At 45.5% G+C, this 288358-nt stretch overlaps 7 protein-coding genes across 10 annotated transcripts; 3 read left to right on the forward strand and 4 right to left on the reverse strand.

Annotated features, from left to right (window-relative positions):
- Nucleotides 1-83507: 83507 nt before the first annotated feature.
- SETD4 (SET domain containing 4) lies at nucleotides 83508-93505 on the reverse strand. Of its 3 annotated transcripts, XM_058019217.1 has the most exons (11): nucleotides 93438-93505; nucleotides 92480-92582; nucleotides 91946-92041; nucleotides 91139-91176; nucleotides 90833-90921; nucleotides 87800-88229; nucleotides 86727-86901; nucleotides 86171-86252; nucleotides 85908-85988; nucleotides 84662-84785; nucleotides 83508-84402 (listed from the first exon to the last, which is right to left on the reverse strand). In XM_058019217.1, exons 2-11 carry the CDS (start codon nucleotides 92547-92549, stop codon nucleotides 84268-84270), a joined length of 1320 nt encoding a protein of 439 aa, XP_057875200.1. In that variant the 5' UTR covers nucleotides 92550-92582; nucleotides 93438-93505; the 3' UTR covers nucleotides 83508-84267. The 3 variants fall into 3 exon arrangements, with proteins under 3 accessions (XP_057875200.1, XP_057875201.1, XP_057875202.1); XM_058019218.1 differs by lacking the exon at nucleotides 83508-84402 and having other exon boundaries at nucleotides 84708-85163; XM_058019219.1 differs by lacking the exons at nucleotides 83508-84402; nucleotides 84662-84785; nucleotides 85908-85988 and having other exon boundaries at nucleotides 86190-86252; nucleotides 86671-86901.
- A 45-nt stretch (nucleotides 93506-93550) lies between these two features.
- On the forward strand, nucleotides 93551-100415 carry CBR1 (carbonyl reductase 1). 2 transcript variants are annotated; one of them, XM_058019220.1, is made up of 4 exons: nucleotides 93551-93653; nucleotides 95247-95612; nucleotides 98199-98306; nucleotides 99469-100415. In XM_058019220.1, the coding sequence occupies exons 2-4, from the start codon at nucleotides 95327-95329 to the stop codon at nucleotides 99903-99905; spliced, it is 831 nt and encodes a 276-aa protein (XP_057875203.1). In that variant the 5' UTR covers nucleotides 93551-93653; nucleotides 95247-95326; the 3' UTR covers nucleotides 99906-100415. The 2 variants fall into 2 exon arrangements, with proteins under 2 accessions (XP_057875203.1, XP_057875204.1); XM_058019221.1 differs by having other exon boundaries at nucleotides 93555-93653; nucleotides 95293-95612.
- Nucleotides 100416-106468: 6053 nt separating this feature from the next.
- CLIC6 (chloride intracellular channel 6) lies at nucleotides 106469-138482 on the reverse strand. The gene is made up of 7 exons (XM_058045597.1): nucleotides 138320-138482; nucleotides 135834-138259; nucleotides 114446-114555; nucleotides 113704-113829; nucleotides 111760-111866; nucleotides 109943-110124; nucleotides 106469-106721 (listed from the first exon to the last, which is right to left on the reverse strand). Exons 1-7 carry the CDS (start codon nucleotides 138480-138482, stop codon nucleotides 106560-106562), a joined length of 3276 nt encoding a protein of 1091 aa, XP_057901580.1. The 3' UTR covers nucleotides 106469-106559.
- A 15475-nt stretch (nucleotides 138483-153957) lies between these two features.
- Nucleotides 153958-199654, forward strand: RCAN1 (regulator of calcineurin 1). The gene is made up of 4 exons (XM_058019226.1): nucleotides 153958-154216; nucleotides 191370-191543; nucleotides 194077-194236; nucleotides 197325-199654. Exons 1-4 carry the CDS (start codon nucleotides 154019-154021, stop codon nucleotides 197486-197488), a joined length of 696 nt encoding a protein of 231 aa, XP_057875209.1. The 5' UTR covers nucleotides 153958-154018; the 3' UTR covers nucleotides 197489-199654.
- Nucleotides 199655-219733: 20079 nt separating this feature from the next.
- KCNE1 (potassium voltage-gated channel subfamily E regulatory subunit 1) lies at nucleotides 219734-224348 on the forward strand. Its single transcript, XM_058019223.1, is given in 2 exon segments — nucleotides 219734-219923; nucleotides 223930-224348. Coding segments are annotated over 2 exon segments (609 nt in total).
- A 38277-nt stretch (nucleotides 224349-262625) lies between these two features.
- On the reverse strand, nucleotides 262626-271792 carry SMIM11 (small integral membrane protein 11). The gene is made up of 5 exons (XM_058019225.1): nucleotides 271713-271792; nucleotides 269867-269928; nucleotides 266377-266465; nucleotides 264227-264406; nucleotides 262626-262792 (listed from the first exon to the last, which is right to left on the reverse strand). The coding sequence occupies exons 3-4, from the start codon at nucleotides 266395-266397 to the stop codon at nucleotides 264239-264241; spliced, it is 189 nt and encodes a 62-aa protein (XP_057875208.1). The 5' UTR covers nucleotides 266398-266465; nucleotides 269867-269928; nucleotides 271713-271792; the 3' UTR covers nucleotides 262626-262792; nucleotides 264227-264238.
- A 2205-nt stretch (nucleotides 271793-273997) lies between these two features.
- KCNE2 (potassium voltage-gated channel subfamily E regulatory subunit 2) lies at nucleotides 273998-274375 on the reverse strand. The gene has a single exon (XM_058019224.1). It carries the CDS (start codon nucleotides 274373-274375, stop codon nucleotides 273998-274000), a length of 378 nt encoding a protein of 125 aa, XP_057875207.1.
- Nucleotides 274376-288358: the final 13983 nt, after the last annotated feature.

The following is a 288358-nucleotide window of genomic DNA, read 5'->3' on the forward strand; positions in this document are numbered from 1 at the left end:
ATCTCTTGTGTTTTTCTCAATCTGTTGATAAATACTGAATTTTAAGAGAAAACTGCCTTAAAAAAATCCCTGGAAAACACATATTCCAGGAGAGCTGAGATGATCACTGCCACAGGGCAGGGCTGGGTGGGATCTTGGGAACTGGGAATTGTTCCCTGGCAGGGTGGGCAGGGCTGGGATGGAATTCCATCCCTGCATCCCTGGCAGTGCCCAAGGCCAGGCTGGACACTGGGGCTGGAGCAGCCTGGGGCAGTGGGAGGTGTCCCTGCCATGGCAGGGGATGGGAACAAGGTGATTTTTGAGGTCCTTTCCAACCCAAACCATTCCATGATTCCATGATTTCAGTCTCTCCAATTACATCAGCATTTGGAATTCATGACCCAGGCTGGAAAGAACACGAAGAGGTTTTGGTTTGGTTTGGCCTTTTAAGAATAAAATCAAAGCTTTGCTTGGCCCTTCACCTTTCCTCCTGCAAATACAAGGCTGGGAGGTTCCCTGCCCACGGCAGCAGGGTTGGAACTGGAAAATCCTGAGGGTCCTTTCCAAGCCCAGGCATTCCATGATTCCTGATCACAGCAGGACTGGCCGAGCACTGGAGAGCAGAGGTGGAGTTGACCAAGATTTTGGGGGGCACAAAGTGTGAAAGGTCCTTTTCAGGGGATTTGTCACCAGGAAAAGTTGGACTTCTTGGAGGAAGGTCTCAGCAGAGCTGCTCTGTCCCAAAAAAAACCCATTCCATGTAAATGGTAACACATGTTCCCAGGAATCTGAAATACCTGAACTTTGAGCAAGGTCTGTGGCCTTTCAACAGTTCCAACACAGCTTTGATTTTCTGGCTTAGACTCCAGGACTGAGCTCCAGCGTGGAGCAATAAAAATGGGGGAAAAAAAAAAAGAAAAAAAAAATCAGCCTAGTACAGAGGATGTATTTAGAGCTTCCTGGCAGCAGGCAAGGAGCAGGGAGCTGTTTATCCTGACCAAGGATTTCCTTAGGCACTCATGGAAAACATTCCTGGTGTCAGAGGGGGCCATGATCACACCAAGAGGGACAGGAGAGTCACACAGAGAGGGACATGAAGGTCACACAAACAGGGACAGGAGGGTCACACAGAGAGGGACATGAAGGTCACACAAACAGGGACAGGAGGGTCACACAGAGAGGGACATGAAGGTCACACAAACAGGGACATAAAGGTCACACAGAGAGGGGCAGGAGGGTCAAAGAATGAGGGACAGGAGGGTCACACAGAGAGGGACAGGAGGGTCACACAAACAGGGACATGAGGGTCACACTAAGAGGGACATGAGGGTCACACAAACAGGGACATGAGGGTCACACAGAGAGGGACATGAGGGTCACACAAACAGGGACATGAGGGTCACACAGAGAGGGACATGAGGGTCACACAAACAGGGACAGGAGGGTCACACAGAGAGGGACATGAGGGTCACAGAATGAGGGACAGGAGGGTCACACAGAGAGGGACATGAGGGTGACACAGAGAGGGACAGGAGGGTGACACAGAGAGGGACAGGAGGGTCACAAAGAGAGGGACATGAAGGTCACACAGAGAGGGACATGAGGGTCCCACCAACAGGGACAGGAGTGTCACACCAACAGGGACAGCAGTCTGGGATCACCAGGAGCCCGGACAGGAGGAGGAACTGCTGACTTCCAACCATCCCACAGCGCTGATGACACGGCCTGGGAAGAGGGAAAAGGCTGTGGAGTTGGTATTTTCCTGTGGGGAAATGTCATCGCCACCCACCCACAAGGCAAATAAAGCTCAGAGCACAAGAGGCACACACAAACTGCATTTCCAGCTCTGAGGGTTCCGGCTGCAGCACAAATGGGAAGTTATTTTTCCTACCCACTGACGTAGGAGGCAAAAAGAACCCAGATTTTCATGACCTAGTGGGAAATCTCCATAAAATATCCAGAATCCAGTCACAGGCTCAGGATATGGGCAGTGGCAGTTAAGTTGGTTGCTCCTCACTCAGCTGGATTGCAATTAATCCCTACAGAGAATCACAGAATCACCAAGGTGGGAAAAGCCCTCCAGGATCACCCAGCCCCACCGGCACCACCCCAATCCCTGTCCCTGTCCCCAGGGCCACATCCAGACTGCTCTGGGACAATTCCAGGGACTCCAAACCTCCCTGGGCAGCTCAGCCCAAGGCCTGACCATTCCACCAAGGAGAAAAAATTCTGGTATTTAACCCGAGCCTCCCCTGGTGCAATTTGAGGCCATTTCCTCTCGTCCTTTGACTTGGGATGTGGCACAAGAGGCCGACCTCACCTCACTCCACCTCCTTTCAGTGCTGTAGAGGGAATTTCTCCTCCTGCCCTCAGGAATAGCAAGGTATTTGATTTATCAGACAGCTCCAACACACCCAGTTTAAGTCTGGCCAGAGGGTCCAGCCTGGGCCTTAGTAAATTTTCTAAATATTAACCTGAAGATGGTCCATTCTCTCTTAAAAAAAAAAAAAATCTGATTTTAAGCCTTGCTTGTGTTTCCCTGAGACTTCTTCTACCCACTCACATTCCAGTTCTAAAAACTCCCCCAGGAGAGGATTTCCTTGCACAAGGACTCCAATAATCCTGGAGGCCCAATCCTGCAAACAAAGGGGATATTTCCACTCTCTGCTGTGCAGCTTGATTTGGGATGAGGGACCAAAATAGCAGCTGCTATAGGTGAAAATATAGAAATAGCTATATTTAGCTTTTTCAGGATAACCTCCCGACCAATTTCAGCACTTGGAAAAATCTCCAGCAGTCAGCACTCACATAATAAATCCCCTCTTTTTTAATATATTATTAGGAATTCACTAAATGCAGAACAGATGTTATGACCCTACAGGAGATTGAGGTCTAAAGCAGCTACGAGAGAGCTGCCAGTGGTAACTTATTCTTGTGTAGTCCAAGCAAAAATTGTTATTATTTTGATATTCTGTGAGGAAATCCTCACTGGAGGAAAACAGAGCAGTGGAAAATGGGTGGCATTCAGGAATAACATGAGATAAAATGATTCTGAAATCAAGCTCTCTGATTTCCTTGGATTTCATGTTCATAAACATGAATAAAACCATTCTAGCTGCCCTAAAACCAGTTTTAGATACCCCAAAACTAGCTCTAGCTGCCCTAAAACCAGTTCTAGCTTCTCCCCAGAACTCTCACCTCACAGCATCGTCACAAAGATTTTGGCTAAAGCTGTCTAAGCATTGTTGAAGAATCCTATGGATTATCCAGGCCAAGGAGCAGATGAAAAACCTTTTTTTTTTTTTTAATCCAAAGAAGCACCTGGAAATAATTAGAAGGAAAATACAAAGAGAGATCGTGTCAAATGCAAAGTTTGCCATGCTTGCTCTTCTTGATCACCTGATTAAATTTTATGGTCAGCAGACATGGCGAGATGTTGCAGGAAAGAAGATTTCGTTCAAATCCCATTTTTCAGACACTGATATTTGCCACCTGTTTCATCAACATGTGGCTGGGAAATTATAAAATCTGCCAAAGTCCCTCGTGGGCAAGAGAAGGGGAGTAGGAAAATGTGTAGTTTGCTGTTTCACCTCAGTCCAGCACAAGGGAGAAGCCAGTGGGTGTTTTGGCGCTGAGCAGATGAAGTTTGGCACTGAGCCCCGTCAGGAACCCGGACATGGTTCATTTGCATCCCCAAAAATGCTTTCCCAGAATCAAAAAGGCTGGAAAATCCCTTCAGGATCATCCTGTCCTAGCATCACCCCAGCCCCACCACCACCATCCCTAAACTATATCCCAAGTGCCACATCCAGACACCTCCTGAACACTTCCAGAGTGACTCCACCACCTCCCTGGGCAATCTATTCCAATGCCTGACCACTCCTTCAGTGATTTTTTTTTTTTAATTTATCTGCTCTGTGTTGTTGCAGAGAGTTCATTAATCCTTCCTCCAATTAGGAAGGAATTAAGAGAAGAAGCCCAACATTCACCTGTTGCCTTCCGTGCTGAGAAACGTTGGAGACATTTCAGGAACACCTCCCTGAATTGCAGCAGGACCTCTGGATTTGGGAAGCAGGTGGTCTCCAGCTCAGGCTGCACTTTGGGCTTGCTCTGCTCTCCATCCCCTCTTTGCCAGCTCCACACACAACCAATTTCTCCTGTATTTCCAAATTTTCTGTTTGCTCTGCCCATCCCCTGCATTACAGCCTGTGACTTGTGGAGTGTCCAGTGGCAATTCCCGGTTTTCCTACCCCTGTTGGGTGAGGTGCACTTCCCTTTTTCCTTCTTTCCTCACCCCAAATCCCCCTCTTGGACCTGTGGGCTGGGCTTACCTGGATGTGCCTGTGGAGGTTGGAATTTCTGCCACTTCTCTGCCCTTTTCTCCTTTGTGGGGAGCGAGCAAAGGCTTGGATCTTATGGAGCTGTTGCAGACTGGTAGATAAAAGGGCACAAAATTTAATATTATTAGCATTAGTAAATATTATCAATATATTTATATAGTATTAATTTATGAGTGGTAGATTAATCACCATTTCTCCATAAAACATGGGGGATCAGTTGTGTAGATGGAGTCTTTCGTGGCAGGTAGTGTCTATTTCAAATCACTGTTCTATCTCAATCAATTTCAACTAATTTCATTCCATTCCAATTAATTTTGTTTCATTTCAATCAATTTCAATAAATTTCATTCAACTCCAATCAATTTCAATCCATTTCATCCAATTCCAACCAATTTTAATGCATTTCATTCCATTTCAAATCAGGGAATTTATTTCAAATCCCCACCAGAACTCACAAAAGGGAGTGGGCAACCAAATTCCCACCAAGGCCACCCAATTCCATGATTTTTTTTCCCCAATTTTCAGCCCCTCAAAGGGAGGAGAACAGAGCCCTCTTTTAAATTAAAACTGCTGCTCCTTCAGAATGGCTCCTGTGAACCCCAGGAGCCAGTTTGAATTTTCCAGTTTGAATCCTCATTCTTGTGCCAGCAGAATGGAAGGAGAAATAGATTGGATCACAATTGTGGCTCCTCCTCTTGGATAAATTCCATTGTAAAAGGAGTGGGAGAGATAAACTTAATGACAGGAGAAAAGATGTGGACAGATGCCAAGGTGGGAGATATAAACTGGTGGCTCTTGCTGCTGTTAATGGGAACTGGGGGATGTCCTGCAGGTATTTAAGACCTGAGCCACAGGAAAATTCAATTTCAGGGGCAGTTCCCCATTTTCTCATGGCCTGATTTTCTCTCCTACACGGAATCCATCGATCCCCTCCCAATTAGCCCCGAGCTACATTTCATCCCTGACTTCGTTTCCCAAGAGTGATTGCTCCTCCCAAAACACCCAGAGCCAGATTCCAAAACCCAGCTGATTTTATTAAAGCCCCGTAAATTCAATTTCCCCTGACATTTGCTGTTCATATCTGCTGGGAAGCATTTGGACCTCCATCTTTTTGGAGTTCATGTGGAGTTTAACAATATGAATTCCTTATCAGGGAAAAAAAAAAAAACAAACCTCTGTTCATTGGAGAGAGCCAAGGAGAAGACGAATTAACAGCTATCAAATTCCAGAGGGAAAACAATTTCTGCTGCCAGCTGTCAGAATTCCATCTGAGCCAGGAATTTCCCTTTTTTCTCCTCGTTTCCTTCAGCAAAATCAAGATCCCAGCTCCCACTACTCTTTTTACAGTGGTCAAAAAGGATATTTTCCTTTTTTCCCATGAAAATGGAGCTGGAATCTTCACCAGAGATATTCTAGAAATATCACCAGAGATATTCATCAGCTCCCACTTCTCTTCCTACAATAGTAAAAAAGGATATTTTCTTTTATTCCTGTGGATATGGAGCTGGAATCCTCACCAGAGATATCCTAGAAATATCACCAGAGATATTCAAAATCCCAGCTCCCACATCTCTTCCTACAGCAGTCAAAAAGGATATTTTCCTTTTTTCCCATGGAAATGGGGCTGGAATCCTCACCAGAGATATTCCAGCTCTTTTCTGAGCTCCAATATTTAGACAAGCAAAGATGGAGTACTCACTCCTGTGTGAAATGTTATTTTCTTGTCTGCTTTGTAATTTCTTCTTCCAATAAAAAGCCAAGATTTTCCAGGAAAAACGGAAAAAATTAAAAAGCAAACAGCTGAATCCCATTTCCATTAAAGACTTTTCATTAAAAAAAAAATTGTTTCATCAGAACAAAAGTTTTCCATAAAAAAAAAAAAAAAAGAGTTGAATGGAAAAAATAATTTGTGAGTCCAAATATTTTCCCATTTTAAATAAGTGGTTTTTGATTTATTCTTCTGGGAATACCCAGCACAGATTTAGCTGATTTAACTGTTCCATTGCTTTCTCAGAATATCCAAGATTTTTCCAAGATTTTTCCAAGATATGACATATTTTCCCGAGATATCTAGTGCTGAACATTGTAAGCAATTCCATGATTTTTTTGGCCAAATAATTTATTTCTCTTCTTTCCCATTCCTAATTCATAAATTACTCAGAATTTTCATTCTTCTTCTCCAAAGCAATCTTTGTTTCCAAAATTAGGAAATAAAATCTTATAAAAACTTGTTAAATATTAAAAATTACAGTATTTACCAAGCAGCACTACCTATAAATAGATAAATGGGTAAATAAATAGATAAACTATTTTAATCTGTAATTCCAATGAAAAACAACCATGGATCTTTGATCTCACTACAAGAAAATTGCAAGGAAATGCTGAATTTTAGCAAAAACTGCTGGGAATTTCTGGTAATTATCTGTCAGACTGCATAAGTCTTTATAAATATTTTAAAATACATATATTTATATTATTTTATTTCTATTCATATAAGCATAATAAAAATATACTGAAAATTAAAAGATTGCCTTAGAGAAATTGTAAATGAGAAAATAAATGCTGAAATCTGTCTCTACATTTTTTTCACCATATTTAATTTTGGTTTTTTTCTACACATATACTCCAAATTTTCATCTTGCCGGGAGGCAAAACTCAACCAGCCTAAAGAATGAAACAAAACTGCTTTTTCTGCAAATGTTCCACATATAAACCAGTATTTTTACAACAAATCATTCTTTCAGCCTCATCCCCTAAAGTTTCCACTAAAGAAGAAAAGAATTCAAAATTGCAAAGTAATTTTTTGGCATAGAAGGGATGGGGGTAGCCAGACAGGTTTTATTTGGTTTATTCAAAGAAATGAGGAGCATCCTCAAGGGAAAAACACAGGAGTAGCTGGACATTTTGGCTGTGAAATCTACTCATAAATACCTTTTCTTTATCACAAGAAATGTTAGATGACTAATTTGAGTGGCTGGATTATTTATTCTGTTTTCTAATAAATTTTAGTCCATGGACTTTCCTATGCTTGCTAAAAAAAATGGGTTTAAATCTAAAAATAGGAGCTGAAAACACCCATAAAAGGATGGAAGACCAATAATCCTGCCTGTGTTTTAAACATTACCTGGTATCTGCTGCAAAAATAATCCCAAAGTCACTTCTCACAAATGATCTTTGAGATGGAAATTTCATGTTCTCAATCCCAACTGGCCACCAAATTAATTTGTAGTGTTCAAACCAAGACAGTCAAAAATGTTTTCCCAAATAAATGTTTTTTCATGGCTTCAGCTGGACTGGCACCAGAACTTGGCTTTGCCAGATAAATATAAATTGAAATATAAATATTAATTTAAATAATATTGGTAGAAATGTAAATAATATCCTTACCATGTAAATAAGTGTAAATACATGAATATAAATATATACATAGATGTAGATATATAGATATAGATATAGATATAGATATAGATATAGATATAGATATAGATATAGATATAGATATAGATATAGATATAGATATAATATTGCTATTAATGTAAAAATATGCATAAAATGCAAATCAGTGTAAATACAAAAATATAAATATAAATAAAATTTAAATAAATATCAGTATTTAATTTAAAAATAAATATATTGCCATACAACTTTGCACTCTCATTCCCAATGTGGAATCTTCATTAAATCACAAAAAACTGTCAGTAAAATCAATAAAATTCTGTAAAATAAACTCAAAGAAAGGCACATTAAAACTGGCTTTTCCAACTGATTTTTAAGCCATGCTGAACCATCCTGTACCATTGAAAAGAAGGAACTGTTAACTTTAAATTTTAAATTGTTAAATTGTTAAATAATTGCCATGGGTTCAACCCAGATTTCCAATTTATATCTGGATTTTCAACATCTGAGTGCAGAATGTCCCAAAATTATTTTATCCCCTGGTTTGAACAGAGAGAGCCCGGTCCATATGGAACACAAAAAATTACCTTGAAAATGTTTAGTCCATGAAAATGAGATACTATAAAATATAACCAGCAAGCTTTTGAGACTTTTAACCAAATTTTATTTATGATAATTCCTGTGAATGGAATATTCAAAAAAAGCATATACAGGGCTTGGAAGAGCCTGGGGTGGTGGGAATTTCCCTGCCCATGGCGGAGGCTGGAACGAGGTGAATTTGAATCCCTCCCAACCCAAACCATTCCATGATCCCATGAATTTAAGTGGAATAATTGGGCCAGGAATCCATGGGATTCCAGCAATGGCCAGCAGCAGCAGAAAGTCAAAAAACAAGGGGGGAAAAACCAAATAAAACAAAAGATATGGAGCTGGGTGAACCCTCCCATTTGAGCACAGTTTAGGAACTCTGTGAATGAAACAGAAATTTTGTGTATTATGACTTTAAAAACCCACAGATTTTATTATTTTAAGTGTTTTCATTAAAAATAGTGAAGGATATTTCAGTAGGTCTTGAAATCATTCGTGCTCAGTTTGAAAATGCCAATTTTATTGAGTTTCTTGGTGGTTTTTACAGAATGGTAACAATTTCACCAAAGAAAGATCTGTTTATGATTTAATGAAGATGCAAATTAACAACATTGGGGAAGTGCATGTAAAACTGCATTGCAATATATTTATTTTAGTTTCTTAGTAATTTAATATCTATATTATATATTATATATTATATATTATATATTATATATTATATATTATATATTATATATTATATATATTATATTATATATTATATATTATATATTATATATTATATATAATATATAATATATCATATATCATATATCATATATCATATATTATATATTATATATTATATATTATATATTATATATTATATATTATATATTATATATTATATGTTATATGTTATATATTATATATTATGTATTATATATTATATGTTATATATAATATATCATATATCACATATAATATATATTATATATTATATATTATATATATTATATTATATATATTATATTATATATTATAATTACATTATATATTTATTATATCTTAATATATTTATTTTAGTTTTCCCAATAACTTCATATATCTATTATATATAATATATAGATAATAAGTACAATATTTCTATTATACATATATTTCTTACAACTTAATATATTAATTTTAGTTTCTTAATAGCTTTGTTTTAAAAAACAAGTTATTCTGTCAGTGCAGCTTCAGGGACGAAGGTGCCAATAAGCACAAAAAGTGTTAAATCCAGACATCTAAAATCAGCAAAAGACAGAGGTTAACAAAATGTTCAGGAATTAATGTGACAGAAAAATATGGAGAGTTCCAAGGACAGCAATAAACCCAAATCTCTGTGAGCTGAGGCTTCCTATGATGAAAAATGAAGAGGAAGTTAAAAAATTATGGGGGTGTGATTAGAAAAAAAGGAAATTGCCTGGTGGAAATCAGCCTGGAAAGGCCATGGATTTACAACACTGAGGATCAATCAGGCAATGAGAAAATTTGGAACTTTCCCTGAAATTGAGTTTTCCTGTGGCTCTGGTCTTAAATACCTGCAGGACATCCCCCAGTTCCCATTAACACCAGTAAGAGCCACCAGTTTATATCTCCCACCTTGTGATTTGTCCACATCTTTTCTCCTATCAAGTTTATCTCTCCCACTCCCTTTACAATGGAATTTAATCAAGAGGAATCACTCCAATTAATGCAGGATCCAATCTGTTTTTCCTGCTATTTTGTTGGCACAGGGAAGAGGATTCAAAGTGGAAAATGAAGATTTTAATGGGGTGCACAGGGCCTGGTCCCTGAAACCTCTGGGTCAGGGTCGCACAGGAGCATTCCCTGCTCAGATACTACAGGTTTACAACATGGAACAAGAGGCAGAGCCATAAATTCCCATTGAAAATGGGAGATGTGAAAGCCAGGATGAGACTTCTGGGAAGAGAGGAAACACAGAGAAGGTGAAGTCACTTGTCACAATATTACAAGCAATGAAGGGTGAGCTCTGTGTAACAAACAAATGAATATTTGATTGTAGACAGCTCAAAACACTGCTCAAAAATTGGATTTAACTCAGAGATGCCAAGAAAATACAACCACTTGGCATCTAAAACCAGCTTTCTCCTTTAGCCCAGAGTCTGTTTGATGGTTACCTAAATATACCAGCAAGGCAATTCTGGCGTGGCTTTGCTTAAATGTGGTTATATAAAGTCATACAAAAATAAGTTCTGGCTTTGCTGCAAATGTGCATAATGGAAAGACAAACATTATTAAAAAGCCCATCGTTTTTTGAGATTAAAATAATCCACAGCAAAGGGGAAAAAAAAGAATAAAAGAAAAAACTCTTGTGTAACTTTCCCAGTTGCCATTTATCATAGTTTTGCAAAAAGAAGCCCCGGTAATTTCATTTTTCTTGACTTCTATTAAAAAGATCAATACTTATGATTCCAAAGAGTCTCGGCTCATGAAAAGATGGAGCTGCTCTGTAATCATAGCTGAAAGTATTGGTTGTCATTAGCAGGAAGATTGATCTGTAAAGACAGAGTGAAAGTACTTAAAAATTTCCATTGGGCTCCTGCAGAACAACAGTGCCCAGCAACCTTTCACCTCGCAGATAATTAAATCCAGATAACGAATTACCATATTAGGAGGAAGAATTGCACTGGGGATATTCAATAGATGCCCACTTTAGGAAAGGAGTTCCAGATCTCTGAATAATGATTTTGTTTTGTGCATAAAACCTAACGAGCTCCGACAGGAAGAAGTCGTTTTTCAGCGTGCATTTCAATCGGGCCTGTCAGGGGGGATATTAATGAGTCACCTGAGCTCCAGGAATCGCTGATGGCCTTGGAGCAGGAACATTCCAGAGCCTCGAACCATCTGGGCTCTCAGAAGAGCATCAGGTGGGCTTTGCAGGGCAATGGCTTTGCTTGGAGTCACAGAGGAATTCTGGTCCTGCTGAAATTGGTTTGGATGGGGAGGAAAATCCCTCCTGAGCCCCCACAGGTGATTTCCCACCTGCAGGGAGGAGCTGGAGCTGCTGCAGAGAGCCCAGAGGAGGCTCCAGGATGGGCAGAGGGATGGAGCAGCTCTGCTGGCAGGAAAGGCTGGCACAGCTGGCATTGTTCACCTGCACAGGAGAAGCTTTGGGCTGAGCTCAGGGTGGCCTTGCAGGGCCTGGAGGAGCCCCAGGAAAGCTGGAGAGAGACAATTGCCAGGGGATGCAGGGACAGCACACAGGGAATGGCTGCCAGTGCCAGAGGGCAGGGCTGGGTGGGATCCTGGCAATGAGGAATTGTTCCCTGGCAGGGTGGGCAGGGCTGGCATGGAATTCCCAGAGCAGCTGTTGTGAGATTCACATTCTCTGAAAAATCTCTAGCCCAGGGTTTTTCTCCTGGGAAGCTGAGAAGCTTCAGAGAAAAGGAAAACAATTCTTATCTCATTTGCTTCTCCTGTGTGTTGCTCCTTTGGAATGTGTTTGGGGATTGTTTACCCACAGGTGATTGTTCCATTGGATTCTGCAGTGAGTTGTTTTCACTCTTTGGCCAATCAGGGCCCAAACTGTGTCAGGACTCTGGAGAGAGCCACGAGTTTTCATTATTATCTTTTTAGCATTGTGTAAGTTTGCTTTCTGTATTCTTCAGTACAGTTTAGTACAGCATTCTTTAATATAATATAGTATTATAAAGTAATAAATTAGCCTTCAGAGAACATGGAGTCAGATTCATCATTCCTGCCTTCGTCAGGACATTCCCAGAAAATAAGACACAGTGGGGCTGCCCCTGCATCCCTGGCAGTGCCCAGGGCCAGGCTGGACACTGGGGACAGTGGGAGGTGTCCCTGCCATGGCAGGGGTGGCACTGGGTGGGCTTTGAGGCCCCTCCAACCCAAACCAGTCTGGAATTTTGTGATTTCCTGATATGCCCCTCCAGCCTGCAGCCACCCCTGCCACAAAGGAGGAACGTTCTGCACCCCTTGTTCTTCCCAATCCATGAATGATCTTGGACAGCAATGGAAAGAGAAGAGTTTCAGGAGTGCTGGGAGAAGGGGAAATCAATAGATTATTTTCAAACAGATCTGTTAAACTGAAAACAAGAGCAAATATTGGAAAATTCCAAGATTTTTTGATACTTTCCTTTCATCAAATCCCTTGAAACAGTCCAGGACCAACAACTGTAGAGCATTAGCAGCCCTCCCTGGTAAAGGTTTTAGAAATGAGGGAGAAAATTGAGAAGGCAAGAGGAAAACCTGGGATTTCCAAGAGGTGGACTGTCAGTGGGAAAGGAAAACAGCTGGAGGAAATAGAAATAAAATAAAATAAAATAAAATAAAATAAAATAAAATAAAATAAAATAAAATAAAATAAAATAAAATAAAATAAAATAAAATAAAATAAAATAAAATAAAATAAAATAAAATAAAATAAAATAAAATAATTCTGGAAAGAGAAAGGAAGTGACAAAGTCTTGGAACTGATGCAAGTTGGTCAGTGATGCAAGGGTTTCTGTTTCACTTTGTAGAGTCTAGGGCAGAAATTCTGGGAAGAGAGGGGATATAATAAAATGGAATACAAAACACAGGAAAAAAATCTTTATTTAACAATGGAGAAGAGTCCAGGTGTTGGACACCTGAAATTTATTTGTGAACCAAAAGCCCAGGTGGAAAAAATACACATCCAGGAATGTCACAGTTCCCTGGAATCAGGTAACCCCAAAAGTATGGTTTTTAAACCTTTCTCTGACTGGCCCATGAAAGAAATCAGCCCAGAAAATTGAGTGTAATTTGGAGTGTTCTGGGAAGGATATTCCTGAGAGTTTTCATGAAAAACTATTTTTTTTCTCTTCTAAATAAAATAATGGAAGAGAAGGTGTTTTTATGGAAATGCCATAAGGTAAGGAATGCTCAGTTCCCTGGAATTTCCTTTAGGAATGCCAGAGGGAAGGTGTTTCCTTGAGTAATTCCACTGCAGAAAAATGGATGTGAAAAGGCATTATTATTCCTTCCAAACCCAGAATTATATTTTCCTCCTAAAATGTGGTTAAAATTAGATTTTGTGGGATTATTTCGCTCCTACCAAAAATCCACCTCAAATCCATCTGCCAGCAGATTCAGGCAGCACTTCCTGACCTTCCATTATCTCGGAATCCCATCACAGCCAGCATGGAAAAAACATAGTTTGGGTCCAAAAACTTGTTCCCAGTAGAAAAAAACACCTCTCCTGCCATTCCAAAGTGGAATAAAAGAAGGAAAACATGGAATGCAGTGTTGAGAAATTTGGCTGAAATTCAGTTTCCATGTGGCCGTGCCTGTGTCACTGCTGGATTTCAGGACAGTTTCATTCCATGGTTTTTGGTTGGGCGGTTCCTGATGGAATATTCTGAAGCCGGAATCAGAAGGATGGGCCTTGTGTGGTGATGAGATGTTCACTTGTGCAGAGCTGCTTCAGTGGATAATTGTGTTTATGGTGTGGGGAGTGTGAGATTAATGAACTCTTCAATTATTCATCTCCCAGCTCTTGAGTGCTCGTGTTTTGTAAATTATGTGATGGAGTCTTAACTGGCTCTCCAAAAAAATGAGGGAGTTTTGGCATCTCTCAGGGGCTTGAATTGTGTCCTAAAATCCTTTATGCAAATAATACTTCCCAAATTATTCCATTTCAATCACACACAGCACAGGAAGCACTAAGAGCTCCTTTGGAGCGTCTCATCCTACAGGACCATGGAATGGTTTGGGTTGGGAGGGATCTTAAAGATCACCCAGTGCCACCCCTGCCATGGCAGGGACACCTCCCACTGTCCCCAGTGTCCAGCCTGGCCTTGGGCACTGCCAGGGATGCAGGGACAGCCACAGCTGCTCTGGGAATTCCATCCCAGCCCCTGCCCACCCTCCCAGGGAAGGATTTTTCCCATGAAAAGCTGACCAGTCTGGAGCTTTCCAGGGAAACTGAGCCCAAGACCAAGGAGGGAAATCTGGGATCTCCCACCAAACTCTGGGATCTGCCTCCTCAGCTTCTTCCTGCTCTGCCTCTGAAGGGTCAAAGACAAGCAGGGTTGGTGTTGTCCCTTCAAAAATGTCCCTTTGCACCCGAGGTCAAGGGACGCTTTTTGTTGGGAATTGTCTTTTCCATCTTCCTAAGCTACAACGGTACCACCAGGCTCTAATGGATGGGATAAGTCCCAGCTTTGTCCCCTCAGGAATTGTCAATTCCCATTTCCCAATTCCCATTGGGAATTGTTCCCATTTAGGAAATTGCCAGGTTTGATCCCAAAGTATTCAATAGTGCTCAAATCCCACTCCTCTACAACTTCCAGTTCCTATCCCAAGCAATGGAAACATTCACAGAGAGTTTTAAACCAAAGCACCAAGATAATTTTATTTTTATTTATTTGTCTTGAGAGGATCAAGCTTGTCCTGTGGCACCAATTGCTTGGAAATAGGACTATTCTGGGTCCTAAAATCCTAATCCCTTTGTCCCTTAATTTGGATGGAGATGAGCATTCCACAGGCAAAATCCAGGCAATTGCTGAAGAGAAAATTGCACTGAAAACATTTTTCTTTTCCTAAAGAGAGCTCAGGGAGGCATATTTATTTAATAAAATGGAAAATCAATAAAATTTTAATTTTAAGAAGTCAGAGCCAATGCCAAGCTGTCCTTTAAGGAAGCTTGATAAGAATTCATGACCCTCTTATTTTTTTTCCCTTTGGTAAGAAAAATAAAATTAAAACCAGCATTGATTTAATGATCCTCCTCCAACTTTGTTTAGAGCCTGGAAGTTTTGTTCACCACTTTTCCTGCAGTATCTGTGTTTTACTTGTGTAAAACCTGCTGGATCATGATGAATTTACTGAAGAGCTGGAACATGTGCGGAACTCTTCCCTCCCTGGAAACTTGAGGATTAAATCCTTGTGGCAGCTGATAAAAATAGAGGATATGTTTACATGGCTTGGTGCAGAAAATCAAACACTGGCATTTCAAGGGTCGTAAAGAGAGGATGCCAAGGAATTTCGGCCTTTGGAATGGAAATGCTCTTAAATCTCTGGGATTTTGGCCTGGAGAAAGTGATGGCTCTCATGGGTTGGGGGGAACCAGTGCAGGTCTCTGAGTCAAAACTGATTTCCCAAAAAACCTCCCAAATTTCTTTTGAGACATTCCCATTTTAACAACCTCAAGGAAAGCCCAGCTGACCCTCATCCATATTTTTAAACAGCATTAAACTAAACCAAGCTGATTTTTCATTGGTCCTGGTATAGAAGCACACAGTGGAAATTATCACACCCAATAAAATCCACATTAGTCCTGAGCATCAAATCAAAGAATCCACAGTGACCTTAACGGCCACACCCAGACACTCAAATTGCCGAATCAGACTTTAAGGGACATATTTGATTGTGATAATAAATGAAATCCATGTAGGATTCATGAAAAATCCATGAAATTTTCAGCCTGCACAGGAGAAGCTTTGGGCTGAGCTCAGGGTGGCCTTGCAGGGCCTGGAGGAGCCCCAGGAAAGCTGGAGAGAGACAATTGCCAGGGGATGCAGGGACAGCACCCAGGGAATGGCTTCACACTGAAAATTTACAGGTTCAGATCAGGTATTAGGAACAATTTCATCCTTGTGAGGGTGGGGAGGTCCTGGAATGGAATTGTGAGGTTCCTCCCAACCCAAACCATTCCATGATTCCATGAAATCTCTGCACTTGGTTAAATCCCACATTGTTCCTACCCAAATCCAGTATTTTAAAAATCAATAAAGAGGCAGAGCAGTGTGTATGGACTGAAAAGTAGATTTCTGAGTTGAAAGCACAAATTCAACCTAAATCTGTCCCCAGTGTGTGTGTTTGTGTGGGTCAGCCACGATGTCACTTCTCCAGCACTCTGAGGACACTGCCAGCTCTGGGAATTGTTTATTTTCATCTGCCCCATCAGGACACAGAGTTTGGAAGCTGGGGAAGTGCTGTCCCAGTCGTTGCTGGCCTCTCAAGGGGTGCCAAGGCCAGGCTGCCACTGCTACAGTGGCTGGAGTGACCTGAGGGTGTCCCAAAGCACTTCCCAGGATTTGGAGCAGACTGGTCCCAAATCCAGAGACCAAAGAAACCATAAAATCCACAATTCCAAGATGAACTTTTACATGTCTGGGGGTTGGTTATTTAAGGGACTTAAAAACGTGACAATGATGATGTGAATAATTTTCTTTCTCCTGTATCAATGAAGGAAGAGGAATAAGATTGTTTAATTTTTTTTTTTCCTCTTGAGCGTTAATTAAGGAGTTCCTGATTGCTGATAACTCCCCCTCAAAAAGGAAGCTTGACCGGTGTCCACGAGCCTGTGGGTGAGAGAGGAATATCCAGAGTCCTTGATGGAAGTTATTTACACCCACTTGGATCTGGAGGGACAGGACTCAGAGACATCACAGGAAATTATTTTCTGCTGATATTCCCTGAAAAGTGACAGTGCTGAATTTACAACAAACAGGACAGGGAGATAATCCTGGAATCACAGAAGGTTTGGATTTGGAAGGGAATTTAATCCAGTTCCAACCCCCTGCCATGGCAGGGCCACCTCCCACTGTCCCCAGTGTCCAGCCTGGCCTTGGGCACTGCCAGGGATGCAGGGATGGAATTCCATGCCAGCCCTGCCCACCCTGCCAGGGAACAATTCCTCATTGCCAGGATCCCACCCAGCCCTGCCCTCTGGCACTGGCAGCCATTCCCTGGGTGCTGTCCCTGCATCCCCTGGCAATTGTCTCTCTCCAGCTTTCCTGGGGCTCCTCCAGGCCCTGCAAGGCCACCCTGAGCTCAGCCCAAAGCTTCTCCTGTGCAGGTGAGCAATCCCAACTGTCTCAGCAACACATTTGGTACAAAAATTAAGGAAGCAGAGCCATCATTCCTTCCCCTCCAGTCCACCTCCACAATTAACCAGGGCAATGTATCCTAATTTTTATGAAAAAAGAGATTATTTGGTGACCAGCATGTTGGCATGAGCATTTCTGTGCTCACTTAATTATGAATTATTATTCTTTGGGCTCAATAATTTTTTCTGAGGGGTTAGAAATATGTGAGAGGGAAAATCTTCTAGAAGTTTTATTAAAATTAGACCCAGGACTGATTTTTTAATCTACCTGACATGCAAGGAATAATCTTCACTCCTTTTTCCTTCCATGGGATTGTTCATCCATACTCAGGTAAATCTTGTCATTAATGAGTCCAAAATAAGATATTCCATTGCTTCCCAAAGCCATGTCCTTCCAGAATTCTTCCTGAGGGAAAAAATCCTGCCTGTAGTTATTTGTCCTATATTAAAAGAATTTCCTTTGTCCTCAGAACTTCCAGGAATGCTGGTCAGGGGCAATCCTTGGGAATTGCAGCTGGGCCTGGATGCAGAAGGAGCACACCCACGTGTGCTGGTTCTACCCTGGGCTCTAGGATGTCTCCTGGGCTTAAATATCCATTGACTTTGAAATTTGTGGAAGCAGGCAGATTTTCGCAGCCCTTCATGTGATAGAATGGCAGGGATTTGAGAGCTGTCAGCCCTTTTGGTGCAATTTAATCCAGGCTGGTTCAAAGGAGCAATAGGAAATCTATGGGAGCAGTTTCCAGCTGTCAGCTCCAATTTGCCAGGACAGCCCCTGATGCTGCCGGGGCTGAGCAGCAACCAAAGGGAAATTTGAATTCCTGGGGGAAGATGCTGGGAGGGATATCCAGAGCTCCAGGAAAAAGAACTTCTGCGGCCCCTGGAAGGATGGAAGAGAGCAGAGCTGTCAGTGACAGGGATTTTATGGGAATTGGTGCTAGTGGCTCCATGTTCTCGCTGAAAAAGGGGTGCTAAGAACAGGAGAGACCTCTGGAAAATCCCTGTATTGAATTCCAGAATTATTTGGGTTGGAAGGGACCTCAAAGCCCACCCAGTTCCACTCCTACCATGGCAGGGACACCTCCCACTGTCCCAGGCTGCTCCAGGCCCCAATGTCCAACCTGGCCTTGGGCACTGCCAGGGATGCAGGGCAGCCCCAGCTGCTCTGTGAATTCTCCAAGGCCTCCCCACCCTCTCAGGGAGAAAATTGTTTCTAATATCTGATCTAAACCTGTAATTTTTCAGTTGGAAGCCATTCCCTGTGTGCTGTCCCTGCATCCCCTGGCAATTGTCTCTCTCCAGCTTTCCTGGGGCTCCTCCAGGCCCTGCAAGGCCACCCTGAGCTCAGCCCAAAGCTTCTCCTGTGCAGGTGAACAATGCCAGCTGTGCCAGCCTTTCCTCCCAGCAGAGGAATATCCCCAAACTCATCCTGGTGCCACCCCTGCCATGGCAGAGACACCGCCCACTGTCCCCAGTGTCCAGCCTGGCCTTGGGCACTGCCAGGGATGCAGGGGCAGCCCCAGCTGCTCTGGGCACCCTGTGCCAGGGCCTGCCCACCCTGCCAGGGAACAATTCCTCATGGCCAAGATCCCACCCAGCCCTGCCCTCTGGCACTGGCAGCCATTCCCTGGGTGCTGTCCCTGCAGGCCTTGTCCCCAGTCCCTCTGCAGCTCTGCTGGAGCCCCTGCAGGCCCTGCCAGGGGCTGTGAGCTCTCCCTGCAGCTTCTCCTCTCCAGGTGAGCACCCCCAGCTCTCCCAGCCTGGCTCAGAGCAGAGGGGTTCCAACCCTCACATCAGCTTTGTGGCCTCCCCTGGTGTTTTTCCAACATTTCCATGCTTTTCTTGGGTCCTCCTTTGCCCCAGTACCATTCTCACGTGGCAGCGACACCGACCTGCCCCCCATCCCCATATTCACCCTGTTTCATCTCTTCCCCTTTAGATCAAACAAAGTTTTGAAATTTGTACATCCAACCTTCAGAAATGTTCCTAAAAATCCTGGGAATTGCTCAGGCCATCACTCTGGTCCAGGGCCCAGCACTGTTTCTAACAAGCTCCTTTCATTTCATGAACTTGAAGGATTGAATTCCCTACAACACTACGGGAATTATTTTTCCATAAGCACAGAGCAGAGTGCCCATCATTCATTTTCCTGGCTTGAGGGGCACTCTAATGCCAGGCTGTTTTTTCACCATCAGTCCCAGCCTGCCACAGTCAAGTGTAAAGCCAGGCTTTGGCACACCTTATAAATAACAATACATTCATGCAATTGAATGCCTGAGCAGTAATTCAATCAAGGCAGTTCTGCTGCTGGTCATAAACTACTTAAGCTGTTTGAGTCTCAGCTTAAGACATCAACAGAGGGCCTTGATTGAATTGCAGCCTCAGATTTACCTTCTATTATTCCAGGCTACCTCTCTGTGTGGTGAAACATTGATATGATGAGTAAATCTTGAACTGCTACCAAAATAAACTGGGCTGCTAGCTGGGTGGAATGTTCTGGTGCTGATGTGGAGGGAAGTTTTAGCTCAGGTTTTCAGCAGGACAAGGCTGCAGCCCTGTAAGAGCAGAGTAATTTGCAGTTCCCATGTGGTATTTTCTGGGTCCCCTGTTGTAGGGAGGAAATTATGAATCCGACTCTATGTTCTTAGAAGGCTAATTGATTAGTATAGTATAGTATAGTATAGTATAGTATAGTATATTGTAGATTGATATGATATGATATGATATGATATGATATGATATGATATGATATGATATTATATTATATTATATTATATTATATTATATTATATTATATTATATTATATTATATTATATTATATTATATTATATTATATTATATTATATCATGTTATATCATGTTATATCATGTTATATCATGTTATATCATATCATATCATATCATATCATATCACTAAAGAATAGAGAAAGGATACTTACAGAAGGCTAAAGAGACTAAAGAAAAACTCATGCCTCTCTCCAACACAGCCTGACCATGATTGGTCATAATGTCAAAACAATTCACATGTTGGATAAACAATCTCCAATCACATTCCAAAGCAGCAAGACACAGGGGAAGCGAATCAGATAATTATTGTTTTCATTTTTCTCTGTGGCTTTTCATCTTCCCAGGAGAGAAATCCTGGTGAGGGGATTTTTCCAGAAAATATGGCGGTGACATTCCCATGATACAGCATTTATAAAGGCAGGGAGTAGCTTCCACCAGGCCAAAAAAATTGGCAAAAAAAAAAATAGATTTGTCACATTCAAGATGCCTTTGAGGCCTGACAAAGACCAAGGAGCAATGCAATGATGCAAAGTAGGCTGGACTTGATATCAGGGGTCTTTTCCAACCTAAATCTGGGATTGTGTGGGTTCAAGAAGGGAGGGACAGCCCTGAGTGCAACTGAAGTGCCACAGCTTGGGAGAAAAGCTCCTGCCCTCACCTGAGGAGACACCAACACCTGTCTGGAACCCACAGAGTGCAGCATTATTACTGTTGCTGTTTTTAATGAAGGAATGGGACTATTTTCAAGTAAAGAATGATTTATTGTTTAGATAAACATCAGTCTCAGAGGCTGTGAGATTTTAGAGGAGTATTTGGTTTACAGCTCAAGAATAGCCAAAAGTTTTTTCATTACGAGGTAATATAGAACTTTCTAAACTAATAGTTGCTACAGGATTTATTTTGCTTTTCTAACTTATTACCTTTACTTACTTTTGCTGCAGATACTTTTATCTAATGGGTTTCTAATTCACATGCACACAAATGCTTCTGTTATAACTTCTAAACCCTTAGCTTATTCTATACAACCACACCTCTACATTATAAACCCTTCACCATCTTATCAACACAGTTTCTCACTGACTTAAGGTATATTCTCACTTAAACTATAGAAATTTAAGTTTATGATTTTTCTGCTTAATATCTGTGTATTGTATTTTTACATCAATCTAAGCTTCTTCTAAGGCTGTAGATTAAATCTTTCAGTGTCTGTGGAAGTTTTTGTTTTTCTGATTCCCACACAGCATTTCCCAGGATTAATTTTACCTCCCAAGTATTAATTTTACCATCCAGGTTTCTACCTTTTGAAGGTGTAATCCAGGCCTTCTAAAGCAATCACCAGCAGGAAATATTTTCCTTGAAGATCTTCCTGGCTGTCTGTGGAAGTTCTGAAATGAAATTTGGTTAATTAAACGAAAATTGGTTTCGTCCATGTCTTCCCCATGGGAATAATTGGTGTAAATGGCAAAGTAAATAGCATTGGAGGAATTGTGGTGATGCCTCAGGTTTGAGCTTTTATGTTTTTCACATTCTGTGCTGCTTTAGTGTGTGGCTCTGGGTTCACATTCAGGGATGGTGAGCTCTGTGCACAGAGCAGGGAGACAAAACAATTCCTGCTCCAGCTGGGCACCAAGGACAAATGACCCAAATCTCAGCCCAGGAGCACAAACCCCGTGGGCTGGAGAGAGAAAAACAAGCAGGGTGGGACTGCAGGGCTAAAGCTGGAATGGGACAATGAACTGCAAGGTGCAAATGGAGCAGAACTGATCCCAGGGACAGAGCCCGTGCCCGGCCGTGCATTTTGGGGCCATTTTGGTTCATCTTGGGTGCAGCCCTGGCTGGGCTCTGGTGCTGCCCAAGGTGCATCCATGGAGGAGATGCTGTGAATAAATCCCTGCTTTATTCTGGAGCTCTGTCCAGCCTCTGCACTGGGGCAGCCTGCACAAGGCATCAGGGGAAGAACCAGAAACTTGGGCACATCTGCTGTGAGGAGAAATTCATTTTAGGTTTTTTAAGGGTTTTTTTGGTGGGAATTTAATGCATCACCCACCCCATTTCTGAGGATTGCTCTAATTTCAAGGCTTCTCTACCAGCACAGAGGGTGGAATTGGCCCTGACAAGAACCCAGTGGCCTCCTTGGTGTAGATCTCTGCTCACAGCCCCGTCCACATCCAGCCCCAATTCCCAGAGCAGGAGCACATCAGGACAAGCTGTGGTCTGGCCAGGAAAAAAGGGAAAGAACCATTTTTTCCCCCTCCCAGAAGAGCAGTGCTCATCCAGAGAGATCCTGAGCCTGAGAGAAAGAACACAGACATCTCCAAGCGTGGATTTGGACAGAAAACTTTGTATGGCCCTGAGGAGTTCAGCTTCCGGTGCCTCAGCTGGAGCTGGGAATTACAGCAATTTTTATTGCCAAATATAGATTAACAAATCCAAATGCTGCTCCCACTGCAATGGGAAACAGCCTGGGGGACTCTACGTTAAATTTTCTCCCCAAAATCTGAGCCCTGCGTAAAAATCCCACCAAAAAACCCCCATGGATGTGAAGAACTCTGCTCAGAGCTTTTCCTGGGTATAAATCACCATCATTTCTCACTCAAATATCAGCAGATCTCATGCACTTCTCAAGCTCTGACACACAGAACCTTCAAGCTGCCTCAATATTTCTTTTTCAGAGGAAATTCAGCAGAAAAGCAGAAGCATCGGGGCTTTTTTTTTTTTTTCTCCCAGTCCACAACCTTCAGAAAAAAACCCGCATAACAGAAAATGGAATATTGTGAGCAGCCCACATAATTACTCATGATAGATAACTGTATTAAAAATTAAACATAAATTATTGGAGGCATTACAGTGTTGGCACAGGATGAAAAAGGTGCTTCATATTCCTGAAAGGTTGAGCTAACTGCCTGAAAGTTTGGCTCCATAGAAAAGAGACTAGGGTGGATAAATGGAAAGCATTTATTGTTTGAAATATGGATTTTAATATAGCCCAGCACAACCCCAAAACATCAGTCCTTTTCAATAGGGTTAAAGTAAGATGGATCTTGCAGATTAAAGCAGTCAGGAAGATGCTCTTTGGCAGGGAGAAGCAGAAGAGGAGAGGAGGCTCCTTGGAGTCACTCCGTGGCTTTGGAGGAGGAATCTTCACTGTTTTATTGGGCTCCATGGAGCCCTGCCCAGCTGGTTTGTCTGGGAGCACTGGCACATTCTGATGGCTTGGCATGGGAATGCCCATTCCAGCCCTGAGGGCATCCAGGAGTCAGCAGAGGGGGAAAAACCCTGAGGTAGGAGTCAAACAGAACCCACTCCTGGCAGATCCACATCTTCTGCATGAGGAGAGAGGATACAATTCTCTGTGGGTTTATAAAGTTCTGTCAAGGATGTAGAAAATATTGGAGCATCCTTGTCTGAGGTTGGAAATGGGGCTGTGTGTTCTGTCCCCACCTGTCAGAGCTGGGGCAGTTCTCTGCTGTTCCTGGGGCAGTTTTTCCTTTCTCTCTCCCACAGCCAACCCTCCCTCCAGGAGATCTCTGCTGTCCATGGCCCTGAGTGTCCTTGCAGGGCTGATCCAATCCCAGCATCCCATGGGGAGATGCTCCGCCCAGGGGAGGAGCCAAGCATTCCTGCCTGGATCCAATCTGAGGTGCTGGGACAGCAGAGCAGCCTTTGCCCCCTGCATTGCCAGAGGAGCAGCTGCCTCTTCCCCTGGAGCTGCAGAGGAAAACTCCCCCCTTGTGCAGGATCCCTGCTGCAGCAGAGCCACAGCTGGCACTGCAGGAGGGCTGAGCCCCCATGGGATGGGGCTGGGACACCTCCCTGACACACAGGGGGGCAGCTCCTATTCCTACTTTGTCAGTGGTTTTTTTGTTTGTTTGTAGTATTGCATTTGTATTTTAAATTTTCTTTTTGTTATTCCTATTCCCATATTTTTGCCTGAGAGCCCCTTAATTTCAAAATTACAATAATTTGGAGGAAGGGGGTTTACAGTTTCCATTTCAAGGGAAGCTCCTGCCTTCCTTAGCAGACACCTGGCTTTTCAAACCAAGACAATCCTGAAGGTGTTTTCTGCAGGGCTGGTTCCTCCCTGCATTTAGCGTGGCAGCTTTTAGCAGCTTTCAGCGAAGGTTTGGTTTTTTCCATCGTGTTTTGTAGGGTTGAAATATTCAGCAGGGCCTGATTTCCTAGAATTTCACTTCCAGCTCTGACATTAGGGACCAGCTCTGAATTTAAAATGCTGCAAATTCCTGGACAATTCTCAAACTGAGGCTGGTCTCTGACAAGAATGTGACTCTCAGAGTGTTGCTGGTCAGCTCAGAACACTGCTGAGTAGTTCCTTGAAATGGGAAAAGGCAAGGGAAAAACTTCTGTACTAAAATCTCTCCTCAACAGGAATTCCTGGGGAGGATTTAGCTGAAGCTGACTGGGAAAACAGTGGGGAGAGACAGGGAAAGGTGTAATGTTGCTTTCACAAATAATTAATTGAAGAATTCCAGAGGTTTCAGAATTTCCAAGTCCTTCTATGATTAAAAAGTTTTCAAATCTGAAAACGTCCTTATGATTTTTAATACAGCAACAAAGAAAAATGAAAATGGAGATCAAGTAATTCCTAATATTGAGTTTTTTGGTATTTTTCTGGTATAAAAACATGATTATGTAAAAAGCTGTGACAGGAAACTCAGTTTTATCAGATTTTTTTTTCCTTGTCATTTATTCTGTTGCTTCCCCAAGCATGATTCAGATTTTTTTTCAGAGAAGGCAAAAATGAAGATATGAGACTGTGTGTCTCATCTTTCAGAAAAGATTCTTTCAAAGAGGAAATCCTGGGGAGCAGCCCTTAGGAACTTCATCCTAAGCTGTGCATTATGGAGGAAACAATGGGACTGAGGATGAATCTGTGGGAAATGTGGATTATACCTACAGCCAAGCTTCTTCCTTGGTAGACAGTGTAATACTGACATATTTATGTCTGTGGTGAGGATTTACATCTACAATGAGGACAGATATTCCTTCAGGAATATTCCTCCAGGTCTTGGAAAATGCCAGGGAGAAGCCACTTTGTGTCCAGGTGCCGTTTCCGTGGCCTGATCCGTGGGCAAGAGGGCTTCCCTGTGCTGGAGCAGGAGCACAGCCAAAACCAGCCCAAGGGTTTCCTCTCCAGGAGACACCAAATCAGGAATTTCAGCTCTTCCCAGAGGCGCTGCTGGCACAAGGAAATGTTGGATCTCCCCTTTCCTCCAGCCCATCTCACACCAGAGGAGCTGGGATTTGCTCCTCGGTGCTCCTGAATTCCCCAGGGCTTGTCACCCTGTCCAGAAGGAATTGTCCTGTCCCTGCCTATCCTCCTTCCACCTTCTCTCTCCTTCTCCAGGGCTTCTTCAGGAGCTGCCCCAATCCCTGTGAAGTGCCCTAAATTTTGGTGCCCCAGATCCTTCCCCAGCACTGGAAGGAGCACAGAAAAGTGAGGTTGTGCTTCATCCTCCACCTCACTGGAGAAGACTTTGGGAACCTCTTTGCAGCCATGTTATCCCCTAATTGTGCTGCATCCCACACCAAAGAACAGACTCAATAAAACCCCTTTAATGTGCAATGAAATGAACTATTGAAGCTGAATTTTGGGAAATTTTCCCCCTTCCCATCTTCTCAACAGGGGTCCAAGACAAAAAGCTGGAGGTTTTATTCCTAATCACACATTCCCACTCCATCCCCTACAAAGTGTCTCCAGCCCTAGAAAGAGCACAGAAAAGTGAGATTGTGCCTCACATCCTCCACCTCAGTGGAGAAGATTTTGGGAACCTCTTCGCAGCCATGTTATCCCCAAATTGTTCTTTATCCCATACCACAGAGCAGACTCGATGAAACTCTTTTAATGTGCAATGAGAAGAACAATTGAAGCTGAATTTTGGAGAATTCTTTCACTCCTCACCTTGCCAATGGTGGGGTGTGCTCCAAGACAAACAAAGCTGGAATTTTTATTCCTAATCACAGATTCCCACTCCATCCCCTACAAAGTGTCTCCAGCCCTGGAAGGAGCACAGAAAAGTGAGATTGTGCCTCATCCTCCACCTCAGTGGGGAAGATTTTGGGAACCTCATGGCAACCATGTTATCCCCTAATTGTGCTGCATCCCACACCTTTAGGAAGAAATATTTAACCATCAAAGAACAGATTTGATCAAACTCCTTTAATGTCCAATGAGAAGAGAAATTGAAGCTGAATTTTTTCCCCCTCCCCATCTTCTCAATGGGGATTGTGGTCCAAGACAAAAAAAGCTGGAATTTTGATTCCTAATCACACATTCCCACTCCATTCCCTAAAAAGCGTCTCCAGCACTAAAAGGAGCACAGAAAAGTGAGATTGTGCCTCACATCCTCCACCTCAGTGGAGAAGATTTTGGGAACCTCTTTGCAGCCATGTTATCCCCCAACTGTTCTATATCCCACACCACAGAACAGACTCAATAAAATTCCTTTAATGTGCAATTAAATGAACAATTGAAGCTGAATTTTTTCCCCCTCCTCATCTTCTCAACAGGGGTTGTGGCCCAAAACAAAAAAGCTGGAGTTTTTAATCCTAATCACACATTCCCACTTCAGCTCAGGACCTGGTCAGGATGGAAAGAAGAGCAAAGAAAAAGGAGTGAGAAAAACGGTGAGGTCATAAAAAATTCATCCAGGAGGGGATCCAAGTGCAGTAATGAGGCCTCTCACGCCGGGGATGGAGTACTTAGCACTAAAACCCTCTCTCGGTGCTATCTGGTTACCATCTTATCAACACGACACCCATTAGCCACTGATAATAGTAACTAATCAGCTGTTCTGCCTTCCTTCATTCGCCTCCCCAAAAGATCTTCTGCCCCTCCCCGCAACAATCTCAGGCTCTCAATAATTCATGGCGCTGAGGCACTGTCCTCCGGCCCTGATGTCACTTCCTGATGAGCTCATGGGGACACTCGGAGCTGCTCCCAGCACACGTCCCAAAACAAGGCCTTGGTGCCTTCCTGGTGTCCTGGATCAGCTGAGGTTCCTGGCAGCATCCAGGTGAGCACTGGGACATGCTCCTGGTGGCATGGAAGGACAACACCATCCCTGAGGTCATCCTTGGATCCAATGCTCCTGATCATCAACAAACTACGTGAAAACACGTATTTTGGAATGAATTTGGTGTTTCTAAGCCAGGGAAGGAGACTGACTTCTGGCTAGGAATTTCAGGAGGAATTTGCCCATGCAAAGGGAGCTCAGGCCTTGGCAGGGGCTGCCCAGGGAGCTTTGCAGTGCCCATCCCTGCAGGTGTGCCCTGGAGGTGGCACTGAGTGCTCTGGGCTGGGGACAAGGTGCCCACGGGGCACAGCTGGCACTGCATGGGCTGGCAGGGCTGTGTCAGCCCCAGGGATTTGGGATTCTGGGATTCCTTTATCACTCAAAGTGTGAGATTCCGCACAGATTTTTTTTGCATCTGTCAGCCATGGTTTCCATCTAAAAAAATGACTTGACAGCTGAGGGTTTTTTTATTTTGTGGTTGAAGCTTTGAACTGCTACACTGGGAAATGGGATTTGAGGTCTGTGGACACCCAGAGTGTCCCCAGACTTCCCATGTGATTCAAACACATCATTTATTCTCTCTTTCCTTTCCCCATCCATAAAGGAGCAGCGACAAGAGCTGTGTAAATAAATGACTTCTACCTCAGAACAACCTGAAAACCCAAGGAAGAAAGAACCTCATGCTTAAGTTAATGAAACGATGGAATGGTTTGGGTTGGGAGGGACCTCAAATCCCACCCAGTGCCACCCCTGCCACGGCAGGGACACCTCCCACTGTCCCCAGTGTCCAGCCTGGCCTTGGGCACTGCCAGGAATCCAGGGATGGAATTCCATGCCAGCCCTGCCCACCCTGCCAGGGAACAATTCCCAATTCCCAATATCTAATCCAGCCCCACTCTCTTTCAGCTTGAAGCCATTCCCCCTTGTCCCGCCACATTTCAAAAAATTCTTTAACCACTGAAAGCATTCTCCAAATGCTTCTTCCTCCACGTTTCTGGCTGTTCCTGGGGGAATACAGGAGAGGAAATCCAGGTCTCCTTTAGGACAGACAAATCCAGGGGCAGCAGTGGCTTCCAGAGTGGGAGGAGGGCTTGCTGACAAGGCAATGACCTCAAGTGTTGCACAGAGGAAATGAGATAATCTGCCCAAATCTACGTGCCTCCAGTCAAGCTGAGGATGTGGTTTCATCATCTCCTTCTCTTCCAAATGGAGAAGGGAGCATTTTGTCTCATCCCAAGTATTACCACAGACTGATTGCCAGAAATGATGCTGGAGAGTTCAAAACACGGGTTGAGTCACTCTGGGACATCCTTTCCCTTGAAATCTGAGGAAGTTCAGAGTCTCTGGTTTCGGATGTTGCTCCTCTCCAGTTTCACCTTCTCTGAAGGGGAGGTGAAAGCAGGAGGCTGCGAGGATCCATTCAATTCCACGGTAAAAATACTGAGTGAATACTGAGTGGCACCAAAGCACAAGTGGGATGGTGTCATTACTCCCAGACAGCATTTCCAGAAATAATTCCATGCAAGGAGGAATTTGGGCACATTCCTTTGCCTCCATGGGGTTACAGGCATTTTGACCAGGATGAAAACCCTCCCCAGGAATGATTTCGGCTTCCCCAGGGACAGAGAGCTGGGCTGGGATTCCATGAGGCTCTGTCCAGTCTCCCTTTAAACTCTACATTTTTAAGGCACAGTTCATCTCTCCTTAATATTCATCTTTGGGAATCAGAGGGGCAAGAACAGCCCCCTGTGAATTGTTTAAAGTTGTGTTTGTTATGTTTAAAAATGGCTGTGGAGTTGTTGTTGTGGTTGTTTTGTTTGTATTGAGCTGTGTTGATTTTGTATTTTGTGCTGTTTGTGGCGGTTGTGTACTTTTGTATAGCTGTTGATTGTGTCATTTGTGCAATTGGTGGAGTTTGTTTAGCTTGTGCAATTGGTGGAGTTTGCATAGTTTGTGTAATTTGTGTAGTTTGCATAGTTTGTGTAATTGGTGTAGTCTGTGTAATTGGTGTAGTTTGTATAGTTTGTGTAACTGGTGTAGTTTGTTTAGTGTGTGTAACTGGTGCAGTTTTGGATGGTTTTGTTATTGGGGTGGTTTTGGAGCACCCTGCCAGGGCTCCTTCCCCCTCACAGACAAACCCTCATGGGGGTCACTGAGGGATGTAGACCCCACATGAGCTTTAAACCCACCCTGCCCAAATTCTACCCCTCACTGCTGTGGGTTCCTACTGATAAATCTATTTCCTATCCCAATGGAACCACAGCTGTGTCAAAAGGGGAAAAACACAGTTTGGCAACAAAATTTAGCCTCAGATTTGGAGAATCAGCCCTTCCCTTCCACAGTTCATGATGTGACATTCCAGAGCCCTGAACAGGGCTCAGGAAAAGGAGGGAGAGGGAATTTCTGTAGGGCAGGGAGTGACAGGACAAGAGGAAATGGTTTTTTATGGAGGGCAGGGCTGGGTGGGATCTTGGCAATGAGGAATTGTTCCCTGGCAGCGTGGGCAGGGGCTGGGATGGAATTCCATCCCTGCATCCCTGGCAGTGCCCAAGGCCAGGCTGGACACTGGGGATAGTGGGAGGTGTCCCTGCCATGGCAGGGGTGGCACTGGGTGAGTTTTAATGTCCCTTCCCAACCCAAACTATTCTGGGATTCTTTATGAAACCATGAGCCAACCCTGTGTCTAAGCCATATTAAGGATGAAAGGGCCTCATCCTGTAAAATATTCCTTCTATAACAGGTGCTTGGCTATAAACATACAATTATATTGATAATAAGGAATAATTTATGCATCTAAAATAATGCAGTTCATACAAAATGCACATGTATAATTAGACAATAGTAGGATAATAAGAAAACACAACAAAACCCACCAGCACTGTGACCTGCTGGCTCTATCAAAACACTATTTGAATTCAGCAGCAATTAGAACCTCTAATTTTGCTCCATTCAGCTTTTCTAGTTGGATTTCCTGTCCAAATCCACTCAACACCCCCTGAACTGGAGTAAGCCCTGGGAAACCTTTCAGCTTCCCATCAGGACCTCCCAAAACTGGCACATGGGAGCTGTGGAGCCAAATCTGACACCTCCAGCCCAGGAACAGCCTCTTGCCCTGTACCTGAGGGCAAGGGACACAAATTCCCTGATTTTCCTCTTATTCCCATAACACAGGATAAATCCACAGGTAGCCAAGGTTGTTTTCACCAAGTTAATCCTCAGGGGTGCAGGAAAATCTTGATCTCAAACTCATGACTCATTCCACAACTCTGCAAAGCCTGCAGCTCTGCAGATGAAGAAAGTCTTCACTCTGATATTAATTTCCAGGAAAATGAAAATCTTTCCTGTTGCTGTTCAGAATTACAAAAATCACACTTTGGAAGTGTTTCCATCTCAGGGTCCCTACTTTCACAGGCTCTGTATCAGGTCACAGTCTTTCACCAAAAAAATGAAATTTGCAGACATCCAAGCTGTTTCTATCTCAAAGGATTTTTCATCCTGATATATTTAATGAAGACATGGAAAAAACAGTGGCTAAGGAGCTGTTTTCTCTCTCCTCACCAAGCCTAAGTGGTAACAAAGCACAGATCATCCCAAAACTCCCACTGATTGTTTCTCATGCTCTGTTTCCCACCCAAATGTTGGATCCAAGCTGAATTTCTGCACAGAGGTGGCAGAAATGCTTCATCTCGTGTAGGGAATGAGGAAATCCATGAGCAGCCCCAACGTTCCCTAAGTCCTGTTGAGGAAATTTGTTTTATTTTGCAACAGGGACAGAGCAAACCCTACGTTTAGGAGATTTCCTAAAAAATCCCCGTCTGCCCATGTGCTTGGGATGAACTAAAAATCAGGATTATTTATCATGGCTGGGCAGTCACTGGATAACCCAGGCATGGGAAAAGACACATGAAAATCAGGACAAATTCTGGCAAAAGGAACCTTCAGGAAAATGAAGTCCGTGCTCCAGTTCTGCTCACACAGACTTTGGATTCACTGGTAAATATTCCAGCAGGGATCTCCAGGAGCAGGGAAATGTTTCCCAAACACAGAAGAGCACAGGACTTTTTTTTGGAGCAAATTTCCGATCCCTGTGCAAGACAAACACGATTCCAGTCTTGTTGTCAATGAAGAGTGGGAATGGGCTCTAACAGGAAAAGGAAGCACACAAGGTTTTAACGTAGCTAACCCAATAAAATAATGGAATATCTTGAGTTGGAAAGGTTTCATAAGGATAATCAAGGTCAATTTCAATTATTGTAAGATTGCTTTTGAGCAACTGCAAGCTAAGAAGAAATGATTGGAGAAAAAAAAAATCTGCAAGTCGTGAAGAGCTTTAAAACCACCTTCACTACTTTGCAGATATCTCATGAACAAAACCAGCTTGGGACAGATGATAAAATCTGGGACCTGAAAAGGGGAAAAATTAGGGCAGAAGCACTGCTGAAATCCAACCTGAGAGCAGGATCCCTGGATATGGATTTTCCATTTTTATTTGCCAACCCCTGGGCCATGCAGGGTTCCCCACACCAGCCATGGGATCTGACCTTTGGACTGGGAGTAAAAGATTGAATAAAGGAATGCCAGAAGGAGCTGAGCTTTGAAAAGTTGAGCAAAGAGCAGAAGGGGGCAGAGCTGAAACTCCAGAGACCCGACAAGAGACAGGAGTCCATCCAGCCCTGGGACAGGAGGAATCTTGGAGGAGGGAAACCCCTAAAGGCTCCATCCATCCCAAAATGGACTTAATTCCAAGACTTTCCTCGTGCCTCCATCTTTTTGTGCCAAAAATCCCTGCTATTTAGAAAAACATGTTTTTGTGGAATTTTCAGATATTTCCTCTTAAAAACTGCTGCAGTCTCCTAAAGTCCCAAAGCTTTATTTTTACATTTCATGTAAAAATCTCACAGATCCACGCACACAAATATTTTGTGAATTAATATTAATATTGAGCAGGGTGTAGCTGACAAATGTGAAGCTTTTCAACTCCAAAGTGACTTTGCCCTCCTGATTTTAATTAGAATTTAGGTTCAAGCGGAAAGCAATCCTTTGTTGCCAATTCCAGACTTTTCTGGGGTTTATCCATTTTCTCCAAGAAATCCTAATCAGAATTAAGGCTGGGCCACCCGAGCTCTGTCTCAAAGTTGGATGAGAAAGATGAAGGCCACAAGAAGATGCTCCCATCTCCAGTTTCACCCATTCCATGGATTTCCTCCTTCCTGGCTCCATCCCCTCTGGATCCCATCCCACAGATTCTCCAGCCAGAGCACGAGGGCTTTTCTAAATCCACTTATCATCAGCTTAGCACCACATTGCAAAAGCAGGGCTGCATTTTTCTGTGAAACTCAAGAAAGTGTCTTTCATTCTCTGAATTGTCCCTCCTTGCCTTCATTTCCTGCCCCCTCCAGAGCCCTGCCTGCTTTGTTTGCTTTTCAGTGATGAGGGGAAAGGAGTGGGAAGAGAAGAGAATTTATTTATATTTATTTGGTTTGATTTGATGATGTTTCCACGATTAAGAAATTTCTTCTTTCCTGTGGCAGAGGCAGCAAGGAAAACTGCTTAATTTGAGAAAGTCCAAGGCAAAACAAGACAAAAAAATCAGAATATTCATCTCCCTGGATGACTGTTTAAAAAAAAAAGATAATGAAAGACCAAAGTGGTTTTGATGAGGGGGAGATTCTGTGGAGTAAAGGAATGACAGAAGTCAGGGAGTCCATGAATCTTCCAAAGTTTTATTAATTAATAACATAATTGGAAATTGATATAAATTAATCCATTATCTCCTATATAAGCACATGGCAGTGGGATTGGATAAAGGGGAAATGTGAAAGGGAAGAGAAAAAGATGGAGAAGGAAGGGAAGGGAAGGGAAGGGAAGGGAAGGGAAGGGAAGGGAAGGGAAGGGAAGGGAAGGGAAGGGAAGGGGAAGGGGAAGGGGAAGGGGAAGGGGAAGGGGAAGGGGAAGGGGAAGGGGAAGGGGAAGGGGAAGGGGAAGGAAAAGGAAAAGGAAAAGGAAAAGGAAAAGGAAAAGGAAAAGGAAAAGGAAAAGGAAAAGGAAAAGGAAAAGGAAAAGGAAAAGGAAAAGGAAAAGGAAAAGGAAAAGGAAAAGGAAAAGGAAAAGGAAAAGGAAAAGGAAAAGGAAAAGGAAAAGGAAAAGGAAAAGGAAAAGGAAAAGGAAAAGGAAGGATCTTCAGCCCCAGCTCATGTGTTGATCTTGCTGATGGAGTTTCCAGACTCTTCCATGTTTCTCCATATGCTTAAAAAACAAAATGTCTTTAATCCTGTGAGACCTGACCATGAGCTGCTTCTCTCCCAGCACTCGGAGGGATCCCCTCACCTTCCCAAGAAGTCTTTCCAGCTCCGTTTATGGTTTTTATTTCCTTGCATTCAGAAGTGAAGCATAAGAAGGAATTTCCTCTCCTGCCTTGACTCACTGCTGCTGTTGGGACAGTCCAGGCTGACCCCAGATGTCAGAATTAATGCTCTTCTATCATTTTATGCACCAAAAAGGACAGAATTCTCATCTGGCACAGCTGAACTAAACCAACAGCAACGTTCCCAGTGTGGTCTCCCTTTGGGAATGCCGTTCTAGGCTTGTGGGGAATGGGAATGAGGGGGATCCTGCCTTAAACCTGACCACTCTTTGACAAGCTGAGCCTACATTTAACAGAAGCTTGGTAAGTGCAGGCACCATTACCTCGAGGGGTAATGGCAGCTGAGATTGATCTATTGTGAGTCCTACAAATTTGAACAGTTACACTAAATGCTATTAAAATGTATGGAACCTCTTTGTCTTCAATTATTAAATGGAGTAATTTATGAAACCCAATCTCAATAACCTCACTGTCCTACTGGCCAGCCCCGCTGAAAGGAAGAGTAAATGTAGAGAACATTGCCATCGATCCCTCCTGCAGGGGGGGAAAAGGAGGATCAGGCCTGTTAACCCTTCCCTGCAGGACAAAGTGGTTCACTCGTGGTTTCTTTTCCCCCCCAGAGGTCGTGTCCTTCTTTCATTTCTGGGGTCGGGTTTCAGTCTGACAAGTGGTAATTGATTCCGCTGCTGGTTAGGCTGGGGGTAAGTGGGGGATGAAGTTTCAGTGAAAACAAATAGCACTTCACAGGTCTGACCTTTCCTCTTTAAGCTTTTGTTGTGGTTTCCTTGGGATGTGCAGCTTAAAGACTGGAAACCAGCGGTGTCTATCTCAGGAAGTTTCACTTTGGGCCTGGAGTTAAAGCTGGGTTTTGGCTTTGGAGCTCTTCGGGGCTTTTTCCATCTTCTTTCCCATGATTTTGCATGAGACATGAGGATGTCCAGCAGAGCTGGGAGGGTCTGCCAGCAGGCTGAGGGTCACAGCTCGGGGTTTCAGTGTCCAGCAGGGCTGTAATGAGACAAAACCAATCTCAAAATATGAAGGCAGCCACTGCTCCTCGATCTCGGGTTGCTGTTGATATTTGCTGCCCTGAGATGTGCAGGATGTCTCTGCTTCGGCCCGTGCGGCTGAAGAACGAGTCTGGACTCTTCACTTTTCATTCTTGAAGTTGTTTATTAATTCTTATCTATAAAATTTTCTTTCTGCCCAGCCGAGATCTGCTCATTAGGGCAGCCACAGGCACTCTGTGTTGTCCTTTTATACTACAAACTACGTATAACATATTTACACTTAATTCCCAATACCCATCACCCATGTTAGACAGTGCACTTGTACTCCAAACCAATCCCAAAGTGCCAACAGCACTGCAGAAAATGGAGAAGGAGAAGGAGAAGGAGAAGGAGAAGGAGAAGGAGAAGGAGAAGGAGAAGGAGAAGGAGAAGGAGAAGGAGAAGGAGAAGGAGAAGGAGAAGGAGAAGGAGAAGGAGAAGGAGAAGGAGAAGGAGAAGGAGAAGGAGAAGGAGAAGGAGAAGGAGAAGGAGAAGGAGAAGGAGAAGGAGAAGGAGAAGGAGAAGGAGAAGAAAGGCTAGACATGCCCAAGTTCCTCCGTCTTGTCCCCATAACCCCCATACCAAAAATCCTAAAATCTACATTTCCACCCTGTGATCATTTTGTTATTACACTTATTCAAACCTGTGTGACTTTCAGGTCCTCATACAAAGTTGGCAACTTGCTCCAAGGGACAAAATCAAATCCCCAGGTGTTCTGGGCAGCATTCTGGATGGGGTCCTCAGCAACTCTGGACACTCGGAGGAATGTGCTGAGTTCTGACACCTCAAACCAAGCAGGTGCCAAATCTGACACTTCTTTTTGTGCTAGAGCTGCCTCCTTTTACCAGCTCAGCAGCTCAATTGCATCTTTAATTGTCCCTCCTGGTTTCAAACCAGCTCCCTGGAGCTCAGTGGGCACTTCTGCAACAGATCCAGAGCTCGTCCCTGGATTGCAGCACAGTGATTTCAGCTAATGAGAACCAGTTCAGCGAGGGAAAACCACACTGACCTGTGTGAGAAGCTTTGTTCTGCCTAGAACAGAAAGGAAAATATCCTCAGGGGCTCTGTCTCAATGCTTCCAGTCAGGGAGAACATTGCTGCAAAGGAAATCTCTTTGTTTACAAACAAGTTGTTTTTGCCAAAGTCAGCCTTTATTTTAAGGTGTTCTCACAGAGGAAGCTCGAGGCTCAGCAGCTGCCTCCAACATGTTGCAACCCCCATGTGTTGCAATTGCAAGGGGAAAGGTTTTTAATGGGGTTTAATGGGTTTTTCTGAGGTGGTTTTTTTTTGCTTCTCTCAAGCATCTTTAATTTCTGAGGGAGCCCTGAAGATTCTTCTCTGCCACCTACGAGGAATGACCTTAAACTGAAGGAGGGCAAGGATGGATGGGATATAGGGATATTGGGATATGGGATATTGGGATATGGGATATTGGGATATTGGGATATTGGGACATTGGGATATTGGGATGTTGGGATATTGAGATATTGGGATATTGGGACATTGGGATATGGGATATGGGATATTGGGATATTGGGATGTTGGGATATTGGGATATTGGGATATTGGGATATTGGGATATTGGGACATTGGGATATTGAGATATTGGGACATTGGGATATGGGATATTGGGACATTGGGATATTGGGATATTGGGATATTGGGACATTGGGATATTGGGATATTGGGATATTGGGATATTGGGACATTGGGATATTGAGATATTGGGACATTGGGATATGGGATATTGGGATATTGGGATATTGGGACATTGGGATATGGGATATTGGGGCATTGGGATATGGGATATTGGGATATTGGGATATTGGGACATTGGGATATGGGATATTGGGACATTGGGATATGGGATATTGGGATATTGGGACATTGGGATATTGGGATATTGGGATGTTGGGATATTGGGATATTGGGATATTGGGATGTTGGGATATGGGATATTGGGATGTTGGGATATTGGGATGTTGGGCTATTGGGATATTGGGATATTGGGACATTAGGATATGGGATATTGGGACATTGGGATATGGGATATTGGGATATTGGGATGTTGGGATATTGGGACATTGGGATATGGGATATTGAGATATTGGGACATTGGGATATGGGATATTGGGATATTGGGATATTGGGACATTGGGATATGGGATATTGGGATGTTGGGATATTGGGACATTGGGACATTGGGATATTGGGATTATGGGATATTGAGATATTGGGATATGGGATATTGGGATATTGGGATGTTGGGATATTGGGATATTGGGATATTGGGACATTGGGATATTGGGACATTGGGATAGGGGATATTGGGATATTGGGATATTGAGATGTTGGGATATTGGGATATTGGGATGTTGGGATATTGGGAGATTGGGATGTTGGGAATTAGGAATTGTTCCCTGGCAGGGTGGGCAGGCCCTGGGATGGAATTCCATCCCTGCATCCCTGGCAGTGCCCAAGGCCAGGTTGGACACTGGGGCTGCCTGAGACAGTGGGAGGTGTCCCAGTGATGATCTTTAAGATCCCTCCCAACCCAAACCATTCCATGATTCCATAATCCTCTGGTTCTGTGGAAATAAATCCCTGCCCTTTAATCTGGACAAAGCCATTCCACAAACACCAGAACATTCCTGCATTGTGCAGTTGGGGCATTAATTTTTATTTCTATATCTATATTTAAAATTCATTGGAGAAATTGTGCCAGCACATGGACGTCCAGTGAAATGCAAAGGATGAGGGATAATGACAAGGACCTTAAATCACAAAATGATCCAAATTATGCACCCAGATGTGCCAGGGATCTTTTAGGCTAATAAAATCTGTCACACTGTATGAATCCTTCCTATTTGAAGGAAAGGGAACAAAAGGACATCCTGGAAAGGATAATCATAATTGCTCAGGTCAAATCCTGATTTATTTTAGCACAGACAGGAAATATTTAAACATTTGCTATAGCAGCCATGCATGCCATGAGCTGTATTTTGTTTAAAATAAGCAGCACGAGTTTTCCATCTTGATAAAAGAGGAATTTAATTAGATTGCTAAAATAAAACAAGACAAACAAAAGCAAACAGATGTAATAGAAAACATCTCTGAAAAGGAAATTCATGTTGCAAAAATCTCTTGACTAATCATAAAATGATGCAGCTTTGAAAGGAAATACTGTGATTGCATTTTGACTCCTCTGAGAAGTTAGATATTTGGAAATACCCAGGATTTTTAAGAAATGTTTCCTGCTGTGCACATAAAAACAAATTGCACACTCAGAGACTCAGGTCTGATTCTTATCTTTCATTTCAGTTTTAGACTCAGGTGAACCCCTGCCATTTTTTTCCCCTTTTTTTTTTAGGGAAACCTATCAATAGACAAAGAAATAGCAAATTTACCAAATGAGCTTGCCTGGGCCACACCCCTGAGGAGAAATGAAGAAAATCTACTGTCAGGTTGGCACTGATGTACTCAGGGTGGAAATGTCTTGGCTGATAAAAAATCCATTATTTGAAGCTACTGAATCCCAACCCTCTGACTGTACACATCAGCAGCATTAATTATGATTTTCCCCCCTTTTTTTAGAGAATCCTATCAATAGACAAAGTAGAAGCAAATATGCCACAGGAGGGCCACACTCCTGAGGAGAAATGTAAGAAGATAAACTGCCAAGTTGGCACTGATATACTCAGGATGGGAATCCATGATTTTAATCTACAAATCCATGATTTTAAGTTACTGAATCCCAACCCTCTGGTTATAAAACCAGCTACATTAATTATGCTGGGTTTTTTATTTTTTTTGGAAGGCTACCAATAGACAAAGAAATAGAAGCAAATTTGCCAAACAAGGGCCACACTGCTAAGGAGAAATGTAAGCTGCCAGGTGATTCCTTGTCATTGTTGGCACTCATATTCTCAAAGTGGGAATGTCTTGGATTAAAAATCCATGATTTTAAGCTATTGAATCCCAACCTTCTGGTTGTACACACCAGCAACATTAATTATGCTTTCCCCCCCTCTTTTTTAAGGAAAGCCTATCAATAGACAAAAAATAACAAATTGGCCAAATGAGGGCCACACTCCTGAGCAGAAATGTAAGAAAATAAACTGCCAGGTGATTCCTTGTCATTGTTGGCACTGATATTCTCGGAGTGGGAATGTTTTGGCTGACAAATCCAAGATTTTAAGCTGCTCAGCTACTGGAATAACATCCCTGAGTCACATCTGACCCAGCCTCAGGCTCTGCTGGTATCTTGGTTTGAAAAGCCAGATGTCTGCTAAGGAAGGCAGGAGCCTCCCTTGAAATGGAAAATGCAAACCCTCTCCCTCCAAATTATTATAATTCTGAAATTAAGGGGCTCTCAGGTGAAGATATGGGAATAGGAATGACAGTTCTTTATTAGGAAAAACTAAAAATAAAAATGCAAGAGTACAGAAAAAGAAAAACCACTGCCCCCCTGTGTGCCAGGGCGGTGTCCCAGCCCCATCCCAGGGGGGCTCAGCCCTCCTGCAGTGCCAGCTGTGGCTCTGCTGCAGCAGGGATCCTGCACAAGGGGGGAGTTTTCCTCTGCAGCTCCAGGGGAAGAGGCAGCTGCTCCTCTGGCAATGCAGGGGGCAAAGGCTGCTCTGCTGTCCCAGCACCTCAGATTGGATCCAGGCAGGAATGCTTGGCTCCTCCCCTGGGCGGAGCATCTCCCCATGGGATGCTGGGATTGGATCAGCCCTGCAGGGACACTCAGTGGCCATGGACAGCAGAGATCTCCTGGAGGGAGGGTTGGCTGGGGAGAGAGAAAGGAAAAACTGCCCCAGGAACAGCAGAGAACTGCCCCACCTCAAAAAATGAAAATAGAACACACAGCCCCAGCTAAACCTTTCAGCCTGAGGCAGCCGGGGTGGCACAAAGGCCTGGTGTCTGTCACTGAATATTTGTGGGCATTTCCAGCTCTCTGCTCCCCTGAACCGTGGGAAACTGAGGCAAAGCAGAGTGTGGAATGTTCAGCTGGATTCCTGGCACCCCCAAACCTCCCCTTGCCTTTACATCTTTGCCCTGATTTTGGGAGCAGCTTCTGCCCAAGCTCTGCCTCCATCAGGGCCTGACAGGAACAAGGAATCCATCACGGCCCTTCTCATAATTTTTAAGAAGCTTTTGCCCTGCCAAAGCAAAGAAATTAAAAGCTGTGGCATGAGAAGGACATGGAAAGAACCTGCTAGGAGAAGGGTAATTAATATTCTTAAATTAAAAATTGAAAGATCATCCATCATCTTCAAAATTCAGGCACAGCTTAGCTGGGGTTTGCAGCTTCATTCCCACACTTTTCCTGCCTTTATCAGCCTCCAGTTTTTGGTGTTGGACAAAAATCCTGGATTTGCTGAAATCAAAAATCTTGCTCTTGTCTTTGGTGAATTTGTTGCTCTGTTTCAGATTTTAATTTTTTAATTTTTTTTTTTAATATGGAAGAGGAAGGAAGAAAATTATGAATCCTGAGAATTTCCTGCCTCTCCACGTGGGTGACAAGGCATGGGGGAAAAGCCAATTCTGAGGAGAACAGATAGCAGGGACTTCATGCATCCTCTCAAACCCTCTTCCAAAGCTGTACAAGAGGGATAAATGGGATATTTTGTGGAATATATGGGATATAAGTGGAATAAATGAGATATTTTGCCCCTAAGCCTTCCCTCTTCAATATCCAGGAAGCCCAGGAAGGACACAGGCAAACCCACATGGCAAGTGAGGAAAAAGCCCTGAACAAACCCTTTCAGAGCAGCCCAATCCAGCCTTCCACACATGGGTGGCCTGGGAAAAGCCTTTCCCTGACAGAAAACAGTGGAAAAAGGTATTTAAAAAGTGATATTTGAGTGGGGGAAATCAACTCTCACTTGTAGAGCATGAGCCAGATTGCAAAAATCATCAGCTTTTACTCGGGCAATAAAATGAGAGTCCAGGACGTCAGTGATGAGTAATATTAATGTGCTGTGTGAAGAAATGTTCTGGGAGACGAAAAAACTTCCATTTAATGTTTTCCTAAGTGTTGCTGGGTTCAGCACAGTCCTGCAAACCTGACCAGCTCTTCTGTCTCTGAGTGGAAGCTGAACTTTTTCCAGAATCTCCTGGGATTTCGAGATCTACGTAAGAAAGTTTTATAGAGAGGCACTTTGGGTAGCACAGAACAGACTGCAGGAGCCCAGAGGACAGAAAATTCAACTGAAATAATGGAAACAATAAACAAAAAAAAAAGAGATTTTGGGTGCTTTCATGCAAAACAAGAGCACAGGATGCTGCACCATGAGTGGAAGAAAAGAAAAAGAAAAGAAAGAGAGCAATGTCTGCACTTAATTTTTTTTTTTTTTTGTCTTGAGGAGGAAAAGCCAAAACACTGGAAAACCTGAAGGTTTTCAGGCAATTTACCACAAAAACCTTTAGTTATGGAATCATTCTGTCCCTCTATGTCCAGCAAGAGAGGGTTGGGAGGCGAAATATCTTTTAAAGAAGCAGAACTATGCAGAAAATGAAGTTTTATTGAGGGGTCTTAAAGCTCTGGACAAAGTTCATTTTCCAAGAGGCTTAATTTTGGGGATGGATTTGGGAAGTTGGCATTTTTCTGTTTATAAATATCTTTGTTGCTATGACTTTTGTTCTACTTCTGGATCTTGCATCAGCTCCCACAGGGAAGGGACTGTCCTTTTTATATCTTTTTTTAATCCTTCTTAGATATTTATTCAGCATTGAATACCCCAAAACAGGGTATTTAATATCCCAGTTGGAAAAGACCCCATTTAGGTTGGAAAAGACCTCAAAAAATCAAGAGATTTGGCAAAGTAATTCCCACTGATTCTGTGAGATCCCCCAGCAAACCTGGGAATAAATCCAGCAGCTTGACACCTGGATGTGCCAGTGATCCCTAAATCATCCTTTTTACTCAGGAAAACAACTTTTATCTTTTCCAAATCCAACATTAACCAAGGGAACAAAGTTCAGGGAGCCTTTTTTTAATAAAGCAACAGTGAAAAAGCAGCATTGTCCTTGGTAAAGGGTGTGAACTCCTTCAGTGCAGGGGAAAGGCTGGCAAAAGTCTCCACATTTGCTCTGTGTGACTTGGAAATTCTCTCCAAAACAGGCTCTAGGTTTAACATTTATCACAATTCTTCTCATTTTGTTTATCTACAACTCACAGCGCATTGTGCACTGCACTGCAATCTCATTTATTAAAAAAGATTAAGGTGATAGTGTGGATAAAATTCTTACTTAAATAACATTCATTGTAGAAAAACCACTCTTTGCTGCCTGAAAACTCTTCCCTCATCTTCACAACGTTTCTGCTTCTCATCACTAAAATTAACAGCTCAACTTAATGACCCAAAGGAGGGGTTATTAATTTTGGAAATCAACTTGTCTTGCCCTCCATGACCACGTTTTGCTAAATGTGTCCAGTTCTTTACGTGGTAGTGGAAGAAAATCGTCCATGAGCGTCCTCCCTGCAGGGAATGCTCACAGGGAAGGGGGTGGGATGAATAATTTCAAGTTCAGAGAAGCTTTTCCTCGCTGGCCATCAGCACCACAGCCCAGGAAAGGATAAAAGGCTTTGTTTGCACCAAACACCTTCAGGGAAGAGAGCAAAAAAAGCTGGGCAAGGAAGGACCTTTCCCAAATCTTCCCGAAGTCAGTGGGATACACATTTGAGGATTTGGACAGAAGATCAAACATCACAGAACACTTGGAGTTGAGTTTTAAGATGGAAAAGTAATTTTTTTTAGCATTATTTGCCCACTCAGGTAATAGAATAGAATCCCAGAATCCCCAAATCATTGAGGCTGGGAAAGATCTCCAAGGTTATTGAGTGCAAGCTCTGCCTGATCCCCACCTTGACCCCAGCCGAGAGCTCTGAGTGCCACATCCAGGCCTTGGACACCTCCAGGGATGGGCACTCCAAACCTCCCTGGGATTGAATATTTCAGCCCAAACTTATATTTTAACATTAAATCCCATATTTTCCCAATTTTTACTGATGTAAATTATTTCTCTCTCTCAGCTTGGGCACCTTACTCTGAATTTGATGCTGTTGTAATCGCAGACAGGCCTTTCCATCAGTGTCTGTGCTAAGCACGAATTGAACACTAAAATGGAAAATCAATGTGTTCTGACCCAAACTGGGCTGGAAACGTTGGATTTTCAGGAACAAGAGGGAATCAAGTCAATCACCTTGCAAGCAATGAAGAGCATTGATCTCAGCCAACAGCGAGATTTCATTTTTAAAGGTTACTGAGGGCTGAAAGTGATACTTGAGATGTCATGGAACAATAATAAATAATAACACAAATAAAATGAAAATGTCGATATTTAATATAATAATAATAATAATAATAATAATAATAATAATAATAATAATAATAATAATAATAATAATAATAATAATAATAATAATAATAAATATTCATGTTTAATATAATAAATAATAATATAATAACAAAACAATCACATGTAATAACATCATAATAAACAATACCATACTAAATAATAACATAAATAAATATTATAATAGTGTTGATATTTAATATAATAAATAATAATATAATAACAAAATAATCACAATCACAAACATGTTAAACACTAGTACAAATATCACAGTTATTTCCCATGTGTTTTAACCCAAAAAATAGTTACATCTTTAAAATCTCTCACAAATTTGAAAAACATGTTATGCATACAAAATAAAAACTCAGTCATCATTACAAAACCAAAATCTAAAAAAAAAAAAATTAAAAATAAATTATTTTTTAAGAAAAATCAATAAAATCCAACCAATTTTAAAAATCACCAATAATAAACTTACACCACTTTTCAACTTATTAAAAAAAAAACCCCAAAAATAATAAATCTCTCAAAACCCTCACACACAAAGTCCAAAAAACCCCTAAAAATTACTAAAACCCTAAAAAAACAACCCAGCCAAACACAAGGAGGGAGCCCTGGGGAGCCCACACTAAGTGCTGCTCACGACTCCTCTCCCATGGAGCCCTTCCACATCTCCAGCAGATTTGACAAAGAGAGGAAATGTTCTCCAGAAAACAACATTTCCCACAGTTGTCTTTAATTGCTGCTGCCCTCTGCATAGGAGGTTTTATTTTTACTGTTGCCTGATTGAAGCTGTGCCCAAAATCTCAGCCCCCAAATTGCCCAATCGAGCAAAAGCCAGCAAATGAAATCCATGCACAGAGACTATTCTTGTTCTGTTATTATTTGGGTTGTTCCCACATCCCACAGCACACTTTCCCATTAGCAGGGTTGGGAAAACAGCTTTAAGCAGCTGCTTGTTGGCCTGGTGCTATTTGCTTTATACAGTTGTTTACTACTACTACTACTATAATAATAATAATAATAATAATAATAATAATAATAATAATAATAATAATAATAATATTATTATTATTATTATTATTATTATTATTATTATTATTATTATTATTATGCTATTACTATTATTATTATTACATTGTATATAATTATATATTATATTATATTATATTATATTATATTATATTATATTATATTATATTATATTATATTATATTATATTATATTATATTACATTACATTATATATTTTCTTAGATAATATATATTATATAATGAAAATAATATAATATATACTATATATTATATACTATATATCATATAGTACATATTGTGTTTTATACATTATAATATAATATATAATATATAATATATAATATATAATATATAACATATAACATATAGTATACAATATATAGTATATTATATATTATATATTATATATTATATATTATGTATTATGTATTATGTATTATGTATTATGTATTATGTATTATATATAAATATTATATACTATATACTATACATTATATATTATATACTATATACTATACATTATATATTTATTATATATTATTAAGATATATTATATATATTTATATTTTATATATATAATATTTTTTTTAATAGTAGAAAGGTGTTAGAAAGGAAAGCAGGTAAACTGACAAGCAAATTTCTGTTTCTATCCCTGCACCAGGCAATAAATTTTACAAGCTTTAGATACAAAAGCAAAACATCTAATCTCATTAAAGATTAATTAATGAAACAGGAAAGAAGAGCCAGAGAGAGAAGAACATCCTGATTCTTCTTGGGATGCTTCCCTCAAACCCCCTGATGTTGTCCTGGCAAACTCCTGGTGTTTAAAATCCCAGCACAGCAATCTGCTGTGCACATCTACTCCTGGTTTCCCTGCTCTTTTTTCCCAAAGAAAATTAGAAATTGCTCTGATTTTCCAAAAAAAGAGAGTTGTTCTGCTCTGCTGGGGTACATGAATGAAAAGAAAGAAATATAGAATAAATCTGGATTTTATAACCTAATTTTCTACATTTTACTGTGGCAAAGAGCTTTCATTCGCAGCACTGCTGCTTCTTCCTTCTCATCCTGATCTCAGTCTCAAATGGAAGCAGGATGGAACTCCTCATCCCTCGTGATCCCAGTGGGAGAAGCATTCTCCTCCTCTCCAGGAAATATAATATCAAAATAGAAATTCAAATATCAAATAAAATATCAAAATTTTGGCCAGTTTTTGCAGAGGGATGTAGAAATCCCTACTCCTGCTGAAATCAAAAGTCCTGTTGCCACCAAAGCTCATTTTTTTATGTCCACAAGGAGAGCATTTCCCTGGATTTTGAGGGGCCAAGGAAAGGAGACCTTCCAAGCAACAAAACCAATTTCAGGTTTAAAAACCTGAGATTCATCTACATTTCCTTTATACAGCTGAATTTCCATTCTCATTTAAGGGTCACGATCATCACTAAGATCAGGAGGAAGGAAAATGAAGAAGTTAAAAATTAGGCAAAAAGATTATTTGAGGCAGATTTATTCTTAGTAAAAAAAAATCTCTGACTTGCAGCCAGTTCAGATGTTGTTCCGAGAGAATAAATCTCCTGATAACGCCACAATTTCACCTTTTTAAAGCAGAACTTCTAAATCATAGCACTGTTTTATGAAAACTCTGTGTGTACACAGCAAATTTTCCCTCTTTTGATACAAAGTGACTGTTTATTCCCTCAATGCCTTATTTATAAAGGCCTCACAAAACAGCCATTCACCCACCAGTGACTCAGATTTTTGGGACTTTCCTGCTCGTCTGGGAATAATGTTTATAATACAAATGTCTGGTTAATGAAAGGGCATTTTCTGTGTGTCACTGACCTTTGTGTGCTGGAAGGAGCAGGGAAACAGCCCCTGGAGCTCCTCCTTTTCTCTTGGAAACTCGGGGTGACAGCGGCAGCGTTTCATTAGCAGGTGACACTGACGGGGCCTCTTCTGATCAAGCTTTTTTTATTTTTTTTTTTTATTTTTTATTTTTTTTTTTTGCAACCAACATTTTACAGCTTAACGCTTTGCTTTCCCTGGAGTTAGATATTGTAATTAAATAGAATTGGAAGTTGTGGTTTTGAGAGGTTTTCCTTGTTTTTACACTGCCCAATCCATTGGGGGGGCGGGGGGGTTGACAAATCCATGAGAGTGATGTCATGGTGTGAGCAATGGCACAACATGAACACTTAAATTAATTACAAAGAAAAGGAATAATTAGCTGAATTACTTTGTTTGCCTCACAGCTGAGATGGACAAAGAAGAATTTGAATAAGTTAGGGAATTAATTAGGGGAAAACCCTTTCTTCTCCTCAAGGAATGGTTGTTTCTAGTGGGTGGGTGCCTTAGTTTGAAAAGCCAAGTGTCTGCGAAGGAAGGCAGGAGCCTCCCTTGAAATGGAAAATGTAAACCCCTTCCCTGTGGATTATTATAATTTGGAAATTAAGGGGCTCTCAGGCAAAGATATGGGAATAGGAATGACAGTTCTTTATTAGAAAAGAAAATAAAAATAAATTAAATAATACAAAGCAACACTGCCAGAGCCAGAGCAGTCCCTGTCCCCTGTGTGCCAGGGGGTGTCCCAGCCCCATCCCAGGGGGGCTCAGCCCTCCTGCAGTGCCAGCTGTGGCTCTGCTGCAGCAGGGATCCTGCACAAGGGGGGAGTTTTCCTCTGCAGCTCCAGGGGAAGAGGCAGCTGCTCCTCTGGCAATGCAGGGGGCAAAGGCTGCTCTGCTGTCCCAGCACCTCAGATTGGATCCAGGCAGGAATGCTTGGCTCCTCCCCTGGGCGGAGCATCTCCCCATGGGATGCTGGGATTGGATCAGCCCTGCAGGGACACTCAGTGGCCATGGACAGCAGAGATCTCCTGGAGGGAGGGTTGGCTGTGGGAGAGAGAAAGGAAACACTGCCCCAGGAACAGCAGAGAACTGCCCCAGCTCTGACAGATGGAAATAGAACACACATCCCCATTTCCAACCTAAGACAATGAGAAAGGTCTGATCCATGGATTCCCCATCCTTGTGGGGTGTGCAAGGAGCACTGGATGGGTGACAAGGTGGGGATCAGTCACAAGCTGGACTCGATGACCTTGGAGGGCCTTTCCAACCTCAGGGATTCCGGGATTCCACGGTCTGGAGGTGGTTCCTGCACATCCCATTTGCCTCTCTGAGCACAGGGAATTCCTGTGTCCCCACTGCTGGGACAGGGACACTTTGAGCTCCCCCCACGCTGCACTGGGATGTTTGTGGTGACTGCAAATCCTCCTTTCATTTGTGTCCCATTCCTCCCTCCCTGCTTCTTGCACCAGAAGATAGCACAGCCTCAGTAATTCCCTTTCCAGGACTTCATTGGCTTTTCCACTCACTAATACAAATTTCCCTCTTCAATATCTTGGCATTTACCCCCTCTTAAAACCTTATCTCTCTGACCCCTCATTTCTGATGGAGGAAGAGCCTAAAAACCAGGTGACAAAAACACTGAAACCAACATCAGATATCTCTGAAAGGCAAAATTTTGCAAATCATTTTCCCAACTTGAAGCTTCTCTCAACATTCCAATTCCCAGAAGGACAAAAGAGGGTTGGAAGTGTCTCCTGGTGTCAACAGCCTCAGTGTCCAATCTGAACCTCCCCTGGTGCAGTTTGGGGCCATTTCCTCTCATCCTTTCCCTTGGGAAAAGGGACGTGCCCTCCCCTCACTGCTCCCTCCTGAGAGGTTAAAAAGAACCCAATTTTTAATTTCTTTTGCCTCTCACACCTGAGTATGAATCCTCCTGTCAATGCCCTGCATTTCTCCGGGTTTTTTATTTTTCATTTTTACGCATCCTCTGTTGCTGTTACTGAAAGTTGGGCACAGAAGAAGAGAAACCAAGTGGCTGAAGGGTGCAAAGAGTGAAACAGAGCCTTGAAAAACATCGGCCAAACACAGATATCAAATAAACTGAAAAAGGAGAAGGACTTCTGCTCTCTGTTTCACTTCTCAGGTACACTACATTTAAAAGTCAGCACTGGCTAAAAGGGCTTTTGTAGGTAGAATCCCAGGATGGTTTGGGGTGGGAGGGACCTTAAAACCATCTCATTCCACCTCTGCCAGGGCACCTTCCACTGTCCCAGGCTGCTCCCAGCCCCAGTGTCCAACCTGGCCTTGGGCACTGCCAGGGATCCAGAGCTTCTCTAGGGCTTCTATTCCATGGCTCCTCACCCTCCTAGGGAACTATTCCTAATTCCCAAAATCCCACCTATCCCTGCCCCCTGGCAGTTTAAAACCATCTCTCACACTCTCAACCCTCTCTCACACTCTCTGCCCCTATAAAAAGTCCCTCTCCCTCCTTTTTATGATCCCTGGAAGGGGCTCTGAGGTCTCCCCAGAGCCTTCTCTTCTCCTGGTGCGCACCTCCAGCTCTCCCAAGGAGAATAAACACCCACAAACCCCACTGGAGTGCTCTGGGAGCAGGAACCCCATGGGAAAAGTTTAAAAAAATATCTTTTTTTTTTTTTTTCTGGCTGATCTGCTGCTGGTGGCTGAACAATGTGCACTTAAATCTGCCAGTGCTCGCCGTGTTTCCATCAGCTTGTGTCCCATTGTCCATTCTCCGGTGTCATTCAGCCTTATAACATCTGAACAAAACCAGGGCAGCAGGAGTGACTGGTGATTAACTGCCCTGGGCCTTGTCACCCCAGGGAAAGCAGAGATTGAGCTCAGGGAATTTCTTTAATTAATTTTAACCTCACTGCCTTCAGATCTGCATCTCCAAGTGCCGTGGTTTGGAAGGGCAGAGCTGGGAGCCAAAGGTTGATGTGGAGATATAAATTTATATATTTGTATATGGGCACAGCATTGACTAAAAACTTCTTGGAGCCTTTTCTTATTTCTCAGGGCAGTTTCTGGCACAGGCATTGACCTTCTTCGTGCCTCCAGCTCTCTGGGGATGAGATTCCAGCCAGGAAACAGCCAGAGAAGCACCTCAGCACTACATGGCAGCCTCAAAGTAAGGCTTGGATGGCCCTGACTGGGATGGTAAAAGAGAATTCCAGAGTTCCTGAGGCTGGAAAAGCCCTCCCAGCCCATGGCGTGCCAGCTGTGCCCCATGGGCACCTTGTGCCCAGCCCAGAGCACTCAGTGCCACCTCCAGGGGACACCTGCAGGGATGGGCACTGAAAAGCTCCCTGGGCAGCCCCTTCTGACGTTCCAGCTCATGGTTTCAGGGCAAAAATTGCAAGTGTGAAAGTTTATTTTTGGAGAAGCTGCAAAGGTTCACTGGGATGTTATCACTTCCTTTGGTTTTCATCTTCAGGGAGGTTGCTGAACATCATTGGCCTCCAAAATGTCACAGGGCAAATTCTATTCTTGGTGTAGATGTCTAAAGGTTGGATTGGAATTGAGTATAGGAGGGAAAAGGGAGGAATTCAGAAGGCATTTCTCCAAGGACAAGGTTGTTAAATATTGGAAAGAGCTGCCCAGGGAGCTTTGCAGTGCCCATCCCTGCAGGTGTCCCCTGGAGGTGGCACTGAGTGCTCTGGGCTGGGGACAAGGTGCCCATGGGGCACAGCTGGCACTGCATGGGCTGGCAGGGCTTTGCCAACCTCAATTATTCACAGAATTTTGTGAGCTGTTTCTCTTTCTTTGGACCATCCTGTTTAGAAGCAAGAGTCCCTCATTCCCAGGTCCCATGAAACAGAATTTGACCCCTTTTTAAAGCCTGGTGCACATCCTTGGGCTGTGCAGAGACTCTGAGGAGGTGACTGAGCACCAGGAGTGAGGTAAATGTGCAACACCCCCCCAGCAGCTGGGTAACGAAGGGTAATGTTCACTAATTTGTTAATTATGGAAGTTTTGCAGCTCAATGCTTCATATTGACCAAATTGCCAGTTTGGCTCTGCACAATTACTGTCTGCCTTGATAAATATCCCTTTAATTGGCCAAGCTTGCGTGAGATGAACTTTTAAATCACGGCATTTCCACACAATGCAGTGTGAAATTTCTTTCCTCCCTTTTTTATTTTATTTCCCCTAGAAATGAGTCACAAAGAGCTGTGTTTAAGATATATTGCTATCTCCTTTTTAAGTGGAGTCAGAATGGCTGCACCAAAGCCCAAACGTTGCCAGCATTTGGTGCCAACACTTTGATCCATCCACATGAACTGGATATAGACATAAGAGCTTACTAAACAAACTGGACAGAGTCCCAGTGGGAACACTCAAAAATGTATTAATCAAAGTCAAGCGGCAGAGCAAATTGAACCAGTTCATTAATTATGAAAATTCTCTCACCAAGTGACATGTTGTTAACTGTGTGAGGGCTTAACACGTTTCAATCCATGGGCTTCCCTCCCTAGGTGCAAAATTTAGTTAGAAATTGGAGTTTTCTTCTTTTTTTTCCTTCCCCTTCTGTGGGTTTCTAACCAGGAGAAAAGGGTAGAGCCAGCAGCATGGACACAGCACTGGCTGCAGGAAGAGGCTTTGCAAAGGTCAGTGCTGAAAAGAGTCGAGGGAAAATGGGATGGTCAAGAATTTTGAGAAGAAAACTCTTGAAGGAAAGGTTGGAAAAGACATTTGGGGTCATGCAGTGCCGCCAGCACCACCCCAAACCCTGTCCCCAAGGGCCACGTCCAGATTCCTCCTGAACACTCCCAGACTCCAAACCTCCCTGGGCAGCTCAGCCCAAGCTGTGACCACCCTTGCAGGGAAAAATGACTTTTAATCTCTAATCTGAACCTAATTAGAGGATTTATCTGGTCACCTGTGACCTCTTAAATAAAGACCAGAAAGCCACAGGTGCCCACAATACCCATCCACATTGTTTTACCTTGCTCCCAGCAATGGAACATTTGCTTCCAGATTAAAACCTGGGGGAAAAAATGCATTTTTAAGGTGTCTTTTGCTGAATAGGGCCTCAGACCAAATTACTAGAGACAGCCTGAGATTCCCAGTAGAGATGCAAAGGTGATTTGTTTACAGTCCCTTTAGAAAAGGGGAGCAAGGTGAGTGGGAATTATCAAGTGTTGGAAAGGAATATTGGGTTTGGGATGCTGGGCTCACCTATGGATGCTGCAATTATCAGGTTCATGATGTTGAAATTTTCTCATCTCCTGGTTTTTAGCCCTTCTGTAAATCACAGATCTTTAGAAAAAACATAAAAGAATGTGGTTTAAGAGCTTTTTGCTTTTCAGAGCGATTTAAATAAACACATTTCTAGCGCAGGAAAGAAGAGAAAACCTCAATTCCAGCCCTCCAGAAGTCGGACATGAGGCAGCCATTTGGGATTCCTCTGTAATCAATAAGGACAAGGCAGGTCCCAGGGGGGTTCATCCTCCCAATCCCACTCACCTCTCCTGGAATGGGATCAATCCTGAGCTGCTGCCTCAAATTAAGGCCTGAACTGTTGGAACCCTGGGTGCTGAGAATTCCAGACTTTCTGTGCTGCCAGGCACTGACCCCCAGGAGAACACTGCACTGACCTGAGGCCCTGGAGAAGCTTCCAGAATGGAATGACAGAGCTGGGATTGTGGGTGTGGAGTTTGAACAGAAGTGTGTGATATCACAGGGTGGGAAACTCAGAGTTTAAGGGTTTAGAATACAGGAATAGAGAGAAAGCAAGATGGAGGTTTTGCGGTGGAGGCTGCTCCTTCTTCATCTGCTTCATCTCCTTCATCTCCTTCATCTCCTTCTCCTTCTTCTCCTCCTTCTCTTCCTTCTCCTTCTCCTTCTCCTTCTCCTTCTCCTTCTCCTTCTCCTTCTCCTTCTCCTTCTCCTTCTCCTTCTCCTTCTCCTTCTCCTTCTCCTTCTCCTTCTCCTTCTCCTTCTCCTTCTCCTTCTCCTCCTTCTCCTCCTTCTCCATCTCCTTCTCCTTCTCCTTCTCCTTCTCCTTCTCCTTCTCCTTCTCCTTCTCCTTCTCCTTCTCCTTCTCCTTCTCCTTCTCCTTCTCCTTCTCCTTCTCCTCCTTCTCCTCCTTCTCCTCCTTCTCCTCCTTCTCCATGGGTTTGGTGGTTTTGTGTCATTGGATAAAAAGTCCCCATTGCGGGCAGGGGTGGTTGGTATTGGGTTAAAAGTGAAAATAATTGCTTTGTCATTTCTTAATTGGACAGTTTATCCTTCAAAGGCCTTGGAGAGAGAAATGCATCACCATTTTTTTACCTTGTTAGAGTAAAATACTGCAGAGCTCAGGGTTTGTGAGACTGTGACAGAGATAAGGACTGATAAACATCTGAGTCCCAACAAAAAATACTCTCTCACACGTTTAATCCCAACCTTAGCAGGAAAGAAGCAAAGAATCCATTGCTGAACCTGGAGGCCACCAAAGATTTCCAGGAGGATTTCCACCCCCAGTGAATATTCACATTATGTAAAATATCCCTGGCTTTGACCCAAAGCATTCAACAACACTTAAGCAAAGCATGTGGGCACTCAAACTTTGCTCCTGTAATCCAAAATTACTTCCATAAATTCTCTAATCTGCACTGACTAATTTTTAAAAATTGTTCTAAATTTTTCCTGAATTTTTTTTGTATTCTTCTCTATATTGAAATTAAATTTAAGGCTGAGAGTTCAACATTTAAGGTGAAATTAAATTCTCTTTTGCACAGTGCTGTTGATTAATTATTATCCACTGAAACCCTCCACAGATTCCAAGGTGTGTCACACATCTACCAAGTGAGGATATGGGAAATATTCTAAGAAAAAGGCACGTCCAGGAGTTAAATCCAAGCTGTTTGTCACCTGTAAATTCAGTTTAAGGGGAGTTACCAAACAGGAGGCTGAGCTTTGCTCAAACATTGACTGAGATCCTGAGCTTTGACTGAAATTAAAGGATTTTTTCTGAGAATAACTGAATTTTATCCCTGCAGGTGTCTGGTCAGGGAAAGGTGATCATCTTTTTGCTTTCCCTAAGGAACAGTCAGATGAAAGATGACTTTTTTAATCCCTCATTATCCCTAAATTCTCCCAAACCCCACAACATTCCTATAAAATCCCCCCTTTTTTTTAACAGCAGTAATCAGGACTTAAAGAGACTGCTCAGTATATTTAATTATTATGTATTATATTATATTATATTATATTATATTATATTATATTATATTATATTATATTATATTATATTTATTGATTAAACTATATATTAAATTATATAATGTTTAGTGTATATTATCACATATGATACGGACTATATTAAAATGTATTTCATAATAATAATAGTATATTTTTATATGCAATGTGTAATTTTTAATATTGATTAATTAATATAATTAATTAATTTTATCTGCTTTTATCCAACTGTTCCCATCCTGGGAATATTAAACATGGTTTTTTGGGAAGCCACTGAGGAGGAATCCCAGGAGGAAAATTTGACTCTCCAAGAGCCTGGGGGAAAGGGGGAAATTCCCTTGGTCCCACTGCAGAACCAGGGCAAGGCTGTGCCTAAATCCTTGTTTTTTACAGGGAAAATGGGATTTTCCTAAATATCTGAAGTGCTAAAAAAAAATAAAAATCAAGTCTGAGGCAAGAGAAAAACCTGCTTTGCTCTGTGGAGTCCATGAATAGGGAAGGGTTTATCCTGAAATGAAGTGGGGGCTGGTTTATTCATGAAAATAATAAATTGGGCAAATCTCTCTTTGTGTGGTTATGGAGAGAAATGTTCTTTTCTTACACCTATAAAATCCTCAAAGGCCCTGCTAACACAGACACGCAGCATCATCTAGTGACCACAGCAGGATAAGGCAGGAAAAATTTGGGAATAACCTCCTATACACACATTTAAGGCTGAAGATGAGATAAAACCCTGGATTTTATTCCCTTGTTTCATCAAGGTTTTGTTCCAGCCTAAAATTAACCACTTCCTACAAAAAATCCACTAGATGGAAAATCTCTCTCCCTAAAAACAAAAATAAAAAAAAAAGTTTCCCTGATCTCACACAACAAAAATAATCAAAAAAGGAATGTGAAATTCTTGGAAATTGTTGCTGTGTTAATAAAAAATTTGCTTTTCACACCCTGCTTTTAAGCAGGTGTAAAATCATTGAGATCTCCATGGTACAGAGTGAGAATTATCTGTGTCTTTATTTTAGGGTTCAGAAATTAGTCTAAAACCTATTAAAATCCAGGAAATTAGATATTTTAATTAATAATTTTATTTAACAATTGGTGTCTACCCTACCTGACTGCATGAAGTTCTACTTCAGCAGAATTAATTTTTCCTTCTTTTTTTCACATTTAAATATTGCTTTTATTTTATGGAAAAAGCCATCAGAGGCAGATCATTTCCATCTGCTTTTTTTAACCACTTCCACGCTCCAGCTGCTCCCCAGATGATTTCTGTCATTGACCCACGGGACAAAATTCACGATTCCATGAGTAAACAAATTACGGGCAATGAGACCAAAGTGGGAAATTGGTGGCTGTGGACATCAGCAATTCCAGATCTAAACCCCTGGGGGCTAATTTGGAATGTGATCCACCCCCACTAATCTTGGAAAAATTCATCCCAGCCATGACTGGAGGGAAGTTGGAAGCAGAGTTCTCCTTCTTGGGTCCCACCCCATGTGTAGAACTTGGAGCTCTGGGAGGAATTCTGCAGGAATCGGTGGATTTGGGGGTTAGGGGGAAGTTTTGGTGCTGGGACTGGCAATTTTATTCATGGTCAGTGATTTGAGGGGTCTTTCCCAACTTATGGTTCTGTGATTCTCTGGATCAGCCGGGTTTGCACAGGGATCCCCTTCCAGGGATGGCTCTGGAAGGAACCTGGACACAGGGAGTGAGTCCTGAGGGGATGGAACTCAAACCACAGGGGAAGGCAGAGGGAATCAGAGAAAAGGATTGACAAAATCTGGATTTGGGTTGGGAGGGAACTTAAAACTCATCCCATTCCATCCCTGCCATGGCAGGGACAACTCCCACTGTCCCCAATGTCCAGCCTGGCCTTGGGCACTGCCAGGGATGCAGGGGCAGCCCCAGCTGCTCTGGGAATTCTATTTCAGCCTCTCCCCACCTTCCCAGGTGGGAATTTCTTCCTAATATCTGATCTGAACCTGCAAAATATTCAGTGTGGAGCCATTCCCTGTGTGCTGTCCCTGCATCCCCTGGCAATTGTCTCTCCCCAGCTTTCCTGGGGCTCCTCCAGGCCCTGCAAGGCCACCCTGAGCTCAGCCCAAAGCTTCTCCTGTGCAGGTGAACAATGCCAGCTGTGCCAGCCTTTCCTGCCAGCAGAGCTGCTCCAGCCCTCTGTCCATCCTGCTCCCAAATCCCTCCATCCATCAAGGGTCCCATGCCAATCATCCTCCCTGATTTCCCCAAATGATGCTCCAGGAGTCTCAACAGGTGAACATTTAATCCCATTATTTCCTTTTTTATGGGTAATTTTCCCTCCCAGCCCCATAGAACAACTTCATTGAATCATTGTTGATCTCTTTAAGTCTGGGTGACTGAAAGCCCCCATGAAAATTCATCTGATTATTTAAAGAAATTAATTTAAATGAATGACGTTTTGGGGATCCCGGTTCCCCCAGTCTCCAGAAATTCCTAAACATGGGAAAGGAGCTGTTTTGAGGCATTTCTGATATGATTTGGTTTAGCCTGAAAATCACTCAAATCCAAAGGCTGATCTATCTGCCAGAACAGAAAAGCTCTAATTTTGGGAGAGTGGAAAGATTCCCCTAAGCTGCTGAACTATAAAAATGTAGACTCAGGGAAAACAAATAAAATTAATAATTCAGGTAAAAGAAATATCTGATCTACACATCTATTATTATCAACCTCTCTGATAATCCACCTCTTTAAATAATATGTCTGCCACAAAAAGGCATAATCCTCCACCAAGAAAAGAAAAAAAAAGGAGTTAATTATTGTGATTTTTGAGGGCAGGAAGGTGAAACATCTCAAATTTTCCCAGCCAGATGCTGTCCTGACAATGTGAGGATCCCCCACCCTTGCAAGAGCCGTTTTGTGTCCACATGTGCCAATTTTGGTCCTTTGAAAGCCTTCAGAAGTCAGGTTTAGCACACATGAGTGCAGCTGATGCCTTTGATTGAGGATATTGTTATTGCTGCACACACTTGTGTCACATTTGCTCATCTGAGAGCACCCTCGGAGGAGTTTCTGCAGCACAGCCCTTCCCTGTTTGATTTTACACGTGTTTGTTCTCCTGAGAAGCTTTTAGCCCTCAGGTAAGGATTAGACAATGATTTGGCTGCCTTAAAAGACAGGAAAAAAATAGATTCTGCTGTCATCCTCAGCAGCCTTGTGGTTTTTGCCACACTGGGGATGCTGCTTCTTCCAGAGGATGAAAAATTGAATTATTTTGGTAAACTGAGGCACAGAATCTCAGATTATGAGGAGCTGGAAGGGATCTGGTGGAATGTGAAATGCAGGGAACTCTCAGAACTTTGGGCCTGGCAGCCAAAGCTCAGAATGAAACCCAGGATTTGATCTGAGGCCTTGGGAAAGACTCCCAAACTGAGGGGCTGGAAGGGACAATGTGGATTTGGGGTTTAAAGCACAGACAGGTTAAGCTGAGGAAAGGGAAGTTCAGAGTTTTAGAGTTTAAGATATAGAAATAAAAGCAGTTCCAGAGGTAAACAAGGAGTTCAGAATGCAGCACTGTAGGTTTGTGTGTCAGAACATGGTTGGCTAAGAAAGCTCACACTGTGCATGGGTCCATGAGATGAAATATTGAAGGATTGGGTCAAAAACATAAATATCCTTATTAGCAGTGTTTTATTGGTCAATATATCCATAAAATGTCTTGTAACTGAGGGTCTTGGGCCCTTCTGAACCATGCAGCGAAGGTGTGAGCTGAACTCACCCTTCCTGCCTGTGTAGAAAATAAGCAAAATAAACTGTATCATCAAAACCAATTCAGAGGTCCCATCTCAAATTCCTTCTACAATTCCCCACAAGTGAATTATCCCAGGATCCGTGAGTATAGCTCTTCAGGGAGTGGCCCAAACTGGGACCAGCCAGGCGATTTGGTGCCAGGATTTCCACCTCAGTGCTGAGGGAAAATTCACACACAAAATTCAGATCTGGGGTCCTTGACATGAGGAAGTTGTGCAGCTCTTGGAACAGGTTCAGAGGAGGCCATCAATGGATCCCAGGGCTGGGAGAGCTGGGGGTGCTCAGCTGGGCAGGAGAAGCTGCAGGGAGAGCTCAGAGCCCCTGGCAGGGCCTGCAGGGCTCCAGCAGAGCTGCAGAGGGACTGGGGACAAGGCCTGCAGGGACAGCACCCAGGGAATGGCTGCCAGTGCCACAGGGCAGGGCTGGGTGGGATCCTGGCCATGAGGAATTGTTCCCTGGCAGGGTGGGCAGGCCCTGGCACAGGGTGCCCAGAGCAGCTGGGGCTGCCCCTGCACCCCTGGCAGTGCCCAAGGCCAGGCTGGACCTGGGGACAGTGGGAGGTGTCCCTGCCATGGCAGGGGTGGCACTGGAAGATCTTTATTAAGGTCCCTCCCAACCCAAATGCAGATTTCATTATTCCTGCTCTGATTCCCTCTGCCTTCCCCTGTGGTTTGAGTTCCATCCCCTCAGGACTCACTCCCTGTGTCCAGGTTCCTTCCAGAGCCATCCCTGGAGGGGATCCCTGTGCAAACCCAGCTGGGAATGGCTCCCAGTGCCAGAGGGCAGGGCTGGGTGGGATCCTGGCAATGAGGAATTGTTCCCTGGCAGGGTGGGCAGGGCTGGCATGGAATCCCATCCCTGCATCCCTGGCAGTGCCCAAGGCCAGGCTGGACACTGGGGACAGTGGGAGGTGTCCCTGCCATGGCACTGGATGATCTTTATTGTCCTTTTCAAGCTAAACTTTGCCATGATTTTATGATTCTGGCTTTGACAGCAGCACAAGCCCCAGGCCTGGGATCTCTGCCTGAGCAGAATCAGGATTTGTGTGGAGGAAACCTGGCTGGGAAATGGCTCCCAGACAATTTGTACCTCAGGAACAGCAACAAGTGCAGGAGGAAATGTTCTCTGATTCAAATCCCTGACATGCCAGCAAATGGTGTTAGAGATTCATTCTGTGATAAGTGGAATTAATGCCCAGGTTTCACCAGATGTGTGTAAAGAAGAAATTAAACATTTTTAGGGAACCAGGTGACTAAAAAATGAAGCCCCCACTGTTGATCAAAGCATCAGCACAGAGCTAATCCTGAGGAGAAACCATCTGGTTTGAAAGCATTTGGTTTCAATATGGGGGAAAAAAGAGAACTTGGGCTACTGATCAACAGATCTGGCTTTGCTTCTGCTGTTTTATTAGGAATTATAGCAGAGAAAATCAGAAAAGCCAACAAAGAAAGCAGCAAGGAAGCACCAAACAGAAGCTGTGGCAGGGTGAGGCAGAGAAAAAGCTGAGACAGTGAATTTTTAATGCCAGCACTGTCAGAAAAGCCTGGAATCTGTTGCAAAGATGCTTCTCCTGCTTTATCCAAAGACATCAGACATTGATCCAAGCCTCTGGTTCAAACTGGAAACACCTGGCGGTGCTCAAACTTCTGCCCAAATGCTTGAGGCTGAAAAGGGGATAACAGGGGTTTTCACCCACTTCTGGGAGATGCTCCAGAGCATTCTTTTCATTATTTCATAATTTAAATCAATTTTCTATTGCATTAGGTGTTGTAATAAATAGGTAGAGCTGATTTAGGTGACGAAGGTGGTCAGGGAGTCACCCTTGGTGCTGTCCCTGGGGCCTGCCAGGCTCTAAATGAGCTCAGCAGAGCCTCAGTCCATGATTTTTCCACCACAGTGGTCACAGCTCAATGTATCATCAACAAAATTTGCAACGTAAAAAATATTTAATTTCATTTTTTCCTCACCAAAAAGCAGGAGGAACCCACTGTGCCAAAGTCACTGGTTCTTCCACGAAGCTCAGCCACTTTTGAATGACACAACCTTGGCTGGGCTGAGTCCCTTTAGCCTGGAATGGGATAAGGATTTGTCTGGTGATGGTGCCACATTTGATAGCTAATTATGCTGTTAATGATGATCTCCTGGGTTGCTGCTGATGGGGGGGAAAGAAATGTCAAATAATTCAGCTTGGAAGGACCTGGGGAAGAAAAGGAAGTTTCAGGGAGTCCTCACTGCAAGCTTGCTGTAAAAATGAGCGAGTGGGGCTTTTTATAGGGACAGAGACAGACAGGACAAAGGGTAAAAGTTTTTAAGGGCCTTGTGCCGATTTTTTTGCTTCTTTTCTGCCAGGGTTGGGATTAAATGTGTGGGAGGGTATTTCTTGTTGGGGCTCAGATGTTTATCAGTTCTTATCTCTGTCACAGTCTCACAAACCCTGAGTTCCGCAGCACTTCACTCCAACAAACTAAAAATGGAGCCCTGTCTCTCTCTCTCTCCAAGGCCTTTGAAGGATAAACTGTCCAATTGAGAAATGACACCTCAATTATTTTCACTTTTAACTCAATACCCAACCACCCCTGCCTGCAATGGGGACTTTTTTATCCAATGACACAAAACCACCCAAACCCATGGAGAAGAAGGTGAAGAAGAAGGAGCAGCCTCCACCCCAAACCCTCCATCTTGCTTTCTATCTATTCCTGTATTCTAAACCCTTCAGCTCTGAGTTTCCCACCCTGTGATATCACACACTTCTATTCAAGCTCCACACCTTTAATCTCAGTTTTATTGTTGAATTCTGGAAGCTTCTCCAGGCCCTCAGGTCAGTGCAGTGCTCTCTTGGGGGTCAGTGCCTGGCAGCACAGAAAGCCCAAAATTCTCAGTGACGGTGGTTCCAACAGCCTTGGGCTCTGCCAGGGATGCAGGGATGGAATTCCATCCCAGCCCTGCCCACCCTGCCAGGGAACAATTTCTTCCTAATATCTGATCTGAACCTGCAAAATATTCAGTGTGGAGCCATTCCCTGTGTGCTGTCCCTGCATCCCCTGGCAATTGTCTCTCTCCAGCTTTCCTGGGGCTCCTCCAGGCCCTGCAAGGCCACCCTGAGCTCAGCCCAAAGCTTCTCCTGTGCAGGTGAACAATGCCAGCTGTGCCAGCCTTTCCTGCCAGCAGAGCTGCTCCATCCCTCTGCCCATCCTGGAGCCTCCTCTGGGCTCTCTGCAGCAGCTCCAGCTCCTCCCTGGCTGGGATCCAGGTTTGGATGCAGTAGGAAGTGGGAATGCTCTTACTCACCTCAGTGGAGCTTTGGAAGTGTCTGCAGCTGACAGGAATTCACAGTGAATTAATATCATGCATTGGCACAGCTGAAAATCCCTGATTATTCCATTTCCACAATTAGCAGCCAACACAACTGCCCTGAAATCATTTTATCCTATCAAATCTCTTCTGGGACACCTCTACTTTTGTAGTTTTTGTGATTTATTTTACTGCTGGGGCTTTTTTGTGCTCTATGACTCAAACCAATAAAGTGATTCCATGCTGGTGATAAAAGCTTTGGGCTGGAGGAATCTCACTGTCCTGATGGATCAGGGCAGCTCTGCCTCCCAGACAGAACTCATGGGAAAAGATGAAAGAAGCACATTCCCATCCTTTCTTCTTCCCTGAGGAGAAAATATCCCTGGAGCCTTGCAAGAAGTGGGTGTCAACCCTTATGAAAATCAGATTATAATGAGCTGGCAAGGCTACTATTGCTGGTTAAATGAGCAACACAAGACTGACATGTAAACAAAACTGAACGTTTTGATTTTTAAACCAGGATTAAAGTCGGTTTTCAGTCATCAGGACTCTCGGCACAGAGTGCTCCAAACACCACCTCAGACATTTTTCCTTCCCTTTCATTTCTTAAGGCATTAAAATGAGATTTCATCATGTAAGCACGGGTAAACAAAACCTCGGGACAGCACTTAGGACCCAGCCTTTGTTCAGTTCTAATCTCCTGAGCTTCTGGCTCTGTCCTGGCTGTCCTTAGGGAGATCGAGGTGTTCCTTTTCTGTGCCCTGTTTGTTCCCAGCGTTCAGGCCCCAAACCCATCCCAAAGGTGAGATTTACTGTACCAAACACCAGCTCGGGGCTGCTTGAGGGACACAATGCAGGGAGCCTTTGTGCACTCTGCCAGTGACACATTAACCCTCACTTGGAGATATTCCAGGTGTTTATTTCAGCCATCTGAAGCCTAAATGTACAGATTTCCAAGAGCTGTCACAGTTCAGTTGTTGTTTATTTTTTGTCTTTCTTTTTTTTGGGGTGTGCAGGGTCAGAGTTTCAGCTGCTCATTGAGACACAACGTCATAAAAATCATAAAATCACAGGATGGATTTGGTTTAATCCATGAAGCAAAAAAAAAGATATTAACAAGTCTTTTGTGGAGAACAAATTCACCCATTTTCATCTTGTATCCAAAAAGTAAAAAGTTAAAAACATCTCAGATCTGCAATGGGGAGTGAGGCCCAGCTCAGTGTCTCAGTTGGCAAACACCTGAAAACTTATGCCTCTAAAACTTCCTTTAAAACTAAAACCTGCCCTTTTTTTTTCATACCAAAAGCCCTGGGAGAAGGGGTTACACGAATTCAGATATTGCAGGAGTAGCAGCTGACATCTGGCAGAATAAATTAATTCCTGCTTTTCTTCTGAGCCTCAGTTTTAAGCAGCTGGTCCTGGCCTGGAGGACAAGATCCTAAAATCCAGCGAGTCCATGTATACAAAAATAAAGTTGTCAGCCTCTAAAGTGATGTGAAGAGGATGTGGAGCGAGAGGAATCTCGGAGGGAGGTTTGATTTTTATTTTTCTATTAAAAGCACAAAGCATTTTTGCCATAACTCTGTTATTTCTCACCGTGCTCGTGAGTCCTCGCCTCTGAGTTTTTCCTCCCGGAATGATAAATTGCAAATAATTTTTTACTCCCGAGATATTTCCAAAGGGGAAAAAACCCCTGACATTTAAAATCTGCATGCTTAGCAGGTCATTAATTACCTCATTTAAGAGCTGACAGGTCTCATGTCAGGCTCGACACTGTTTTTCAAGCTGTCACACCCACGCTCTGCCTAAAAGCTGTGGAGTACAAGCGTCATCATTTATAATGCAAAAAGGGATCATTGATTATGCCCTGATTATTCATCATAATGCTTTCTTTCATGTCTACTTAATCATTGTGGTTTCTTGGAATATGCAAACCTTTCAGGCAAATCTTGCTGCGGAGCAATCCAAACAGAGCCGGGAGCTGACACCAGCTGGGCAAATAGGGCAAAAAGAGGGAACAATGCAGGGCACAAACCCCACCTCTGCTGCAGGAAGGGGGTTTGGGGTGGGGTTAGGGAGAAAGGACCTGTAGGATCTGCAGGGTTGAGTCCCAGGGCTGGAGGAATTCCTGGCTCGGGGTTTGCTGTGATGTCTTTGGGATGACTGTGGCAAACCCGGCCCTCTCCGCACAGGGGATCGGAGTAAAAGCATCAGGGAAAGAAAGTTCACAGAATTCCAAGAATTCACAAAAATAATTTGCATTGAGGTTGGAAAAGCCCTGCCAGCCCATGGAGTGCCAGCTGTGCCCCGTGGGCACCTTGTCCCCAGCCCAGAGCACTCAGTGCCACCTCCAGGGGACACCTGCAGGGATGGGCACTGCAAAGCTCCCTGGGCAGCCCCTGCCAAGGCCTGAGCTCCCTTTCCATGGGCAAATTGCTGCTGCTGTCCCAGCTGAGCCTGCCCTGGCCCAGCCTGAGGCCGCTCCCTCTGCTCCTGTCCCTGTTCCCTGGCAGCAGAGCCCGACCCCCCCGGCTGTGCCCTCCTGGCAGGGACTTGTGCAGAGCCACGAGGGCCCCTGAGCCTCCTTTGCTCTCTTCCCTCCTCCTTTTCTCTTATCTTTTGTTATCTCTAGACATAACAGTGAGGTCAGATAATTATTTCCACCAAAAAATTCCCTTCATGACTCTTAAGATATAATTTGTAGGAAAAGCTGATGTGGCGGCAAAGTCTTCCAAAGAAAAGGATTTTTTTTCCACTAAGGAGTTCAGGGATGGTGAACACCTTCCTGGAACCCTGTGGATGTTCTTGGGGCTGTTGCTGCTGCCAGACTGATTTGTTGAGGCGCTCGTGTTCCCCACTCGTGCTGCACACCAAGGACTGGCAGTGCCACCAGCACTGTCACAGTGTCACAGTGTCACATTGAGTTTTCACTGATCCCAGAGCACCAAGCCCTGGAGCGAAGCAGAAGCTGCCTCCAAAAAGACATCCACTGTGCTTGGACCTCCACCTTTGCTCCTGTGAATGTGTTGTCAGGAGAAAGCTCAAACCTGAAAACATCAACCAGTGAGAGGAGCAGAGCCTGAGGGCCCAAGTGCTTTGGGGAAGAGCCTTGAGGAGCCTGAGTTTTTCTCCGTCTCTAAAAGGGTGTGAGGGCATCTCCCAGCTCTGGCTCCAGCAGTGCCTCAGCCAGCAGAGGTGGAATTCACAGAACCCCAGAATGAAACAGATTGGAAAAAAACTTCTGAGGTCATCAAGTCCAGCCTATGAGCCAACCTAACACCTCCTCATCAACTAAACCCAGTGCCACATCCAGATCAACTAAACCCAGTGCCACATCCAGGCTTCCTTTAGACACATCCAGGGATGGTGACTCCAGCACCTCCCTGGGCATACAGTTCCATTGCCCAAGGAATTATCCAAAGCATTCCCAGAATTCCCAGAATCACTGGATTGGAAGAGACCTCCAAGACCATCAAGTCCAGCCCAGCCCCAACACCTGAACCAAACCCTGGCACCCAGTGCCACATCCAGGCTTTGTTAAACACACCCAGGCATGGGGACTCCACCACCTCCCCGGGCAGCCATTCCAGAACTTTCTCACCCTGGCTGCAAAAACCTTTTCCCTGCTCTCCACCCTGTATTTCCCTTATAATTCCCTTGGAATTATCCCCAGGGGAGCTCTGTTTCTCCTATTGAAACCTTCTTGCTTTTCACCTCTCTGAGCAGGAGATTGGGCTGTTTGGCTGATGGATAGCAGAGTTCTCAGAAAGGCAGAGCATCATTTTGTGGGACCCTGTGGGTTTGGGGATCACTGTGTGGCACAAGTCAGAGCAGGAGGCACCCAAAGCATGGATAGCTCCTTCTCTGTGATATGGGAGGCAAAGAGGGAGGGAGGACTTGGAGTTTTGATCCTAGAGGGGACCTTGTCACCTCAGGCAGGTCCAAAAATGCAGCACCTCCAAGGGTAGTAAAAGATGCTTGTGATTTTAAAATGTTCTGAAACATCTGCTGTACCTTTACTAAAATAATGGCATATTTCAAACCATCTTCTTTTTCCTAAAGAGGCCTCAGCATCAAGGGAGTTCAGATAAGATTAGATTAGATAAAATAAGAAAAAAATCCCTGACAGAGTGGCCAAGCCTTGGGCTGAGCTGCCCAGGGAGGTTTGGAGTAACCGGAATTGTCCCAGAGGAATCTGGATGTGCCCTTGGAGACAGGGATTGGGGTGGTGCTGGTAGGATCTTGCAAAATTTGTATTCCTTCCTTGAATAAAACCTACTTAGAGAAAGAAATATCCATCTGCAATGCATTTATTTCTCTATGGGCAATTCTACAGTCCTCAGAATGGAGTTTTCCAGTTTTCCAAAGGAAAACTGAGACATACAAATACTAAAAGGCTGCACAAAACCCATGAAGAAAAATCAGGGATGCTCAGTTTGCTGCCTTGATGCCTTGTGCAGGCTGCCCTAGAGCAGAGGCTGGGCAGAGCTCCAGAACAAAGCAGGGATTTATTCACAGCATCTCCTCCATGGATGCACCTTGGGCAGCACCAGAGCCCAGCCAGGGCTGCACCCAGGATGAACCAAAATGGCCCCAAAATGCACGGCCGGGCACGGGCTCTGTCCCTGGGATCAGTTCTGCTCCATTTGCACCTTGCAGTTCATTGTCCCATCCCAGCTTTAGCCCTGCAGTCCCACCCTGCTTGTTTTTCTCTCTCCAGCCCACGGGGTTTGTGCTCCTGGGCTGAGATTTGGCTCATTTGTCCTTGGTGCCCAGCTGGAGCAGGAATTGTTTTGTCTCCCTGCTCTGTGCACAGAGCTCACCATCCCTGAATGTGAACCCACACACTAAAGCAGCACAGAATGTGCAAAATAGAAAAGCCAAAACCTGAGGCATCAGCCTGACCAAATAAACTCTTCCTCCTTTGCAAAATGCAGCCTTGGGGACAAAGGGAAGCTGCTGAAGAGTCTCCAAAACCTCCAGGCTGAGAAAACCCCACCTTCAAACCCTGGAGTTTCTGAAGCAGTGTCAACGTTGAGATTAAAACTGAGAAAGGCATAAAAGTTCATAATGGCAGAAAAAGTAATGCTGATAACATTATCTACGAGGTTAATTAATGCACAATCATTCCTGTTGAGCCTTTTCCTTTTGTTCCAGAGCGGGTTGTTTGCCAAGCAAACGCCAGGAGATGTGTGAACCACCTACAGCAAATGTTCCTACAATGAAATCCTCAGCCCTGAGTGGGGATGTTTGCTCAGGTTTGATTTCCACCACCTGTGCTGGGTTTACCAAGCGGGCTGGGAGCCCTCCCTATCTTTTGTGTTTCCAGCTTTTGTTGCCCAACAGCCACAGCTCCTTCCCAAGTGTGGGAATGGGAATGGGCCTGGCTGTTTTCTCCCTCTGCCTGAAGCTCAGGGGAAAGAAAAGAGAGTGTGGAAAGGAGACTCCCAGCCTTTGAACTCGGGAAAAGTGGTTTGAAAGCCACAGCAGCAATTGTGGAACAGGGAATCACAGAATTCTGGAATCATCATGGGAAGAGCCCTCCAGGATCACCCAATGCCACCCCAGCCCCACCAGCACCACCCCAATCCCTGTCCCTGTCCCCAAGGGCACATCCAGCTCCAAAGCTCCCCTGACCTTCCTCCCATCCCTTGGACTGTGCAGGAACCTGACCTTTGGCTGGGAGGGACCATCCTGGAGACTCCTCACAGCCCTCACGGTGCTGAGTCTGGCAGCAGAGCAATTGTGAGTTGGGGCAGCCTCAGGATTTATTGGGTGGGTGTGCAGGAGCCTTTGGCTTGGATTGCCTGGAATCACCAGGGTGGGAAGGGACCCCCAGGACCACCCAGTGCCACCCCAGCCCCACCAGCACCACCCCAATCCCTGTCCCCAAGGCCACATCCAGACTGCTCGGGGACAATTCCAGGGACTCCAAACCTCCCTGGGCAGCTCAGCCCAAGGCCTGACCACTCTGCCAGGGAAATTTTCTGTGCCAGTCTCCAACCTGAGCCTGCCCTGGTGCCATCTGAGGCCATTTCCTCTCCTCCTTTCCCTTGGGACAGGGCAGCAGAGCCCGACCCCCCTCACTGCCCCTCCTGTCAGGAGTTCCTACCCATATTTTGTTCCTATTCCCTCAGAGGGGCAGTGCACTCCTTTTTTATTGTCATGTTAGTCGTGGTATTTACCAGAGCACTTCCAAAACAAACACACCTTCCCTCCTTCGTCAGCCCAATTCTCTGTACCTGCTGGGATATAAAACAGGATAAAAAGTTGGCTGGAGCAGATCCTGGGGTAAATCAGTGCTGGGGTTGAGGTGAGAGCTGCTGCTGTGCTGCTCAAGTTTTCTTTGAGCTTCTGGTCCTTATTTAAAAGGTGACAGGTAACCAGCTAATCTTCTAAAGCTTCAGAATAGAGATTAGAAACAAAATTTCCCTGGCAGAAAAGTGGTCAGGCCTTGGGCTGAGCTGCCCAGGGAGGTTTGGAGTCACTGGAATTGTCCCAGAGCAGTCTGGATGTGGCCTTGGGGACAGGGATTGGGGTGGTGCAGGTGGGGCTGGGTGATCCTGAAGGGCTCTCCCACCTTGATGTGTCTGTAATTCTGTGTGATTCTCCCAGGACAATCTCACTTGTAAACACAAATTAATCCTCATCCTGGCGAGTCAGAGATCCACCTCCACAATCCAGGTCAGCTCCTGCTGCCCAAACACAGATTTTGCTGCCCCTTTGCAATCTCCTCATGGGTCTCTTGCTGTCAGCTCAACACCAGGACTGCAGGTGTGGTCCTGACCCCATTCCCTGCCCCCTCCTGCTGTTCCCCTCAGCCGTGGGATGCAGAGCTCTGCACAGCTGCCCTGGCAAGGAGGATGTCCCAGCCAGGCTGGCTGGAGCCAGGATATTTTCTGAAAAATCCTTTCGCCAGGAATTTTTCTCCTGATAAGCTGAGAGGCCTCAGGAACAAAATGTAAACATTGATTATCTGCTGCTGTGCGTAATACATTATTATATAACTTATATTGTATAATTATTGTATATCATACAATTGTTATATAATTATTATATGGTATATTTTGATTATTAATATATAATATAATTATTATATACTATGATATTATATTATAGTTATATAATATTATATTATAGTTATATAATAATTATTATATACTCTAATTGTTATAATTATCCTGTAGCAGGATAATTATCATAATGATAATTATCCTGTAATTATAATAATTATAGCAATAATTATCCTGCTACAGGTGCATCTTTGATTGGTCTCATGTGATTGTTTTTAAATAATGGCCAATCACAGTTCAGCTGTCTCAGACTCTCTGGTCAGTCACAAGATTTTATTATCATTCCACTCCATTCTTTTCATTGCCAGCCTTCTGATGAACTCCTTTCTTCTTTTATTATAGTTGTAAGATATAATTTATTATAGTTTTAAGATATAATTTTATATAGTTTTTATATAGCAAATTTATAGTTATATAATTTCATAATTATGTAATTATAGTTATATAATTTTATATAGCTTTGATATAGTAAATTTATACTTATAATATATAATTATATGTTATAATTAGTAGAATATATATCATAAAACAACAAATCAGCCTTCTGCAACATGGAGTCAAGATTCTCATCTCTCCCCTCATCCTGGGCCCCCTGAGAACACCACCACAGGTGGCAGCTGCTCCATGTGCAGAGCTGAGAGCAGAGGACACAGAAAACCTCCGCGTGTCATCAAAGATCTTCTCATCAAGGAGGTTTTTACTCTTCAGGGTGGAAGCCTGCCGTTGTCTTCAAACCCTCAGGAGGCGTGGTGCCCACATTGCTGCAGGAGGAGTGGAAACAGATGGAAACCTCAGCGCAGGCCAGAGTGCCTTTTCCTCATCCTGACACATGTTCAGCCTGCTGCTCTGCAGGCTGGAAACCCTGGGTGGGCCACAGGAGTGGCTGCTGCTACTTCCAGAGTTGGTCAGGGCTTTTCTTTCTTTCAGCTCAGGCTGAAGAGGTTCAGCATTTACAGTCCCAAGGTCAGAGCTGCTGCCAGTGACAGCCTGAAAAGCACAGCACCTTCTCACAGACAGGACAGCAAAGGGCAACTGAGCCCTGGCAGGTGTTTAAAACGGAGAATTGCAAAGTTATCAGGGCTGGAAGAGCCCTCCAGGATCACCCAGTGCCACCCCAGCCCCACCAGCATCACCCCAATCCCTGTCCCCAAGGCCACATCCAGACTGCTCTGGGACAATTCAGTGACTCCAAACCTCCCTGGGCAGCTCAGCCCAAGGCCTGACCACTCTGCCAGGGAAATTTTCTGTGCCAGTCTCCAACCTGAGCCTGCCCTGGTGCCATCTGAGGCCATTTCCTCTCCTCCTTTCCCTTGGGACAGGCAGCAGAGCCCGACCCCCCCGGCTGTGCCCTCCTGGCAGGGACTTGTGCCGAGCCACGAGGGCCCCTGAGCCTCCTTTGCTCCAGCCTCAGCCCCTTCCAGCTCCTCAGGGATTCTGCAGCCCCTTCCAGCTCCTCAGGGATTCTGCAGCCCCTTCCAGCTCCCTCAGGGATTCTGCAGCCCCTTCCAGCTCCTCAGGGATTCTGCAGCCCCTTCCAGCTCCTCAGGGATTCTGCAGCCCCTTCCAGCTCCTCAGGGATTCTGCAGCCCCTTCCAGCTCCCTCAGGGATTCTGCAGCCCCTTCCCAGCTCCTCAGGGATCCTGCAGCCCCTTCCAGCTCCTCAGGGATTCTGCAGCCCCTTCCAGCTCCCTCAGGGATTCTGCAGCCCCTTCCCAGCTCCTCAGGGATCCTGCAGCCCCTTCCAGCTCCCTCAGGGATTCTGCAGCCCCTTCCAGCTCCCTCAGGGATTCTGCAGCCCCTTCCCAGCTCCGTTCCCTGCCCTGGACACGCTCCAGCCCCTCCAGGGCTCTCCTGCAGGACCAGAACTGGGCCCAGCCCTGGAGGGACCCCAGCACAGAGGGACAATCCCTGCCCTGCTCCTGCTGCACACACAATTCCCCATCCAGCCCAGCTGGACTACCCCTGAAGTGTTCAATGCCAGGTGAACATCCAGAGTGCCCAAATCCTCCAGGATTCACACTAAAACCTCTGACAGAATGAAAAGCAAAAACCACTTGGTTTGTGATTCACACAGAGCTCCAGGCGTGTGTACCATGGAAATGCAATGGAATCATGGAATGATTTCATTGGAAAAACCCTCCAAAACTATCAAGGCAACCATTCCCCAGCACTGCCAGGCCACCACTAACCCATGTCCCCAAGTGCCACACCTGCAGGGCTTGAAATCCCCCCATGAGAGGAATGGCAGATTTGTCTTTACAAACCAGCTCTGGGTCTTCTGGTAGATAAAACCAGCACTGGGAGATAAAAGAAACAATGGGAAGAATTCCACTGAGTGATGAATGGAAAAAGAGATTTACCCTTACAAATAAACTTTAGGTTTGCTGATAAATGAAATTGCACATTGAAAGATGAAAGAAACAATGGGGAAACCCCTAAATTCCATAAGAATTAAAAATTAAAAGGGATTGTTGTACATTAGAGGGGAATCTCTGGTATCAGGTGTTTTGGGATGTCTGAACCTCTCAAGTACCTCAGCCAATGGGGAAAGAGAGAAGGGAAATGCAGCCAGGAAATTGGGATATAAAGGAGGCTGCATCCTCCAAAAGACCCCAGGGGAGTGCCCCATGGCCTTTATTCTTTATTGGAATAAAGTAAAAGGACTCCTCTGTCTCCATTTTGGACATAAACCTCTGCTGTTTGTGGATGAATTTTCCTAACACCCAGGAATGGTGATTCCACCATTTCCCTGGGCTGGATAACCCCTCCTCACCTGGCATTGAACCCTGCCCAGGCTGGACAGTGTGAGGCTCAAGGCACCATCTCCTGCAAATCCATGAGCCCATGAATATTCCAAATATTTGGGAAGGACCAGCATCCCAGAGCAGTGCTGCAGCATGTTCACTATATATATATTTCATCTAATATCCAGGTTAATTTGCAGGAAAGTCTCAACACACACCCCCTGTCTTATTCCCTTGATACAGTTCTCTATAAATCAGTCAGAAGCACAATAAAAATTATCCTTACAGGGGAAAAGCTGTAAAACTCCTGTCTTTAAGACATTTCTTTGGCTCTGTAGTGATGTTGGGAGAATTACCCATGATATCACCTTTGGTTTGGGTTCTCCAAGGTGCCCAAGGCAATCAGGCACATGAAATGTTGATTTTCTTTGGGCACACTTTTGAAAACTCCAGCTGGAGTTTTTTTTCCAAGCAGTTCATCCCCCTGGGAAAATCTTCCAGCCGTGGCTTTGCATCTCCTTTCCCCTCTCAGCGAGAGCCAAGGAATTGTTTTAATTCCTCTGCAGGAGTGTATCAGCCCTGAGGTTTTCGTGGTGAGCTGGGAGAGGACTTAACAGCGCTATCAAACCTCGGTTGTTTTATCCCAACACGGCTGTGGTTTGGTCTTCAAACAAACCCAAAGATAAGGAAATATCGGCTGTGACCCTTCTTGCATCATGGATATTTGATGAGAGCAAACAGAGCTGTGTAATGGGTGATTCACACCTCGCTGCTGCGCCTCTAAAGGTGTTCCAAGGGTTTTTATTCCTCCCCAAAGGGCACTGGAAGCTGCCCAGCGAGGTGGTGGTGATGCCTCAAGTTTAGATTTTATGTTTTTTGGGTTCTGTGCTGCTTTAGTGTGTGGGTCTAGGTTCACATTCAGGGATGGTGAGCTCTGTGCACAGAGCAGGGAGACAAAACAATTCCTGCTCCAGCTGGGCACCAAGGACAAATGACCCAAATCTCAGCCCAGGAGCACAAACCCCGTGGGCTGGAGAGAGAAAAACAAGCAGGGTGGGACTGCAGGGCTAAAGCTGGAATGGGACAATGAACTGCAAGGTGCAAATGGAGCAGAACTGATCCCAGGGACAGAGCCCGTGCCCGGCCGTGCATTTTGGGGCCATTTTGGTTCATCCTGGGTGCAGCCCTGGCTGGGCTCTGGTGCTGCCCAAGGTGCATCCATGGAGGAGATGCTGTGAATAAATCCCTGCTTTATTCTGGAGCTCTGCCCAGCCTCTGCTCTGGGGCAGCCTGCACAAGGCATCAGTGGAGTTGCCGTGGTGTCCCTGGGAGTGTCCCAGAGGCGTCCTTGGGGACAGGGTTTGGGATGATGATGATGATGATGATGATCATGGCACTGGATGATGCTGAAGGGCTCTCCCATTGATTTTGAGATCTGCTCTCCCTACAGCCATAAGAGCATCCAGGGGATCCTGAACTGGCTTTGCTCCAATTCTCACAGTGAATTCCTCATGAAAAACCTGGGGAAAATCAGCTTTTCTGCTCCTATTCTCTGCTTCGCTCCCTCTCTGGCTCCCCAGTTACAATCCCACATTTGATGATTTGGTTTTGCCTTAAAACAACACCAGGATGATACAAAGAGGAGAATTTCATTGCAGAGAAATTGCAAAAGGATCCTGGGAAGAGCAGGAAAAGGCACAAACCCCCATTCACGTCATGAATCACACAAGTTCAAACCCAAAAACAATTGCAATATTTCTCAACTCCCTCCAGACCTGACATTTAAAGCTCACATACATTTCCTGCAAGCCTTACAAGAGCTTCTTAAAAATATTCTTGGCTGCAGATAAGTGGTGAAGCACCAAATCCAAGCCGTGCACACCAAGAATTTTAACCCAAATATTCATTAGCCTTTACTCTTTAAAAAAAATTAAATTAAGGAATAAAAAAATCTGTGTAAGATGCACACTGAGCCACATCTGGAGGATTATAAGGGAGAAATAAAACACCACTTGGTTTTGAGATGGATAATCAGGATCTTAAGGTCCTGAAATGCCACTGAAGTCCACTAAGCAGATCATGTTTTTCTTTTAAACCCTACTGGATTTTAAATTTTGTGCTGTTGAAGGAGTAAGACACAGAGCCAGTCCTTTTCCCTTAAAAACTCATCATGACTAAGTCAAACTTGCAAACCCAGAGAGGATTTACCTAAGAAAGGCTCCTTAAGACTGAAATAATAAAAGTGTTGAGCAGTTGTTAAGCCTGGCCTTAAGTCACAGAGTCAGAGAGCTTAGAGCAGACCTGGGGATTTGTACAGGGTAATTCCTGCGAGGCCCTGGCACAGGATTCCCAGAGAAATTGTGGATATTCCCTCCCTGGGATAGCAGAAGGTGTCCCTGCCCATGGCAATGGGGTGATTTTAACGTCCCTTCCAACCCAAACCATTTGTTAGAATTACATATTATAATATTGGCTTTTTGCAAATATTAAAATGGATTTTATAGCGTGGTGTTAAAGTAGCTTTGTTACAAAGGTATGGGTTTTGTTTCTGTTGTTAATTAAGCTCAGTGAAATAGCTGATATCAGTGTGCTTGTGTTAAACTCCTTGCTTGGGTGGGATAACACCCAATGCACACAGGATGAGCACACCTGTACACATCTGTACACAGCTATCAGTGCTCACCCTCTGAAGGCAGTGTGGGCCAGGGCCCAAAAACTGAAGATGATGATAAAAAAGGACTGAAACCACACCCAAGGAATACACATGCTCTAAAAAAGTGGACCCAAGAAGAAGATATGCTAAACAATTATTGGAACATGTAAACTGCTTTGGGGAAAAGCTTACTGTGCATACATGAATATGAATATGCAAAGGGCTGATGGAATGAAAAGGTATTTAAGGGGTATCCCCAAGGATAACAGGGTGCTCTTGGCTGAGTAACAACCTTTGCTCTGTGCTCCTTGTCTCCCGTTGTCCTTTATTAAACTTTTTACATTTTCACAGGAGACTGAAGCTGGTTTTCACACATTCATGATTCTCTCCATTCAGGAATTGGAGCTCCCACCCAATGCCAGTTTGTGGCTGCCAGGCACATCCCACACCTTTGGTGGGGACAGAGCTTGAAGAGAGGGAGCAGCAGAAGCATCAGGGCTGAGGAAACATCATCTGGCATCTTCCCAAACCAGAGAGAGGAACAGCAATTCCTATGGGAACAGACAGACTCCATCCCAGTGTCCAGCTGGGACAGAGGCTCCAGGGAAAAGCCAAAAGCAGAGAACAAAGTGATGCTCTTGTCCCAGTTTGCATCCATTGGCACTGTCCTTGTCCCGATCCTTCTGGAAAACGCTTCTCCTTTTGGCCTCCAGGACATCTTGAGGCAATAAAGCTCCACGAACCAATTCCACACTGCTGGGAAAAGCTCTTTCCTTTTGTTTTTTGGCTTTATAATCCCACCAGGCACCCCCCACTGTTTGTGTTTTGGGAAAGAAGATTTCAGCTTTCCCTATCTGCCTTCTCTGTGCTATTCAGGATTTTATAGGCACCCATGGTGACCCTTTCTTACCCCATTTGTCCATTTTCCCAAACTTAAGGAAATTTCTATCTTTAATCTTCATTTCTGCAGGGATCACTTCAATCTCTGCTCTTTTCTTTAATTCTGCTGGATTTGAGAAGTGATGCCCAAAGCAGTGTCTGTTATTGTACTAATATTGTATTGTATTGTATTGTATTATATTATATTATATTATATTATATTATATTATATTATATTATATTATATTATATTATATTATATTATATTATATTATATTATGTTATGTTATGTTATATTATATATTATGTTACATTACATTACATTACGTTACATTACATTATATTCCTATATTATGTTATATGATATTATATTATTTATTTATTCTATTCTAGTCTATTATATTTTATTTCTATATATAGAAATATATATTATTTATATATAGAAATATATATATTTATTTAAATAAATTTATTTTATTTATATTATATAATTTGCATATTCTATTCTATTCTATTCTATTCTATTCCATTCCATTCCATTCCATTCTATTCTATTCTATTCTATTCTATTCTATTCTATTCTATTCTATTCTATTCTATTCTATTCTTCTATTCTTCCTGTCTGTAAGGAGGTACATCCATGAGTTATAAAGGGCACAAAAAATGCTCTGTTCATGAATTTTTGGCTCTTGCTGAGCACTGAAGCAGCATTTTCACACACCACAACCCAACTGTCCCAAGGTGACACCTGTACCCTGCAGGCAGCCAAATCCCCAAATTAAATTTGCCAGTGAAATTGAAAGTGCCTCAGGTGAAGAATAAATCTGTAATGGCGTAAATCCATTCCTGAAGAAAAGGCTGGAATATGGCCAGGGCAGCTGGGATGGACCAGGACAGGCTGGATCCGTGGGATGAGGCCACCACAACCCCAGAGAGATCCAGGCTGGGCAGAGGGGCTGGAGGGCTGGAAAAGGCCCTGGGGGTGCTGTGACAGGGGCTGGACACGAGCCCAGGGGTGCCCAGGGGGGCAAGAAGGCCCCTGGCAGCTGGGCTGGATGGGGAATTGTGTGTGCAGCAGGAGCAGGGCAGGGATTGTCCCTCTGTGCTGGGACACCCCGAGGGCTGGGCCCAGTTCTGCTCCTGCAGGAGAGCCCTGGAGGGGCTGGAGAGTGTCCAGGGCAGGGAATGGAGCTGGGAAGGGGCTGCAGAATCCCTGAGGAGCTGGAAGGGGCTGCAGAATCCCTGAGGGAGCTGGAAGGGGCTGCAGAATCCCTGAGGAGCTGGAAGGGGCTGAGGCTGGAGCAAAGGAGGCTCAGGGGCCCTCGTGGCTCTGCACAAGTCCCTGCCAGGAGGGCACAGCCGGGGGGGTCGGGCTCTGCTGCCAGGGAACAGGGACAGGAGCAGAGGGAGCGGCCTCAGGCTGGGCCAGGGCAGGCTCAGCTGGGACAGCAGCAGCAATTTGCCCATGGAAAGGGAGCTCAGGCCTTGGCAGGGGCTGCCCAGGGAGCTTTGCAGTGCCCATCCCTGCAGGTGTGCCCTGGAGGTGGCACTGAGTGCTCTGGGCTGGGCACAAGGTGCCCATGGGGCACAGCTGGGACTCTGTGACCTTGGAAATCTTTCCCAACATCAGAGATTCTGGGATTCTCTGATCTGCTGGATGCTCCAACATCTCCGTGGGTGTCTGGTCTTCTCTTGCCTTTTCTCTGACTACACAGCCCTGCACAAATTCAGAATTAAGTGACACCCTGTGGGGTCTGGCATTCCACTCTCTCCTTCTCCTTTAATAAAATCCTGATCATTTCTCACCCACATCACTGAGTTCTCAGCTCCTCCTGTCAGCAGAAGGGAGAAAAACGAAGAAGAGTTCTTTGTGCATTTAATGTTCTGCTGATTGGTGACAAAAATAAAGGAAAACATCCCTGAATATTCGTTATAAGATTTACAAGAAGACAACAGTAACTGCTGGAGGATAATCACAAAAACACAAAACTTTTGACTGCCAGAGTTTTCCTTTAATTTTCCTCACAATCTCACATGGTTTTGTTCAATAATTGTGCTGTTGGCTTAGGAGTCTCTGATGTGGCATTAATTTGGAAACTGTGAAAAAGTGACAATCAACAGAGTCATGGCAGATGTGGCCCAATAGCCACAAAAAATAAAAAAATACTCATATTGTTGAATTCTGCACTGTGTGTTATTGCACCAAATTATTCCATAGGCAGCAGAATTAATAAATCCCCTTTTCCAATGGGCCTGAATCTGCCAGATCTACTGAGATGGGGTTTGGTGTCTCCGGTCCTGTCCCAAGGGAAAGGAGGAGAGGAAATGGCCTCAGATGGCACCAGGGCAGGCTCAGGTTGGAGACTGGCACAGAAAATTTCCCTGTCAGAGTGGTCAGGCCTTGGGCTGAGCTGCCCAGGGAGGTTTGGAGTCACTGAATTGTCCCAGAGCAGTCTGGATGTGGCCTTGGGGACAGGGATTGGGGTGATGGCACTGGGTGACCCTGAACTCTCGTCCACTTTGATGATTCTGTGCCATTCCCAAGAGGCTGGAGAGGAGAAGCTCCAGGAGAGCTCAGAGCCCCTGGCAGGGCCTGCAGGGGCTCCAGCAGAGCTGCAGAGGGACTGGGGACAAGGCCTGCAGGGACAGCACCCAGGGAATGGCTGCCAGTGCCAGAGGGCAGGGCTGGGTGGGATCCTGGCAATGAGGAATTGTTCCCTGGCAGGGTGGGCAGGGCTGGCATGGAATTCCATCCCTGCACCCCTGGCAGTGCCCAAGGCCAGGCTGGACACTGGGGACAGTGGGAGGTGTCCCTGCCATGGCACTGGGTGACCTTTAAGGTTCCTTCCACCCCAAACCATTCCACGATTCCACAGTTCCATGCCAGGAATCCCCAGGGTAAGTGTCACATTCTGTCTGTCCTTTCTCTGGGTGACACGAACTCTCAGGGGCAGAGGTGACCAGGGCAGTGCCACCTTTGTACAACTGCAGTAGGGAAGAGCTGATTTGTGGCACGGGGATCTCAGAGCTGGACATCACTTAGGAAGGAGCCACCAGAAGAAATCCACTTTTAAATACAAACCCAGCTGAAATGCAACAGCCACGGCTATCGCTGAGGCAATCTGCCACTTGCCAACGAGAAAACCACAAGAAATGGCTAATAAAAACCGACCTCTGTGAAGCACAAAAAGCAAATGTACATCACTGTTATGTTGTGGTTAATTCCCAGACAATACTGCAAAATGAGGGTGAAGTGCTACTTCCTGTCACTGAAAGGCAGAGAAACCCAAACAGGGAGAATTCCTCAGGCTGAGGAATGCAGACATACATCATGTCTGCAGCAATCATAAAAAAAGATCAAATGCAATATTTTCTTTCAGTGCAGACAACAGCTTTTGAGATTTTCCATCCAGACGGCCTCGAAAAGCGCCTCCAGCGTTTGCCAATTACTCCTGACAAAGACCATTTGGTAGTGAGTGATGTTTCCAGTGAAATAAAGCAGCGGGGAAAACCGAGCATGATGAAAGGGCTCTTTTCCCCCCTCTGAAGTGACTGGGAGCTCTGTGCAGGGCCGGGTTTGCGCTTCCTGCCGGTGACAAACCCCGCGGGACGCGAGCGGGGAGGCGAGGTTTGTTTGACAGTAATAGGAAAGGAGCTGCCTTTCGTGTTCTGTTAAGCAGCCAGAGAGTTTCTGGCTATAAACAAAGGAGGAGTTGCTGGGACTCCTGTTCCACATCACTCCTCAGAAATTTCAGGGCGTTAATGGAGGGAATGATTCCCCAGTGTTGAAGTGGGCAGAGGGCAAAGAGGCTGGATGGAGCTTTCTGCCATCAGCACTTGATTTATGAATCAACTGCAACCAAAAAGAGCCAGGATATTCCATATTTTTAAACTAATTATTAGTATTTTATATTATTTATATTTATTTTTTGTGACGGTATTCACAGGGGTTCTTGGATGAGGGAAGAGATGAAGGATCTGACTCTATGTTTCAGAAGGTTTGGATTTATTATTTTATGATATATATTACATTAAAACTATACTAAAAGAATAGAAGAAAAGGTTTCTCCTATTCTTCAGAATCAGAAGGCTAAGCTAAGAATAGAAAAATGAAGAATGATAACAAAGGCTCTGTCTCAGACTCTCTGCCCAAGCCAGCTGGGCTGTGATTGGTTATTAATTGTAAACATTTAAGATGGGCTAATCAAAGATCTACTTGTTCCATTCCACAGCAGCAGATAATCAATGTTTACATTTTGTTCCTGAGGCCTCTCAGCTTCTCAAGAGGAAAAATCCTAAAGAAAGGATTTTTCATGAAAAGATGTCTGCAACAATTTTTAATTATTTATTAATCTTGGAGAGCTTCGAGACAGGTAAAAATAGCTCAGGCCCTCCGACTGTGTTTAAAGAATGATTTAAACAACTCACTGTTAGCTCTCTCTTGACTTTTCTCCTTCTAGACAGAGGATTTGGGTCCATTTAGCTGCACATTTGTATCCAAACTGTCAGGAGTTTTCGCCTCAGTCCTCTTTGCTGTCTGCTGGGCTCACAAAGCACCACAACCCTGCTGCCCCTACAGCCCCAAATTAGCAGAAATTTGTCTCTTCCTCCCAAGGGGAGCAGCATCTTTTCCTGGCTAACACGGCCCAGCAGCAGCAGCTGCTTTGTGAATTATCCAGGGAACGCTCCCGTTTCCCCCTCCTTGACATTCAGCAGTCGCATTTTGTTGTTGCCTTAGATCCAAATCGTGACCCAGCGGGGAGAGCAGGGGGAAGCTCCAGAGAATCTGGGTGCATTAACCACATTTTTCACGCTGTTTCATCTTGCAGGGGTCTGGGGTTTCTTTGCTTCACAAGGATCTGCCCATTTTCTCTAACAAAAACATTTTATTTGGAAATCAGGAATGTTTAACCTTTCAGGGTTTTTCAGTGTTGTTTCTCTCTTCCTTTTTTTTTTTTTTTTTCCTTGCTCTCCACAACTCCCTGACTGATTTTTCCAGTGGAAGGTATTCCTGCCCTGGAAGGAACACCTGAATTTTCCAGTGGAAGGTGTTCCTGCCTGTGGCAGGGGTGGAACTGGATGGTTCCTTAAGGTCCCATTACAAGCCAAAAAATTCTGGAATTCTGGGATAAACTGCTATAACAGAAAATGAGAGATTTCCCACCTGGGATCTGTGTCCATATCCATCTGTGCAAGGAGCATTGACACCTCCAGGTGGACCAGTGTAAAAAGGCTCCAGCAATGCCAAAAAAATCCCAGAAGATCCCTCTTGATCCCTCCCCAACATCCTCTGCAGGCCAGACCAGCCCCGGCGAGCATCTCTGTCCTTGCAGAGTTCATCTCATGGGAAGGACACCCAAATTCCCTGAAATTCCATCCCTAGGACACCCAAATTCCCCCAAATTCCATCCCTGGGACACCCAAATTCCCCCAAATTCCATCTCTGCCCTTGCAGAGTTCATCTCATGGGAAGGACACCCAAATTCCCCAAAATTCCATCCCTGGGACACCCAAATTCCATCCCTAGGACACCCAAATTCCCCAAAAGTCCATCCCTGTCCTTTCAAAACTCATCTCATGGGAAGGACACACAAATTCCCTGAAATTCTGTTGGGTTAAGCCTTTTTCTGACCCAGAGATGGGGTAACTGAGAGACATTTTAAAAACTTTTATTCTATTTTCAGTCTCATGAGAAGGGTGAGACAATGCAGATGTTATAATTCAGACCATCACAATCAGAAGCCAATTATTTCCTAATTACAATACACTATAAGCTTGTTGGTTATTGACTGTTGTGTACAGTGAAGTACACAAGGCACTATTACTAATATTACTTTAAAAATTATTGTATATAAATAATATAATATAATATAATATAATATAATATAATATAATATAATATAATATAATATAATATAATATAATATAATATAATGTTATGTTATGTTATGTTATGTTATGTTATGTTATGTTATGTTATGTTATACTATATTATATTATATCACATTACATCACATTACATCACATTACATTATATTACATTATATCACATTATATCACATTATATCACATTATATTATATTATATTATATTATATTATATTATATTATATTATATTATATTATATTATATTATATTATATTATATTATATTATATTATATTATATATTATATTATATTATACTATACTATATTATATTATATCACATTATATCACATTACATTATATTATGTTATGTCATGTCATGTTATGTTATATAATATAATATAATATAATATAATATAATATAATATAATATAATATAATATAATATAATATAATGTGATATAATGTAATATAATGTGATATAATGTGATATAATGTGATATAATGTAATATAATGTAATGTGATGTAATGTGATGTAATGTGATATAATATAATATAGTATAATATAACATAACATAACATAACATAACATAACATAACATTATATTATATTATATTATATTATATTATATTATATTATATTATATTATATTATATTATATTATATTATATTATATTATATTATATTACATTAAATTACATTACATTTTATTAAGTGTATAAACTTAAATTTATATAAACTTCTGTTGTAACACACTATACTTATTGTAATAAACTTATTTTATCACACACTATATAAATCTTCCATTAAACTTTTAAAATTTTCTATAAATCCATTTCCCACACAGTTCCTTGTTGGTTTATTCCGGACAAGCTCTGGGAGGCAGCCCGGGCAGGCTGGTACAGCCTAGAGTGGCAGCAGCCCCTGCTGAGAGTGTCCCTTGTCCCCTCGTCGCTGCCTGCCCGGGGTCACGGGGCCCAGCCGGCCCTGCCAGGGCAGCCCCAGCAGGAGGGAGCCCTGAAGGGGCACATGCAGAGCCCTGGAATGGCTGCGAGGGATGCAGAGCCAGCTGGGATTGCTCCAGCACCATGGCACGCTTTGGGCTGGGAGGGAGCCTAAATCCCACCCAGTGCCACCCCTGCCATGGCAGGGACACCTCCCGCTGTCCCCAGTGTCCAGCCTGGCCTTGGGCACTGCCAGGGATGCAGGGATGGAATTCCATGCCAGCCCTGCTCACCCTGCCAGGGAACAATTCCTCATGGCCAGGATCCCCCCCAGCCCTGCCCTCTGGCACTGGCAGCCATTCCCTGTGTGCTGTCCCTGCATCCCCTGGCAATTGTCTCTCTCCAGCTTTCCTGGGGCTCCTCCAGGCCCTGCAAGGCCACCCTGAGCTCAGCCCAAAGCTTCTCCTGTGCAGGTGAACAATGCCAGCTGTGCCAGCCTTTCCTGCCAGCAGAGCTGCTCCATCCCTCTGCCCATCCTGCTCCCAAATCCCTCCATCCATCAAGGGTTCCATGCCAATCATCCTCCCTGATTTCCCCAAATGATGCTCCAGGAGTCTCTACAGGTGAACGTTTAATCCCATTATTTCCTGTTTTATGGGTAATTTTCCCTCCCAGCCCCATGGAACAACTTCATTGAATCATTATTCATCTCTTTAAGTCTGGGTGACTGAAAGCTCCCATGAAAATTCCACCCAGCGCTGCCCTCTGGCACTGGGAGCCATTCCCTGTGTCCTGTTCCTCCATCCCTTGGAAATTGTCTCTCTCCATGTTTCCTTCAGGTCCTGCAAGGCCACAATGAGGTCACCCTGAAGTTTCCCTTCTCCAAAATGCCCCCAGTCAGAGGAAATGTTTCAATCTGCTCCATCCAAGGACATTGTTGGGAAGGATCTGCGTCAGAGATCCGTCAGGCCCCTCATTCTGAAGGAATAAAACACAGGAACAGACATTTCTCCACTGCAATCCCACTCATTAATCCATCAAAGTGGAGTTCTTGAAGTCACCAGGGCTGGAAGAGACCTTCAAGATCATCCAGGCAATGATTTGAGCTGTCTTGAGTGACAGTTCCAAGAGGAATGCCACGAGGAAACCTGCACAACCAAGTTAAATCCCAATAAAACTGAGAAGATAAAAGACTACAAACCTTCATGTTTCGCTTTCAGAGCACCAAGAAAATGACATTTGAACTATTTATCTAAATGCAGTTATGGTACATCACTGGAGACAATGCTTTTTTCTGTTATAAATGTAACACAGTAAATAGGATGATAATTGGATGTGGATTTACTGTAACTCCTTGTTTCTCTGCGGTACAGCTGCATCATCTAGTGGACAGCACAGAGATTGCATTGGTTTTACATTTTATACAATTGATTTGGGATTAATTATCTTTGCTTTTCCCCTGAATACACTTCAGTGCAGTGCTTTCTAAAGCTGAATTCTGGGATTACGGATATCCACTACAACATGCAGTGAAATGAGCTGGAAATGGAATTTTTTTCTTCCCATTTCTGGAATGGTTTGGGTTGGGAGGGACATTACAAATTATTTCATCCCCTGCCAGGTTCCTCCAAATCCCACCCAGCCTGGCTTTGGACCCTTCCAGGGATCCAGGGGCAGCCACCTGACCATGCCTCTGTTTAAAGAAACCCATAAAGTTTTTTTTGGGATATTTTCCTGTCTTCCAGAGAACATTAAATCCATCACTTGAATCACTGACTGCAAACAAACATTACGAATTCTGCCCAAGTGTAGCACTTTTGGACAAGATCATTTTAAAAAGCTCTTTCTTTTGGAAATGTCATTGGCAGTGTTTTCATAGCTTATTTATAAGCTGTAATTATCAGGCTGTGAAGTTGATACTCCCTTATCTTGTCCCAAACCAGACAGGCCTGAGGGCACTCGGCAGAGATGGATGAGCTGCACACATTACAGGAGAAAACTCTCAACTGGGAGCCACTTTCTGCAGGAGATCAAAGGAAATCCAGGTTTTATTGGCATAAACTGACACAGCAAAGATTTTGTCAGGAGGTTTCATGTTTGTAATTTTTCAGTGACTTCAGTGACTGCACTAAATCAACACCTCTGTTAAAAAAATAAAAAAAAAAATCAACTGTGCTATTTTTGCCTCGTGCTCTTTACACATGAAATCTGGTGGCTCTTATTACCTAAACGAACCCAGTTTGTCTTTGAGCGCCTTCCCACTTCAGCTTTCCTTGAATCCCAGGATCACCAAGGTGGGAAAAGCCCCCCAGGATCACCCAGTGCCACCCCAGCCCCACCAGCACCACCCCAATCCCTGTCCCCAAGGCCACATCCAGACTGCTCTGGGACAATTCCGTGACTCCAAACCTCCCTGGGCAGCTCAGCCCAAGGCCTGGCCACTCTGCCAGGGATTTTATTTTCCCAATATCCAATAGGAATGAAATTTGAGGCCATTTCCTCTCCTCCTTTCCCTGCCCCTCCTGCCAGGAGCTGTGCAGAGCACTGAGGTCCCCCCTGAGCCTCCTTTGCTCCAGGATTTGCTTTCCAGCCCTTTCCCAGTTGTTTTTCCCCTCTCTGGCCCAGCTCCAGCCCCTCAATGTCATTTTTTGGGTGACCCTGCACAAGCTGGGAGTGAATCCAACCCCCTGCCCTGCTCTGGCCCAGGTTTGCAGCACTCCAGGGCAGAAGCTGAGTTTATTCCCACTGTTGCTCAGATTTCAGCTTCAATCCAAAAGGGAATTTAGACCACGAGGGAAATCAAACTTTTCTTTTTTTTTCCCCACAGTAAGGTCCCAGCTCAATCCTTTCCCAGGGAACAGAGAGCCAGAGTGAAATGTTGTCAGCACATCACCGAGATGCTGTTTGCAGCTCAAAGTAGAGGCTGAGAGGGAGAATTTTCACTCTGAAAATTTGATTTATTCTGTAAAACAGGTAGAGAGCATTCCCAGGGCTGCTGCTTCCTCAGGCAGCTCAGCTCTCAGGCCTGTATTGCACATAGTTTAGGTTGAATCAAAAAAGTTTAAGCTTAAATTTAAGTTATATTTATATATATACACATAAATTGCTGTGCTCTGCCTTCTTTCCTGCACTTCCAGACCCCCTTGCCTGCTCTCCCTGGAGGGTGTGTGGGAGTTCCAGGAGCAGAGCTCATTTCCAAAGCACCTGGAATAAATGTGGAGCCCCCAGAAAAGCAAATCAACTTTTGTCAAACTCGTATTCACCTCGCCAGACACACTGTACAGGAGCTGTTCTTAAATTAACCATCCCCAGGAAAAAAAATATATATAAATAAACCAGCCAAACAGCCTTATCTCCTTTAACTCTGGCACCGTTTTGTGATAAAATGATAAAATTAGAAAGACAGCTGGTGGTAGAGAATGAAAAGGGGTTTATTAAAGGAAGGTCAAACAGTCACAGGGGACCTGCAGAAAATCTGGTGAGAATTCCCCCAAACCCAAAGGAACCTCAGGAGGCACCCAGAGCCAGGAAACCCCAGAATCCCTAAGGCTGGAAAGCTCCAAGTCCAACCATCACCCCATGGTCACCATCAAACCAAGTCCTCAGGTGCCACATCCACAGTTTTGGGCAGTCCCAGGGATGGGGACTCTGCCCTGGGTGTCCTGTTCCAATGTTTTACAACCCTTCCCATTAAAAAAAAAATCCTGATATCCAATCTAAACTGAGCAGGGCCTAATTAGAGAGTAAAATATGGTGGCAAGTGACTTAAAAACATAATTTAGGCAAATCTGGAGTGAATTGGCCTCAGGGATGTGAGAAATGGAGTTCCAGCTCCAGGAAGGATTTTAGAAAAATAAAACAGACAAGTCTGGTAGAAAATGAGGTAATATATTTACAAAAATAAACACTTTTTAAAATCACATCATGGAAAATAATCACAAGAGAATCCCAATTCCAAATGAAGTTTCTGCAGTTTAAATAAGGGTCCTGCCCTGAAATGCCCTTTAAAAGAATTCTCTTTTCTCCAAACCAAGGAGCTCAAACTCTCCACTTCAGCAGAACCTTTTGTGTGAAGGACAGCAAAGAACAAAATTATTCTGATTAATTTTTTAATTATTCTTTGCTGCCCAAATCCATTAAAAGAGAAATAATCTGGCAATAATCCCTGAGCAATTACAGCTGTCTCAGCTCCAGGGGGCTCAAGCTGTTCCTAAATTCGTGTTGCAAAGAATCTCAGCTGATTTTTGAAGGATCTTGAGGTCTTCTGAGCGCAGCATTTCCACCAGAGCCAGGTGGGGTTTGAGCTTCTCTTTGTCCTTTTTCAACTGGGAAATCTGGAGTTAAGACAAATGGGATGAAATGATTCAAATTTTTGATTATTTAAGAGGACATGAAGAGAAAATCTGTGGAAATCTGGAAGGATTTTATTGATTATGGTAAAATAGTGGGGTTTTTTAATTTCACAAGAGAAACTTTGATAGTAAAAAGGAAAAACAAAAAAAAGGGAAAGGGAAAAATCATCAAAATGTCACTCAGAAAATGACATTGTTCTGCTAGAGAAAGGAATCTGAGCTCCCTTGTTTCCCAGGTTACCTGGACAAGGACATGCTGGGTCTCCTCTATTAAAAACTGACAAATTTTTGCTGCTGCAGCCAAAGCCTGCTGCTCATTCCTGGCTGAAGAGACACCACCAAGCAGGACCCTCCTCCAGCAGGCACTGCAACCAAAATGCTTGAAAAATTCAGAATTCAGAATTCAGAATGATTTGCTGCCCTCCCCAGCTGGATGCCAAACGTGGCTCTGCTGCCCTGGCCCTCACCTGGGCTCACAACCCAGCCCAGGGATTTATTTTTAGTTCTCAGATCAATTTATTCCACTCAGCAACGAATCTTCAAAGCACAAACAACTCTGAACAAGCCTTGGCTCATTAATTTATTCCCTCATTTCATTTATTCCAAGCAAAGTGCAGGTAATCATTTCCCACCCCTGATGTCTGAGGCAGATTTGCCATTTGGAATTTGGAATAAATGCTCCAAGTGCACTGAGAGTCCCTGGGGATGAATTTCAGCAACTTCCCTGGCCCTGCAATTCCAGCCTGTGGAACACATGACTCAAGGAAATCAAAACATTAAAAGCATAAAAAATTTCATCAAACCAACAGGAAAAAGGCCTGAAAGGAGCCTGAGCCTTGAGGAATATCTGGCGCTTGAAATAGAAAGGGAAAATAATACAGGAAAGGAAATCAGCAAAGCAGCAAAAGGGGAGGGAGTTTACAGCCAATGGTGTTCTCTGCCTTTCTTCTTTTCATTTCTCACCTGGGGTCCACAAATCAGACACAGGAGATCCAAAAATTGTCCCAGTGTGGCACTCACAGCCAGCAGGGAACAAAGAGTGAGGGGAAACAGAAAATATTGAATGGCTGGGAAACACAAACTGTGAGGAGCAGCTGAGGGAGCTGGGGGGGCTCAGCCTGGAGCAAAGGAGGCTCAGGGGGGACCTCAGTGCTCTGCACAGCTCCTGACAGGAGGGGCAGGGAAAGGAGGAGAGGAAATGGCCTCAGATGGCACCAGGGCAGGCTCAGGTTGGAGATTGGCACAGAAAATTTCCCTGGCAGAGTGGTCAGGCCTTGGGCTGAGCTGCCCAGGGAGGTTTGGAGTCACGGAATTGTCCCAGAGCAGTCTGGATGTGGCCTTGGGGACAGGGATTGGGGTGGTGCTGGTGGGGCTGGGGTGGCACTGGGTGGTCCTGGGGGTCCCTTCCCACCCTGGTGATTCCAGGCAATCCAAGCCAAAGGCTCCTGCACACCCACCCAATAAATCCTGAGGCTGCCCCAACTCACAATTGCTCTGCTGCCAGACTCAGCACCTTGAGGGCTGTGAGGAGTCTCCAGGATGGTCCCTCCCAGCCAAAGGTCAGGTTCCTGCACAGTCCAAGGGATGAGAGGAAGGTCAGGGGAGCTTTGGAGTGACTTTTCTTCCTGAGACACATCAGCCATGGTGGATCTCCAGCTTTGACACTGGGGTTTACAACTTCTCCATCTCTCCCAAGCAGTGAGTTTGTTAAAAAACAAATAATTCTATTTTTTTTACTCCAGATACTTACTCTAGGAAACCATGATCCTTTAGAATGGAAACTTTGGCCTTTCTCTGCTTGTCCAGTGGTGAGAAATATTTGAGGAGAGTATCTGCAGAAAAATACAGTTTAAATATTTAAATAAATTGTATGTATGAGAAACCACAATCATCAATTCTGAGAACAGATTTCAACCATATTTTTCATGTAGGACTAAGACCAAAACCTGTTGAATTTTGGAGAACTTTCAGAATTCTCAAAAGCTATCAGCACTCTCCAGGATTGTGTGCCTGTAACAGAAATCCTGACTCCACCTGAAGTTATGAAACACTCCAAGCAAGTCCAGTTTGTGGAGATCTGGATTTCAATCCCCAGTGCTGCAATCTAAGACATCCAGCTGGAATCTCTACACAGAAGTTGTTATTATTAACATTTTTTTAAATAAAATGGTAACAAAAAATATTTTAAATGAAGCAAAAATTAAATCATTAAAGAGGTATCAAACCCTTTTGCACTCCTTGAGAACTCACACACTCAGTTCTCAGGTTTTGTGCCTTTCAGTGCTCAGACAATCCATGAATCCAACCTGCTGAGACATAAACACTGCTGTGAGGGTTGTCCATGGCCACAAATCCATATTCCAGCAGCAGCCTCTGGTTGTCATGAGGTCCATAGCAGATCAAAACCTCCTGGTATTTTTTGCACTGGGAGTTTGTCCAAATTTCATAGCTCCTTGTCCGCTCATTAAACCCAGCCTTGACCTTCAGGGAGTGAAAAATAAAAGGTAAAGGGGTGAAAAAGGAAACAAACCTTTGAATTTTGAAACCCCTGAGGATTGAAATTCTTGTTCAGTTGTGGGCACCTCTGGGGCAGACCCCAGATCTGCAGACACAGATGGTTCCATGCAGGGTTGGCCTGTCCTGTGCTGCCCCAGCCCAGTGGTGGCACCCAGAGCCTGCCAAGGTGGGGATTGTCTCTACACTGCCCCCAGGCTGCTCTGAGGCTGCAGCCAGAGGTGAGGTAACACAGGGAGCCTGGAATTTGTGTCAGGACAAGGAATTTGTGTCAGGACCCTGGAATTTGTGTCAGGACAAGGAATTTGTGTCAGGACAAGGAATTTGTGTCAGGACAAGGAATTTGTCTTGCTTTCAGCAGCAGATCAGATCAGGGGATGTTTACAAGTGGCTCCTCCCAACAGTTGGTTTGGATGCCAAACTCCCCCAGCTCTGTGGGCTCTCCCTGCACCTCGGCTTTGCTGCACAAACTGAAATATTTCAATTACAGCATCACTGAGTGTTTGGGTTGGCAGGGAATTCAAACATCTTGTTCCACCCCTGCCATGGCAGGGACACCTCCCACTGTCCCCAGTGCCCAGCCTGGCCTTGGGCACTGCCAGGGATGCAGGGATGGGATTCCATGCCAGTCCTGCCCACCCTGCCAGGACAGGATTCTTTCCCAGTATTCCCCCCAGCCCTGCCCTCTGAATCCATTCCCTGGGTGCTGGCACTGCAGTCCCTGAGGGGCTGAGCCATTTCTGCCCCTGTGAGATCCATCCCTGCCCTCCCCACACTCCTCATCCACCACAGCAATGCAGATGGCATTGACAGAGTGCACTTTATAAAAATAAAGAAATTTACTGCTCTATTTTGAGGCTCTCACCTGAACATTTGGGCTGTGGTTTAGCAAATCTAAATATGGTGCCAGTGCATAAACATCTGGCTCCAGGGAGAAACAGTCCCTGTGGGGATGTTCCATGTAGATTGTCCTGGTATTTACAGTGCACCAAGCCCACTCCAAAGCACTGAAATTAAAAATACTCCCTGTGCTCTCAGCAAATAAAGGCTGCAGGGAAGAGAAGAAAGCTCTGGAGGATCTGAAGAGCTCTTGGATCATCATTTTCTGCTCCTGAGCTTTCTCTTTTAAGGGGTTTGGGAGGAGATTGATGACATCAGGCTCCAGGCAGGCAGGGCAGGTGTGAGTCTTGGGCAGGACATCCAGGTAGGGCTTCCATGGGGATCTGTCCCCAGCGTGTCTCTCTGCTATCAGAAACGTGCACAGGGCCAGCAGCGGGGACACCGGCGGCCTCCAGCTAGTGGGAATGAAAATGCAATAAAAATAACATTAAAATTGAGATAGAACTTTGTTTAAAAAATAGAAATAAAAAATAAAAGGTAAAAAAAAAAAAAAGTAAAAAAAAATAAATAAAGGTAAAAAGGTAAAAGAAAAGAAAGAAAAATTAGAAAGAAAAATAAAAAGGTAAAAGAAAAGAAAGAAAAATTAGAAAGAAAAATAAAATAAGGATAAAAATAAAATAGAAAGGAAAATTAAAATAAATAAAAATAAAAATAAAAATAAATAAAACTATTAAATAAAAATAAAAATAAATATTAAAATTGAGATAGAATTTTGTTTAAAAAATAGAAATAAAAATAAAAGGCAAAAATAAAAATAAAAAGTTTAAAAAAGGTAAATAAATAAATATAAAGGTAATAAATAAAAATAAAAATAAAAATAAAAATAAAAATAAAAATATTAAATAAATATTAAATAAAAATAAAAGTAAATATTAAAGTTGAGATAGAATTTTGTTTAAAAAATAGAAATAAAAAATAAAAGGTAAAAATAAAAATTAAAAAGTTTTAAAGAGGTAAAAAAAAATTAAATAAAGGTAAAAAGGTAAAAGAAAAGAAAGAAAAAATAGAAAGAAAAATAAAATAAGGATAAAAAATAAAATAGAAAGGAAAATTAAAATAAATAAAAATAAAAATAAAAATAAAAATAAATTAAAATTAAAAATAAAAATAAACAAATATTAAGTAAATATTAAATAAAAATAAAAATAAATATTTAAATAAATATTAAAAATAAATAAAAATAAACAAAAGTAAAAATGAAATAGGAATAAAAAGAATAAGAAAAGAGAAAAATAAAAATAGAAAGAAAAATAAATAAAAGTACAAAGTAAAAATAAAAAAGTAAAAGAAATTAAAACTTAAAATTAAAAAGTAAACATAAAAATAAAATAAATAAAAGTAAAAATAAAAATAAAATAAAATAAAATAAAAATGAAATAAAAATAGAAAAGAAATAAAAATAAAAAAGCAAAAAGTAAAATAAAAATTAAAAGTAAACTAAAAGTAAACTAAAAATAAAATAAAAATAAAAATAAAAATAAAAATAAAAATAAAAATGAAAGAAAAATCGAGATAAAATAATAATAAAAACAGCAATGCAGCAGACCCGCAGGGGTGAGATGGGACATGGGCACAGCAGTTTTACCTCTCTCAGAGCTCTCTGAAGTTACAAACAGTTTCTATTTCAAACTTCTTTGTAGTTCATCTCCAAGTGCTGTGGCTGATTTCCACGGGGCAATAAAAGCTGGATTTAATAACAATTCCAGGTGCACCCCTCGGGCTGGCCTTTTTCAGGAGACACAAGTATTGTATATTCCAAATTCTCCAAATTTCCAATTTGTTCCTAATTTTCTCAAAGGCCCTGGCTCTGCAGCCCAGCTTTATCTTCCTTCTCCTATTGAAGCTGGCTCCCAAATGCCCAAACCCCATTCCTAACTGGCATTTAGGGCCAAGCAGGCTCTGAGGCAGCTCCAGCTGCAGCCTGTGCCCTCTCCAGCTGTGCCAAGCTAAAAGGGGATGCTCAGTACTTATCACATGTTCAGGATTTAGCAGATGTTCAGGATTTATCAGATGTACAGGATTTATCAGATGTTCAGGATTTATCAGATGTTCAGGATTTCAGATGCTCAGTACTTATCAGATGTTCAGGATTTATCAGGTGTTCAGTATTTATCAGATGTTCAGGATTTATCACATGTTCAGTATTTATCAGATGTTCAGGATTTATCATATGCTCAGGATTTTTCAGATGTACAGGATTTATCAGATGTTCAGGATTTATCAGGTGTTCAGGATTTAGCAAATGTTCAGTATTTAGCAAATGTTCAGTATTTAGCAAATGTCCAGGATTTATCAGATGCTCAGTATTTAGCAAATGTTCAGGATTTATCAGATGCTCAGTATTTATCAGATGTTCAGGATTTATCAGATGTTCAGTATTTAGCAAATGTTCAGTATTTATCAGATGTTCAGGATTTATCAGATGTTCAGGATTTATCAGATGTTCAGTACTTTATCAAATGCTAAGTATTTAGCAAATGTCCAGGATTTATCAGATGTGCAGTATTTAGCAAATGCTCAGTATTTATCAGATGTTCAGTATTTATCAGATGTGCAGTATTTATCAGATGTTCAGGATTTATCAGATGTTCAGGATTTATCAGATGCTCAGGATTTATCAGATGTCCAGGATTTATCAGATGTTCAGTATTTAGCAAATGTCCAGGATTTATCAGATGTTCAGGATTTATCAGATGTTCAGGATTTATCAGATGTCCAGGATTTATCAGATGTTCAGGATTTATCAGATGTTCAGGATTTATCAGATGCTCAGTATTTATCAGATGTTCGGTATTTATCAGATGTTCAGGATTTATCACATGTTCAGCATTTATCAGATGTTCAGTATTTAACAAAACTTTTCCCTGTCTGAGCATTCCACACCCCTGAAATGCTGGCACCACTCAGGATTTTCACTTTCAAGCTCCACCACCCCTTCAGAGGGTTCACCCCTGCTGAAAACCCCACTGAAGGCCACCAAGTGTCCCTTGTCACCTACCTCTCAATGTGCCCTCCCAGGCAGCTGCTGAGCACGGTGCTGGTGGTGAGCAAACACTTCTCAGGCAGTGAAATAATCACATCTCCTGCCTTGGAGGGAGGAGGAAAGAAATTACACACAAACCCAGTAAAAATCAACTGGAAAGACTCATTTCATTACTATGGGGACTGGTGGGGTCACATTCTGGCTGCCACAGTCCAAAAGTCAGAAATTCCATTCACAAGGGATTTCTGAGCTTTGCTTGTTGCAAAAATCATTAAATGGAAAAACCTGAAGGGCTCCTGCATCACCAACAGCATCACTCACCTGGAGAGCTTTTGTTGTCATCAATCCCCTGCCTGTCCCTGAAGAAGGAACAAAGGGCAGGAGTAAATAAATGCAGATATGGAAAATCAGGGATCAGGGCAGCAAGGAACAGCTCTAAAAGAACAGGCAGCACGTGTAACAAAACATAAATTCAATTGTGGGCTGCTCTAGATACACCTCATTTATTTTTCTCCAATTTCCTTTATTTTTCAGGATCTTTTCCCTGCATATCCTGCAGCATTTGCTGTCTAATTCTAGCAATTGTTCAGCTTTTTTTTCCTCCCACTCATAGCAATTATTCACCTTCTTTTTCTCCATTTTTTCCTCACACAAATCCTTCATCACCAGCTGCAGCTCTTGGTTTCAGAGTTTTAACTGAACTTTAGCATTTCTTGTCACAATATTTTTCTCTGATCCATTCTGTTCTTTCTGCTCTGTCTATAATGCTACAAAATGTTTTAAATAAAACCTACAGAAAGAGAAAAAATATAAGTATAAATCTTTACTGTAAAGATTACTAAGTGAACCTCAGCTCTCTGCTGAACTTGCTTGGGGATAAAAAGATAAACAAATTATAACAAGGTTAAATTCCAAAAACTGTTTTGTTAACACTTCAAATTTTGGCTTTTTCAGACCTCCATTCTATTTTTTCATGTTAAATTGACATTACAAGTATCCTTGGAAGAGTATCAGTATCTTTTTTTTTTTCTGATGCCAGACAGGATCATAATTCAAAATGAAAGCAGGAATCTAAAATTCTTAGAATATTCAGAAATTTGTACCATCAAGAAATAATTAAAGCATTACCCCAGAATTCTGCTGGCCTTAAATTACTGTCTTCAAATCCTCTCTCTTTTAGCCACTTCTTAAGTTTTATGTATTCCAGCTTGTGACTGCAGTTCACTAAAAACAGAAAAATAAATTAATGCTGTTAAAGAGCATTCTGATAGACAATAAAGGAAACATAAACATTTTACTGCATAGCCAGAGAAACTGCATTTTGGACATTTTAAAGCCTAACAAAATGGCAAGAAAGAATTAAACTAAATAAATTCGGGGTCTGTGGGCACTGGGAAGTCTCAGAAATGTGTGAGTTATTCAGCATATCCAAGGAATTTTAGAATAATGTAATATTTGCCATTAGGCAGAAAAGTGAGCTCAGAAAATTCACCTTGCTCTGCTTGGGACTGTAAACTAACACTCAGATATTTGCATATAAAAAAGCTAACATTTATGAATGTAATTTTCCAAGCACAAAGGCTTTTGAAAATATAAATAATAAAGTGACACCTTGAGGAACAATTGGTTATTTTCTTATTTAACTTCCAGGTATGATGATACCTCCATCCATAAAACTCTTCAAGTGTTTCCTTCTTCTCTTTCGACCTGTCCGACCTCTGCTTTTCTTCATATTAAGCAACAGATTTTGCCTTTTTTAGACAACCTGAATTAAAAAAAAATTTAAAATAACTGATTTAGAAACATTTAAAGTCAAATTTATTACTGTGAGGGTGGGCAGGCGCTGGCACAGGGTGCCCAGAGCATCTGGGGCTGCCCCTGCATCCCTGGCAGTGCCCAAGGCCAGGCTGGGCACTGAGGCTGGAGCAGCCTGGGACAGTGGGAGGTGTCCCTGCCATGGGGATGGGATGGGATGAGATTGGATGATATTTCATGGACTTATGGAATATCCTGAGTTCACAAGGATCCCCCAGTGCCAGGCCTGCCCTGCCCAGAGCCCACCAAGCCCAGCCCGGGCATCCCTGGCAGCGCCGGCCAAAGGCTCCTGGAGCTGTGGCAGCCTCGGGGCCGTGCCCATTCCCTGGGCAGCCTGGGCACTGCCAGCACCCTCTGGGGGAAGAACCTTTCCCTGATCTCTTTCCTTTTGCTAAAATTGCCCTGAACTGAAGCTCGAAGCGCAGCTTTTCCCTGTCAGGACGGAGGGGCCGCAGGGAGCCGGGAGCTCGGGCTCCTCAGAGGCCGGCCCTGCATCACATCCCGTTCCTTTGGGTAGAAAATCCTCAGAGATCATCGAGTCCAAACCCCATCCCCTATCATCCCATCCCACCCCAGAACTGGGAATCCTGTGCTAACCAACCTCCATTCCCCGCTCGGCACAAATCCCCGGGCTGGGAGGGACAGAACCGGCCCCGGCAGCGCTGCGGGAGCGGAACTTCCTGAGGGACCGCCCGTGCTTCGCGCACTGCCCCGGGAGCCCCAACCGCGTCCTCCCCTGCCAGCCCAGACTGTGATTCCCGAGTCTCTCCCGGGCTGGAATTGCTCCCCGGTATCCCAAACCCACCTGCAAAGGGGACACAAACACCGACACTCCCTCGCTGTCCCTCTGCGCGAGTGCCCGCCCGCTCTCCCGCCCCTGAGGCGGGGCTGCCCCGCCATCTTAGGGGCGTCTCCATCTCCCTTCCCCGCGGTGTGTGGCTGTCTGTACTTTGGATTTAAGGTGCTCTGTCCTCGCTGTGTGGAGCTGAGGGACGAGGGAGAGGTGCCCGCGGTGCTGGAGGTGGGTGATGGGTTTTGGGTGTCCCCTCCATCGGACGCTTCACTCCGGTGTCCCCCCTGAGGGCGTCGGGGTTGATGGCGGCGCGCGGGTTCCCTCCCGTGAGGGGGACGGGACAAGGGGGGACAGAGGGAGACTTGCGGTGAGGGGGGAATGGCGTTCCTGACCCTGGGGCGTCACTCTGGAGATTCCTGGAGTGTTGTGTATTCCCTGGATGCCTGCTTAGTAAATTAGGAAGTAAGTAAATTAGGAAGAAAGAGATGGTAATGATGTCAAAAGGGGGCAAAGCCAGCGTTTAAACTTATTTTTGTGGGGGAAATGCAGCTCTTTAAATGCACTGTATCTGTTAGAAAAGCAGCAAGCAGTTTTCGGATGCTGTGTTACACAACCAGCCGTTGTAGTCAGCCTGTGCTCTGCTGTTTTTCCCGGAATAGGCTGTAAGTGTTCCTCCTGCCTGGCACTAGAAGATAAAGATACCCCATCCTTTTTAAAATATTGTTTGAGACCTTAAAGATCATGCAGTTCCAGCCCTTGCCATGGACTGGGATACCTTGCACTAAACCAGGTTGCTCAGGTTTGGAGCCTGAGGTTTTCAGCACAACTTGAGCTGACCCAATTGAATATTCCTAAAAGGTGGAAAGTCTTTCTGTGAGGTGTAAGTGCAGAAAAGCTTACTCCTACAAAAAGTTAATTTAGTATGAAAGATTAGTCACTGGTAATTTTTAGTCGAGACATTTCTTCTTTTTAGCCATCGCTGGTTGGCTTTTCTTCAGAACACTTAACACCAGATATCTCTGTGAATACCTCGTGTTGCCTTAGGAATTTACACGTAGTTTCACATTATCTGAGGTGGAATTTTAAATAATATTTTAAAGAAAAAACACTTACCCAGGGAGGCTCCACACTGCTGGAAATGTTCCAGGCCAGGTTGGATGGGAGTGACCTGTGATAGTGGAAGGTGTCCATGGCAACGAGATAATCTTTAAGGTTGTGAGAGTTTTAGTTTTTGGTTTCTCTGGGTTTGGATTGAAGGCACTCAAAATGATGTTTCATGTTCGGATTTAAGAGTTTATTATTTGTTATCAGTAAAACAGTCTCACTGCTGTAAGTTCTGCAGCTTTTCATTAGAAGGCACAAAATGGCCGACAGTCTCTTGTTCCAAGGTCTTTTATGACTGAACTATCCAATTAAGAACTGACACCTGGATTATTTTCCCTTTTAACCCAATAACTGATCCCACAGAGCTGCAATGGGGACTTTTCTGCCCAGTTACAAAATGCCACCCAAACCCATGGAGAAGGAGGAAGAAGAAGCTTGAGAAGCAGCCCAGGGCAACACCCTGTGCCCCCCATCTTGCTGCCATCCGCAACAGACTAAAAACCCAAAAACCTCAATTTCTCAGGAAGTGATCCACCTACACTGCTCTCTATAATCTGTTTCACACTTTTGTGGATTCCAGTCTATTCTGGAGTTTAGGAGACTTTCTCCATGGATGAGGGTCAGAGTCAGTGCACCCCAGAGCAGACAGAGGAAGTGCCCTGGGTTTCCACAGTCCCTTCCAACCCAACCCATGCCATGTTCCTGATTCCTTTCCAGGCAGCCATTTTGTGTGTGTGACTGGCCTTTCCCTTGCTGCCGGCAGTTCCCGTGCCCTCGGCTCCCGTTCCCAGGGGACAATGTCCAGCGTGCCGGTGGCCGTGGTGACGGGCTCCAACAAGGGCATCGGGCTGTCCATCGTGCGGGCGCTGTGCCGGCAGTTCCCGGGGGATGTGTACCTGACCTCGCGGGACCCCGGCCGCGGCCAGGCCGCCGTGGCACAGCTCCAGCAGGAGGGGCTGCGCCCGCTCTTCCACCAGCTGGACATCGACGACCTGCAGAGCATCCGAGCGCTGCGCGACTTCCTCAGGGACAAGTACGGAGGGATCAACGTGCTGGTGAACAACGCCGGCATCGCCTTCAAAGGTGGGCGGGGCTCTCCCGGGGTGCTCCTGTGCAGAGGGCAGGGCGTGCACCCAACGCTTCTGCTGCATTTCTGCTTGGGCAAACTTCCCATCTTAGGGATGATGTGAGAACAGTGTGCCAGGGGAGGGTCAGATTCGATCCCAGAAGGAATTTCTCCATGGAAAGGGAGCTCAGGCCTTGGCAAGGGCTGCCCAGGGAGGTTTGCAGTGCCCATCCATCTCTGGAGGTGCCCAAGGAGGGCCTGGACTTCCTCAAGGAGAATATGGAGGGATCAACGTGAACAATGCTGGTATTGCTTTTAAAGGTGGGAAGTGCTCCTGTGTTCTGTGGAGAGGGCAGTGGGTGCATCCAACACTTCTGTGCCAGTGCCATGCTGCATTTTTGCTTGGGCAAACTTCCCATCTTAAGGATGGTGTGAGAGCAATGTGCCAGGGCAGGCTCAGCTGGGACAGCAGCAGCAATTTGCCCATGGAAAGGGAGCTCAGGCCTTGGCAGGGTTTGCCCGGGGAGCTTTGCAGTGCCCATCCCTGCAGGTGTGCCCTGGAGGTGGCACTGAGTGCTCTGTGGCCATGGGGCACAGCTGGCACTCCGTGGGCTGGCAGGGCTGTGCCAGCTGTAACAATTCCATGTTTCTGTAAACGTGCTTCCCTGAGGGTTGTGTTTGCACGGCGTGAAGTGCTGAGGCACACGGGGCAGTGAGCTGGGCTGGGTTCCTTGCCTCAGTGCCCATCTCCATTGGGAATGGCTCCCTGTGCCTCAGGGAGCTGCTGTGTTCTCTCTTCTCCACCCCCTGCTCTGTTCTGTGCACTCTCTGTCTGCTCAGGGATTCCAGCTGATGGAAAAGCACCTTCATTGTCCCTGGGTGGGCTTTGCTGTCCCCAGGCCATTCAGTCGCCTCTAAACCACTCAAATCCTGCTGTGCTGGGCAAGAATTTAACCCTTTCACCTCCCAGTGGGCAGAAAGGCAGGGAAAGTGAGAAGGACCCAGCAGTTTCAAGGTGGAAGGATAAATTTTTGTTGAGTGTATGAAATCCAGAATCAGAATTTGCTCCAGACAGAGCAAATCACAAGTCTGGCTGGTGGTTTTATGGAGGGGATTGTGCCCCTGTTCCCCCCTCAGGTCAGACCCCACCTGCAGAGCTGCCCCAGCCAGGGAGGAGCTGGAGCTGCTGCAGAGCCCAGAGGAGGCTCCAGGATGGGCAGAGGGATGGAGCAGCTCTGCTGGCAGGAAAGGCTGGCACAGCTGGCATTGTTCACCTGCACAGGAGAAGCTTTGGGGTGGCCTAATTGGGGCATTCCAAGGGGGAACAGCTTCACACTGAGAGAGAGCAGGGAGCTTCTCATGGAGTGGGAGTGCAGTGATGATCTCCTGGCTCTTTTGCTTGTTACTTTATAGGAAAATTGCTTAAGATCAGCTTCTTGGGAGGCAGCTCTTAATAGAATTGTCTGAGCTTCAGGGTGTGCTCAGCAAGGATTCCAGCAGCAGTTAAAATATCACTTCCAGATGTTCAGCCTTGACTTTCCTCAAACTGACAACAACTGAGTCAGCAGCAGGTCACAGAATTTAGGAACTGTTAGACTTTAACTGTTAAAACTGTTTTATTCTCAGTTAAACTGTTTAACTGATAAAGGAACTGTTGCTGTGAGTATCAAGCACACAGGGTGTAACATCTGTGTAACAACTTGCTGTGATGCTTCTCCCATGGTTACCAATTTTGCTTCCCACATTGGTATTTCTACCCAAGATTGTTTCTTGCCTCACCAAGTTTTTGCTGCCATCCCAGAATTTATGCTTTCCTTTCTTAGTTGTAGCATTATGTGCTATTGCAGCCTGTCAAAGATTAGATTTGCCATTCAGTTTTGTTATTTTGGTTTTGTGCTGCATTTCTGCAGCTAAGTCCTAGAACCAGCAAAAACTTCCTGTATCAGATGGTGCTGGAGCTGTGGTTGTCTTCTGGATGAGCCTCTCTGGGAAGAGTTGTCTAATAAAGCTTCTTTAAACCATGGAATTTCAGGATGTTCCCATGTACCCTGTTAGGCACATGAGTGGGGTTTGGGGTGTGGGGAAGTTCTCCCTCACAAGGAAGGCAGGATTTGGGGTTCTGTAGGATTTCAGTTCTCCCCCTGCCATAACCCTGGCCGTGGCTCATCATCTGGCTTCATGTGTGAGATTTAAATGCAATTGAGTGATTTGCAAATGAGTGTGGGTCATTAAACATGTCTTACAACAAAAACCACATCAAATAATGACCTGTTACAGTTTCTCTTTTGAATTATCACATCCAATAATGACTTGTTACAATTTCTGAATTATTTGGATTTGGAAACCATGAACACCTGCCCAGTCTGTGATCATGTACCTGTTTTCTAAGTATTAAAAACAGCAACTAAGATAAACATTTTGGGTTTGGTATTCTATTCAAACAGTGTTACAATTCTAATTGTTGTTGTTTGGGGTTTGGTAACTTCTATTCAAACAGTGTTACAATTCTAATTGTTGTTATTTGGGGTTTGGTAACTTCTGTTCAAACAGTGTTACAGTTCTAACTTTTGTTATTTTTTTCCCCTCCTTCCTTTTATGACCAGTTGATGACCCCACTCCATTTGCAGTCCAAGCTGAGGTTACACTGAAGACAAACTTTTTTGCAACCAGGAATGTTTGCACAGAATTGCTGCCTCTTATGAAGCCTTATGGTGAGTGAAACATAACAAGTGGAGAAAGAGTTTTGTTTGAGTTTTGGCCCTTTTCAATGGGAAATCCTCTCCAGTCTCAGCCTCTGCAGCAGTGTTCAGATGTGTTTGCTGCTATAAAGGAAATGTGGTCTCTCCTAATATTTAAATACATTGAGGTTTTCAAGGAAAAAAGAAGTCAAGTAGATGAAATACAGGTTTTTGTTTCCTGAGGGAGAAGGAATAAACAGAGTGAGTGAATTTGGGGAGGGAGGAAACAGTGCCAAGGTTGCAGTCTAGTGCTCTTGTACTGCATGGAAGGATGACTGTTAATAAAGTCATTAACAGCATTAATTTCTGTGGCTTTTAAGATTAAGTCACCAAATTCATCACCAGAAGTGGCAGGTAAGAGGGGAAACAGTGAAACATCATTTTGGAGATGAGTGATTTACTGATTCAGCTGGCTTGTTCCTCTTACTGAAGTGCTGGGAGATAAATCCTTGAATTTGTAAATCTCCAGGTGATATTTCTGCTGTAGTAAGAGTATACCTGCTGATTGTAAAGTTGTTTCCTGGATGTTTATCTGAAACTTTTGCGGGTTCACACCTTAAATTAACTTTCATGGTATTTACTAGAAATCAGAACATTGAGTTCATCTGATTTTCCAGGAGCTCTGCAAAACAACCCAGCTAAAATATTTTACAGATATTCACCTGAGGAGTGAATCCAGAACTGGAGAGCAGCCCCACTTCAGTGGGAGCTGAAAATGTGCTGGTGTTCCCAGGGGTCCCAGGATGAGGGGAGAGATGAGAATTGACTCCATGTTGCAGAAGGCTGATTTATTTTTTTATTATATAATATTAAAAGAAAAGTATATGCTAAAAGAATAGAAGAAAGGATTTCATCAGAAGACTTGAAAGGAATAGAAGGGAATGGAATGATAAAAATTCTTGTGACTGACCAGAAAGTCTGAGATAGCTGGACTGTGATTGGCCATTAATAAAACACAACCAAGATGGACCAGTCCAAGCTGCACCTTTTGCATTCCACAGCAGCAGATAATCCAGATAATCATTGTTTTCCTCTGAGGCTTCTCAGGAGAAAAAATCCTAGCAATGGATTTTTTCACAAACTATGCCTGTGACAGAAGATGTGTGTAAATAATTGATTTTTATTCTCTTTCCAGGCCGGGTGGTGAATGTCTCCAGCATGGTGAGCTGCTCAGCCCTGCGGGGCTGCAGCCAGGAGCTGCAGCAGAAATTCCGCAGTGACACCATCACTGAGGAGGAGCTGGTGCAGCTCATGACCAAATTTGTGGAGGACACCAAGAGAGGTGTCCATGAGAAGGAGGGCTGGCCAAACACTGCCTATGGCGTGTCCAAAATCGGGGTCACTGTCCTGTCCAGGATCCAAGCGCGGCTGCTGGACGAGCAGAGGAAGGGCGAGCACATCCTCCTCAACGCCTGCTGCCCTGGCTGGGTGAGGACAGACATGGCAGGTCCCAAGGCCCCCAAGTCCCCCGAGGAGGGGGCTGAGACCCCCGTGTATTTGGCCCTCCTGCCTTCCAGTGCTGATGCTCCTCATGGCCAATTTGTCAGTGACAAAACTGTCAAACCCTGGTGAGCTCAGGGATGAGCTCATTTTCCTGATTTCATTCCTAACTCCATCACTCCCTTTTCCCTCTCCCCTGGGATGGGTCTCATGGAGCTGGGATCAGGAAGCAGGTGCCTTATCTCTCATCACAGTAGAATTTTCCAGGATCCAGAGCTGTTCTGGAGGCTGCACAGGGGTTTGTAAAGAGTATGGGGCTGTTCTAGAGCTGTGATCTGTCTTGGGGGAGGCTCAAGACCAGAATTGCTGTTGGACAGACATTCCTTGCTATCAGAACTAAATGGAATTAGGTGAAAATAAAAATAGCACTGATCCATCATTTGTAGCCAAACATAATCAGTTGGTGTTATTAATATATCAATAAATAATTACTGATTTATATTCTGGTACTTAATTATTGTGGTACTAAAAGCTTCAAAACTCAAAAAAATATGTTTTCATTCTCTGCAGCAGAGTTTGTGGCTGGGATTTGTGATGTGTGCCTTGGAAACAGAAAATAAACTGCAGACCTGACACAGCAAAGTGTTCCTCAGTTCCTTTATTGCACAGCCAGAAGTTTCCTTAATAAAAGCTGAATTAACTGCTCTCCAATTAGCAACAACAACTGTAAGTGATATGGAGAAGCTCCACATTTGTTGAAATGTTGCTTATTGCCTTTCAGACTCTCAGAGCTGAAAAATTGCCTCTTCTGAGACTGAAGGAGCTGGAAACAATTGCCCATAAAGCTGTTGTTAGTAATGACAAATCAATAATGGGTTTGTTAATTGTTAATCAGGAGTCAGGGGCTGATGCTGGCTGGCTTGGACATTGGCCTCCCCCAGAACAGCTGGGGCTGGGAAGCCTTGGAGTGGAAGGCATTGGGAATAAATATTGTGGGAGATTATTAATTGTTTATCAGCACAGAGCAAAGGGCTGGTTACAAGTTGGTTTTTTAAGCATACAGGAGCATTGTTTTTGTGAGGAATTACCTCACCAGTCATGGCCCAGAGCCCCTGGAAGGGAAGGCCAAAAGTTCTCAGCGAAATCTATTCTGTGGGAAGAAAAAAAACCTTAGAGGCCTTGGGTTTAAGGGAAAACTTACAAAAATTGGAACCCTGGCTGCTGAGAATTTCAAACTTTCTGTGCTGCCAGGCACTGACCCCCAGGAGAACACTGCACTGACCTGAGGCTCTGGAGGATCTTCCAAAATTCAATAATAATACAACTGAGATTAAAGGTGTGGAGTTTGAATAGAAGTGTGTGATATCACAGGGTGAGAAACTCAGAGTTGAAGGGTTTAGAATATAAAAATAGATATAGAGCAAGATGGAGGTTTTAGGGCAGAGGCTGCTCCTTCTTCTTCACCTTCTCCGTGGGTTTGGGTGGTTTTGTGTCATTGGACAGAAAAGTCCCCATTGCCAACTTTGAGTGATGAGTTATTGGGTTAAAAGTGAAATTAATTTAGGTGCCATTTCTTGATTGGACAGTTTAGCCTTAAAAGACCTTGGGGACAAAGACAATGAGCCATTTTTGTACCTTGTAAGTGAAATACTGCAGAACTCACAGTTCGTGAGCCTGTAACATGGACAAGAAAAAATAAACATTTGAGTCTGAGTATGAACTGTAATCTCAAATGCCTTCAATCCTCATCCCACAGAAGAGAAAACAAACCAAGAACTGGCACAAAAGCTGTGAAAGTTTTGGCTGCTACACTGTAACAGCCCTGCTGATGAGGAAAACCAGTTTGTGTGTGTCCTTGCAGTTGTGTTACTGTGAACTCAGCAAAACACAACGTGGCTCTTGGATTTAGTCAGAGCTCTGAGACTGAATCCAGAGTGGGGAATCCTGCCTGACTCTTCATCCCTCAGGTGCTGCCCGAGTCACTGAGCTTCAAAAGCTGCTGTCCCTCCGTGTGGCATCTGCAAACATTGCAAATACACCTTGGCCTTGCTTTGTGCAAGGGCTGTGCAGGAGCCTCATTCACAGCTGGCCTGCAAGCAAAGCTGAGTTCATAGAACAAATAACAATGGATGATTTTTGAGTGCATCCATAGACAAAGCCATCAGCATGGAAACAGGTTAGAAAAGATACATGAAAATCTTGGTAAGCTACACTACGTGCATAAGTAGATGTGTATACGTGCCATGTTGAATTTCTGTAAGACTTTGCCAATTATACTGATGTTAGTTGCTTTGCACCAATGAATTTAATAAGTTATTGTGATGTAGTTAACGACTTAAGATCAGGCTTTGTTAAGAGTATATCAGCTGGCAAACACACAGCATAAAAAAATTTTTCTTCTTGGACCTTGATCATGTGTGCATATGTTACATTCAACCTAACAGTGACATTTTTTATTGTACAGAAGCATTCCACTGCTTTCTTGCAATATCTCTTGGCTTTACCATAACTTCTTCTCTTTCATTCAAAGCATCACTCATCTTGTTACTTCATCTCTTCTACTCTACTACACTTCTTTTATTTCCATGCTTTACTTAGCTATTGGGTCAGAAAGTTTCAAAGCCGTTCTGTGCATCTCTTTTTGACACAGCAGGTACAATTACCAATGAACACAAATCACAAAACCATTTTTCACAGAGCACAAAGACAGACGGCGCTGAAATTGTGTCTGTGCCCTTCCAAATGCACCTGGACAGTGGCCCCAGGGGCTGGGCTGGGCTGTGACAATGTCACCCCTGGGCCCAGCTGTGTGAGATGTGACACTAAACCCACGGAGTTTCGTCTATTTGGGATAAAGAAATGAGGCTTTAAATGTCCTTGGGATAGAAAACCACGTTGGATTGCTCCAAATATTATCTCCTGGGATTGTTACATTAATGTAATGCTTCCTCCAGACAGGCAGCAGCTCCCTGGTGCTGTGTGCCTCCTTTGGGACAGCTCAGTGGGACTGTCCTGTGCTCCTCAGCAGAGCCCTGCATCCTCATCCCCTTCCCACTGAGAGAGCCCTTTGTCCTCATCTGCTTCCCAGGGGACAGGGACTTGGACATTGTCAGTCCCTGGGTTCACACACGGGAAGGAAAAACGAGACCTGTTCACCTGAAATCAGGCGGGGGCTGTTCCGCTGTCCCTGCCTGAGGCCACGGCCCGAGCAGCGGCCCCGACACGGCACCAACAGCGGCCGCTGCTCCCGGAGCTCCCGCGGCCAACACCAGGGGGAGCCGGGGCAGCGAACGAGAGCGGGGAGACGGGGATGGAGAGGAGAACCGAAATGATGAAGACAACAGCAGAGATGAAGAATGCGAAGAAGAGGAACAGGATGGAGAACATTTTCAAAATTCAGTGAGGAAGAATATTATTAAGAGGAATAGAATAGAATAGAATAGAATAGAATAGAATAGAATAGAATAGAATAGAATAGAATACAGTACAATACAATACAATACAATACAATAAAATGATTATGGAAGAAGAGGAGTAGAATGAGAAAAATAGGACAAATAATTTAGGAATACAGAAATGAAGATAAAATGTAATGGATAGGTCTGTTAGAACATACTTAGCATTTAGTACATATTGTATGTTTATACAACAATTCATGATATAAAAACATGAATATACAGTAAGTTCTAATTACCATACATTATAATGTCCAGGAAATCACCGGATAAGGAACACTGTTCCAATTACTTAAGAATTAGCATGTTTTCTAATAAAGTTTCTGAAAAGGCACAAGAGCAGAGTGCCCGGGTTTCATTTCTGTCTCTAGGCGGTGCCGATGCATTTTCCCAGGCAGTGGCACGGAGTCCCCTGTGAGCAGGGAGCGCTCAGCCCCAGCGCAGCGGGAGAGCTGCCGGCCGGGCGGGCAGGGCAGGGCTGGCGCTGCTCTCTGCAGGCCAACTGAAGGCGCCCGTTGGGGCCGGCTGAGAGAGAGCTGTGCTGGGAGAGAGCCCTCGGCAGCGGGGCTGTGCAGCCGCCAGAGCGGAGCCAGCACAGCCCCGCGGGGACGCTGCCCGTGGCCCGGCAGCCCGGCTGGGGCCGTTCCTCACAGCCCGGCCCGCCTGGAGCAGCCCCGGCCCGGCGGGAGGGGCTCCCCCGCCGCAGCCCCCGCCGAGGCAGCAGCAGCAGCAGCCGCTCTGTGCCGCTCACACCGAGCCCTGGGCAGCAGCAGCCGCTCTGTGCCGCTCACACCGATCCCTGGGCAGCAGCAGCAGCAGCAGCCGCTCTGTGCCGCTCACACCGATCCCTGGGAAGCAGCAGCAGCCGCTCTGTGCTGCTCACACCGATCCCTGGGCAGCAGCAGCAGCAGCAGCAGCCGCTCTGTGCCGCTCACACCGAGCCCTGGGCAGCAGCAGCAGCAGCAGCAGCCGCTCTGAGCTGCTCACACCGATCCCTGGGCAGCAGCAGCAGCCGCTCTGAGCTGCTCACACCGATCCCTGGGCAGCAGCAGCAGCAGCCGCCGCTCTGTGCCGCTCACACCGATCCCTGGGCAGCAGCAGCAGCCGCTCTGTGCCGCTCACACCGATCCCTGGGCAGCAGCAGCCGCTCTGTGCCGCTCACACCGAGCCCTGGGCAGCAGCAGCCGCTCTGTGCCGCTCACACCGATCCCTGGGCAGCAGCAGCAGCCGCTCTGTGCCGCTCACACCGAGCCCTGGGCAGCAGCAGCAGCCGCTCTGTGCCGCTCACACCGATCCCTGGGCAGCAGCTGCACGGGGCTGTGCGGCCACAGAGCCCAAACCAGCGCAGCCGGGCCTGAGCAGCGGCTCTGGGGCTCTGCTGCTCCTACTGGGCAGCCCCACAGGGCTCAGGGCTGGGCAGCCGGGGCTGGAGCCGCTCTGGGCACCTCCGGCCTCGGGGCTGCTCCTGTGCTGCCCTAGGGCAGGGCCTTGCTCCGGCATTAGGGTTTCTTTCTTCTGGGATCACTCTCACAGGATCCCCAAATCCCTGGGGCTGGCACAGCCCTGCCAGCCCATGCAGTGCCAGCTGTGCCCACCTTGTGCCCAGCCCAGAGCACTCAGTGCCACCTCCAGGGCACACCTGCAGGGATGGGCACTGCAAAGCTCCCTGGGCAGCCCCTGCCAAGGCCTGAGCTCCCTTTCCATGGGCAAATTGCTGCTGCTGTCCCAGCTGAGCCTGCCCTGGCCCAGCCTGAGGCCGCTCCCTCTGCTCCTGTCCCTGTTCCCTGGCAGCAGAGCCCGACCCCCCTGGCAGGGCGTACAGATGGATTGTTGGAATCCTGGATGCTGAGAATTTTAAACTTTCTGTGCTGAAAGGCGCAGACTCGCAAGAGAGCACTGCATTTTAACCTGAGGCTATGTAGAACACTTCCAAAATTAATAATAGCACAGGGATTACAGGCGTATAGTTGGTCGGAAGTGTGTAGTATCAAAGAGTGGAAAACTTACAGTTTGGGGTTTTAGAATATAGTAATAAATTTGAAGCAAGATGGAGGTTTTAGTGTGGAGACAGGTTCTTCTTCACCTTCTTCTTCATGAGCCTGGGTGGTGTTTTGTAACTGGGCAGAAAAGTCCACATTGCAGGCCTCATGGGATCAATTGTTGGGTTAAATGGGAAAATAATCCAGGCGTCAGTTCTTAATTGGATAGTTTAGTCTTAAGAGACCTTATAACAAGAGATTGTTGGCCATTTTGTGCCTTCTAATGAAAAGCTGCTGAACTCATGGTTGTGAGGCTGTTACACTGATAAGAAATAATAACCTGAGTCCAAACACGAAACACCATCTCAAGTGCCTTCAATCCTGACCTCGACAGAGGTAGAAAATACAGAGAATCCACAAAGGATTGTTCCTTTCTTAGGCCCTCTCCTCCTGCTCCTCTCTGCTTTCCAAACCCAAATAAGAATCACTGAAGGATGACAAAGAAATCCCACATGAGTATTTGGGCCTGAATGTCACCCATTTCCTCTGCCCACAGGGACAGCCAAGTGTCCCCCTCCTCCCTTGCCCAAAATCCACCAGCAGAGCATCCCCATGCCAGTGTTCTCTCTGGGGGAGCAGCAGGAGGGAAGTTTGAGGATTCTGCAGCCCTGACAGAGGGGAAGTGTCACATTCACATTCTCTGAAAAATCCCTTCACCCAGGATTTTTCTCCTGGGAAGCTGAGAAGCTTCAGAGAAAAAGGAAAACAATTCTTATCTCATTTGCTTCTCCTGTGTAGTGCTCATGTGGAATGTGTTTGGAGACTGTTTACCCACAGGTGATTGTTTCATTGGATTCTGCTGTGAATTATTTTCACTCATTGCCTGTGTCGGGACTCTGGAGAGAGTCAGGAGTTTTCATTATTATCTTTTTAGCCTTCTGTAAGTATCCTTTCTGTATTCTTTAATAGGGTTTAGTTTGGTGTGGCACAGACCAGAGGCAGCACTATGAAAGGCTCAGAGTGTTCAAACAGCCTCATTCTTCCCAAAATGCAGTGATTTGTTCTGTGGTGCTGCTGTAAGTGTGTGACCCACACTGCTCCCCTGAATCTACAAGCCTTTGCCATTGATGGATGCCCTTCCCTTGGAATGGACAACCGACTTTGCAGCGTGCAAGACACACAAACACAAACACACACTTAATTTAGGAAGGAGTAAATAATGCAATACAATCATTATAAAAGGATTGGCCAATAGCAGAACTTAAAATCACACTGCAGAATCTCTGCTGGTTTGTGCTTTTCCAGCTTGGCTGTTGTCCATCACAGAAGCAACAAACAGAGGCATCTTCAGGTTACTTCATTCTCTTTGCCACGTCCAAGTAAGCATATTCAATCTCCTGGTCAGCAGGGCACGTGTTTGTGAATTCATCTCTTGCATATGCATTTTTCAAGTATCTGGAAATCCCTGTCATTTCAGGTGGGAAGTGAAAATTTCGGTATTTTTTTGCAACGACCTTTCATGAAAAGAAAAAAAGGATAAAGAAGAAAAACATCATTACACATATAATCTGCAAATCCCAAAACATCCCAAGCCTACTCTTTATGCCTCTTTTTCATTTCCAGTGTGTGGGTCTGGTGTTGTTGGTGAGCAAGGGCAAAGAAGGAAAGACACAAAAAGAAGACATGGGGTGGAGAAAGTTGCTGAACTCCCTGTAAAGGATTTGTTTTGTGTCTATATCTCTATTTTTATCTATATATTGCTAAAGATGTGCAAAGCCACGTGGACCAGTAGAACAAACTGGAAGAGAAACAGGTTAACCCAGCAAACTTAAGCTAGAATGAACAGAATAAACCTACAGGAATAAACTTGAAAACTTTCACAGAAACACGTGAACAAAAAAATTTCAAAGATGCATTTTAAAAAATGAAAAATATGAATTAAAATATTAAAAATATGAAATAAAACTATGAATTAAAAAGAAGAAAATATAAATTAAAACTCTAAAAATATTTGTCACAGACATTTCTCCACAGAAATCCTTTCTTTTGTATTTCTGCGTCTTCTGGAGGCCAGAGGCCTCGGAAGACAAGGTAAACAATTATTATCAGCTGCTGTGGAATGCAACAGGGACACCTTGATTGGTTCATTTTCTATGTTTATAATTAAGGGCCAATCACCAGTGCAAGCCAGGGGACTGAGTCCTTGAACACAACTTTGTTATAGATTCTTTTCTATCGATTTTTTTCTAGCCTAGCTGCTCTGCAAACCTCTCTCTATATTCTATTTAGTATAATAATGTATTATATATAATATCTTAATAAATCAAGCCTTCTGATCAAGATACAAGATTCACCGTCTCTCTATCACCAGCAGCGCCCACTCAGGTGCGGTAATAAATATTTAAAATTAAAATATGAAAAATATTAAATAAAAAATAAGAAAAATATGAATTAAAAGCCTTAATATCAAATGATCAGGGAAGACAGCTCTGGGCTGGGCCATGATCCCTGATGCCTGCGGGCAGCAGGGCTGATGTGGCAGTGTGACGTTCCTCCTGCGTCCCTCTCCAGACATTCCCCTGACCCAGGAGATTCTCCCCCATGCTGGCCCTGGCTGCTTCCCAAGGTTTGCTGTGCCTGAGTGTGGGAAGGGCTCATCCCTGGCTGCTGTCTGCAGCAGGATCAGCCAGGACACGGCTGGGCAAAGTTCTCACTTGTGGAAAGAGATTGGATCCCCTGTTCCTCTGGCAGAGTGGGAGTCTGACAGGGAACTTCCTGAGGTGACCTTGTTGTTTAAAAGCAGTGAAATTCCAGTGTGGCCATTTCTCTTCCAGAGCCTTGCAGAGTAGAATCACAGAATCACAGAATGGTTTGGGTTGAAGGGACCTCAAAGCTCACCTTGTTCCACCCCTGCCATGGCAGGGACACCTCCCACTGTCCCCAGTGTCCAGCCTGGCCCTGGGCACTGCCAGGGGTGCAGGGGCAGCCCCAGCTGCTCTGGGAATTCTCCAAGGCCTCCCCAGCCTGCCAGGGAGGAATTCCTCATTCCCATACCCTGTGTAACCCTTCTCTCCTTCAGCTCAAGGCCATCCCCCCTTGTCCTGTCCCTCCATGTCCCTCTGCAGCCTTCTGGGCTGTGGCAATGCCAGTCCCAGGCCACTGGAGCTGTTCAGGTGTTGGGGTTCCTGTCACAGATCCCCTGACTTCTGGGTTATGGCTGGGCCCTCCCGGGGGGCTCCTCTGTCAGGGGAGACCCTCCTGGGGTGCTTTGTGTCAGGACAGAGAGAGGTACTGGATCTTCTCAGTCTTCAGATTCTTGTTTGTTGTTATCTTACCTAGAGTTTTGCAAGCTGTCCACACCAGGCTTAGTGCACTGGAAAAGCATCACAGAAATGGCCAACAGTCTCTTGTTCCAAGGTCTTTTAAAGCTAAACTATCCAATGAAAAACTGACACCTGGTTTATTTCCCTTTTTAACCCAATAAGTGATCCCAAAGAGCTGCAATGGGGACTTTTCTGCCCAATTACAAAATGCCACCCAAACCCATGGAGAAGAAGGAGGAAGAAGAAGCATGAAGAACAAACCCAGGATGACATCCTGTGCCCTCCATCTTGCTGCCATCCACAACACATTAAAAATCCCAAAACCTCAATTTCTCACCAAGTGATGCACCTACACTGCTCTCCATAATCTATTTCACACCTTAGTGGATTCCAGTCTATTCTGGAGTTTAGGAAATTTTCTCCATGGATGAGGGTCAAAGTCATCCATGACTTTGACCAGAGCAGACACAGAAATATTCCCTGTGCCCTGGGTTTCCACATTCAGGTTGTGTGGATGCCCCACAGTCCTGCAGGAGGAGGCTGGGAGCCTTGCCTGGGCGGCACTGGGTAGAGGCCAGCCTGTCAGAACTGGAAATTAAATATGGCAGAGACAGAAATGGGGATGGACAGTATAAGGTAGCCTTCCTTGGCTGTGCTCATGTGCACCTTGTGTGTGAAACCCAGATGAGAGCACCTCTGCAGCCCTGCATCCAGCACTCACCTCAGCCCACTGCCTTTAACCTGAGCCCAGGAGAGCACTGCTTTTAACCTTCATCCATGGAGAAAGCTTCCCAAAAAGCCTTTGGGATGGACTGGAATCTGTGTGTGTGAAGTAGGCAGTGGTAGAGTTTATCACAGGGTGGAAAACTCAGAGTTTGGGGTTTTTGGTGTGGAGGTGGGTAGGAGATAAGATGGAGGATTTGGGGCATTGTCTGATCTCCTTCTTGTTCTTCACCTGCTCTGTTTTCTGCAGTGTTGGGGGCACAGAGGGATTGGTGAGAAAGAGCCACAATCAGATGTTGTTTGAACACACGAATAATTAGTTACTAGGTGTTAATATTATATAATAATAATATTTTAGGTAGAAAGGTAGAAATAAAATACATTCTAAAAGCTAATTGAACAAAATAGCTTTAAAAGACCTTAAACCTGCGTGTCTGGTGACTTTTGGTGCCTTTTTCTTCATACACTGAGATGCAGAGGAGTGCTAAACTATTGATAAGAGAAAAATAAACAACAGCCTGAAGACAAAGAAACAAAAGTCCCGTCCATCTCTCAATCCTAGCACAAAACTTTTTAAGGATCTCTCCATCAAGGGATTTTTTTGGGGAGAGGTTTCCACAACCTAGAAAAGGATTTCAGAGCTGCTGTGCTTCCCTTCTCTGCAGGAGGCTGAAGAAGCAAATGCAAACCTTGATGATGTGGAGCTTTGGCAGGAGGTTGCAATCTGCTAAAGTGAGCTCATCCCCGTCCAGGAATTTCCGGCTGGAAGCAGCGATCTCCTCCCTGCTGTAAGCATCGATTTCATCTGGCAGGGGGCTATTTAAATAGTTGTCCAGCTTCTTCAGGGCTTTAAGCAAAGATTTTTCCAAATCTGGGTTAAGACAATAAAAAGATCATTCAAGGCTGTACCAAGGTCCCCGTGACACCAAGCGACTCCTGCATCCTGTCTGCTGGCACCAGCCCAGACATCTGGCTGTGCCAGCTCCTGCAATTCCCTGACCCAAGCTTAAACCTTAATGCTGGGATAAAGGCTCTAAGGAGCTAAAGGGAGTTCTGGGAAAAACCATCCTGGGGCTCTTGTGACCAGGAATGGCTCCTCAAACCCCTCTGTGGGGTGGGGTTTGGCACCGTGGCCTGGCCCTGCCCTCACACTGACTGCAGTGCTGGCCCAGGCAGGGCAGGGCAGCACAGCTGGGGGACAGCAGCAGGTCCTGGGTGCCCTTTGGGGTGTCACAGCCAGGCTGCAGTGACAGCAGCAGGTCCTGGGTGCCCTTTGGGGTGTCACAGCCAGGCTGCAGCGACAGCAGCAGGACCTGGGTGCCCTTTGGGGTGACACAGCCAGGCTGCAGTGACAGCACCAGGTCCTGGGTGCCCTTTGGGGTGACACAGCCAGGCTGCAGTGACAGCACCAGGTCCTGGGTGCCCTTTGGGGTGTCACAGCCAGGCTGGAGCAACAGCACCAGGTCCTGGGTGCCCTTTGGGGTGTCACAGCCAGGCTGCAGTGACAGCACCAGGTCCTGGGTGCCCTTTGGGGTGTCACAGCCAGGCTGGAGCAACAGCACCAGGTCCTGGGTGCCCTTTGGGGTGTCACAGCCAGGCTGCAGTGACAGCAGCAGGTCCTGGATGCCCTTTGGGGTGTCACAGCCAGGCTGCAGTGACAGCAGCAGGTCCTGGGGTGCCCTTTGGGGTGTCACAGCCAGGCTGCAGTGACAGCAGCAGGTCCTGGGGTGCCCTTTGGGGTGTCACAGCCAGGCTGCAGTGACAGCAGCAGGTCCTGGGTGCCCCTTTGGGGTGTCACAGCCAGGCTGCAGTGACAGCAGCAGGTCCTGGGATGCCCCTTTGGGGTGTTCAAAGCCAGCCCAAGGATCAGGCCTGAGAGCTGAAGGACACAGACAGAATCCTGGAATGGTTTGGGTTGGGAGGGACCTCAAAGCCCGTCCAGTGTCACCCCAGCCATGGCAGGGACACTCCCACTGTGCCAGGCTGCTCCAGCCCCATCCAGCCTGGCCTTGGGCACTGCCAGGGATGGGGAGACCACAACCAACCTGTGCCAGGGGGCCTCACCACCCTCACAGGAAAGGATTCCTCCCTAATATTTCATCTCACCCTTCCTCCAGCCTAGGGCCATGCATGGTGCTCACGAGGCTCCTGCTTTGGGCATGTGCCAATGGCTGGAGTCCTCATCATTCGTGGAAACAGGGAATCCCTCACTTCCAGAGGGCCGGGCTGTTGGCAGAGCTCTGGGGAAGGTGCAGCCTCACCGACCCCAGGGCTGAAGGAGTGAGGAGAGGCTGGAATTGGTGCTGCCCTGGTGACAGCAGCTCTGCTTCCACCAGCTCTTGGAACCCTGCCCTAAAGGAGGGAACAGGCACACATTTCCAAAGCCTCCACCCTCTGGAATATCAGTTTGAGCTGAGCTGCAAATGGAGCATCCCCAGCAGTGTCCTACAGCTGCACAGGTCTGGGTTCTCCCTCCCAGGGCTGATGACAGGAATGCAGCACCTACTTTCATTTGCATCTTTTCTCGGGTTCTTTATAAATGCAGAGAATTTTGCAAAGACATCATTTCCTGCAGAGTTCGACTCGGGGTGCTTCGGTGCAAGTTTGGGGTACCTGAGAAGTTCAGAGAAACAAAAAGAAGTGACCCAATTATCCTTTATTTTTTTGTCTCCATAATTAACACACATTTATTTGTAGCGTGACCACATAGAGCCACACAGGACTCAAAAGGAACCATCCTAAACTAAAAATCACTTCTTTTAAACCCTACCTAATTAATCTCGTCCTGAGGGCAATGGGAAATGATGGTTATTGCTGCAAGCACTGCCCAAACAGCCCAGGGTGTCTCCCAGGCTTATCTCCTCCAGAGCTGAGGCTGCCTGGTCATCCCTGGTCAGCAGCCAGGGATGGAGAAAAATGGGAAAAAGTGGAGGCAAGCAGCTGCTTCCCTGGTTTAAGTTTGGCTGCTTGAGAAGGGAGCACAGGGAGAGGGCTGACGTCCCTTCCTCTGATACCCCAGAGCAGAGAAGGTCTCTGGGGTAGGGGACACAATGCTGGGACAGCAGAGGGACAGAGGGGTTTGGGGTGAGGTGGGAAGAGCTGCTGGGGTGGGGGAGGACAAATCTGAAACTCAGACCCTCGTGTGCGGCCTGGTGGGCCCATGTGGACACTCTGAAATGGCCCCAGCACTGAGGGGAGAGGAATGGCAGATTTGTCTTTTCAAACCACCTCTGGGGCTGCTGGTAGGTAAAACCAGCACTGGGAGAGAAAAGAAACAATGGGGAGGATTCCAGTGATTGATGAATGGAAAAAGAGATTTGCTTTTACAAGTAAACTTTAGGTTTGTTGATAAATGAAATTGGACATTGAGAGATGAAAGAAACAATGGGGAAGAAAAACCCCTAAATTCTGTAAGAATTAAAAATGAAAAGGGAGGGTTATACATTAGAGGGAAATCTTTGGGAAATCTTCAGTATCGGGTGTACTGGGGAGTCTGAACCTCTCAAGTACCTCAGCCAATGGGGAAAACCCCCTAAATTCCATAAGAATTAAAAATGAAAAGGGAGGGTTATACATTAGAGGGGAATCTTTGGGAAATCTTTGGTATCAGGTGTTTTGGGAAGTCTGAACCTCTCAAATACCTCAGAAATGGGGAAAGAGAGAAGGGAAATGCAGCCAGGAAATTGGGATAAAAAGGAGGCTGTGTCCTCCAAAAATCTGAGAGACCCCAGGGGAATGCCCCATGGCCTCCCCTTTATTGGAATAAAGTCAAAGGACTCCTCTGTCTCCTTTTTGAACATACACCTCTGCTGTTTGTGGATGAATTTTCCTAGCAGAAGCGTTCACTGCCCTCAGCTTCACAGAATCCCAGAACCAGCAGGCAGGGAAACACCTTCAGCACCACCCAGTCCCACCATCCCCAGCCCAAACCACGTCCCCAGGGCCCCATCCAGAGCACTGGAACCCTTCCAGAGATGGAGATCCACCCCGGGCAACTCACTCAATACCCGACCACTCCTGAAGGGAACACATTTTTCCAGTCCCCAATCTGAACCTCCCTCGGGGCCATTTCCTCTCATCCCTTCACCTGGGACCTGGCAGGAGAGCCCAGCCCACCTCACTGCAGGGTCCCTCAGGTGGTTTTGGAGAGCAGAGGGGTGACCCTGAGCTGCCCCCAGCGAGCACCATGAGCTGTGTGGTGTGAAGAGGGGAGCCCCAGACCAGGCCAGCTCAGAGCGGGAGCAGGCCAGGTTTCCACAGGATGGATCCCACGCCCTGGGAATGCGCCAGCAGCCAGCTTGGCATGAAGGGCAGCAGTGGGAGCAGCAAGGCCGTGACCTGGGCACAGCCTGGGGACAGCCTGGGGACAGACTGGGGACAGGACAGCCCAGTGACTCCCCAGCCCCAATTGTGTTTCAGAGCCCCCCCAAGCTGATCGGGAATGCCGTACCGGGGCGGCGCCAGCTTCTCCTCCAGGAACTCCTCAATCTTGTTCACGTCAGTCTTCACCTCCCCATCGAAGGTCATGAACGGGGGGTTGGTGCCCGGGGCCAGGTTCTGCAGGTCTGCAGGTTTTCTGGGAAAGGAAAAGCCATAAAAAGTCCTGTCATGGACATATTTTGTGAAAAATCCTTTTGCTAGGATCTTTTCTCCTGAGAAGCTGGGAGGCCTCAGGAACGAAATGTAAACATTGATTATCTGCTGCTGTGGAATGCAACAGGTGCATCTGGGATTGGTCTATTGTGGTTGTTTCTGATTAATGGCCAATCACATCCCAACTGTCTCAGACTCTCTGGTCACTCACAAGATTTTATTATCATTCCATTCTTTTCCTTTTCTAACCTTCTGATGAAATCCTTTCTTCTATTCTGTTAGTATAGTGTTAGTATATAATTTTCTTTCAATATAATATATATCATAAAATAATAAATCAGCCTTCTGAAACATGGAGTCAAGATTCTCATCTCTCCCCTCGTCCTGGGACCCCTGTGAACAGCGCCACAAAGTCCCTCTCCCTCATTTTTATGAGGCACTGGAAGGAGCTTTAAGATCTCCTCAGAACCATTTCTCCTCCAGGCTGGACACACCCAGCTCTCCCAGCCTGGCAGAGAAGAGCCACCCTTGAAAATCCCCGTTTTTGGGAAAGTTGTGCTGCACGGTTAAAATGTCAGAATCGAAAGCCACAATCTCACCTTTTCAGATCCACGGTTGTGACATTAAAAATGACACCTTTGAGCCACAGGATCATGAAGAGGCGCTGAGAGAACGGGCAGTTCCCAATGCTTTCCCCATCACTGCCAGCCTACAATTGGAAAAATTACAAATGATAAACACATCTGTGTGTAAATCACAGCAGTCCCCCCAGAGGAAACAGCCTCCACCTCATTTGTCTACGTGGGCACAAATCTGCACAAGTCACTGCAAGATTAAAATGAGTTAAATCAGTTTACGACCACAGGAAAGGAACAGAGAAATATTTACCAGCCTAAGCAGAGATATGATGTCTAAAGCACTGAAGGGAACAAGCAGAATAAATCAATTCATTTAGAATTTCAACCTGAAGGGCAGTGGGAGCCCTGGAGGAGGTGGCCAAGGAAGTGTTGCTCTCAGGTAATTTATATTGCAGTTTGTGAAGAGGCTTTGTTAACATGAGGCAAAGCCTTGCAGAGATGCTGCCGAGACTTGGTGTGACACTGCATGAGATCAGGGGTCTCATTTTTAAGCCCTTCACATGATTCTCCTAAAGCACAGCTTTAAAATTGAGATTAAATCAGGGGCAGAAGTACTAAAACCCAAGTGTCTCACAGTTAATAAGTTAATTCATTAGGATTTGCAGCCCTTATAAGCCAACAAAACACAGAATCAAACCAGTTCTGTTTGTCCTTTTTCCCTCACTCAGTGCTATGAAACAAATCTCAAATACAGCAAAAACTCCTGCATAAGCAAACACACACTGCTATCAAAGAAATCTCAAATATATCAATAACCCCGGCATAAACAAACACACACTGCTATCAAACAAATCTCAAATATATCAATAACTCCTGCATAAACAAACACACACTGCTATCAAAGAAATCTGAAATACAGCAAAAACTCCTGCATAAACAAACACACTGCTATCAAAGAAATCTCAAATATATCAATTTTAGTGCTGATATCAAATAGATATCAAAAGAAATCTCAAAGAAATCTGTACTGCTATCAAAGAAATCTCAAATATATCAATAACTCCTGCATAAACAAACACACACTGCTATCAAAGAAATCTGAAATACAGCAAAAACTCCTGCATAAGCAAACACACACTGCTATCAAAGAAATCTCAAATATATCAATCTCAGTGCTGCTATCAAATAAATCTCAAAAGAAATCTCAAAGAAATCTGTGCTGCTATCAAAGAAATTTCAAATTTATCAATAACTTCTGCATAAACAAACACACACTGCTATCAAATAAATCTGAAATACAGCAATAACTCCTGCATAAACAAACACACACTGCTATCAAAGAAATCTCAAATATATCAATAACTCCTGCATAAACAAACACACACTGCTATCAAAGAAATCTCAAATATATCAATAACTCCTGCATAAACAAACACACTGCACAGTGCTCACCTTCACAAATATATCAATAACTCCTACATACACAAACACACACTGCTATCAAAGAAATCTCAAATATACCAATCTCAGTGCTGATATCAAATAAATCTCAAATCTCAAAGAAATCTCTGCTGCTATCAAAGAAATCTCAAGTACCTCAATAACTCCTGCATAAGCAAACCCACACTTCCCAGTGCTCACCTTCACAAAGAGCTCAATGTCTGGGATAAAGGGCCTGGCCAGGGGCAGGCAGGAGCTGGAGGGATGCATGGCAAAGGGCTGGATAAATTCTCTGGTTCTCCCTGTGAACCTGAGGAATCTCCTGGAGAAATCCCTCCAAAACCACTGGGAAAAGCAGGAGTGCCTCCAGCACTGCCAGGGGATGAGAACTCTCAAAGATGCTGGGCCAGCTGTAAAGCACTGCTGGCTTAGAAAAGCCTTGTTTCTGTCAGGAGTGCCTGGTTTTGTAGGTGGCAAAGCTGAGGGCTGCTCAAAAGCTGCCATTGTGGTTTTCCTCCCACTCAGAGCAGCGCTGTGCAGCCAGGAGACACAAAACTGCTGTGGAACTTGGAAAACTGAGCCTGAAACGCTGCCAGCAGGGCTCAGAATGGAGGGTGTGCACTTAAATGTGCATTCTAATGTGCATTTTAATGCACAACAGCTCCATCCGGTCTCATCCTGCCTCTGGTGCCAGGTGTCACCCACCCCAAAGGGAAAAGCAGGGGCAAAGTGCCATGGTGAGCCCTGGGTGCTGGCAATGGGCAGGAGTGTCATGGTGAGCCCAGGCTGTGTCCAGGGCAGGAGCAGCAGCCTGGGGACACTGCTGGGGACAGGCCCTGCGTGGAGGAGCAGGCTGGGGCATCTGGGTGTCACCAGCTCCTTCCTGTTGGAACCCTGGGTGCTGAGAATTTGAGACTTTCTGTGCTGCCAGGCACTGACCCCCAGGAGAACACTGCACTGACCTGAGGGCCTGGAGAAGCTTCCAGAATTCAACAATAAAACTGAGATTAAAGGTGTGGAGTTTGAACAGAAGTGTGTGATATCACAGGGTGGGAAACTCAGAGCTGAAGGGTTTAGAATACAGGAATAGATAGAAAGCAAGATGGAGGTTTTGGGGTGGAGGCTGCTCCTTCTTCTTCACCTTCTTCTCCATGGGTTTGGGTGGTTTTGTGTCATTGGATAAAAAATGCCCCATCCATTGTGGGCATGGGTGGTTGGGTATTGGGTGAAAAGTGAAAATAATTGAGGTGTCATTTCTCAATTGAACAGTTTATCCTTCAAAGGCCTTGTAGAGAGAGAGACAGGGCTCCATTTTTAGTTTGTTGGAGTGAAGTGCTGCAGAACTCAGGGTTTGTGAGACTGTGACAGAGATAAGAACTGATAAACATCTGAGCCCCAACAAGAAATACCCTCCCACACATTTAATCCTGACCCTGGTGGAAAGAAGTCAAGATTGCACAGCCTTGGAGAGAAGGACAGTGAGCCATTTTGTAGCTTGTTAGTAGAATGCAGAAGAACTCACAGCTTGTAATCCAGACAAGAAATAATAAACAGATATCTGAGTCTGAACACGAAATGCCATCTCGAGTGCTTCAATGGTGAGCCGGACAGAGGCAGAAGCCAAGACCCAGCTCCTTCCCAGCTGCACCTCTGGAGCTGGAGCAGCCGCCACCGCCCTGCTGCCCCAGCCCAGCTGTGCTGCCAGCTGTGCACCCAACACCAGGGACACCTCCCACTGTGCCAGGCTGCTCCAAATCCATCCAAACTGGCCTTGGGCACTGCCAGGGGTGGAGAATCCACAGCCTCTGCAGGCACCTGTCACAGATGTATTTTATGAAACATCCTTTTGCCAGGATCTTTTCTCCTGAGAAGCTGGGAGGCCTCAGGAACAAAATGTAAACATTGATTACCTGCTGCTGTGGAATGCAACAGGTGCATCTGGGATTGGTCTCATGGGGTTGTTTCTAATTAATGGCCAATCACAGCCCAGCTGGCTCAGACTCTCTGGTTTTATTATCACTCCATTCCTTTCTATTCCTTTCAAGCCTTCTGATGAAATCCTTTCTTCTATTCTTTAGCATAGCTTTAATATATCATTTTCTTTTAATATCATACATATCATAAAATAATAAATCAGCCTTCTGCAACATGGAATTAGGATTCTCATCTCCTCCCTCATCCTGGGACCCCTGTGAACACCATGAGAGGCACCCAGTGCCAGGCCCTGCCAGGCTGTGCTGGGCACCCTGCTCCCTGAGGCTCCTGGAGTGTGGAGAAATCCAGAGGAGCTGAGCAGCTTTGGGCAGCTGACCCAGCCATGGCAGAGCTGAGGTGACCCAGGGGCCTCCTGAGATGTTGGTCCTGAGGAGCAGCAGGGTCCTGCTCTGGTGGCACCTGCAGTGCCCTGGGCACCAGGAGGCACCAGCTGTGCCCGGGGTGGGCGCAGAGACACAGGGAGGGGACAGGGACAGCCCTGGAGCTCAGTGACACCCACAGGGCTGGGAGCTGTGCCAGGAGAACCTGAGGGGGTTTGGCTGATACCAGCACAGGAGCTCAGGCTGATCCCAAAATCGGAATCCCAGAATTCAGCTCAGGCTCAGGCTGATCCCAGAATCAGAATCAGAATCAGAATCAGAATCAGAATCAATATCAGAATCAGAATCAGGAGCTCAGGCTGATCTCAGAATCAGAATCAGAATTGGAATTGGAATCAGAATCAATTTCAGAATCAGAATCCCAAAATTCAGGCTCAGGAGCTCAGGCTGGTCCCAGAATCAGAATCAGAATCACAATCAGAATCAATATCAGAATCAGAATCAGAATCAATATCAGAATCAGAATCCCAGAATTCAGGCTCAGGCTCAGGCTGATCCCAGAATCAGAATCAGAATCAGAATCAATTTCAGAATCAGAATCCCAAAATTCAGGCTCAGGAGCTCAGGCTGATCTCAGAATCAGAATCAGAATCAGAATCGGAATCAGAATCGGAATCAGAATCAGAATCAGAATCAGAATCAGAATCGGAATCAGTATCAGAATCAGAATCCCAGAATTCAGCACAGGAGCTCAGGCTGATCCCAGAATCAGAATCAGAATCACAATCAGAATCAGAATCCCAGAATTCAGCTCAGGCTCAAGCTGATCTCAGAATCAGAATCACAATCACAATCAGAATCCCAGAATTCAGACTCAGGAGCTCAGGCTGATCCCAGAATCAGAACCAGAATCACAATCAGGATCAGAATCAGAATCCCAGAATTCAGCTCAGGCTCAGGCTGATCCCAGAATCAGAATCAGAATCAATATCAGAATCAGAATCCCAGAATTCAGGCTCAGGAGCTCAGGCTGATCCCAGAATCAGAATCAGAATCAATATCAGAATCAGAATCAATATCAGAATCAGAATCAGAATCCCAGAATTCAGCACAGGAGCTCAGGCTGATCTCAGAATCAGAATCAGGATCAGAATCAGAATCTCAGAATCAATATCAGAATCAGAATCCCAGAATTCAGCTCAGGCTCAGGCTGATCCCAGAATCAGAATCAATATCAGAATCAGAATCAGAATCCCAGAACTCAGGCCCAGGAGCTCAGGCTGGTCCCAGAATCAGAATCAGAATCACAATCAGAATCAGAATCCCAGAATTCAGCTCAGGCTCAGGCTGATATCAGAATCAGAATCAGAATCAGAATCAATATCAGAATCAGAATCAATATCAGAATCAGAATCAGAATCCCAGAATTGAGGCCCAGGAGCTCAGGCTGGTCCCAGAATCCCAGAGTTCCTGAGGAGGAAGAGCCTTTCAGCCCCACCAGCCCCACCCCAATCCCTGTCCCCAAGGCACATCCAGACTGCTCTGGGACAATTCAGGGACCCCAAACCTCCCTGGGCAGCTCAGCCAAGGCCTGACCACTTTTGTGATATAAATTATATAAATTTAGATTAAATTGTATAAAATTAATAATTAATAAAATAATGAGTCAATCTTAATTTTATATAAATGTACCTAAACTTTATATAAAATTTAGATAAATCTATACGAATTTCATAAAGTATATCAATTTATGTAAATTTATATGATCACTATAATAATTAATCAATCAAACATAATTTTATATATATTTTTATACATTTTTTATAAAATTTAGATAAATTTATATACATTTTATAAAGTTTATAAATTTATATAATTAATATAATAACTAATCAATCATAATTTAAGATATAAGATTTATAAAAATTCTATATAAATTTACCTAACTTTTATATAAATATTATATAGAATTTTTATAAATCTTATATAAATTTTGGAATCTTATATAAAAATTTATATTATGTTTATGCTATTTTATATTAATTTCATATAAAATGTTATATATAATTTTATATAAATTTTAGATAAAATTTAGATAAATTTATATAAATTATATAAAGTATATAAAATTATATCGATTAATATTTATCCTTTTTATTTATTTATATATCCATACATATATACACACTATTTATATTATTTAATAAAAATATATAATATTGAATATTTTAAAATATATACTGGCTATAAAAATAGTTTTAAAAATTCAAAATTACTTCTGTCTGGCAACAGTGCTGCTGTTAAAAAAAATGCCATAAAAATTAAAATTGTAATTAATTTCTGTTCACTCAATGAAACTCGTATAAAAATTTATGTTCTATTTGGGTCAGATCCCATCCAATCCAGAGCTTTTTGTCAGGAAGGCATCACCTGGAATTTTCTCTCTGTTTTTATTCCATGGCCTCAGATGGAAAACAAACACCCAAACACTGAATTTTACAGAACCCTTTTAATGCCACCTGCTGGGCTTGAAATGTTCTAGGCTCAGTTTTAAGATTTTTAAGATACAGCAGCTGCAATTAAAAATTCATTATCAGGGAGAAAGTCCCAATTTTGCCACTTATTATTCCAATGATTTTCAATAGCCCCAGAGCTCTGGCCCACCAACACCCAGCTCTAAAATCAGATATTTCAGCTGCTGTTTATTTTCTCAGCCAAACAGCAGAAAAAAAAACCCCAAAAAATATGTTTAAATTAAAATGTGGCTGGTGATTTCTGCAGATAAATTGTATTTTTGGCACTTGCAGGGTTGATTCTTGCTGTGTGTGACATCTTCAAATGGAAATTCAACAACAGAGGTGTGAAAACAGCAGCTGGACACTCCTTCAGGTAAAGAAAAGAATTTTCCTTTCATTTTTTTCAGTTTATAAGCACTTTCCACTATCCCAGTTTGCCCCACTTAAGTTGTTATTATTTATTTATAAGTTATTATTCTTTATAAGTTATTAATATTTTTTATAAGTTGTTTCCTTCCTCCTCAGGGGCATGGAAAGAACCCTTCAGAGCAGCATCCGGGCTATGAACTCAGTGCTGAACAAAAATTGAATGAAAATTCTGCTCCTCACTTAAAATCCAGCAGAAATTCTATTCACAGACCATGGGCAGGGCTCAGGGAATGCCACAGGATTTTTGGAAGTGTTTTTATAAAACTCTGGGTGGATGAAAGGGTTTTGACCCAAAGGAGACACCAGGGGAAGGGGATGGAAAGAACTGAGAGCAGGGGATGGCGATGGAAGGAATTAACTTTACACTGAAGGTGATAAAAGGAATTAATTTTACACTGGAGGTGATAAAAGGAATTAATTTTACACTGGAGGTGGCAAAAGGAATTAATTTTACACTGGAGGTGGCAAAAGGAATTAAGCTTACACTGAAGGGGATAAAAGGAATTAAGTTTACACCTGCACAGAAAGGAATTAAGTTTACACTGACAGTGAAGAAAGGAATTAGCTTTAACTTTACACCTGCACAGAAAGGAATTAACTTTACACTGAAGGTGAAGAAAGGAATTAAGTTTACACCAAAGGTGATGAAGAGAATTAACTTTACACCTGCACAGAGAGGAATTAGCTTTACACTGGAGGTGAAGAAAGGAATTAACCTTGAAAGGAAATAACTTTATACTGAAGGTAGAGAAAGGAATTAACTTTACACCTGCACAGCGAGGAATTAACTTTACTCTGGAGGTGAAGAAAGGAATTCATGAACAAATTAGGAATTAAAGAAAGACATGAATTGTCTTTACACTGGAGGTGAGAAAAGTAATGAAGTTTACACCTGCACAGACAGGAATTAACTTTACACTGAAGGTATGGAAGGAATAACTTCAACTTTACAACTTCATAGAAAGGAATTAACTTGACATTTGCACAGAAGGTAATTAACTTTACCCTGGAGATGAAGAAAGGAATTAACTTTACACTGAAAGTGAAGAAAGGAATTTAACTTTACACCTGCACAGAGAGGAGTTAACTTTACACTGGAAGTGAAGAAAGGAATTAATGAAGAAATTATGAATTAAAGAAAGAAATTATTTAACTTTACACTGGAGGTGAAGAAAGGAATTAACTTTACACCTGCACAGACAGGAATTTACACTTGCACAGAAAGGAATTAACTTTACACTGAACATGAAGAAAGGAATTAACTTTACACTTGCACAGAAAGGAATTAACTTTACACCTGCACAGAGAGGAGTTAACTTTACACTGGAAGTGAAGAAAGGAATTAATGAAGAAATTATGAATTAAAGAAAGAAATTATTTAACTTTACACTGGAGGTGATGAAAGGAATTAACTTTACACCTGCACAGAAAGGAATTAACTTTACACTGCACAGAAGAGAATTAACTTTACAGTGAAGGTGACAAAAAGAATTGACTTTACACCTGCACAGAAAGGAATTTACACTTGCACAGAAAGGAATTAACTTTACACCTGCACAGAAGGGAATTTACACTTGCACAGAAAGGAATTAACTTTACACTGAAGGTGATGAAAGGAATTAACTTTACACCTGCACAGAAAGGAATTTACACTTGCACAGAAAGGAATTAACTTTACACTGAAGGTGATGAAAGGAATTAACTTTACACCTGCATGGAAAATAATTAACTTTAACTTTCCACCTGCACAGAAGAATTAAGGAATTAAAGGAATTAACTTTGCACCAGGTTTATCCTGGCCATGGATGATCTCCTGACAGCCACAATTCCATTTTTAAGCCTTCCCATTCTGTTTTGGTTTCTGGGATTTGACATTCTTGCTTTCATGCAGCGTTGGAGTCAATCTCCTGCCATTATTTGATTTCAGGTTTCATGACTCGTGTGCTCAATAAAGCTCTCAGCTGGAAATTGTTCTTTGAATGCTCCTGGTCCTCAGGCCATGGCCAGGATTTAAAAAGTTGGATATGTTGGGTGTTTATGGGATATTTTTAACATTTTATTTATGGATATTTATGACTTTAAGTTATTTATGTTATGGGATATTTATTTATTTATGGGATATTATTTATGTTGTGGGATTTTTTTAATATATTATTTATGTTATGGGATATTTTTAACATATTTGTTTATGGGATATTTATTATTTATTATTTATTTATGAGATATTATTTACGTTATGGGATATTTTTAACCTATTTATTTATGGGATATTTATGACTAAGTTATTTATGTTATGGGATATTTATTTATTCATGGGATATTATTTATGTTGTGGGATTTTTAAATATATTACTTATGTTATGGGATATTTTTAACATATTTATTTATGGGATATTTATGACTTTAAGTTATTTATGTTATGGGATATTTATTATTTATTATTTATTTATGAGATATTATTTACATTATGGGATATTTTTAACATATTATTTATGTTATGGTTTTTTATGGGATATTGTTTATGTTATGGGTTATTTTTAACATACTATATATTATGGGATATTTTTAACATATTTATTTATGGGATATTTATGACTTTAAGTTATTTATGTTATGGGATATTTATTTATTTATGGGATATTATTTATGTTGTGGGATATTTATTATTTATTTATGAGATATTATTTGTGTTATCTGGTATTTTTAACATTTTATTTATGTTATGGGATTTTTATTATTTATGGTGTATTATTTATGTTATGGAATATTTTAAACATATTATTTATTTATGGGATATTTTAACATATGTTATCGGATATTTTTACGTTTTTATTTATGCTATGGCATATTTTTAACATGTTATTTTTAAGATATTATTTATGTAGGATTTTTATGGGGTATCTCCCTCAGCCCTGTTTTTATGCACTGAGCAGTGCTCACAGCTCAAGGGGGTGACATCCACCTGGAAATTCTAATTTTCCCTAGACCCCAGAGAGGACAATGGGCCTGAAGCTGTAATTTCATAGAATTATGGAATGGTTTGGGTTGGAAAGGACCCTAAAACTCATCCAGAGCCACCCCTGCCATGGCAGGGACACCTCCCACTGTCCCCAGTGTCCAACCTGGCCTTGGCACTGCCAGGGATGCAGGGGCAGCCAGGGGTTTTTGGGAATTCTATTCTATTCTATTCTATTCTATTCTATTCTATTCTATTCTATTCTATTCTATTCTATTCCATTCTATTCTATTCTATTTTTGGGGGGAATTCTCCTCCCACTCTCCCAGGGCAGGATTTTCCCTCTGGATGCAGCTCCCTCTCTCCCCTGGCTGCCTCAGGGCTCTTTTCTTCTCTCCCTGCTTTATTTACTGCCCATGGGGAAATAATTACTGCAGAAATTAACTTAATCACTCTGCAAGCCATTAAATGTTTTTGATGCAGAGGGAGAAACTCTCCTTCACTAAGAAGCAACTTTGTGGCACTCAAATTTTTACCTGTGGCCAGTTGCTTTATAAATAATGAGAAACAAAAGGTCCAAACTCAGATCAAACGCCCATTTAAATTTGATTTTGATATTAAAACCTGCCCAGTATTTCTACACCCTTCCAGTTCTGATAAAGGTGATAAATAAATGAACTATTAAATGAGAATTCTGTAAAGTGAGCAAAAACCAAGGGAGTGCAGGTGAAAATTAAAATGTGAGATGTCTTGTATTGCATTTTTAGAGACTGAGTTTTACTAATATTCAACTTATTTACAATTAATAAATTAAAGATGATGTGTGAAAGCACTCTTTACAAAAAGAGGAAAATAAACAAATTCTGTGATTTTCAACATTGCTGTTGTATTGGGCCAGGCCCCTCATGGTGTCACAGGAATTTCCAGACACAGCCATGGCTCTCTACAGTTGTTTGGGTTTTTTTTAACCCCTAAAATCCAATGAAATTACAATGGCAAAATACAAATTTCAGCTTTCTTTTCTCAAATGTGTCTCACTGCACCGGACCTGCAGTAAAAGCCACTGCAGCAGCTACAGGATTTAGCAGAGGCTACGAAAATTAAATGGCAAAATAAATGGGAAATTAGATTGTGGAGTGAAAGTCTGGAAAACTTGAGCTGCAAAACTTGAGTGTGAAAAACTTCAGCAGAGCTTGAATTAATCTTGCCCAATTTGGGAGCACCCTTCTCCTACAGCAGTAATTGCCCCTTTGCAATTCTGGTTTGCATTTTGGGTTGTCCTTGGTTTGTGTCTCACTCAGTGATTGGAGTCAGCACCATTTGTTTGCTTTTTCAGCAGATGATTGATGATGATTGTCGCAGACATTTTTCCACAGAAATCCTTTCTTTCAGATTTCTGTGTCTTCTGGAAGGCAGAGGCCTCAGAAGGGAAGGTAAACAATTGCTATCAGCTGCTGTGGAATGCAATAGGATTCACCTTGATTGGCTCATTTCCTATGTTTATAATTAAGGGCCAATCACCAGTGCAAGCTAGGGGACCGAGTCCCTGGACACAACTTTGTTTGGGATTCTTTCTATCTATTCTTAGCTTAGCTAGCAGCTCTGCAAACTTCTCTCTATATTCTTTTAGTATAGTCATAATGTATTATATATCATATCTTAATAAATCAAGCCTTCTGATCACGATACAAGATTCACCGTCTCTCTCTCACCAGCTGCGACCCACACAGGTCGGTGTAACAGATGATGATGAATTTTTGTCTTCTTTTAGGAGGAAATTCCTCCCTGTGAGGGTGGGAAAGCTGCCCCATCCCACAGCCTGCTGTGATCACTCCTTTAATCCTTCCCCAGTCTAATTGCAGTTTTCAAGACCATTTCCAAGCCTTTGCAGGAGTGGAAGGAGCCCCGAGCCCTTTGAGCAGGGCAGGTGCAGTCAGTTCCAGGTCAGAGCCTTGGATGTGCCAGCAGCAATGCCACCCTCCTGCGCAGGGAATTCTGTGCCCAGGAGTTTGTTCTCCAGCCCCAGGCCATGGAATGAAAGCACGGAACATTCCAGGCGATCCCTTCCTGGCAGGAACGTTCTGGAAGCACTCCCAGGTCACAAGCACGGCCCAAAGGCTCTTACCCTTAGCCAGGGCAGCAGTTTGGGCTCTGGCCCTCCCTGCTGCTCCCGATCCCAGCTCAGCCCGGGGACAGAACTGCCCACGTCCCCTGGGAACCCTGGCCGGGAATTACTGCAACAAAGGGGGTTGTGTTCCTCAAAATGGGGTGCAGGGCTGGGCAAAGGGATTACAGGGGATTTCCTGCTCTGCACTGCATTCACACTCAGCCTGCAACACAGCTGGGCCGAGCCAAATACAGAAATGGCACTAAAAATGATATAAAAACTACCTATGGAACTCGGAATTAATTTTAAAAAACAAATTATATGTATTAATTGATATGCATATTATTTTATATATGCATAAATTCTTTGTAAGAAATTATATATATAATTATATATATTATATATTTATACATATAAAATAATATCACACATATTATATTATTATATATTATGTCATATATCATATAATATATAATATATAATATATAATATATAATATATAATATATAATTAATATATAATATATAATGTATAATGTATAATATATAATATGTGATATATAATATGTAATATATAATATATAATATGTAATATATAATATGTAATATATAATGTATGATATATATGATATATAATATATAATATATATGTGATATAATATGTAATACATAATATGTAATATATAATATATAATATATAATATATAATATATAATATATAATATATAATATATAATATATAATATATAATATATAATATATAAATATATAAATATATAAATATATAAATATATAAATATTATATATTACATATTTCATATTACATATTGTATATTGTATATTGTATATTATATAATACATTATTATATATTTATATTCTATATAAATATATCATAATATACATTATTTCATGTTATTATATACCTATATAATAAAATTTTATATATTATGTAATAAATTCAGTAAAAAATGAAATTTTAAATTCTATGTAATGTAATAAATACATATAAATCGTAGGTATATAAACTATAATATATATAATTATATATAATATATATAAACTAAAAATTGTATTTATAAATTGTATGCATATTAATTTTATATGTGTGTAAATTATATGTAATGAATTATATGTAATAAATTCAGTGAAAACTGAAATGATAAATTCTATGTAATATAATAATAGTTACGTATAATAAATATGTAATTAATAGTATGTAAATACTAATAAATAATAAATAGTATGTAAACTATAAATAGAAACAAGAAATAGTATGTAAACTAAAAATTATATCTATATATTATATATAAACTATAAATTATATTTCTAAGTTTATATGCCTATCAATTTTATATGTGTATAAATTCTTTGTAAGAAATTGTATGTAATAAATTCAGTAAAAACTGAAATAATAAATTCTATGGAATATAATAATTAATACATAGAAATAGTATGTATATAAATGATAAATTATATATAATTATATAGTATATTTATATATATTTGATGTGCATATCAATTTCATTTACGTACATATATTCTATGTAAGAAATTTTATGTAATAAATTCAGTAAAAATTGAAATTATAAATTCTATGGAATATAATAATTAATACATAGAAATAGTATGTAAACTATAAATTATATTTCTAAATTTTAAATTGATTGCATATCAATTTTATATATGTGTATAAATTCCTTGTAAGAAATTCTATGTAATGAATTCAGTAAAAACTGAAATTGTACATGCTATGTAATATAATAATTATACATATAATAAATACATAATTAATAGTATGTAAATACCAAATACTAAATAGTATGTAAACCATAAATAGAAATACTAAATAGTATGTAAACTATAAATTATACATAATTATATATATTATATATAAAATTATAAATTATATTTCTGAATTGATATGCATATAATTTTTATTTGTGTATAAATTCATTGTAAGAAATGATATGTAATAAATTCATTAAAACTGAAATTATAAATTATTTGTAATATATGTAATAAACTATATGTAATGTAATAATGCAGATAAATAGTATATGTGTTCTAATAAATTATAAAATAAGTTAAAATCAATAATAATATATTAATTTATTATTAATAATAAATTAACTAATTTATGTGATAGAAATTAATACATATAAATTCTATACAATACATACAAACAAAATAAATATAAATTATATGTTTAAAATACCTATGATTTGTGCTGGAAACCAATAAATAAATGAGAAATACTAAAGAATAGTAAGAATACTTAAAGAATTCTAAGAAATACTGAAGATAAAGAAGGTCCTTTGTGCAGCTTTGGGTAGAAAATACTTTGCCAATGATATTCCTAATTTAAATCAAGAGGTAAAAGTGAAATATTGGAAGAGTGTGGGAGGTTTTTTCACCTCAAATAATTTGTGATGTTTTGGTCCACACAGAAAGAATGAAATAAATCCTGTCAGCTGCAGTGGGAAGGTGCCCTCCAAGAACATGTAAAAATGGAATAAAATTGAATTTCCATTCCCAGTGTAACTTCCAATTCCTATGAAAATGTTGAATAATTTTGGGTATATTTGGAGCCTGTTTTGAGTTTCATCTACTCCATTATGAAAAAACTGATTTTTCTGTAGTTATAAAATACAGAAAATGTTAAAGATCATTTCCACAGCAGCCAGCAGGGAAATGTCAATGATTCACCAAGACAAAATGGGAATTTCTCTGCAATCTGAGTCAATGTTTAACTCATTTATAACTGCCCCATTTGAATAACTCAGGGAAGGCTCCACTTCCACTGCTCCCATTCTGCTGGTCCCATTCTTGGCTCTGGTCTCTGACAACTCCACTTCTGAATATTTGCAATATTTTTACATGTGCTCAAATGTGGAGAGAAATGGAGCAAAAAGGGAAATTCCACTTTTGTCCTTGTGCCTCCACCAGCAGTGCCAGGCTGTGGAAGCTGTTTCTGGGAGAAAATCGGTATTTTTAGGAAAGAATTAAAACTTTCAGTGCTGAGACAGTGCTGCCACTGAGAGCAGCTGAACAGAATCCCTTGAGCTGAGTTTTGATCAGGAAATAATCAGATTGCAAATGGAAATGCACACAGGGCCTCAGCACAGGGGGACATTGGATCATCTCAGCAAGGAGATTTTTATTTAAAGAATGCCCTTTCCAAAGTTCCCCTGATGTTTTAAATAATTTGATTTTAGTACAGTTATATTTTGCAAGTAATTGGTCAAATCTCTTTCCAGAACATCACTCCCCACACTCTGATGTTTTATATTTGTGGATGCCAGGAGTTCTCTAGACTGCTTTGTTATTCCTCCACAGAAAACATCAATATGTGGTGGTGTTTGTGGATCTCAGGATGAGGGAAGAGATGAGAGTCTTGACTCCATGTCTCAGAAGGCTGATTTATTATTTTATTATATATATTATAGTAAAAGAAAATTATATATTATAACTATACTAAAATAATTGAAGAAAGGATTTCATCAGAAGGCTTGAAGGGAATAGAAAAGAATGATAATAAAATCTTGTGACTGACCAGAAAGTCTGAGCCAGCTGACTGTGATTGGCCATTAATTAAAAACATCCATATGAGGCCAATCACCTGTTGCATTCCACAGCAGCAGATAATCAATGTTTACATTTTGTTCCTGAGGCCTCTCAGCTTCTCAGGAGAAAAGATCCTGGCAAAAGGATTTTTCATAAAAGTATATGTCTGTGACAATCAATCAAGCCTCAGAAAAATTGAATATTTTTTGGCAGAGTGAGAACTCCCTGGCAGAGCTGCAGGATGATCCCCTCATCCCAAAACGGTGACATTTGGAAGAACCCTTCCAGCTCACCCAGTCCCACCATGACCACCTCTGAGCCATGTCCCACAGGCAGAGGGACACCCCGGGGAGGCTCCTGAGCAAGGCTGGGGCTCTCCCACAGGATTTGGGGGCTGAAGTGCAATTTCAGACAAGGGAAATTCAGCAGGAGCCGAGGGGGCTGAGGTGGAATTTCAACCCAGCAGGGCCTGAGGGCACCAAGCAGAACTTGCACCCTTGGCCCGCTCTGTGCTGCTCACATAAAGAGCAGTTGTGCAAAGACAAAATTCAGGAGCAGAGGCCCCAGGGGTGGAATTTGGCACCGGCTGATGTGTCAGGAGACTCTGCTGGTTCCAGGCAGCCCCAAATCCAGGCTGAGTCCTGGGCCTGGATCAGGAGGGGGCTCCCTGCTTAGTGAGGGGCTTACGCTGCACGTGACCCTAAGCCTGTGCTTAAAGCACAACACATGGTGTGGGCTTTACTGCAGGGAGGAAGTAAAAATAGGAATAGGGCCAGGAGCCTTTGAAGACCTTGACTTTCCTTCAGTTTTTTTTTTTTTTTTTTTTTTTTTTTTGGGCTAAAACCAACCTTCAAACCACAGAGATGGGCCCTGGGGATGAGCAGGGGCCTGAGGCCTGAACAGTCCTGGGGGAACATAGAGATTATTTAACACTTCCACAGAGATTATTTAACACTTCCAGGCAAAGGATGACTCCAGGAAATGTTTTCCCAAAGGGGTTGTAGTTCCCTGATCCCTGGCAGTGTCCAGGGCCAGGTTGGACAGGGCTTGGAACGATCTGGAATAGTGGAAGGTGTCCCTGCCATGGCAGGGGTGGCACTGGGTGGGCTTTGAGGCCCTTTCCAACCCAAACCAGTCAGTGGCTCTGACTAAATCATACAAAAATAACTTAGATGCAACTTTGTATTTCTGATCACTGATTTCCGTCTGTTGGTTTATGTCAACCTGGAAAGGATGTTGGTCTGTCAGTTGTCTAAATCCCAGAATTACCAAGTGGGAAGAGCCCTTCAGGATCACCCAGTGCCACCAGCATCACCCCAATCCCTGTCCCCAAGGCCACATCCAGACTGCTCTGGGACAATTCCAGGGACTCCAAACCTCCCTGGGCACCTCAGCCCAAGGCGTGACCACTTCCAGAAGGAAAAATTGTTTCTAATCTCCAACCTGTGCCTCCCCTGGTGCAATTTATGACAATTTATTTCCTCTTGGGACACAGCAGCAGAGCCCAACCCCACCTCACAGCCTCTTCTGTCAGGGAATTGTAGGTCTCCCCTGAGCCTCCTTTTCTCCAGGCTGAGCCCCTTCCCAGCTCCCTCAGCCCCTCCTGGAATCACAGAACCACGGAAAGGTTTGGGAGGGACCTTGCAGCCCACCTCACTCCCACCCACAGAGAAGCTGCTGCTCATGGAGCCCCCAGCAACAACCCCGGGAGTTATGAATGGAATTTGTAATGCCAGCTCCTCTAAGCTGCTTTAGGGAACCTGGAATTGCCATGTTCCAGCTGAAACAAAAAACAAAAAACATTCAAAGGGAGCTGTGAGAGGGCAAATACCCACAGGAAAGGAGCCAACTTCCTGCTCAGGCTTGGGAGAAACGCCGCTCTGGAGATTTTGTGCAGCCACAGAGCCCAAATCAGCACAGCCAGGCCTGAGCAGCAGCTCTGGGGCTCTGCTGCTCCTGCTGGGCAGCCCCACAGGGCTCAGGGCTGGGCATCTTTCTTCTGGGATCACTCTCACAGAATCCCCAAATCCCTGAGGCTGAAAAAGTGGCATTCACATTTTCTGGAAAAATCCCTTCGCCCAGGATTTTTCTCCTGGGAAGCTGAGAAATCTCAGAGAAAAAGGAAAACAATTCTTATCTGATTTGCTTCTCCTGTGTTGTGCTCATGTGGAATGTGTTTGGAGATTGTTTACCCACAGGTGATTGTTTCATTGGATTCTGCTGTGAATTATTTTCACTCACTGGCCAACTGGGGTCAAGCTGTGTCAGGACTCTGGAGAGAGTCACAAGTTTTCATTATTATCTTTTTAGCATTGTGTGAATATCCTTTCTGTATTCTTGAATAGAATAGAATAGAATAGAATAGAATAGAATAGAATAGAATAGAATAGAATAGAATAGAATAGAATAGAATAATCGATAATTATATTATAATAGTATATTATAATAATTATATTATTATATTATTAATTATAGTATTATATTATATTTATAATTATATTACAATATAATTCTTTAATATAATCTAGTATCTTAAAATAATAAATTAGCCTTCTGAGAACATGGAGTCAGATTCATCACTCCTTCCTTCATCTGGGGGAAATCCAAATACAATAGGAATAGGAAATACAGTAGGAAACACAAATACAATAGGAAAAGCCCTCCCAGCCCATGGAGTCCCAGCTGTGCCTCATGCCTACCTTGTCCCCAGCTCAAAGCTTTCAGAACTCCCCAGTTAAAAAAAGCAGAAGTCTCACTTAAAATGCAAATGAAAATATCCAAAGGAATGGTGGAGGGAAGCAACTTACAAAATAATGTCAGGGTTTTTAAAGATTTAACTTTTTTTAAAAGTGGCACCTTGAGGTCCAAGGAGTGGAGCTCAGGAAGGAGAAAAAGACGGAGTGAGGAGAAGGGAGCAGAGCCCCCAGGTGTGGAGCTGGTGGAACAAGAGGGAACAAAACCCCCATTTCCATTCCAGCTGGGCACAGACCCTGCCGGCAGGGATGCAGCTGTTCCCATTCCTGTACTCCCAGCAAAGCTTTTCCTTTCTCATTTTTCAGCTCTTTCTGTGACTCCACACAAGTTACAGGGAGTGTAAAATCACTCAAGGGTATCCGAGGAGCAGCGCAGGGAAATTCTGCACACAGAAATCTTTCATTTCCCTTACTGAGATCACTGAAATACTGAGCTCCTGTGGTGAGTCTGCACCAAGAAAGGCCCATAAAGAGCTGCCCCCCTGCATTTGGACACAGCACAACAGCTCCTGGCTGTGTGCCACACTCACCTCACCCAGCTACACCCTGAGTGAGGAGGAAAATCCAGATTTTCAGCACCAGCACCTCCCCAGTGGTGACAATTGCAGTGTTTACACCAAGCACCAGGCGCAGCCCAGACTCCACGGAAAGGACATCCAGGTGTTCAGGGAGCTGAGCTCCTGCTGCACATGGAATTCTCACCTACAGCACTCAAAATTCAGTTGCTGCTTCGTAATGCAAGTTCTATTTAAGGCCCAGATTCATCACATCAGAGAAAAGAAGATTTTTTTTTTGTAGGAAGCCCCCATTGCCATTCTTGCTGGGCACAGACCCTGCAGGCAGGGATGCAGTTGTTCCCATTCCTGTACTCCCAGCAAAGCTTTTCCTTTCCCATTTTCCAGCCCTTTCTGTGACTCTGCACTGCTCTGTGCAAAGTCACTCGAGGGTATCTCAGGGAAATTCTGTCTCTGAAGGGAATGAAATCATCCTCTGAATGGAGAGAAATGATGTAGAGACCAAGAATGTAACCAAAGTGGATAAATCCCCCTGCTTTTCCTTGGATAAAATCTATCACCTTGTGCTCATGGCCAGCTTTGACTAAAATCCATTTAACCCTGAAACTGAGGGAGATGAGCAAGGCCTTGTGCTCCAGCTGGGCTGTTTGGCCAAGTGTTTGTGGTACAGAGAAATCCTCGAGCATCTTTGGAATTCTGAAATCTGCAGCTGTGATTCTGTTGAGTTTTTCCATCCATAAATAATTAGATAGCAATTTCAATTTAGAAATAAGCTCCTAAGTCTTGAATAAATGATGTATTGCTTAAAAATCAATGGAGTGAATTTGAGTGAGAGTTCAAGTATATTCAAATGGTAAAAAAGAAATAAATTCTGACATTTACAGAAGTTTTCTGATCAATAAAGAGCTTTGGCTACAGAAGGGGGAAAAGCCCTTGAGGAGCAGAGAGCACAAGGCACCAGGGACACTGAACTCCCAAGGAAAGGATATCTGGGTGACCTTGGGGAACATTTGCCTTTGGAACACCCGGAGTAAAGGGTATTGTTACCTAAAGGAAATAAATGCTATTGTTCCATGAGCTAATGGAAATCAGGGAGCACCCTGTGAAAGCCTCCAGGGAATTCTGGTGTTCTGTTCTTCCAGGGGTTCCTCCTGAGGCTGATGCTTCTCAGAACATTATCACTGCCACAGCATCTTAATGTGGGCCTGGCCTGGGGGAATCTTCCCCAGCAGGGGAACTGCCAGGATTATTGCAGCTCTGTTCCTGTGCTGTTTTATTATGCATTTTCCCCCATTTTGGGGTTTATTTTTATATTTCTCCGTATATCTGTTGCGCTATCAAACCATGGCATGGCCATTTGGGTGCCTGGGGAGACACTGAGCTCTCCAGCTGGATTTTTTTTCCTTTTCCTGGAGAAACTCATGCCAGCCTCTGACTGAAAACTAATCCAAGCCCAACTACAAAAATCCAGCTCCAGGTGAGGTAAAATACTCAAGATTTGTAGTACAGAAATAATTAGAAAAGCAGCTGGATTGTTTTCTAGGCATTCTTAAATATGAAGCCCATATAAATATATTCTTAAATATGAAGCCCATCACAAAAATGCTCCTCCCTTCTCCTTCTGCCTTTATTAATTCACAAATATTTTCAAAGCCCACGTTTAATCCTAATATTTGGGGACCACAGAGTCACAACAAATGCTCTTGTTCTCTAGGCTGCTCTCTTGTTTTGGCTGTGTTTTCCTCCCATAAGGTGGAAGGCACCACGTTTTAATATTAATTTTAATATTAATATTGTTTTAATTTTAATTTTAATTTTAATTTTAATTTTAATTTTAATTTTAATTTTAATTTTGACTGTGAATTCTGGCTGGCAGAAGCAGCCTCAGCCAGCTCAGGAGGGACAAGATGGGATTGTTTGTGGAGGAGAAGGTTCCCAAATGCCTTCTGCTTCCCCAGGTTTATTTCCTTAGCTTTATGTTTGTCCCACCCTGCTCCACATTTTAGTCCAGAGGGGTCAGAGAAGAGGGAAGAAATCACCTCCAGATGCTTCCAACACACCAAAAATCCCCGTTGATAAAGGCTCAGTGGATGGCTGCTGTTCCCATGCCAAATCCCAGGGATTTTGGTGGGATTCCAGGCACAGGATAGAAAGGTCTAAAGCTCTACTCAGTAAAATATCAGAAATTTGTTTTAGTTTTCCCCTCCTTTTTTTTTTTCTTCCCCTATTTCCCTGTAACCCAAATCTTCCCTTCAAACAAACACGAACTGGGCAATTCCAAGTGTACTGACTGTGAATTCAGCCTTGCCAAAATTTGGGACAATTCTCTAAATGTCGCCCATAATTCGTGTTAGAAAATAGAAAATCGCAGCATTGCTTTTGAAACGACATTTCCCAGGTTCTTCCCTCCCAGCCCCTATGATGAGAGCCCCTCTCCCTGCGCTTTGGAGATCTGAAAACCCGCGGGGAGCTCCTCACGCCAGCGATTCCTGAAGGAACGAGGAGGCAGAGACACGTTTATATCGGGCGTTAATGACCAAATCACCTTAGCCGGGCTGGCCCCGCGCCTGCCACACTCAAATTCCTCCCCACAGGACCCTTTGGAACACCTGGGATAGCGGGAATTGTTACCTAAAGGAAGTAAATGCCATTGTTCCATGGCTAATGGAAATCAGGGAGCGCCCGGTGAAAGCCTCCAGGGAATTCGGGTGGTTTGTTCTTCCAGAGGGTTCTTCCCGAGGCTGATGCTTCTCGGAACATTATCAGGAAGGGGAGATTCCCTGCGGAGATTCCCCGGCAGCCCCTCAGCCTTACCTTGACGAAGAGGGAGATGTCGTGGTCCTGCTTCTCCTCCTCCTCCTCCTCCTCCTGCTCCTCCGGGGCGCCCGGCGAGCCCGTCCCGTCCTCCCGGAGCTGCTCCCGCTCCCGCTCCCCGTTCAGGCTCCGCTCCCAGCCGCTCTCGGGGCCCGGGGCTCCGCTCCCCGCCGGGGCTGCCGGTGCCCGCTCCGCCTCCGCCTCGGCACCGGGGCCGCCCGGGGACCGGGGACAGCCGGGCAGGGCCCCGCGGCTCTGGGGAGCGTCCGCGCTGCCCTCCGAGGGGACCGTCCCTGCTGGGGCTGCATCCTCGGGGACTGTCACAGGACCCGGGACAGCATCCTCGGGGACTGTCACAGGACCCGGGACAGCATCCTCGGGGACCGTCCCTGCTGGGGCTGCATCCTCGGGGACTGTCACATCACCCGGGATAGCATCCGCGGGGACTGCCACATCACCTGGGACAGCATCCTCGGGGACCGTCCCTGCTGGGACAGCATCCGCGGGGACCGTCCCTGCTGGGACAGCATCCTCGGGGACTGTCACATCACCCGGGACAGCATCCGCGGGGACTGTCACATCAGCCGGGATAGCATCCGCGGGGACTGTCACATCAGCCGGGACAGCATCCTCGGGGGCCGTCACATCATCTGGGACAGCATTCTTTGGGACTGTCACATCATCTGGGACAGCATCCACGGGGACTGTCACATGATCTGGGGCTGCATCCTCGGGGACTGTCACATCACCTGGGACATCATCCGCAGGGACCGTCCCTGCTGGGACAGCATCCGCGGGGACTGTCACATGATCTGGGGCTGCATCCTCGGGGACTGTCACATCATCTGGAACAGCATCCTTGGGGACTGTCATATCACCTGGGACAGTGTCCTCAGGGCCTGTAACATCACCTGGGACAGCATCCGCGGGGACCGTCCCTGCTGGGACAGCATCTTCGGGGACTGTCACATCACCTGGGACCGTGTCCTCAGGGACTGTCACATCACCCAAGACAGCATCCTTGGGGACTGTCACATCACCCGGAGCTGCCTCCTCAGGGACTGTCACATCATCTGGGGCTGCCTCCTGCGCTTCATCCTTGGGGATTGTCCCTGCTGGAGCTGCCTCCTGCACCGCATCCTTGGGAATTGTCACATCATCCGGGGCTGCCGCCTGCACCGCATCTTCAGGGGCTGTCCCTGTCAGGACTACATCCTTGGGGACTGTCACATCACCCGGAGCTGCCTCCTGCTCTTCATCCTTGGGGACTGTCCCTGCTGGAGCTGCCTCCTGCACCGCATCCTTGGGAATTGTCCCCAACGCCTCCTGGGTGACTGTCCCTGCCGGGGCTTCTTCCTGCCCCTCATCCTTAGGCACTGTCCCTGCTGGAGCTCTCTCCTGCGCCGCATCCTCGGGGACTGTCCCCAGCCCCTCCTCAGAGACTGTCTCTGCCTGAGCTGCCTCCTGCCCCTCACCCTTGGGGACTGTCCCCAGCGGGGCCGCCCCCTCCTCAGGAACTGTCCCTGCCTGAGCTGCTTCCTGCGGCTCATCCTTCGGGACTGTCCCCAGCGCCTCCTGGGGGACTGTCCCATCAGCCGGGGCTGCCTCCTGCACCGCATCCTCGGGAATTGTCACATCAGCCGGGGCTGCCTCCTGCACTGCATCCACGGGGACTGTCCCCTCTGGAGCTGTCCCCGCGGCCTCCTCGGGCTCTGTCCCCGTCGGGGCTGCCTCTTGCATCGCATCTTCAGCGACTGTCCCCGTCGGGGCCGCCTCCCTCGGAGCTTCCTCGGGATCTGTCCCGGACGGGGCTGTCGCCACAGCGTCCTCGGGCTCTGTCCCCTCTGGGGCCGCCTGTCCCACCGCCCCTCCGGGCTCTGCCCTCGATGGCGCTGTCCCCTCTCCTTCCCCGGGCTCTGCCCTCGATGGCGCTGTCCCCTCTCCTTCCCCGGGCTCTGTCCCTGCCGGGGCTGTCGCCGCAGCCTCCTCAGGCTCTGCTTCTGCCGGGACAGTCGCGGCCGCCTCCTGGGGCTCTCTCTCCGCCGGGCCTTCCTCCCTCACCGCCTCTCTCACCTGGGGCTCCGTCCCCGCCGGTGCCACCGCCTCTCCCTCAGGCTCCGTCCCCGCCGCTGCCGCTTTCTCGGGCTCCGTCCCCGTCGGAGCAGCCCCTGCGCCCTCGGGCTCCGTCCCTGCCGGGGCCGCGGCTCCGTCCTCGGGCTCTGTCGCTGCCGGGGCCGCCTCTTCCTGCGCCGTCCCCGCCGGGCTCTCAGCCGCGTCCTCGGGCTCCATTCCCCCCGAGGCTGCCCCTTCAGGCTCCGCCGCTGCCCCCGCCTCTCCCTCGGGCTCTGCCCTGCCCGCCTCGGGCCCGTCCGTCACCCCCGGCTCCCCGCCCGGCCGCCCCTCGTGCCCCGCGCTGTCCCCGCTCGCTGTCCCCGGGCTGTCCCCGCTCGCTGTCCCCGCGCTGTCCCCGCTCGCTGTCCCCGGGCCCTCGGGGGAGCCGCTGTCCCCGGGCGCCCCCTCCGCGCTCAGCCGCGGCCGCTCCGCGGGCCCGTCCGGGGGCTCGGCCGCCCCCTCGGGGCACAGCCCGGGCCGAGCTCCCTCCCGCGGGACATCGCTGCTCTCCGGGGGCCGCCCCGGGCTCTCCGCCATGCCGGGACCGCCGTGAGCGCGGGACGAGCCGGAGCAGCGGAGCGGCCGCGGAGCAGCGCCGGGCACGGCCGGGAAACGGGGGCGGTGCCTGCGCCGCGGGGCCGGGGCTGCGCTCCTCCCTCCGCCTGCCCCTGCTCCGGGCACTGCCCCTGCCCGGGCACAGCCTCTGCCTGGGCACAGCCCCTGCCCCTGCCCGGGCACGGCCCCTGCCCCGCTCCGGGCACTGCCCCTGCCCGGGCACAGCTCCTGCCTGGGCACAGCTCCTGCCCCGTCCCGTCCCACTGCTCCGGACACGGCCCCTGCCTGGGCACAGCCCCTGCCCCTGCCTGGGCACAGCCCCTGCCCTGTCCCACCGCTCCGGGCACAGCCCCTGCCCTGTCCCACCGCTCCGGGCACAACCCGTGCCCAGCCACGCTGTGCAGCGGGACCGCGGCGCACTGAGCGCTGCCACCCCCGCCCGCCGGCACCGGAGCCTTTGCAGAGTGGCCCAAAATCTCCACTCTGTGCTTGTGTGTGTTGCCCGCACCCGCTCGGGGCTGCCCTCGCACCCCTCGCCCCGTCCGTGCCCTGCTTTGCTGCTCGCCGTGCCCAGGCTGGCTCACACCTGCGGGCAGGTGCGGCTGGGGCTCTGCCGGCCTCATTTCCCAAACCAGCTGCAGGAAGGAGCCTCTGCACACCCACACCGCTGCTGATGCTCTGACCCGGCACAGCCCCCGCGGGCTGCACGCCTGGGTAAAAACACGGATGAGCCGCTTCGGGCTGCTCCAAAGGCTGTTAAAAAGGGACATGTGTCCTTATCAGCTCGCGAAAGTTGTAAAAGGGAACAACACAACGCTCTGTGTAAGGAAATAAACACCTGGATTCGATGCTTTTAAGGAATTTTCATTCACGTGCGAGGATCCTCTGCGAGCTTGCATTTAAATGGGGTGGGAAACGGCGTGTCCTGAGCAGAGCCATCAGCTGCTGAGAAAGAAGTCAGAACTTTATCTTCAGATGAGGAAAAGAATCCTGATTTTCGAGGTGCTGACAGAACAGCGGAGGCAGAGTTGGCTGACCAGAGTGAGGTATCCTAATTTAAAAAAAAACCAGACAGTTAAACAGTTTTTTATTTGTATATATACTTTTGTGTACATACAAATAGTATATATATATATGTATACATATACATATATACATATATATATATGTATGTATGTATATATATAGTGTATGTATATATATATAGTGTATATATATATATAGTGTATATATATATATATTGGATTCACAGCAGAATCCAATGAAATATATATATATATAGTATATATATGTATATACATATATATATATATGTATATACATATATATACACTATATATATGTATATATATATAGTGTATATATATAGTGTATATATATATATATATATATAGTGTATATATATATTTTTTTTTTTTCTATATACACTCTTTATATTTGAGTATATAACCCCATTATAAAATATAAATATTTTTACATTTAAGAGGGAACAAAGCAGGGATAGAAGCCGGGGTTTGGAGTGGGTGTGAAGGGGGGAGATGCAGCCGACAGGAGCGGGGAAATCCTGCAGAATAAATCATTGCAGCAGGTCAAACACTCTGCCCCGATAAAACACGGACAGCCAAATCAGTGAACAATCCTGCAGCTCTTTGATGCTGGCCCGGAGGTGCATGCCGAGTGAGACAGAAGAATGGAGGCAGCTGTATACTCAGAAGGAACATCCCTGGAAGATGATTTAGGAACAGAGGCTCATCCCTGGAAGATTTGGGAACAACGGCTCATGAGGATTTAGGAGCAGGAACTCAGCACCTGCCAATGAAGGTATTGCAGGTGAGACAATCCTGAGGCAATTATCTCCCCGATCTCTTACGGGGTTTGATAGCAGTAGAATGACACAACTCGGTAACTTCTGGAGAGGCAATACTGGTTTATTCATCCTCACCTGAAGGGCTCTTAACCTTGGCCTGAAGGCTGGTCATGTCAGAGAGTTCCAGAAGGGTTTGGGTCAGAGGGGACATTAAAGATCATCCCTGCCATCATCTTTAATGATGATCCCACTGTCCCAGTGTCCAGGCTGGCCTCGGGCACTGCCAGGGATCCAGGGATGGAATTCCATCCCAGCCCCTGCCCACCCTGCAGGGAACAATTCCTCATTCCCAATATCCCAATATTGAATATTTTGGGTTCTCACACAGCTCCTTTGGGTCCATCAATATTTTGAGTTCTTACACAGCTCCTTTGAGTGATTGAACATTTTGGGTTCTCACACAGCTCCTTTGGGTGATTGAATGTTTTGGGTTCTGGCACAGCTCCTTTGGGTGATTGAATGTTTTGGGTTCTGGCACATCTCCTTTGGGTGATTGAATGTTTTGGGTTCTCACACAGCTCCTTTGAGTTTGTCAATATTTTGGGCTCTTGCACAGCTCCTTTGGGTGATTGAATGTTTTGGGTTCTCACACAGCTCCTTCGGGTGATTGAATGTTTTGGCTTCTGGCACGGCTCCTTTGGGTGATTGAATGTTTTGGGCTCTTGCACAGCTCCTTTGGGTGATTGAATATTTTGGGTTCTGGCACAGCTCCTTTGGGTGATTGAATGTTTTGGGTTCTCACACGGCTCCTTTGGGTGATTGAATGTTTTGGGTTCTGGCACAGCTCCTTTGGGTGATCAAATGTTTTGGGTTCTGGCACAGCTCCTTTGGGTGATTGAATGTTTTGGGTTCTGGCACGGCTCCTTTGGGTGATTGAATGTTTCGGGCTCTCGCACAGCTCCTTTGGGTGATTGAATGTTTTGGGTTCTCACACGTCTCCTTTGGGTGATTGGATGTTTTGGGTTCTGGCACAGCTCCTTTGGGTGATTGAATGTTTTGGGTTCTGGCACATCTCCTTTGGGTGATTGAATGTTTTGGGTTCTGGCACAGCTCCTTTGGGTGATTGAATGTTTTGGGTTCTCACATGGCTCCTTTGGGTGATTGAATGTTTTGGGTTCTCACACGGCTCCTTTGGGTGATTGGATGTTTTGGGTTCTGGCACAGCTCCTTTGGGTGATTGAATGTTTCGGGTTCTGGCACAGCTCCTTTGGGTGATTGAATGTTTTGGGTTCTTGCACATCTCCTTTGGGTGATTGAATGTTTTGGGTTCTCACACGGCTCCTTTGGGTGATTGAATGTTTTGGGTTCTGGCACAGCTCCTTTGGGTGATTGAATGTTTTGGGTTCTGGCACAGCTCCTTTGGGTGATTGAATGTTTTGGGTTCTGGCACAGATCCTTTGGGTGACTGAATGTTTTGGGTTCTCACACGGCTCCTTTGGGTTTGTGCCAGGTTTGGCTCAGGTTCCCAGTGTGACCCAGCATTTGTGTCCTGCCGATCAGGTGGAGCCCAGCAGAGCTGCCTGTGCCCTGTTCCCTGCACAGCTTATCCATTAACACACGATCCTATTTTCCTTTATTTACCCGTTCCCTGCCTTCAGTTCTCACAAGGTGAGGATTTCAAGGCCAACAAAGCCCAAACCCTTTCAGTGATAACCAGACCAAAAACCAACAGAAATCCCTTTCTGCGCTAAGCCGTGCCTGCCGCGAACATCGGCGCGGGGTTTAAGCCCAACAAAAGATTAACTGGTTAAACACTCTCGGGAGCCTTACAAAGACAGAGCTGAGGACTAACAGCTCCCCGGGCAGCCGCTGATTCTCCTGGTGGGACACAAACTTGTGTGTTTGATGCCGTCGCGAATGGCAGGAATCATTTGTTAGGGATCGCTCTGAGCTCTCCCTCTCTCGATTTTTGTCATTTTGCTGAACTGAGCTTGTGAGGGCACCGGGACAGGGCGGGAAGCAGGGACAGACAGAGCCGGGGACAGGTGAAGAGGTCCCTTGTCACCTCTGGGTTTCCCGAAGGAATTTTGGGAATACAGAAATGTTAAACCCAGGGGCACCCCGGAGCTTTGCATTTCTTGCTCCCCTCACTCATCCCTCAATTACTTAACAATTAATTAATTAATTAATTAATCTCTCGCTCTCCGCGCTCCTCCCCCCGTTCCGTCAAGCTCTTTACACCCCATCTGTTCCTAAAACAGCCCTTGGCTAATAAATGTGATTTTCGGAGCTCGGCTTCGGGGAGGATTAGCGCACACTTCTTTATTAAAGGATGAGTGGAGGCATTAATTAATTAATTAATTGATGCTCACAGATGTCAGGCTTTAGCCACAGCCGAAGATCCCCTCGCAGTCTGGTGGGGACAACTTTTATCCCTGGGGGGTTTTAATTAGGCTGGACTCGCTCGGATTATTGGAACTCCTTTTTCTTCCCCACTGCAGACCGAAGCTGTAATATTTTTTTACAGCCAGAGATAAGGGGAAAAAAAAAAAAAAAAAAAAAACCAAAAAACCAACTCCTTTTGCTTCGGATTTTTTGCACTGGGAATTAGAGGGAAGTCGAGGCTCCAGAAGAAGGGGGGGAATTAAATTGGGTGTCCCCAGCTTGGGATGGAGGGAGGGATTTGTCAGGGTAAACACAGACAGGTACAAACTGCCTGGCTGGAGACAAGAAGCACTTGTGGCATAAAAAATTATCTATATAAGAATATGAATACTGTATTATCAATACTTATATACTAATACCGAATATTAATACACTTTGAGATGGAAAAAATAACCCCAGACCCCTTTATTTGTGTATAAGCCAGTTCTATATCCTATTTTAAATGCTATTTAAACTGTGGGAAAGACAAAGTTGCAAGTGAAAGAATTCTATGGGAGGACTAGAATTCTTTCCTGCTTTCAGAATACATGGATGTTCGTTCCGTTTGCCCCGGGTTCCTTGATTTTCCTGGTGTGAAATTCCGGTATCTCGTGGCTGGGAGGGTTCAGAGCAGAGGAGGAGGAGGAGGAGGAGGAGGAGGAGGGATGTCCTGGTGGAAATCCCGGCGGGTTGCGGGGCTGCCATCTGTGCCGAGCCGATCCGGGCCAATCCCTGCCCAATTCCCGGCCCTCCGCAGCTGCTCCGGGACAAAGGCAGGAACGTTCAGGGCACAGGGGAATCCCGGGTGCTGCACTGGGCAGCACAGAAACCCCCCAAAAATCTCCCCAAAAATAAGGATGAACAAGCAGAGAGAAAAGGAGGAGATGCTCCTTCATGCCGAGCCCCGCTCTTCCTTCTGGTTCTACTCAATTCCTGAATTCCCGGCTCCCACAGGAGCAGCCCGGAGTTACATTCTGAAAAAAAATCATTCTGGAATATGTTGAAAAACAGCAACAAAGCTTGCAAAGAAATCAAACTCAGTCACTTTCATTATGTTCAAGTACTTTAAACCTGCTCATTGTCCAAAAGAATCTTCGATTTTCCTTTTCTGCTCATTGTCCAAAAGAATCTTTGATTTTCCTTTTCTGCTCATTGTCCAAAAGAAGCTTCGATTTTCCTTTTCTTTTGGTTAAGCAGCACAATTAAAAAATAGAATAATGAAGCCAAGGTAAAAACCAGACACTATATATTGTTTTTTTTAAGTCTAATTCAATCAAATCGTGGTTTAGGATTAAATTCGGAATTTGAAAAGCAGCAAAGTCCTGGTGATTGCCCTGGAACCTCGTGTTGGCTCCTTTTGGACAACTCCAGGCTTCTGATTCTGCTCGGGAAATCCCTGCCGAGCTCTGAATTCCCTGCTCCCATCGCTTCCAGAGGCTCTTCCTGGATTCCTGAATCCCTGGATTCCTGGATTCCTGGATTCCTGGATTCCTGGATTCCTGGATTCCTGAATTCCTGAATTCCTGGATTCCCAAATTCCTGGATTCCTGAATTCCTGAATTACTGAATTCCTGGATTCCTGAATCCCTGGATTCCTGGATTCCTGGATTCCTGAATTCCTGGATTCCTGGATTCCTGAATCCCTGGATTCCTGGATTCCTGGATTCCTGGATTCCCGAATTCCTGAATTCCTGGATTCCTGAATTCCTGGATTCCTGGATTTCCGAATTCCTGAATTCCCGAATTCCTGGATTCCTGAATTCCTGGATTCATGGATTCCTGGATTCCTGGATTCCTGAATTACTGAATTCCTGAATTCCTGGATTCCTGGATTCATGAATTCCTGCATTCCTGGATTCCTGAATTCCTGGATTCCCGAATTCCTGGATTCCTGGATTCCTGAATTCCTGGATTCCCGAATTCCTGGATTCCTGGATTCCTGGATTCCTGGATTCCTGGATTCCTGAATTCCTGGATTCCTGAATTACTGAATTCCTGAATTCCCGAATTCCTGAATTCCTGGATTCCTGGATTCCTGCCTTAGGGAGGGACCCCAGTTCCAAACCCCTCCTTGCTCGGGGGATCGCTCAGGTGTTTAACGCTGAGAGCCTTTGCCAGGCTCATCGAGGAGCTGGGATTTCATTATTGCCTCCTCTTCATCCTCTTCATCCTCTTCATCCTCTTCATCCTCTTCATCCTCTTCATCCTCTTCCTCCTCCTGGAATTGGGGAGGTGAGTGTGGAAAACGACTCCGACCTCAGCTGGATTTCGCCTGCTCCAGGCAAATGAAAACCAGCCCTTAAAATAAATCTGCAAATAAAACTAAAATAAATCTGCAAATAAAACTGCAAATAAAACTGCAAATAAATCTGCAAATAAATCTGCAAACAAAACTGCAAATAAATCTGCAAATAAAACTGCAAATAAATCTGCAAATAAAACTGCAAATAAACCTGCACACAAAACTGCAAATAAATCTGCAAATAAAACTGCAAATAAACCTGCAAATAAAACTGCAAATAAATCTGCAAATAAAACTGCCCCGAGCCCAGTGCCCGGACACCTTCAGGCTCGGAATGAATTAAATAAACTCGAGTTTCCGGGCAATAAACGCTGCTTTCCTCACAGTGCTCCGCAAAATTCGTTAGCGAGCCTTAATTAGAGCCATTTTACTGGGAGCCTGGAAATAACTCCAGGCTTTTGGAAGCTCCCAGAGGTTTTGTTCATTTTAAATAAAGTGTCCAGATTGTCTTGAACTCCATTATTTTAACTCCTACTTCATCAAACTTTGATTTCAAATGTTTCCTATTTACTGTGCCTGTTGTTTCTTGAAATAGTTTCTTGGAATATAACCCCTAATCACACTTCACTTGATTTTTTAAAAATATTCTTGTTTTAAATTTAATTTCATCTTTCACAGCTTTTATTTTCCCCCTCCATTCTGCACTACTGCCAATTGATCTTGGCTTTTATTCCAGTTCTTCTTTGCAAAACTCAGGGAATTTTTATGTTTAATACGTATTTTAAAGGAACTGTTGGGGGTTCAGGGGTGATGCTGGGGTGACAGCAGGGCTGGACCATCCTGAAGGGCTCTTCCCACCCCAGGGAATTTGTGATAATTATGGATGTGGGGAATAAAACCTGGAATATTTCAAAGCAGCAATGTAAATATTCGAGTTGCTGATGTAGAAGAATGTGACATGTGCAGTCAAGAGGTACAAGGAGAATTTCTCTTATTCATAATGACCATTTTATTTTATTTTCATGCAGGTTATGCCACAATCCTTTCCTTTTCCTTTCTCCCTTTCTTTTGCTTTTTTCTTTTTTCTTTTTTAATTTTCTTTTTCTTTCTTTGTCCTTCCTTCCTTCCTTCCTTCCTTCCTTCCTTCCTTCCTTCCTTCCTTCCTTCCTTCCTTCCTTCCTTCCTTCCTTCTTCCTTCCTTCCTTCCTTCCTTCCTTCCTTCCTTCCTTCCTTCCTTCCTTCCTTCCTTCCTTCCTTCCTTCCTTCCTTCCTTCCTTCCTTCCTTCCTTCCTTCCTTCCTTCCTTCCTTCCTTCCTTCCTTCCTTCCTTCCTTCCTTCCTTCCTTCCTTCCTTCCTTCCTTCCTTCCTTTCTCCTCTTTTTGTTTCTCCCTCTTCTCCTTTTCTCTTTTCCTTTTCTTTTTCTTTTTCTTTTTCTTTTTCTTTTTCTTTTTCTTTTTCTTTTTCTTTTTCTTTTTCTTTTTCTTTTTCTTTTTCTTTTTCTTTTTTCCTCTTCCCTTTTCCCTTTCCCTTTTCCCTTTCCTTTCCTTTCCTTTCCTTTCCTTTCCTTTCCTTTCCTTTCCTTTCCTTTCCTTTCCTTTCCTTTCCTTCCTTTCCTTTCCTTTCCTTTCCTTTCCTTTCCTTTCCCTTTCTTTCCTTTCCTTTCCTTTCCTTTCCTTTCCTTTCCTTTCCTTTCCTTTCCTTTCCTTTCCTTTCCTTTCCTTTCCTTTCCTTTCCTTTCCTTTCCTTTCCTTCCCTTTCCCTTTCCCTTTCCCTTTCCTTTCCTTGAATTTTCCTTGAAATTTCCTTTCTTTGAAATTTCCTTTCCTTTCCTTGAAATTTCCTTTCCTTTCCTTGAAATTTCCTTGAAATTTCCTTTCCTTTCCTTGAAATTTCCTTTTCCTTTTCCTTTTCCTTTTCCTTTTCCTTTTCCTTTTTCCTTTTCCTTTTCCTTTTCCTTTTCCTTTCCTTTTCCTTTTCCTTTTCCTTTTCCTTTTCCTTTTCCTTTTCCTTTTCCTTTCCCTTTTCCTTTTCCTTTTCCTTTCCCTTTTCCTTTCCTTCCCTTTCATGATTTTTCCTTTTCCCAGGATTAGGACCCACCCTTGCCCTTTCTCCCAGCAGCTCTGGCAGAGGTTTTACTGAAATGTTCTCACATTTATTTGATTTTTCCCTCAGCAGCTCTGCCTGACAAACCCGTTTGTGCCCCAGCACCCGTGACCGAGCCCGGCTGTAAATCAGTAACCGGGGCTGGTACTGATTGCTCTGGAAGAAATAAAAGAATAAAAATAAAAACAAACTCCAAGGAAGCTCTTAGCTCTCCTGTTATTTCTCCTCCCCACCTCATTCCGGAGCCGAATTTTATTTTATATTTTATTTTATTCCAGCCCACTCCATTTCCCTTGCGAAACGTGGCTTTTTTGAGGCGGATGCCTGCCATAAAACAACTCCACTGTGTTGGTTTTGTTAAACAGCATTTTATTTTAATCTTTCATTAGAAAGATGGAAATAAAATGCTGTTTAAGAAACTTTAGTTAAATCCAGTATTTAATGAAATTAAATTTAATTTTAATTTTTATTATTGCAGTTGGGGTTGGGGTTGGGATTGTGCCCCACAGGTGATTTCCCACCTGCAGAGCTGCCCCAGCCAGGGAGGAGCTGGAGCTGCTGCAGAGCCCAGAGGAGGCTCCAGGATGGGCAGAGGGATGGAGCAGCTCTGCTGGCAGGAAAGGCTGGCACAGCTGGCATTGTTCACCTGCACAGGAGAAGCTTTGGGCTGAGCTCAGGGTGGCCTTGCAGGGCCTGGAGGAGCCCCAGGAAAGCTGGAGAGAGACAATTGCCAGGGGATGCAGGGACAGCACACAGGGAATGGCTTTAAGCTGAAAAATTACAGGTTTAGATCAGATATTAGGAACAATTTCCTCCCTGTGAGGGTGGGCAGGCCCTGGCACAGGGTGCCCCTGGATCCCTGGCAGTGCCCAAGGCCAGGTTGGGCACTGGGGACAGAGGATGATGTCCCTGCCATGGATGGGATGAATTTTAAGGTCCCACCCAGCCCAAACCATTCCATGATGTGTGATCCTGCCCTGCCCTGGAACAGCTCCTGCTTTTGCCAAGGGCACTTTGACCTTTCCAGGCAGTGGCTCCCTCACAGGCCGCCCCTGCTTGCCGCATCCTTCCTGCCAGTCTGGGATATTGCACTAAAAATCCTCTTCAGCAAAGTCTCCCTTTTACTTTCTGAGGTAAATTAGCACTTTTTGAGGTGCTTTGCCTGTGCCAAGCAGCCCCTCTGGGCTGATTTCTCTCACACGGGTTGTTCCCCCCAAGACTGTCCCACACCCACAGGCCTGAGCGTCCCCAGCACAATCCAGACACTCAAAGGGAGTTTATAAAGTCCCCCAAATCCCAATCCTTTAATTTAACCTCACTTTGAGCAAAGCGGGTGCCCTCCAAAAGAAAGCAGACCTAAAGGAAATCCCCAGCCTCATTTAACAGTTTATTCTGATGCTAAATGTTAAAGTTATGTTTAATTTCTTGCTGAAATCTGTTTAATCACTGGGGCCATTTGTTCTTGCTCTGTGACCAGAACTCTCCTGGTGCTCCAGGTTGAGCTGGAGCCTCTCCTCACTATTCTTTGTGCTCAGCTGAGCACATCCAGCCCTGAAAACATCTCAGGAGTGGCTTTTTTCCTCCTAAAGCTGCTAAAAGTGGCTTCACACCTGGTCCAGACCTCTTCCTAAGGAAACTGTTCATCTTGAAACAACTCAGGCTGCAGGGACAGGAATTTCTTGCTGCTGGGCTTTGCTTCTGAATTTGTTGAATTCTGTGGAACAGCAGATTTCAGGTGGAAAATGTTCACCAGATTTTCTATTTTTTTTGTTGTTTTCTTTCTTTTTTTAAAAGTTATTTTTGAATAGATCACTATTTTAATATTTGCCGGTGTTTTTATCAACAGCATTCAAGGAATTCACCATTTACATTCACTACTTGCAGCTGCGTTGGCTGAAAACATCTCGTGACTTTTTAAAGCAAAATGCACAAGCTGGAGGTTCAGGTTGGATTTCAGGAAAACATTCCATGGAAGGAGTGGTGAGGTTTGCAATGAGCTGCACGGGGAGCTTTGGGGTCACTGTCCCTGTCCCTGGGAGTGTCCCAGACGTGTCTGCATGTGGCCCTTGGGGACAAGGTTTGGTGTTTAAAGGTTTCTTCTCACCTCGAGAATTCTGTGATGTTCATTCTTTCTCCGTTGAATGATAATCAATATTTTATTCTATTTTATTTTATAATTTAATTTCATATTTAATTTCCTTTTATTTTATTCTATTTTATTTAATTTCTTTTTTCTATTTCATTTCATTTCATTCAATTTGATCTAATATTATATTTTATTTTATTCATTTTTTAAAATTTCATTTTATTTCATTATGTATATTATATTACATTATGTTACGATATAATATAATATAATATAATATAATATAATATAATATAATATAATATAATATAATATAATATAATATAATATAATATAATATAATATAAAATATAATATAATATAATATAATATAATATAATATAATATAATATAATATAATATAATATAATATATGCAATATTATATTATATTATATTATATTATATTATATTATATTATATTATATTATATTATATTATATTATATTATATTATATTATCTTTAATTTCATTTTATATTATATTTTATATTTTATATTTTATTTTTATTGTATTTCCTTTTATTCTATTCCATTTGATTTAACTTCATTTTATTCTATTTTATTTCATATTTTATTTAATTCTATTTAATTCCATTTTGGTTTCGTTATTTTAATTTTATTTCATTATATTTTTATTTGACATTATATTATATCGTATTTTGTTCAATTTAATTTCATATCATATTTGATTTTATATTTTATTTACTTTTATTTTATTTTATTTAGTTTCATTCTATTTTACTTTATTTCGTTTTATATTTTACATTTTACATTTTACGTTTTCTATTTTCTATTTTCTATTTTCTATTTTCCATTTTATATTTAATATTTCATATTTCATATTTAATATTTAATATTTTATATTTTGTATTTTATATTTTATTTTTTATTTTATCCTATTTATTTTATTTTATTCTATTTATTTCACTTTATATTTTATTTTTTATTTCATATTTTATTTTATATTTCATTTTAAAATTTTATTTTATATTTAATTTTTAATTCTATTTTATATTTCATTTTATTTTATTCTATTTTATTTAATATTTTATTTAATTCTATTTAATTCCATTTCGGTTTCTTCATTTTAATTTTATTTCATCATATTTTTATTTGACATTATATTTTATTATATTTTAATTTAATTTCATATTATATTTTATTTTATAATTTATTTACTTTTATTTTATTCTATTTAGTTTCATTCTATTTACTGTATTTCGTTTTATATTTTACATTTTACATTTTACGTTTTCTATTTTCTATTTTCTGTTTTGTATTTTACATTTTATATTTTATATTTTATATTTTACATGTTATATTTTATATTTTATTTTATTCTATTTATTTTATTCTATTTATTTTTAATTTTTTATTTTAATTTTTTATTTCATATTTTATTTTATTTTATTTTTCATATTTGAATTTTATTTTGCATTTTATTCTATTTTATATTTTATATTTTATATTTTATTTTATTCTATTTATTTTATTCTATTTATTTTAATTTTTTATTTTAATTTTTTATTTCATATTTTGTTTTATTTTATTTTATTTTTCATTTTAAATTTTATTTTATATTTAATTTAAAAATTTTATTTTATATTTCATTTTTGAATTTTATTTTATATTTCATTTTTGAATTCCATTTTATTTTTCACTTTATTTTATTCTCTTTTATATTTTATTTAATTTTATTTTATTCTATTTTCTTTCCTTTCGTTTCATTCTGTCTCATTCCCTTGCAGCCAGCCGCATGCCCGTGTGCCAGGCGGATTTGTGGGGGCAGCTCCCCGCAGTGCAATTCCCTGTGTCCCGCCGGGGCTCCACGGCCGCTAGATGGAGGTGTCCGTGCTGGGCACCCTCCCGGCCCTGCTGCACAGCGAGCCCCCTTCCTGCGGGAAACCACCGCCGCTAATCATTAGCGTAATTATTAGCGTTAATCACGGGAGAAACGCGTTTTCTGCTTGCTTTTCGCAACTATTCAAATGAATGTTGTATGTGTTGTGTTAGAGAGTTATGCTGTATTCATTCTCTTAAGTACTGTGTTAAATATAGTTTTAGGTTATAACAAAATGTTAAATTACAGATACTTTTTTTAAAAGAAAGGACTGGCAGTGAGACAGCAGCCACAGGACACCTGAATCTTTCAGAGAAAGAGAATTTATTGCTCCATCATCAGGAGAAATGAACTTCTTCCTGCCTCACTCAGCCCTGGAGATGCCGTCAGGATCCAGAGGAAGGAGCTGACACTGCCCAGCCAGAATCCTGTGTTTGAATGGAATTTATGCACCATGGATGAGCTGTATGAATATGCAACAGGTTATTGTTTTTAAGGGTTAATCCTCTGTTAACGTGGGGCCTTTTTTGGGCTTATTTTGCCCAGAAAAAGGTACCCAGACGTCCACAACTCTTTGTATTTATTGTCTCATATCGTCCTAATTCAATTTGTCCAAATTGTTATTACTCTAATTGTGTTACTATTTTTATAACCACTTTATTACTATTAAACTTTTACAATTTTAAAAACAAGTGATTGGCGTTTTTCACAATCATTAGCATTAATCACCCTCACTTACACTCAAACCGGCCCCAAACATTGCAGGAAATTCCTTTTTTTGGCCCCAAACATTGCAGGAAATTCCTTTTTTTCCCCTCTCTCGCCACCTCTTCCAGTCAAAAGCGCCATCGCGTTCCCTTTCTAGGAAAAAGAAAAGATGGAAATTAAATCTCACATGAGGGAGATTCAGCTTGGTATATTTATTTTTTCTCACGTCTGTGGTTGAATTAATGCTGAAAACACTGAAGATCTTAGGGCAGAGAGGTCCTTTGGTCCTGGAGCCCTGCAGGGCAAGATCTCAGTTCCAATTAATTACATAAAATACAATTAATGACATAAAATGCGATTAGTGGCGTCTTTTCCCCTTCAAATGTGCCACCTGAAGTGGTTATTGTGAATATTTCCCGGGGGTTTTCCTGCCAGGCTGCAGGGATGGGGATTTCTTGCTGCCAGGTTTTACTTCTGGATTTTCTGAGTTCTGTGGAACAGCAGATCTCAGGTGGGAATTCCTCAGGTGGGATTTCTCCAGGGGGCTGCAGAGAATCCAGAGATGCTCCTCAGAGGGGAAAGCGTCACCAGCCCTGTCGTGAAACACCTCTGAAAAAAAAAAAAATTAAAATTGGCTTTATTTTGGCTGGATTTAGCATTAAACACCTGGCCTTGCTCAGAGAAGTTATTTTCTTTTGAGAGACCATTTGTCTGCATCTGAGAGGATGAAGATTTTATGGCAATTAGCACAAATGAGCACAAAATCATCTTTTATTTAGCTTATCCCTCAGAAAAATACTTCAATTACTCCAAATCTATCAGAGAGGCTGAAGAAATTTGGTGTGGGATGTTTGGAGATGCACAAATGTCACAATAACTTGAGAAAAAGTAACTGCATAAAGTATCTTCATAAAGTATCTTCATAAACAATAACTTCATAAAAAACTTCATAAACAATAACTTCATAAAAATAACTTCTTGAAAATAACTTAATAAAAAACTTCATAAAAAACAGTAACTTAATAAAAAGCAATAACTTCATAAAACTCTGTGACCTTTGAAGCTTGGGCCTTCCCCTGGAAGGTGGTGCTAAGTACATATAAAAAGAAACTGAAGGGTAATATTATAGAAGATATTTTATATAGATACAGGCACATTATATTAAAAATATAATAAAAATATTTGTCCAGGTCTCTTAGGTCAGACTAACCAGCCAAGCCCACCAAGGCTGGGTCAGCTGGTCCCTAAGGCAGATAAGTGAATTATAACACACAGTGGCAATTTTCAGCTGACTTGTAAGTCTTTGAGTGAGGAAATTTTATATTCATGTGGCATTTTTATATAAATATTTAATATTTTTCTTATAGACCATCCAACCTGGCCTTGAACACTTCCAGGCATGGGACATGGAGCTCATGTCTTTCTCTCTCTAGCAATAATAAAGCATTATATATAGAAACTTATATATATCTATATACATACAGTATATTATTATATACAGCAAATTTTATAGGCATTATATACACTATGCTATTTATATTCCCACATACACAGAGTATATCGTTACATAAAGCACCTTTTTATGTATTATATACTGTGTACTAGCATAGACATACAGCATAGTATACACAGCATATTTTTTTATATTATATTACATGTAATATAGCAAAATGTTATAAAGACAGTACATACACTATAGGATATATATATATATATATATGGTATATTATATGGTAAATTATATGGTAAATTAGATATGGTATAATATTGTATGGTATTATAATATATATGGTAGTATAATTATAATATATATGGTATATTATATTAATATATGGTATTATAACAATACATGGTATATTATGTGGTAAATAATAAGGTATATGGTAAATAATATGGTATATGGTAAATTTTCAGCTAGAATATATTATATATAGTGGGCACGTGTATTACATACACAACGTATACAAAATATACAGTACAGACGGTAAATATAGTATATTTTATACATATATATTTTATTTTGTGGGTGGGAGCCCAGCCGCTCCCTCACGGCACTGCCCTCGCCCAACATGGCGGACGTGGCCTCACGCCCCACCTGTTGCCGCAGCGGCGGCGGCTTCCGATTGGCTGACACGGCCCAGGGTGGGCGCGGCGGCGGCTTCTGATTGGCTGCTGCGGGGCGGGGGCGAAGGAAACAAGATGGCGGGCGGGGGGTGGGAGAAGCCGCCTTCGCGACGTCGCTGCTGCCGCCTCCGCTCGCCTCCGGCCATGGAGGAGCCGGCGCTCCAGCAGCCGCTGCCGCCCGGGGAAGACGAGGAGGAAGGGGAGGAGGAGGAGGAAGAGGAGGCGGACGCGGAGTGGAGCTTCGTTGACCGCGAGATGGAGGCGGTGGCGCTCCGCGATCTGCCCACCGCCACCATCGCCTGCAACCTGGACCCGCGCGTCTTCCAGGACGGCCCGTGCCGGGTGAGGCGGGCCGGGAGCCGGGAGGGGGGCGCGGGCTGCGGGGCCGGGGCTGCCGCGGGTCTCTGTAGGAGAGAAAGCTCCCGGGAGCGGGGAATGAGGAGCGAGGCTGTGTGCCCCGCCCGTCCCCTCGGTGCCGAGCCGGGCTGAGCCGAGCCCGCTCCGAGGGTGGAGCCAGGAGGGGCCGGGCTCGGCTCCGGGAGCGGAGGGAGCGGCCTCAGGCTGGGCCAGGGCAGGCTCAGCTGGGACAGCAGCAGCAATTTGCCCATGGAAAGGGAGCTCAGGCCTTGGCAGGGGCTGCCCAGGGAGCTTTGCAGTGCCCATCCCTGCAGGTGTGCCCTGGAGGTGGCACTGAGTGCTCTGGGCTGGGCACAAGGTGCCCATGGGGCACAGCTGGCACTCCGTGGTGCCCAAACCTCGGTGATTCCACGGGACTTTCAACACCAGCAGCTGTTTTACCTTCATTCCTTTGATTGCTTCATCCTTCGGGGTGAAGCTGTGCAGGAAACAGGAACGAAATCAAAAATCCCTGCACCCCGAGGCTGAGCTTTGTGCTGAAGGTTGTGTTTGGTGCGCCCGATGTTGTGGTTTTGTTCTTGTTTTCTTGTTTTTGTTGTCAAACCCTTTCATACTGGAGGAGGTGCTTAGTTTTTAAACAGATTTGAATTAAACAGAATGGACTTGAGAGATGGGGCAGTGGTGACAAATGAATTTGAGTCTCATCATCTCAGCACAAACTGTGTCGTCTTCACCGTGCATAGATCCTGCATAAATTGCATTTCTAAGGTAAAGAATGGGAGAACTGCCTTGAACTCGAATACATGTCTGTCTCCAGGTGGGAAGAAAGGTCTCAAAGTTTTAGAAATAACACAAAACTCAAAAGTAAGGCAGGTGGAGGTCCTTGGAAGGTAGGTGCACACGGACTTTTGATGGATGAGAAATCGGTTTAGGTGTGTGGTCACTGGATTTCAGCACTGAAATCCATCATTTAGCTTCGTTTTATCAAGTGACAGAGCTGGCAAGAGCTGATAACTCTTGAAAGCTGGAAATAAATGACATTTTTAGGAAGCCACATGGACTGGCCACGTTTTTAATTTATTTTGTTGGCCGCATGTCAGGAAGGTGCAGAGAGGGAAAGTGGAACGAGGCCCTGAGGCTGAATCCCAGATTTTGGAGGTGTCAAAGGTGCCCTCAGCATTTGGATGATATAAGAAAAACAAAGTTTTGTTTAAAATGAGGAAAATACTGCCATGTGCCATGGTTTATCCAGTTTTGCAGAGCTTTTGGTGCTTCTGGTGTCCAAGGAATGCAGGAGTTTTGTCCCTCAGGTGTGTGAGGTGATGTGGCCACACTGAAATGTCACTGAACCACCTGGGAAGGATTCCGAGGTCACTCTAAAAGCTGCACTTGGTTAGGGGGTGAACTTTAAGAAAATCCCTTTGGTTTGGTGCAGAACGTGCCCAGAAAATGCCAACTTGTGCAGAAAGCTGTGGAATTTGGTGCTGATCAAGGGATCCCCACGCTCAGTGGTTGTAAATATTCTGAATTTCGCTGTGTTTGGTTGGTTCCACTCTGTGAGCACTCTGCTTTTCCCAGCAGGTGGAACACTCCTAAAACACCTTTTCCCTGCAGTTAAATGGGAATTTTCTCTCCATTTAAATGGAATTTTTCTCTCCATTTAAATGGGGATTTTTTCTCTGCAGTTAAATGGGATTTTTTCTCTCCATTTAAATGGGAATTTTTTCTCTGCAGTTAAATGGGATTTTTTCTCTCCATTTAAATGGGAATTTTTTCTCTCCATTTAAATGGGAATTTTTCTCTCCATTGAAATGGGAATTTTTCTCTCCATTTAAATGGGAATTTTTCTCTCCATTTAACTGGATTTTTTCTCTGCAGTTAAATGGGATTTTTTCTCTCCATCGAAATGGGATTTTTTCTCTCCATTGAAATGGAATTTTTCTCTCCATTTAAATGGAATTTTTCTCTGCAGTTAAATGGGATTTTTTCTCTCCATTGCAATGGGATTTTCCCCCTTCAGAGGGCCCCTCAATAATCCTGGATTGCCCTCTTTGAGGAGGGTTGATCCAATCAAAGGTGAGACAAGACAGGCACTGGAACTGTTTCTATTCTGTCCCTCCCAAATGAAGATTTGTGCTGCAAGTGCTGCTCGGATTTTCCTCCTCTTCCTCCTTTTCAATTTTTCAATATTTTGTTATTGAGGTGTTGATAATCCCAGTTGAGAAATCAGAAGTTTTAAATGGTTTGTGAGGCGTCTCTTAAACCCTGACCTTCCTGTTAATTTTGTTAAATGACAATTTATTCTTGGAAGAAATAAAAATTCTTCATGCCCAGTTTCTTAATACCAGCCCCAAACCTTCCAGAGTAAAAAAAAGTTCCATTTACCCAAGAACTTCCTCTCAAGTTATCCAAATCACAGTTAGGAATTCCTTTAGATTCTGGATTTTTTCCTTTTATTGAAGTACAGGAAATTACCACAGATAAAACCCTTTCTTCTCATCTTCAACTTGGCAAATGACATTGGAAAAATTGGGATTTTCTGAACCTGATTTTCACTTTGCATCTGTAACTTCAGTGTTGACTGTGTGCTTGAGGAATTGGAGTTCTTGAATTTCATTTTTAAAACTCTGTTCCCGTGTACTCATTTGTTTAAGAAAATGCATCAGTCAATAATTTCCAATTAGGTTTTTGTGGTTTTCCATCCTTTTCATGTGATATTCCATTTTTAGGAGCTGTTTTTTGGTGGAATTTGTGCTCTCAGATCCAAGCAGGTGAAACATTTCCCTGGCTCATCCCCAGGGATGTGTCAAATTTTAATGTAGTTTAAATAAGTTCTAATAGATAATAATATATATCAAACAAGAGAAAAGTTTTAAAACAAAAACTAATCATTCTTTATAAGTAATATTGTGTAATTAAATTAAAATTCCACATTACAAACCACAAGTAGTTAGTAATCAAGTTAAAACTAAAAATAATTTAAATATCATTTCTTAATGAAACAATTTATCCTGAAAACCCTTATAAAAATACAACTCCATTTTTAATTTTTGGAAATAAAATACTCTAACATTCAGAGTTTGGGAAACTGTAATATAAATTAAAACTAATAAATAAAAAATCCCATCCCACACATTTAATCCCAACCTTAACCAGAAAACCCCAAATCCAGTTTCCATTTCCCCTTAAAGTGTCATTTCTTAATTAAACAATTTATCCTTAAAACCCTTATAAAAAAACCCAAATTGCATTTGTAATAAATGAAAATAAAATTCTATAAAACTCACAGTTTTAAATATAAATAAATTATAATATAATAACTGTGATATAAATAAAAACTAATAAACACAAAATCCCATCTCACACATTGAATCCCAACCTTAACCAAAAACCCCAAATCCAGTTTCCATTTTCCCTTAGAATAATTTCTTAATGAAACAATTTATCCTGAAAACCTTTATAAAAATACAGCTCCATTTTTAATTTATGGAAATACAATTCTATAAAACTCCCAGTTTTAAATAGAAATAATTATAACTGTGATATAAATAAAAACCAATAAACAAAAAGTCCCATCTCACACATTGAATCCCAACCTTAACCAAAACCCCAAATCCAGTTTCCATTTCCCCTTAGTATCATTTCTTAATGAAACAATTTCTCCTGAAAACCTTGATAAAAATACAGCTCCATTTTTAATTTATGGAAATAAAATACTATAAAACTCCCAGTTTGGGAAACTGTAATATAAATAAAAACTAATAAATCAAATATCCCATCCCACACTTTGAATCCCAACCCTAACCAAACCCCAAATCCAAATTTCCTTTATCTGAGGGCTGAGAGCAGCACAAATTGTTGCTGTAAAAACTGAATTTCTGTGAAAATCTCTGGATTTAGGGCTGGCAGAGATTGGCACTGGGACAATTTTCCCTCAAATCCCATGGAAATGTTGCTGAGTGCTGCAGTTCCCATCCCAGAGCGTTCTGAGGTGGTGGACGTGGCACTCGGGGACATTTAAAAATCAGATTTTGAACCTGTCTCCGGATTTCACACCACATTTTGTCCTATTTCCATGGGACAGTCTCTTCCACCTTGAATGGCTGTGTGATAATTACCTTCATCTGCTAATTGCTGCAAATTAATGAGCGCGGCAGCAAATTTTCCATAATTAACAACGTAAATTCGCAGAGAAACTGAGAGCAGGCAGTTCTGCCGTGGAACAGCTTTTCTCTGGGAAAACTTCCCTGGAAAACTGAAATGTTGAGGAAATGTTGGGGAAATATTGAGGAAATATTGAAGAAATATTGAGGAAATATTGAAGAAATATTAAGGAAATAATAAAGAAATATTGAGGAAATATTGTAGAAATATTGTAGAAATATTGAAGAAATATTGAGGAGATATTGAGGAAATACTGAGGAAATATTGAAGATATATTGAGGAAATATTGAAGAAATATTAAGGAAATATTGAAGAGATATTGAAGAGATATTGAGGAAATATTGAAGAAATATTGAGGAAATATTGAAGAGATATTGACGAAATATTGAAGAAATATTGAGGAAATAATGAGGAAATATTAAGGAAATATTGAGGAAATAATGAGGAAATATTAAGGAAATATTGAGGAAATATTGAAGAAATATTGAGGAAGTATTAAAGAAATATTGAGGAAATATTGAAGAAATCTTGAAATCTTGAGGAAGTATTGAAGAAATTGAAGAAATATTGAAGATATATTGAGGAAATATTGAAGAGATATTAAGGAAATATTAAGGAAATATTGAAGAGATATTGAGGAAATATTAAGGGTATGTTGAGGAAATGTTGAAGAAATATTGAGGAAATACTGAGGAAATATTGAAGAAATGTTAAGGAAATATTGAATAAATATTGAGGAAATATTGAGGGAATATTGAAGAAATATTAAGGAAATATTAAGGAAATGTTGAGGAAATACTGAGGAAATATTGAGGAGATATTGAAGAAATATTGAAGACATATTAAGGAAATATTGAAGAAATATTGAAGAAATAATATGGAAATATTGAGGAAATACTGAAGAGGTATTGAGGAGATATTGAGGAAATATTGAAGAAATATTAAGGAAATATTGAAGAAATATTGAAGAGATATTGAGGAAATATTGAGGAAATTTTGAAGAAATCTTGAAATCTTGAGGAAATCTTGAGGAAGTATTGAAGACATTGAAGAAATATTGAAGATACATTGAGGAAATATTGAAGAAATATTGAGGAGATATGGAGGAAATATTGAAGAAATATTAAGGAAGTATTGAAGAAATATTATGGAAATATTGAGGAAATATTGAAGAAATATTAAGGAAATATTGAAGAAATATTGAGGAGATATTGAAGAGATATTGAGGAAATATTAAGGGTATGTTGAGGAAATGTTGAAGAAATATTGAGGAAATATTAAGGAAATATCGATGAAATAATATGGAAATATTGAAGAAATATTAAGGAAACATTGAAGAAATACTGAGGAAATATTGAAGAAATATGAAGGAAATATAAAATTATTGAGGAAATATTGAAGAAATATTGAAGAGATTGAGGAAATATCGAAGAAATATTAAGGAAATATGGAAGAAATATTGAGGAAATATTGAAAAAATATTGAGTAAATATTAAGGAAATATTGAAGAGATATTGAGGAGATATTGAGGAAATACTGAACAAATATTGAGGAAATATTGAAAAAATATTGAGGAAATATTGAGGAAATATTGAAGAGATATTGAGGAAATATTAAGGAAATATTGAAGAAATATTAAGGAAATATTGAAGAAATATTAAGGAAATATTGAAGAAATATTAAGGAGATATTGAGGAGATATTAAGGAAATATTAAGGAAATATTGAGGAGATCTTGAAGAATCTGAATTTCCTGCTGATCTCTTCCTGCCTTGGAATCCTTTTCCCTCACCTTTTTGAAGCTCCTTAGATTAAAACCAAAGCAGTTTAAAAACAAATTTCTATAAAAATCAAAAAGTGGTTTTGCATTTATAGATTTTTGTGACCACAGCCCTGATTTTGGCCAAGTTTCCCTCATGGGAAAATAAAATGAATTATTGGCACCCGCATCTGTTTTGAAAGTTTTCATTCTTTCTCTGCCAAAAAAAAAAAATAAAATCAAATAAAATCAATCTCAATTTTTGTGGCTGTTTCTACATTTGAGTGCTTCTGGTTTCCAAAATAAAATAAATCTCAATTTTTGTGGCTGTTTCTAGATTTGAATACTTCTGGTTTCCAAAGAAAATCAGTCTCAATTTTTGTGGCTGTTTCTAGATTTGAATGCTTCTGATTTCCAAAAAAAAAAAAAATCTCAATTTTTGTGGCCGTTTCTAGATTTGAATGCTTCTGGTTTCCAAAATAAAAAATAAATCTCAATTTTTGTGGCTGTTTCTGGATTTGAATGCTTCTGGTTTCCCAATAAATCCTCAGAAAATTTTGGGGATTTATTTTTTGAATATTTGGCCAATTTTTAGGTCCAAAAATCAGAATTTCATTCAAATTTTTCCCACAGGAATTTCTCCCCATTCCTGGGCTTTTTTTCGTCCTTTTAACCCCGATTTTTTTTTTTTTTTTTGCCAATTTTTTGCTGATCAGTGCTTCAAACCAACTTTTCTAGGTAAAGATAAAAATGGAAATAGAGAATATTTGTATATTTATTTCAATATTTGAATAACTCTTGCTGCACAAGGTGGTTGTTGGGTGCCTCAAAAACACCAAAAAATGGAATAAAACACCTGAACCTGGAAAAGCAGCGTTGGAAAATTGCCATGGATGGGTTTGAGGTTGGACATATTAACAAAATATTGGAGATTTAAATATTGGAGATACAAATATTGTTGGAAATATTAAAAAAAAATAAAATATTTCCCTGCTCTCCAGAGCTCAGAGTGTGGAGGGAGATCCCAGAATTCACAATTTCATTTTCCTGAAAACCAAAGGGAAATTGAGGAAAATCTGAAATCCCTGGGAAGGCTGAGCTGGAGCAGGGATTTATTATTAAAAAAAATATTATTTATAATATATAAATCATGTTTATAAATGGTATAAACATTTATAAATAATATTATTTATATATTATCATTTAGGAATTTGTTTCTTACAAATAATATTTATTATTTACTCTTATTATTTATTTAAATAATAAAGACTAAATAATAATTTAGTGATAAATTATTATGACACCACATAACATTATATATTATTATGTTATAATACTATAAGAAAATAATAATTTAATCATAAATTTTGATAGTTTGTTAAAATAAAATGTAATAAATCTTTTAATAAATATTTTTTGAAAGCCTCCATGGATGCACCTTGGGCAGCACCAGAGCCCAGACAGGATGAACCAAAATGATCCAAAATTCACATCTGGGCATGTTTTATTTGTTATTATCAGCAGTCACATTTTAATTTATTTTTATTTATTATTATCAGCAGTCACTTTTATTTTTTATTTGTTATTATCAGCTGTCACATTTTAATTTATTTTTTATTTATTATTATCAGCAGTCACATTTTATTTTTTATTTATTATTATCAGCAGTCACATTTTAATTTATTTTTATTTATTATTATCAGCCATCACATTTTAATTTATTTTTATTTATTATTATCAGCCGTCACATTTTAATTTATTTTTATTTATTATTATCAGCAGTCACTTTTTAATTTATTTTTTTATTTATTATTTTCAGCAGTCACTTTTATTTTTTATTTATTATTATCAGCAGTCACTTTTTAATTTATTTTTTTATTTATTATTTTCAGCAGTCACTTTTATTTTTTATTTATTATTATCAGCCGCCACATTTTAATTTATTTTTATTTATTATCAGCAGTCACTTTTATTTTTTATTTGTTATTATCAGCAGTCACTTTTTAATTTATTTTTATTTATTATTATCAGCAGTCACTTTTATTTTTTATTTATCATTATCAGCAGTCACATTTTAATTTATTTTTATTTATTATTATCAGCAGTCACTTTTTGATTTATTTTTTAATTTATCATTTTCAGCAGTCACTTTTTAATTTATTTTTATTTATTACTGTCAGCAGTCACTGAGCTGTCCCATGCAGAGCAGGATTAAATGATAAAGTCATTTTAGCACCAAAAGTTTAATTCTGTGCCAGGTTATTGCTGAGGCAGTTCATATTCAGGTTCTAATAAGCAGTGGTTATAAATTTATTAATAATATTCGTTATTAATAAATAACATTATTGGTGTCATAACAGAAGGTGAGGAGAACTGAAGGAAATAATTAAAAAACAATGAAGCAATTTCATATATTGAATTGTGACAGTATTTTTAATGCTCCTGGGGTTTTTTTGCTTCTTTAGCTTTTTAAAAATGTTTTTTATTTTTTAATGTTTAATCAGAAATTGCAGTGGAGTCTGGGGGTTGTTCCTGTGGGCAAACAGAAAATCCTGGGGAGGGACCCCAGGGATGCTCCAGGGACCAATTAATTAATTAATTGGTTCATTCTGGGGTTTGGGTAATTAATTCTGGGCTTTGGTTAATTCATTCTGGGCTTTGGTTATTTAATTAATTCTGGGGTTTGGTTCATTAATTCTGGGGTTTGGTTAATTCTGGGGTTTGGTTAATTAATTCTGGGCTTTGGTTAATTAATTCTGGGGTTTGGTTAATTCTGGAGTTTGGTTCATTAATTCTGGGGTTTGGTTAATTAATTCTGGGGTTTGGTTAATTCTGGAGTTTGGTTCATTAATTCTGGGGTTTGGTTCATTAATTCTGGGGTTTGGTTCATTCTGGGGTTTGGTTATTAATTAATTCTGGGGTTTGGTTAATTCTGGGGTTTGGTTAATTAATTAATTCTGGAGTTTGGTTAATTCTGGGGTTTGGTTAATTAATTCTGGGCTTTGGTTAATTCTGGGCTTTGGTTAATTAATTCTGGGGTTTGGTTATTTAATTAATTCTGGAGTTTGGTTAATTCTGGGGTTTGGTTCATTAATTCTGGGGTTTGGTTAATTCTGGAGTTTGGTTAATTCTGGGGTTTGGTTATTAATTAATTCTGGGGTTTGGTTAATTCTGGGGTTTGGTTAATTAATTCTGGGCTTTATTTGTGATTTATTGATTTATTCAGCCCTTTCCCAGTGGCCATTTGGGGTTGTTTGCATTGGGGTTTTATCTCTTTGTTGACCAGGTGCTTTTTTCCCTCATAAAATACAGAAATATTCTGGCAATGATTGAAAAATGGGCTGTGTTTGGTGAAACTGAACTTGGGACAGAGCTCTAAAATATCACTGAATTTTTTTGATGCATGATTAAAGGATGGAAGTCACTGCCCTAAAATGTTTGGGGATGCTAACACTAAAAATGAGGTGGTGAATGGGGTCTGTGGGGTTTCATTGTCCCATTTTTCCCACTGTGGGGAAAAAAAAAAAAAGATGAAATAAGAATTAAAGCGTCCATTACAATGGAAAAAGAAAATCAGAACTAAAATTTCTGTTAACTGTTAAAAAGGTGATGAAATAAAAACTAAAATGTCAAATACTGTGGAAATAGGAAATAAGAACTGAAATGTCCATTACGATGGAAAAAGAAGATGAAATAAGAATTAAAGTGTCCATTGCTATGGAAATAGAAAACCAGAACTGAAATTTCCGTTATTGTGGGAAAAGAATGTGAAATAAGAACTAAAATTTCCAGTATTATGGACATAGGAAATAAGAATGAAAATGTCCATTGCTATGGACATAGAAAATAAGAATTAAAATGTTCATTACTGTGGAAAAATAAGATGAAATAAGAATTAAAGTGTCCATTGCTATGGAAATAGAAAATAAAAAGTAAAATGTCCATTGCTGTGGAAAAATAAGATGAAATAAGAATGAAAATGTCCATTGCTATGGAAGTAGAAAATAAGAATTAAAATATTCATTACTGTGGAAAAATAAGATGAAATAAGAATTAAAGTGCCCATTGCTATGGACATAGAAAATAAGAATTAAAATGTCCATTGCTGTGGAAAAAGATGATGAAGTAAGAACTAAAGTCCAATACTATGGAAGTAGGAAATAAGAATTAAAATATCCAGTACTATGGTAGTAGAATATAAGAATTAAAATGACCATTACTATGGAAATAGAAAATAAGAATTAAAATTTCCGTTACTGTGGAAAAAGAAGATGAAATAAGAATTAAAATTTCCATTACTATGGACAAAGGAAATAAGAATTAAAATGTCCATTACTGTGGAAAAAAGTGATGAAATAAGAACTGAAATGTCCATTACGATGGAAAAAGAAGATGAAATAAGAATTAAAGTGTCCGTTGCTATGGACATAGAAAATAAGAATTAAAATTTCCGTTACTGTGGGAAAAGAAGATGAAATAAGAATGAAAATGTCCATTGCTATGGAAGTAGGAAATAAGAATTAAAATGTTCATTACTGTGGAAAAAGAAGATGAAATAAGAATGAAAAACTATGGACATAGAAAATAAGAACTAAAATGTCCACTACTGTGGAAATAGAAAATAAGAATGAAAATGTCCATTACTCTGGAAAAAAATGATGAAATAAGAATGAAAATATCCATTACTATGGGAAAAGATGATGAAATAAGAATGAAAATATCCATTACTGTGGAAAAAGATGATGAAGTAAGAACTGAAATGTCCATTTCTTGCAGGGTGTGATATTTAATAATAAGAAAGAGTTTCTGAAGCAGAACTTTAGGAGAGGGAATCAGTGGGAATTCCTGGGCTGGTTTGCCCCACCTGGGCTGTTTTTGCCCATCCCTGGGGTGTTTTTGCCCCACCTTGGGTGGTTTTGCCCATCCCTGGGGTATTTTTGCCCATCCCTGGGGTGTTTTTGCCCATCCCTGAGGTGTTTTTGCCCCACATGATGTGTTTTTGCCCCACCTGAGGTGTTTTTGCCCCACCTGAGGTGTTTTTGCCCATCCCTGAGGTGTTTTTGCCCCACCTTGGGTGTTTTTGCCCATTCCTGAGGTGATTTTGCCCATCCCTGGGCTGTTTTTGCCCATCCCTGAGGTGTTTTTGCCCATCCCTGAGGTGTTTTTGCCCCACCTGGGGTGTTTTTGCCACACCTGAGGTGTTTTTGCCCATCCCTGAGGTGTTTTTGCCCATTCCTGAGGTGTTTTGCCCATCCCTGGGCTGTTTTTGCCCATTCCTGAGGTGTTTTTGCCCATCCGTGGGCTGGTTTTGCCCCACCTGAGGTGTTTTTGCCACACCTGATGTGTTTTTGCCCATCCCAGGGTGGTTTTGCCCATTCCTGAGGTGATTTTGCCCATCCCTGGGCTGTTTTTGCCCATCCCTGAGGTGTTTTTGCCCCACCTTGGCTGTTTTTGCCCGTTCCTGGGGTGTTTTTGCCCATCCCAGGGTGTTTTTGCCCATCCCTGAGGTGTTTTTGCCCATCCCTGAGGTGTTTTTGCCCCACCTGAGGTGTTTTTGCCCATCCCTGGGGTGTTTTGCCCATCCCTGGGCTGTTTTTGCCCATCCCTGGGGTATTTTTGCCCATCCCTGGGGTATTTTTGCCCATCCCTGAGGTGTTTTTGCCCCACCTGAGGTGTTTTTGCCCCACCTGAGGTGTTTTTGCCCCACATGATGTCTTTTTGCCCATCCCTGGGTGTTTTTGCCCATCCCTGAGGTGTTTTTGCCCATCCCTGAGGTGTTTTTGCCCCACATGATGTGTTTTTGCCCCACCTGAGGTGTTTTTGCCCCACCTTGGCTGTTTTTGCCCATCCCTGGGTGTTTTTGCCCATCCCTGGGGTGTTTTTGCCCATCCCTGGGGTATTTTTGCCCATCCCTGAGGTGTTTTTGCCCATCCCTGAGGTGTTTTTGCCTGTTCCTGGGGTGTTTTGCCCCTCCTGAGGTGTTTTTGCCCCACCTGAGGTGTTTGTGCCCATCCCTGGGCTGGTTTTGCCCCACCTGAGGTGTTTTTGCCCATCCCTGAGGTGTTTTTGCCCATCCCTGAGGTGGTTTTGCCCCACCTTGGCTGTTTTTGCCCATCCCTGGGGTATTTTTGCCCATCCCTGGGCTGTTTTTGCCCATCCCTGAGGTGTTTTTGCCCATCCCTGAGGTGTTTTTGCCCCACCTGGGCTGGTTTTGCCCCACCTGAGGTGTTTTTGCCCATCCCTGAGGTGTTTTTGCCCCACCTGAGGTGTTTTTGCCCATTCCTGAGGTGTTTTTGCCCCACATGATATGTTTTTGCCCATCCCTGGGTGTTTTTGCCCATCCCTGAGGTGATTTTGCCCATCCCTGAGGTGTTTTTTCCCATCCCTGAGGTGTTTTTGCCCCACCTGAGGTGTTTTTGCCCATCCCTGAGGTGATTTTGCCCATCCCTGAGGTGTTTTTTCCCATCCCTGAGGTGTTTTTGCCCCACCTGAGGTGTTTTTGCCCATCCCTGAGGTGGTTTTGCCCATCCCTGAGGTGTTTTTGCCCATCCCTGAGGTGTTTTTGCCCATCCCTGAGGTATTTTTCCCCATTCCTGTGCAGATTCCTTGGCCCTTGGTGCCATCCAGCTGGGCCCAGCCTTGCCTGGCTCATGGAAACTCTGCTGAAATTTGAATTTCTGGGGCTCCAGGACGAAGCAGCTGCAGGGCCAGGCAGTGGAAAGAATGAGCAGCTCCTGCCTGGGGTTGTGAACCACAGAAAAACCAGCTCAGGGCAGGTGAGATCAGCAGGGCCTCCCCAAAACCATCACAAAAGAATTTCCCAAAGAAATCATGGGGTGTTCTCCCCTCGGGGAAGGCCTGGAATCTGTGTAAAGTACAAATAAACCAAATTTTTGGGAGTTTTGCAGGGATTTATCCCAACCCCAAAGCTCAGAGCAGCTGAAGTGCAGGAATTCTCTCTCCTCTGGAGCTGCTGGCAGGAGAGGTTGGTCCTGAATCTGTTCCTTCCAAAGTGCAATTCTGAGCTTCCCACTGCTCTGAGGGGATGTTTTATCTGTTTTACCTGCAGGGATCTTTGTTTTATCTGTTTTACCTGCAGGGATGTTTTGTTTTATCTGTTTTACCTGCAGGGATCTTTGTTTTATCATCTCCCCTGCTGGGAAAAAGGCACTTCCAGACATTTCTCTGCCTGAATTTGGTAGGAGATGCAGAACTCTGTTGGACTTCAGCAAGTGGGAGTTCCTAACCCAAAAATCACTGCCTGGAATATTGAGAAATTTAAAATATTTTCAGAAATTTATTTTCTAATGCTGATTTTTTGCCCCTTTAATCAAAGCAGGTGGGTTCTTGCCATCTGAATAAATCAAGAAATAAAATGCACCCTCAGAGCTCTGTTGTCATGTACCTGAACAGCTTTAAATGCCAGTGTGCTGCTGATGTGGCACTAATTAATGGCTAAGATAATTACATTAACCTCACCAAAAATGCAGCAGATTTGGGATAAATTCCAGGCTCTTCTGTGGCTCCTTTTATTATCTTTTATTATCTTTTATTATTTTATCAGAGGTTTGGAATTAGATGATTGTTTAAGTCTCTTCCAACCAAACCATTCCATGACTTTTAGTAGTGCTTTTGAAATCCTTTTGAAAATTCCAGGTGCACTTGTTTTGTTCTTTGAAATGCAGAAACTTCTTGTAATTGCTCTGAGTTTTTTTCCTACCCTCCCAGAACATTCTTAGAAAATATTTTGGAAGTTTCTCTTCCATTCTTCCTTGTGTGAGTGCAGTGGAAAATGTCATTCTTGAAAGACCACAGAAACAGCAGCCTGCTGTCAGCAGCTCCTGTGTTCAAGGTGAATTTTTGATTTCCTTTTGTTTTTCCCTTAGTCACAGGGGATATGTCAGGGGATGAACACGTCACTTCTGCTTGCCTGGGATGATATCTTTAATATTGCAGTGAAACAAACCCTGCTGTCATGTTAGGAGGAACTGGAAATTAAATCAACCCCAGCCACACCTGCTGTTTCCAGCCTTATCTTTGCTCTCCCTCAAGTCATAGTTTTGGCATAACACAGCTGCATTTTTCATGATAATGAATTGTAAAGTACAGAACTTTTCATCCTGCTCCAATGGGATTATGTCACATCTTCACTCAGTGGGCCAGCTGGAAAAACACCACAAAAATTTAGGAAAACACTTCAGGTACAGCTGCCTTACCTGTTAGAATTTTTTATTGAATTTTTTTTTGCTTTTCAGAAATGGCAGTTAAACAGGAAAAGCAAAAAAAAAAAAAAAATCCTAAACCTCTGAGCCCAGAGATGATGCAGAGCTGAAGGTGTGTGGGAAGCACAAAATGGCTGCAAAGTGTTTGTTAATCAGAGGGAATTAATGAACCAGGGTAAATAATGAGCAGCTGAGTCATTCCTGGGCACTGCTGGGAATCCCTTCCGTGGTTCAGGGAGATCTGGAAATGCTGAGTGAGGTTTTCATTGCATGGAATCAGAATGGTTTGGGACACAGGAGCTCAGGGATGCTCTCATTGCCACCTCCCACTGTGCCAATATCCATCCTTGGGCACTGCCAGGGATGCAGGACAGCCCCAGCTGCTCTGGGCATTCCCAAAACTTCCCAAATTCCCAATTCCCAAAATCCCACCCCGCCCTGCCCTCCAGCTGAGGCCATTCTGTGTCCTGTCCCTCCAGCCCTGCTGGGGGAGTGGATTTGGGTGAAATTAAAATGATTCCAGTGACTGTCTCTGGTAGCTTCTGTGGAGCTGTCAGTGCAGGAATAAAGATAAATCAAGATAAATCAAGAGTGCAGTCCAGCCCCACTGAGCTGTGGAATTCAGGGGCACGAGGAGGAGCTGGGACATGATCTTAAAGGTCTCTTCCAACCTAGAACTTCTGTGATTCTGTGATTCTGGGACCTGGCTTGCTGCTATTTAGGGACCACTTTGGGCTGGGGAAGCAATGCTGGCAGTGGGGGCTGCTTTTGGGAGGTGCTCATTTCTCACTGTGCATCAGCCCCTGCAGTTATTTGTGGTAGATGCATCTTTCCAGTGCCTTGGTGAGTAATGATGCTGGAAAAGGTAAAATCTAAAAAACTCCTGAAGAAATAAATGTAACAAATGCTTGGTTCTGGGAGGAGCAGATGGAGTGACAGGAATGGGGTGGTGATCACTCAGTAAATTGGAAAGCAGAGTTAGATCCTCCTTCTGTGTCACCCTGTGCTGGGCTGAGCCTGGGTTAAAGTGCCCCAGTTCAGTGTCTGGTGCTGATGGTTTAATCACCATTATATTTTATATTTATCCCTAAAATCTGCCCAAGGATAAACTCAGCCCAGGGCAAAGGATCCTGTGAGGGAGAGGAGAACAAAACCCAGCACGACAGACCATGAGGGTTTGGGGAAAAGAGCTGCATCCAAAAATTAAACACAGTCACCATGAGCAAAGAAATGCTGCAAGATTTTCATGTGCCAGCCTGAAAGTGAAGAATCTTTATTTTTTAAAATAGATTGGATGTGGGACACAAATTCACTAATGAGCAGAGAGCTCTGACTGTATTTATTTCATGTATTTGTAAATTATTGTTTAATCTCTCTCCCCCCCAGTTGAGTCTCCTCTGTTGCTGCCTGTCCTGCTTAGGGCTTTGCCTTGCAAATGCTGATTTGGACTCTCTAATTTGGCATTTCAGCCCTGCTGGAACGTTGGGGTTGCAGAAGGTGGAACTGGAAATGCAGCTTCAGCTCTTTCCTTGCTCTGCTGGCCAGGTTGGAAATGTCAGCTGGGATTTTCTGAGCTGGCTGCAGGCACTGTCAGGGGAGAGGCTGTTGGATCAGATCACTCTGAGGAGTGATTGGTTTGTGGTGCTGAAAATGTGAAACAGAGTTTGTGCAGCTCTGCCTGCTGGAAGGGGCTCTCAGGCACGGCCAGGCTGTTCCTGTGGGGAGCCCTTGGGCACATGAAAGCACTGCAGGTTAAAGAGTGCTTCAGTCAGAGCCCAGCTCAGCTGGGAACTGGTAAAGCCCAGCTGCTGAGAGGGGCAGGGTCCTGCTGGCAGTGCTTGCTGAGGGCTGAGCACACAGCACAGCCTTTCCCTTTCACTGCAGTGTTCTTGGTGCAGGAGTTCATGAGGTTCCTCAGAAACCCCTTGGGGAGTGGCACCAGCTGCAACCACAGCAGGAACAGCTCAGGGCTGAGCCCTCCTTTGGGCCCTTTCTGCCTCCATGGGGAAAAAGGAGCGGGGGGATTTTCCAAAGCAGGGCTGGGGGCTGAGGAAAGCCATAAACAGAAATTCTGAAGCAGTCTGTGCAGATCTGCTGGCAGAAAAGGCTGGCACAGCTGGCATTGTTCACCTGCACAGGAGAAGCTTTGGGCTGAGCTCAGGGTGGCCTTGCAGGGCCTGGAGGAGCCCCAGGAAAGCTGGAGAGAGACAATTGCCAGGGGATGCAGGGACAGCACACAGGGAATGGCTCCACACTGAAAAATTACAGGTTCAGATCAGATATTAAGAAGAAATTCCCACCTGGGAAGGTGGGGAGAGGCTGAAATAGAATTCCCAGAGCAGCTGGGGCTGCCCCTGCATCCCTGGCAGTGCCCAAGGCCAGGCTGGACACTGGGGACAGTGGGAGGTGTCCCTGCCATGGCAGAGGTGGAACAAGATGATCTTTAATGTCCCTTCCAACCCAAATCAGTTTGGGATCCTTTGAAACCTTAGGAATTCCCTCCAAGTGTGTTATCACCCTCAGATTTATTATTTGACCTTCACTTGGAACATTTTACAACACTGGAAATGGGTTTTGGTCTTAGAATGAATCACAGAATCATGGAATGGTTTGGGATGGAGGGACCTCAGAGCCCACCCAGTGCCACCCCTGCCATGGCAGGGACACCTCCCGCTGTCCCCAGTGCCCAGCCTGGCCTTGGGCAGTGCCAGGGATGCAGGGGCAGCCCCAGCTGCTCTGGGCACTGGGAGCAGGATTTGTTTGCTGTGGAATTGCAGCAGCCCAGGTATAACAGAGTGGAAAATGTCCCCAGCTGGGATCTGCTCGGGGATCAAAGGTCCCTCCCGTTCCTGTGGAAACAGGAGGAGCTGAGGGGCTGGAGCTGCTTTGAAGGTTCACTGGGGCAGCCCCCTCCAGGCTCAGCTGGGCTCGGGGCAGGTCTGAGCTGCTCCCACTGCTGTGCCTTGGCTTTAAGTGACACCTGAGGGATTTAGGGAACCAGTCAGCCACGGAGGCTCAGGGAACTTGTAATTATTGCACAGCCCCTCGAGGTAACACGGCTCTTTGTAGTGTTGTGACTTCCAAGAATAGAACAGAATTGATACAAGTGCTCAGGGAGGCTCTTTCTGCTTTTCCTTTCAATAAAATAATAAAAAAAAGGCACCTGGTTTTAGGCTTCTAAGGCTGGAGTTCCAAGAAACCAGGATATGCAGGGAATAGGGTGAACGATATACATAAGTTTTGTTTTCTTCTGATATTTAGGGGAAAAATAATTTAATCAGAGTTGGTGGAATGAAGTCATTAAAGCTGCTCTTTGTCTCTACAGAGAGAGAGGCACAGAGATTCCCGGTGAGGAGGCAGCCCAGGGAATACCCTGTGCTTTCCATCCCTTGCAGCCTGTGAGAAGTGTCTGCCAGGAGAGCTGGGTGCAGCCATGGTCGCTGCTGGGAAAGGCAGTGGGAGGAATGAGTCCAGGCCAGGCTGCAGTGGGCACCCTGTGCTGGCAGAAACGGGGCAGCTCTCCATCACCCTGCAGAACACACCCTGGCACAGCCTGTGCAAAGCTCTCAGGAAAAGAGCGAGTGAAACATTGCTGCTCATTGCTAAAAATGCTGGTTTTGAGATAAACAGAACGTTTAGTACCAGCCAGAAGGGCTTTTCTCTGAATTTCCCTCTTCTCCCTGAGTTTTCCTGCTGGCATCATCAAGGGAGCTGGGGAGGAGCTGGCAGTGAATGGTGTCCTCACAGGCAGTAAATTGGCCAAATATTTCTTTTCTGGCTGATGATTAATTAATGATTTCATGTTATCAATGTAATTATCTCCAGTTTCTGCTTTGCCCCTGCAAATCCCTGGCAGTGTGAGAACCTCCATGGTTTTCCCACTCCTTCCTATGGTTTTAACATCATCTCTGTTCATTATTCTGCTGTTACAGGGCTCAAAGAAACCAGAAGTGCCACCAAAAATCTGAGGAGGGTGAGGGATTGCAGCTTTCAGCATTCTTGGAGTGAATCCTGGGGGAGTTTGTGGCAGTGGATCCAAATGGCTGGGGCAGCTCCTGGGCTTGGGAAGGAGCTGCTTTGTGTCAGGGATGGGGAGCTGAGTATTGATTGCCTGCCAAATGCCATTTTCTGCAGCTCCCACTGCTTTGCCAAGAGCTGTCTCTGCCACAGGTGAAGCCTGCAGGATTTGTAGGGAGCTGCAGAGGAAGTTGGGTTGTGTTTGGGTTTTTTGGTTTGTTGTGGCTTGGCTTTGGTGCTGGTTTCTGTTCCTGTGGGAGCAGCTCGTGCATGGAGATATTCTGGATTAAAGCGGCCAGGCCAGGGGGGAATAGGTTGAATTTTGGAATAGGTTGAATTTTTGTTATTAATAAATGAAAGCTGCTGCCTGTGTTCTGTGTTCAGCTCCTCTGAGCTGCCCTGCTCAGCTCCTGCTTTGGGAGGAGAGCAGAGTGAAGGAATGGTGCTCAAACACCTGGAATTTCCTGGGAAGGTGGGTGAGGCCTCACTTCCAGGTAAATCCACCTGAAGCCATTTTTGACCACCTTTTCAAAGGCATTTTTACAGTTCAGAAACTCAGGATCCCTCAGGGCTGAGGTGACCCTGTCACTGCACCCCTCCATCCACTGGGGTTTTTATTTCTCCACAATTTTTATCCACTTTGCAATGCCTCAGAGCCATTTGGAATCCTTCCTGTCACTTTGGTGTTTGGTTATTAAAACCCAAACCTGCAGCCTCTGCCAAATACACTTTTCATTTCTCCCATGTCCTTTAACCCTTTTTCCTGGTGGAGATTTTCTAAGAGGCTCCAGACATTCCAATTTTTGGCTGCTCTCTGATGATTTGGGGAAATGTCTCTCAGGATGACTTGGAGAGAGCCCTCGAAGGGACATTTTCCTTCCCTTTCAGTGGATTAGGGATAAATGAGCATCATGATTCCTCAGCTCACATTCCTTTGTTCCAAAATATCAAATTTTGAACAAAGCAGAGAGATTTGTGGATTTTTCTTAGAGGGTTTTGTTCTTCTCTCAGCTGGTTTGGTTGGAAATCATGGATGGCACAGGTGTTGGAATGTTTTTCCAAATGGAATGATTTTATTTTTAGATGAATAGAAAAATAATTGCCATGAAATACTGTCTGAAAATGTTTATTTCCTTTTGAGTACCCGAAATGAGGACAAAATCATCATTAATTTACTCTGGATCATTTGAGTGTATTCCCAGCAGGAGTGGAAACACGTTGGAAAAATCCTTTACATTTTGGAATATATTTCCCACATTCAGAAGCTTTCTAGATGAGCTGGTGGTTACTCAGCTACTCTGTAGTGGAATTTCCAAGTGCCCACTCAGTGAACAGGAATTCAGTGTTTAATGCTTGGAAATGGAAGTGTACATCATGGGTTTTTCCAAGCATGGAAGAAGCACACTGCAGGTATTTATTTTTCAGATGGGTGGCTGGAAAAGTGCAGCCCTTGGAATCTGTAAATGGCCCTTGTGTGACAGAGCACAGCTCTGGAGATTTGATTTCAATATATTTGGATCTCCTAATGCAAAAATGCCACCAGCTCACACATTTGAGGTGTGAGCTATTCAAATGTATCCTGTAAGTCTTCAGGAAAAACAGCTCCTTCTTGGCACTGCACTTGGAATTTGCATTAAAAAACCATCAGGGGTTTATTTGAATCTTTTTTTAATCCTTCAGTGGAGTTGTTGTGGGGTGGCTGCAGTGGGAATTCAGGGTTGGCTTCCCAGGAGCCTCCCAGTGCTGCCCAGCCCCTTTCCACGGGCTCCCTGGGCACTGCAGCTTTTGCTGGAAGGACAGACAGCCCTGGCAATGCAGAGCAGGCTCTGGCATGGCACAGGAATTCATTGCACTGCCCAGGGAATGGGCACGGCCCCGAGGCTGCCACTGCTCCAGGAACCCTTGGCCAGCGCTGCCAGGGATGCCCAGGCTGTGCCAGGAGCTGCATCAGGGATCCTGGGCATCCATTCCACTCAGGATATTCCAGAATTCTCCTTTATTCTCCTTTTGAAATGACAGCAGTAGATGCAGGGAGCCTTCTGGGAGGTTTTCTTTCTTCTATCCCAGGAGCAGCTGTTGAATTGAGATGCAGAAAACCAGGAATTAAATGGGAGCAGGCCTGAGTTGGCAATTCACAGCCCTGGAATAGAATTCTGGATTAAACCAGGAATTCTCACCTGGAAAAGGTGAGAATTTGAAATGAAGGAGGAAGAAATAAGATTGGAACTTCCAAGAGGTTTTTACAACAGTTTGTGGTGACAAGACAAGACCTGATGGCTTCAAACTGATGGAGGGAAAGTTTAGATTGGAATTAGGAAAAAATCCTTCCCTGGCAGGCTGGGGAGGGTGCCCAGAGCAGCTGGGGCTGCCCCTGCATCCCTGGCAGTGCCCAGGGCCAGGCTGGGCACTGGGGACAGTGGGAGGTGTCCCTGCCATGGCAGGGGTGGCACTGGGTGGGCTCTGAGGTCCCTCCTGACCCAGACCAGTGTGGGATGAAATGATAAACAAAATTGTCTCACAGGTTGTGGAGATGCCCTGAGGAGGATCTGCCCAGCTCCCTCAGGGATTCTGCAGCCCCTTCCAGCTCCCTCAGGGATTCTGCAGCCCCTTCCAGCTCCTCAGGGATTCTGCAGCCCCTTCCAGCTCCTCAGGGATTCTGCAGCCCCTTCCAGCTCCCTCAGGGATTCTGCAGCCCCTTCCAGCTCCTCAGGGATTCTGCAGCCCCTTCCAGCTCCTCAGGGATTCTGCAGCCCCTTCCCAGCTCCTCAGGGATTCTGCAGCCCCTTCCAGCTCCCTCAGGGATTCTGCAGCCCCTTCCCAGCTCCCTCAGGGATTCTGCAGCCCCTTCCCAGCTCCCTCAGGGATTCTGCAGCCCCTTCCAGCTCCGTTCCCTGCCCTTCCCAGCTCCAGCCCCTTTGACTTTCAGAACAGAATTGGAAGCAAAGCCTTGGTTGCTCAAAGAAAAAGTAATTGGGCTTGTTTAATTGCTTTACCTGAACCTTTAATAGGCACTGATTGACTCTAGATTGAGATGTTGAGTAGGGAATACAGACAGGCTGACACAGATTCATTCCTTTTGTTGTTTTTTTTTCTCTGTACTGACCTTTTATCTTTACCTCCTTCAATATCTGGAATGTACAGGGTGAGGTAAAAATATCTTGACTTCTTTGGTCTTCCCAGAAAAGTTTCAGTGAAGATGGAATCATGCTGAACTCCAATTTCCACCTGCCTTCGGTGCTGCTGTGGTGATCAGTGTGTGTGTCAGCAAACCAGCAGGCCAGAGAAATATTTTTTTTCCTTGAATATTTAAAAGACTGGGATGCTGACATCAGGCTCCTACTCTAACATTATGAAGGTTTCACTCAAGAAATAATGATCCAAAGCCCCTTTTTGCTTCAGGAGTGATGTGTTTGAACATGTCCCTTCTTTCTCTCTTGAGAAAGTGGATATAGGGATGATGAAGTGGATATATGTTGTAGTTGTGATGGAGACAATAGAAAGCAACACTCCATTTTCAGAAGACTTCAAACCTGGTTTTATTCTAGCATGGATGGTTTCTATATATTCTCACAAAACTCATAAATTTACACTTTACTCATTGGTCAGGAAAGACAAACCAATACTCATTGGAACAGGCAGTTGCAGGTTTCTCTTATTTCTCCTTTCTTTCTTGGTTTCTGTGTCAACGACCTTGGCAGGAAATTCTTTCAGGGGTGAACATGGATCCTCTGATCAGAATTCTCTCTGGCTCACACCAGTTCCTGTAAAACCTCTTCCACAAATAAATATTTTGAAGACTTTTCATATCAGGGCATTCTCCATGCAGTGAATAATGTGCTCTGACTCCATGATTCAGAATGCTGAACAATCACTTTATTAAAACTGTACTATATTACATGAATATTACGTTATAATTATAATAAAAAGATATTAAAAAGATTCTGTATTATACTAAAGAAAAACTTGTGACTGTCTCCTGACAGACACAGCTTTGAGTGATTGGCTAATCAATCAAAACAACTTTCACCTGTGTCTAATTAAAAAATTACTTCAGGTAACCAATTTCTGTAACACATTCCCCATGTGCAAAACAGCAGGAGCAGTGAATAGAGATGAGAATTTTTCTCTTCTTCTCTGAGGTTCTCACTGCCTTCCCCAGAAAAATCCTGGGAGAGAGAATTGTGTCTGTGTGTGTGTAGAGAATGTGAATGCCACAAGGCATTCCCATGGAATGGAATTACGGGATGGTTTGAGCTGGGCCTCAGAGCCCACCCAGTGTCACCCCTGCCATGGCAGGGACACCTCCCACTGTCCCCAGTGTCCAGCCTGGCCCTGGGCACTGCCAGGGATGCAGGGATGGAATTCCATGCCAGCCCTGCCCACCCTGCCAGGGAACAATTCCTCATTGCCAGGATCCCCCCCAGCCCTGCCCTCTGGCACTGGGACCATTCCCTGGGTGCTGTCCCTGCATCCCCTGGCAATTGTCTCTCTCCGTGGTTCTTGTGGCTGTTTTGGATTCTGGAATCGCAGTCTGGATCCCAGCCTTGCACAACCAGCCCAGAGTTGAACTAGTGAGAGCTGCTCTCCTGTTGTGTGTTCATCACTGCTCCTACACGAGAGCAGAACTGATCTCAGCTGGCTGGCACGGGGCTGTGTTATAATGAGCCATGTTTGGGGTCAGTGTTCTGTACCTCAGTTATGCTGTGCTGCTGCTGGAAGGCAGGAACAGGGCAGGGATGTGCTTCCCGTGGGAACAGCTGGGTCTGGGGCAGCTCTGAGCACCCTGGCCTCGACTGCATGGGGTCTGAGCAAAGCCCTGGCAGCTGTGGGGCTGCCCTGTGGCGCTGCTGGATCCTTGGTGGGGAACTCCCTCTTCTTCCCAGGGAAGAAGAGAATTAGGGAAGTGTTTTAGGGGGCCTTTGTGGGGGCACAGCTGGAACTCTGTGATGGGAGAAGAACAGGGAAGGGGCTGGAGCTCCAGGAGGGTCTGAGGGAGCTGGAAGGGGCTGCAGAATCCCTGAGGAGCTGGAAGGGGCTGCAGAATCCCTGAGGAGCTGGAAGGGGCTGCAGAATCCCTGAGGGAGCTGGAGAGGGCTGCAGAATCCCTGAGGAGCTGGAAGGGGCTGCAGAATCCCTGAGGGAGCTGGAAGGGGCTGCAGAATCCCTGAGGAGCTGGAAGGGGCTGCAGAATCCCTGAGGAGCTGGAAGGGGCTGCAGAATCCCTGAGGGAGCTGGAAGGGGCTGCAGAATCCCTGAGGAGCTGGAAGGGGCTGCAGAATCCCTGAGGAACTGGAAGGGGCTGCAGAATCCCTGAGGAGCTGGAAGGGGCTGCAGAATCCCTGAGGGAGCTGGAAGGGGCTGCAGAATCCCTGAGGAGCTGGAAGGGGCTGCAGAATCCCTGAGGGAGCTGGAAGGGGCTGCAGAATCCCTGAGGAGCTGGAAGGGGCTGCAGAATCCCTGAGGAGCTGGCAGGGGCTGAGGCTGGAGCAAAGGAGGCTCAGGGGCCCTCGTGGCTCTGCACAAGTCCCTGCCAGGAGGGCACAGCCGGGGGGGTCGGGCTCTGCTGCCAGGGAACAGGGACAGGAGCAGAGGGAGCGGCCTCAGGCTGGGCCAGGGCAGGCTCAGCTGGGACAGCAGCAGCAATTTGCCCATGGAAAGGGAGCTCAGGCCCTGGCAGGGGCTGCCCAGGGAGCTTTGCAGTGCCCATCCCTGCAGGTGTGCCCTGGAGGTGGCACTGAGTGCTCTGGGCTGGGCACAAGGTGGGCACAGCTGGCACTGCATGGGGGATTTGGTGGTTCTGGGATTCCCTGAGCTTTGTTCTGTCTCTTTCACCCCCATCCTCCCTCAGGAGCTGCCACAGCCTGGCTGTGTTTGTGTGGGAGCTCCCTTTGCCCGTCCCTCCGTGTTTGGGCAGCTCAGGGTTGTTCTCCTCGTGGCCCTGTCACCATTGCAGCAGCTCTGGGTTAAATTGCTCTGCAGTGTGGTCCCTGCTCAGTGCCCAAAGGTGGCACTGGGGCCGGGCAGGGCTCCAGCTGTGCTCCCTGGCAGGGCACACAGGACACACTCCAGGAATGCAGGAATGCCACGGGGAGCTCGTGCCCTGCTCTGCACCTCTCCCTCTGCTCAGACTCACTTATAAATAACTTTACAGCTGCTCCCTCTCCATAACACAGCCAGATCTTCGTGCTGAAGGTGCCCCCTCACTCAAGAAATAATGATCCAAAGCCCCTTTTTGCTTCAGCAGTGATGTGTTTGAACGTGCCCCTTCATTCTGGTCTGAATTATTTCATCTTGCAGCTCCACAGAGCTGTTAATTACTGTCTGGATGGGTTTTTCCCCTTTGAGCTATTAATTCAAAGAAATAACCTTGAAAAGGTCAGAGTGGAGCCGATTTTTCCTGAGTCTCTCATGCTTCCTTTATTTCATTGTTACCCAGTGCTTGGGACAAGCCTCTTTTTGTCTTGGGGGCTGCAGGAGCATTTTTAACAAATCACTTCCTTCAATTCTGCTGGAAATAGCTTTTCTCCAGTGTGAAAAATGCCCTATTAACCCATTTTGTTTTCAAAGTCCTTGTCCTTTTCTAGTTCCTGACAAACAGAGGTGATCTTTGGAGAATTTCCACCCTTCCCCCTTTTTTAGCTCCGCTCTGAGCAAGGATTTCTGTAGACAGCTCTATTTAGAGGAGCCCTCAGCAAGCTGCAGGGGAGTTGTTGGAGGATTTCCTGCCCTTCCCTTTCCAGAATTTGCTTTTTCTGGGGTGGCCTGAGCAGGGTTCCATGGTGAGCTGGACACTGGGCTCTTGTCCTGTCACCTCCTTTCTGCCATAATTGGAACTAAAAATCAGCACTGAAACTGTAGCTGCCCATGGGAATGTTCTTGATTTCTTCTTTGTCATCTTTGGCCTTTTCTGTTGTCTTTGGCTGTTTGCTTTCTCTCACCCCAACATCTCATGGATTAATTATATTATTGCTGGACAGTCCTCCTCAGGAATTTTCATAGATTTTTAAATGCATCTTCTTGAAGGCTGGTTTGATGATCTGGACCCAAATTCTCTCTCTGTGGTGAAGGAAATGTTTCTTGGATTGACTTTGCAGGAACTTTCTCCTTCCCTTTTCTAATCTCCCAACCCAATTAGTGCAAAAGGTGTTTCATAATGTGCTTTTTCTACTATAAATACATTATCTGGAGATAATTTTGGAATGAGAGTAAAGCAGTTAATGAGTTTAAACAGAAATAAAGGCAGTAGAAATAGGCAGAGTTATTTTACAAACTCACTGACATTTATCCCTCTGCAACTTCAGGTCTGGAGAAGTGTTTGAGTTTGGAGTTTGTATTTGAGTCTGGAGTTTGTATTTGAGTCTGGAGTTTGGAGTTTGTATTTGAGTCTGGAGTTTGTATTTGAGTCTTGTGTCTTAAGGTGTAGAATCCTCATAACTTTTCCCTGACTTTCCTGTGGGTTTGCCTGCCATTTTAGAAAATGAACACTCACTTCTCTCCTTCTGTTTGGAACAGGAGAAGATTTTTCTGGAATAGCTGGAAGCCTAAACCAGAGGTGCCACTGCACCCCAGACATGTGGTTTTCAATTTTTTCTTGTCAGCTGAGTTTATCCTTTTCAGTAAATATCTCTGGTACCATTAGCCAGTGCTAACTGTGCTGAATGAATGCTCTGATAGATATTTCTGACAGTCTTTATTCTGAAAAGATCTCAGCATTTCCCAGTGCTGCAGTTTTAGAACCAGGGGCTCCTCCTTTGAGAGGAGCACTCAGATAATTGGGTGGAGCCCAGGCAGGTTTGGGGAACACAGCAAAGGTAAGAGGAGTTTGAGGGAGCTGTGAAAGCAATTCACGTTCTGACAGAAATTCACGTTCTGACAGAAATTCATGTCCTGACAGAAATTCACATCCTGACAGAAATTCACGTCCTGACAGAAACACAAAGAGCAGAGAGCTCAGAGCTAACTGCAGAGTCTGAAAGTAGAAAAGTTACAGCAGTGCAGCAAGGACATAAAGCAATAGCTTCAGTTTTGGGCTTGGCTAAGACAGACCTTCAGACTGCAGAAAAATGTGCTTAAAAAGACAGTAGAAGGTTTTAAACTTAATAATGGAGTTTTGTGTGTTAATAGACAGCAGTCAAGCAGGCATTGTGTGCAGCAGGTGTTTGTGTGCTTTTAGTGATTGGTTGGAACAATTATCTGTGAGCTTTAGCAACGTGCTGGAAAGTTTTTATAAGTTTTTAAATTTTTTTTTCTCTGTACCAGAGAAATCTTTGCCTGCTGCTGGCTGTACCTGGGCTTTGCCATTTTCCAGTTGTCCCAGCTGCTGCTGCAGTGGAGCTCAGGGATGGACCCCAGCAGTCCCTTGTGCCCAAACTGCACAAACATTGGGCACTGAGGGGATGCAGCCCCTGCAGGGCTGTGCAGCACTGAGCCCACAGCAGCTGCTGTGCCCCTTTTCCACCGATGTGGGCATTCCTTGGCTCCAGCAGGGCATCCTGGCATTGGGAAGCCCCTTTGTGGCCTTGCTGTGCTGTGGCTCCTCTGCTGTAAATCGGTGCAGGTCATCCTGAGATCCCTCAGACTCCTGAGCTGGTTAACACATTGCTTTGTGCAGATGATTTCCCTGCTGGAGGAATGGATTTATTTCACTGGACCTTCCTGAGGAATGCAGAAAATACAACCTGGAATATGTAACTTTAAACCACAGCTCTTTATAACCACAAAGCAGAAGCTGTCACAGAATTACAGAATGGTTTCAGTCGGAAGGGACCTTAAAGATGGCAGGGACACCTCGCACTGTGCCAGGCTGCTCCAGCCTGGCCTGGGCACTGCCAGGGGGGCAGGGGCAGCCCCAGCTGCTCTGTCTGAAAGGAAACCTGTTGAAAGCAAAGGGAGCCAACCCACCTTGTCGTTGATCAGCATCGGCTCTGATTTATTGATTAAATCAGCCACTTTATAATAGTGTTAATTAACTTCATGCATATTGCAAAATCCGAGCTCACAATAGGTTACAGAGAAAACTCTAACCCCTCCTTTTGTTTTACCATACCTGTGGTTGTTTATTGAAAACAGGACCAGCGTTCTCACTGTGATATGAAAGGTTCTCAAAACCTCCATATCTGTTCCCAGAGAGCCCAAGGACAGAGTGTTTTGCCTGTTGTGGGAAGACTGTCTGAGAATCCTGCTGTTTATAGAAAAGGTGTCTGAGAACCTCGTTATTTACAAAATCAAGCCTGGGAACTGCTGCTTTACAGCTGCCCTTTACTTTCCCATCAGCTGTATACCTTCATGGCCTCTTTCTTTAAGCCATGCTTGAACCAGGCTCTCCACAGAAACCTGGGCAGGATTGCTTGCTGCAGGTCTGACAGGGTTTCTCATGAGGTAAAACAGAGCAGTCCTGCTTTAGGACAGTTTTCTCCCCAGATTGCTGCAGCAGCCTGAGCCCTGGCAGCCTGGCACAGGCCGTGCCTGGCATAGCTCCACACCCACTCAAGCCTCTGACTTAGCCCTGTAAATTTTTCCAATGCCAAGCACACCCAGGTCACAAACACAGGGAGGACAAGGGAGGCAGAATTATCACCCAGTGTTAATGTTACAGAAATTTTTGGAAGAAATTCTTTACTCTGAGGGCAGTGAGGGCCTGGCACAGGGTGCCCAGAGCAGCTGGGGCTGCCCCTGCATCCCTGGCATGTTCAGTTCCAGGCTGGGCACTGGGCCTGGAGCAGCCTGGGACAATGGGAGGTGTCCCTGCCATGGCAGGGCTGGCACTGGGTGAATTTAAGGTCTCTCCCAACCCAAACCAGTCTGGGAATTTATGATTTTTGTTTGGGGGGTATTTTATTTTTGTTGGGAGCAAGGGAGTGGTTGGGAATGTGGATTATTTTTAGCCAGTAAAATGAGAGTAAGGCTGTGCCAGGAAAATGAAAGCAGTGTGATTTTCGTTGTAGATAACTTGAAGATGTTTATCCCTGTGCTGAGGAAGGGCTGAGGCAGATAATGAACATGGAACAGGAATAGAAGCTGGGTGTTGGTAGGAAAAGAGCAGCAGGCCTGGAGTGGGAGGGCAGGGATTACACACAGAGCACCTCCAAGGGCAGCTGGAAAACCTGCAGGGAGGAGGGAGAGTGGACTGGGTTGTTGTGGTTTGTGGCTCTTGGGGGTAATTCTGTCACCTTAGAGAATTCCCAGCATGTTTAAGTTCACGTTCATTTCCCTTCACTTTGCTGTTGGAGTTATTGGCACTTTTGGTGACTTTTGCCTGATTTCTGCTTCTGTGGCCTCACGTCCTTCAATTCTGTGCCTTGCCTGTTCCACTGCATGTGGAGATGAAGTTGGGGAGCTAATTATGGCATTCAGTCCTGCTGTGTTGCCACTATCTCATACCTTTATTGGGCTCTCTGATTGTCCTTCCAGCCCTGAAAAAGGTCTCTGTCACATTTCTGTCCTTGGGCAGTGCTGGAGGATCTCTCAGGTGCTCGTGGTGTTTGGGAGCACTTGAGGTTCTGATTGAGCACCTTGTGTGCAATTCTAGAACTCAGCTTCCAGAATGTGAGCCCTGGAATGTGCAGCTCGCAGGGGAAAGGTGAAAGCTGAGGAGGGGGAGCTGCCCCTGCTGTCCTGTCCCTCTGCTCTGAGCCTTTGCCTTCATCCCCAAAGTGCAGCAGCACCAGGGAGCCATGGAATCCTGGAATGGGTGGGAAGGACCTCAGAGTGCACCCAGTGCCACCCCTGCCATGGCAGGGACACCTCCCACTGTCCCCAGTGTCCAGCCTGGCCCTGGGCACTGCCAGGGATCCATTCCAGTCCCTCATTTCCATCCCAGGGAACAATTCCTCATTGCCAGGATCCCACCCAGCCCTGCCCTCTGGCACTGGCAGCCATTCCCTGGGTGCTGTCCCTGCATCCCCTGGCAATTGTCTCTCTCCAGCTTTCCTGGGGCTCCTCCAGGCCCTGCAAGGCCACCCTGAGCTCAGCCCAAAGCTTCTCCTGTGCAGGTGAACAATGCCAGCTGTGCCAGCCTTTCCTGCCAGCAGAGCTGCTCCATCCCTCTGCCCATCCTGGAGCCTCCTCTGGGCTCTGCAGCAGCTCCAGCTCCTCCCTGGGCTGCTGATTTTGCCCTTGTTCTGTCTGCAGCAAAGCTGCCCTCTGATAAAATCAGAACATCCCATCCAGGGCTCCTGAGGTGTTGCAATGCTCCTGTCCCAGCCAGGGTTGTTTGCTGTGGGTACCCAAGGGAACATTGCAGCACTCAGCTTGGGCACTGGGGCTTTTGTAACTTGGCCTCGTGGTTTCCACATCATCTCAGGGCTCCACTGCCCCAAACAGCTCTTCCTGCACCAGGGGCAGTGGCAATTGGGGCTTTTCCTTTTGAAAAATGCTTGAGTTTAGCATTAATGATTCAAAGAGGTTTATTTAGTACACAGAGAGCTGGCCTGAGCTGGAGGAGGCCAGGGCTGGGTGGGATCTTGGGAATTGGGAATTGTTCCCTGGCAGGGTGGGCAGGGCTGGCATGGAATTCCACCCCTGCACCCCTGGCAGTGCCCAAGGCCAGGCTGGGCACTGGGGACAGTGGGAGGTGTCCCTGCCATGGCAGGGGTGGCACTGGGTGGGCTCTGAGGTCCTTTTTGTGATTCCATGATTTGGTGCACAGCCACGTCAATAAATCATGGTGACAGTGACAAAGTGCAGCATACTACAAGTGATTCTTTGGGGTTTTAAAAAGCCAGATTAAAAACACTGTGTGTGTCAGTAGGACTTAAATGTTTCTTTTAAATCTGGAGAACGCTGTGAAAAGATTCTTTTGTGAGGTGTTGCATTTCTCAGCCCCACTTGGTTTGTTCCTAGGCAGGCTCTAGTCCTGAATTAGCTGACAAAGTTCTGGTTTTGGGCTGGTTTCTGCAGTCATTTTCCCTGGCTCTCAGCAATGCCCAGCTGGCCTTGAGCGTGGAACCAGAGAGATTTTTACTGTTTTACTCCTCAGGGACAGAAATGTCCCCAGAGGGGCTGCAGTGAGCCCGGGCTGTGCCAGCCTGGAGCAGGAACCTGCCCTGCTTTCTTATCAGGAGCTGCAGTTCCCTGGCAGCCTGCTTGTGCTCAGGTGAGTCACGGCCATTCTTTCCAGGTGAGCATCCTGACCTGTGCTCCGGGCAGTCACCCCTGCTCCTTCCACATCCCCAGGGCTGAGGGCACCTGACAGAAATTCCAGGGCAGGGACAGGGTTTGGGATGTGCTCAGTGTCATTTTCTGGGCTCTGTGTGGGATCTCTCATCCCATCCTGCCCAGAAAAGGAGCTCAGGCCTGGCAGGGGCTGCCCAGGGGGGTTTGGGGTCCCCATCCCTGCAGGAATTTCTGGATGTGGCACTCAGGGCTGGACAAGGTGGGTGATGATTCAGGCACAGGTGAGATTTGATAGTCCTCAAGTGCTTCTCCAATGCAGTGATCCTGGGATTTTTTAGTGATGCCTTCCAAGGAAAGGTTCCAAAAATTTGTGTGAAGTATTCTTTTCATGCTGTGGTAACTTTTACACTGAGGTAACCTAAGAACAGCAGAGGGTTTGACTTTAAATGGGGATTTAGCAAGTAGACCCCCTAAAAATGGAGAATAATCTTTGTGTGAAAAGTTTTGTGTAGTTAAATAGTGATGAAATCAGGTTTTAAACTTAGCACTGTGCATTGTTTGCAGGTATTCCCTAGAACTTGGTGCTTCTGCCATAGCCCTGTGTTAAATCAGAATGAACTGAAGGCATTTAAAGCTTTGACTGTGTTGTAATTTTGGAGCTGCAGTGCATGGGAGAGTTTCAAATAGCTTGTGAAAGCTTCAGTGTAAACTTCATTAATTACTTGAAGTGGTGATGAGCTTTTTTTAGAGGTTCTTGCTTTAAAGAAAAAAAACAAAAACCCAACAAACACACAAAAAAAATCCACAAGAAAAGACCAGAAAACCCCCACAAAAACCCGTGTTGCGTGCTGCTTTTTGGGAAAGGCTTTGGGATTCAGGTGCCCCAGGAAATGTCAGAATTCAGGTTGCACAGCTGCTCCATCCTGCTGTGTCTCAGGTTCTGGTAGAACCCTGACAGGCTTTGGTTGGAAAAAGAGGCACAAAGCAAGCCCTGAGAAACCCTCCCTGCTCCGTGGGGCTGGGAAGGTGCTTAATAAGGCAAGAGCTGTAATTAATGCACAGAGCTGCTTTGAAGAAGCTTCCAAACGAATCCTCCTTGTGATGGCAGGAAAATATTTCCCCAAATCCATCTCTGCATTTCCACCTGTGGCTGTTTGGTGGAACAAGAACTGAGCTCAGGGATTTGTTTCCCATCCCCAGAGGATCAGAACTGAGGATTTTCCTGCTGCCTTCTGCCCAGCCCATTCCCCGAATTCCTGACATTTTCTGGGACACCTGAATCCCCAAGCATTTCCCAAAAAGCAGCACACAACACAGCTTTTTGTGGTCTTTTCTTGTGGATTTCTTGGGAGGGGGGTGGGAGTCTTTTTGCTTTGTGTGTTTATTTTTTTTTTAAGCAAGAACCACTGAAAAAAGCTCATCACCATTTCAATTAATTAATAAAGTTTAAACTGAAGCTTTCACAAGCGATTTGAAACTCTCCCATGCACTGCAGCTCCAAAGTTACAAGACAGACAAAATTTTGAGTGCTTTTAGATCATTCTGGTTTAACACAGGGCTATGATGGTTCCACCTGTGGTTATTGAGTGAAACAAGAGCTGAGCTGAAGGGTTTGTTTCTCATCGCCAGAGAATCAGAATGAGGCATTTTCCTGCTGCCTTCTCCCCAGAGCATGCTGCTGAGGAATAAACATTTTCCTTTAACACAGGGTGATGTTTCCACCTGTGGCTGTTTGGTGGAACAAGAACTGAGCTCAGAGATTCCTGTCCCATCCCCAGAGCATCAGAACCAGACATTTTCCCTGCTGCCCTCTCCCCGGGCCATTCCCAGAGAGTTTCTACCTGTGGTTATTGAGTGGAACAAGAACTGAGTTCAGGGATTTGTGTCCCATCCCCAGAGAATCAGAACTGAGCATTTTCCCTGCTGCCTTCTCCCCAGCCCGCTCCTGGAGCATTCTGCCAAGGCAGGAACATTTTCCTTTAACACAGGGTGATGTTTCCACCTGTGGCTGTTGAGTGGAACAAGAACTGAGTTCAGGGATTTGTGTCCCATCCCCAGAGCATCAGAACTGGGCATTTTCCCTCCTGCCTTCTCCCCATTGCCAGAGTGTTTACACCTGTGACTGTTTGGTGGAACAAGAAGGAGCTGAGGGATTCCTGTCCCATCCCCAGAGCATCAGAATCAGACATTTTTCCTGCTGCCTTCTCCCCATTGCCAGAGCATTTCCACCTGTGGCTCTTGAGTGGAACAAGAACTGAGCTGAGGGATTCCTGTGCCATCCCCAGAGCACCCGAACCAGACGTTTTCCCTGCTGCCCTCTCCTCAGGCCGCTCCTGGAGCATCCTGCCAAGCAAGGCAGGGACATTTCCCTTTGACACAGGGTAATGTTTCCACCTGTGGCTCTTGAGTGGAACAAGAACTGAGTTCAAGGATTCCTGTGCCATCCCCAGAGCACCAGAACCAGACGTTTTCCCTGCTGCCTTCTCCCCATTGCCAGAGCATTTCCACCTGTGGCTCTTGAGTGGAACAAGAACTGAGTTCAGGGATTCCTGTGCCATCCCCAGAGCACCAGAACCAGACGTTTTCCCTGCTGCCCTCTCCCCAGGCCGCTCCTGGAGCATCCTGCCAAGCAAGGCAGGGACATTTTCCATGCCGGAGCGGAGCTGCATGGAATTACTGCCAGTGGAAACTATGCTGCGAGAGGCGGCGGCAGCTGCCCCGTCGGCTCAGCCGCATTTTCCATGCTCCCGGTAATTAGCAGGGGGAAGCTGACTAATTACTGACGTCACCTCTTTCCAGTGCCGCTTACATGTTGTTCCCAAGCATGCTCAGGAATTCGCTGTCACCCACGGGGTGCTCGGGGAGCTTTTTGTCACCGGGGGCCGGGCTGGCTCCGCTGGCCTCGGCTGCGCTTTATAAGCGCTGCGAGCGGCGGCCGCGGCTCCCGAGCGGCTGCCCGAAAATGCATTTCCGAAACTTCCACTACAGCTTCGGCTCGCTCATCGCCTGCCTGCCCGACGGGCAGCTCTTCACCCAGCCTGACAGCAGGGTACGTCTGGGTTCCTGGGGTTCTGCTGCCAGCGCCGCTCCGGGGGAGTCTGCTGGGCTGTGTGCTGAGTGCCGGGACGGAGGAGAGCTGGGAGTCCGGCTCCGTGCTCTTACAAGGCTGATTTATTAGTATATTCTATTCATTCTATTATATTAATTAATTCTATTATAGTAATTCTATTCCATTCCGTTCTATTCCATTCCATTCTATTCCATTCCATTATATTGCATTCTGTTATATTAAAGAATGCTGTACTAAAACTATACTAAAGAACAGAGAAAGGATTGCAGTTTGCTGTGGTGTTTGCTGAGTCCCAGGTCAGAGGGGGAATTGAGGATCTGGCTCCATGTTCTTAGAAGGCTGATTTATTATTATATTATATTAATTATATTCTATTATAGTAATTCTATTAAATTCCATTCTATTCCATTCCATTCTATTCCATTCCATTCTATTCCATTCCATCCTATTCCATTCCATTATATTACATTCTGTTATATTAAAGAATGCTGTACTAAAACTATACTAAAGAACAGAGAAAGGATTGCAGTTTGCTGTGGTGTTTGCTGGGTCCCAGGTCAGAGGGGGAATTGAGGATCTGGCTCCATGTTCTTAGAAGGCTGATTTATTATTATATTATATTAATTATATTCTATTATAGTAATTCTATTAAATTCCATTCTATTCCATTCCATTCTATTCCATTCCATTATATTACATTCTATTCTATTAAAGAATGCTATACTAAAACTATGCTAAAGAACAGAGAAAGGATTGCAGTTTGCTGTGGTGTTTGCTGAGTCCCAGGAGAGAGGGGGAATTGAGAATCTGAATCCACATTCTTAGAAGGCTGATTTATTATTATATTATATTAATTCTATTCTATTCTATTAATTATATTATATTAACTATATTAAATTCCATTATATTCCATTCCATTCCATTATATTATATTCCATTCCATTATATTATATTCCATTCCATTATGTTCTATTCCATTCCATTATGTTATATTCCATTGTATTAAAGAATGCTATACTAAAACTATACTAAAGAACAGAAAAAGGATACAGACAAAGGCTTAACAAGAGGGAAATTGCAGTTTGCTGTGGTGTTTGCTGGGTCCCAGGTCAGAGGGGGAATTGAGAATCTGAATCCACGTTCTTAGAAGCCTGATTAATTATTATATTAATTCTATTCTATTATATTAATTCTGCTATATTGTAGTAATTCTATTATATTAGTTCTATTATATTCTATTACATTACATTATATTCCATTCTGTTCCATTCCATTATATTCTATTAAAGAATGCTATACTAAAACTATACTAAGGAACAGAGAAAGGATACAGACAATTATCAAGAGGGAAATTGCAGTTTGCTGTGGTGTTTGCTGGGTCCCAGGACAGAGGGGCAATTGAGAATCTGAATCCACGTTCTTAGAAGACTGATTTGTTATTATATTAATTCTATTCTATTAATTCTATTATATTCTGTTATATTATATTAGTTCTATTATATTCCATTATATTCCATTCCATTATATTCCATTCTATTCTATTACATTAAAGAATGCTATACCAAAACTGTACTAAATAATGGAGAAAGGATGCAGACAGAAGGCTCAACAAAATACTAATTAAAAACTCGTGGCTGACGCCTCAGTCCCAGCACAGCCAGATGGTGATTGGTTATTGAGTAAAAACAATTCTCATGTTGGATAAACAATTTCCAACCACAGAACACAGGAGAAGCAAAGGAGACAATGTTGTTTTCCTTTTTCTCTGAGGCTTCTCAGCTTCCCAGGAGAAGAATCCTGGGCAAAGAGGATTTTTCAGAAAATATGACAGGGACAGTTTGCCATAAAAGTCTTGGAGAGTGTGCAGCAGGCTGCTCTGATGGGAACGATTCCAGCTCTGGGAATTATTCAGTTTTAGCTCTCTGTGGTTGGGAAAATTGTCTCAAGTTTCCCTCCAGACTCCTTGGACTGTGTGGTGTATTCTGAATTTTCAGCAAATATTTCATCGGTTCTGGGATGGCTGCTCAGGGTTGGTGCAGTCCCCATCCCTGGGTGTGTTGGACAAAGCCTGGGTTCAGTGCCAGGGTTTATTTGAGGTTCAGGGAGCAGAACAGGTTGGACTCAACCATCCCAAAGGTCTCTCCCAACCTTGTGATTCTGGGATTCTGTAATTCTGATTTTGGAGAAAAGGGCAGGGCACAACTTTGAGCTCCCTCATGTTGGGATTCAAAACTTCCCATCAAGAATCCTCCTCAGTAAATATTCTTAATAATTTATTATGAAATATTTTTGCCAGAGATTTTATTTCCCTGCAGTGAGTTTTGGAAGCAGAGGTTGTTTTTGATGGAATGCTTGGAATAAATAAGTAAATAAATGAATAAATGAATAAATAGCACAGCAGCCTCAGTTTGTGTGGGAGTTCAGAGCTGCTCCATGCTGCTGTTCCTTCACTGATTTTGGCAGCAAGATCCACGAATTTGTAATCCATGTGATTCTCCTGGGCTTTTTTTTCCTGGTAATACTATAAGAAATCCTCTTGGGTCTGTATTTAGCTGATTTGCAATATAAAATAAATAATAATGTAAATGTAAAAGAATATAAAATACTCATCAGTCCTGATACAGTGAGCTGTTACTGCTAAGATGCCTTAAGGACAAAAATACCTTTTTTTTTAGTGTCATAGTGATAAAGTGATATTTCTGATCTCTGTAATCACATATTTAAATAATTTAAAATTAAGAAAAAAGATTTCTGTCTTTAAATAGAGAATGAGAAGTTGGAAATGGAATTTTTGGGTGTATTTTCCATGGTTCTATCTCACCTTTGAGATACACCAAAGATGTATTTTGAGGCTCCCAAACACCAGCTCAGTGTGGGGAGGGTCCTGCTCCTGTTTCAGAGCTCATTCTGAAGAAGCTGCAGAAGCAGAACAGCTCTGATTTTAAAATCTCTTTAAAATGGAATGATTTTATACCCAGTTGTGGTGAGTGTGTGAAGTGCAGCTTCTCAGGGAGGAAAATGAAATTCTGAATTAATTTCTGCCTTCTTATGTAATTTCCCTGCTCTTTTTCCTCCTACTAATTCAAAATACTGTAGTAAAACTCCCTCAATGGAATAATGTTTATTGTGGCTTTATCCTGAGTTTCTGGGAAGCTTTTAGGGAGAGAAAATAGCTGGAAATTCCCCCAGTCTGAATCCATTGGAATAAAAGCCTTGGGAAGGGCCTGGCAGCTCCAGAGCCTCCTCCTGTGTCTCTGGGATCCTGCAGGGATCCATAAATTAAATTCAGAGTAGCAGGAGATGTTCATGGACCTCATTCTTGGTGCTGAGTCACTGCAGAAAATCAGATTTAGCTGGAAAATTAGGATTTTTTCATGTTTCTCTATGAAAACTTGTGGTGGCTCCCTTGAAGTTTGCACATCTGGGCAAAGGCTTGGCAGAGGTTTTTTTTTCTCAAGGTTTTTGGGTATTAATTTTCTAAGAAACATTTTGATATCTTCTGTAGCTAAATTAGAGTGTCTTGTCCAACATTAATTTATGATAATAAGATAATAAGTGATAACATCATTTATTATTATTATTTATTATTATTACTGATGTATTTTGAGGATACAGAGAAGTCAGGGATAAGGTAGACAACTTCATTCTAGAAAGAAAAGGGAAAATAAACAAAGCTGTTACAATAATCAACATTCAAGAGTGGTAATTTGCCCTTATTAATAACTTCTCATTTAGAATTAATTCCTTTTTTCGTGTTTAATGCTGATTTTCTCCTCTGCTCCTTTCTCTGCAGGCCAAGTTTGAGTCCCTGTTCCGCCCCTATGACAGGGACCTCACCTTCCAGTATTTTAAGAGCTTCAAAAGAGTGAGAATAAACTTCAGCAACCCTTTGTCTGCAGCAGATGCCAGGATCCAGCTGGACAAGACAGAATTCCTTGGAAAAGAGCTCAGACTCTATTTTGCTCAGGTAAAAAGAGCTGGTTGGGATTAAAGCTTTCCTTGTTCTGGCTGCCACAAATCCTCAGCTGATGTGGAGGATTTCTTTTTCCAAGCTGGTGTTTGGAAAACCCCAATTTTGGGGTTAAATTTTGGGATTGGGATAAAAGGGTTGGAAAGATGATGGGAATTTTGGGAACTGAAGCCTTTTTTTTACACTGGGTTTTGTGCATGTTTCTTCTTGGTCTTCTCAAGTCATTTGCTTTCTTTTGTAGAGTTTCTCCCAAGTTTCTGGAAATCTGGGAATTGTTTCAAAGAGTTTATAATCCCAGCATCCCAGAATTCCTTCGTGGTCATTTTTTGTCAGATGAATTAGAGAATCCAGGCTCGTTCCAGAGCTCCACACGTTTGGAGGCTGTTGATACTTCCCATTTTTTTTTTATAACCTTGGATGCGAATGAGAATATTCCAAGAATTTAAAGGGCTGGGGGAGGCTGGGTGGGTTCTGCCAGCACCCAGGGAGTCCAGAGGGATCCAGAGTGTGGAGATGCCCATGCCAAGCTGAGAGGTGCCCATGCCAGGCTGAGAGATGCTCATTCCAGGCTCAGAGCTGCCCATTCCAGGCTGGAGCTGCCTGTTCCCTGATGGACCTGCACATTCCAGGCTGGAGGTGCACATGCCAGTCTTGGAGCTCCACATTTAATGTTGGAGCTGCCCATTCCAGGGCTCTGGAGCTGCCCATTCCAGGCTCTCCCTGCCCATTCCAGGGCTCTGGAGCTGCCCATCCCAGGCTCTCCCTGCCCATTCCAGGCTCTCCATGCCCATCCCAGTCTTGGGCATCTCCACCAGAGCAGCTCTGGAGCTCCCTGCTCTCTGCTCCTGCCCAAACTCAGGCTCTGGCATCAGGCTGCTTTCCCAGCTGCTTTTCCAGCTGCTTTTCCCTCTGAAAATCGAGTGGGAAAATGAATCCAGAAGTGTTGGGCACCCCCATGATCCAGGTTATTTTTGTCCCTGCTGGAATTCCCTCCACTCCCACTTTTGAGGATGACTCCCGGCACCGTTTGTCACAAGGCCTTAGAGGCCCTGTCCTGCTGGAGGTGTGGGAGGGCAGAGCTTTGGGTTTTAGGGAAGAATTTCCATCAGAGCTGTGTCCTGGAGGTGTGGGAGGGCAGAGCTTTGGGTTTTTAGGGAAGAATTTCCATCAGAGCTGTGTCCTGGAGGTGTGGGAGGGCAGAGCTTTGGGTTTTTAGGGAAGAACATCCCTTTGGAATTTCCCTTAGAGCTGTGTCCTGAAGGGGTGGGAGGGCAGAGCTTTGGGTTTTTAGGGAAGAGCATCCCGGTGGATCAGAGCTGTGTCCTGGAGGTTTGGGAGGGTTTGGGTTTTTAGGGAAGAGCATCCTGGTGGATCAGAGCTGTGTCCTGGAGGTTTGGGAGGGTTTGGATTTTTAGGGAAGAGCATCCCGGTGGATCAGAGCTGTGTCCTGGAGGTTTGGGAGGGTTTGGATTTTTAGGGAAGAGCATCCCGGTGGATCAGAGCTGTGTCCTGGCTGGTGCTGCCACCCTGAGTGCCGGGCAGGGCACGACAGCCCCGGGATGAGGGGATGCAGGGATTGAGGGATGCAGGGGTGCAGGCATTCGGGGAGTCAGGAATGCTGGCACTGAGGGATGCAGGAATTCAGGGATTTGGGCATTCAGGAATGCAGGGGTGAAAAGATGCAGGCATTCAGGGATTTGGGCATTCAGGGATGCAGGGGTGCAAGAATGCAAGAATTGAGGGATGCAGGGGTGCAGGGATTCAGGCATTAGGGGATTCAGGGATTCTGCAGGCATTCAAGGATGCAGGGATTCAGGCATGCAGGAGTGCAGCCATTGAGGGATGCAGGAACTGAGGGATGCAGGGATTTGGGCATTCAGGAATTCAGGGATGCAGGGATGCAGGGATAGAGGATAGAGGGATGCAGGCATTCAGGGATGCAGGAATTGAGGGATTCAGGGATGCAGGAATAGAGGCATTCAGGGATGCAGGGTTTGAGGGATGCAGGCATTCGGGGATGCAGGGTTTGAGGGATGCAGGCATTCAGGAATGCAGGGATTGAGGGATGCAGGCATTCAGGGGTTCAGGCATGCAGGCATTCAAGGATTATGGGGTGCAGGCACTCAGGGATGCAGAAATGCAGGGATTCAGGGCTGCAGGAATTGAGGAATTTAGGCATTGAGGGATGCAGGAATAGAGGCATTCAGGGACGCAAGGACTATGGGGTGCAGGCATTCAGAGATGCAGGAATTGAGGGATGCAAGGACTATGGGATGCAGGAATTCAGGCATTCAGGGCTGTGTGGATGCAGCATTGAGGAATTCAGGGCTGCAGGGCTGCAGGGATTCAGGGATGCAGCATTCAGGGCTGTGTGGATGCAGCATTGAGGAATTCAGGGATTCACGGATGCAGCATTCAGGGCTGTGTGGATGCAGCATTGAGGAATTCAGGGCTGCAGGGGTTCAGGGGTTCAGGGCTGCAGCATTCAGGCATTCAGGGACACTTTGGGGTGCTCTGCTTTCTCTTGCAGACTTTGCACATCGGCAGCTCCCACCTGGCCCCCCCAAACCCAGACAAGCAGTTCCTGATCTCCCCTCCTGCCTCTCCTCCTGTGGACTGGAAACAAGTGGAGGATGCCACCCCAGTCATTAACTACGACCTTCTGTATGCAATCTCCAAGCTAGGACCAGGTAGGAAGGTGGGAAAACCAGAATTTTGGTGGAGGAAAACATCTCAAAACTTCCTGGATTTCTAAAACTTTTCCAAGAAATTTTTATTTCTGTTTATTTTTATTTCTATTTTCTGGTTATTTTTCTTTCTATTTATATTTTAGTTCCATTTATATTTTAGTTCTATTTATATTTTCTTTCTATTTATATTTTGGTTTTATTTATATTTTATTTCTAATTTTATTTCCATTTATATTTTACTTGTATTTATATCTTGGCTTTATTTTATTTATTTTTATTTGTATTTTATTTCTATTTTAGTCTATTTTTTCCATTTATATTTTATTTCTATTTATTTTATTCCTATTTATTTTTCTTTCTATTTATATTTTCTTTCTATATTTATTTTCTTTCTATTTATTTTTATAAATTTCTACTTCTGTTTTCTTTTTCTATTTTTTCCGTTTTTTTCTTTCTATTTATATTTTCTACTTATTTTTATTTCGATTTTTTCTTTATATTTTTATTTCTGTTTTCCTCAGATGAGGAAACTGCTACTGAGTGTGGGAGGAACTATCAGTATGAACTTAAAATTCTTTGGAATTTAAGAGGGAGAAATTCCTGCCCCTCCTTTCCCCAGTGATTAATGATCACATCCTTGATTTCCCTTTTCTCCCATATTTTATACAACTTATCCATGAAAATTGGTGCAAATTAATCTTTCCTTAAATCCAGCTCAGATTCAACCTGTTTGGGGCAGTATTATTAATTTTAGGGGTGAGAAAAATGGTCACATTTAATAACATTGAACAGAATTAAATTACTCTTATTATATGAGAATAATTATTCTCATTAATAAGATGAGAGAAAATAAAAACTGTGTCAGATTCATTTTACTGGAGAATTTTTAAAATTCCTGTTCACCTCCAAACTTAGGGAATTGTAAAGGATGGAGAAAAGGGCAGGGCACAACTTTGAGCTCCCTCATGCTGGGATTCAAAACTTCCCATCAAGAACCCTCCTCAGTAAATATTCTTAATAATCTATTATGAAATATTTTTATCAGAGATTTTATTTCCCTGCAATGGGTTTTGGAAGCAGAGGTTGTTTCTGATGGAGCACTTGGAATAAAAAAGTAAATAAATGAATAAATGAATAAATAGCACAGCAGCCTCAGTTTGTGTGGGAGTTCAGAGCTGCTCCATGCTGCTGTTCCTTTACTCCAAGTTTTCCTTCCAAATTTTAGGAAAACCAAAAAGAAACTTTAAAACAAATATTTTGGGCCCTTCCAAGCATTAAAAATTTGTCATTTTCCCGTTCCTGAGCATTCCTGTGGAATTTTCCCAACTAAAAACCCCATTGAAAATTCACCATGTCCCATTTCCTAAAAAAAAAAACCCATTGAAAGTCACCACGTCACATTTCCTAAAAAAGAACGATTAGAGGTTCTCCGTGTCCCATTTCTTAAGGAATTTCCCCACCTAAAAACCTCCATGAAAAACCCCCCAGGCGCCCTTTCCTCAGTAATTCCCCACATGGAAAAGCCCCTAGGAGACCTTTCCTCAGGAATTCCCCACCCCAAAACCCCTTTAAAAAGTCACCATGTCCTATTTCCTAAGGATTTCCCCACCTAAAAACCCCATTAAAAACCCCCCAGGTGCCCTTTCCTCTGGAGTCCCCCACCTAAATCCCCCATGGAGAAGCCCCCAGGTGACCTTTCCTCAGGAATTCTCCACCTAAAAACCCCATTAAACCCCGCCAGGTGCCCTTTCCTCAGGAATTCCCACCATGGAAGTGCCCCAGGTGCCCTTTCCTCAGGAGTTCCCCACCTAAATCGCCCATGGAAAAGCCCCCAGGTGACATTTCCTAAGGAATACCCCACATGGAAAAGCCCCCAGGTGACATTTCCTCAGGAATACCCCACCTAAAAACCCCATTAAAAAGTCACCATGTCCCTTTTCCCAAGCAATTCCCCACCTAAATCCCCCCTGGAAAAGCCCCCAGGTGACGTTTCCTCAGGAATTCTCCACCTAAAAACACCCATTAAAACCCCCTCAGGTGCCCTTTCCTCAGGAATTCCCACCATGGAAGAGCCTCCAGGTGACATTTCCTCAGGAATTCCCTCCCCAAATCCGTACTGGAGAAGCCCCCAGGTGCCCTTTCCTCAGGAATTCTCCACCTAAATCCCCCCTGGAGAAGGCCCAGGTTCCCTTTCCTCAGGAATTCCCACCATGGAAGAGCCTCCAGGTGACCTTTCCTCAGGAATTCCCATTTTCACTCCCATTTTCCCTCCCTTCAGGGGACAAGTACGAGCTGCACGCTGCCACAGCCACCACCCCCAGCGTGGTCGTCCACGTGTGTGAGAGCGACCAGGAGGGCGAGGCCGAGGAGGAGCCCAAGAAACCCAAACCCAAAATTTCCGCAGGAATTCTCCCCCTGAAAACCTCCTGGAAAAGCTCCCAGGTGTCTTTTCCTCAGGAAGGCCCCACATGGAAAAGCTCCCAGGTGTCCTTTCCTCAGGAATACCCCACATGGAAAAGCCCCCAGCTGCCCTTTCCTCAGGAAGGCCTCACATGGAAAAGCCTCCAGGTGCCCTTTCCTCAGGAAGGCCCCACATGGAAAAGCCCCCAGATGACATTTCCTCAGGAATTCCCATTTTCACTCCCATTTTCCCTCCCCTCAGGGGACAAGTACGAGCTGCACGCGGCCACAGCCACCACCCCCAGCGTGGTCGTCCACGTGTGCGAGAGCGACCAGGAGGGCGAGGCCGAGGAGGAGCCCAAGAAACCCAAACCCAAAATTTCCGCAGGAATTCTCCCCCTGAAAACCTCCTGGAAAAGCTCCCAGGTGTCTTTTCCTCAGGAAGGCCCCACATGGAAAAGCCCCCAGGTGTCCTTTCCTCAGGAATGCCCCACATGGAAAAGCCCCCAGGTGTCCTTTCCTCAGGAATACCCCACATGGAAAAGCCCCCAGGTGTCCTTTCCTCAGGAATACCCCACATGGAAAAGCCCCCAGATGACATTCCCTCAGGAATACCCCACATGGAAAAGCCCCCAGGTGCCCTTTCCTCAGGAATTCCCATTTTCACTCCCGTTTTCCCTCCCCTCAGGGGACAAGTACGAGCTGCACGCTGCCACAGCCACCACCCCCAGCGTGGTCGTCCACGTGTGTGAGAGCGACCAGGAGGGCGAGGCCGAGGAGGAGCCCAAGAAACCCAAACCCAAAATCATCCAGACCCGTCGGCCCGACTACAGCCCCGCCTCGCTGAGCTGAGCCGGGCCCTGGAGGAAATTCCACCTTTGCAAGGAGCCTTCCAAGGAGCCCTCCAGGGATTTGCCGCGGCACAGCTGCAGCAGCTGCAGGAGCAGAACCCCAGGTTTGCTGCACGTGAGGGAATTCCCTGCTCGGTTTGGAGCCTCGATCCCTGTGCCGAGCCAATTCCCACGTGCTGGGAGCACAGGATGGGAGAAGGGGACATTTTGGGGACAAACTGGGCTTGTTCCGGGGGACGGTTCCTTGTTGTGACACCCCTGATGGGTGTTTGGAAAACCTTGGGATGACAGGGTTGGAGAGATGATGGGAGTTTTGGGAATTTAACCCTTTTTCTTACGCTAGGTTTTTGTGCATGTTTCTTCTTGGTCTTCTCAAGTCATTTGCTTTCTTTTGTAGAGTTTCTCCCAAGTTTCTGGAAATCTGGGAATTGTTTCGAAGTATTTGTTATCTCAGCATCCCAGAATTCCTCCTGGATGTGTACATACATGATATATTTATATTTGGTTTTATTGGCACTCGTTTTCCAGCAGGATCCGATTCCTCCAGCACCTGCTTTTGGTGCTCTGGAAGTTGTGCTTTTAAAATTTGAACCTTTGGAATTCCTGCAGAGGGTTTTACCTGGCAAAGCAGTGGAAAAACGTGCAATAGGAGAATTGTTGGAATACGTGGATTTTAAATTATTTTAAGTTCAGGTAATTTATATCTCCAATATGATTTGTTTGGGAGCTTTGACTCGAGGGGTGAAAAAAGGACTCAAATAATGCTGATGGTGCATATTCAGAGCAGGGGGATTTTTCCAGTGAGAAAAACAACTATGGAGAAACTTGAATCTGCATTTTTGGTGAGTAAAGATTTGCTTGGGATTGGAAAATTCCACCCAGGAAGCAGTGAGGAGAGCTGGAGTGCCTTTTCCTTGTCCATTCCTACTCCAAGCTGCACACTTGGATCTTTTTCTACTGCTTTTGGATATCAAAAAATCCAAACTTTCTGAGATTTGCTTCCAAACTCAGCTGGGATGAAATGCTTCATGCCAAGGAATGCTGATTTAAGCAATGGGAATATGTGGGAGAAGCTTTAGGGCTTTTTTCTGGCAGTGTTTAAAGGCTCCTAAATGCAAATTTTAAAGAAGAAAGATGGCAGAAATATTTTAATACTGTTTTTTAAACTGGAGATCCTCACCTTGAAACAGGGGTCAGGATTTTTTTGGAGGAGACAGGAATTGCTATCCCTAGGAAATGCCGCTTGGGGTCTTGGAGAAGGGATGCTGGAGCCTCTCACTGTGTTTTTAGGAATCAGACTGTGGCTGTCTCCTGGTTTGCCCTTGCCACAGTTGGTCTGAGAAGAGATTGAAGCAAATGTTGACTGTTTGACACCTCGATTTTTGAAATAATATTTGTTTTAAAAAGAGTGGAGCCGTTCCAGGCCACGGTGCAGGGAAACAGGGTGTTTGGAGGGCCTGGAACTCCTGACTGGAACACAAATGAGGGCCTGGAGACCAGGAATACACTGAATTTCCTGCTCTGGCTTGGACTGTGATTCCCTGGGAAGTGGAGCAAAGCCTGGCCCTGGTTGAGAAGGGCTGATTCCATGGATTGCTGGAGCTGCAACACAGGAAAATCAGATTATTCTGGGTTACCCTCAGCTGGCTCCACGTGCTGCATTCAACACCCAAAAGAGAGGAACTGATGGAGGAAAACTTTGCAGGTTTGCCACAACTGCCTTGAAGCCTTTCCAAGACTTTTCCACGTTTCTCAAACGACTGCTGGACGCTGTGTCTCACCACATTCAGTTCAAAGCATTGGGAATAATTCCTGTCCTGTCTTTCTTCCACGAAAAATCAAAGCATGACTTTGGCAGCACAAACCCAGGTGGCTGCTGCTGTGTTCCCTCCAAAAGCAGAGCTGCTTTTCAGTTCTAACCATCAATAATCTGATTTTTGTCATCTTAATACCTGACCCCTGCCAGAGGTGGGAACCATGGAAATCTTGGAATGCTCTCAGTGTGCTCCTGCTTGGATCTGCCACCTCCTGTCCCCATGACTCCAGTGTGCTGCTTGCTTTTCCTGGTTATTTTTGTAATGTTCCAATGGATGCTTAGTTGGTATTTTATACACTTGTATAGCACGGGGCAGATTGAAATTAAAATATTTTGTTGTCTTCTTGTAAATGTCCTGGTGTTTTCTGCACAGAACCACCCCAAGCTCAGCGCCAAAATGGGAATTTTCAGCTTCCAGAGGGGCAGAATGTTGTGCCAGGCCCTCATAAATCGACGCCTTGAAAAGGTTTCCAACCCTCAGAGAATTGCATGAGCTCCACGTGGGAGATCATGTGAGAATCAAACCTGATTCTTCTGAGCCTCAAGTTCCTGATAAAGGTATCAGCACCTCCCTGCTCCAGAATAATCCCTGTGCATTGGTAATACATGAAATATTTCTATTAAAAATGAACAATTTGGGTTTTTTTGCAGAGAGGTTCTGGATTCCCCACCCCTGGAAGTGTCCAGGGTCAGGTTGGATGGGGCTTGGAGCAGCCTGGGATGGTGGCAGGTGGAGTGAGATTGAGATGAGCTTTAAGGTCCCTCCATCCCAAACCATCCCATGATTTCTGAAGCTCCTGGAATAGAGAAATACATCAGCATTCAGTGGCTTTACCTGAAAACTTTAAGTCCTTTTGCTGCAAAAGGAATTAAGGGAAACCATGAAGGTTTTGCTGTGTGAAGGGATGGAGGTCCTGTGATGGCAGAAAGGAATTTCTGGTGCCCAGTTAAAGCCCTGCCTCATTAAAGAGGTGAAGGCAGCGGCCTCAAAAGGACCAAAGTTGGTTTTTAATCAGTTTTGTTTTCCAGAGCAGCCCCAAGGGTGGAAACTTTGAGTCCATCAGAAGCTTCTTCTTCAGTCCACACTTGGCAGGGCTGGGGGAGGAATGAGCTGCAGAGCTCTGGAGCCACTTGAACCATTTTTGAACCATTTTTGAACAATTCCAGCAGGGATTTTGCCCATGGCTTCATCACCTGCCTGCTCGAGTTTGCTTGGCTTGGGGAACACAAGTTCTTTTTATCCTGCCTTGCCCAACACACTTCAGAAACATTTTCCAGAGAATTACTCCTTGCTGATGCTTTTAATAATTCATAATGGATCTGGAAAGACAAAACAATGATGAAGACATTCCCCAAGACACTGGTAAAGAACATTTTGACACTAAACTTTCAATTAATAGCGAATTTTCAGTGCTACAGGCAGTGAGGGAGGAGCACAGAGGTGACTCCAGTGACAGGGGACAGGATGGAGCTGGCAGGGCTGGATTTATCTTCCCGGGCAGAATTTCCATTGGTAACAGGGAACTGTCACATTCCAGCCTTTGTCATGTCGTGCTGTGTGTGTTTTCCTGCCAGGAATTCCTTTTGTTTGGAGTTCCTTTGGAAATGGCTGGAAAACACATCCTGGGAGGAGCAGCTGGACAAGAGGAGGCTCAGGGGGGACCTCAGTGCTCCCCAGAACTCCTGAGAGGAGGGGCAGGGAAAGGAGGAGAGGGAGTCCCGTGGGCTGGAATTGCACCAGGGCAGATGGCTCAGGCTGGGGATGGGGACAGGAAATTTCCCTTCACTGCAATGGGCTCAGGGCACAGGGCTGGGCCCAGGTGGCTCTGGAATGTCCCAGCAGGAGCCCCCAGAGCCCCCCTGGGCCCTGCTCAGGGCTGGGCACTGCCAGGGCAGGGCTTGTGCCCCCTGTGAGGGGAATTGCTGGGCATCCATCCCTGCCCATCCCTCTGGTCCCGTCCCTTGGCACCGCTGACAAGAGCCTGGGGCATCCATTGGCACCCTGGGGCATCCATTGGCACCCTGATGGATGCCCAGGGCTGGAGAGCAGAGCTTCCTGACGCCATTGAAGGTAAATCAAGTGAATCATGAAGATAAATCAAGTGAATCGTTTTCCTTTGTGAGAGTTTCTGAAAGGAATTTCTTTCCTCGTGCCCCTCTGACGATCTGTGGGGTGTTTGGGTCAGAGCTGCCCAGGGGGGTTTGGGGTCCCTGTCCCGGGGAGTGCCAGGAGGAGTCTGGATGTGGCCTTGGGGTGATGCTGGTGCTGCTGGGGTGGGCCTGGGTGCTCCTGAAGGGCTCTTCCCACCTTGGAAACCTGGGGTTGGAGCCTTGAAGCGGGGCTGAGTCCCAGTGAAGCTGAAGGATTTCCAGAGGCACGAGGAGGCGCCCATAGGTGGAGCTCAATACCCAACAATGGCATTCATTATCCTGAATAACACCAGCTCTGGCTCTGCTGGAAAAGATCTCTGACATCCCTGCCAGCCCTCAGCCTTCCAGGATCCCACCTTCACAAGCTGCTGCTCTGCATTTCCCTGTGCAAGTCTCTTCTCTTTGAGCACCCACAGAGAAAAGTGGCTGCATCCAGATGGAAAAGGGAAATGTTGGGTGCTGCTTGTGGCTCTGTAGAAGTGATCCCAACCCCCAGGGCGTGTGGGATTTACAGAGAGCTCATCCAAATAATTCTCCTCCCTGGAGGAGGCTCCTGAGGGAGCTCAGAGCCCATCCCAGAGCCTGAAGGGGGCTCTGGAGAGGAGGGAGAGGGGTTTGGTACATGGGCAGAGAGTGCCAGCCCTCAGGGAATGGCTTTAAATTGAAGGAGGGCAGGGCTGGGTGGGATTTTGGGAATTGGGAATTGTTCCCTGGCAGGGAATTCCATCCCTGCATCCCTGGCAGTGCCCAAGGCCAGGCTGGGCACTGGGGACAGTGGGAGGTGTCCCTGCCTGTGGGACATGGAAACGATCCTGAAAATCCCTCCCAGCCCGATTCTGGGGTTCATTTAAGTGCCTTTCACAGCAGCGTGGGGGTGTTTTTGACCTTTTCTAGCAGCTGAACCGTGCTGGGTCGAGCCTTTGTAAATAAAGTAATGATGCATTTATTGATGTGATTCGAGTGGGGAAATGCAGGAGCTGCCATAAAAAGCAGCTTTTCCTTCTGAGCAGCACAGCCCTCCCCAGAGCTGTGCCAGTGCCTTCCCTGGGAGGCTGTGGGAGCCTGGCTGGCTCCACGTGCTGCCAAGGCATGGAGAGTTCTGGCTGAACGCCTCTCCCACACAGCCCCAGCTTGGCTTTGCCACGGGCTGCACCTGCTCTGTGGTCTGCTGGATGGATTCTGGCTGCTCAGCTGCCTCCTGGATCCGCAGGAGCTGCTGGGACGGGCAGGAATGCTGGGCTGGGGCTGCCCTGGCAGTGACCTGGGGCACAGTGCCCATTCTGCTGCCCTGGGAGGGCAGAGCTGAGCTCCTGCAGAGGGGAGGCTTCCTCAGCACATGGCCCGGGGCTTCTCTTGGCTGGGCTTGCATTAGGGTTTTAATGTAATGTGGATTTCTATAGTGTTGTCTGAGACTTCAGAGTGAAGAGCTGGGGCTCGTCCAGCCTTTCCTGGTGGGTACAGCAGCCCTGGGTTCTTCTGGAAGGTTCCCTGAGGGAGCGGCCTCAGGCTGGGCCAGGGCAGGCTCAGCTGGGACAGCAGCAGCAATTTGCCCATGGAAAGGGAGCTCAGGCCCTGGCAGGGGCTGCCCAGGGAGCTTTGCAGTGCCCATCCCCGCAGGTGTGCCCTGGAGGTGGCACTGAGTGCTCTGGGCTGGGCACAAGGTGGGCACAGCTGGCACTGCATGGGCTGGCAGGGCTGTGCCAGCCCCGGGGATTTGGGGATTCTGTGGGATCCAAGAAACACAGGACGAGACACCTTGGGCAGTGCCTTGTTCAGCCAGAGCCACCTTACACAGACTGGAAATGCAATTCAAACCCAGATTTTCCCCTGCAGGTTTTTCCTCGCTAACAAGAAGCAAAACTCCCTGGCAGTGTCCTTCACCACAGGTGCCCCATGTGCCCCCAGGGCAGTCCCTGTCCTGCCAGGCAGCAGCTCTGACCCCCAGTGTGACACCAGGCGGGTCCTGCCATTCCCTCCCCCGGGAATTCTGTGTTCCCTGTGTGCCCTGTGTGTGCTCCTCACCCTCCCCCTGCCCTCAGGGGTCACACACAGCCTCCTAAATTCACATTTGAGAAATGGCCGGGCTGCACACAACTTCCCTGGCAGCTTCTGGAGTTCCCTGCTTGTTCCTGCAGCTCCTGAGGTGAGGAAGAGCAGCTGAGGAAATGCTGGAATGGGAGAGATGATCCCAGAGAGGGCTGCAGGAGCAGGAGGGAAGGGCTGATTGAACGCTGATTAATTAATTGTCCACCAAAGCTCACAGTGATGCTTTCCCTTGGCAAACATCAGGCTCCAGAACAGAAATCTGTCCCAAGAGCTGCAGTGTGAGCAGAGACACTCAGCTAAGGGGGAACAGGGACAGAGTGGGCAGCAGTGCCAGCGTGTCCTTGGCACTGAACCCTCCTTTTGTCCTGCTGGGTCCCCAGGGCTGCTCCTGATGAGCCCAGCCTGCCTGCTGGGCACCAGGACAGGCACGCAGGGGCTGGGTTTGCTCCATCCCCGCGGGATAACAGCGCCCTGCATCCCAAGGACACCCCAGGGAGAGGCCACGTCTGCCCAGGGGGATTTGGCGCTGGTTGGGTGCCATCAGCCACCCCAAACCCCAGTGCTGGCACTGCAGAGCCCTGGATCCTGCCTCTGGCAATGCCAGGCTCCCGATGGTCCCAGCCTGGCTGCCACCAGGGCTCTGCCCTCCGCAGGTGCTGCTTCCTTGGCTTCCAAACATCTCCATTGCCCACGGGTGAGTGGCTGCCAGAGGGAGCAGCAAACCCTGCACCAGGAATCCCTTAGACCCTGTGCCAGCAATCCCTCAAACCCTGCACCAGCAAACCCTCAGACCCTGCACCAGAAATCCCTGAAATCCTGCACCAGCAATCCCTGAAATCCTGCACCAGCAATCCCTGAAATCCTGCACCAGCAATCCCTTAAACCCTGCACCAGCAATCCCTGAAATCCTGTACCAGAAATCCCTCAGATCCTGCACCAGCAATCCCTGAAATCCTGTACCAGAAATCCCTCAGATCCTGCACCAACAATCCCTGAAATCCTGCACCAGCAATCCCTGAAATCCTGCACCAGAAATCCCTCAGACCCTGCACCAACAATCCCTGAAATCCTGCACCAGCAATCCCTGAAATCCTGCACCAGAAATCCCTCAGACCCTGCACCAGCAATCCCTGAAATCCTGCACCAGCAATCCCTGAAATCCTGCACCAGAAATCCCTCAGATCCTGCACCAGCAATCCCTGAAATCCTGCACCAGAAATCCCTTAAACCCTGTGCCAGCAATCCCTCAGATCCTGCACCAGCAATCCCTCAGACCCTGCAGCAGCAATCCCTCAGACCCTGCACCAGCAATCCCTCAGACCCTGCAGCAGCAATCCCTCAGACCCTGCACCAGAAATCCCTCAGACCCTGCACCAGAAATCCCTCAGACCCTGCCTCAGCACAGCAGCTCCACTCAGAGGGAGTGGGACAGAAACCACGGGGAGAGGCCCCTCTGCAGGGGATCTCAGCATCAGCCAGGGACAAGCATGGAAACCTGGAATGGTTTGGGCTGGGAAGGACCTCAAATCCCACCCAGTGCCACCCCTGCCATGGCAGGGACACCTCCCACTGTCCCCAGTGTCCAGCCTGGCCTTGGGCACTGCCAGGGATGCAGGGACACCCTGTGCCAGGGCCTGCCCACCCTCACAGGCAGGAAATTGTTCCTAATATCTGATCTAAACCTGTAATTTTTCAGTCTGAGGCCATTCTCTGTGTGCTGTCCCTGCATCCCCTGGCAATTGTCTCTCTCCAGCTTTCCTGGGGCTCCTCCAGGCCCTGCAAGGCCACCCTGAGCTCAGCCCAAAGCTTCTCCTGTGCAGGTGAACAATGCCAGCTGTGCCAGCCTTTCCTGCCAGCAGAGCTGCTCCATCCTCTGCCCATCCTGGAGCCTCCTCTGGGCTCTCTGCAGCAGCTCCAGCTCCTCCCTGGGCTGGTTCCAGGGTCCCTGGGCATGAGCAGCCCCAGGAACGGGGCAGAATCCATGTTTGGAGTCCCTGGGTTCCAACCCAACACATGCCCTGGGTTCCTGCCTCAGTTTATTGTGTATCATCAATCAAAGTGGAACGCCAGGGGATTTTTCTCTGGGAGACAGAACAGAAGCCTTTTGTGCTGGGTTTGCTGTGGGTGTGGCTGGGGAGGAAGCAATCCTCCTCCTCCTCCTTTTGAAGGGGAGAAAACTCCCCAATTATTTGCACTGACCTTGCCCTGAGTGCGTTTGCTTTGCTGGCCAGTGGCTGTTTGGGGCATGAGGGAGGGAAATGCTGGCACACCTTGAAAGGAAAAGCAGCCCTGGCTGGGCACACCTGGCCAGGGGCGGCTGCTGGAGGCCTGGCCCGGGCACCACAGGCTGGATCTGTGCTCTCAGGTGGAGCTGGGAGCCCACAGAGGTGCAGGTTGGAAATTAGAGGATATCTGTCCCTGGAAGGGCGGTCAGGCCTTGGGATGCGCTGCCCAGGGAGGGGCTGCAGCCTCTGGGAGTGTTCAGGATGGGGTCCTGGGGTGATGCTGGTGCTGCTGGGGCATTTTGAAGGTCTGTGATGGTGTTCGCAGGGGTCTGAGGATGAGGGGAGAGATGAGGATCTGACTCCATGTTTCAGAAGGCTGATTTATTATTTTATTATATGTATTACATTAAAACAGTACTAAAAGAATAGAAGAAATGATTTCATCAGAAGGCTGGCTAAGAATAGAAAAAGAAATAATGAATAACAAAGGCTTGTCACTGACCAAGCCAGCTGGCTGTGATTGGCCATTAATCAGAAACACCCACATGAGACCAATCCCAGATGCACCTGTTCCATTCCACAGCAGCAGATAATCAATGTTTACATTTTGTTCCTGAGGCCTTCCAGCTTCTCAGGAGGAAAAATCCTAAGGAAAGGATTTTTCATAAAAGATGTCTGCGACAAAGGTCTCTTCCAATCCTGATAATGCTTTGGCCCTGTAAAAGCCACATTTGCAGATAATTTGTTTGTAAAAGTTCTTAAACTCAGTTCTTAAAAAAAACCAACCCCAAACCCAACCCATTCTGTGATCCAAACCCACTGGAGAACTTGGATGTTGGAGCTTTAATGAAACTGAAGTGTTGGTCCCTGGGTTATCTCGGGTTTGTTTCTGGTGTTTTGGGCAGTTCTGTGTCCTGGCTCATGGGCTGGTGTGATGAGCAGCCCCCAGACTGTGGATGGGCACCCCTGCAAGGCTGGCTTGGGCAGGGACTGGAACAACCTGGCAGAGTGGAAGGGCTGCAGTGGGATGGGATTCCAGGTCCCTCTCACACCAAACGTGGAGTTTTGGGTGAGATTCAAAAGAAAAAAAATCAATCCCGTGGAACGTTTTTCTGTTGTGTGGGGAAAAAAGGGGTGAATTCTGAACTTCAAGAGCAGCAGAGCAAACAAAGGCTTTGTTTTCCAGCCACTGCTTTGCCCTGGAAAGCTCCACTTTGAGGGACACCTCTCTTTGACTCTTCCCAAGAGGTTCCCTCGTCCCCCACAATTAAATCTCGGCTGTCAACGTGTTGAATTAATTTTCCATCAGAAGCTTTATTGCATTTAGTGAAGGATGGGAAGCACTGAGGATGTTAAAGCTCAGCTTTGCTTGGGTGGAGGAGAATTCCAATCAAACACCAGCGTCAAGGCAAAGGATTCCAGTGTTCTCCCAGCCCTCATCATTCCCAGCACTCCTGTGATGCTCTCAGGTGCTTAAAGCTCCTAAATGGACAAGAATCCCATTCATTTGTTTTAATTTGGGTTAAAAGGTGATGCCAGGCTGAGCTTTTTGATGGGAGTGGAGCTGCTCACAACCCCAGGATAAAAAACATCCCCTTGCTGAGATCTGCTGGAAAATATTTGGATGGACAAAGTGCTGCATTACTGGGCCTTGATTAATGGATGGTGTTTGGAAACAAAACTTTCCAGACAAAAGGAATGATGTGCTATATCTGGCAGAGGGGTTGATCAACAGGAATTCACTTTTTCCGTTTCCTTGTGCGGAACAAACAAAGGAGGCTTAAAATTAGTAAATCACTGAGTCACGGCATTAGGAATGGCACGGTGGGGTAATCACAGAGTTATGGAATGGCTGAGCTGGAAGGGACATTAATGACCACCCAGTGCCACCCCTGCCATGGCAGGGACACCCCCACTGTCCCCAGTGTCCAGCCTGGAACTGAACATTGCAGGGATGCAGGGGCAGCCCCAGCTGCTCTGTGCCAGGGCCTGCCCACCCTCACAGGCAAGATTCCTCCCAATTTCTGATCCAACACTGCTCTCAGCTGGGACAGCAGCAGCAATTTGCCCATGGAAAGGGAGCTCAGGCCTTGGCAGGGGCTGCCCAGGGAGCTTTGCAGTGCCCATCCCTGCAGGTGTGCCCTGGAGGTGCCACTGAGTGCTCTGGGCTGGGCACAAGGTGGGCACAGCTGGCACTGCATGGGCTGGCAGGGCTGTGCCAGCCCCGGGGATTTGGGGATTCTGTGGAATCCAATGGGTTTTGTGGCAGTTTGGGGCTTCCATGAAAGAAATTTGGGGTTTCCAAAGTGTCTCTGTGTGGGTCTGGATCTTTTTGCACCCTCAGCCTCTCCTGCACCTGCACCCTGCTCTCTGAGGGTGTTTCCCTTTCAGTCAGGAGGCAGCAGAGCTTTGGGAGTTTTCAGAAGGAGGGGACCAGAGCAGTTCATTCAAACACCTCAGAAATGGAGCCCAACTCTTTTACAAACCCTGTAGTGAAGGTCAGCTCATCCCTTGCTTGTGCTGCTGTTATCCCTGCATGGTGACTGGGGCAACAAACCCAGGATGGGCAGCACCAGAGGCTTCTTCAGCCCTGGCTGAGCTCCAGAGCTGGATTCAGCCTTTGCTGCTGGCCAGGGCAGAACGGGAATCCTGAGCTTAGCAGCAGCCCCTCGCTGGGAGCAGGAGGAGTGTGTGTGTGGCTTAAGCAGGGACAGCTTCTCTCGTGCCTGGCCCATTGTTCTGAGTGGGAGGGAACTCAAAAAAACTGGGATGACTCGTTTGCCCAGGAGGAAAAGAAATACCTGAAGTAAGGAAGATATGGGGGGTGAGAGGGAAAGTGCCTGTGTGGGTAAATGTGCACCTGAGAGTGCAGGGGAAGGGCAGGAGCAGAGCGGGAAGGGCCTGGGTGAGGTTCAGGGCTGGGGAATGGGCTGGGAGGGATTTGGGGGCTGTGTCTGGTCCATCCATCCATGTGGGCACAGAATCCTGGAATGGGTTGGGCTGGGAGGGACCTCAGAGCCCATCCAGTGCCAGCCCTGCCATGGCAGGGACACCTCCCACTGTCCCCAGTGCCCAGCCTGGCCTTGGGCACTGCCAGGGATGCAGGGGTGGAATTCCATGCCAGCTCTGCCCACCCTGCCAGGGAACAATTTCCCCCTAACATCAAATCCCTTCTCCTGTCACTCCATCTCCTTGTACAAAGTCCCTCTCCAGCCCTCCTGAAGCCCCTTCAGGAGCTGGAAATCTTCTGTGAGTTCCCCCTGGAGCCCTGATGATCCACAACATTTCCAGCAGGGCCCTAAAGCCCAGCCCCTCCCTGTGCTGTCCATTTTTTTTTCTCTTCAGACATAAAAGAAAGAAAGGAAAACACATTTATCAGTCCTGCAAAGTGCAGCAGAAAGCTCAGCAGAGGGCAGGAGCCCTGAAGCTCAGGGAGCTTCCAAAGCTGAGGTTGCCCCATTCTGGCAGTGTCCCAGCCCAGCATGGGGAGCAGCCGGGGACAGCGGGAGGTGTCCCTGTCCAGGGCAGGGGGATGAGATGAGTTTAAGGGGAAAAGTTCCCATTTGAGCAGTGCCAGGGTGTTGGCAGGGGCAGCTGCAGCCCCGGGCACTGCGGGGAGCTGTGTGTCCGTGTGTCTGTGTGTCTGTGTGTCTGTGTGTGTGTGTGTCTGTGTGTCTGTGTGTCTGTGTGTGTGTGTGTGTGTGTGTCTGTCTCTGTCTGTCTCTCTGTCTGTGTCTGTCTGTGTCTCTGTCTCTGTCTATGTCTGTGTCTCTGTCTGTCTGTCCCTGTGTCTATCCCTGTGTCTGTCTCTGTCTCTCTCTCTCTGTCCCTCTGTCTCTGTCTCTGTCTCTGTCCCTGTCCCTCTGTCTCTGTCTGTCTCTGTCTGTCTGTCTGTCCCTGTCTCTGTCCCTGTCCCTCCTCAGACACCGAAGGCAGATGATCACTCCAAAACCAATTTATCACCTCCATCAGCGCTCCCTGCAGCTCTCCCTGCCCTCAGCTCAGGCAGTTTTGGTGCAGCCGGAGCTGGGCAGGAGCAGCCCGGGCTCAGCCCTGGAGGTTTCTCCATCCTCGGTGCCCCGGGGGAGGGCAGGGCAGGGTTTGCCTGGGACGAGGGCTCAGCGCTCTCGGTGATGTTCTCTCCTCAGCCGGCTGCTGCTCCAGGTGGGGATTTCAGTGCTCAGCAGCTTTGCACAAGCTCAGGGCAGCAGAGAGGCCTCACAAACCCTGCCCCGAGCCCGTGAGTCCCAGTTCCAGGGAATGGCCCTGGGATTCCAGGATGGGAATCCTGGCAGGGACCTTGCACCCATCCAGGGCCATCTCCCAACAGCCCAGGAGAAGCTGTGGCTCTCCCACCCCTGGGAGTGTCCAAGGCCAGTCTGGACCAAGCTGGGACAGTGGAAATCCCACCCACGGAACTGGATGGTCCTCGAATCCCTCCCCACCCAAACCATTCCCGATTCCATGGCCTGGCTCCTCTGCTGTGCTCAGGAAGGGGTTTTGGGAGCAATTCCAACAGTTCTGGCTCTGCCTGGAGACCGTGAATGAGGTTTGACTTCACTCCCACCACTCTTGGGATGAATTTACTCCTCCTCAAATGGTTAAATCCTCAAATGGTTAAATCCTAAAATGGTTAAATCCTAAAATGGATAAATCCTAAAATGGATAAATCCTCAAATGGTGAAACCCATGGAAAATTGGTTTCATTGGTTAAATCCTCAAATGGTTAAATCCTAAAATGGTGAAACCCATGGAAAGTTGGGGTGAGGAGGGGTGAGCAGCTCAGGGCAGAGCAAATCTGTTGTTACACAAATCCCCAGCAGCTCTCCAGAGAAGGCTGCAGGGGTGTAGCTGCACATGCAGGAGAACTCCTGACCCCTCTCTCCCACTGGGAATCACTGGAGCAGGAACTGAGGGTGGCAATTGGGAATCAGCTGCTGCTGCCCCGTTTGTGTGTGCTCAGGGCAAAACCAGCCCAGCAGGAAGACACACAGGGGCTGCCTGGAGAGAAAAGCTTATCTGGGCCTCACACCATAACACAGGCACTTGTAAAGAAGAGGAAATGAGATAAAGAAATTACTCAGGGCTGCTGCTGCCTCTGAAAAACTTCCTTGATAAGGGAGGCAAGGCTGGGGCTCACGTGCTGAGGGTGGTGTGGGCACAGAGCTTCAGCCCAGGGAACGCAAAAACCTTTCCCAGTTTTGCCAGCCCCAGGGAATTGGGGATTCTGGGATCTGCTGATAAAAATGGGGGTACAGGTGGTTGGATTCTGTGGAGGAAAATCCAAAGGTCCGATAATATTTTTGCTGGAGGATCAAAGGAGATTGAGCAGGTCAGGTTTTCAATACTTTAAATGCTGGGAGGATGAGCCCACCCCCAGGGATGTGGTGATTCAGGCTGGGCACTGGGGCTGGAGCAGCCGGGGCCAGGGGAAGGTGTCCCTGCCATGGCAGGGCTGGGACAAAATCACCTTTAAGGTCCCTCCCAACCCAACCCAACCCAACCCAACCCAACCCAACCCAAGCCATTGTGGGGCTCTGTGTGCTCCTGGGCTGTCTGTCTGAGTTTGGGATCCAGGGGCTCACCTTCCTCCCTCTGCTGATAAGCCCCACAGCCTCTCAGGGGATCCCAGAACCCCACACTGGCTTGGCTTTGGGACCCAAATCCCACCCAGTGCCACCCCTGCCATGGCAGGGACACCTCCCACTGTCCCCGGTGCTCCCAGCCCCAGTGCCCAGCCTGGAACAGAACATTCCAGGGATGCAGGGGCAGCCCCAGCTGCTCTGGGCACCCTATGCCAGTTTGTGCCTCAGGGGAGGAACCTTCCCAGCTCCTCTGGGAACAATAAACTCCAACTTTGGTCAGCACTAATCCAAATTTCCTCTTTCTGATCACTGAATCTGTGAGTGGCGATTGGTGGTGCCCCGTCTGAACCATCCCCACCAAAACCAACTCTCCAGTCCCTGTGCCTCAGCTGAGGGCTCAGAGCTCCTCTGCAGGACAGGAATTCCGGCATTAAATTCCTGAATTTAATGGGATTCAGTGGCTCTGAGGGTCGGAATCCTCCCCATCCAGCCCCCTCCAAAGCTGCAGCCATCAGCACATTTTTAATTTAACACTGTTTGGTTTTTTCCTCCACTCTAAACTGCATTTCAGAGGCAGGCTGCAGAGTGCAGGCAGCTTTCCCAGCTGCAGGAAATCCCCCGGCTCCAGTGCATTTCCTGCATCCCTGAGCCGTGGCCTCGCTGCTGCTGCCAAGGGAAGCTCTGGATCCTGGCAGAGATCGTGCAAAGAGGGGCACCAGGTGCTCCAATCCCTTGTTTTCAGGGCTTTGGGGTTGTAATTAATTAATTAATTAATTAATTAATTGTATTAATGCTGGGACAGCAGCAGGTGGATTATGTCTCCCTCTTGGCCATCCTTTGTAGGATTTTCCATCCTTGGGAAACCTCAATCCCAAATGGTCTCTGCAGGGTTTGGGCTGAGCTGGAGGTGCCAGATCCCAAAGGGGCTGGCCAAGGGCTTTGGCAGCAGAGCTCTCTGATGGGGGGACACTCCTGGGGTGGGGATGGAGCTGGAGAAGGGCCTGGGCACCTCCTGTCCCCTGGGCTGGGCCAAGGGGGCAGAGCTGGGCCCAGCTCGGGGCACTGTGGGGCCAGAAACCAAATTATTCCTGAATTAATTCTGAAATATTGAATGAATTCTGAAATATCCAATGAATTCTGAAATATCAAATGAATTCTGAAATATCCATTGAATTCTGAAATATCCAATGAATTCTGAAATATCCAATGAATTCTGAGTTATTTCTCCCTCCCTCTTGCTCAGGAGCCCAGAGAGCTCTGCCAGGGAGGGTTTGTACAGCTCTGCTCCTTCCCCCTGGTTTTCAGAGGTGACCATGCCACAGATGAAGACTCGGACAGAAACATTTTAGACCTCATTTGTTCCTGTACAAGGGCGACAGCAGCAGCTTTTCAAGGAAAAGGGAAAATTCATTGCAAGAATAAAATGTATTTTAGCTGTAAAGTCAAATACACTTCAAAGTGTATTTAAACTTCAAAGTGTCTGCTCCCCATTCTTATTTCAGTATTTCTTTCCTCAAAATAAAAATGAGGCTGATTTAAAACCCAAAGGCTTCCAGGAATGCAGTTTCAAGAGATCTGCAAGACCCTGTGCTGGGAAATGTCCTTTGTCACCTTGCAGAGAAAACTTCCTGAGGGATCCCATCACTCCACAGCTCGTCATTGACCTGGCAAAATGAAATCTGTGGCCACTGACAGATCCAGGAGGGCACACAGGACTCCTACACCGGGTTGGAGCTCTTTAAAAATATATTAAATAATAATCTCCCAGTCACTGGTGCTCTCAGGTGCCCCCAAAGTCAAATAGAAGTTACAGATTTGCTTCTGGAACAATGGATCTGCTCTGGTGGGGACACAGCCCTGCCTGGGCTGGAGGTGACACTGCTGGGACTGGGAGGGGACTGGGACCCACACAGGCTCTGAGATCCCAGAGAATGAATGAAAATGGCCTAAAAGGTTTGGGAAAGACCTTAAAAATCATCCCTTGCCATGGCAGGGACATCTCCCACTGTCCCCAGTGTCCAGCCTGGCCTTGGGCACTGCCAGGGGTGCAGGGGCAGCCCCAGCTGCTCTGGGCACCCTGTGCCAGCCCCTGCCCACCCTGCCAGGGAGGAAATTGTTCCTAATACCTGATCTAAACCTGTAATTTTTCAGTGTGGAGCCATTCCCTGTGTGCTGTCCCTGCATCCCCTGGCAATTGTCTCTCTCCAGCTTTCCTGGGGCTCCTCCAGGCCCTGCAAGGCCACCCTGAGCTCAGCCCAAAGCTTCTCCTGTGCAGGTGAACAATGCCAGCTGTGCCAGCCTTTCCTGCCAGCAGAGCTGCTCCATCCTCTGCCCATCCTGGAGCCTCCTCTGGGCTCTCTGCAGCAGCTCCAGCTCCTGCCTGCGCTGAATTCTGGATCTGGTTATAAAAATAAAAATAGCAATACAATCAGAGTAATAATAATTTGGACAATTTGGATTAGGACAATATGAGACAATAAATACAAAGAGTTACAGACAGTCTGGGTACCTTTTTCTGGGCAAAATAAGCCTGGAAAAGGCCCCACGTTAACAGAGGATTAACCCTTAAAAACAATACCCTGTTGCATATTCATACAGCTCATCCATGATGCATAAATTCCATTCAAACACAGGATTCTGGCTGGGCAGTGTCAGCTCCTTCCTCTGGATCCTGACGGCGTCTCCAGAGCTGAGTGAGGCAGGAAGAAGTTCATTTCTTCTGATAATGGAGCAATAAATTCTTTTTCTGTGAAAGATTCAGGTGTCCTGTGGCTGCTGTCTGGTGTGAGTACCTTATTCCTTTCTTAAAAATATATCCCACATACACAGTTCCTATTTTAACTATGAAAGTTACCTTTTAACTACAAAACTGCATTTACCATCCTAATAAAATTAAAATGTTATAAATATAGATGAAATTATTATACATATTTATAATAATTTTATATATAATAATTGATTATATATAAAATTATTACACATAATAATTTATATATAATTAATTATATATAAATTATAATTATATAAAATTATATATAATTATATAATATTATTTATATTATAATATTTATAATTATAATTATATATAATTATAATTATAATATTATAATAATGATAATATATAACAATAATTATAATTATAATTATTATATTATAATATATTATAATTATATTATAATAATTATTATATATATTATATATTATTAATTATCATATATTAATTATAATTATATAATAATGTAATTATATAAATTATTATATATATACATATATATTTATATATGTATATGTTTATATATACATATATAAATATATATAAATATTATATATTTATACAGAAATATATATGTATATAGAAATATATATTTATATATAGAATACATATTTAATAGATTTTATATAATTATGAATAATTATATTAGATATGATATATTACATATAATAATTATAAATATAAATATAATTATTAAAATGTTAATACAGCAGTACTAATCAATACAACGAAATACATGCAGTAAATATCTGCCCAGAGCCATCTGACACGCACTTGTCACATCTGCCACCCCAGGTCCTTGCTCCTGTCCCACATCCCTTTCCCAGGCACTCAGGGAAGAGTCAGGCTGGCCCAGGCAGTGACAGGAGCAGATTTTGTCCCACATTTCCCCACGAGGAGGAAGCAGGGCCTGGCTGTGCTGTGCCTGACCACCCACACCCTCCTCCTCCTCTTCCTCCTCGTCCCTCGTGGATCTCTCCTGGCTCCAGCTCACTGTGGCCACCCCAGAGGGAGCCTTTGCTGCCCTAACCCCATTTCTGAGCCTCCTGCATTGCTGATTTTACCCGTTTATTTCCTCAAATGGATTTATCCACAAGTGCACTTTCCTTCATCAGCCCTGGCCCATCCTACCAGCCGATTTTCCTGGTGATGCTCCCGGGCTGGGTTAAACTCTGGGGCACCTTTCAGCCATTTGGGGAGCTGACACATTCAGCCACAACATTTCCTCACATCCCAGGGTTTTGGTGGCCGTGCTTGGCCTCAAACTGTTCTGGGGAAGGGAATCTCCCCCCCTGTGACTCCTCCTGAGCCTGGGCCACCCCTTCAGCTTCTCCCTCTTCCTTGGCCCCCAGCTCCTGTGCCAGGCTTTAAAATTCACCTCGAAGGGGGAATTCCCTGGGCGCTGTGAAAGCAAGAGGCTCAGATCCTGCTCCAGGTTCCCAGGTGTCTGCCATCTTTTCATCTTTTATGAAAATCCTTTCCTTAGGATTTTTCCTCCTGAGAAGCTGGGAGGCCTCAGGACCAAAATGTGAACATTGATTATCTGCTGCTGCGGAATGCAACAGGTGCATCTGGGATTGGCCTCATGTGGTTGTTTCTAATTAATGGCCAATCACAGTCAGCTGGCTGGGACACAGAATCCGAGCCACAAACCTTTGTTATCATTCTTTCTTTTTCTATTCTTAGCCAGCCTTCTGATGAAATCCTTTCTGCTATTCTTTTAGTATAGTTTTAATGTAATATATATCATAAAATAATAAATCAGCCTTCTGAAACATGGAGTCAACATTCTCGTCTCTTCCCTCATCCTGGGACCCCTGCAAACACCATCACACCCAGGGGAGAACTGAGCTGGGCTGCCCTGGAGGGGGAAACTGAGGCAGAAAGGCAGATTGCACCAGAGATCTGGGTCAGTGTGGGAAACGAATCCCACAGGCTGCTCCCTCACTGAGGTGCAGCAACAGCTCGGGCAGGGGAAGCAGGGGCTGTGTCCTCACCCTGAGGGAAAATGCAATAAAGCTCTGGGAAAGTGGGCAGCAAGGAAGTGCTGGGACATTTTCATCCATTTGTTTAAATTGATGTCCCCATCACCACCTCAATTCCTCTCTCCAGCTGCTGCCCAGGCAACAGCAGCTGCCAAAGAGCGTCAGAACAGGAGGGGCCATCCCATCCCATCGTCCCATCCCATCCCATTATCCCATCCCACTGTCCCATCCCACCCATGCCAATCCCAACCTCAATCCAATCCCATCCCATCCATCTCAATCCCTCCCAACCCATCCCAATCTGAATCTGATCCAATCCCATCCCCTTTTATCCCACCCCATCCTCATCCCATTCTCCATCCAATCCATCCCATCCCAATCTCAATCCAACCCCATGTCACCCCATCCCAACCCATCCCACCCCATAAATCCCATCCCATCCCAATCTCAATCCAATCCCATCCATCCCAAATTGAATATGAATCCAACTCCATCCCATCGATCCCATCCCAACCCAACCCATCCCATGGATTCCATCCCATCCAACCACATCCCATCAATCCAATCCCAATCCCAATCCCAATGCCAGTCTCAGTCCAATCCCATCCAATCCAATCCTATCCATCCCATCCCATCTCATCCCATAAATCCCATAAATCCCATCCCTGTTTACTGCAGCTGATGAGGGTCTGGGGGCCACTGTCCCTGCCAGGGCCATGGGATGGGATGGGCTGGGATGTGATGGGATGGGATGGGATGGGATGGGATGGGATGTGTCCTACCCCAGGAATGCTGAGGGGATGTCACCCCGTGGATGGGAATGCTGAGGGGATGTCACCCCATGAGATAGATGGGAATGCTGAGGGGATGTCACCCCATGGATGGGAATGCTGGGGGGATGTCACCCCATGGATGGATGGGAATGCTGAGGGGATGTCACCCCATGGATGGATGGGAATGCTGAGGGGATGTCACCCCATGGAGGGATGGGAATGCTGAGGGGATGTCACCCCGTGGGATGGGAATGCTGAGGGGATGTCACCCCATGGATGAATGGGATGGGAATGCTGAGGGGATGTCACCCCATGGAGGGATGGGAATGCTGAGGGGATGTCACCCCATGGATGGATGGGAATGCTGAGGGGATGTGACCCCATGGAGGGATGGGAATGCTGAGGGGATGTCACCCCATGGATGAATGGGAATGCTGAGGGGATGTGACCCCATGGGATGGATGGGAATGCTGAGGGGATGTCACCCCATGGATGGGAATGCTGAGGGGATGTCACCCCATGGATGGATGGGAATGCTGAGGGGATGTCACCCCACAGCAGCAGCATCCTCTGAAGGAGCTCAAAGCATCTTTCCATGCTGATAATTTCATTTTGTAGCTCCCAGGTGGGCTCTGGTGAACCCCCTGTGGCTCAGTGGTGACCACAGAGCTTCTCCCTCCCGTGGGAAGCACAGGGTGAGATTTGGGGTGGTTGTTGAGGTTTTGGGGGTGGTTTTTGAGGTTTTGGGGGTGGTTTTTGAGGTTTTGGGGGTGGCTGCAGGGAGCCAGTGCTCCCTCCAGGGAGGTGTTTGAGGGCAGCCCTGAAATGACCCCGCTTCCTCCTGCCAGCCCAAAATGTGCAATATTCCAGGGGGATGGAGCGGGGGGAGTGCCAGGGGCCAGGGCAGCCCCTCTGGGAATGTCCCAGCCCCGGAGCCCCCCTGGAGCAGCCTGAGCTCGGAGCAGCACCCAGGGAGGGCTGGGGCTGTGCCAGGAGGGATTTAGGTTGGGTTTCAGGGCAAGGCTCTTGCCCAGGGAATGGGCACGGCCCCGAGGCTGCCACAGCTCCAGGAGATGCCCAGGCTGGGCTTGGTGGGCTCTGGGCTGGCACCGGGGGATCCCTCTGGGTCATTCCCACACAGCAATTCCACAGCTCCCTCTCTCCCGTGCTGCCCTGGCTGCGCATCTGCCCTGCCAGGAGCTGCGGTGCCCCCTCAGCACCTCCCACCTGGGCACCTGCCCGGGCACGGCTCTGCTGCCCTCCCTCCTTCCCTCCTCCTCCTCCTCCTCCTCCTCCTCCTCCTCCTCCCAGCCCGGCTTTTCCCTGCTCGCCGTGCCAGGACGGGACAGTGACACGGGGCTGGTGGCAGCAGCAGCAGCAGCAGCCAGAGCCAGCCCAGGGTGGCATCTCCTCCGTGCCCACACCTGGAGCCCCCCAGGTGTGTGCGGGCAGCCGGGACGGGAGCGGGGCTGGGGAAATGGGAATGAGCCCGGAGCTCAGCAGGGCTGGGGAAATGGGAATGAGCCCGGAGCTCAGCGGGGCTGGGGAAAGGGGAATGAGCCCGGAGCTCAGCAGGGCTGGGGAAATGGGAATGTGCCCGGAGCTCAGCAGGGCTGGGGAAAGGGGAATGAGCAGGAGCTCAGCAGGGCTGGGGAAATGGGAATGTGCCCGGAGCTCAGCGGGGCTGAACCGATGGAGGAACAGAGCCAGGCTGCCCTGCCGGGGTTTGGCTGCTGCTCCAGCCGTGCTGGGTTCGCTCCCCGGGGCTGCTGCAGCCCAGGATTCTCTGGGATGGGTGGGACTGGGGAGCAGTGATGGGGTTCCACCCTGGAATAGCGGGATATCTGCAGGCTGGGTGCGAGAAAATGGATTTCTGGCTTGTGGGCAGCGAAAAGTGGGGGTTTGGGGACAACTCACTGGGGCTTTGGGGACAGTTCAGTGGGGGTTTGGGGACAATTCCGTGCCCTGTGCTCAGTGAGGTTGGATGGGATTGATGGGATGGGATAGGATTTGTCTTCAGCTAGGGATGGGATGGGATGGGATGGGATGGGATGGGATGGGATGGGATGGGATGGGATGGGATGGGATGGGATGGGATAATTGGGATGGGATGGGATGGGATGGGATGGGATGGGATGGGATGGGATGGGATGGGATGGGATGGGATGGGATGGGATGGGATGGGATGGGATGGGATAGATTGGGATGGATGGGACTGGATTCAGACTGGGATGGGATAATGGGAGGGGATGGGAAATCTATATACTATTGTAATAAAAGTGGATTGTGAGCAAAGAAAAGTGGGGGTTGGGGACAACTCACTGGGGGTCCCACTGGGGACAATTCAGTGCCCAATGGGGTTGGATGGGATGGATTGGGATGGGATTGATGGGGATGGGGTTGGATTCATCTTCAGCTTGGGACGGGGTGGGAGAGATCGGGATGGGATGGGATAATGGGATGGGACATCTATATGCTGTTGTCTACATGCTATTGCAAGAAAACTGAATTTTTGGCTTGTGAGCAGAGAAAAGTGGGGGTTTGGGGACAATTTAGTGGAGGTTTGGGGACAACCCAGTGAGATCTGGGGACAATTCCGTGCTCCCCCCCCCTGCACAGGTGCTGCTCTTTGATCAAAGCCACGCCAGGAGCCGTGGTGGTGCTGCCCAGGTGGGCAGGGCAGGACGGGCCAGGGCAGGCAGGGGGGCTCTGCCAGCCAGGTGGGGGCTGCAGAAGGCGTTGGCAGAGCCCAGAGCTGCAGATCCCTGGCAGCTGGGGCAGGAGCAGTGCCCTGGATGCTGCCCTGCGTTGGCAAATTCCCGGCAGCGGGGTGAGGAAATGGGGCTCCCTTGTGCAATGGGGACGGTGTCACAGCCACTCATCCCTGGAGGAATGGCAGGGAAACGAGCCAGGGAGGTCACTGCATCCTTCACGGCCCTGCAGGAGCACCAGGACGTTTGGGAGGCAGAGAGTCTGTGAGGTGGGTGATGTGCTGGGCTGGTTTTTGCTCTGAGAGTGGCACAGGATTTATTTCTGTGTCACCAAACCATGGGAAATGCAGACAGAGCTGTGTTTTCTAAAGGTGATGTTGCTCTAAGCTGCCTGGGTTTCTGGGGCTGGCTGCTGATGCTTTTGGCAGCAACAGGAAAGAGGGTTGGAGATGTTTGCTTGGTGGAAATGGAAATAGGGGTGCTGTGATGTGGGAGAGCTGAGAAAATGCTGCTAAAATCTGTCACTGCACATCCAGTTCTGATTGTGTGATAGAAATCACATTGAAACCTCAGCAGGGATGAGAAATAGAGGCAGCCAAGAGTCAGTTTTTATGGAATCCTGGAATGGTTTGGGCTGGGAGGGACCTCAAAGCCACCCAGTGCCACCCCAGGGACACCTCCCACTGTCCCCAGTGTCCAACCTGGCCTTGGGCACTGCCAGGGATCCAGGGATGGAATTCCATCCCAGCCCCTCATTTCTGTCACAGGGAAATGAGGGGACTGGAATGGAAATCTGCCAGTGTGGAGCCATTCCCTGGGTGCTGTCCCTGCATCCCCTGGCAATTGTCTCTCTCCAGCTTTCCTGGGGCTCCTCCAGGCCCTGCAAGGCCACCCTGAGCTCAGCCCAAAGCTTCTCCTGTGCAGGTGAACAATGCCAGCTGTGCCAGCCTTTCCTGCCAGCAGAGCTGCTCCATCCTCTGCCCATCCTGGAGCCTCCTCTGGGCTCTCTGCAGCAGCTCCCAATGCTCGAGGACAAAATTCTTGTTGAGCTCCAAAGCTGTGTGTCACAGATTTTAGGTGCATTCCAGGACAGAAAATTCCCTTTTCCCATTTAAACCCTGGTGGCAGCAGCAGCCTCTGGCAGCACCTGGAGATCAGCACAGCCCAGACAGGGCAGGAAGGGCTGGGCTGGAGCTGAAGGTGCCCACTGGGCTGGGTGCCCTCCACTGGGAGCAGGATCCAGGCTCTGGGATCAGGATCCAGGGTCAAGGAGCAGGATCCAGGTTCAATGAACAGGATCCAGGCTGTGGGAGCAGGATTCAGGCTGTGAGAGCAGGATCCAGGTTCAAGGAGCAGGATCCAGGTTAAAGAAGCAGGATCCAGGTTCAAGGAGCAGGATCCAGGTTCAATGAACAGGATCCAGGGTCAAGGAGCAGGATCCAGGTTCAGGGAGAAGGATCCAGGTTCAAGGAGCAGGATCCAGGCTCTGGGATCAGGATCCAGGGTCAAGGAGCAGGATCCAGGTTCAATGAACAGGATCCAGGCTGTGGGAGCAGGATCCAGGGTCAAGGAGCAGGATCCAGGTTCAATGAACAGGATCCAGGCTGTGGGATCAGTTCCCAGGTTCTGGGGTCAGGATTCAGGCTGTGGGATCAGGATCCAGGTTCAGGGAGCAGGATCCAGGTTGTGGGATCAGGATCCAGGTTCAGGGAGCAGATTCCAGGTTCAAGGAGCAGGATCCAGGCTGTGGGATCATTATCCAGCTCTGGGATCATTATCCAGCTCTGGGATCATTATCCAGGCTCTGGGATCATTATCCAGCTCTGGGATCATTATCCAGCTCTGGGATCAGGATCCAGCTCTGGGATCATTATCCAGGCTCTGGGATCATTATCCAGGCTCTGGGATCATTATCCAGCTCTGGGATCAGGATCCAGCTCTGGGACCATGATCCAGCTCTGGGATCATTATCCAGCTCTGGGATCATTATCCAGCTCTGGGATCATTATCCAGCTCTGGGATCATCATCCAGCTCTGGGATCATTATCCAGCTCTGGGATCATTATCTAGCTCTGGGATCATTATCCAGCTGTGGGTTCATTATCCAGCTGTGGGATCAGGATCCAGCTGTGGGATCATTATCCAGCTCTGGGATCATTATCCAGCTCTGGGATCATTATCCAGCTCTGGGATCAGGATCCAGCTGTGGGATCATTATCCAGGCTCTGGGATCAGGATCCAGCTCTGGGATCATCATCCAGCTCTGGGATGAGGATCCAGCTCTGGGATCATTATCCAGCTGTGGGATCACTATCTAGCTCTGGGATCAGGATCCAGGCTGTGGGAGCAGGATTCAGGCTGTGGGATCATTATCCAGCTGTGGGATCATTATCCAGCTGTGGGATCATTATCCAGCTGTGGGACCATGATCCAGCTGTGGGATCATTATCCAGCTCTGGGATCATTATCCAGCTGTGGGACCATGATCCAGGCTCTGGGATCATTATCCAGGCTCTGGGATCATTATCCAGCCCCTCTGGAGCACACAAGCCCTGTGCTGTGCCTTTGCTGGGGAGCAGCCACTGCCAGTCAGGGGGTGCCAGTCAGCCCTGGCACCCCCAGAGCTCCATGAGGAGCCAGACCCAGCTGCCATTCCCTGTGTTTGGAGCCCAGAGCCACCCTGCAGCTCTGCTGGGACATTCCCATGGCCTCAGCTCCCAGGGAGGCACCAGGGGCTCTCTGAGGCTCCCTTGGGCTCTCCCTCCCAGCTGGGCTCAGAACCTGGGGTGGCTTTGGCAGCTCTGGCACCCCTCGGCTGCAGGGATCAGGGCCAGGCCATAAAATCCCCGAATCACGGATTAGTTTGGGTTGGGAGGGAGCTCAGAGCCCACCCAGAGCCACCCCCGGGACACCTCCCACTGTCCCAGGCTGCTCCAGCCCCAGCGTCCAACCTGGCCTGGGATGGAGCTACAAAAAGCTGGAGAGAGAAAAATTCCCAAGGGCTGGAGGGACAGGAGCCAGGGAATGGCTGCCAGTGCCAGAGGGCAGGGCTGGGTGGGATCTTGGCAATGAGGAATTGTTCCCTGGCAGGGTGGGCAGGGCTGGCATGGAATTCCATCCCTGCATCCCTGGAATCTTCAGTTCCAGGTTGGAGCAGCCTGGCACAGTGGGAGGTGTCCCTGCCATGGCAGGAGTGGCACTGGGTGGGCTCTGAGCTCCCTTCCATCCCAAACCATTCTATGATTCCACGAGAATTCCCCACCCTGTGCTGAATTTCTCAGCCTCAGACCCGTGACTGCTCAGATAAAGAGTTCACAGCGAGGATCAGCACGAGGGGTCATTAATTAACAATTAATTGCTGTGTGTGACCCCCTCCGTGCCTGCAGGAGCTGTGCTCCCTGGGCTGTGAGTACTCCAGGGAAATGTTCTCCCCCTGAGGGACGCTGGGGACAAGAGCAGAGGCCTGGCTCTGTCCCTGTGTTTCAGCAGCTCCTTGTGCAGCTTTTCTCCCCCAGCAAGGCACAAACAAAGCCCAGGAAGGCTCCAGGTACCTGCTGTTCCTGCAGGGTCATTGCCAGCCCAGCTCCCTCCCACGCAGAGCTCCTGGAAAAGCTCCCTGAGCTGCCACAGGTGTCACCCCTGCCCCGGGCTCCCTTTCAGCCTGCACGGATTAGGAATGGTTCTGAGGCGCTTCCTCCTCCAAATCCCCGCACAACAACGGCTGAGTGTTCTGGAGGAGGATTTGCTGGGCTGCTCCCGTGGATTTACAGCTGTGGGAAGCCGCCACAACCAGGCTCTCAAATCCCTCACTGAGGAGGGGAACCAGGAAAGGGAGACAGAGGAAATCCCACCTCTATCTGTGGGATTCATCAAAGAAGATTTTTCTGTTAAAGAGAGAGGGGTAAATGTGAGAAATGGATTTGTAGAGAGCTCTCAGTGTGCACCTGTATGCAAACCTTGAGATAAGAAACGCTGACTTAGAAATGCCATGGAATAGACAGACATTGCTGAGAGAGAAATGGAGCTGGAAAAATGTTTCAAAAGGTGGCCTTGCAAATACGACTGGACAGTTTGGAGAGATAGAACTGTGAAAGATAAAATGTGGTAGGACCCATGAGGGGTAATTTTAGATGACTGGCTTAAGGGCTAAAGGTGTGGCTAAAGGTGGTAGGCCAAGAAACATTTATAGTGCAGAGTAATTAGGAAATAGTTGGCTTCTGATTGTGAATTATAACATCTGTATTGTCTCACCCTTCTCATGCGACAGAAAATGGAATAAAGGCTTTTAAAACCTCTCAGTTACCCCATCTCTGGGTCAGAAAAGAGATGAATCCGACATTTATCTGATGCCACCCCCTGACTTTTATCCTTTTCCAGCCAAAGGAAGGAAGAATTGCCAAGGACAGAAATCCCCAATGCTGGCGCTGTCGAACACCACGGCCCTGGACCTGCTCCTCTCCAAACTGCTCCAGGAGTGCCTGGAACGCTCCAACAGCTCAGCTGCTCCCCAGGAGAGCAGTGCCAGCGACAGCCTGGCCATCATCTACGTGCTGCTGATGCTGGGGCTCTTTGGCTTCTTCAGCGTGGGGGTGATGGTGACCAACCTGCGGGCGCGGCGCCTCGAGGGGCCCCGCGACCCCTACAACACCTACATCGCCACGGATGTCTGGCACAGGAAGGACAGGGAGTACATCCAGGCCAAGGTCCTCGAGAGTTACAAGCTCTGCTGTGTCCTGGAGAACCAGCTGGCCGTGGAGCAGCCAACCAGGAGTATCCCTGAGGAGAAATCTTCCTAGGGAAAGGGGACGAGGATGGCGCGCGGCGCGGGGACGATGTGAGCGGTGCCCGCTGCGGGCACGGGGAGCTGCTGGTCCTTGTGCAGAGCCACAGGTGCCGGCCAGGCTGCAGGAGCAGTGCTGGTGAAGCTGATGGATCTGGGAGATCCCAGTGCTGCCCCAGAGCCTGGCATGGCCATCGTGTGGGAATCGCCGTGAGGCAACATCGGGAATCACACGGAGCACCACGGACTCATCAGCTTCACCTCCTGAGCCGGGGCCTCATCCCTCACAGGGCAGGGATGGATGGGATCTTGGGAATGAATCTGCCCTGGCACAGGGTGCCCAGAGCAGCTGTGGCTGCCCTGGATCCCTGGCAGTGCCCAAGGCAGGTTGGACACTGGGATTGCAGCAGCCTGGGACAGTGGGAGGTGTCCCTGCCATGGGAATGGGATGGATTTTATCTCCCTTCCAACCCTGACTCTCTGATTCTCCAAAAAGCAAATCTTGGTGTTGCTGGTGTGAAATTAGAGCCTAATTAGGGCCTAATTAGAACCAAACACAGGGCAGAGGTGTTAATTGCCAAGCATGGCTTAGACAATCGTTTTCCAGAAAGACCAAATTCTCCCAAGAAACAGCGGCTGAAAGATTTCATTCGCATTTTTGTCCAGATTAGAATAATGATTTTATAAATTGTACAGTGCTGTGCTAACCTGTCTCCTTCAGAATCGTGCCCCTCTTGGTGATAAAACATTAGGAAAACATTCCTAATTTTTTGTCTGAAAAATATTTCCATGGAAGAACACAGACTTTGGAGGGACTTTAGTGACTGTGATGGGTGTGGCATTGGGGACATGGTCAATGCTGGGTTAAGGGCTGGACTCAAAGATCTTGGAGGGTTTTTCCAAGCTCAGTGATTCCAGGATTCTGATTCCTAGCAGGTCTGCCAAACTGCTCTTGATGTCAATTTAATTTCCTTCCTATGGATGGGGCTTGATCCTGGCAGCAAAATCCATGTGCAAAAGAGTGGCTCTGTGCCATGGATGTGGGCAACACTCCCAAATTTCAATCCCAATTAATTATTGCACCAAGTGCCAGCCCCTGGTTGGGAAGGGAATTTCCATTGTGGGAAGGGCAATTCCATAATTTTTGCTGTTTAATCACCCAGAGGTGCTGTCTGTGCTTAGCTCCGATTCCACGAGCAGCTCCCAGGTGCCCATCCAAGGATCCCCCACAAAATCCAGGAAGGTTTTCCTGCCCTTCCCTCCTTTTTCCTCCTCCACAGGAGGGACAGGGCAGCCAAATTCAGCTGCTGTGGCACCAACATTCCCCTGCCTGCGAGAGGAGAAATCCATCTCCCCTGGGCATTGTGCTCCCTAAAAGAACAGCTCTGCCAGCTTGGGGTGAAGGAAGGAACACTCTGGGCAGGAGTGGGGGTTTTATTTCTGCCCTGCAGACACAAATCCCATTTTTAGCTGCTGGAGAGGAAAGAGAAGTCGGGGAGGCAGGGGAGAGGAGCAGAGCAGCTGCTTCCAGGGCAAGGTGAGGGCAGAGAGCTTGGAGAGGGCAGCAATCCCAGCAGAGCCCTTTTCCAGGCACTTCTTTAGCACTGCACTTCCATCCAAGCAATATTCCAGCCGTGTCTGTGTTGCCAGAGCACTCAGGACACTCAAAACTCAGGGTTGGTTTTTAAAAAATGATATTTATATAGTGCCTACCATTAAGCTGAGGACAAGATCCACAATTTTGGTGTCTGGAGCAGCTTGGGAAATCTCCAGCAACTTAATTATTGCAGACACCTTTTCCTCTGGAGGAATGAAAACCCAAGCCCAGCTCTGGAAAAATGTTGATTTCTCAGCTTGGGCTCTGCTCTTTTGGGACCTCATTGTTTAGGACTTGCCCCGGGAGAGGATTTACAGAGCCAGAACCTTGAACTTGGCTTAAACTCGCACCAAAAATTGCCTTTAATGACATGAAACACTTTAATTAGTTAAAACCTTCAATTCATGGAAACATTTAACGGCATTAAACCCTTGGAGTGAAGCTCTCCCTCCACCCCAGGTATTTTCAGGGATTTTGGGTCATTTTCTTTTCATAGCTCCAGGGGGGTTATTTGTGAGGAGGGTGGTGCCCAGCATTAATTGCACACCATTTTTTTCCCCTTTTAGCAGCTCTGCCTTTTTATTTAACTGAAATTAAAAAAGAGAGGAGCTTTGCTGTGCCACCCTCACCCCAGGTGCCTGTGGTGGATTCCCACCATGGCCTTGCACCTTTCAGTCTTGGAGTTCTCCCCCCCCTCTGTTTTTTTCACATGTACAGAGCAATAAAATGTGAATTTCAAGCCCTGCTCGTGGCCTCAGATGTTGTTTTTTTTCCTGTTCCACAGGCTGGGGGCAGATCCTCCCCAGCGGGCACCCACTCACCCGTCCCCTCTCTCCACCCGATTGAGCAGGGCCAGGCAGCCGCTGGGGCCTCTCCCAGAGCACCCAGAGCTGCACAAACACCGAAATATCAGCAGGGAATTCCTCTCCTGGAGCTGGCTCCCGGGGTTTGCAGCCCCCAGGGCCTTTCTGGCTCCGATGCCAGCTGGGCACGGCTCCCTGCCCAGGGCAGCCAGGCCTGTGGGGCACCTCCAGCTCCATGCAGTGACAGTGGGCCTGCAATAGGCCATGGGAGTGTGGGAGTGAGTGCAGAGGAAGCCATGGAGGTGCTCTGAGGGCTCTGGAGCCAGGCTGGGAGAGCTGGGAATGTCCAGGAGAAGGAGAAGCTCCAGGGAGAGCTCAGAGCCCTGGCAGGGCCTGAAGGGGCTCCAGGAGAGCTGGAGTGGGACTAGGGACAAGGATGGAGGGACAGCACCCAGGGAATGGCTTCAGAGTAGGATTAGATGGGATCCTGGGAATGATGGGATATTGGGAATCCTTCTCCTGAGCATTCTGATAAATGTGTTTTCCTTTCTTTCTTTTATGTCTGAAGAGAAAAAAAATGGACATTATAGGGAGGGGCTGGGGTTTAGGGATCTACTGGAAATGTTGTGGATCATCAGAGCTCCAGGGGGAACTCACAGAAGATTTCCAGCTCCTGAAGGGGCTTCAGAGGGGCTGGAGAGGGACTTTGTACAAGGAGATGGAGTGACAGGAGAAGGGATTTGATGTTGGGGGAAATTGTTCCCTGGCAGGGTGGGCAGGCCCTGGAATAGAATTCCCAGAGCAGCTGTGGCTGAATGGATCCCTGGGCCATCCCCGTCTCCAGCCCAATCCTCCTGTCAGTTCAAAGCCCATCTCTGCCTGCCCACAAGAAATCCACTCACACAGAGCTGTGAGGCTCAGTTTGGGACAGCCAGCTGGAAGGAAAGGTGAGGGAAGCCCATCCCAGGAATGACTCCAGGAGTTCATCCCCAGAGCCAGGGAAGCCAATCTGTGCTGCTCTGGGGCAGCTCTGACCTGCTGGGACTGAGGGCTCAGCCTTTGCCCTCCCCACCCTGCAGAACTCCAAGCTCTTTTTTCCCATCCCATGGAGAACCTGTACCTGCAGCAAGTGGGGTTTTATTTTAGCAGCAGAAATCTTCAGAGTTGCAGGGATGGGAAATGATAGCAATGTGCCCTCTGTTGATGGAGTGACAAAACTGTCCTTTGTCTTCTTAAAAAGAAAAAAACCCTGAAGTTTCTCTCCTCAATTAGGTGAAAAGACATCTCATAGGACTTCGGGGACTTCACCTCAAACTTAAGGACAGCCAACTGGACAAAGAGCCTAAAAGTTCTGCTTGAGCAATTTACTAGAAAAAGAAGAGAACAGAGAAACCAATGCTTTTGTGAGGTGTTTTACCAGGAGCAAGAGCCTCTTGCACCTAGCCTCAGTTTTTTCTCTGTAAAGAGTTTTGTCATTTTGCCTTTTATTAAAACTTTTCTGTTTCCAACACTGCCACAGAACCCATCCTGCTGCTTTTATGCCTTTTAAAGTAGCTGAGCTATCTTGGGTGTGACATAAGTCTCCAAAAGCTTATAAGCCTGGCTCAAGGAGACCCTATATCAGGAGATGAAACCCCTGGGATTGAAGAGTCCATCTGGAAAACCCTTCCCAGCCAAGGCTGTGTGAGGCTGGAGCCAGCTGCCCTGTGCCATTTGCAGTTATCAGGGCTATCTTTATTTGCAGCTGGCTGGGTCAGACCTGCTAAACCTGGAAACTTGTTCAGAGACAAGCAGGAGGAAACTGATAAAAATAGAAGATAGGAGCAATCAGAAGCCAGCAGAACATTCTTTACAGCTGATAAGCGCCCTTATCTCGTGTAATATTTCGCTGGCATCCTGTTTCAGTTTTACACGTTGTTATCACTGCCCCAAACTCGGTCCCCAGTGTCCTGATCCAGCTGGAGCCCTCAGCTGGGCACCTGAAGGCTCCAGGGAGCCTTTCCCAAGGAATGGCTGCAGGGAGCAGCACAAAGCTGGTCAGGAGCTGCAGGAGGGCACCAGGAATGTGGCAGGGGCCGGGCAGAGGGATCTGAGCCAGCTCCACAAGTGGGAATCTGCTGAGGTTTAACCAGCCCAGGGGCTGCACTTGGTCAGGGCAAACCCTGTGTTACAAATGAATAGTGCAATTAATTAATAAAGGAAATTTATTAAATTATCAAAGTATAAATTTGGAAAAGCCACAAGCAATCAATTTGACTCTGAGCCAGGCGATCAGGGTCGGGGAGATTCAGGATTTGGCCTCTGTCACACCAAAGTCCTTGTGGGTCTCTGTTCCAGACTGCAAGGCAAGATGTATTTATTACCCTCTATATGGCAGTTGTCTTTTGTCCAGTGGGCAGTTTGCCTTATCTCTCTCTGAGTGGTCACAATCACTCCTCCCTCCCTGCTGATAACAGCTATTGAATGTCACTGCATGGCTGATAAGAACCACAGCATCCCACTGGGAGATGTGAGCCCAGAGGGAGGAGCCAAGAATTCCTACCTGGATATAATCTGGAGATTCTGGAACACCAGCACAGCTTCTGCACAGGATTCCCAGAGGAACAGCAGCTGCCTCTTCTTCCCCTGGATCTTCAGAGGAAGAACATCCTTCTCTACAGGATCCCTGCTCCAACAGAACCACCCCTGACCCTGCAGGAGGGCTGAGCCACAATTCCAATGGGGCTGCCACCAACACCCTGACCCACAGGGTGTCAGGTTGGGTTCTGACTCTGTCAGTGTTGTTCTAGTGTACTGCATTGTTTATTTTATCCTTTATTTTCTTCTCTATTAAAGAACTCTTATTTCCTGCTCCCATATTTTTTGTTTCCTGAGACCCCCTTAATTACAATCTATAACAATTCAGAGTGGGGGGGTTAATTTTCTCCATTTCAGGGGAGGCTCCTGCCTTCCTTAGCAGGCACCTGGCTTTCCAAACTGAGACAGTCTCCAAAATGTCATTTTGATGGGATCCATTTTATACAGTCTTTTGGGCTCTGGAAGGGGCCCTTCATTAGCATATTTTAGCATATTATCATCATTTTTTCTTCCTCGCTGCCACATTTCCTGGAACTGGTGGATAATTGCTGGAATCCTGTCAGGTGAAAACTTTCTGGCATAACCTTCTGATGATGCCTATCAAATGCCTCCTGATGGGGTCTTGTTAGATGGAAAGAAATCCCTGGAAATATCCATCCCTGGAGCCAGTGTCCCCCTGGTGTTTGAATCTCCATTCTTTATCATGTAGCCTATTACTGCTTGTTGTCCAACACTTGGTACACAAGATGCTGTGGTTTTAATTCCTTTTAGCACAAATTATTGGATAACATATACCACATTTGGGATCAATCCAGGCTGGGATGAGCAGATGGAGCAGCCCTCGGAGAGCTGGACCTGCCCAGGTCTGAGCCCCAACTGGGATCAGGAGAGGGATTGGGATTGGGATTGGGATTGTGCCCCTGTGTCCCCATAGGTGATTTCCCACCTGCAGAGCTGCCCCAGCCAGGGAGGAGCTGGAGCTGCTGCAGAGCCCAGAGGAGGCTCCAGGATGGGCAGAGGGATGGAGCAGCTCTGCTGGCAGGAAAGGCTGGCACAGCTGGCATTGTTCACCTGCACAGGAGAAGCTTTGGGCTGAGCTCAGGGTGGCCTTGCAGGGCCTGGAGGAGCCCCAGGAAAGCTGGAGAGAGACAATTGCCAGGGGATGCAGGGACAGCACCCAGGGAATGGCTGCCAGTGCCAGAGGGCAGGGCTGGGTGGGATCCTGGCAATGAGGAATTGTTCCCTGGCAGGGTGGGCAGGGCTGGCATGGAATTCCATCCCTGCATCCCTGGCAGTGCCCAAGGCCAGGCTGGACACTGGGGACAGTGGGAGGTGTCCCTGCAATGGTTTGTGCTGGATTGGGATGAGCTTTAAGGTCCCTTCCAACCCAAGCCAGCCTGGCATTCTGTGACTTAACTCTGGGGATTGATCCCAAGCTTTTCTCCAGGGAGTGCTCCTCTGGCGCAGCCCCAGCAGCTCTGTCTCCTCTGCCTCCCACCATTTCCATGCTCATCCTCCTCCAGGTTTCCCTGCAGCCCCAGGAGCTCCCTCTCCCCAGCCCCACCAGGAGGATCTGTCCCATTCTTCCCAACAATGGATCCTGAGCTCCATTTCCCTTTCCCTGTGACCTGCAGCTCCAGTGGCAGCAGGGATCTGTCAGGGCAGCATGGATCCATCCAGCAGCTGCTGTGCACCTGAACCTCCATCCTCTGACCTTCATCCAGGCAGCTTCAGGGACTTCCAGCCCTTTTTGTCCTGGCAGTGTTTTCTCAAGGCTTTCTTTGGTGTTCCCACCCAACAGCGCCAAAGGGAGCTGGGAGAAGGCTGCAAACAGGAATCTCACACCGACCCTGCAGGCAGATCCTTCCCTTTCCACCTCTGGAACTCCCCCCAGCAGCCCCATTCCCAGGGGCTCGGGGCTGGGTCAGACCCTGAGGGACAAAACATCAAATCCTCCCCATATTCTTATTTTTTCACCTTAATATGCAAATGTTGTGGTGCAGGAATAGGAAAACCAGCATGGACATCACTCAGGGATTTACCCAGGATGGAGCTGACGCCCAAAAATCTCTGCTCTCCTATTTCTGGTTTTTCCTCAGAAAAAGGGAGATGTCTCTCTTCACCACCAGCCCAGCTGCTTTTCCATCCAAATACTGACCTGGAGAAAGGGATTGTGACAGAATAAAAGGCATTTTGAATAAAAGTAAGAAGCTGAGAAACAGCCTGGTTCATGCCAGAGCTCCAGGAGCATTTGGACACCACTGCCAGGGATGCTCAGATGGGATATTTGGGGGTTCTGGGCCTGTCTGGGCAGGTCCCACCCAGCTGTTCCCAATCCCTGTGGATTTAGAAATGCCCAGGGTGGGTGTAGGAATGTCCCCTGTTAACAGAGTGACAAAACTCTCCTTTGTCCCCTTAAAAAATAAATAAACCCAAAAGTTTCTCTCCTCAGTGAGGTGAAAAGACATCTCAGAGGTCTGGGGGACTTCACCTCAAATTTAAGGGTGGCCAATTGGACAGGAGTCAAAAACTCCCACCTGAGCAATTAACTAGAAAAAGAACAAAGAAGCCAATTTTGGCTTTTGTGAGATGTTTTACCAGGGGCAGGAGGGCCTCTAGCACCTGGCTTGGGTTTTTCTCTGCAAAGAGTTTTATTATTTTAATAATAATGTATTCATTATTCATTAAAATAATTAATATTTTAATTTTGTATTAATATTATATAGATAATTTAACAAGTTATGATATTATAAAATATTACTTATATTTTAATAAAATTATATTATATATTATAAACAAATTATAGATATAATTATATATATTATATTTCTATGTGTATTATATTATATATTTTAATATGTATATATTATATTATATTATATTATATTATAGTATAGTATAGTATAGTATATTTTACTTATATTATATTATATTATATTATATTATATTATATTATATTATATTATATTATATTATATTATATATAAATTTATACAATATTATTGTATTACTATTGCATATTTACTAATATTTATTTTTATATTGTACTTATAATATATTACATTTTTATTATATATAATATATTTTTATATTAATTATATTTGAAAATATAACTATATTTTACTAATAACTAATATATTATTAAAAACTTTTTGTTTCCAACACGACCACAGAAGCCATCCTGCTGATTTTAAGCCTTCTGAGGTAGCTGAGCTATCTTGGGTGTGAAATAGATCTCCAAGAGCTTGTGAGACCTGGCTCAAAGAGAGCCCTACATCTGGTGGGGTGGGATGGGATGGGATGGGGTGGGATGGGATGGGATGGGATGGGATGGATGGGATGGATGGGATGGGATGGGATGGGATGGGATGGGATGGGATGGGATGGGATGGGATGGGATGGGATGGGATGGGATGGGATGGGATGGGATGGGATGGGATGGGGTGGGATGGGATGGGATGGGATGGGATGGATGGGATGGATGGGATGGGATGGCATGGGATGGTTTTAAGATCCCTTCCAGCTGCCATATTCTGGGTTTCCTGGCAGCTCCAGGTGGGTTTGGAGGAGCTCATCACAGCAGCAGCCATGCCCTGAAGGGCCACCACAGCTGTGGGGACAGGGCAGAGCCTTTCCCACCCCGTGCCCTCCTCTGGTCCCTGATGGCTCCCAGTTCTCGGGGTCTCTGCTGCTCACAGTGACCCCGAGATGGGTCACAAAGTCTCTTTGCCCAGCCTGGCGATCAAAGAAGGAGTCAGAGCTCTTCATTTCTCAGTCTCAAGGTTGTTTATTGTTCCTTATCTATAAAATTCTTTCTCCTGTCCAGCTGAGGTTCGCTCAGCAGGTCAGACAGAGGCACACTGCTGTTATCTTTTTGTACTAAAAACTTCATTTATATTATTTACAGTTCCATCCCAATACCTATCACCTGTGTTAGACAGTCTGTCTCTACTCTAAACCAATCCAAAGTGCCAAATCACAGCAGAAGAAGGAGGCCAAGAAGAAGGAGAAAGAGAAAGGTTGGACATGCCCAGATTCCTACATCTTGCCCCCTGAACGCCCATTCTAAAAACCCCAAAATCTACTTTTTCACCCCATGATAAATTCGCTATCATTCTACTTAAGCTTTCATGGCTTGTAATTCTTCATACAAGGTTGGTAATTGTTTTTTCCAAGGGCTCAGTCAAAGGCACAGGGGGGCCTTGGGCTCTGTGCCAGGGTCTCTGAGCGCCCTGGGCAGGGGCTGGAGCCCTCCAGGGCAGCCAGAGGGATTCCCTGGGTTCCAGCAGTGAAACACAGGAGCTTCAAAGCTCCTCGAGAAGTTCCGTGGGCATTTCCAGCTTTTATCAGCTCTTTAATGCTCAGTTTTCCTCCTGTGGGGACAGCACCGCTCCTCCTCTGCTGTCCCCAGCAGCCACCTTGGTGTCCCCAGCTGCCACCACTGCTGGCTCAGCTGTCCCAGCGCGATGTTGTCCTGGCCAAGGGCTCCTTAATGTGCAGCCTGTGCTGGAAACAGGATGTGAAGCACAGGATGGGAGTGGCAGCTGCCTCCAGTCTGCCCGGGAGGTGACACCGGGCTCGTGTGCCTGGAGCCCAGCCCAAAACGTGAACACCGGACCGCAGAAATGGGGATTTCATTGTGGGATTGTTTTCTGCTTGCTCCCCAGGCACAATCCAAGGGTGAAATGCAGGGTTTTGCTGCCAGGGGTGAGTCAGGAGTGGCAGAAGCTCAATGTGGCTCTGAGCCAGGTCCTGACGTGGAGCCTGAATGTGACAGGGAATGGGGATGGGGCTGGGATGGAACTGGGATGGGGCTGGGATGGGGCTGGGATGGGGATGGGATGGGATGGGCTGGGATGGGGAAGGGATGGGGATGGGATGGGATGGGAATGGGGCTGGGATGGAACTGGGATGGGGCTGGGATGGGGATGGGATGGGGATGGGATGGGGATGGGAATGGGATGGGGATGGCATGGGGATGGGGATGGGATGGGGATGGCATGGGGATGGCATGGGGATGGGATGGGGATGGGATGGGAATGGGGCTGGGATGGGGCTGGGATGGGAATGGGATGGGGATGGGATGGGGATGGGATGGGGTTGGGGATGGGATGGAGGATGGAGATGGGATGGGATGGAGCTGGGATGGAGCTGGGATGGGGATGGGATGGAGGAAGGGGATGGGATGGAGATGGGATGGAGATGGGATGAGGCTGGGATGGGGATGGGATGGAGCTGGGATGGGATGGGATGGGATGGAGCTGGGATGAGACTGAGATGGAGCTGGGATGGGGCTGGGATTCGGCTGGGATGAGATTGGAATGGGGGTGGGATGAAGCAGGGATTAAACTGGGCTGAGACATGGGCTGGAGCTCGTCCTGTGGGACAGGACAGGCCCTGGCAGCCTCCTGGTGATGTGGGATTTTCCAGGGATTTGCAGAGAATTAAATTGCCCGTGGGACTTTCAAAACGCAGAAAAGGGCTGTCCCATGCTGTGTTTATCAGATGTGTTTGTGGATTTATTCCATACATTCAATGGGTTTATTCCAATGAATTCCCCATTCCAGGAGGAGGATGAGGCTGCACCTCCTGCAGGGAGCACACCAGCGTGTCCCAGTTGCATCTGGGGAACCCCAGTAAATCCCAGGGCTCAGCTGGACCCATTTCAGCTGGAAATCTTCAGGAGAGGGGCAAGAGGAAGCCAGGAATTCCAGTGCCAGGGACAGCAGGGACAGCCCAGCCAGGCCCGGCCCAGGGACACCCAGATCTCTTCCCAGATCCCAAATACCCCTGCTCTGCTGGCACCTCCTGATTCCAGTTCTGGGCCTTTCTGGGCAGGTCCCATCCAGCTGTTCCCAGTCCCTGTGGATTTAGAAATGCCCAGCTGCCCACGGGGTCACAGCAGCGTCAAAAAAAGGAATTTTGTGGCAAAGAGAGTCTGAGAATGGCAGGAAAGCAGCAAAATCTGTGGAGTCTGTCCTGGAGAGCCCTGTCCCAGTAGGGTGGTGAGAAAGCTGAATTCATTCAGAGGCAATCATGATGGGAAAAATGCTGGAAGGGAGGAAGGGAGGAAGGGAGGAAGGGAGGAAGGGAGGAAGGGAGGAAGGGAGGAAGGGAGGAAGGGAGGAAGGGAGGAAGGAAGGAAGGAAGGAAGGAAGGAAGGAAGGAAGGAAGGAAGGAAGGAAGGAAGGAAGGAAGGAAGGAAGGAAGGAAGGAAGGAAGGAAGGAAGGAAGGAAGGAAGGAAGGAAGGAAGGAAGGAAGGAAGGAAGGAAGGAAGGAAGGAAGGAAGGAAGGAAGGAAGGAAGGAAGAAAGAAAGAAAGAAAGAAAGAAAGAAAGAAAGAAAGAAAGAAAGAAAGAAAGAAAGAAAGAAAGAAAGAAAGAAAGAAAGAAAGAAAGAAAGAAAGAAAGAAAGAAAGAAAGAAATGGAATTTTCTGGGACTTTTACCACCAGAACACCTCACTGTACAATCTGTACAATGCCCAACACCATCTCTTTTCCCCTCTGGCTCACACAAACTCTTTTCTTTCATGAGATGTGCTCCTGTGCAAGGAGTTTTCCAGAGTTCTCCTCTTGCTGAGGAGGAATATTTGGAATATCTTGGGCTCCTGTAGGAAAAGCAGCACCAAGCTGTTCCCTGGAGCTGTTCCCATTGAGGGAATGTTTTGTACAAATCTTGGAGGATTCAGAGGAGCTTTTCCTCACACCCACACCGAGTGTGGGGAGACAAACAGCTCAGAGAGCCAGGCCTGGGAACCAGGAACTGGGAATGGGATCCATGAGCGGGTCTGACCTGCGCTGGGACCATCCATGGAATCCTGGAATGCTTTGGGCCAGAAGGGACACTAAAGATCATTCATTTCCAGCCCTGCTGCCATGGGCAGGGCCATCCCAAGCTGGCATCTCCTGGGAAGCCAAGGTGCCTCAGCCACCACTGAGACCACAGAGAAGGACAGGACAGATCCTCCCCCTGCCCAAACAGGGCCCTGGAAAGGGATTTTCCATACAAAATATCCCTGGGCTCTAACAGATCTCCTCCAGCTCTTGCATAACTCTCTGCAACCCCAAAATATCCCCCTGGAAGTGTCCAAGGCCAGCTTGGACAGGGCTTGGAGCAACCTGGGATAGGGAAAGGTGTCCTTGCTCATGGGAATGGGATGATCCTCAAGGCTTCTGCCTCCAAGACACTTTGGAAGAAGAGGAGGAATGTTGGGAAGGGTCATCCCTCAGCCTTGGGAATGGCTCATTCCTGCAGCAAATACCTCCTAAAATATCCCCCTGGAAGTGCCCAAGGCCAGCTTGGAGCAATCTGGGATAGGGAAGGTGTCCCTTGCTCATGGGAATGGGATGATCCTCAAGGTTTCTGCATCCAGGATGCTTTGGAGGATGAGGAATGTTGGGGAAGGGTCATCCCTCAGCATCCCAACCTTGGCATGGCTCATTCCTGCAGCAAATACCTCCTAAAATATCCCCCTGGAAGTGCCCAAGGCCAGCTTGGAGCAATCTGGGATAGGGAAAGGTGTCCCTTGCTCTTGGGAATGGGATGATCCTCAAGGCTTCTGCCTCTAAGACACTTTGGAGAAAGAGGAGGAAGAGGAGGAATGCTGGGAAGGGTCATCTCTCAGCCTTGGGAATGGCTCATTCCTGCAGCAAACACCTCCCAGAACATCCCCCATATGTGTCCAAGGCCAGCTTGGAGCAATCTGGGATAGGGAAAGGTGTCCCTTGCTCATGGGAATGGGATGATCCTCAAGGCTTCTGCTGTCAAGACACTTTGGAAAAAAAGGAGGAAGAGGAGGAATGCTGGGGAAGGGCCATCCCTCAGCACCCCAGCCCTGGCACGGCTCATTCCCTCAGCAAACACCTGCCAGGGCATGACCCAGATTTTCTGGGAGGAGTGGCAGGGATAACGTGCAGGGATCACCAGTGGCCGAGCCCTGGGGCCGCCGTCCCTCCCCGGTGACCGATGGCCGCTCACGTGAGCGGTGTCACCTCCCCGCTGGCGCTGTCACAGCTGCCACATCCAGACATTCCTGCACCCCATTTCCTCCGCGCCGGCAGCCCTGGCTCGACAGGAAATGTCAGACACGATCCAGCTTGTGTGTCCCGGGGCTGGGAGCTGGAAAACAAGCTGGGAGGAGAGCGGGGCTGGGAAATGCTCCAGCCTGGAGCTCATCCATCCCCGATCCTCCTCGTTCCTGCCTTTGGGATTTCAGAGGGCTTTGGTCATGTCCTGCCTGTGCTCCCAGGTGTCCTTGCCCACGTAAGAGGGGACACAGAGATCAATTCCCACCAAAACCATACAGGGTTTTGATGTTTAAAATCCAATATTTGGGCTGAAAATACTCCACGAGCTGGGAGGAGAGTGGGGTTGGGAAATGCTCCAGCCTGGAGCTCATCCATCCCTGATCCTCCACTCATTGCAGTTTTTGGGATTTCAAAGGGCTTCGGTCACATCCTGCCTGTGCTGCCAGGTGTCCTCACTGCTGGAAGAGGGGACAGAGATCAATTCCCACCAAAACAGGGTTTTGGTGCTTTAAAATCCAATATTTGGGCAAAATATTTAATACTCCACAAGCTGGGAGGAGAGTGGGGCCAGGAAATGCTCCAGCCTGGAGCTCATCCATCCCTGATCCTCCTCGTTCCTGCCTTTGGGATTTCAGAGGGCTTTGGTCATGTCCTGCCTGTGCTCCCAGGTGTCCTACAAGAGGGGACAGAGATCAATTCCACCCAGGATTTTGGTGCTTTAAAATCCAATATTTGGGCAAAAATAGTGGCTAAGTTTTTTTTATTATTATTATTTAGAGATGGGGTAACTGAGAGGTGTTAAAAATTTTTGTTCCATTTTTAGTTTTATGAGGAGGGTGAGGCAATATAGATGTTGTAATTTACTACAATCAGAAGTTAACTATTTTTTAATTACAATACACTGTAAGTGTTTCTTGGTTTATTAGCTTTTGTTACATTATGCTATGATTGTTTTAAAGTTAATTCTTTTAAATTACTCTTTGTGGGTCTTACTACAATGTATCTTGCACAGTTTTATTTCTTTAAAGTATTTAGCTTTATTTGTAAGGCTATCTTTTGAAACTTCTTTTTAGTTTCATTTTTCTTTCAACAATGTTTGTCTTATTTTATGGTATCTGTAAGTTAGCATTTCTTGTCTGAACATTTGTATATAGATGTATATTATGTGAGTTTTTTGTTAGGCTTTCAGAATTTTCTACAAACAATTTTCTATAAATAGAAAATTCTTATAATTCTATAAATCTATTTCCCACAAAATAGGACTAAAACAGCCTTGCTCGATTGCTTCCTTGCCTTGTGTGTTTAAAAAAAAAAAAAAGGAATTTCAGGCATAAAGGAACCAAATCCTCAGCTGTGTCCCATGAAACTGATGGAAACTTCCCAGTGGATTTTGCCATCGCTGGAAGACTGCCAGGTTTATTTCTTATTTCTTGGCATTCCTGCTCCAAAGGCATTCCCTCGTTGCTCTGGAGAAGCCCAGGGTGTGCCTGGAGGAGGGATGGGGACACCCTTGGGCAGGGGACACTCAGGGGACACGGATGTGGCTCCAGGTTTTGCCTCCAGTTTTGTTCCTCACCAAAACCCCATTTCCTCAGCCGCAGCTTCTGAAAGGGCACCAAAGCTCCAGAGCATTTCCTGAAGGATAAAATGGAGAGAAGGAAACTTCCTTACAACCCCACTGAAATCCAGGGAAAGCTGGGGAAACTCCCATGTCCCTCAGGATCGTCAGCACAGAGGCTGAGGGAGATGAAGGAAAACTGGAATGGAAGGAAATATATGAAAACCCCAATCCCTACCCCTGAGGGGGAGACACCTAAAAAGTTCTGTGCCAGAACTGAGAGGCAAACAGGACTTTTGGTTTTTGGGCTTCGGGTTGTTGTTTATTATTTTTCTTATCAATAGTTTAGTACTTAGTGTATGAAGAGAAGGCACCAAAAGTCACCAGACACACAGGTTGAAGGTCTTCTAAAGCTGTGTTGTTCAATTGGCTTTTAGAAAGTATTTTATGTCTACTTTTCTTCCAATAACTACTTATGTGTTTGTTGATGCAACCTCTGCATTGTGGGTCTTTCTAACTGTGGTTCCCTCTGTGCCCCCAGCACTGCAGAAAACAGAGCAGGTGAAGAACAAGAACAAGAACAAGATCAGACAATGCCCCAAATCCTCCATCTTATCTCCTACCCACCTCCACACCAAAAACCCCAAACTCTGAGTTTTTCACCCTGTGATAAACTCTACCACTGCCTGTTTCACACACACAGATTCCAATCCATCCCAAAGGCTTGGAAGTTTTCTCCATGGATGAAGGTTAAAAGCAGTGTTCTCCTGGGGTCAGGACTTGCCAAAACAAGCAGAGAAACGTTCCCTGTGCCCTGGGTTCCAACATGAAATCTTCCTCATTCCACACTCCCAGAATTCCCACCCTTGCTCTGGAAATCCTGCACCACCCCAGCTCCTTCCCTCTCAGCCCTAAAAATGGCAGCTGGATGGTGTTGGAGCCCTGGATATTGAGAATTCCAGACTTTCTGTGCTGCCAGGCACTGACCCCCAAGAGAACACTGCACTGACCTGAGGGCCTGGAGAAGCTTCCAAAATTCAATAATAAAACTGAGATTGAAGGTGTGGAGCTTGAATAGAAGTGTGTGATATCACAGGGTGGGAAACTCAGAGTGTTGTAGATGCATATTACAATATTGGCTTTTCACAGATATTGAAATGGATTTTATATGTGTGGTGTTAAAGTAACTTTGTTATAAATATATCATTTTTATTTCTGTTATTAATTGAGCTTGGACATAGTAATGAAATAGCTCTGCTTGTATTAAAATGTCTATTTAGATGAGGTAACACCCAATAAACACAAAATGAGAACACTTGCAACAAATCTGCTAACTATTAACACTCACCATCTAAAGACAGTGCAGACTAAGGCCTAGAAACTGGAAGTGTTAAGAATAGACTAAAATTACAACCAAATAATATGCATACTCTAAACAGGCAGACCTAAAGAGGACCCATCCTAAACAACTCTTGAAACATGTAATCTAAGTGTGAAGAAAAAGTTTACTATACATAAAAGTCTATAAATATACAGCAAGCTAATATAATGAAAAAGGTATTTAAGGAACATCCCCAAAAATACCAGTGTGCTCTTGGCTAGGTGCCAAAATACACCTGGTTGTAACAACCTTTGCCCTTTGTCCTTATCTCCTGTTATCCTTTATCAAACTTCTTAATTTTCACAGGAGAGTGAACGTGGTTTTCACATTGAGTTTAAGGGTTTAGAATGCAGTAATAGATATTTAAAAATATACTGTTAGAATACATGAATAGATAGAAAGCAAGATGGAGGTTTTGGGGTGGAGGCTGCTCCCTCTTCTTCTTCTTCTTCTTCTTCTTCTTCTTCTTCTTCTTCTTCTTCTTCTTCTTCTCCTCCTCCTTCTTCTTCTCCATGGGTTTGGGTGGTTTTGTGTCATTAAATAAAAAGTCCCCATTGCGGGCATGGGTGGTTGGGTATTGAGTTAAAAGTGACAATAATTGAGGTGCAATTTCTTAGTTGGACATTTTATCCTTCAAAGGACTTGGAGAGAGAGACAGGGCTCCATTTTTAGTTTGTTGGAGTGAAGTGCTGCAGAGCTCAGGGTTTGTGAGACTGTAACAGAGATAAGAACTGATAAACATCTGAGCCCCAACAAGAAATACCCTCTCACACATTTAATCCTGACCTTGGCAGAAACAAACCCCAAAAATCCACAGCTCTGGAGGATGTGGGATCCCTGCTGGAGGATTGGGATCCCCACTGTGCTGCCCTGCTGAGGACAAGGAGGAATCCTGCAGGTTTTGCCCAGGGATGGCTGGGGAGGAGTCCACCCTCACAGACTTTTCAGGTCACCAGTTAGAGGCTGGCACTAATCACAGGCCTTAATTAGCAATCAAGCTCCTCTCCAGGGCAGGTTGGATTCACGGATTCTGTGTCTCTCCCAGGGAATCAGGAAAATTCCCAAAAAACAACTCCCCCCCCCCCCAACCTCTCATCCCCCCACCTTGTGCAGGTGACCAAGGGCCAGCGCTCCCATGGATTGCCACCCACGTTTGTCCTTCTGCATTTCCAGTGGACTTCCCATTGGTTTCCAAGGCAAAAGAACCATCAAATCCAGGGGAGAGGTTGAAACTCTCACTTCAGAGAGGACCTGGAGGGGCTGGGCAGGGAATGGAGCTGGGAAGGGGCTGGAAAACTCCTGAGGGAGCTGGGAAGGGGCTCAGCCTGGAGAAAAGGAGGCTCAGGGGGGACCTCAGTGCTCTGGACAGCTCCTGACAGGAGGGGCAGGGAAAAAATGAGAGGAAATGGCCTCAGATGGCACCAGGGCAGGGTCAGATCAGAAATTAGAAACAATTTTTGTCACTCTCAGAGTGGTCAGGCCTTGGGCTGAGCTGCCCAGGGAGGTTTGGAGTCACTGAATTGTCCCCGAGCAGTCTGGATGTGGCCTTGGGGACAGGGATTGGGGTGGTGCTGGTGGGGCTGGGGTGGCACTGGGTGATCCTGAGGGTCCCTTCTTACCCCAGGTGGAACCAGGTGGATTTTCCATGTCCACGCTCCAGCTCTGAGAACCCGCGCTGTGAGTTTCTCTTGGGAGAAACTCAGCATCACATTTTGCCCCAAAATCTGGGGTTCAGCTGTCCACAGCTCCCTCAGCATCACATTTTGCCCCAAAATCTGGTGTTCAGCTGTCCACAGCTCCCTCAGCCTGGCAGCACCAGGGTTACCCAGGAATGAGGAGCTTTCCCAGGCCTCTCCTTCCCCCTGGAGCCCTCAGCTCTCCTCTCCTCCAAACACCACCTCCTGCTTCTGATTTTCTCCCCATTTCTGCATTTGTTAGCCAAAGGTGGAGCTCGTGCAGGAGCTGCTGAGACTTTCAAAGCTCTGTGTGCTCTCCAGAGGAGATTGGACACAGGAAAAAAAAAAAAAAAAAAAAAAAGGAAGGAGCTGAGACCCTTAACAGGCAGATTTAGGAACATGTCTGAATTGAACTGCCGCAAAATTTAACCATTGCAAATGTGCAAATTTAACCACTGCAAATGTACAAATTTAACTGCAGCAGTTAAATGTACAGATTTACAAATTTAACTTCTGCTGCCTCCCAAAGGCTCCTGGCTGCTGTGGGAGCCAGCTCTCCCTCCTGCTTCCCAGGAAGAGGCAGCTGAGGTGCTGGCAGGAGGAACCTGAGGCCAGGAGCTGTCTGTGCCCCAAATCCCGGCTAAACCCGGGGTGTTGCAAGGGCTGCCCGGGGTTTGTGTTGCTGCTGGAGGGGATTTGGCAGGCAAGGGGTGGAACTGAGCTGGTAAAACGCCCCTGCCCGGCTGGCAGAACAGGCTGGAAGGGCTTGGGGCGGGAGATGGGAGCTCAGATAGCGAGCTTGCCCCATCCAGCATCCTCTTCCCTGTTCCTGGCTACTTTCCTTGCCCATCCTTTCTCCAGAAGGTGAAGCAGGGCTGGAGGTGTGCCCTGAGCAGGGACGGCTCTGCCGGGGACAGGGGCAGCTCCTGAGGGTCTGGGCAGGGAAGGGAGGGGGATTCAAGGATCCTGATGGCTCCTTCCCAGCTCTGGGAACTTCTGTGAGGGGGATTCAATGGACCTGATGGCTCCTTCCCAGCTCTGGGAACTTCTGTGAGGGGGATTCAATGGACCTGATGGCTCCTTCCCAGCTCTGGGAACTTCTGTGAGGGGGATTCAATGGTCCTGATGGCTCCTTCCCGGCTCTGGAAATCCCTGGGAGTTGAATTCAATGATCCTGGTGGCTCCTTCCCAGCTCAGGGAATTCCTGGAGGTCTGGGCAAGGAAGGGAAGGGGATTCAATGATCCTGATGGCTCCTTCCCAGCTCTGGGAATCCCTGGGAGTGGGATTCAATGATCCTGATGACTCCTATCCAGCTCAGGCTATTCCACAATTCTGTGATCCCTCCGGTGCATCCAGACACAGCAAGGGAGCACCGGGACACCTCTGACAGCCCCTGAGTCTAAAAACGCCCAAATTTAGGGGGGATTTATCACCAACAACCAAAAACCCCTCAGACCCACCATCCCCTCTCCTTCCAACAACAAACACAATCCCAGAACAACTTTGCTGCCTCATTTTCCCCACTGCTGACACCCCTGAGTGCTCCCTCCGGCTGTGCTTGGTTCAGGGCCACCTTTTGTCCCCTTTTTGTCCCTTTTTGTCGGTTTTCCCGGAGCAGGAGCCTCCCAGGTCGGGGATCCTGTCCCCGCCTGCCCGGCCACTCCCTGCCGTGATTATCCCAGCTCAGCCGGGCCACTCCTCCCCTCCGCCCCTTAAATAGTTAAACGCGGGAGCGGCCGCGGCCGCAGGGACGGACGGACGGACGCGGGGACAGACGGACGGACAGAGCCAGCCCGCAGGTGAGGGAGCGCCAGGCAGGTAGAACAGCCCCTGCAATCCCCTGTGCTAATGACACGTGAGCTGCTCTGATTGTTCATTTCGGTCGGGAATTTGTTTGGGTGCGTTCATTGGAGATGTAATCGGCCCCTGAAAATCAGATGTGTAACTCTCTGGTTATTTGGGATATTTCTTAAAAATTACCTGAATATGGCATTAGGTATACACAGGCATTAGATGTACATATAGATATATAAATATATAAGTATAAATATGTATATGTGTGTGTGTGCGTCTATGTGTATGTATATGTATATATATGCCATATATATTGTGTGTGTATAAACACAAATATATATATTCTATATATATATACAGGTACCTGTATTTGTATATAAAATATATAAATAAACACACTCATATATTTATAAATAAAATATCTGTGCATATATTTTTATATAAAATATGTAATGTTTATATACATATATGTGTGTATATAATATATGTATTTTATATAAATATGTTTGTATATATACATGTATATGTATATATAAATTTATATCTATTTATATTAAAAATATATAAATATATATTCACATATATATTTATAAATAAAATTATCTATAAATATACATTTATGTAAAACATATAATATGTATGTACATATATGTGTGTATCTATTATATATATATACACATATAAATAGGTTTGTGTATATATATACATGTATATATATATTTCATTTATTTATATACCAAATATATAAAATATAGTAATATATTTATAAATAAAAATTGCCATACATATATATTTATATAAAATATATAGTATATATATACATACATGTGCATATATAACATATATATTGTAGAAAATACATAAAAATAGGTTTGTATATATATATACTTATATTTATATATTAAAATATAAAAATATATATTCATATATATTATTAAATAAAACTATCTATAAAAATATATTTATATAAAATATGTAATATGTATATATGTATGTGTGTATATCATATATGTTATATGTATATACATATAAATATGTTTACATGTATACATTTTAATATATTTAGATACAAATATATCAATAGATACTAATATATTTATAAATAAATATTTATTTATAGGATATATATATAATATGTATATACATATATATGTGTCTATATATATCCCATATGCATATATCTATCTCTCTCTCTTTGTGTGCATATATATATATATATATATATATATATATATATATATATATAGTTATTTATGATATATAACTGAGACATGTAGCTCTGTTTTTGTATTTTAATGTTTTTGTCTGTGTAGGGGGAGGAGAAATTTTAATGTATGTCAATATATAAAGATTTAAAAGATTTTTTAAAATGTATTTTAATATGTTTGTCTGTGTTGGGAGAGGAGAAATTTATGCAAGCCCCCATGTGTGCGTGGATTTTATTTATTTTTATCTAGTTCTGAGGCAGGAGATGGTGATCATGGATTGGGCTGGGCTGGAAGGGGCACTCAATCTCCTCCAGGGAGATTTTTATATATAAATTTTTGTATAAATATATATTTTTATAAAAATATATTTATATATAAAAATAAATATATATGTATGTATGTGTGTGTGTATATCCCACATATATTTATATGTCTCACTCTATATATATGTAATATCTTTATACATATATTTATTATTTATTTTTATATTATTTATAATTTATATTATTTATTATTAGCACATTTTTAAACAAAATTATATAGAATAATTTTTAGATTATATATAATAAAATTTATTCTATATATTAAAATTTTATATATTATTTATATTATTTGTTTTTAAATAAATATATTATTTATATGATTTCTTTTTTTAATGTATATTGACAGTTTTAAAATATATTGACATTTTTAAAATATATTGACTTTTTTATACTGGGAATTTTTTATCCTGGGATTTTTTTTAGATATTTATTTTTAATATATTAATTTTTTAAAATATGGATTTGAAAATATTTTTAATATATTGACTTTCTTTATATTGACTTTTTTTATATTGACTTTTTTTTTAAATATTGAGATTTGAAGTGCCTGTCCAACATATCATTGAGCAGATAACACAGTTTTCCTTAGAAAGCAGAGTCTGAGCACCTGAAAAATCAGAATTCTGGCCTTTATATTCAATTTTCAATCCCCAAAAATTCCTACAGCAGGACCACAACTGTGAACACCATTTTCTGCCTCACAAGTAGATGAAAATAAATAAAATCCATGCACTCAAGGAGATCTGTATAATTTCTCCTCCCCCTACACAGACAAACACATTAAAATACATTAAAAAAATCTTTAAAAAATTTAAATATTGACATACATTAAAATTTCTCCTCTCCCTACACAAACACATTAAAATACAAAAAACAGAGCTACAAGTCTCAAATATATATATATACATATAAATATATATAAAAATATATGTATACATATATAAATATATATATAAAGAGAGAGAGATATATGTCTATGGGATATATATACATATATATGTGTATATGCATATTATGTAGAGAGAGACATATAAATATGTATGGGATATATATAAATATGTTTATTTTACATAGAAATATATATTTCTATACAAACATATATTTATATTTAAAAATATTAAATTTATATATATATAAATCTCCCTGGAGGAGGTTGAGTGTCCCTTCCAGCCCAGCCCTTTCTGTGATCACCATCTCCTGCCTCAGAAGTAGATAAAAATAAATAAAATCCACGCACACATGGAGATTTGTATAAATCTGGGAAACTGGAAGGGATTTTGCCTTTCTGTTTTCCTACAGAGACAAAAAAATCCTGTTCATCTCAAAGCCACACCTGAGCCACGTGATCCCACACAGCCAGAGCTGCTGGAATTCCTGGGATTCCCTGGAAAATATATATATATATATATATATATATATATATATATATTATATAACCCACACAGCCAGAGCTGCTGGAATTCCTGGGATTCCCTGGAACATATGTATTTTTATTTTTTTAATATATATTTATATATTTTTATATATATTTATATATATATAAATATATATATAATATATCCCACACAGCCAGAGCTGCTGGAATTCCTGGGGTTCCCTGGAACATATATATTTATATATATAGAAATATTTATATATCCCACACAGCCAGAGCTGCTGGAATTCCTGGGATTTCCTGGAATATATGTATTTATATATATATAGAAATATTTATATATCCCACACAGCCAGAGCTGTTGGAATCCCTGGGATTTCCTGGAACATATGTATTTATATATATATATTTATATATATATTTGTATATATATATATATAATATATCCCACACAGCCAGCGTTGCTGGAATTCCTGGGATTCCCTGGAACATATATATTTATATATATATTTTTAATATATATTTATATATTTTTAATATATATTTATATATATATTTATATATATATTTGTATATATATATAATATATCCCACACAGCCAGCGCTGCTGGAATTCCTGGGATTCCCTGGAACATATATATTTATATATATTTTTAAAATATATATTTATATATTTTTAATATATGTTTATGTATATATTTATATATATATTTGTGTATATATATAATATATCCCACACAGCCAGCGCTGCTGGAATTCCTGGGATTCCCTGGAACATATGTATTTTTATTTTTTTTATATATATTTATATATTTTTATATATATTTATATATATATATAAATATATATATAATATATCCCACACAGCCAGAGCTGCTGGAATTCCTGGGGTTCCCTGGAACATATATATTTATATATATTTTTTTATATATATTTTATATATATTTATATATACATTTGTATATATATATCATATATCCCACACAGCCAGCACTGCTGGAATTCCTGGGATTCCCTGGAACATCCCCAGCTCCAGGTGCTGTGCCTGTAAATCTCCATAAATCCCAGATCACACTGACTTTATTGGGGCATTAGGAGATTCCAGGCAGAGCAGACACAGCCATCAGCAGTGTCAGCAAAATTAACCCACAAACACCAGGGCTTTATGTCCGAAAAGGAGACAGAGGAGTCCTTTGAATTTATTCCAATAAAAGGAGAGGCCATGGGGCATTCCCCTGGGGTCCCTCCGATTTTTGGAAGACACAATTTCTTTTTTTATTCTAATTTCCCAGCCACATTTCCCTTCTCTCTTTCCCCATTTCTGAGGTACCTGTGAGGTTCAGACTTCCCAAAACACCTGATACCAGAGATTTCCCTCTATTCTAAAACCCTCCCTTTTCAATTTTAATTTTTATGGAATTTAGGGGTTTTTCTTCCCCATTGTTTCTTTCATCTCTCAATGTCTAATTTCATTTATCAGCAAACTTAAAGTTCATTAGTAAAAGCAAATCGCTTTTTCCATTCATCAATCAGTGGAATCCTTCCCATTGTTTCTTTTATCTCCCAGTGCTGGTTTTACCTACCAGAAGACGCAGAGCTGGTTTGTAAAGACAAATCCACTATTCCTCTCATAATATACATGTATATGTATATATAAATGTATATATATACGTAAATATAAATGTACATATATATGCAAACATATATGTATATATTTTTAAGTATATATATAAATTAAAAAATATATATGTATATATATAAATATATATATATATGTATGTATAATATATATATTATATGTATATATATGTGTGTATATAATATATATATAAATATATATTTACATATATATGTAAATATAAATATATATACACACAAACATATATGTATATATTTTTAAGTATATATATAAATTAAAAATATACGTTTATATTTATAAAATATATTAAATATATATGTCTATCTAAATATATATGTCTATAAATATATATACACGTATATAAATATACGTGTATATACATATGTATATGTATATACACGTATATTTTTGTACATAAATATATAATATATATAAATATATAAAATTTATATTTATAAAAGTATTGAAATATGTACTAATATAAAAAATGTATGATATGTATATACATATGTATGTGTATATACACATATATTTTATATATAAAGATATATAAAAATTATATAGATATGTAAAATATGTATTGTAATATATAAAATATAAAATTATATATATATAAAATATATATTATAATACATACATTATGAAAATATATATTCTATAAATATATATAATATGTATATAAATATGTATATACAGATATATGTGTGTATATATATCCATATTCATATATCTATCTCTTTCTTTAATCTCCTTATTTTTTCAAATTTTTAAAAATTCTCTTATTCTCATTAATTTTAAGTCTTAAATGTGAGCATACTGTTTTAAACCCACTTTTAAAAACCCACTTTTAAAACTTTCAAACTCACTTTTTAAATAGAATCTTGTAGGAAATTTCAGGCAGAGCCAACCGCTCAGGTGCTCTGGCTGCAAGAGGTGAGGCTGTTCCTTCATTTTCAAAGCCCCTTGGTGGGCAAAGCAGGATGAAAACCAAGGAAAACTGCGACAAGGAATCGTGGAATGGTTTGGGTTGGGAGGGACCCCAAATCCCACCCAGTGCCACCCCTGCCATGGCAGGGACACCTCCCACTGTCCCCAGTGTCCAGCCTGGCCTTGGGCACTGCCAGGGATGCAGGGGCAGCCCCAGCTGCTCTGGGCACCCTGTGCCAGGGCCTCAGCACCAGGAGAGAGAATGACTTGGAATTAGCAAAAATTGCCTGTTTGGGATGAAACTCTTGGGTTAGATTTACAGCCCTCGTGGGCAGATTGGCACAAAGCTTTTCTGAGATTGTCACATTCTTCTCAAAGAAGGCATTTCAGAGAGCTAAAAATGATCCATGGATTTCTGTCAAAATCGGGAAAGTGTTGCTGCCAAAAGCTTATTTTTGGGTGTGGGATCGGGAGATGGAGCAAAAATTCATTTCGTCTTTAGATTTTTCAGAATGCCAGGATTTTGTGGCTTGCTTGGAGGCAATGGTTTGCCCAGAGCAGCTGGGGCTGCCTCTGCATCCCTGGCAGTGCCCAAGGCCAGGCTGGACACTGGGGACAGTGGGAGGTGTCCCTGCCACGGCAGGGGTGGCACTGGATGATTTTTAAGGTCTCCCCCAACCCACACCATTCCTTGATTCTGTGACAATCCCGGTATAGATTTGCTCTCCTCTTGAAGAAGTGACTTCTCATCCCATTTCCATCGAGATGATCCCTGGGAGTGGCAGGGTTATTCCCAGATTCTGGCTCTGATGCTGCAGCACCAGCAGAACAGAAGCAGCCCGGGGCAATTGTGTGTGCCCTGCCCGTGTTCCACAGACAGCACAACTTTGCATTCCACGAATTCCTGCCCTACCTTGCCACTGTGGAGCTCTGTCTGTCAAGTGTGGAGCTGGAGGGTGGAATCCTGGAATATCTGAGTGGGAATAAACCCCCAGGAATCCCCCAGTGCCAGCCCAGAGCCCACCAAGCCCACCCTGGGCATCCCTGGCAGCTCCTGGAGCTGTGGCAGCCTCGGGGCCGTGCCCATTCCCTGGGCAGTGCCAGCACCCTCTGGGCAGGAACCTTGCCCTAAAATCCAACCTAAACCCCTCCAGGCCCAGCCCCAGCCAGGATCCTGTCCCTGTGCTGGGGCTGCAGCTCAGATGAGCTCAGGCTCCTCCAGCTGAACATCCCAAGTGCAGGAATCCCCAGAGCAGAGGACAGGGAGTGGTGTGAAGGCTCTGGGCTCAGCTGATCCCTTCCTTTTTGTCCTTCAAAACAAAGGGCACCTCCTTTGCTTTGTTTAGGTTTGGCCTCTGGAGTGGAAGCTGCGATGGCTTTGAGCAACCACACCAACAGCAGCTCGGTGCTGCCCAATCTGCTCCACATGGAACAGAAGAAGGCCCTGAGGTTCAACAACTACAGCAACCCCGCCCTGGAGCTGCAGGAGGAGATCATGGCCTCCTTCTACATCCTCATCATCGTCGGCTTCTTTGGCTTCCTGCTCTTTGTCATGATGCTCAGCAACATCGTTTCCAGCAAGCCCGAGAACTACATGGACTACCTGTACTCGGGCAAGCTGAGCGCGCCCCGGGGCCAGCTGGAGCTGCCCCAGACCCACAGCAAGGACACCAGGGACACCAGGGACACCTTTGTCATCATCAACAGCGCCGCCTTCCTGGACCTGCAGCGGCAGGACAGCACAAACCAGCCCGGGACCGAGGGGCTGAGCACAAACTCGGTCCTCAGGGATGTCTGAAAATGTTTTTTTTTTTAATTTTTCCTTTTGTCCAGCCTACCCAGGGATCATTTTCCTCCTTTGTGGAGGCTTCCCACGTGCAGCTGTGAAGGCACTGGAGGGGAAGGTGTGTTATTCCAGCTCCAGGCCTTTGGATGGGGGGCTGGAGATGAATTCCCTCTCGGCTGCTCCTCCGTGGCTGTTCCTGTTGTGTTTCCATGGCTTGACTCTCGGGAGAAGGGATCACCCTTCCTTTGCTGCTGCCTCCAGCTGGGACAGTGTTTGTGTGCCTGCTTCCTGGTATTCCTGATTCCCTAATTCATTTGGGAGCTGCCAGTGAGCCCTGGCTGTGACTGTGCCAGCGGGAACAGCCCCAAATGATGGGAAAGGGTTGGAGATCCTCTGTGGAATCTGTGTCCACAAGGAATGAAGGCTATTCCAAGGGCCTGGAGGCACGTGCTGGACTTGGCTTTGTTTGGTCTGCAGCAGGTGTTGGACAGTGGTCGTGCATTTCTCAGCAGCTCTTCCACACGTGGCTGCCCTACACCAGGAAAATGAGGCGGGCCAGGACGTCCCATTCCCAAGGGCTTGGAGACAGGACAATGGGGAATGGTTTCCCAGTGCCAGAGGGCAGGGCTGGGTGGGATCCTGGCCATGAGGAATTGTTCCCTGGCAGGGTGGGCAGGGCTGGGATGGAACTCCCAGAGCAGCTGGGGCTGCCCCTGCATCCCTGGCAGTGCCCAAGGCCAGGCTGGACACTGGGGACAGTGGGAGGTGTCCCTGCCATGGCAGGGGTGGCACTGGGTGGGCTTTAATGTCCCTTCCATGCTCCTGATGTCCCTCCCAGAGCCCCCCAGGGCTGACAATTCTCAGCTGGAGCCCTTGGGGATGTGACGTTGCTGTGCCAGTGATCCCAAAACAAAACCCCTGCAGCTTCCCCAGGGTGGTTACAGGAACCAAGGGGGTGTTACAGTCCTGGGGTGTCTTCTGCAGGTCCCCACGGGGCTCAGGAGTGCTCAGCCTGTGCCCTGCAGAGTCCTGGAGTCCAGGGTGGGAGGTGTGGAGAGGCAGATGCTGGCAGAGGGTTCCAGCTTGCTGCACTTGGTCCGAGAATTCATTGGCAAAAGCTCTGGAGTCTGCAAATCCAAATGGTTGGAGAGCAGTGGGGCAGATACTGTGAGAACCTTGAGGCATTTGGTTATAGGAGCAAAAATCCTATGAAATCCTATAAAATTGTGAGTCTGAATGTCGGGGGGTCCCTCTCAGCCTCCTTTATGTTCCTTTGTGTGTTTGCTCCTTGTTACTGACAGGAAAAGAATTCCCAACAATTTTATAGGGAGCATTGTTTCCTAATTCTCCTTCCACAGGTTTTTACTGTCTGGAACTTCACATTTTTCTACTGTGATGTTTTTTCTCTCCCAGATTTTCCTGTATCCTTTTCTGCCATGATATAGTGTTGCTCTTATGGGATTTTGCCCCTGTTTGGGCCAATCCAACTGCCTGGAATTGATTTATTCCATGTGGGCCACGTCCTTAAAGGGAGTTTTCAGAGCCTGATCTCCTCAGAACTGTTCCAAGGCTGCTAGTCCCAGCTGATATCCAGGCTGAAATCCAAACCTCTCTCTTGGCTTTCCACACTTGTCCTCGCAATTGCAGAGGTTCAGCTTTCCAGCAGAGACCTCTCCTTTTTTGGACAGGTGCATATTCCCAGCCCTGGCTCCAGCAGGGGCCAATTAGGGATTGGGGTTGGTTTTGGATCCTGTTCCTTTGGCTTCTCTGAGGTGTCCACAACTCCAGCTCCCAGCAGCCACGTTCCCATTGCTGCTGCTCAGCTGGAAAATTTGAGATGTTTAAAGGTAGGAACAACATTTGCACTTCCAGGTTTGTTCCTTCTCCCCAGTGGGGCTGTTTCCCAGAAGGGGACAGGTGGCACCATCCAAAATTGGATCCAAAATTTCTGCCATTCCAGCACCGAGAGGAGATTCCAGCCTGATTTCCAGCAGCTCTGAGAATTCCTGCTTTGCACACCCAGCTTCTCCATTTTTCCATGCAACGGCATCAGCAGAGTTGGAGGTGCCTCATTCCATGGTGACATCCAGGTTTCAGTGGTGCCTCATTCCATGGTGACATCCAGGTTTTGGAGGTGCCTCATTCCATGGTGAGACCCAGGTTTTGGAGGTGCCTCATTCCTTGGTGAGATCCAGGTTTTGGAGGTGCCTCATTCCATGGTGAGATCCAGGTTTTGGAGGTGCCTCATTCCATGGTGAGACCCAGGTTTTGGAGGTGCCTCATTCCATGGTGATATCCAGGTTTTGGAGGTGCCTCATTCCATGGTGATATCCAGGTTTTGGAGGTGCCTCATTCCATGGTGAGACCCAGGTTTTGGAGGTGCCTCATTCCATGGTGATATCCAGGTTTTGGAGGTCCCTCATTCCATGGTGAGATCCTGATGTTGGAGGTCCCTCATTCCATGGTGAGACCCAGGTTTTGGAGGTCCCTCATTCCATGGTGAGACCCAGGTTTTGGAGGTCCCTCATTCCATGGTGAGACCCAGGTTTTGGAGGTGCCTCATTCCATGGTGAGACCCAGGTTTTGGAGGTCCCTCATTCCATGGTGAGATCCTGGTGTTGGAGGTCCCTCATTCCATGGTGACATCCAGGTTTTGGAGGTGCCTCATTCCATGCTGAGACCCAGGTTTTGGAGGTGCCTCATTCCATGGTGACATCCAGGTTTTGGAGGTGCCTCATTCCATGGTGACATCCAGGTTTTGGAGGTGCCTCATTCCATGGTGAGACCCAGGTTTTGGAGGTGCCTCATTCCATGGTGAGACCCAGGTTTCTGCCTCCATCGCCCACTCCAGATTTTGGGCAGGGATTTCACCTCCTGCACCAGTGGCTGCTTCAAGAAGTGCCCGGCTGGAAGTTGAACTCCACAGGGAAGGGCAAACTGAGCTTCCAGCAGCAAATTCCCTGCTGAGGGATGACAGAACTCTGCTATTCCCTTTGGGAATGAGCCCATTCCTGCTCACACCTTCACCAGCTCCTGCGGGTGCCTGAGGTGGGTCCTTCCCTCTGCACTGGGGGCTCCACATCCCAAAAAGAGAGGGGAAAATCAAATTCTGACCACTCAGGATCTGTTTGGTGGCTTTGCCTCCTTCCCAACCACCCTGTCCCAGCCCCTTGGAGCTTTTTTCCCTCCTGGCTTTTCCCTCCCCACCCCAGGGAGATGCAGCTGATAAAACCACGCTGATACAAGCTCTAAGTCCCAAAGAAATCCTGATCCTACGAAGTCCAATGTTCCCATCTCCACCTGGAATGGTGTCTGGGATGAGGCAGAAGCCATGAGGGGAGTGGGATTAACTCAGCCTTGGCTGAGAATTCCTAATGCCCAACCCCAAATTCCATCGGTTTTCACAAAGTGTCTCCCTGGTTTAGCAGGAAACCACCAGCTCTTGTACTGACTCTGTTCTGAGGGGTAGAAGGCTCTTAATTTAATTATTGTCTTAATTTATTTTCTAAATTTCTCACTTTTTTCTCTTTCCATCCTGAGGCCATCTTTGATTTGGGCAAGTTTTTCTCTCTTGGTTCCAGCAGAGCTAAAATTATCCATTTTTGGAAAGTATTTTTGACACCAGAAATACAACTTTGGTGTGGGACTTCAGCTCATGCTCAGGAGTTCATCAGCCAGCGGGAAGGAAAAGAGATTATTTAAATTGGGGATGGTGTTGGTTATAAAAAGAATCCTAATCTTTGTCACTTTGTGTAAGACTGGGAGAGAACCAAATTCCCTGTGGAGAGTTGGTTTTGGAAAAAAAAATACAAACCTACAAAACATTTAATTTAGATAAAAATAAAATATTAAATTTCAAACTTAATTTTAGCTGTAATATAATACAGCAGTTAAAAAAAAAACCCACTACTGTCGCTGTGTATTTCATTATGTTCTGAATTTCATGATGTTTTTCGTTGGCATTTTAAAATAAATGTGAACACGTGAGTAAAATAAATGGCTTTGTGATGATTTTTAGCTCGAATCTCAAATGTGGAAGGTAATGACATAATGACCCCTGAGGTGGGTAATTGGGATGTAAGTGATAATTGCCACCCTAATTGCTCCACTAACAGGGACTTTGTTCAGGGGGAAGTGGTGAATTTGCTGGTTGGGTTGGTTTATGTCACTGCTATGGGGCTGGGACAGAGAATCCTCTGCTCAGTGACACTGGGGTTGCCAGATCACAGAATCAGGAATTCCTGAGTGGGAATGAACCCCCAGGGATCCCCAGAGCCCACCAAGCCCAGCCTGGGCATCCCTGGCAGCGCTGGCCAAAGGCTCCTGGAGCTGTGGCAGCCTCGGGGCCGTGCCCATTCCCTGGGCAGTGCCAGCACCCTCTGGGCAAGAACCTTGCCCTGAAACCCAACCTAAATCCCTAAAATCCAACCTAAGCCCCAGCCAGGATCTATTGGCTTCTCTGGATCTGGGTTGAAGGCACTCAAGATGGTGTTTCATGTTGGGACTCAGGCGTTTAATATTTCTTATTATTTCAGTAAAACAGTCTCACTGCTGTGAGTTCTGCAGCTTTTCATTAGAAGGCACAAAATGGCCAACAATCTCTTGTTCCAAGGTCTTTTAGGACTGAACTATCCAATTAAGAACTGACACCTGGATTATTTCCCTTTTAACCCAATAACTGATCCCAAGGAGCTGCAATGGGGACTTTTCTGCCCAATTACAAAATGCCACCCAAACCCATGGAGAAGGAGGAAGAAGAAGCATGAAGAACAAACCCAGGACAACACCCTGTGCCCTCCATCTTGCTGCCATCCACAACAGACTAAAAACCCCAAAACCTCAATTTCTCACCACGTGATGCACCTACACTGCTCTCCATAATCTATTTCACACTTTTGTGGGTTCCAGTCTATGTTGAAGTCTGGCAAACTTTCTCCATGGATGAGGGTCAGAGTCAGTGCTGCCCTGGGGGTCAGGGCACCTCAGAGCAGACACAGAAATATTCCCTGTACCCTGGGTTTCCACAGGGAGGAAAGATAGGGAATGACAGGAAAGACAAACCTCTCCCAGTGACTCCAAACATCCCTGGCAGCTCATTCCAATGCAGGGAATTTTTCTTTCCCAGTCTCCAACCTGAGCCTGCCCTGGTGCCATCTGAGGCCATTTCCTCTCCTCCTTTCCCTGCCCCTCCTGGCAGGAGCTGTGCAGAGCACTGAGGTCCCCCCTGATCCCCTTTGCTCCAGGCTGAGCCCCCCCCAGCTCCCTCAGCTGCTCCTCCCAGGCTGTGCTGATGGACGGGGAGTGCTGTGAAATCAGAATGAGGAAAGGAATAGTTGTGGTGCCTCTGTCCCCCGGGGAAAGGCAGGGATTGCACATCCCCGGGCTGCTCTTGAGCCACAGCTCTGCTCACCCCATGGCCCAGTGACTGCTGCCCTGCCCTGCTGACCCCTCTGGGGACAGGGAGCAGCTCCAGCCAGAGCAGCACACACCTGGCACTCCTTTGCTGTGTCTGGGTTTGCAGGGAGGAGAACAAGCCCAGACCTGCTGGGCTCAGAGTCCTGGCTCTGCTCCCTCCCTGGGCTTTGCTTCCAGGGCTCAGCAGCTGCAGGTTCTGGTGCTGTCTCAGCCCTGGTTCCATGGAAAGGTGCGTCCTGCCCTCCCTGGCACAGCAGAGCCCGTGGGACCAGGAATGGGAGCAGGGCGTCATGGAATGCTTTGGGTTGGAAAGACTTTAAACCCATTTTGTTCCATCCCCCTCCCACTGTCCCAGGCTGCCCCAAACCCCAGTGTCCAACCTGGGCACTGCCAGGGATCCAGGGCAGCCACAGCTTCGAGGGAATTTCATTCCAGGACCTCCCCACCCTGCCAGGGAACAATCGTGCATTCCCAAGATCCCATCAAATCCTACCTTGAAGCCATTCCCTGGCTCCTGTCCCTCCGAGCCTTGTCCCCAGTCCCTCCCCAGCTCTCCTGGAGCCCCTTCAGGCCCTGGGAAAGCTCTAAAATCTGCCCAGAACCTTCTCTCCTCCAAGCTGGACAACTCCAACCCCCTGCTTCCCAAGGAAGTATCCCAAGGAAGCAATTTGTGCCACAGGAATTGTCCTCCCTGGCTGGGATTCCTTGGGAAGGTGAGAGGGAAGCCCCCATGAAGGACACAAGGAAAGAGGGAGTTTCCTGACAGATTCCCAGAAAACAAAGGGAAAAACAGAACAGCCTCCTTTTCCTGGGAAAGCTTGGTCCCATCCCTTCCCATTTCCCTCTGGGAGGTTGAGGCCTGGCAAAGCTTTTCTCCCCCAGTCCCTTTTAACATCACGGAAACCTGTGGGCAGGAAAAAGAGCTGAGTCTGAAATCCAAGGAACTTTGGGGATTTTACAGAAACCCCAACTCCAAGAGGAGTCCTTGCCTTTGCTCCAGTCCCCCTTTGCTGCTGTGAGGGATAATTACAGCCCATGTTTTCCACAAAACCCTGTAACCCTTCGTGGGGAAGGAAAATATTGTGGCTGATGCAGCTGTGACTCAGCTGCTAATTTGGGGTGACGAGCAATTCCTTGAGCATCTGACTCAAGTTAATGGGAGGATGTTACCCAACAGCAGCACCTTGAAATAACACCCAGCTCCTCAGCAGGGCTTGAAATCCTCATTGTTTTACTGGGTTTGCCAGCAGGAGATCTTGGAGGGAGGCTCAGGGCACTTGGACATTGCAGGAGAGCAAAGCCAAGCTCTGGTCCCACTCAGGAATCTTTGTGTGTGTGTGTGGAGATTTTCTCTAAAATGTGGGAAAAATAACTAAAGGATTTTGCATAGGGATAAGAGGCAGAGGCAGATGCAAATGTTGGGGAGAAGCTGTCACAGAAGTCCCTCTGCTCGAGCTGGATTGCAAATCCCCTGAATTTCCATCTTGTCTCATTGACTAATGACTCCTAAATGCTTTTCCAAGCCTCATCTTCATGGGGGAAAAAAAACCCCACGAACATTTAGTTTTCCTTCAGCTTTTGGAGCAGGTCTGTAATGGATCACCCCATTACCCAAGACATTTTTAGATGGAAACTTTTTCCCCATTTTCAAGCCCTCAGTCCTGACAGCTTTCTGCAACCCAGGGCCAAAAGCACTTGGGGACATAATTTAGGGGTGATTCTGGGATGATTTGGGATTTTCTGATTCAGGGTGATTTGGGGTTTTGGGACAAAAGCTTTTCTGAGTGAGCAGGAAAAGTGGAGCCCAGTGAGAAGGGGGAGAAGGGTGGCCAGGAATGGAGAGCCAGGAGACATCACCCAAAGCTCCTGCTCTGTCCCTGTGAACTTCTTCCTTGGAATTTCTTCCTGCAGGGCCCAGGTGGGAGAGGAGCAGACATGGGAGGAAGAGGGAACACCCTAATGATGGTCTGTGTGAGGAAAGCAGAACACCAGAGCTGGTTCAGAGCCCAAACACAAGGCCCAGACTCGTTTCTTTGACTCCAGCTCCGCTGCTGGAGCTGCCATTTGTTGGTGCTTGGGAAATGAGCCTGAGTTTAGGCCAGAGAAATGAGTCAGGGCAGATAAAAAGAGCTGGAGGACTGTGGAAGGGCCACACTGTTGGAAGTGAGCAAAGCCAAGCAGCAGGAGGAAGTCCAGAGGGGAAAAAACAAGGTTAATCAAAAAGCAGAGTCACCCATGTGTGCTCCGTGGCATCAACAGGAAGCAGCCACATCCATCCTCCTCCATGTGACATCCCAGCCTTGGGACAGACTGGAACAGGGGTGCTGGGACACGTGGACATCTCCAGGAGCTCCCTCTGATCCAGCAGGAAGGGCTGCCAGCTGGGAATCCACAGGGATAAAAGCCAAATCCCTCCTTGGTGCCCAAAGAAACCTTCCCTCAGCAGGAGCTCATTGCCACGGGGTAACTGGGGCAGCTGCCAGCAGTTCCTGTGAGCAGCTGGGATTGCCCCAAAGTGCCCCACACTGAGCCCAGACAGGCTGGGACTGCTCCAGCAGCCAAGACAAAGCAGCTTCAAACCAAAAATAGATGTTCCAACTCCCTCATGTGAGGTCCATCAGCTCCCCATTAGCCTTGAAGGCTGAGGTTAATAATAGTTAATGAATATTAGCTAATTAACTATGTCATATGTGCTATAATTAGAGGATGCACCAAGTTAAAGCAATGCTGCCATGGCTGGAGCTGGGATCCCAGGGAACTGAAGGATTCTGCCCCGCACAGAACATCTGCAGAGCAGGAAAAAGCAGGTGGAATAATTGCTGATTCCCAAGAGGAAAAGCAGGGAGGGAAATGCTGGGATCCCTGTTTGGATGGTGGATGCCTTGGGATGCTGCTCAGGGAGCTCTGCCTCCCTCCAGCCCCAGCCTGGGCTGACTCTGGCACAAGTCTCAGACTAAAAGCTTTCAGTGGGACTAAAATTAGGCTGAGCTTATCTCAGCTAAAGTCTAATGACAAAACTACCCTGTTGAAAATTCATATTTTCATTTTAAGACTTCAGAAAGCCCAGAGCCCTGAGCTCCCTATGCCAGCAGCCACTTGATTCACCTCAGAACCTGGCAGAGTTTGGTTTGCTTCCCCTCACATCCCAACAGCTCCTTCCCTGATCCCTCCACAGGGATTGCAGCTTTCGTTTAAACCCACACAGCGTTCACATGAATAAAAGGAACCCTAAAGGTGCAAACATTGGAAATTTAGAGGCCAGTTTTAAATTTTACTCTTTTTATTTTGTGTCTTCAATGCTTGGCACTGGTGACAATGGCAATGTCAGAAACACAGAGCTGTGCAAGGGAGGCACAGCCTGAACCCCGCTTTGGAAAAGAGGAATTTTATGGAGCTGGGGAGGAGGAGAGGCCCTGTGCTCTGTAGGCACCACAGTGACCTGGCTCGTTGTTTGGGATGGGAATATTTCCAAGGGTTCCTGAGCAGATCCTCTGGTGCTGATGTGGCCCCTGGGGACAGCCTTTGGGCTGATGGTGGCACTGGATGATCCTGGAGGGCTCTTCCCACCCTGATGATTCTGGGACACACCAAGAACTCCAAGGCCCTCTATCCTTGCTGCCTCTTCTCTCTCACAAATGAAACCGAACTGAATCTTCTTTTCCTCTTTTAAACGTGTTTTTAACCATAAAATCCTTTCTGTGCGCAAGGAAGGCCTGGAGGCGGCACTGAGTGCTCTGGGCTGGGCACAAGGTGCCCGTGGGGCACAGCTGGCACTGCATGGGCTGGCAGGGCTGTGCCAGCCCCGGGGATTTGAGGATTCTTTCAGAATTCCAGGCCCTCAGCTGCTCTCCGAAGGAGGAACTGCAGCAAAGCTGAGCTGCTGTCTCCCCCCAGTGTCAGCAGATTTTTCTCGTTCAAGATGGCACAAGGGGCTCCCAAAGGTGAAATCACCCGGGAGCTGTGAGAGCACAGCTCAAAGTCCCCATGAACAGCAGGGAACAGCCTTGGGGCTGTTTGGGGACAGCACTGGGAACAGCCATGGATCACTTTGGGAAGGGACAGGACTGCACAAGACCTTCTCTTATCCTGGAAATTGTTGGATATCCCCCATCCCAAGCTCTGATGTCACACTGAAATTTAGGAATGCCTCAAGCAGGAGGAAGGCAGGGCTGGGTGGGATATTGGGAGGAAATTCCTGGCTGGGATGGAATTCCCAGAGCAGCTGGGGCTGCCCCTGCATCCCTGGCAGTGCCCAAGGCCAGGCTGGGCACTGGGGACAGTGGGAGGTGTCCCTGCCATGGCAGGGGTGGCACTGGAAGATCCTTAAAATCCTTTTCACCCCAAACCACTCTGGGATTCTAAAAATCAGGCTGGAGTAGATTTGAAGTCTTTTACCTGCAAAGGTTTTTCTGATTTGGCCGCAGAGAATGTGCAGGAATTTGCAGGATTTCTGAGGAGACTCCTCACAGCTCCGTCCCCCATATTCAGGGGCAAAAAATGAGCTTAAATTCCTTTCTTGCACACCTTTGGCAGGGGCGAATTTAAGCCAGACTTGATTGCTTTGGGTGCTAAATGGTGCCCAGTGGCTTTGGTGGTAAATGGGGCTGCAAAGGGAGATTGTGATTTCTGCTCACAAAACAGTAGCTGAAAAGCTAAAAAAAAATTCTCATCACTATTATTTATTTTTTTTTATAGAAAAATCTACTCTGAACAGCCTAAACACTCCAGATAGGGGCAAATATCCAAAAATAACCAGTGAGTGCACAGAGCCAAGCCCCTGGTGTCAGCAGAGCAGGGAGATTTGGGGCAGAACTCCTGAGTTTCCCTCAGGGAGGTGGGCACAGGCTGTGCCACCCCAGGAAACGAATTCAACCCCCCCAGTTCACCTTGGCATGCATTTCTCCAGGATCCAGGGCATTTCTGTAGGATCCAGAGCATTTCTCCAGGATCCAGGGCATTTCTCCAGGATCCAGGGCATTTCTCCAGGATCCAGGGCATTTCTCCAGGATCCAGAGCATTTCTCCAGGATCCAGAGCATTTCTCCAGGATCCAGGGCATTTCTCCAGGATCCAGAGCATTTCTCCAGGATCCAGGGCATTTCTCCAGGATCCAGGGCATTTCTCCAGGATCCAGAGCATTTCTCCAGGATCCAGAGCATTTCTCCAGGATCCAGGGCATTTCTCCAGGATCCAGGGCATTTCTGTAGGATCCAGAGCATTTCTCTGGGATCCAGGGCATTTCTGTAGGATCCAGGGCATTTCTGTAGGATCCAGGGCATTTCTCCAGGATCCAGGGCATTTCTCAGGATCCAGGGCATTTCTGTAGGATCCAGGGCATTTCTCCAGGATCCAGGGCATTTCTGTAGGATCCAGAGCATTTCTGTAGGATCCAGGGCATTTCTCCAGGATCCAGAGCATTTCTCCAGGATCCAGGGCATTTCTCCGGGATCCAGGGCATTTCTGTAGGATCCAGGGCATTTCTCCAGGATCCAGGGCCTTTCTCTGGGATCCAGGGCATTTTTCTGGGATCCAGGGCATTTCTCCAGGATCCACCAGGGTATTGCACTGCAGGACATTTCTCTGGGCTGGGAATGCCTTTCTGCACTGCTTTTGTTCTCCAGTCTCCAAGGAGACAGCAGGAAAAGGGAGATTTGAACATCCCTGCACTTCCAGGGAGCTCCCTGAGCATCCCCAGTGCTCCCTGCTCAGGTGAGGGCTGAGCTCAGGGCTTCTCCAGCTTTCTCTTCCCTCCTCTCCTCTCCTCACTGCACTGGAAAAACCCAAACCATTCCAGGACTCCACGCCCAAGATCTCCAGGATTTGGTGCCACAGCAGAGGCAGGAACAGCTGCCCCGGGCTGAGCAGAGAACAGGGAACCACCAAAGAGATTTTTTTGGGGTAAAATTCCTGCCATGAGACCCCTCCTGTGATCCCCATGGGCCCAAGGAAGTGCTGGATGCACCAGGAGCCTGGAGCTGCTCCTCTGCTGGGATTGCCCTCCTGATTCCAGGCAGGCCCCACAGCCTGGCCCCTGCAGGAAGCAGCTGCAAATCTGCACTGAGCCCTCTCCCTGAGCCTTGGAGCCTCCAGGATGCATCCAGAGCATTTTTCTCCTCCATTTTTCCCTTCTCCTCTTCCACCCCAGCCACCTCCTTGCAGCTGATCCTCCCCTGCAGCTCCAACCCTTTGAGGAAGCAGCACCCACGTTTATTTTTTAAACAAAGACTTTTTTTTTTTTTTATTGCATAAATAGAGGCTCAGCTGCTTTGTACATATAAAAACAGAGATAATTGAAGTGTCACTCTGAGGTTACCCCATCCTTCTTTTCCAGGAAGGCTTCATCCTGCTGGGAGGGGAATCCAACACCAGGAACCTGCAGGGTGGGGACAGAGCAGTGAGAAGAGCAGGGACAGGAGCTCCTGTGTTCACAGAGCACCCCTGGAGCTGGGAACAGCTCCACGGGGGAATTCCTCCCTCTGAACCCCAGAGTTCAGCAAGGACAGGGCACCTCTGGGGACCGGGAAGGGAATTTCTGTGGAACCAGAGAGGTTTTAACACCAAGGGTGGCGTCACCTGCTGGGCACTGAGGGTTGGTGGGATGATCCTGGAGCTGTGGGGTTTGCCAAACAGAATTCCCTGGGATAAAACTGCACAGAACCCCAGAATGCAGGGCTGGTTTGGGTTAGAGGGATCTTAAAGCTCATCCCATCCACGGGCAGGGACATTGCCCACTGTCCCAGGCTGCTCCCAGCCCTGCACAACCTTTCCTTTGCCAGGGAAGTGCCCAAAATCTGCCCCAAAGCCAAGTCCTGAACCTGCTGGAAGCATGAAAAACCCCTTTGGTTTTGCTGGGTTTTTTTTTGTTTTGTTTTGTTTTTGGGTTTTTTGTGTGTAAATAGGAAAATCTTTGTTCCCGTGGTTATTCCCAGGGCCTCATTTCTAGGCACCATTCCCAATCCTTGGGAATAAAGGGAATAAAAGAGTGGCTGGGTGGAAATAAAATTGAGGAAAGATTTGAAGTGTCTTTAGATGGGAGGGGATGACCTCAGAAAGGGAAATAAGATTTTATTTCAATAAAGAACAACATGACATCAAACTCCCACTGAGCTTCCAAAGGGCAGGCAGGAATAGAATTCCCATTTTGCTGCAGAACAGGGAGAAGTGAAGCAAACTGCTCCAAAAATGACAAGCAAGGCAGGGAATAGAATCCAAGCAGCAGGCAGGACTCACTCTGCTCATGGATCTGCTCCAAGAATGCAGGGATTGCTTCAGCCTTGGAAACAGAGGGGAGGAACTCGGGAATTTCAGAATGAAAATCCCAAATTTAGGGGATTTTGTCATGTTCATTTTGCTCTTTCAAGCAGAAAAATGTGCATTTTTCCCAGGGAATTCTACATGGTGGATGTTCCAGGGCAGAACCTGTCCCTTTGGGAATTCCAGGTGTGGGATTTGCCCTTTCCAGCTAAACCCTCCCCGAGCTGCAATGATTTCACTCCTCTAGAAATGGGCTGATTATTTATTTTCTCTCTTTATTTTGTGCCTTCAAGCCCAGAGCTCTGATTGCAGCATCCTGCCTGCCTGCTCCCCTGCAGTTCTTCCCAATTTATCCCTCTCTTTGTGCACCAGGCAGATAAAACCAGAGAGGGAACACTGTGCTCAAACATCCTCAAACAGGACAGTGGCTCACGCAAGTCCCACAGAAAATGGGACAGCAAATCCCTGAAACATCCCAAGAGCTCATTTTGGGATCCAAATCCAACTCAATCCCACTGGGATTAACAATGTCCAAGCCCAATCAATCCCACACCTGAGGCACTCTTCACTCATCCTTCTTCTCTGCTTCTGCTTTCAGTTTCTCCTCACGTTCCCTCTTCAGTTTCTCCTCAATTTTCTTGCTCTGGTACATTTTGACTCCAGCAAAGGCCAAGCAAAGGATCAATGTTTTAGCTGCCAAAATGTACATCAGCAGTGGGAAGTTCTCCAGAGCCTGCAATGCCAAAGAATCTGTTTAGGCACTTCTGGAACACTTGGACAATTAAAATTTAATTTATAGGGATGCTCTGTTATCTTCCATTCCAATATTAATGCTCCTCTCTCACCGTGGTTTTTTATTTGTGTGAGAAATTAAACCAGGCAGAGCAACAAAGCAAAAAAACAAAACCCATTTCCCTCAAGTCCTGAACTCCTTTTGCTCATTTTCCAGCAATATTTGCACCATCTGGAGCTGGAAAAAGGGAAAAGCTGGGTATTTTAGGGAAATTGTGCAAGTGGAAAAGCTGCTGAAGAATCCTCACAGGTGAAGGATCCCTGGGGATCAGCTCTCAGATGGGATCCCCAAAAACATCCCAGGAAATCTCAACTCACAGCAATTCTGCAATGAACCTGCTGAGAAATGGAAGGGGCAGATAAATGACCTGAAACTGGGAGAAAAGGGAAAAATCCAAGGATTGCTGAATGGCTGGAGCTGCACAGACTGTTCCAATGCTATAAAAATATAAACTTGGAGAGGAAAATGCAATAGAGATGGGTGGTGGGCACGGAGCAGCCCCCCAGGGATGGGGTGGGGTCGCTGGGGTCTGCACTGGGTGATCCCTGTGGTCCCTTCCCAGCAGGATATTCCAAGGTTCTGTGCTAAATCTGAACCTGGAATTCCCCCTGCTCCCTCAGGAGCTCCCAGAGCTGTCAGGACACACCAAAGCTCTGAACTGAGGCCAGGCCTTGTGTCCCTGCACCAGCAGGGAGCTTGGAAAACAGCACCAGGCTCTGTCCGTGTCCCCACAAGCACAGAGGCAGCAGCTCTGCCTCACCAGGGCAGGGGGAAAGTTTGATTTAATGAGCTCAAATTGTTAATGACAGAGTCCTGGAATGGTTTGGGCTGGAAGGGATTTCAGAGTTCATCCAGATCCATGGCAGGGACACCTCCCACTGTCCCCAGTGTCCAGCCTGGCCTTGGGCACTCCAGGGATCCAGGGATGGAATTCCATGCCAGCCCTGCCCACCCTGCCAGGGAACAATTTCTTCCCAATATCTGATCTGAACCTGCAAAATATTCAGTGTGAAGCCATTCCCTGTGTGCTGTCCCTGCATCCCCTGGCAATTGTCTCTCTCCAGCTTTCCTGGGGCTCCTCCAGGCCCTGCAAGGCCACCCTGAGCTCAGCCCAAAGCTTCTCCTGTGCAGGTGAACAATGCCAGCTGTGCCAGCCTTTCCTGCCAGCAGAGCTGCTCCATCCCTCTGCCCATCCTGGAGCCTCCATGGACTTGTTCCAACAGCTCCATGCAGGAGGAACCTGCTCCAACCCTGACACAATGACCCCAAAACCCCAAAAACACAGTGGAAGAAATTCCCCTCCAGTAACAAAAGCAGCTGAGGGAAGAGCAGCCAGAGAAAAACCTGGGAAGAGGAAAGGCAGGAGCAGCAGGGCTGAGCAGAGCTCAGGTCTAAAATGGGCAAGGAAGGACAAGAAGAAACCCCCAAATCCCCTGTCCCTGAGAGGGTGGGGGTTAAACAACCCTGCCCTGGGAAAGGAACCATCAGATCCCCCCCAGACCATGGAAGGAGCAGCAATCCCTGATTTGGGAATCCTCTCCTGGAAAAGGAACCATCAGATCCCACCCAGCCCATGGAAGGAGCAGCAATCCCTGATTTGGGAACCCTCCCATGGAAAAGGAACCATCAGATCCCACCCAGACCATGGAAAGAGCAGCAATCCCTGATTTGGGAACCCTCCCATGGAAAAGGAACCATCAGATCCCACCCAGACCATGGAAGGAGCAGCAATCCCTGATTTGGGAATCCTCTCCTGGGAAAGGAACCATCAGATCCCACCCAACACATGGAAAGAGCAGCAATCCCTGATTTGGGAACCCTCCCATGGGAAAAGGAACCATCAGATCCCACCCAGACCATGGAAAGAGCAGCAATCCCTGCTTTGCTGTGGGAACCTGCCCCAGGCTCACCTTCCAGTTGAAGGCCACCATCTCAGCTGTGGGCAGCCCCAGGACTGGGGGGGTCACACTCCTGGAGGCACAGGGCAGGGCAGAAGCATCTTGGAGACACAGAAAACAAAGCAGATTTAACTCTTGGAGAAATGGAAATAAAAGCAGAATTAACTCTTGGAGAAATGGGAAATAAAAGCAGAATTAACTCTTGGAGAAATGGAAATAAAAGCAGAATGAACTCTTGCAGAAATGGGAAACAAAGCAGATTTAACTCTTGGAGAAATGGGAAACAAAGCAGAATGAACTCTTGGAGAAATGGGAAATAAAAGCAGAATGAACTCTTGGAGAAATGGAAATAAAAGCAGAATTAACTCTTGCAGAAATGAAAAACAAAGCAGAATTAACTCTTGCAGAAATGGAAAAAAAACAAAGCAGAATGAACTCTTGGAGAAATGGGAAATAAAGCAGAATGAACTCTTGGAGAAATGGAAAATAAAGTAGAATTAACTCTTGCAGAAATGAAAAAAAACAAAGCAGAATGAACTCTTGGAGAAATAAAAACCAAAGCAGAATTAACTCTTGGAGAAATGGGAAATAAAAGGAGAATGAACTCTTGGAGAAATAAAAACCAAAGCAGAATTAACTCTTGGAGAAATGGAAATAAAAGCAGAATTAACTCTTGGAGAAATGGGAAATAAAAGCAGAATTAACTCTTGGAGAAATGAAAACCAAAGCAGAATGAACTCCTGGAGAAACAGAAAGGGAAGGAGAATCAGGCAAGCTGCAGATCCCCCCCTGCCTGGGAGGGCTCATCCCCAGCAGTGCCAGCGAGCTCAGGGCCAGGGCAGTGACAGCCCAGGGCAGGTGCTGGGCTGCAATTGCACACCCTGGCAGTGCCCGTGCAGAACATGGGAGCAGGGCTGGGTGTGCTGCCCCTGCTGACTCAGGGACACTCAGGAGCTGCCCCGGGGCTCCCCTGAGGGTTCCCAAGCCCACCCGCTCTGTTTGGAGCCTGAACATCGAATGAATCCTCTAACTTCTCAATCCCCTGTGATTGATAAATTGAATTCTCCACACTAACAGTTTACAAATATAGAGGTGAGCAAAGCAAGCAGTCCCTGGAGCCCTGAGTGCTCACCACCAAGCACTGCAGAGCTGAACTGCTGGGCTGGAAAGGCTGCAGCACACACAGCACTGCCCTGGGCTCTCTGCTCAGCTGCTGGAATCCAAATTAACCCCTGGAGGCCTTTTCTGTCCATGGAGCAAGAGTGGCAAAGCAGGAGAGAACACTCCAGCACCGTGAAAAGCTGGGCTGAATCAACCAGCACCACAGCAGAGAGCAGCTGCTGAGCTCCCTGCAGAAATTAAATGTGCTTGCAGCTCAGTTTCTGGGGAGATTTTCTAATTTCTCCAGCCAGAGCACCCTCTCTTCTCCTTTTCTCCTTTTCCCTCTCACTGTGCTGAGACCCCTCTGGAAACATTCACACTCCTCCAGAGTGACCAAGCCCCAGCTGTACCAATGCCCTGGAGTGGCAGCCACCAGCAAATCCCTGTCCATCAGTTCCTGTGCTGATCCTGTTGTGCAGCTCCTTCTCCTGCTGAGGAAATGTCAGGGTGGCTGTGAGCAGCCACTGCTGTCACACCTCCAAGGGAACGTGTCTTCACTTCATGGAACCATGGAATGGTCTGGCTTGGAAGGACCTTGGGGATCCTCCCCTGCCATGGCAGGGACACCTCCCACTGTCCCCAGTGCCCAGCCTGGCCTTGGGCACTGCCAGGGATGGATTCCATGCCAGCCCTGCCCACCCTGCCAGGGAACAATTCCTCATGGCCAGGATCCCACCCAGCCCTGCCCTCCTTCAGCTTGAGGCCATTCCCTGGGTGCTGTCCCTGCATCCCTTGCCCAAAGTCTCCTTCCATGTTTGCTGCAATCCCAGGAAGTTTCCCAGAGCTGCCACCTGTGCTGCTCTGTCCCCACAGTGTCCTGTGCAGTGGGAATGTCACTGCTCCCTCCAATGCAGGCTGCATTCCCACATCCCACCACCCTCCCCTGGCTTTTCCAGCCCCCTCTGATCCCAGCCCTTATGAAGTCCAGTGGAAACCTCAGGACTGATAAAAAGCAGCACGGGGCAGGGAGAACAAAGTGGGAAGAGGGGAGAAAGTGGGGAAAGGGGAGGATTTGAAAGCCCAGGGCCAGGTTGGACACTGGGGCTGGGAGCAGCCTGGGATTAGTGCAAGGTGCCCCTGCCCATGGATGGGCTTTGAAATCCCTTCCAATCCAAACCTTTCCAGGATTCCCTTCACACTTAAAAACCACCACTTGTGAGCACTGAGGTCACCAGTGCAAGAGCACAAAGAGCCCCAACGCTGCTTTTTCCAGGCTGGGATATCTTAAATCAACAGCTGGAATGGAGTGTTTGCCCTTCCTGAGGAGATAAGGCACAGAAAGGAGCAGGGCACACATCCACAGGCAGGCATTGTTCCCTGCCCAGGGAAATGCCAGGGCTGGGCCCCACACAAGGGCACTGCTCCATCCATCCATCCATCCATCCATCCATCCATCCATCCATCCATCCATCCATCCATCCATCCATCCATCCATCCATCCATCCCTCAGCTGCTCCTTGGGCAGGGACAGCAGCAGCAGGGACAGGATTGCCTGGCAGCTGCTCCAGAGCTGGGATCAAACAGCCCCAGGCTGGCAGGATTCCCTGGCACTGCACTGCCAGGCACCCTCTGAGGTTTTATGCAGCCCCACATTTCTCCTCACAGAGAAAAGCAAGGCACAACTCTTCCCAAGAATATTTCTGGGTTTCACATTGCCTGAACCTCAGAGAAAGGAAAAACAATTCTCATATCATTTGCTGTGCTTGTGTTTGTGCAAAAGCAGAATGAAATATGGAGATTGTTTACCCACAGTGATGGGGTTTGGTTTCCTTGGCCTGTCAGGGGGCAGGTGTGTGTGTGTGTGTGTGTGTGTGTGTGTGTGAACTGTTGGGTGACAGTCACAGATTCTGGGCAGTGTGTGCAGGGTCGGGTGCTTGGCAGATTCAGTTTTACATGTACAGAATAATATATAATAATAAAAAAACAAAATAATAAAATATAATGATGATGATGATAATAACAAATTATATTATATTATATTATATTATATTATATTATATTATATTATATTATATTATATTATATTATATTATATTATATTATATTTACTTTTATACTTATTATTGTTAATATAATATAATATAATATAATATAATATAATATAATATAATATAATATAATATAATATAATATAATATAATATAATATAATATAATATAACTCACCAAGGCCAGGCTGGATGGGGCTCTGGAGGTGTCCCTGCTCATGGCAGGCTTGGAATGACATGATCTTTAAGGTCCCTTCCAACCCACACCTGATTCTGATTCTGATTTTGGATCAGCTCAAGGTTCCAACTCAAGCAACATCAAAACAATTGAAAAAACCATCAAGATCTTCATACCTGATGAAGCAGAAATTAAAATATGAGTGACTCCTCTGGCAGCTCCTCACATACTCCAAACTCTGGAAAACAGGAACAAAGCAGATGGGATGTTTCATTCACATTGGCTGGATTAAAATCAAACCAAACCCAGAAATGCCAGGGGCACATCTGACTCTCCCACCATGGCATCACAAAGATGATCCCAAAACTGGAGCCCCTCTGCTCTGGAAAGAGGCTGGAGAACTGGGATTGTCCAGCCTGGAGAAGGGACAATTCCAGGGAGACCTTAGAGCCCCTTCCAGTGCTGAAAAGGAGTGAGAGGGACTTTTTACATGGGCAGAGAGTGCCAAGACAAGGGGCAATGGTTTTAGACTGCCAGAGGGCAGGGATGGATGGGATATTGGGAATTAGGAAGGGTGGGCAGACAATTCCCTGGATCCCAGCCCAGCTCTGTCCTGGGCTGGAGCAGAAGGAAGGGACTGGGGAACAAGGAGAGAGGTGGAAAGCAAGAAAAGGAGGGGGTGGAGAGCAAGGAAAGGGGCTGGAGAGCAAGGAAGGGTGGGCTGTAGAGAAAGGAGGGATACTGGAGAACAAGGAATGGGGGCTGGAGAGAAGGGAGGGATACTGGAGAACAAGAAATGGGGGCTGGAGAGAAAGGAGGGATACTGGAGAACAAGGAATGGGGGCTGGAGAGAAAGGAGGGATACTGGAGAACAAGGAATGGGGGCTGGAGAGAAGGGAGGGATACTGGAGAACAAGGAATGGGGGCTGGAGAGAAGGGAGGGATACTGGAGAACAAGGAATGGGTGCTGGAGAGAAAGGAGGGATACTGGAGAACAAGGAATGGGGGCTGGAGAGAAGGGAGGGATACTGGAGAACAAGGAATGGGGGCTGGAGAGAAGGGAGGGATACTGGAGAACAAGGAATGGGGGCTGGAGAGAAAGGAGGGATACTGGAGAACAAGGAATGGGTGCTGGAGAGAAGGGAGGGATACTGGAGAACAAGGAATGGGGGCTGGAGAACAAGGAATGGGGGCTGGAGAACAAGGAATGGGGGCTGGACAGTAAGGGGAGAATAAGGAGTTGGGGCTGAAGAGAAAGGAGGAGGTACTGGAGAACCTCCATGGGGGCTGGAGAATAAGGAGGGGGAAAGGCAGGGAGCGGAGAACAAGAATGGAGGGCCTGGAGAGGAAGGAAGGCGATGGAGAACCAGAAAAGGGGGCTGGTGAACAAGGAGAGAAAGGTGGATATCAAGTAAGGGGGGCTGGAGAGCAAGGAAGGGGGGGCTGGAGAACAAGAAATGGGGGCTGCAGAGTAAGGGGAGAATAAGGAGGGGGAGGCTGAGGGGAAAGGCAAGGAGTGGAGAACAAGAATAGAGGGCCTGGAAAGGAAGAAAAGTGATGGAATACTAGGAAAGGGGGCTGGTGAACAAGGAGGGAAAGGCGAATATCAAGTAACGGGGCTGGAGAGCAAGGAGGAGGCTGGAGAACAACGGAACAAGGGGACTGAGAGCAAGGGCGGCTGGAGGGCAAAGAGGGGCTGGAGATGGAGGAAAGCGGGGTGAGCAACACGGAAGGGACTGGAGAGAGGAAAGGGAGGGTGGATTAGACAGGAGGGGGGTCGTAGGGAAAGGACGAGGCCTGGAGGGCAAGGAGGCGGGGGAGAAGGGACAGAGGAAGGCCGGGGAGGGCAGGGCAGACAGCGGGCCCGGCCCCGCGGAGCGGCCGAGGCTGCGGGGAGCGGAGCGCTCGGGGCCGGCGGCAATGCGGGCCGGGGTCTGCCGGAGCCCCGCGGGGCCGTGAGGGGAGAGAAAGGAAGAAGAAGGCGAAGGAAGGAAGAAAGGAAGGGGCCCAGGCCGGTCCTACCTGCGGGCGGCCATGGCAGCGGGGGCGGCGCTCCCTCACGGAGCTCCCGGCAGCGGCAGCGCCGGGCCCGGCCGGGGCCGCTCCGCCCGCTCGGCTGCCGCGCTGGGCATGGCGGGGCCTCGCTTTTCTCCCTCAGATTTAACAGTTCTGCCATAAAACAGCTCCGGCAGGGACCGCGGAGAAGTCCCGGAGACCCCCGTGCCCCCATCTGGGGATTGGGATATGGTTGGGATTGGGATTGTGCCCCTCAGGTGATTTCCCAGCTGCAGAGCTGCCCCAGCGCAGGGAGGAGCTGGAGCTGCTGCAGAGCCCAGAGGAGGCTCCAGGATGGGCAGAGGGATGGAGCAGCTCTGCTGGCAGGAAAGGCTGGCACAGCTGGCATTGTTCACCTGCACAGGAGAAGCTTTGGGCTGAGCTCAGGGTGTGGCCTTGCAGGGCCTGGAGGAGCCCCAGGAAAGCTGGAGAGAGACAATTGCCAGGGGATGCAGGGACAGCACACAGGGAATGGCCTCAAAGTGAAAAATTACAAGTTTAGGTCAGATATTAGGAAAAATTTCCTCCCGGGAGGTTGGACAGGCCTTGGCACAGGGTGTCCCTGCATCCCTGGCAGTGCCCAAGGCCAGGCTGGACGCTGGAGCTTGGAGAAGCCTGGATATCTTCCACTGTCCCAGACTGCTCCAAGCCCTGTCCAGCCTGGCCTTAAACATTTGCAGGAATGTGGAGTGCACGTCCTCTCTGTGGGCAGCTTGTGTCAGGGCCTCACCACCCTCACACTAAAGAATTTCTTCCTAACATCTGACATAAACCTGCCCTCCTTCAATTTAAGGCTATTTCCCCATGTCCTGTCAATACATTTCTATGTGAGAAGTCCCTCTGCAGCTGCCCTGGAGCCCCTTCAGGCCCTGGCAGGGGCTCTGAGCTCTCCCTAAGTTGCTCCTGTGCAGCTCCACCTTTGTCTGGTGATGATCCAGGGGCAGCTCTGCAGGTCAGCTCTCACACGAGCACAGAAGACAATCCCTTCCTCCAGCCTGCTGCTTGTGCTTCTTTTGCACCTCCAGCACATCTACAGAGTGGTGGCATCAGCTCAAATCTCCAAATCTGTGTCCAAGACAAGCCACAGGCTCCCAAAGAAAAGAAGCTCTCTGTCATTTGTTATTTAACATGAGCAAAAATGGGGATCAGATCACTAAAAAGGAGTCAGGAGTGAGTGTGTGCAGGTATCAGGTCCCTCCTGTGATTAATTCCTGTGAAAAATGCCTATTTTATGATTGGCTTTTCACAAATATTCAAATGAATATTACATGTGTTGTGTGAGAGAGTAATGCTGTATTAATTCTCTTAAGTAGTGTGTTAAATATAGTTTTAGGTTATAAGAAATGTTCAAATAGAAACGATGCTATGTAAGATACTTTTTTTTAAAGAAAGGACTTGCAGTGAGACAGCAGCCACAGGACACCTGAATCTTTCAGAGAAAAAGAATTTATTGCTCCATTATCACAAGAAATGAACTTCTTCCCACCTCAAAGGCGCTGCTAGGATTTAGAGGAAGAAATGACCAGCCAGAATCCTGTGTTTGAATGGAATTTATGCATCATGTATGAGATGTATGAATATGCAACAGGTTATTGTTGTTAAGGGTTAATCCTCTGTTAATGTGGGTCCTTTTTCGGGCTTGTGATGCCCAGAAAAAGGCACCCAGACTGTCTGTAACTCTTTGTATTTGTTGTCTCATATTGTCCTAATTCAAATTGTTCAAATTATTATTACTCTAATTGTATTGCTATTTTTATAACCATTTTATTACTATTAAACTTTTAAAATTTTAAAAATGAGTGATTGGCGTTTTTCACAGTTCCCCAATTCCTTCTTCAGTCAGTGCGTGGAGATTGGAGAATTTACTGGATATTTTCAGGTTATTTTTCAAGTGGTTTTAAGTCACACAGTTTGGATCTAAATTGGCACTTTTGACCAGCACTAATTCACAGTTATTCTGAGGTGGGAACATCCAGATCTGTTTGTAGATTTAAAAAATGCTCAAATAATCAAGTCATCCCTGTCATGGCTTTATTTTCCCAAAGGACAGGCTATCAAAGGGAAGAACAATCACAAATTTTTCTTGGACTTTCCCAAGATCCTCACAGGAACCGTGACACTGATTTGCTCAGGACTCCATTATCCATTAGCCTGTGTGTAAATTGAATCAACACTTGCACAGCTCTTTGGAATTCCGGTGAGTTCCCTCTGTGTGGCTCCATGAATCCCTCACTGCTGGCCTTCCCACAAAGTCAGGGTGACTCTGGGCTTGTTTTATCCCTTGCCCCCAGGTTTTCATGGACCACACACTTGAGATCTTCTGGGTTCAGCACCTGGTTCTTGTACTTCTCCCCCCAGTCCTCCACGATGTACTGGTGGTAGGGGTCATTGGAGTGCTCCCTCCTCTTGGATTTCACAGTGCTCACCAGGATGGCCACGATGATGAAGGAGAACATCCCAATCATCACCATCAGGTACAGGATGACGTAGTCAAAGTTTTCAGCGGCCACCTCAGCCTGCAGTTTGTCCGCTGCTTCTGTCATGTTCCTCCTCCAGCTGTTCATGTAGTTGAGGAAGGTTTCCTTGAAAATATCTTCCACTGCCCAAGTGAAGTTCTGCAGCTTGGTCATCCTGGCCAATTATGCTGCTAAAGACAAGAAAATACTCTTTTTAATCAGATATCTGCGTTAAAAGAGTTGGTTTGGAGTGTTTTGTTGGTGTTATGTCAATTATCTGGTAACATCACCTTCTGACTCTTGAAGGTGCAGCTTTAGCTCAGCTGAGAATCCCCATCTCTGAGTGGTTCAGTATGTCCAGAGACCCAAGGAGGTCCTGCTCAGAATCATGGAATGGTTTGGGCTGGAAGGGACCTTAAAACCACCCAGTGCCACCCCTGCCATGGCAGGGACAGCTCCCACTGTCCCCAGTGTCCAGCCTGGCCTTGGGCACTGCCAGGGATGCAGGGATGGGATTCCATGCCAGCCCTGCCCACCCTGCCAGGGAACAATTCCTCATTGCCAGGATCCCACCCAGCCCTGCCCTCTGGCACTGGCAGCCATTCCCTGTGTGCTGTCCCTGCATCCCCTGGCAATTGTCTCTCTCCAGCTTTCCTGGGGCTCCTCCAGGCCCTGCAAGGCCACCCTGAGCTCAGCCCAAAGCTTCTCCTGTGCAGGTGAACAATGCCAGCTGTGCCAGCCTTTCCTGCCAGCAGAGCTGCTCCATCCCTCTGCCCATCCTGGAGCCCACTCAGGTCCCTTTGCTCTGGGGACACTTTGGTGAAGGCCCCCATGACCCTGGCACAGGGTTTGTGGCACTGTCCCTTCCCTACAGAGGGGAATCCACAAGGGCGGAAGGATTGCTCCTGAGGACAAGACAAAGCCATGGCAGGGACAGGGAGGCTGAGACTCCATCCCTGGAGTGGCCTCAGGGACCATTTGGGACAGTCCCCAAAGGGGAAGAGACACTGCCTGGTACTGCAAAGCCATGTTTGATCCCGTTTATCCCAAAATTCAGACCCCAGTGCTGCTCAGACCCCATAAACCAGGTGTGTGTCCCGCAACAGGAAAATCCCCCTCCAGAATTCCTTCCCACCAGATCCCATTCCCACCAGATCCCATTCCCACCAGATCCTATTCTGACCAGAGCCATTCCCACCCAGATCCCATTCCCACACTGATCCCATTCCCACCTGATCCCATTCCCATACTGATCCCATTCCCACCAGATCCCATTCCCACCAGATCCCATTCCCATACTGATCCCATTCCCACCTGATCCCACTCCCACCCAGATCCCATTCCCATACTGATCCCATTCCCACCAGATCCCATTCCCACCCAGATCCCATTCCCACCAGATCCCATTCCCATACTGATCCCATTCCCACCTGATCCCATTCCCACCCAGATCCTATTCCTATATTGATCCCATTCACACACAGATCCCATTCCCACCAGATCCCATTCCCACCCAGATCCCATTCCCATACTGATCCCATTCCCACCTGATCCCATTCCCACACAGATCCCATTCCCATACTGATCCCATTCCCACCCAGATCCCATTCCCACCAGATCCCATTCCCACACAATCCCATTCCCACCAGATCTCATTCCCGCATGGATCCCATTCCCACACAATCCCATTCCCACACAGATCCCACCCAGATCCCATTCCCACATGGATCCCATTCCCACCCACGCTGTCCCACTTTAATGTGAGCAATTCCTTCATCTCTCCAGACCAGCCAAGCCCTAAAACCTGTGGAAATCTTTCCCCCAAATCCCTTTGTTCCCAGTCCAGTCCTCAAGAACAAGGAGTTGGCTGCATGCAAGGGGAAGAGGCACTGAATTTTCATTGCTAATAAATATTTGGGATGTGTTCCAATTCAAGAATTCAGGAATTCAGGAATTCAGCCTTTGTGCACACAGGGGTTCAGGTACACATACAGGAGGATCCCTCTGCAGTTACTCCCTCACACATGCTCAAATATAGGGGATAAAGGTAATTAATGAAACTAAGTGAGAAAATACAAATACAAACTGCCTTTACTGTCTAAAACCTGCTTTTTCCTTGGTTTCCATCAAAAATTGCTATCGTTTTTAGGAGAAAATAGACTTGTAACAGCAGCTTACCTTTGCTGTGTCCTTCCCTGAGGAGATTCAGGATTTTCCAGCTCCACTGGATAATGGGGTGAAACTCCCCAAAAAGAGCAGGGATGTCTTTAAGGAGCCTGCACGAGGCTGGGGGCAGGTGCCTGTGAAATAAGTGCCTTGCACTGCACTTATGTTTATATTAAATTAAAAGCTAAATCTAATCTCACCTGGAAAGTCAAATATTGGCTGACAGCTTGCATCAGTCATGCTGTCGGATCTGGGACTGAGCCTTTGTGCTGCCTGCTGCAAGTGCAGATATTGGAAAAGAGCTTTCCTGGGGATAAACGGCTGCAGCTCCATTCTTGGGGACCCACAAGAGTAAAGATGAACTCTGTAAAATAATTATAATATTAAGAATTACTAGAAGAGAATCCTTGGCAGGCCCTGGCACAGGGTGCCCAGAGCAGCTGTGGCACTTCCAGGATGCCAGGATGGGGCTTGGAGCAAGCTGGGACAGTGGAATGGGATCATCTTTAAGGTCCCTTCCAACCTGAATCATTCCATGTTCCTATGAATAGACCAGTAGCACCAGCAGTGATGAGAACAATGATTTCCTTTGCTGATCTGGGCACAAGAGGTGAGCACTGAGCAGTCAGGCTGCTCAATACCCTAAGTTTGAGTTCCCTTCCCTTCCCTTCCCTTCCCTTCCCTTCCCTTCCCTTCCCTTCCCTTCCCTTCCCTTCCCTTCCCTTCCCTTCCCTTCCCTTCCCTTCCCAAACCTTCCCAAACCTTCCCAAACCTTCCCAAACCTTCCCAAACCTTCCCTTCCCAAACCTTCCCTTCCCTTCCCAAACCTTCCCAAACCTTCCCAAACCTTCCCAAACCTTCCCAAACCTTCCCTTCCCAAACCTTCCCAAACCTTCCCAAACCTTCCCTTCCCAAACGTCCCCTTTCCCCTTTTCCTTTCCCCTTTTTTTCCTTTCCCCTTTCCCCCTTTTTTCCCTGCCCCTTTCCCCTTTTGTTCCTTTTCCCCTTTTGTTCCTTTCCCTTTTTTTCCTTTCCCCTTTTCCTTTCCCCTTTTCACTTCCATACCCTTGCTGCAGAAATGAATCCTCAGAGCTCTGCTCTGTGGGCACCTCACTTGTGTGCTGGAGCAGGAAAAGACAAAAATCTTCCTAAAAAAACCCCAGAAAACCAAACCAAAAGAGAGAGAAAAAAAAAGGACAGTGAATGAGATTTGTCTTTCTTTCTGGCAAGCAGCAGATGCTGACACCTCTGAGAGGCTCTGAGAAACCTGAGGAGTTTGTTCAGAGAAATGAGACCACATCAGGAGCATCAGCAGCAGCTCCTGCTCTGCTGGGGACATCGAGGGAGGGGCATCGTGGTGGGATTGGGGTGCTAAAGGCTCCCCAAGCAGTTGGGCTGGGACTAAAAAACCAGATTTTCATCTATAGCCAGTGGAAACGCTGCTGCTGCCACCCTTGTCATGGTCACTGCAACATCCTGGAGATGTTCTGAGCAGGAAACCTCCCAGCACAGGGACGAGCTGCTGGCAGCATTTCCTGCTGATCCCACACTTCTCGTGGCAGGTTCCCTTGGCTTTGCCCCCAAAGAGCTTCTGTGTGCTCTGAGGAAGCCCAGAGACACCTCTCTGACATTCCCTGGCTGCTCCCAGCTGGGTGAAGTCACTTGGAGCTCTTTTGTCTGGCAATGGAAATGAGGAAGGAGCCTGGAGTTCCCAAGTTGAGAAATCGCTGCCAATAATGAGAAATTTGTCCCTCCCTCAAGCCCTCTCTTCCAGCAGCTGTTCCAGACACCAGAGATTCCCTGAACAATGTCAGTCCCAGTGTCCCCCTGAAGGTCACTGAGCTCAGGGTTTGCAGAGTCTGGAGAGCAGGGAGGGCTCAGGGACACACAGGGTGGGAATGGTCAAACAGGAGGAGGAGGAGCAGCAGACAAATGTCTTGGGCAGGAAAAGTGTTTTATTAATCAATAATTCCTTAAAAAGTCTTATGACTAAAAGTGTTGTAACCTTCTAAACCATGTTATAACAATGTTAGCAAAACTCACCCTTCTTACCTATGTAAAAAAAAAACCCAAACAAAACAGAAACATATCATCAAAGACAACTCCAAATTTGTAAAAAAATCCCATCTCTAACTTATTCCCACAATCTAAATAATGTAATAATATAATTATTATATTATTATAGTAATATATAATAATTGTATATAAAATATACATTATATTATATTATATTATATTATATTATATTATATTATATTATATTATATTATATTATATTATATTATATTATATTATATTATATTATATTATATTATATATATAATTATATATATATTATATAATATATTTAGATCATATAGAAGTATATATTATACTTAATATAATATAATATATTTATAATATAATATAATATAATATAATATAATATAATATAATATAATATAATATAATATAATATAATATAATATAATATAATATATTATTATAATATATAATATAATAATAATATATATTTATAATATTATATACTTATATATTAATATATAATTAATATATTTACTATATTATGAAATTATATTATTTATATATTATATAATATATTATAATTATATATATTATAATAATTACAATATATTATATAATATTATAAAAATATAATATAATATAATATAATATAATATAATATAATATAATATAATATAATATAATATAATATAATATAATATAATATAATATAATATAATATAATATAATATAATATAATATAATATATAAATATATTATATGATATTTATAATATTATATAATATATTAGAATATTATATAATATATTATAATTATAATATAAGTTTAATTCCTGAATTGGAACATATTCCAACTCCCCACAAATAAATTATCACACTTAGGACATGGCAGAAGAGAAGTTGCTGCACCTTCCTGTCCGGGAGGTGTGGAGAGCAAGGAGGTCCTGCCAAGGAAAGCTGTGCTGCAGGGATGGGGCAATGGGAGGCAGGAGGAGGCTGCAGTGCCCAGCTTTGCTGCCCAGCTTTGTTGCCATGGTTTTATGTGGTGCTGTTGCAAAAGCTGCAGGGGATAAATGAGGGTGTGGGCTGCACAGAGCCCTGAAGTGGAAAAGCAAACACGGATATTTCTGGCTGGGAAGAACAGATGTGACACCTGAAATGCTCAGGTGTGTGTGTGTCCCTCAGAAAGGAAGAGAAACAAGGTGTCCACACTGACCCCTTTGAAATATGGGGGGTTCCCCATTCTTTCAGCTCTAATTAAAATATTGGTGCTGCAGCTGAACTGCAACAGCCTGTGGGGACCTGAGGGCAACCTCTGCTAAAACATCCTGGGGGGCAAAGAGAATCACTGACAGCAGCATTGGCTGGGCGTTTGGGGGTTTGGGTTTGTTTAATTGGTTGCTTGGTTTTTTTGTTCCAATAGTTTGGGCTGGAAGGGATCTTGAAGATCATCCACTGCCACCCCTGCCATGGCAGGGACACCTCCCACTGTCCCCAGTGCCCAGCCTGGCCTTGGGCACTGCCAGGGATGCAGGGGCAGCCCCAGCTGCTCTGGGCACCCTGTGCCAGGGCCTGCCCACCCTGCCAGGGAACAATTCCTCATTGCCAGGATCCCACCCAGCCCTGCCCTCTGGCACTGGCAGCCATTCCCTGGGTGCTGTCCCTGCAGGCCTTGTCCCCAGTCCCTCTGCAGCTCTGCTGGAGCCCCTGCAGGCCCTGCCAGGGGCTCTGAGCTGTATGAGAAGCACAAATGTCACCAAGGACAGTCATACAGCAAGATGCTGTCTGTCCCCACCTCCTCTCTGCTTCCTTGGGGTGGAAAACCTGAACCCAGACTCCTCTGCCATCACGCTAGCAGCAGTGGTGGCGTGGAGGCCCCACTGTCCCTCCTGTCCCTCTGTCCCTCATCCAGGCGGTGAGCTGGGCCCTCTGCTCTGATCTTTTCTTGACAGCCACACTCTGAGTCCTGGAAATAAAAGTGGGTCCTGATCCATCACATTCAAAAGGATTTTTTTTGGCCCTGCCAGAGGCCACTGATTGCCACAGCTCCCGTGGGCAGGGACAGCTCAGTGTCTGACAGGGCTGAATTCCCACAGCAGCACTCCTGCTTTCCAGCCTCATTCCTTCTCCTCTCATCTCCTCACCACAGTGGCCTGGAAGCTGGACCCAAGTCCTGAATCTCCTGCTTCACCTTTATCCCCTTCTCCTTTCATGCTGCTCAGCTGTGGGACCTCTGTGCCAGGGGACACTGGAGGTGCAAACATTCCAAAAGAGGTTGATTCACAGAGGGAAAATGCATCCAGAGGGTTTGAATAAAAGGACATGGTGTCCAGTCCCAGCAGAGGATTAGGTTGGGCAGGTGTGACCACATGCCTGCCCCACTTGCGTGTCCTTCCTTAATCCCTCAGGTTTGTCCATCCCCTCAATGGATTTCTTCACCTAAAACCTCCCCACCCTGTCTGGGAAAGGAGAGGGAGAGGCAGGAAAGAGGAGGGTGGGAAAAGGAAACAAATGCATGTGGGGAACAAGCTGTCCATGGGAAGCATGGAGGCCAAGGGAGGATGCAGAGGTCACCTGGATGTTCCTGTCAGACCTTCCCTTCTGGGGCGAAGGTGCTGGGACTTTGTGGACCTTCGGATGGAACAAAGGGAATAAAAAGGAGACGGCAGGAGAGCATCCAGAAACTTTCTAGAAGGTTCCTCAAGGCTGAGAAGAGAAATTACAACCTGTCCCCCTCACGGTGCTTTGTGTGCCAGAGTGTCCCTCTTGGACTTGTGGCTGAGCCAAGAGGGACATCCTCATGCTGGTGTATTCCATGGACATTGGTGTAATCCATGGATGTTGGTGTATTCCATGGACATTGGTCTATTCCATGGACGTTGGTGTATTCCATGGATGCTGGTCTATTCCATGGATGTTGGTATATTCCATGGACATTGGTGCATTCCATGGACATTGGTGCATTCCGTGGACGTTGGTGTATTCCATGAATGTTGGTATATTCCATGAACATTGGTGAATTCCATGGACGTTGGTGTATTCCATGGACGTTGGTGTATTCCATGTATGTTGGTATATTCCATGGACATTGGTGTATTCCATGAATGTTGGTGTATTCTATGGACATTAGTGTATTCCATGGATGCTGGTGTGTTCCATGAAGATTTGTGTACTCCATGGACATTGGTGTATTCCATGGATGTTGGTGTATTCCATGGATGTTGGTGTATTCCATGGATGTTGGTGTATTCCATGGATACTGGTGTATTCCATGGATGCTGGTGTATTCCATGGATCTTGGTGTATTCCATGGGCATTGGTGTATTTCATGGATACTGGTGTATTCCCTGGACGTTGGTGTATTTCATGGATGTTGGTGTATTCCATGGATGTTGGTATATTCCATGAACGTTGGTGTATTCCATGAACGTTGGTGTATTCCATGGACGCTGGTGTATTCCATGGACATTGGTGTATTCCATTAATGTTGGTGTATTCCATGAACGTTGGTCTATTCCATGGATGTTGGTGTATTCCATGGATGTTAGTGTATTCCATGGATGTTGGTGTATTCCATGGACATTGGTGTATTCCATGGACATTGGTGTATTCCATGAAGATTTGTGTATTCCATGGACATTGGTGAATTCCATGGACATTGATGTATTCCATGGACATTGGTGAATTCCATGGACGTTGGTGTATTCCATGGACATTGGTGAATTCCATGGACGTTGGTGTATTCCATGGACATTGGTGTATTCCATGGACATTGGTGTATTCCATGGACGTTGGTGTATTCCATGGATGCTGGTGTATTCCATGGACATTGGTGTATTCCATGGACATTGGTGTATTCCATGAACGTTGGTGTATTCCATGGACATTGGTGTATTCCATGAACGTTGGTGTATTCCATGAACGTTGGTGTATTCCATGGATGCTGGTATATTCCATGAAGATTTGTGTATTCCATGGACATTGGTGTATTCTATGGATGCTGGTGTGTTCCATGAAGATTTGTGTATTCCATGGACATTGGTGTATTCCATGGATGCTGGTGTGTTCCATGAAGATTTGTGTATTCCATGGACATTGGTGTATTCTGTGGATGCTGGTGTATTCCAAGAAGATCAGTGTATTCCATGAATGTTGTTGTATTCCATGAAGATCGGTGTATTCCATAGATGTTGGTGAATTCCGTGGATGTTCAGAGTGGGTTTGATGGCAGCTCCAAGGTGGATCAGGATGGAGGTGCAGGGATACTTGGGCTCACTTTGGTTTCCAGATCAAAACCAAACTGGTTCTGTTCTCCTGGCTCAAGTGAAGCCCATGGAATTCCACGGGGAATTGGGATAGAGAGCCTGAACTGGAGCTACATTCCCATCAACACCCACTTCCATGGAGTGTGGTGTTGGTAACCCACATCTTCATGGAATTACAGAATTATTCCTGAGCAGTGGATGGAGGAGTGAAGGATCTGTTTCCATAATTCCTCAGGAAAACAAGTGGCCTGACCCCCATGGGCAGGAGAATTCCACCACTTCCCTGACTCCTCAGCAGCATTCCTGTGCTTCCAGGCACATTTTAAACAAGGCTGTTTAGAGGACAGAGGGATGAAGTCAAGGATTAAATCCCAGCCCTCTTGAGCTCTGAAAAAATCCAGGACACTCCTGAGCCTAGTTCTGTTGGAAGCTTTTCCTGGTATTCTGATCTTGTTCCCACTGCCATGGGAAGGGAACATTCCCTACACCAGGTTGCAAACCAGACATAGGAACTCACAAGTTTACGTATCTTAATCCCTTCTAATTTTAATGATTATTATTCTTTGTTCTAAAGAATCAGGGAGGAGAAATGGGTTGGAGCTCCACCTCAACCTGAGGAGAGATGTTTTTCCATGGAGCCCTGGAAGAGCTGCCCAGGGAGGTGATGGATTCTCCCTCTCTGGAGCCATCCCAAACCCACCTGGATGTGTCCCTGTGTCCCTGCTCAGGGTGACCCTGCCTGGGCTGGGGGGTTGGACTGGGTGATCTCCAGAGGTCCCTTCCAACCACAACAATTCTGGGATTCTGGGATGGTGTTACCGGTGAGGTTCGGGCTGTGTTTGTGCCACAGGCAGGAACAGGAGGAACAAATCCTGCCAGAATTCTGTGGATGGGCACCTGGCCACTGGGTACAACCTGTGCTGAGCTCAGACTTTGGCAGAAACATCAAGTCAGGTCTAGAACTGCTGCATATTTTGGGTTGGCTGCACCCTGTAACTGACTATTAAAGAAATGCTGATTATTTTTTACTTGATACAGCCCAGAGAGGCTTATTCCAATTCCTGGGACTGTGCTGGAGCCCTGGGATTGTGCTCCCAGTGGGGGCTGCACAGTCAGAGGAGAAGCAAAGGCCAGGGCAGGACATTTGAATGACCCCAAAAACCAGGGCAGCCACCCCACACGACCTCCAGCAGTGGCATCTTCTGAGCCCGACCGTCAGAGAAAATTCCACTTCCACCGCTGTTTATTTTGGCAGGAAAAATCTCAGTTTGACTCACAACCATCCCGGGAGGTCACGGAGGCCAAAACTCATCCCGAGGCCGCGCAAAACCCCGAGTCTGGGGTTATGTGGAGCTTCCCACGTGGTTAAGGGCAAGGAGAGCTGATCATTTCCAACCCAAGGAAAGCAAACAAGGGTGTCAGCACAGGAGTTAAGAAATCCCTGCCCGCGAAACCTGGGATGTGTTGCATGAGCACGGGAACATTCCTCGTTTCTTGTTTCCTCCCCCTGCCTTGACCTTGGGCCCATTTGCGATCTCGTTGCGCAAACGGGTCTCGCAACCCATCTCCTGCTTCCAGCAGAAAATCCTCGCCTCTGGAGGGGCAGGCAGAGGCCAGCCCTGCCCTGGCACCCAGCCTGGGCTCCAGGTGAGGGTCTGGTGGCACCCAGGAGACCTGGCACCCCCAGGAATGCTCTGGATCCTCTGCTCTGCGCTGGGCCGGCTTCCCAATATCCCCTATCCAGCACCAGCTCCCTCAGGAAGGTTCCAGAAGTCCTCATGCTGGTTTGCTCGGTCACAGGGGGTCATCTCCCTCTCTGGGGTGGCTCCCAGGGTGAGGGGATGTGGGATTTGGGAGATAACCTGCACTCCAGAACTCTGGGTGTTCCCATGGTCAGGAGGGCATGGAGTGATAGCACCGGGGGATGGCTGTAAGCTGGAGGAGGGCAGGGATAGGTGGGATTTTGGGAATGAGGAATTCTTCCCTAGGAGGGTGGGCAGGGGCTGGGATGGAATTCCCAGAGCATCTGGGGCTGCCCCTGCATCCCTGGCAGTGCCCAAGGCCAGGTTGGAGCAGCCTGGGACAGTGGGAGGTGTCCCTGCCATTGCAGGGGTGGCACTGGGTGGGCTCTGAGGTCCCTTCCAACCCAACCCATTCCATGATTCCATGACTTTTCCTTCTTTTTGTGCGCTATCATCTGTCCCCATCTCAACCCACAAGTTTTCCCTTTTTCCCAATTCTCTCCCCATCCCCAGGCGGTGTCCCTGTGCCTGGCAGGGCTTTGGCTGCCGGGTTAAACCACCAGGTCCTTTTTGGTGCTCCAGGGGTTGAGATCCCAGAATCCCAGAATGATCAGGTTTGGAAGGGCCCTCTGGAGATCACTCAGCCCAGGCAGGGTCACCCTGAGCAGCTGACACAGGGACACATCCAGGTTCCTGCTGGAAGAGCCATCCCTGGAAGGGGATCCCTGTTCAAACCCAGTGCCAGAGGGCAGGGCTGGGTGGGATCCTGGCAATGAGGAATTGTTCCCTGGCAGGGTGGGCAAGGGCTGGCATGGAATTCCATCCCTGCATCCCTGGCAGTGCCCAAGGCCAGGCTGGACAGTGGGAGGTGTCCCTGCCATGGCAGAGGGGTGGGATTGGGATCATCAAGATCCCTCCTAACCCAAATCATTCCACGATTCTACAAAGCGCAGCAAATCCACGGAGATTTTCAGCAGCCTCCTCCCAGCTCTCTGAAACCCACTGGGACCTTCTCTGCATTTAGGGAGGAGGGGATGGCACAATTCCTGCGTCCTGCTGGGCAGTGCTGCTCACGTGGAGCTGGAGCTGCTCCGCACCGAGATGATTTCCTGAGCTGGAGCCTCCCCTGGGAGCTGGAGTGGATCCAGGAGAGGGTTATTCCGGGTAAGCTGCCTCAGGGATTTCAACAGGGATAATTCTGAGCATCTCTAGAACACTCCTGGCTGGAGAACAGTAATCTTTTAATTGGATTCCCTGCGGATAATTGCCCTGCTGGAGCTGCTCGTGTCCAGGCTCTCTAGAAACACATCCTGGCGTCTCCACGGAAGGCTCCAGAAAGAGAAAGCCTGGAAGTGTTGATTCACCTTGGAATTTCTATAATTCTCTGAGTGTGATGGCCAGAAAAGCCTGGCTTATCCATTTATCCCACCAACATCATGGAAGTGCCTTTTGATCCTGCTTTTTTTGTTGTTCCAGTGCCACATTCAAGAACCATGAGTTGGGTATTTCTGGTGCTGCCTTTCACTGACCTGAGGATGGAACAAAGATTAGGAATTTTCATCAAAATTCACGTTCATTAAAACAGCACAAGTTTCCTAATGCAAATTGGTGATAATAGACACCAGATTCCAGCTAAAAGTCAGGATTTGGTCCCACAAACATCCAAGAGTCTGGAGTCAAGTGGGTGTTAATTTGTTTGCTCCAGTGACCTGCAGCTTGTTGTTCTTGTGCAGCTGGGAATCAGTGGGTTTCACAGGACCTACTCCTGGATTTGCATGTGTGTCTCCAGGAAGGTTATCCCAAAAGATATTCCAAGGGAAAAGCCAGCACTCACCTCTTCAGGGCTGTAATTCAGGAATTTCGTTTGCTGAGGAGACATCCTGACCTTCCTGACCACAATTCCCTCAGATACAAATCCAAACCTGGATTCAAACTCTGCATCTCACTCATTCCTCTGTGGAAGGAGCTGAGCTTCACCTCTGGATATTCCTCATGCTGATCCATCCCCACCTGAGCTGGGATTTCAGTGCTGTGCCACGAGTGCTGATCCCAAATGGAAAGGTTCCTCCAGGCAAACTGATCCTCCTCCAGAACAACCCCAAACATCCAAATTCCAGATCGTGGGGTGGCTCGGGTGGTTTGAAGACAAAGAGCCTTGAACAGGAGGGATTCCCATCTCTGGGCGCTGACTTTGCCAGCCCACACCCAGAAGGATCAAATTCTGCATCACTAAAATACAAACACAGATCCCACAGCTCACCTGGAGTAATTTAATCCCAGAAGGGAGGTCACAAACCTCTCATCAAACCCAGAATTCCCCTTCAAACTGACCCCTAAAACTTCATATTTTGTGCTTTATTCAGGTTTTAATTTTGACAAATATCCCAGATATTGCCAAGAATATCAGAATTAAAACCACAAATTTTCAAGAGTGGACCGGGGAGTGATGTGTCACTTGTGTCCCCACTTCTCAGGAGCCCAGAGTTGTGGGGAGGAGGTTTGTTCCCATTCCCCACTCCAAAGGCTCTGTCTCAGCCCGTGCCTGGCCGAGCATGGAACCATTTGTTTGACCTCCAGCTCTGCCTAAACATCCTGATAAACGAGAGGGAGCCTGATTGGACAGAAGAACATCTGGGGCACTTTTGCCAGGGAAGCAGGAGAGGATTTAATCTCATCCAGAGGCATATTTTTCCATAAATCAGGACAGCAGGATGTCCCTTGGCTTTTCTCTCGGAGCACCCTGGAGGATGCAGGTCCCAGCTCCAGCTGGAATCGCTGCTCTCAATCCCATTTCCTACTGGGAGGGACAATTAAAGAAGCAAAATGTTTATCTTTCCCTTTGGAGATCATTCCAGTAAAAAAAAAAAAAAGGCCATGTCAACAAAAAGTCCATGTCAACAGTCCAAATGGGATCCTCCTGCTGTTTACATATGTAGAGTAAAAAAATATATAAACCAGAAAACTGTAAAACAAAAAAACTACAAAAAACAAACTATAAACCAAACAGGCCATGAAGAAATGGCCAAATAGGAAGACCCCGTAAATTGCAGGAATTTTGATTATTTGGCTGGGATGATGGATACATTCCTGTCTGGAATTCTCTAAGGTGTAACCCCGTGCTTTAACCTGTCCTTTGACAAGGGACAATGATTTTAAACTGACTGACAATGGAATTAGATGGGATATTGGGAAGAAATTCCTCCCTGTGAGGGTGGGCAGGCCCTGGCACAGGGGCTCAGAGAAGCTGGGGCTGCCCCTGCATCCCTGGCAGTGCCCAAGGCCAGGATTCCTCATGGCAGGACCACCATGGCTCCATGAGTTCAAAGGAAAAACATGGATTTGCTGAGTCCTTCCAGGAAAGCAAAGTTTAAATCCTCGTTGTGTGTAATCCATATTTAATCAGTGGGACTGAGGAACCAAAACACCTTTGAGAATTTGGGTTTGTCCCAAACTGCTTCTTCCTTTCAAGCTGCTCAGTGCTGGAATTTGGCCATAAAACCCGGCCCCTGCTGCCCCTCCGAGTTTCCCAGTTGTCACCTTGGGTTCCTCACCTGCTCCTGCTCCCAGCCAAGGAAAAGCAGGATTGTGCTGATCTTTCTTTCTTTCTTTCTTTCTTTCTTTCTTTCTTTCTTTCTTTCTTTCTTTCTTTCTTTCTTTCTTTCTTTCTTTCTTTCTTTCTTTCTTTCTTTCTTTCTTTCTTTCTTTCTTTCTTTCTTTCTTTCTTTCTTTCTTTCTTTCTTTCTTTCTTTCTTTCTTTCTTTCTTTCTTTCTCTTTTTTTTTTTTTTGGTACTTTTTTTGGTTTTTTGGCGTTCTCGGGAGCCACCACAGCGTGTCCCCAAAGAGCTGTGCTTCCATCCCTCCATCCCTGCTCCTTCCAGCAGGACCGCGTCCAACCGCGAGCTCATCTGCATGGCCACAAATACAAATATAAATAAAAACACACCCCTGTCCAGCGCTGC

The sequence above is a fragment of the Melospiza georgiana genome, chromosome 2 (assembly GCF_028018845.1).
Source record: "Melospiza georgiana isolate bMelGeo1 chromosome 2, bMelGeo1.pri, whole genome shotgun sequence".
NCBI lineage: Eukaryota > Metazoa > Chordata > Aves > Passeriformes > Passerellidae > Melospiza > Melospiza georgiana.

Bases quoted from the DNA above. Each gene is read 5' to 3' on its own strand.
- RCAN1 (XM_058019226.1), top strand. From the start codon at position 154,019: ATGGAGGAGCCGGCGCTCCAGCAGCCGCTGCCGCCCGGGGAAGACGAG. The intron at 191,544-194,076 runs GTAAAAAGAGCT...TTTCTCTTGCAG, and splicing joins TCAGACTCTATTTTGCTCAG to ACTTTGCACATCGGCAGCTC. The intron at 194,237-197,324 runs GTAGGAAGGTGG...CCCTCCCCTCAG, and splicing joins AATCTCCAAGCTAGGACCAG to GGGACAAGTACGAGCTGCAC.
- SETD4 (XM_058019217.1), bottom strand. From the start codon at position 92,549: ATGAAGAAAAGCAGAGGTCGGACAGGTCGAAAGAGAAGAAGGAAACAC. The intron at 91,177-91,945 runs GTAATGCTTTAA...TTCCTTCTTCAG, and splicing joins AAGGCCAGCAGAATTCTGGG to GGACAGGCAGGGGATTGATG. The intron at 90,922-91,138 runs GTGAGTGATGCT...CCTCCCTCCAAG, and splicing joins TGACAACAAAAGCTCTCCAG to GCAGGAGATGTGATTATTTC.
- CBR1 (XM_058019220.1), top strand. From the start codon at position 95,327: ATGTCCAGCGTGCCGGTGGCCGTGGTGACGGGCTCCAACAAGGGCATC. The intron at 95,613-98,198 runs GTGGGCGGGGCT...TTTTATGACCAG, and splicing joins CGCCGGCATCGCCTTCAAAG to TTGATGACCCCACTCCATTT. The intron at 98,307-99,468 runs GTGAGTGAAACA...TTCTCTTTCCAG, and splicing joins GCCTCTTATGAAGCCTTATG to GCCGGGTGGTGAATGTCTCC.
- KCNE2 (XM_058019224.1), bottom strand. From the start codon at position 274,375: ATGACCAAGCTGCAGAACTTCACTTGGGCAGTGGAAGATATTTTCAAG.
- SMIM11 (XM_058019225.1), bottom strand. From the start codon at position 266,397: ATGGTGGCCTTCAACTGGAAG. The intron at 264,407-266,376 runs GTGAGCCTGGGG...TTGGCATTGCAG, and splicing joins TGGTGGCCTTCAACTGGAAG to GCTCTGGAGAACTTCCCACT.
- CLIC6 (XM_058045597.1), bottom strand. From the start codon at position 138,482: ATGGCGGAGAGCCCGGGGCGGCCCCCGGAGAGCAGCGATGTCCCGCGG. The intron at 113,830-114,445 runs GTGAGATTGTGG...TTCCTTTCCCAG, and splicing joins ACAACCGTGGATCTGAAAAG to AAAACCTGCAGACCTGCAGA. The intron at 106,722-109,942 runs GTTTGCATTTGC...TTTTCATGAAAG, and splicing joins CAAAGCTCCACATCATCAAG to GTCGTTGCAAAAAAATACCG.